Source organism: Grampus griseus (assembly GCF_964374135.1).
Source record: "Grampus griseus genome assembly, chromosome: 12".
In the NCBI taxonomy this organism is placed as follows: Eukaryota; Metazoa; Chordata; class Mammalia; order Artiodactyla; family Delphinidae; genus Grampus; species Grampus griseus.
In genome coordinates, this window is record NC_139006.1 from 19,793,104 (window position 1) to 20,078,462 (window position 285,359).

Consider the following 285,359-nt stretch of genomic DNA (forward strand, 5'->3'; position numbering starts at 1 on the left):
AGGAGGACATACTAGGGTATTCTGCCAGTGCTTTTCTCCTGCTTTTACATAAATATGTGTATACATCCACAGAAACCATAGAGTAACGTTTTGTGTATATGTGCATATTATGTAAATGAAATTATACTGCATGTAGAATTCTGCTTTTTTTTTTTTTTTTGCTTTATAATTTGTTCAGGAGCTTTATATTGTTATACATACATCTAGCTCTTCCTTTTTAATAGCTGCCCAGTATTATATAACATGAAGATGTTACCATTACTTTATCTACCCTAGAATTTCTCTAGGGCAGATAGAGTAGTGAAATTATTGGTTCTTAGGGGAAACAGATTTGTTGTTGTTGTTATTTTAGCAAATACTACCAAATTGCTCTATAAAGTGACTATACCAGTTTCTTTCACCCACCAAACAAGTATTTTTGTCGAGGGTCTACACATTCCCCTACTGACTTGCTGTGACCTTGAGTGAGCAGGGCATGTTTTCTCTCTGGACCCCTAGTGACTCCATCTGTAGGAGGAGGGAGTTGGGTGGACCCCACGAGTGTACGAGATGGCGTAATGATAGGCTGTGCAGCCTCAGAGTGGGTCGGGAATGACTGCCCTAGAGACAACGGGGAGAGGAGGAGGACGCGGGTAACAGCCAAGCTGAAGCCAGGCAATTTATAAGCACTTGGCCCTTATCTCAACTCCTCCATTAGCTCAATGAACATTTATCATGAGCTTTCACCCAAAAGCCCCCTCTGGAAGGCCCGGATACCCTTTTCTGGGGGGAATTCACCTCCCAGGGTCTCCCAGAGGAAAGAATGGCAAGCAGGGTTAGCAAAATGTGTGTATGGTAATTTAGCCATTGAACAAATAAATGCTCTTAACAAATACAGAGCGATATAATTGCACTGGTCAAAGATAATTACAAGATTTATAGACAATATTAATTCATAATGTACTACAGATGGTGTGGTCCAGCAATGGAACACACATTTACAACTGTATGAAGAATAGTTTTCTTTTTCATCCCTGTCAGTGTGATGCAGTGACTGAACATATGTGTCTTTGGAGAAGTCTAAATATGAGCAACTTTCTGAATGTGAGATGCACCAAATATCCTCCCATCTTCTCCACCCTACCCAGGCTCAACCATTCCGAGGCTGGCAGTGAAAAGATACAACATGTTTAATGTTTCTAAATCTGATGCCTGTGTCGATTACCCACACTTGGAGCAAATCCATATGCATTTTATGGTTTCGCAATGTATGCATCCGGAATAAAAGAGAAAAAAAGAAAAGTTCTTCCTCCTTTGGACTTAGAAAAGGGGGGAGATGACAGGGATGAAGTGGATTTTAAGACATGGTAAAGGCAGATTCTGGGCCACAGTAGATGTGGATTCTGAGCAATAATAGAGATGGTAGAGGTGGTTTCTGAGAGAGACAAGGTGGATTCTGGGACATCCTAGAGCTAGGCTCTGGGACATCCTAGAGGTAGGCTCTGGGACAAAGGTGAGGTGGATTCTGGGGCATGGAAGAGGTGAGTTCTGGGACAGGGACCAGGTGGGTTCTGGGAAGGGGCAAGGTGGATTCTGGGTCAGGGAGAGGTGGATTCTGGGTCAGGGAGAGGTGGATTCTGGGTCGGGGGGTGAGAGGTGGATTCTGGGAAGGGGCAAGGTGGGTTCTGGGACACGACAGAGGTGGGTTCTGGGTGTGGGGGTGGTGGGAGGTGGGGTCTGCGAAGGGGCAAGGTGGATTCTGGGACAGAACGGATGGACTGTGGGCTGGTCCTCCCACTCCGTGTTCCCAAAACCCACTCATGCATAGTTCCCCCGGAGCCCACAACACGACCCAGGGCCCCTGTTGTCTCCCACAAGCCTTCGTTCGAACATCACTTGCTCAGAGAGGCCTCCCTGGAGACTCCAACCCCGCATTAGGCCCCCCTGTTACACATTCTCATCCTGTCCTTTCTCTTGGTAACCACTCTGCCTGGTAGGTGACTGTAGATGTGTACCTGTGATTACTTGGGCACCGCCTACTCCTGGCTAGCCGGAGACTCCCTGCGGGCAGGGGCCACGTCTGGACGGCTCGCCAGAGAGCGCAGGGCCAGCCCCAGAGAGGTTGCCCAATAATCATTTGTATCAAGCGAATGAGTTTGTCTTCCATGAAACTTAAGGATCCTGTTTGATTTGCGGTTTCATTCCAAGTGCCTACGAGGCCTCAAGTAGATGAATGAATCAATAAAGAAACAGGGTGTCAGGGCAAGAGGAAGTGAGGGAGGAAAGAAAAGGGAGGGAAAGTGAAAGAGAAGGAAAGGAGGAAATGTAGGAGGGAGAACCAGAGAAAAGAGAGAGACCAAGGGAGGGAGAACAGGCAGAGGCACGGAGGGAGGACCAGAGAAAAGAGAGAGACCAAGGGAGGGAGAACAGGCAGAGGCACAGAGGCAGAACCAGGAGCGGGTAAATTAACGCCCGCCGGACTTCATGAATTACCCAACGCCCGCCCGCCTGCGCGCGCCCTGGGACTGGGCGGGCAGTGCGTCTCCCCGCTCGGGCCCACGGCCGCGCCCGCAAAAGCCACGCGAGCGGGCGGCGCGATCTCGGCCCCGGGTCACCCCGCGTGCGAGTAGCACCCCTGGCCGCTGGGGGTCTCGGCCCCGCCCCTCAGGCCGCCGGCGCTGGCCCCGCCCCGCCCGCATCCCCTCCTCGAGCCTCCCGGCCGCGCGCGGCATTGTGGGAGTTGTGGTCCCCGCGGCCCCGCGGAGCGCAGCGCGGCGTCGGCACCGGCTGGGAACCGGCTCGGCTCTGGCTCGGGCTCCGGCGGCGTGGGCCGGGCAGCAGCGGGGCGGTGGCTCCGTGGCGTGGGCAGGGGGCGTCCGAGCGTCCGCGCCCTCGGGCGGCGGCGTCTCCCCGGCCCCAGCGGCCGCCCCCGCCGCCCGCGCGCTCGGGCGCAGGTAAGCGGCTTCTCCGGGGGCTGCGGGGCAGGACGGCGGCGCAACGGGACCGACCCTGAGAGAGGGGGAGGAGGCGGGGGCCGGGCGGCTGCAGGCCCGCGGTCCCCACGCCCGGCGGCGCGGCCGCGGAGGGTGCTCAGCGCCCCGCATCTCGGCCCGTACGAGGGGCCCCCGCCGCCCAGCGCTCGCTACGTGCTGAGCGCCGCCGCCTTGGCAGTGTACGCGGCCCGGGCCGGGCATCACCCTCCTTGTCCCCTTGCTCCCTCGCGACTCTGTTCACCGTGTTAACATGCCCCATCACCATCACCTTCTCGGTCACCATCCTCCTTGGTCCCTTCTCTTGTTGCTCTTCCCCTCCCCCCCAGCCCTGTGCATCACCCATTTCCCTTATTTCCCGTGGTGACCCTCCTCCCCTGTTCCATGAGCCTCCTTCCCTAATCGCCCACTTTTCCTGTCAGTACCTTTCCATCGTCCCATTCCCCCCACCCCATCCCCACTCCCGCCCCGACCTCCTGGTGGTCACCATCTGTATTAACCTATTCTGTGCACTCCCCTTTTCCCCCACTCTCCTGAGTGGGTGGATACTGAAAAAGCTGGACAAGAAAGTGAGGAGGAGAGGTCTCCGGTTCCCCGCAGCAGAGGGCTGGCCCCAGGGCAGCTCTCAAGCTCCTGGGTGCATGCATCACACTCCTTGCCCGGCTCCTTGGGGGGCTTCTAGGGTACCCTGAGAGTGAGTAGAAGCTCTCTGGCACTGGGCAGCCTCTCGGACTGGTAATGTGAACTGGATTAGCCAGGTTTGAGCCGAGTGTCTCTCTCCCTATGTGTTCGTTGTATCAGAAGTTATATTTGATTCGACTTGCTCACCAAAAAGTGGCCATGAATTCGGACCCTATTCCCCAGAGCTGGCTGACTTTGAAGATCTGGAGTTGCGTATTATTAAAGTGTAGAACTGCAATGAGGTGTCCCCATCCCTGATGAGGACAAGAAATGGAAACAGATGTGTAAAGGAAGCTGGAAGTTACTGTGGTCACAGAGACAAGAGCTGGGGGGTGGGAGTGGGGGGGTGGAATTCATGCCCTCGCAGCTGCAGGGCTGGGGTCTATGAGGGTCAGATGTTTGAACCAGTACTTGATAAACTGCCAATCACCCTGTAAAGGTAAAGGTTTAATTTAGTGTTACGTTTCAGCTGTGAGCTTGTTAATCCACCTCCGGGCTCAGGGTCCTGCCACCGTAGTTAGGGTAAAAGTAAGTGGCAGATGTGAGAAGTCCTTACTTGAGCTCTCAGTGCTGTTTGTGATCTTGTGAGCAGGGTCTGAAGCTGGGGTCCAGGGCCTGAGGATCCTCTGCCTTTTGTTTATAGCTCAGCTTAGGGAGCGTTCATGGCCGGTGTTGTACAGAATGAGGCTTCCCTGGGGAGAGGGTAAGTGGTGTGACTGTCCAATGGAGAGATTCCCTCGTCATCTACCCGGTACTCCGCGTCTTCATTTTGATTGACTTAAACTTCAAGCAGGGCTGATGGGAACTGAAACTTAACAGGTGTTTGTTAAATGATCATCATGTCACTCTTAGAACATTTAAGAGAAACAAACCTCTCTTCCTGAGAGACTGGGTTTTCAAAGTTCCAATTAGGGCTTCAGCTCAGCGATGGGGGAAATCCTTTTAGTAAAAGTGCTTGTTATCATACAGATGTTAGTTTCACACTGAACTTCAAGAATCCTGGGGTTCTGTTTGGCAGATGGCTTGCAAACAAAATACCTTTCATCATGATTTTCCTTTCCTTTTCCTCAAGAGGAAACAGCTGCCAGTTATGGGAGGACTAGTCAAGAACCAGGGCCCCGGGGTGAGTGGGGGAGGGGGTCTGTTTCCATCTAGGGGGCCCAGCCTTTCCCTCTTCTCCCAAATCTGTGAAGACATGGAGAACTATGAGGAAAAAATTTAGCTTCTAACCTCCCGACTCTTGTATTTTTCCTAGAAACATAAAAATGTCCGTGAATATTCAGCATATGCATTGCTGACTGAATATTATAGTCAAGCGATTCTTTATTCAATCTAAGCTGGGAAGATATAAGTAGGGAGTTAAGGACAATCTAAGGTTTCCCTTTAATTTTAATAGCTTTTGCACGTCTGGGGACCCGCCCCCGCCCAAAAAAAATTCCTTGAGATGTGTGGCAACAAGAGTATACCTTTGGCTGTTGGAATTCTCAGACCTGAGATACCTTTCCCTGATGGCCCACCTGTGGTTTGCTGGCTACTAGAGATGGGAATCCACATGTCACGGCGGTCACTAGCACATTCTGAACTGTCACCATGATGTGATCATCAGTGCTTTCAACCCATCATTCCCCTTGATCCAATGAGAGGAGCATTACCCCGTCTTAACAGATGAGCAAACTGAGACTTAGAGAGGGGAGTGACCTGCCCAGTTTGGGTTCTTAACCTCTCTGCTACGTTGCAAGAATGTTGGGGCCAAATTTAGTCCCCGGAGAAGGGGGAGGGTACAGCTTTCCTGTTTTTATTAGTTGCCTTCTCACGTTCCTGTGAGACAAGGGAGAGCATGGTACCAAGCGAAATTTCTGAATTATTCTGCTCCTCAAGGTGAGGGAATGTATTACACATGTAGTAGAACATAGACCTGGCTGTTTTCATCCAATTAGAGCAGGATGGACAGAGAGTTTCACCTGGGAAGCACGGCCGGGGTTCTATAGACACAGGCAATGAAACAGCTGGGCTTCGATCATCTCTTAGGTTGTTAGGATAATCAGCGTGCCGGACACTGGCCGAAACCATCGGCAGGATACGTGGCAAAGCACAGCACTTCTGTGTGTTTTGGAGACAGACCGGAAAGGGCTTCTATTTTCATTCTATCCATCATTTCACTTTCATAATCTCATGGGTGAGGCCAGTAGATAGCCTCCCAAGCGAGTAGACAGAAAATGCCTGGTGTCTGCCACAGATGTGACCCCGGGGAGCCCACTTCCTTTTCCAGCTTGATTTAAGCCCAACCTATGTCAGAAGGGCAAGAGAGGTTAAATAAGAATGATGAAGTGCTGTGAAAAGAGCAAGTAAAACGGAGAATATGCAGTTCCAAATTCCTTTACCATTTGTAAGATGCTTTTGAATCCAGATTTCTCTTTAATAAAAGGTACAGAGATTTAAGGAGAATAAGCATTTATTACATACCTACTGTGCAAGAGCGTAGCAAAATGGATAGATATGGCTTTGAAGTGAGATGGGCTCTGTGTCCCTGCCCCAGCTGCATGAACTGGGGTGAGTTATAGGACCTCTCTGAGCCTCAGTTTCCTCATCCATAAAATGGGGATCACAGCACCTCCTAAGGATGACACAAAACAGATGGGACTACTGTAATGATCAAACAGTACTTGATGCAGATTAAACACTACTGGCCTTTTGGGAAAGGGGGTGGTGATAAAATGGAAGGAGAAAGTACAGGATTGAGAAGCGTGTCCCCTTCCAACAGAGACCTGACAAAACGAGCTGGGGCTTTGTGTTTCACTTGAGGACTTTTCCAGGGGTAAAAATTTATGCCGGTTTATTATTATTTTTTTCATCTCAGGTTTGGACTGCCTAAAAAAGTCATTTCACGGTGACCAGCCCCACTTGCCGACGTGACCTAAAGCCGCTCCTTTGCCCCCACCCGCAGTGACTTTTGCCGGGAGCGGGGGGCTGGGCACAGATGTCTTTCCATGCCGCCCTTGGCAGGACCCGAGGAACCGTGGCAGCCATGCCTCCGCCTGCCCCAGCCGCCCCTCACCCCCTACGCTGACCTGCATGGTATGCATGCCCTTGGGACTCCCGAGGACTGACCAGCTGACCTCTCTTCGGATCCCCAACAGCTCCCCCAAAATGTCGCTCGAGTGGCTGGTGGCCTGGAGCTGGTCGCTGGACGGCCTGAGGGACTGCATCGCCACCGGCATGCAGTCCGTGCGGGACTGCGACACCACGGCCGCGGTCACCGTGGCCTGCCTGCTGGTCCTGTTCGTGTGGTACTGTTACCACGTGGGCAGGGAGCAGCCCCGGCCCTACGTCTCGGTCAACGCCCTGATGCAGGGCCCCGACGCCACGGGGCTGCAGAACGGGTTCGTGTACTGCCAGTCCCCCGAGTGCGTGCGCTGCAGCCACAGTGAGGGTCTCAACCAGAAGCTCTACCACAACCTGCAGGAGTACGCCAAGCGCTACTCCTGGTCCGGCATGGGCCGCATCCACAAGGGCATCCGCGAGCAGGGCCGCTACCTCAGCAGCCGGCCCTCCATCCAGAAGCCCGAGGTCTTCTTCCTGCCCGACCTCCCCACCTCGCCCTACTTCGCCCGGGATGCACAGAAGCATGACGTGGAGCTGCTGGAGCGCAACTTCCAGACCATCCTGTGTGAGTTTGAGGCCCTGTACAAAGCGTTTTCGAACTGCAGCCTCCCACAGGGCTGGAAAATGAACAGCACCCCCAGTGGGGAGTGGGTCACCTTTTACTTGGTCAATCAGGGGGTCTGCGTCCCCCGGAACTGCAGGAAGTGCCCACGGACGTACCGCTTGCTTGGAAGCCTTCGGACCTGTATTGGGAACAATGTTTTTGGGAACGCGTGCATCTCCGTGCTGAGCCCCGGCACCGTGATAACGGAGCACTACGGACCCACGAACATCCGCCTCCGCTGCCATTTAGGTACGTGGCGGGGACAGGGCCTCCCGGCACGCGCTGTTCTAGCAAGTACATCCCAGCCCGTCTGCCGGCCGGGAGCCCAGACACCACGAGTTGTAGTCAGTAGCCAGGATTGGGCTTTTTCTCATGCTTCACTGTACTCTGATCAAAAATGGATGGGTCACGTGTGAACAGTGTTGGCAGCAGAGAATTGAGTCAAAAAAGAAACGTGTGGTCAGTATAAACCTAATTTGTGACAGAAACTCCGTCCAAAGGAGCTGTCTGCCGAGATGGGAATGGTCTCCGTCTACGCTGTCCAGTGCAGGAACCACCAGCTGCATGTAACTTGAGTGCCTGAAACGTGGCCAGTGCAACTAAGGAGCTCAATTTTTACTTGAATCCAAATTTTAAAATATGACACTTGGCTACTGTATTGGACAGAGTAGTTCTAGAGCCAGAGGCTATTGGGGTGATTCAGGAGGCTGAAAGATACCCAAGTGCCTTCCGAATCAACAAGGACGAAGGGACGCTTTGTGTGAAGTTGATTTTATTCTGCTTCTAGGGAGGTTGGTAATACGTGTAGTGTGTGTAGCAGTGGTTTTGAGAACAGGGTCTGGAGTCAGATTGCCTGTGTTTGCGTCCTCACCCCACCATGAGCTGGCTGTGTTACTTTGGGCAAGTCAGTCCCCTTCCCTGGGCCTCAGCTTCCTCATTTGGGAAGTGGAGGTATTATAAAAAGATCATCTTTTACAGAGTTATGTCGAGGCTCTGGTGTGATGATGTGCATCGTGAGGCATTTGCTCAAGCAGAGCCTGATAGTGAGTACTTGATAAAAGCAGGCTCAAAAACTACTCGGTGAAGAGGGACGTTAGTTCTCCAGAGTGCCTCCTTCCTAGTGAGTCATGATAACATTGGTTACCAGGGCAGTGGCACCACTGGTTAGCATCCCAGACTAGAGGAGCTGCTGAGAGCCTGAGCAAGGTCCCGCTTTGGAAGTCCGCCCCAGCTTTGTGTTGGAGGGACGAGAGGCGCACGGAGGAGCCCCAGTATAGCCTGGAGAAGGGGGTTCATAACCATGGTCCACAGGGCAGCCTCGGGGCTGCCTGGGGAACCTGAGCCCGATGCCCCGGGCCCTTCAGCCCCTCTTCGCCCAGAGCCCTCTGCTTCTCCCGCTCTCTCTGTGGAGACTGGACAGAGGGCTTCACTGCTTTAAAAAAACAGAAGGAACTAGGTTCGAGCAATTGACATTGTTTTGAGTATTTCAAGAGTAAAAGCAGGACAGGGTAGGGGCTCTGGAGGGAGTTGCCTGGCTTCGTGGCTGGCTGTGAGACTTTGGGAAATAACCACGTCTCTCCGGGCCTCAGTTTCCACATCTGTAAAATGAGGAGATAGTACTTATTCACAGGAATGTTGAGAGCTTTCAATGAAGTCATATCTGCCATGGCTGCTTGACACGGCTCCTGGCATGCGACAGCATTCGATAAATGGTAGCTAGTAGCTTTTATGATCATACGCTGTGTTGGGCAGTGTGAAAAATGACCCATAAGACATAGTCCCTGCCCCTGGGAAACAGTGGAAAATGCACAGACTCTGGAAGCAAACATACCTGGACTCAGATCCCGGCTTAGCCCCGTTTGCCGGGTGACCCTGGGCAGGCTCTGAAACTGAGCCTCCAATTTCTCCTCTCTGAAATGGGCGTAACACCTACCTGGAGGGCTGTTTGGAAGATTAGAAGTATGTCCTGTGTGTGAAGTGCTTGGCAGGTAGAGGGCAGTCAGTTAAAGGGGGCTCTGGTTGATCTAAGAAGTGAGATGATCGTCTTAGTGATGATCATTGTAATGAAATCTCTGTGTGAGGCACCAGGGCGCACTCTGAGCTCAGGGGACACGGGCTGCCTGTGGGCTGCTCCGGGACGGGGGTCTGACCCTGCAGGACCGCTGGGGCCGCCGGGGTGGAGCAAAGCAGGAGGCTCCCCCTGGGGCTGGGGCGCCGTATCTGGGCTAGCTGGGGAGCCCGCTGGTGGGGCTGAGCTTGACCAGCTCAGTGGGAGCAAACCGCAGGGGGCCTCCCTGCCAGGCTGTGGGCCTCGGGGAGCAATGCTCTTCTTTTTAAAGGTTTCCCTTGTAAGTTTTCTAAAAGCTTCAGAAGGACGTGTAGGGAAGGGCACTTGAGCTGGGTGTGGTAGAATTCCGGGCAGGTGTGTTGAGTAGGAAGGGCTGGTGGACCTGCCTCCCAGGTGTTCATGCCTGTTGTGTATGTGTGCAGTGTACGTGTGTGTGTGTGTGTGTGTAACATGTGCCCACGTGGGCCTCTTTATGATCCGTCATTCCCCTCCCGGCCCAGAGAGTCACTTGCCACCGGAAAAACTGGGTCATCCGTGTCACCCTGGACAGCAGGCGGTGTTGGAAGGCGTCCCACTAGCGTGAGCTGTCCCCATGGCAAGGGTGAGCGCCAGGCTTGGGTTTGCTCCGTTTCCTCCTCTCCTCTGTCCTTCCACCCAGGAAGGAAAGAGAGGGGTGTGAGACTCACGTGACCTCGTGTGTTGACATAGGGGGTGTCCGGAGAATGAGGTCAGAGGCAGGAAGGGCCTGGTACGTGCCAGCGGCCACACCTCCGCCAGTTACCTGGCAGACGTGGGGAGGCACCTGCGGTTCCAGAACTGTGTCCTTGCAGTGCCCCGCAGCCTCCCTTTCCGCCTTCCGTCTTGAGTGGGGGCTGGGGGCGTCGTCCCGGCCGCCGCTCTTCAGCCGTCAGTGCCTCCGGGTGGCACACGTTTGCCGAGCCTGCTCCGAGCTTCCGCTAGAGGTGGCATCGCTCAGCACCCGTCCATGCGGCCCAGCCGTCACCCAGTACCCTGTACGGGGCTGCGAGGTCCCCACCCACTGTCACGAAGCTCCAGGGAACAACCTCTGAAACTAATGAGGCAGCTGTTAGCCAGGAGGCAGATACCGGTCCAGTGGCAGACCCTCAGGGAAGGGTGGATGAAAGTGTGTGAGCGTATCCAGATTCTCGCTACAAAAGCCCGTTAGGCTCTCATTTTCCTTTCATGAGTATATTGTTGGATTTCTCGGCCGTCCGGCTGGGTGATACAAGCTGGTCAGCTCCTGTCTGCCTTGCCCACCCTGAGTGCCAGCTGCCAGCCTCCTGAAGTGGTGGACAGAGCCCTTTCTCCACCCGTCTTGCGCCTCTGTCCATGGGCATTGGGGACAAAGCAGTGAGCCCTAAGCCAGAGGGGGCCTGGGGATATGGGACTGGCCGAGGCCATGCGTGGGGCCTGTGTGTCCCCAGTAGCCGCCCGAATGCTCTGTTTGGGCGAGTGTTAATCATATCTGCCAGCCAGGCTGGTTTATGGCAGTAGGCGGGGATGGTGGGCCGCTGGAAGGCTGGGGCGCAGTGAAGGGAGGCGGAGGCGAGTGAGCAGGGTCTGGGAAGCCGGCAAGCCAGGCCGTTTTTCTGTTGTACCATTGGGGTGGTGATGAATCATTTCGTGGCCCAGAAAAAGGGGAGCTTCTTTTTGGAATCCTGGGGTGTTCTGTCCCTGCAGAGAACCACCTATCCCTAAAGGCCTTCTCCACTGAACCAAGCGGTGAGGGCACGCATGGAAATCTTTCAGGCGGAGCGGAGCTCCTTTACAGCCCTAACCTCCCCCAGCAGTTGTTAACAGTAGTGGGAGATCCTGGTTCCAGAGGCAGAACTGACAGTGTCAGCTGATTCAGTGAAACGTACTATTGATAGTTGAAACATATTAACTACAGGGAAGTTGACAACCACTTAGCCTCACTGCTACCGATGTAACAACTAGCATTTATATCCTACTGTCCAGTGTTGTAAGAGCCTGTTCCATGGAGCCAGACAGATCTGGGTTCAAATCTCAGTTCGCACAGGACTAAATAGCGACTTCCAGCAGGTCACTTAACTTCTCTGAAGCTCAGTTGCTCCATCTGGAAAGTGTGTGATGTCTGTAAAGTGTTTATTTAACACAAACCTGCTCACAGTTAAGTCTTCAGTGATTGGTAGTAAGGACAGTGGTCACACAGCCTGGAAGGCAAGTGTGCTCATGGCCTCTCTTTACAGATGAGGAGGCTATAGCTCAGAGAGGTTGAGTGACTTGCTCAGAGTCACCCAGCACGTAAGGGTGGTCGTCTGACCTGAAGTCCTCTCTCCTGCCCATTACTCCACGTGGCCTCTTTGTTTGAGTTCTTACTCCATATGTGCCTCCTGGCGCCATCCATTTCTGGTTCAGAGGGTGTGTTAAATCCTCAGGCTGTTGAGAGTACACTGTTTCATGTGTGTCGTAGGGACATTAAATCAGAGCGGGGATGCTGACTGGCCCAGGGTCGTGATTATCAGGGTGGGTCACTGAAGACAGACAGAACACCATGATCCCAGGCCCTCTCGCAGGGCCCACTTCCTCCCGGCTCAGGGCCTACCCAGCTTCCTCTGAGTCAGTTAGGTGGCTGTGCCGGTGCCTTCATTCACAGATGACCAGGTAGTGCCAGGGGCCAAGCATTCCTTCAGACCCTTGAGTTGGAAATGGGGGTGTGAAAGTGCATGCACGGCAGCGCTTGAAGAAGACCCCCCTTTCCGGGGTTCTATACCCGAGCTCGGGTCCCCCGCCTGCATTTTGAACATATGGCTTCCTAGGAGGGTGGCAGTCAGTTTCCTCTGAAAGCTCAGGCGTTTCTTTAGGGGTGTCACCATTTTCCCAGAATGAGGCTGGGGAAACTTGGACTGAACATGCCATCCTCAGGCCTCACAGTGGATTTTAACGTTGGACCCTAAAGAGGAGGGCACTGTGTGAGTCTCCGAGTCTTTAATCTCGACGGAAGCAGCCTTTGCCTATTGGGCAGGCAGGGTTCTGAACCTGGCCTCCCTCGGTTTCCGGGGCCCCACGACTGGGCTTCAGGAGTCTCACAAGTGGAGCGCAAGCCTTGGTCCGTGCTTTAATCAGAGTAGTCCCTGGCCCAGAACAGATTAAGCCACCAGAGGAATGAGTTTCTCCAGGGAGCACAGTGAGGGTGCAGGTGCACGGCCTGCATCTGTCCTAACGGACTGCCTCCACCCACCCACCAAGCGGGGCTCCCGAGGGGTAAGGCGCAGGGTCGGGGCTTTGGAGGTCGAGAGCTTCCTCCAAAGCCTGCCACTCCCGACTTCCGGCGTCCCTGGCCCTGCCCGCCTTCATTTTCTTTTCTCTGCTTTGCCCCCAGGTCTGAAAACTCCGAGTGGCTGTGAGCTGGTGGTGGGCGGGGAGCCCCAGTGCTGGGCAGAAGGCCGCTGCCTCCTCTTCGATGATTCTTTCCTGCACGCCGCGTTCCATGAAGGTGAGTGTCTGTGTGCCCCGTGGCCGCCTTTAAAAATATAAATATATATATTTACATGTATCTTTAAACTTTCTTTTTAAAGCAGTTTTTGGTTCCCAGAAAAGCTGAGCAGGAAGTACAGAGTGTGCTCCCTGCCGTGACCCCCATAAATTTCCCCTCTCTTAGCACCTTGTAACAGTGGAGTACGCTGGTTACAATGGCCGCGCCAATTTTGACACATCATCAGTAACTCAGGTCCGTAGTTTACATGAAGGTTCACTCTTACTGTTGTACACTCTGTGGGTCTGGACAAACGTGTGATGTCACGCGTCCACCATGACAGGATCGCACGGAGTAACCTCCCTGCCCTAAAAGTCCTCCGCGTTCCATCCACCACGTTTTCACCCTTCCCTCCCTCTGCCCGTTTCCTTTCTGCACTCTGCTCAGAACCTTCTGGGGTCTTCTGATAATGTTGTTGATCAGAGAGGAGGAGAGCTTGCGATCTGTGCCGGGGTCAGCAGGGGTCCCTGCCCGAAAGCTGACCGCGTGGGTCTGGCTCTGCCCGGGTCCTGGCTCCGGGCGGTTTGAACCTCTCCTCTCTCGCCGCCCTCCCCCAGGTTCGGCGGAGGACGGCCCACGGGTGGTTTTCATGGTGGATCTGTGGCATCCCAACGTCGCAGCGGCCGAACGGCAGGCCCTGGATTTCATCTTTGCCCCGGGACGATGAGAACATTGGTCGTGCTGCAGTCGCCGAGAGTGGCCGCGGTCCGCCCGGGCAGACAGGGGTGCGGCCCGGCCCCTGCCCCTGTTCCAATTCCATGCCTCGACAGAATGCTCTCATTTGGGATTTGGTTTTTAGGTCGTGTTGGGTCCCTCTTTCCTTCGGTTATTGAAAGTGGGAAATTTTCAGCTTGTATTTCCTTAGATTTTTTTTCCCTTCCAATCATTTGCTTCTGCGATTCCTTTCTGCCTAAAAGCGCATTACTTTGCTCTGTGACCAGAGGCTCGGGGTCCCTGTTGTCTGTGTCACGCTGCTACTTGGTTTCGTCAGTGCTCTGAAATAGGGTCGCCAAATGGTTACTTGTCTGGATGTAATAACGTAAATCTTCCTGTCATCTTAAAAGAAAAAAACAAAAACAAAACAAAACACTGCAGATCAGAGAGCTGGAGGACGTGGCCTCTGCTGCTGTCACGATCACCCTGGGCCTCAGACGCCCGGGTCGGGGGAGCCCGCGGTCCGCATCCCCAGCTGTCCCCTGCTGGCTTCCTCGGCAGGGTGGCCCAGTCAGGGCAGGGCAGACTCACCATTGCTCACCTCACCCTGAACCCAGTCGGGTCCCTGATGGCAAGAGCATCAGGCTGGTGGCAATGAAGGCTTTTCTGTAGACGTTGCTTTCCGACAGAGCTGAGGCTGGTGTCTTCGAGAGCCAAGCTGGGGCTCCCTCGGTTCAGCAGCTGAACATGTGATTCGATTACCTCACTGCCTACAGAAGCCCTACTGCCAAGCTGGGCCTGGAGAATTCCCCGTTTGAGCTGTTTGGAGTCCAAGGTGATGAGCATTCAGACCCCCAGGCTGGCTGATGGGCGCCGAGGTGAGATGAGACCTCACTCATCCAGTGACGTTCTGGAAAAGCCTTTCTCTGGCAAAACTGGAATCGTAGATCCGCCCGAAGTGTCTGTTTTGCTTTGGAGTTCTGTTTCCTATGATTTCCCATTTGTCTGTACATAAGCGTTCAAACGCTGGGCTCGGAGATCATGGCAGAGTCGGCCCTGTGTCTCTGTCAGTGCACAAGGGTGTGGTGAGGGCCACCTAAGCCAGTGTGTGCACGTGAGGACGCTGGGGGGACCTACATACCCAAAGGACCCATGGTCGCGGCGCTGGGTCTGCTGTGAAGGACGTGGCCAGTTTGAGGCACTAAGTCTAGAAGCAGCCCCCCGTTAGCCGATGTGTGAAGGAGTCTCCTCCAGTCACACTAGAGATGCCTTTTTTGAATAATGTATTACGGCAGAGTCAGGTTTGTAAAGCCTTGGAGCGGTACGGAACATACTGCTTGTCCCGTCTGGGTCCAGTGTTTCTATCCGCACGGAAACCAGCAGCTTCTGGGAGGAGCAACCGTCAGAAGTAAACGCGGTCTGAAACGCACTAGGTAGTTACTAGCAAGTGTGCAAAGAAACCGTGTCTACATTTGAGTACAATTTCTACACAGGTGTTTTTCAGCGATTAGAATGCAGGAAAGGGCAGAAATGTCAAACACACCTGAAGTCTTTTTACTTGTTAAGTTTCTTGTTAAAGAATCCCTGAGGTGCATGATTTCTACACGTACTGACTGCTCTACGTTTACAAAGCCAGCAGCCCACACAGGCCCCTGGCTACCTGTGCTCACGTGACGCGGTTGGGGAGCAGAGGGTAAATAAAAGATCTTGCTGAAAACCAGAGTGAAGTGGTAAAGCGGTCTGTTGGAGAGGTGACGTGGGACTTGGGCAGAGGCTCCGAGAGGGCCACTCGTTGCAGGCTCTTGGTTTCTGGATCGTGTCACAGAGACAGGTGGGCCCCTAACGGTGATCATGTACAGGGAATGAAGCGAGATGTAGTTCTCAGTAATGGGCGCGGAGTGGGGAAAGGAGCAGATCCATGGAATGTTCGGGAGCTGCAGGTGTCACTCTGGACAAAGAACAAGGACCGTGCTCCAGGAGAGCTGAGGATTCCGGACTCGGCGCCAGGAACTTGCTCCCACGTCACCTTGCACAAGTCATGGAGCCTCTGGGAGCCTCAGTTTCCTTCACTGTAGAGACAGTGCCTGGCACGTGAGGCAGCGAGGTTGGTTCCCTTCCTGACATAGCAGGGGTTCTAAGCAGTTACAGACAAACAGGTGAGGAGGAAGGATGGGTGAGGAAGAGATGGACGAGTCCACCGGGTCGCTGGTAGAGGCGGCCGGGGAGCTGCGGCTTTCTGCTGTCTGTGTCTAACCTCGGGGAGAAAGAAGCAGGGCCCTTGGTGGCTCTGTTTTGAATGTTTCCCCTTGTGTTAGAAGAAGGACAGGGAGCTCTGGTGGCCTGGAGCCCCAGGAGATGCCTGGCTGCCAGGTGTTTTCACAGCAAAGCTGGCCAGGCTGCCACAGCAGGTGGGAGGGAAGAGCACCGTGCACCCTGGGCCACGATATTTCTCGCTCTCCTGAAGCGCGCGTTGCCAGCTAGGCAACTGCTAAAGTAATTTACACGTTGCAGCCGGGGATGCCCAAGGTGAGAAAAGGGAGGCAGCATGCCTGCCCAGCTTCGAGTGGGAAGCCCTGCCTTCCACGCAGAGGCAGCCTGCCTCGGCTGCAAGGCCGGATTGGTGACTCAGTTTGACAAGGTCACCTCCCAGGTCTCCCAGGCACCTGCTCATCATCCCCCAAAGTCGCCTAGATTGTCTGGGTTCTGAGCCCTCCTTTGCTGACAGCAGCCACCCTTGTAGCATTGAGTAGTGCCCTGCAGCGTGTGGTGGGGGAGGAGAAGGGTAGTCCTCACCCACTGGCTCTGGACTTTGGCTGCACAGTACAGTCACCCAGGGAGCTTTTGAGAAATACTGATGCCCACACCCTGCCCCCAAGGCATCTCAGTTCTTTGGCCAGGTCTCCGGTATTTGTTTCAACTCATTTCCTGGGCTGACTCTAATGTGTAGCTGGAGCTGAGGGTCGATGCCCTGAGTAGCAAAAATGGCAAGGCCTTTGAAATCAGCCAGCTGGAGGTTCAAGGCTCAGCTGTGCCCCTATGTGATACTGGGATAGGCCACCTAACCTTGGCCTCTAGGGGATGGTCACTGTTTTAACACTCTCCTCCAGCAGTACTCTGACGAGCCTCTTGCAAGACCGTAACATTCCCCTTTCTCAGTCCCTGGATTTCCAGGACCTGACCCAACCCCAGCTGCAGGGCTAGGCACATGACCCACACCTGACCAATCATCAGAGCCTTGCAGACTCCTGGGTACTAAGGGCTGGGCACATGGTCCAAGTTCTCTCCTGGGACCATTGAGAAAGAGAGGCTACTTTTCGAGGGATGGGAGTGGGGGATCCAGTGTAAAGAAAATCTGAGAGAGAAACCCACAGAGGAGAGCAGGTCCCTCATCTTGTGGAGATCATCTGAGTCCTAATATAGCTTTGCCTGGAACCAGCCCTACCTCTGGACTTTTCCGTACATGAGCCAATAAACTCCCTTTTAACTCTTAAGTCTGAGTTGTGGTTTCTGTCTGTTGCTACCAAATGTCCAAATCCACTCTGTGAGCTTCATCTCGAAAATGTGCCCAATGCTTCCTCTCATAGGCTTAAAGTGAGGTCTGAATAAGATAAGATTATGGCAAGTTGTGGGTGGGTGGGAAGTGCTTCTTACATGTTTTTAAAATGTAAATACGAGAAGCAGAGGCTCAGTACAAAATGCTGTTTTTAAGGACCATGATGCCCTACTGGCAGCCGCCTCCCCGTGACATGTATGTCCCTGGCTGAATCTTGCTAACCAGATGTAAACACAGGGAACAGGAGAGAATAAGGCTATATTCTTTAGAGCTGCTGACAGATGGCAGTGAAAATACTCAAGCAGACTGTAGCATTGGGTGGCAGGAGGCAACACACACAGAGATTAATTGACTTTCCGCCTCCTTCCCAGGCACACACGTTGGTCCTAACTTCGGATCACCTACCCTTCCCCATGTTTCCCACTTCCGCCGCGTTAGCCACCCCGGCTTCAAGGTGAGTGTGTTGCGTCCTCGAGTACAGACAGCACTGTTCCCTCTGGAAGATTCTATTGTATACATTATTATCCCATAATACTTGTGGCCCCGCGGGGGTGGGTGCTGGGACAGTTACGCTCACTTAAGACGAGAAAACGTAGGCTCGGGGCAGTGGGCGAGCACAAGGCTGTGGTGCCGGCTGGAGGGCGAGCCGGAAACAGAAGCCAGGTGTCCCGGCTCACGGCTCAGCATCCCCAGGCTTTTGAACTCCGGTCATGTGTTCAGGCCTCTCTCTCCACGGCGGGCAGAGGGACCCCCGTGGGGAGGCCGTTTGCCTTCTCAGGACACACAGGACACTGTTTGCCTTCTCAGGACACTGAGCCCCACTTTCTGTGGGTCCACGACGTGCCACACTTTTACTTACATCGCCTTTCCTCTGCATTTTAAAGAAGATACTGAGAGTTTCCAAAGCACTAAGTGGTAGAGCTGCGATCTGAACCCTGGTCTCACACCAGAGCCGCGTGCTCCTACTGCCCCAGGAACCAGTTGGGGCTGGTTGGAGAGCAAGGACGCACCCTCTGAGCACACGGGAGATGGAGTGGGGAGAGGGCTCGTCTCACCGTCCCCGTGCCCCGCGCCCTTCCCGGGGATCCCTCAGCCCCGCCGAGTAGGAGGGCAGGGCAGAGAAGGGCTAGCACTCAGCTTGGACCCGAGCGCACTCAGGCTCTCATGACATGGCCTCTTCTTGGCACTTGACAGGATTCAAAAGGCACTCTGGGTTTTGTTCCCCAGAGAAACACAGCTGGTTTCAAGTTCAGACATTGAAAATAAACAGAGAGGAAGTGTCCTTTTTCAGCCTTGAAGCCCTTAGAATCTTCACCTTAAGCTTCCCAGATTCAATGAATGTACTGAGAAAAGATCCAGCGTGCCTTTTTCTCCTGAGCTACGATGACGAGTGTGGATCTTACACCCCGCCCTCCCTAGGGGGAGGGGACAGGGTACTTCCCCTCCCGCTGCTCTTTTCTCAGGACAGTCCACAGTGAAGGGGGTGTGTGTGTGTGTAAGGCGGGAGGGGGTGAACAGATGCTAGCGTTGCACGCAGTTCGAGAGCGTCAGCCGTCGGTTCCCTGCTCACCCCCGTGGACCCCTTATTAGTAGGGGTCTCCCTCTCTCCGTCGTGGCTTCCTCCGTCTGGAGACAGTGCCCATCATAAAGCAGGCACATCCCTCCATCTGCCCCAAGTGAGGCGCTTCCAATCTCCCAAGTAGTCCCCAAACCTGCCCATCTCTCTCAGTCATGTCACCTCCCTGCTCCGCGCCACTAACCCTTCCCACCTGGACAGCCGCAGCCTCCTGGTGGTTCCACTCCTGCCCTGCTTCTCGCCCATCTGAGAGCCAGTGACATTTCCAACGGGAACCAAATTGAGTCACTGCCCTGCTTAAAGGCTCCCCTTCGCCCAGTGTCTCGGCCACCTTGCAAGGGCCTTCACGGTGCGAGCCCTTGCTCCCCCCCGCGCTCCGTGGCACCGCACTGTTGAAAGACAGAGGCTTGGAATGGCCAGAAGGACAGACACATCAAGTTTGCAGGGTGGGCGCGTTAGTTTCCCATGGCTGCTCTAACAAACTACTATGAACCTGGTGGCTTAAAACAACCGAACTCGTTCGCTCATGCTTCTGGAGGCCAAAGTCCAGAATTGGTTTCGCTGGGCCTAAGTCAGTGTGTTGACAGAATCCTGCTCTCTGGGGTAGAGGCCATCCTTTGCCCCTTCTGCATCTTGTGGCCGCATCACTCAACCTCTGCCTCCGTCCTCACTTCTTCTCTTCCGTGAGTCACCTGCTTCTGCCTCTCTGACAAGCACACTTGTGAGGGCCCTCGGATGACCTGCATCTCAAGATCCTTAATCACACCCGCGCCACCCTGATCACACGACGTAACGCTCACAGGACCTGGTTGGTATCTTTGGGGGCCACTGCTGGGCCCACGACACAGGGCCTGTGGTCCGGTGTGAGGATGCACACTCAGCGGGGAGCAGCTGCACCCCACTTCCTGCAGGATGGGTGTGAGGAACGCAGTAACTGGGGGAGTGTGCAGAGCGTCTCGGCCACATGAGAATGCCCACCATGGGGCTTCAACGCTCGGGAGAGGGTGACTGCAACCAAGAGCCAGTCCCCACTGGCTGTACGGTCAAGGTGACAAGAGCCATAAGCCTAGATGCTTCCTTCCAGCGGGAGGCAGTTTGATTAGGCTCAACATCCCTCCGGGGACCAGAGAGCCTTTCCCGGCCGGAGTCTGATCGATTGCCACTGTTAATCACACCATGGGACCTTTTTCCCTGAGGTTCACAGAGCCTCTCACTGCTCTCCGTCCTCCCATGTTCCCCGCTCACTGGCGGGAGGCAGTCGTCCTGGATGATGGGGGGTGTGCCGTAAACCAGGGCGTCCTGCAGACACCGCCGTCCCTGGGGGCACGGGTGCGGAGGAGTGGGGCTCGCCCCATGGTAAGGATCGGACTCTGGAACTGGCAGGAAGAAAGGGGAGGCAGCGCTCGGTTCCTTCCTTAGTGGTGCGGCCCGGCGGGTGCTGGTGGCTGGATACGGACCGAGGCTGAAAGGCCCCTGGGCCAAAGCTGCAGGGAACCTGGTCGGGGCTAGGATGTGGGCTTGCGAGTGTCCTGTCTGCTGCTGTAACAGACCACCCCGGGAGTGGCGTAAAACAACACACGTTTATTGTCTCCCACGCTGCCTGAGGGCTAGTTCAGAAGTGGTTCGGCTTCATGGTTCTGGCTGTTTCTTACGAGGCTGAGTCACGTGTCGGCAGGGGCTGCAGTCCTCTGAAGGCACCCGGGCTGGGGCACCTGCTTCCAAGAAGGCTCACTCACGTGGCCGTGGGCAGGAGACCCTCACCACGAGGGCTTCTCCATAGGGCTGCCCGGATGTCAGCTTCTCCCCAAAACAGGTGAACTGAGAGAGAGGTGGCAGCTGTGATGTTTCATAACCTACTCTCAGAAGTCACACTGTCATTTTTGCCACATTCTAGTCATTGAAAACAAATCACTAAGTACAGCCCACATTCAAGGGGGAGAATCAGGTCCCTAATTTGTAGCAAAGAAATTGTGGACTTATTTTAAAATGGCCGTCACATGCAGGTCTCACATTCTGCTGTGCGGACCCAAGATCACAGGACCTCATACCTGTGATCGCTGAGACTCAGCTCAGAGGGAAGCACCGGGCTGCCTCGAGCACTGATTCTCAGGAACAAGCATTTTGTATTACACACATTTTAGGCTCAACAGCAGCCCTGGGAAATTAGATGGGAAGAGAGGTTTCTGAAAGCAAAACAGAGGAGATTAAGCTCTGCCAATGGCCTGACAGCCAGGAAAGGGCTCAGAGACAGGCAGGAGATTTCCTTGTGAAGCAGATCTTGTTTGGAAGAGTCCTTGAGCCCAGGTAGTTAGCCGAGGTACCGGGGGCGCAGATGAAAATGGGCTCAGGGGCTCCAGGTTCTGTCCCTGTGTCAACACGTAACAGGTCAGAATTTCACCAAACTCAGGACTTGGAGATCTCACGATTCTGGAGCATCAGTGGCAAGAGGAAAGAAGTGTGGATGCTTGAAATACCTCAGGACAGAAAGCGAACACGTTCTGTGTAAGGCGGTCACGGGAGTGTTCCGTGAGAGCTTGGCCCCGGGATTTGTAAGGGACGTTTCCTTGGAGAATCAGGCAGAGAAGTAGGACACTGTACATTTCTCCTAGCTTGAGGTGTGGTCCTCCTCCGTCTGGGAAGCTCACCTCTTAGGCCAGCCAGTGGCAGGAGGGACCCCAGAGAGGAGACAGAAAGGGTGACATGGGCCTGGCGTGCGGTCCAGCCACGCTGAAGCTGGTGCTCCCTGGAACAGCGCGCCACCCTCGCACGGACCGTTCTGTCATGCGCTCTTCCTCACCTGGCCAGGCTGGATCAGGCAGGGCAAAGAGAAACGTGACCACGTGAAATACACACATATGTACATATATACATAGATACCTTTTTCCTTACTTTGTCACTAGAGATGTTACTGTTACTCAGAACTCATTAGTGTTTTTGGCTATTTTTATTTTTAGCCCTTAGAAACTTGTTTCAAGAAAAAGACACCATGTCAGAAACATGAGATAATGGTTCACTGACATGAAGTTATTAACATCACAATTTTCAAATGGAATCTCAGGTACTTCCAGTAAACATCTGGTTAGGATTTTGTGAAATATTTTCATCCTGTGACCTGCATCGTATCATAAAATGTCAGGCTATAACGTAATAGAACTGATGTTCTAGTACCACTCCAGCCCAGAAACACACAAACGAATGCTGTTCCCTTTCATGCAGCCACCGCTGAAAAGCACAGTCCTGCTTTTGCACCAAAACCTTTTAGAAACTCACGTTTGGGACACTCACTCACTCGGGAGGAACCAGCAGCACAGCCCACTTCCACCCAGGGGGCCCAGTCTGGCCTGTCGTCACCCAGCTCTCGGTCCCGGCACCCCAAACTCCCTTCCACGTCATTGAGATCTGCCCCCACTGCGGGTGAGCCAAAGAACAGGCTGCTCGTTTTGAATATAGTTCCAGAAGATCCAAACAAGGTGGTTTCAGCATCCCTGACTGCTTCACTGCACGAGGCGTCCCGCCCTCCCAGGAGGACTGCCCTCAAGGTAACCTGAGAAGTGGGAGCTCTGGTCTGCTCGCTGACAAATCTGCCTCCTGGCTGGGTACTCACACCTCAGACCGGCCCCCTGGAGACAGGGCTGGACAGATACTCTAGACAGGGCCAACCAGGTTCTAGAAAAGATGCCAACCTGGGATTTTGTGGTCCTAGTTAAGGCGGGGGTGGAACAGCAGCAAGAAATGTCAGGCGCCCGGGGCTCAGTGTGACGGGGGGCTCACTGGCCCTGTGCCCCTTGGGTGTAAGGACCAAGGCACCCAGTCTGGCCGCAGTGCTGCCCACATCATCAAGTTCTTTACCATGTGCTCTAGGTCTGCTGACCCGGAGAGCTACCTCCTCCAACGCCAATCCGCAGAAGGGGCAACAAACACTTAAATATCATTACATTCCTAAAAACGAGGGACCATTCCAAGGACAACAAAATCGTGGGACTTCTCCATTTAACAAGGCAGAGCTTCCTTTGCTGGGATCGGTGTGAGAGTCATCTGCTGGGGCCACGAGCCCACGGTTCAAAGCAAGTTCACCCCGTGCTTCAGCAGCCTCTGCTTGGCTTTGCCCGGGAGGCTGAAGGCGCTGTCCTGCGGACTCGGGAAGCCGGAGCTCCGCCCCGCCGGCGCCAGCTGCTGGAAATAGGTTTCCTGGACAGGGCTGCAGCAGGCGTACACAGCCGTGGAGGCATTCCTGTTGGAGGAAGAAAGGAGACCACAGTCCGACGCTGCCTGTGAGCCTTCAGAGCCCGGAGCCCCGCAGAGGCGCTGTCAGTGACCCGGCAGGACGAGTCATGGACCAGTCACTACGGCCATGGAGAGGGGGCACCTTGGCCTGCAGGTAACGAGCACGGATCCGGAGTCACACAGACCTCGGTGCTCATCCCACCCCTGCGACTTCCTGGCTGTGTGCCCTTGGCTCAGCTGCTCCAGCTTTCTCGTCAGTGAAATGAATATGACAACAGTAAGTTCCCTCACTGAGACTTTATAGAGAGTAAACGATTAGGCATATATACACATTGCTTAGCCCATGGTGCGCGGTTAAGAAATGGAGCCTGCTTGTTCTGTTTCTATTATTCAAATGAGCTACGTATCCCAACGCTAAAACCCTCTCAGCTCCAAGGAAGATGGAATACTACAGGGCCACAAGGTGGGTGATGGATCTAGGTTGCCAGCGTGGGGCAGCTGTGACTTAAAGCCAGAGGAGACACATTTATTACGGAAAGATATACAGAAATATTGGCTGGAGATGGCGCTGGGCAGCAGAAGTGTCCGCATTCCTGTGTGGCCGGTGACAGGCATTAGAACCTGGTCAGCACCAGAGCCGAGCCCAGAGCCCACACGCCTCCTGCTCAGCCACACTGTCCCCGGAACTGGAAACGTGTGCGGCCGGGGCATGTGCTTAGAGCTGAGACACCTGGGCTCAAATCCTGACTCAGCCTCTGAGTAAGAATGCGACCCTGGGGCGAGTCGTTCATTCTGTTTGTGCTTCAATTTCAAAAGAATGCGCTGGACCAAATCATTCCAAGGACTTAACTGAATGATACACACAGAGCAGGCACCCCCCCTTCTGACCCTCTAACTTGCCTTCTTTTCTGCTACCGGTTTCATAAGAGAAGCTTGTAGAGAGAAAAAGTAGAAATTCGGTTGGTTAAAGATTGTAAATGACAATAATAATAATAATCTAGATCTGCTGGCACAGCAGTGTTCAGGACATGCAACAAGGTGAAAAAAAGAAACTTGTAAATCAGCACATTAGTATGCTCCAGTTTTCTAGAAGAAAGACCATTAAATAATCAAAAATTCTAATCGTCTATCTTTTATATGCAAAAAATAAAAATGAAAACCAACGAAACCTGGAGTAATGTACACCAAACTATTAACTGTGGGTGTCTCTGGGCCATATTGCCAGCGAGGGGAGGGCAGCATTTGACTTGGGAGACTTGGTCCTGAGCACGTGGGGCTTGTTAAGTTAGAAGATGGAAGACAGCACTTCAGCATCGTTTATGGCAGAGACCGAGGCCCCTCCTCCCTCCCCAGTGACGGATGGACGCACTGAGGTGGTGAGGGCCTTAGGTCTCCTCCCTGCTGTACCCCAGTGTGTAAATCAGCCCGAACCCCAGGATGGGACCCAGCAAATACATGACATGGGAAGCGTGGGGGCAGATGACAGCAGCCACCGGAGCAGATCAAAGAAAGCCCTGACTGGTGCCTGGACTGTCCTTCATTTGGTTATGAACGAGGCTCTGCCGGGACCGGGAAGGCGGCTCCTGGCGCAGGGCTGTCAGTGAGCTGGGGACGCTCACCTGACGGTTACTTCGTACAGCGCGGGCAGCCGGGCGAAGTCGGAATGCATCAGGCTGACGGCCTGGAGGAAGCGGCGGTCCTGGGCTGTAGCCACCTGTGGCAGGTTGCCTTCCAGAAGAGGACACAGAAGTCGTGAGTGGCAGACCGCCCCCCCTCCAGCAACATCCCCCAAACCCAGAACCATAAACTGGGACAGGGTGAGGCCCCGGCCTGGGGTACTGGTGCCCAGGGGCAGCGGGACAGAGGCCGCGGTGCTGGGCCCTCCAGCTGCGCCCCGCCACGGAGCACACGCCGCCCCCGATGGTGGGCAACACCAGTCTCTGCACACGAAGGTCCGAATCGGGAGGCGACCTCATCACAGACATTTGAACGTGTGTGTGCTTCTCTCAAAATGTTGGAGAAACGGCCAAAATAAAATAAACGAGAAAAGAAGTGTTTGCCAAGAGAATTTAAACCCCGTGGGAGCTGGGCTCCAAGTGAGAAAGCAGCATCCTGACTGCAGGGCACTCACCCCGTGCGCTGGGCCCCGGTTCCCACTCCCACCCACTGGAGGCGCCCCTTACCCGCCAGCACGTTCTGGATGCGGTCGTAGTGCGCGAAGCCATAGGTTCTGGCCGCGGGGGCCGCCTGGTCCTGGGGCAGCGTCTCGTTCAGGTGCACCTCCAGCCCATTGAGGGACGCCAGGCTGCCGTGGTACTGCGGGGCAGGGAGGGGACAGGCCGCCACTGAGCAAGCCACCCAAGGGATATCTGCGTGGCTGCCTGACTTAGCAAGAAGGACTCTGACCAGTGCTTTGACCTATTGTTAGAGAAGTTCTGACTTCTGCCCTTATGTCCTAATGCATTTCAAACTTGTAGAAAAATCAGAAAATAGGGGGGAGCAGAAAAATAAAAGAAAAAAAAAAAAAAGCAAGGAAAACTGGCCCAGAATCTCACCGTCCAGGCAGAGCCACTGGTGGCGCCCTGGTGCATCTCCTATAACCAGGGCTGGCGTTTGTGCCCCGCTCCTCCCCCACCCCGTGCTTCTTGACTGTCTGCAGAGAGGCCAACTCCCTCCCGTGTACCTAGAATGGTACCAGCCACTGTTCTCGAAGGACTGAGAAGTGTGGGTGAAATGGTTTTCTGTGCTCTCTGGCTCAGAGGAGGAACCCAGCTGAGGAAGGCTGTCTGGGAGGTGAGGCCCAAACACCTGTATTTTAAAACACCTCCCAGGGGATGTCACCTGCAGGTGCAGCTGGGAACACTGGACTGTCCCATTTTGTACGATTTGTTGTTTATAAACTAAAGATGGAGTCAGACCATAAATAACGACTGATGCTAGTTCTGTGACCTAAAGATACAGCATGAACTTCATCCTTCATCCATGAACTATTTTCCCGCAACGTCATTTTCGAACGGCTGAACTCCATCTTGGGCCCCGCCAAGTACGTCCGTCACGTCCAGATGGACTCAGCCTGAAACAGGGCCTCCTGGGGCTGCCCCGGGCTGCTAAAGCCACAAGGAGGCCGCGGGCCCTGGGCAGCAGCTGGCGCCCAGGAGAAGGACCTCCTGGCTCAGCCTCTTCCCGACTAGATGACCCGGGGCAAGTTACTGGCTTTTCTGCGCCTCGCTTTTTTTCATCTGCGAAATAGGGATACTACAGGGCTGCTGAGTGGCTGAGGTCAAATAGCATCTATCCATTCTGTCCGCTCTGAAGTGCTGGGAGCGAAGGCATTTTCTTAAAGTCAAGAATATGAAAACTGTCGTTATTAAAGAAGTGGGACCTCTTCCATGAGCACTCGTCCCTGGACTAATACGACTTGTCTGTGGGTTGACTTATTTCACAACAGCTGTGTAAAAAAATAAGCTCACATAAAAGGACCAGAGATGTAAAGAGAATGTTCTGAGGTGAATGTCATGAAACTCAAGTGTTATTTTGGGGAGTGTCCTGGACTTAAATTAGCGTTTCTATCCCATGTCGTAGAAATGGTACTTAAAGACATTAGGTTTGGCACCAGGGTTTACGTGACACCCTCATCTCTGCGTCCCCAGGGCCCAGCAGCGAGCCTGGCTCCCAGGAGGTGCCAGTCAACAGCCACTGGGTGACTGGACAGCGGGTGTGACCGACACCAGGCACCGTCCACCATGAGCTGTGCGGGCTGAGTCGAGGGTCCATAGTAACGGAACAGGAGGACAAGCACACTGTGCCCTGCTCGGATCCCTGGATCAGCCTCCCCAACGCAATTAACAGAGGCAGATGAGGGTGTGTGTGTGTGTGTGTGTGTGTGTGTGTGTGAGTGTGTGTGTGTGTGTGTGTGTGTGTGTGTGTGTGTACAGGATTTACCACGAAGTCAAACCACAGCCTCGCTGAAAGTTTCTGGATCTCAGGAATCTGCAACAGTCATCCCTCCATCCCCAGCGGGTGCCCAGGGAAAGGGAAAACGGGGACAGAATGAGCCATGCCAAACCTTGAGCTTTCTCTGTAGGCACCGAGCCACTTCTGGAATCTTCTGCCTAACTTGTCCTCAGGATAAAATCACTTAACCATCAACGCAGTTAAATCACAAGACGCTATACCAGATGACACGTGGGCAATTTTCTACTGGTAAGCAAGTGCTTTCATATATACGAGGGGTCAGCAAACCATGGCCTGTGGACCAAATCCAGCCTACTGACACTTTTAGATAGCCTGAGAGCTGAGAATGGTTTTTATATTTTTGTATGGTTAGGGAAAATAAACTCAAAAGAATAATATTGTTATGTGAAAATTGTATCAAGCTTCAATTTTTGTGTCCATAAACAATGTACTGGAACACAGCCACGCCGTTTACTTACATATTGTTTATGGTTGTTTTTGTACTACGACAGCAGATTCGAAGAGCTGTACAAAGCAGAAAACACCTGCTATGTGTTCCTTTACATTAAAGTTTGCCAACCCAAGACACACTACCACATACGAGAGCCTCACAGCAGCCCTAGGAGACACAGAGCCGGGGCTGTTCCTGGATCCTCCGCCTTCTAGTCCACAGCACAGCAAGGGGCTCAATGTCAGTGTGTCCCCAAACACGCAGAAGAAACGATGCAGGAACTCACATTACTCAGAAGCACCAGTTTCACGGGAGAGGGGTGCTTTTTTGTATTTTATGCTAACACACTATACCCAGGCTTTGTCTACTGTACCCATAGCTCCGTGTCCTACTGTAATGATGAATAATTGAAGGTCAGTGAGAGGATTATCTTGGGTTTTGAGCAGGAAGCTATCAGCGGCTCTCTGCTGCCCCCTGGCGTGAGCCTACTCTGCTCCTCTGAACCAGTGGGTTGGCTATTTCTGGACAGCAAGCAGCAGAGGGTCTGGAGGGAAATCAGGTCGACTGTTTTGTGTGCAGAACCGGGACAAAAAAGGCAATGAAAGCTCTCTGCTGATTATAAAATAGACGGCCTTTGGGTCTGATCAACCGACTCCACTCACAAACCAGCAAGCTGATCAAAGTTCGTTAACGCCCTACTCTTCTTAGAAAAGACTAGTTTTCTTTTTCCATAAAATTGCGTTCTCTTTCCTTCCCAACACCAAACCCTACTTTCCATGAAAGCCCAGCAAGGTCGTTGCCCTGACAACAAGGATGGGCTGTGACAGACCAAGTCCCATGTCCGAGTATCAAGGGCCACAGAAGGCAGGGCCTTTACTCCTTCACCTTCCACCTACCATGCCAAAGTCAGATCTGTGGGGGACAGAGGGTTGAGGGTGGGAGACAAGAAACAGGCAGGAGTCCTGGACCCCACCATGTGCGTTAGGTCTTGATCTCAAAGAGGCGGTTTTCTTAAGGGAGATGGGAGTTACCGTGCCTGCCCCCAGAGCCAGCTGCTCCAAGGCTTGGCTAAAGAAGCAGATGTGAAGTATTTACATACAGCAAATGCACAATATATCTTAATTTATTCTTCTCCCAGAGCAGCCTGCACTATTTCTTCTTTTTCTTTTTGGGGGGAAAGTAAAAAAAGAGGGGTGGTATCCACTGTACTGCATGCCAACACCGGGCCTGCAAAATGCCGCATCTAAGCTCGGTGCTAAGCAGGACAGACCATGAAACCGAGGCATCGGCCAGGAGATGGATGCACAGAACTGCAGCCCTGGATCCCTGAGCTGTTACAAGGAGGAGGAGGTGGAGATGTCGCTCAGAGCCGTGGGGAAGGAGGTGGAGGGAAGCCGCCACTCGGGGAGGGTGCTGCAGGGCCTGTGGAAAGGGGAGAGGAGCCAGGCAAGTGCGAGAGGCGCAGGCTCTGTCTCCAGGCTCCGTGCGGAGGACCCGCTGCCCTCCTCCACTGCGTTCCAGGGGACCTGCTCATGTACGGAGGGCCACGGGCCTGCCTGCTAATACGATGGACTTAGAATAATATAGATTTAAGAACAGAAACAAGGCAAGCCCCAGGACACCGTTCACCCTGCAGCAATTTTAACCTGCTGTTTTTATCGCTGCCGTTGCCCGGCCAACTAAAGCAAGGCTGTTACTACGGCAACTGGATCCAGCGTGGGCCCAGGCCCCAGAGAAGGTCAGCTTACCACTCGAAGTGGGGAAGGGGCTGCAAGGGTTTGAGAGGAGCCTTCTGGATCCAGTTAGCATTTCAGACGTCCTGGGCCTTCTAGGAAGGAGCTCCAGATGGACGGAAAGTCAGGGCTGGCGGAAAACTCCCAATCCAGGCGGTGACACACACAGACTCCGGCCACACAGAGCCTAGAGCTGCCGGGCTAGGGAGTGAGGCCGTGTGGTCATGGCCCGCATGGCTGCACTGCACCCCACACTGCTGATGACGAACCAGAGGCGCTGAGAAAATGGAAGAAGCTGGAAAGGGCAACACTTGTGGATGCCTTTGCACGTGGCTCTGTGCTCAGCACTGGGTGCTCACTCACCCACCCCCCCACAAACAGCCAAGGAGGTGGGCACCACCGGTACCCCACTGTGTGGACAAGGACGTTTGGCACGAGGTCACACAGCTGCTGGCCGAGCGCCCCTGCCTGTCCCCACTCCGAGGAGGCGGGGGCGGGCTGCCAGGGGCCAGGGCGTCTGCACACTCACCACGTCCTCGATGGCCGCGCCATCTCCCAGCAGCGGCTCCTCGGCCAGCAGCAGCAGCGCCAGGCCTCTGACGCTGTGAGTGTAGAGGTTCATCCGCACGAGCCGCGCGAGGGACACGGGGGTCACCCTGGATCCGGTTCTGTCTGCGCAGGGGCCGTCGCCTGGGGGGTCTGCCGAGCCCGAGGCGCGTTCCGGGCTGGAGGCTGAGCGGCCCTCAGGAACCCCATCGCCGTGCTGCCCCTCGCCTTGTTCCCCCACGGGCAGCTCAGACCCCGTCTGCCTCGAATCCAAGCAAGGCGACGGCAACGGCCCGCTCGTCGGGCTGAGGAGGTGGTCCCTGGGGACGGGGGCTTGGCTGCTGTTGCCAGGGAGGTCTCTGGGCCGTTCTAGGGCTCCATTCTGGGTGAGCATCTGAGCAGTGGAGGGAGGGAGGGGGCCTTCCACGGCTGTGCCCACAGGCAGGGCCTCAGGTGGCTGGCTTCCGGGGTTGCCAGAGTCACTGACAGATGCCCTGCAGCCATGAGGCCCGCCGGCGGAGGCAGAATAACCCAAGGATGCTCCCGTGTCCTGAGCTTCTGGAACGTGGATTTCAGACAAGTCCAGTTCCTCTTCCCCCCTGGACAAACCGGTTTCCTTCACCAGGGAGAGGCCGAGCCCAGGCCCCCGGCCCCCGGCGGCGTGGTACGGTGTTGGGGGCTTGATGCTTTTCAGATCACAGTCTGACCAGTGTCCGTTCTCCCCCCTGCCATTTGGCCAGGTGACGTCAGGAGACGTGGGCTCAGGGCTGGTCGCTGAGATCCGAGCCGTGGATTCCAAGTGTCTGGGGGCGTTTTCTTTCGGGGCAGATGTGTTCAAACCCTTTGGAGGGCGCTGGGCTGGGGGCTTCGGGAGTCTGGCTGGAGATGCCAGAGTGCTGGCGAACAAGGCGGGCATGAGGAAGGGCAGGCGACTGAGCGTGGGCAAGGGCCCTGCCCTGGGGGAGACTAAAGCAGTGCTTCCCTAAAAAGCATGGGCATTGGTGACAAGTGGGTGCTGAGGCCACAGAGCCTAAGAGGCCATGGTCAAAGCACAGGAGGAAACCTAGAGCAACGCCTAGGCCTAGCCCTCGGGGCTTCACACAGTGACACTGGGATCACCTACAGGAAACGGCAGAGCCCACTGAATCAGGGACACCCACGTTTGGAGGCCGACTGTGAGTCAGGCCCTATACTGGGTGCTACACACATACTATTCCCAACTTTCGCAAGGAACCCGTGAAGTAGACATTACTGGGTCCATTTTACAACTGAGGCTCAGGCAGGGAATGGACTTGCTCAAGCTCACACAGCTGATAAGCAGCAGATCTGGGATTTGAAACCTACGCTTATCTCACTCTGCCAGATACCCCTGATCTCTATGCTGAAGCTCCAGATGCCCCTGCCAAGGCAGAGCACGGAGAAGACGGAATCGGTTATCAGATGCCAGGGGCTCACCTGGATAAATCCTTGGGAGGGAGTGCCCCAGAGGAACCCCTGTGAGCTCCCTTACCTGGTTGTGGGCTCCCGGGGGAACTCACGGAGACTGACAGCTTCCTCTTCGGTCAGGAAAACAGGCACAATCTGGACGTTTGGAGGGAGTGCTGCTCCTAGAATTGTAAAGCGGTGTGGCCAGGGCCCTCCCCTGGGCCAGAGAAGACAGAGGGGCAGGGACTGTTCTTGGGGTGACGCATCCAACCCACAGGCGGGCTCAGAGAGCAGCTCTGGGCTACGTTCCTCAACCCAGAACAAAAGCCACAAAACTGCAGCTACAACGTCAGCCATCAGCAGGGAAAAGCCCGTGTGGGCAACTCTGCACCCAGGGTGACGTTTGGTGGAAGAAAGTTTAGTGGCACTTAAAAAAAAAGACAGAAGCTGGGCTTCCCTGGTGGCGCAGTGGTTGAGAGTCCGCCTGCCGATGCAGGGCACACGGGTTCGTGCCCCGGTCCGGGAAGATGCCACATGCCGCGGAGCGGCTGGGCCCGTGAGCCATGGCCCCTGAGCTGCGCGTCCGGAGCCTGTGCTCCACAACGGGAGAGGCCACAACAGTGAGAGGCCCGCATACCGAAAAAAAAAAAAAAAAGACAGAAGCTGGAAAAAAGCACTTCCACCTGACCAAACGGGTCTGCCCTGACTTATGATGCAAAATGAAACAAATCCCCCTCTTGGGGGCACCTGCACTGCTGCAAAAGGTCTTCCTGGCAGGGGCCGCCGATAGCACCCATTCTTAACCGTGACCTTCTGGGACTCGTCTGAGTAGTCTCATAACGGGGAGTTAAGGAGGATCTGAAAACAGGGATTTAAGAGGTGTGCCTAAAATCACGAGCTTTACAACTGGGATTTTGATGGGTAACTTTGTGCTTGAAGCTCTATATATTTTTCCTAATCTCACGAGCTGATGGAATTACCATGTAGGACTACTTGGCCTTTCACGTGACTTGGATAGGGCCAGGCAGCTTGAAGACCATTCCCAAGATGTAACAAGGCACCTGATTGCTTACCGTGTTCCTCCAGGGCATCCCCTCCTAGAGGTTTTCTCTGAAAATAAACACACAGAGAAGTTGGTGCTGGGCACCGCATTCTCCCCCCAACCTAACCATCAGGACCGCGTGGTACCATCTGTTCATGAAATGTAGCCAGGCCCAGGATGCTGGTCCCAGCCGCATGCCAACAGCAAAGCAGATGGAACAGAAGCTCCCCCAAGCTGCCTGCCCCCCCGCCGTGGCTGGGGTCAGCCAAGAGCCGGGCCCACGCTGGCTGGGGCGGCCACACCACCCCGGCTCACACCAGGCTTCTTCCCGTTCTGATTTCTCAGTTTCTCCTCTCTGGGAATAACAGCAAGCATTCATTCATGTTACCTCTCAGACCTCCAGGGAAGTCATCTCCTGGAATAAAGCCACATCTACCACAGCCCTGGCCTAGAGCTCACACAGATCCCATTATAACAAAAGTGTGAAGGGCCTGTGACCCTCACAAGGGAAGGATTCAACCTAAACCAGATGTGAGGTCAGATCTCTTGTTCTGATTTACAATCAAGGTGAGAAACCCAGGAATCTCCTCAAAAGAGCTTTCCAGCCATCTCCACCTAAAGGTTCCAAAAGGACCCACCAAAACAAAACAAAAACTGCTCTTCTCACCAAAATGACTTTCACTCCTAAGAAGTGTTGTGGCTTTCTTTTTTTCTTTACATAAACTAACTCTAGACAAAAATTCTTTTCCAAAATATCACATATAATTCCCTCACCCGCAAGCTAATCCTGTTAACATTGGGCACATTTTCCTTTAAGTCTATGCATTTTTTTTATACTCTGAGGCCACATTACGTAAAACTTTTTTTTCTGCTTGAAAGAGTGACACACAATTTCTGTCATTAAAGGATCTTTGGCCATTTTCAACGGCTGACCAAAATTTTATGAAGTTTACAGTGGTGCAGGAGAATTCATCGTTTCCGAAAATAGTGAATATTTTCGGCTTTGTGGCCATACAGTCTCTGTCCAACTGCTCAACCTGCAGATGTGGCTCAAAAGCAGGCCAAGAAAATTCTGTCAGTAGGCGACTGGCCCACAGCCCATGGTCTGCCAGCTCCTACCGTAGACATTTAAGTTATATCTGATTTTTCACTTTCGTAAATCCTGTTGCGATAAATTTTGAGTATAAACCTTCTTCAGCAGTCAGATGACTTCCTTAGTATTGATTCGTAGTGCTGAGCAATAAGGAAAAAGGAAAGGGCATCCTCAAGCCTCTTATTATCAAATAGTTTACCAGGAAGGCTGTCCTGACGACCCCTGCATCACGGTGGGAAGGAGCCGGCTAGAGCCACACACGTGTTTTAAATGTCTACTGATTTAATAAGTGTAAGAAGCTAGCCTGATGACACATTTAAAACCAGAGTCTGGCACAGGAAGAATCAACTACTAAAACAAAAGAAAAAAGAACTCAAAGGAAATATGCCAGATGCTAGCAGTGATTTTCTCTGTGCAGTCCAGTTGTGGGCAGTTTTATTTCCCATGAGCACATATGACTTTTCCTTCATTATAAAAACAGTTAAGTAAATATAAGAAGGAAGTATTTTTAAAGTTTCTGTTGTCCTAAGCCATCTTTTACAGTCTCTCTCTCTCTCTGAAGAATCCAACATCTCTTTGACATAAAGCCCATCCTTGAGGGAAGTCAAATTCTCATAGCTCCACTTGGATCGAAGAAAAACCAACCAAGTCTACCACGCAGAAGACAACATTTTCTTTCGGCTTTGCCAGTGACCTCACTCGAAGGAAACCACACGGATGGACCTGGGGTCCTGAGAAGGACAAGGCAGCGGCAGCTGCCCCCGTCCATCTAGCACTGGGGCTCAGCCTTGCCCGGTATAAAGACAGACTCGCTGCATGAAGCATCCCAGCCAGCGGGGTGGGCTTTGCGATACCTGGTCCCGACGTGCAGCTCGATGAAGCAGAACCTTGGCTGTGACAGAGGGTGGGAGCTGGGTGCTAACGATCCTGGGGGGTCAGACACAGGAACAAGGACACCATGAGAAGAAACACACTCAGGACTCTGAATTGGAAACATTCCTGACACCCTGTGGTGGCGAGGATCTCGGGGACACAGCTGGTGGGAGTTTCAACTGGGAGAGCCCCCGTGGAGGGCTCTTGGGTGCTCAAGCTCACTAAGAGGCCCTCCAGCTGTGTGAAGAGCTGCAGTGAGACCTCAGAGGCCAACTGGAGACGGACCCAGCCAAGAGGCTGCAGGAGCCTGAGCTGAAGCTATGGCCAGCACACCAGGGCCCTGGGCAGCAGGGGAAGGTGCTGTGGGCCTCCTCCATGCCCTATCTGAGAATTTCACAGATCTCTTCAAAGCTGCCTTTTATATTCCCAACTCTTTTCTGGACACAACAGTTTGCAATTTCCCAGCTCTGCCCAAAGACAGGCAGGGACCCTATATCAAATCTAAACTACCTGCTAGTTGCCCAACAAGACCACCTGGAACTGGCCACACAAAGAGCTCCCCGCCCCCGATCGGGGTGGTCAGTTCTGCAGCATGGGCAGGGCTGGAGGGGCAGGACCCGGCATTACTCACAGCCCCTTATAGAGGATGCAGCCGGCTAGAACATGGGGCGAGCGCTGGCAGGTCTGCAGAATGAGGGCCGCCTTCAGCAACAGCAGGGGCTCCACCTGTGCCGGGCAAGAAGCAAGCCACGAAGTCAACACACTTACCATCAGCGAAGGAGGAACAGGAAGGGGGCTCTGGAGAGCAGATGGACAGCTCAGAGCCCAAGCCTGGAGGCAGAGTGTGCCGCACAGTGACAGCTATGTCACGCCTCTGACACCCAGAACGGCTGCCACCACAAATGCCAAATTCTGGGGACAAGGAGGCCTCTCTGGAAGCTGGAAGGTAGAGCAGATATGGCGTATGGCTCTTCACAGGCGACAGTGCAGATGGCCAAGGAGACCCTGACGATCAACGCTGAGACCAGAAGGCAGCAGGAGAGGAGAACCTACCTCTCAAATTCAGGTCATGGTGTCGGTGAACCCACCCACCCGTCCTCCACTGTCGCCCTGAAGCCCAGGCACCCCTGTGACGCAGCTGGCTTGATGTCTGACCAGATCCCGTAACTCTGTTGCGTAACAGAAAATGATAACATCATGGCCTTTCACTCAGGAGTATATGCCTCAGTCCACGGTCCTTGTAAAAAGTCCCGAAAAAGACCAGAAAAGGATCTGAGCCTGGTCAAGAATGGCCAGCAATAACCAAAAGCCTCTTCCTGCTTCCTGCCGGGCAGCAGTTAGAACCCAGTGCCAAGGAGCCAAGCATGCAGTTCATTCTTTCACGCCCTCAAGACGCCCAGGCCCAGCCAGCCAGTCTGGAAAGCTCTGGGCCAACTCCAAGAAGCCCTCCAAACAGGAGCGGGAAACCCGTCCCTGTTTCTAGCAGCATCCCAGTGCCACATCCCTGTTAAAGGGACACAGTCAACGACAGCAGCGAGAGCCAGCCCGCACATAGTGGAAGGCTCCCGTCCCCCGAGATGCTCAGGGCCAGCGGTTCTCGAGGGGCAGTGCCTCGCACCTCCCTTTGGCTACCTGACTGTGAGGATGTGATGCTCAGCCAGCTCAAGGCCACTGAGCAAGGGCAGTGCAGGCGGCCGGGCCAGCCACGCAGGTGGCCTCCTGTCACCGCGTGCCAGCGGCAACAGCGACAGCACAGGGACAGAACACCTCCCAGCCCCGCAGTCCCAGATGTGGCAACCCTGGTTTTAAAATGTCAGCCCTGGGCCTTTTTGGATGTCGAGAATAATTAAATCACATAATGGTACTATCGAGAAGGGGACCTTCAGATCACTGAGTTCAACACTCCTGGGCATTAGCAAAACAGTAACACCCTTTACTGAGTATCTGCTTCCTGTCATTTACATACTGTCCCATTTCATCATCAGAACAGCTCTGGGAGGCAAGTCTTATGCTGTGGCCATTTTACGGGCCAAGCCTCGTGAGGGCTGCATGGAATCTGAGCACGGGTCTTAACAACTACGCGCACTGAGATACACCTCATTCAAAGGGGGAAAACGTGTCCAGAAGCCCTATTCCTATCCATGCAACGAGCAGGGGGCTGAGCCTGTTACTTTCGTTCGGTCCAGGTTCCAGAGGGAGTTGAATATCTTATGCAGGTCACCGGTGTTTCTCAGGATCTGGTCAATGAAGGTGTCCCACTCCCCGCTCAGTTCTTCCCGAGAGCAGCTCTGAAACAGAACAGCTGGAGGTCAACACCCAAGATTCCAAGAGACACACTCTTCGGCAAGGACTCCAACCACCAACAAAATTGTTCCTGCACGAAAAACTGGCCAGAAGGGAGGGCCTGTTCTGAACTTCCCATCCAGGCGAGGCCTCACCTCATGCCCCTGATAACCTGCCCCCCACAGACCAGGGCCCCTCGGGGCGGGGAGTGGGGGAGGGCGTGACCAGGCCCTGCTCTTCCCAGCCGTCCTAGGAAGGAGGGAACAGGCATAAACATTTGGGTGAACGGGACTCAGGCCACCGGGGAAGAAAGGCATCTGAGAGGGGCTCCAAGGGCCCATGACCTTGTCGCTGACACGATGTGTTTCTGTCAAGTGTACCAGACCCCTGGGTGAACACTGTGTTCTGCCGATATCGATTTTGCTAAGGAGGTTCCACTTAAGACTCCTCAACACCATACCTTGTAGGCCAGAGAAACAGGCCCGTTGTAAAAATTAAAGAAGCCAATGAGCTGATCCAGAAGCTGCTTGCAGCTGACGTCAGGGAGCTCAACAGCACAGCCCAGCACCTGTAAAGGAGGACAGGCGTCTTCCTTTTCTCTGAGGCCAAGCTCAGAATCCTGGCATCCAGGGCTCACTAAAGCTGGACTCCACTGGCCCATCAAAATCCATCTTCTGCTGTGTGACCCCACACCCTCCACCAGCCTCGCTGGTCTCCACAGGAAACAAATACTTTTTGTACCTACTCATGTTGCCCAAGCTGAAATCCCCCCGCCTCCCATTCTTGTTCATTTGCCTGGGACTCCCCCCTGCCTTCCCCCCGACCCCGTGCCCCCCCCGCCAGATGCCAGCCCCTGCAGGATGCCTGTTTTCATCACTCCAGACAATGCCGACCTGTTTCCTGATCCCTTGTATTGTTAGCACTGTTATTTGGACACTGGATGTTTCATTTGGGTTTCACAGCAAACACTGGACCCAGACCGTTTCATGAATGGCCATCCCGTCTCTCCAGCTGGATGGAGTACTTCCAGAACAGGGACCGACTGCATCATCGCGCCAGCCACAAAAGATAAACACTTGCTCAGTTAGGAAATAATCTGGGCCTATGTTTAAAGAGCCTGAAAAACCTTCGTATTCTTTGACTCAGTAATTCTTCCTGTAGGAGTCTTTCCTAAGGGACTCATCAGAAACTTAAACAAAGCAACCCTGAAATAAAACAAATAAACAAACAAACAAAAATGCTCTCTGAATGTAAGCCCCACCGATGCAAGGATCTGCATTTTGTTCACTGATGTAATCCAAGTGACAACAGTCTGGCACCCAGTAGGTGCTTATGTCTCCCCTAATTAATCTATAGAGGGAATGAAATCCTCATAATCCCACCAGCTTTTCTTTAGAAACTGACAAACTGATTCTACGACAGAAATACAAAGGACCTAAAATAACCAAAGCTGTCTTGGAGAAGAATAAGTTTGGAGAACTTCCACCATCTGATTTTAAGACTTATTATAAAGCTACAGACATCAAGACAGAGTAGTACTTGTATAGAATCTTCAGAAAGATCAGTGGGAAAGAATAGTGAGCCCTGAAGTAGAGCCACACACTTAAATGGTCATTTGATCTTCAACAAAGGAGCCACAGGAATCTAAGAGGAAAAGGAAAGTTTTCAACAATGGTGCTGCATTAACTGGACACCCATATGGAGAAAAGGACCCTTGACCTCTGCTTCGCACCATACACAAAGATATATCCAAGGTGGATTACAGACATAAATTTAAAAGCTAAAACTGTGAAACTTACAAAACCAAAAATTGGAGAATGTCTTCTCCAATGGGGTAGGCAATGGTTTTAGACAGAATACAGAAAGCAATAACCATAAAAGATAACACTGATAAATTAGACTTCCTTAAAACTAGGGCTTCCCTGGCGGTGCAGTGCTTAAGAATCCGCGTGCCAATGCAGGGGACATAGGTTTGAGCCCTGGTCCGGGAAGATCCCACATGCCGCAGAGCAACTAAGCCCATGCACCACAACTACTGAGCCTGAGCTCTAGAGCCCACGAGCCACAACTACTGAGCCCACGTGCCACAACTACTGAGCCCACGTGCCACAACTACTGAAGCCCGCCCACCTGGAGCCCACGCTCCGCAACGAGAAGCCACCGCAGTGAGAAGCCCGCGCACCACAACGAAGAGTAGCCCCCCGCTCACCGCAACTAGAGAAAGCCTGCATGCAGCAACGAAGACCCAACGCAGCCAAAAATAAATAAAATAAATTTATTTAAAAAAAAAAACTAAAAACTTCCCATCAAAAGACATTATTAAGAAAGTAGGCACACCACAAACTGGGAGAAGATATTTTTAAAATGTATATCTGACAAAGAACTGGTATCCAGGATGTATGAAGAAACCTACAACTCAAGAAAAAAAGAAAACCCAGTTTAAAAAATGGGCAAGAGCTTTGGACAAATACTTTGCGAAGGAAGATATACAAATGGCCATGAAGCACACGAAAAAGCCTTAATATCACTAGTCATTGGGGAAATGCAAATTGAAACCACAATGAGATACCACTTCACATCCAGCAAAATGGCTAAAATTAAACCAACTGACCACATTACTGCTGATGAAGATGTGGCAGTATCTGGAATTCTCATACACTGTTGGTGGGAATGTAAACTGGTACAACCGCTCTGGGCAAAAGTCTGGCAGTTTCTTGTAAAATCAACACACACCTACCCTATGACCCAGCAATTCCATGCCTAGATATTTACCTATGAGAAATGAAAACATATGTCCACAAAAAGACTTGTATAGGAATGTTTCTAGAGCCTTATTCCTTTTTTAAATTTTATTTTCTTCAAGTACTGTTGATTTACAATGTCGTATTAATTTCTGCTGTACAGCAAAGTGATTCAGTTATACATATATATACATTCTTTTTCAGATTCTTTTCTATTATGGTTTGTCATAGGATATTGAATATAGTTCCCTGTGCTATACAGTAGGACCTTGTTGTTTATCCATTCTCTGTATAATAGTTTGCACCTGTTAATCCCACACTCTCAATCCTTCCCTTCCTCTATCCCCCTCGGCATCTAAAAGTCCGTTCTCTATGTCTGTGAGTCTGTTTCTGTTCATTTGTGTCGTATTTTAGATTCCACATATAAGTGATATATGGTATTTGTCTTTCTCTTTCTGACTTACTTCACTTTCTGACTTACTTAACTTAGTATGATAATCTCTAGTTCGATCCATGTTGCTGCAGATGGCATTATTTCATTCTTTTATGGCTGAGTAGTATTCCATTGTACATATGTACCACACCTTCTTTATCCATTCATCTGTCGATGGGCATATAGGTTGTTTCCACGTCTTGGTTATTGTAAATAGTGCTGCTATGAACACAGGGGTGCGTGTATCTTTTTGAATTAGAGTTTTGTCCAGATATATGCCCAGGAGTGGGATTGCTGGGTCATATGATAATTCTATTTTTAGTTTTTTAAGGAACCTCCATACCGTTCTCCATAGTGGCTGCACCAACTTACATTCCCACCAACAATGTAGGAGGGTTCCCTTTTCTCCACACCCTCTCCAGCACTTATTATTGGTAGACTTTTTTAAAAAAATTAATTAATTTATTTTTTGGCTGCGTTGGGTCTTCGTTGCTGCGTGTGGGCTTTCTCTAGTTGCGGCGAGCAGGGGCTACTCTTCCTTGCGGTGCATGGGCTCCTCATTGTGGTGGCTTCTCTTGTTGCGGATCATGGTCTCTAGGCGCACAGGCTTCAGTAGTTGTGGCTCGTGGGCTCAGTAGCTGTGGCTCAAGGGCTCTAGAGCACAGGCTTCAGTAGTTGTGGCACACGGGCTCAGTAGCTGTGGCTCAAGGGCTCTAGAGCGCAGGCTCAGTAGTTGTGGTGCACAGGCTTAGTTGCTCTGTGGCATGTGGGATCTTTCCCGACCAGGGCTCGAACCTGTGTCCCCTGCGTTGGCAGGCAGATTCTTAACCACTGCGCCACCAAAAAAGTCCCATTGTTGGTAGACTTTTTGATGATGGCCATTCTCACTGGTGTGAGGTAGTACCTCATTGTAGTTTTGATTTGTATTTCTCTAGAGCCTAATTCTTTTTTTTAAAAAAATATTTATTTATTTACTTATTTATTTATTTGGCTGCACCAGGTCTTAGTTGTGGCGTGCGGGATCTTTGCTGTGGCATGTGGGATCTAGTTCCTTGACCAGGGATTGACCCCGGACCCCCTGCTTTGGGAGCAGGGAGTCTTAACTGCTGGACAACCAGGGAAGTCCCTCTAGAGCCTTATTCTTAAGTGCCCCAAACTGGACACAGTTCATGTGTCCACAAAAAGGAGAATGAATAAGTAGACTGTGATACATTCAGACTATGGAATACTGCTCAGCAATAAATAGGAATGAACCGCCGGTACATGCAACAATGTGGATGAATCCCACAAGTGTTAAAATAGAGGATACAGGGATGAATATATAAATGTGTGATAAAGCAACTATAATGAAGTGTTCTGTAGAGTCTAGGAGGTATGTGAGTAGTCACTGTAAAATTCTCTCAACTGTTCAGTATGTTAGAAAATTTTCATAACAAAATGTTGGAAATAATACCTACGAAGGTGAAGATACTTCCTTACACTTAAGCATCCCATCCCCTCAGGAATAAATTTAAAATAAGAGGAGGCATGAGACAACAGTACTTTAGAGTCTATAGTACTACTAGCTGTAAATTGTTCTTTTTTTTTCTTAATGGTTCTTTGAAACCTAACATATATGCACAAGTGTCTTCGAGTTTCTGGCTCCCTTCCCCAGTAAGCGTGGAGAGTATAGAGAGTAGAAACAAGAAAAGATGGAGATTAAAAACTCAATTTGCATCACAGAGCAAAGAGAATTTCCAGAGGATGACCAAAAGAGAGGAGAAAGCAGGCGTGTGCAATGCAGGATGTGTTAGCAGTGTTTTGGAGAGAGCACTCAGTTCTGATGGGCACCTGCAGAAAGTGACACGAGAATCGCAGATGACCGGGGGTCGGGGGCAGCACACGCGGGGAGAGGAGGAGGTTCTAGGCTCAAGATCCATGGCAAGCATTATTTCTAAACCCTAGCATCGCAATACTTCTCACAAAGACAAAAGACTCTTGGTAGAGGCTACCCTGCAGGCACTGGTTCAGCCTGGTAAACTTACCCAAAGGTAATCGCCGTCAACCTTTATGGCGAACTTAAGTTTCCGCAGACGGACGATGGTGGGAGGAGAGCCGGAAATGTCAGAAATGCAGTGGACAACCCCGGCGATCTGTCCACAGAGCAGCTCCTGCTGGTCAAGCAGGGTCTAGGGAAAAGAGCCAATTCCAGACATTACGTTGAAGTTCCCGAACTCCTGTGTCATTCCTTAGAGCAGGGGTTGGCTAACTATAGCCTGGAGGCCAGATCGACTCTGCTGCCTGTTTTTATATAATCCGGGAACTAATGATGGTTTTTACATTTTTTTAAGGGTTGTCAAAATAACAACACAGAAGAATACGCGATAGAGACCTTACACGGCTTGCAGAGACCAAAACATTCCCACATTGGCCCTTTTGAGACAAAGTTTGCTGAACCCTGCCTGAATTGTCACAAAACACCCACAGTGAATGCATAAGAACTACATTTTGTTCCTAGGATTATAGGCCTGTGGGTAGAAGAGTGAGCCTTTATCCCCATTCAAATCCCCTGCAGAGTGGCCAGAGCAGCCTAGACTAATCCCCACTCTCCAAGTCAAGTGTGATCACATGAGTGAATACACAGGCCTCCTAATCGATCTTCACGTTAACTAAACTGTGGGGCAGACAGACATCATGTGATGCAACGGAAAACAGAGAACTCTTGACTAAAATAGCTGAACTTGAACCAAATCGAGGCTCTAGATCTTACTACTAGTTTAAAGGAAATGCACTGGGTAGAAAGCATTAAATGATACCATCGTGAGGAAGTAATCAGCCCAATGCAGAGTGGGGGACGTGCTGACATTCTACTGCATAAGAGACCTGGTTTCTTCAATAATTCAGTGGCACAGGGGGAAAAAAGGATGGGGGGAGGGGGGAGGAGTGTTATATGATAAAAGGGACTTGAAACACAAAATAACCGAATGGGGTATGTGGACCTTGCTAGGATGCTGATTAGGAGAGGGAGGGAGGGAGGGAGGGAGAGAGAGGCAGGGGGGAGGAAGGAAGGACTAAGTAACATCTAAGATAATAAAGGCAAAATTTGAATATAGACTGTATCAGATGATATTATTGTTACTAATTATTGTAAATTTTGCTGCATGGGATGTTAACAAAATACACCCTTTTCAGTTAGAGATGTTACTTGATACTGGTGAGATGACACCATGTCTAGGATTTGCTTCAAAATACTTCAGGAATGGACTTCCCTGGTGGCGCAGTGCTTAAGAATCCGCCTGCCAATGCAGGGGACACGGGTTTGAGCCCTGGTTTAGGAAGATCTCACACGCTGCGGAGCAACTAAGCCCGTGCGCCACAACTACTGAGCCTGTGCTCTAAAGCCTGCGAGCCACAACTACTGAGCCAGCCTGCCACAGCTACTGAAGCCCCCGCGCCTAGAGCCCGTGCTCTGCAACAAGAGAAGCCACTGCAATGAGCAGCCCGTGCACTGCAAAGAGTGGCCCCCACTCACCGCAACTAGAGAAAACCCACGCACAGCAACGAAGACCCAATGCAGCCAAAAATAAATAAATACGTTTATTTTAAAAAAATACTCCAGGAAAAAAAGAGTGGGGAAGAGTTAGGATAGCTCATATCACATTGGTCAAGTGTTGATTATTGTTGAAGCTGATGATGGGCACGTGAGGGCCGATGATTCTCTCCTCTTTACTTTGGTATATGTTTGGAGAAAAGTTTTTTTTTTTTGGTACGTGGGCCTCTCACTGTTGTGGCCTCTCCTGTTGCGGAGCACAGGCTCCGGACACGCATGGCTCATGGGCCCAGCCGCTCCACGGCATGTGGGATCTTCCCGGACCGGGGCACGAACCCGTGTCCCCTGCATCGGCAGGCGGACTCTCAACCACTGTGCCACCAGGGAAGCCCTGGAGAAAAGTTTTTAATCCAGCGGGGCAGACAAAATCATGACGGTAACAGAGAGCTAGAGAAGGCGGAAGTACTGGGCTGCCTGGGCACTTCAACACCAGAACAGCAACAAATAATACAACTAAGAATAAGAGAGTAGAAGTGGCGAATGCCTGGACTACGCAGAGAAAACTGTCCACATGTAACCCTCCCCAGACCTTTGGAAAAGTCACCACTTTGAGGCAGTGGGATCCCCACCAAACAAGAAAATGCTGTGCGGCTTACCTGAGGGGGAAAAAAGTAACAGATGCCAGCTCTGGTTGGATCTCCTTCTCCCTTCACCTTGGAACCATCATAAAGGAAAAAATAATTCCACCTGTCAAGAGAACAGAAGGGAGCTGTGTTTCCTTCCATCTGGTGAGCAAGGCCTTGTAAAACACAGCTTCCTTTTGCCCAGCCGGAGAGGGGCTCATGATTCGGCATTTAAAAAGCCCTCTGGTGGCCCCAGAGGAGAAGGGACCCAAGAGCTACAAAGAGATAAAACCATTTCATAAGTGCAGCCAAGTCAAACTAAAAATACGCCTCTATCCAGCCGTCAGACCATCTGCCCCAAAAGACAGAAGAGCAGCTAAGGAAAGACAGGGCACCCACAATGATGCCTCTTATTTGAGACACTGAACCTTAACTCTATAACCATGTGGTTTGGTCAACTGTCTTTTAAGGCTCTGATAATGAAGTAAGTTAGGGATGTCTTAGTTGTCTTCATAACTGCTGGGCACGAGGTCTCTGGAAATTGCCCTTCTACCAGGAATTCATTTAACACACATTTGCTGAGGGCCTGCGGTGTGCGCTGCATGTGCCAGCCTCGGGGGCCATCGCGAGGAAAGGGAAACAGGAAACATGCAGTTTGCCTGCAGGGCAGCGAGTCTATGATGGGAGAAGCGGGGACATCTGAGAGCTCAGAGAGGCATCACACCCCTCCTTTAACACAATCCCTCATCAAACTTCTGATTCCCTCCCTGCAGAGGAAGCTCTCTCCTCAAAACCCATAACCCTCTGCTCCTCCCTAAAGACTCGGGGTCTCCTCTCTGGTTTAACTACAATTACTTCTTTAAGACCGCAAAGCAGACTACCCAGGCTGGACCTGGGTTTTAACCTCTCAGTCTCCGAAAGCACACCCATCAGGCCAGAGCAGTGACTACTCTGTCACCTGCACTCTTCTCCCCTGATCTGCGCCCTCCCCGGCTCCCACCTTATCTTCCTATGACAAGCACTAACTCTGTTTCTAGCACAATCCACTTTCCCGAGTTCTAGGTCCCAACGTGCAGCTGGCTGCAGGGCCCGGACAGATCAAAGAGCCTCAAAAAATGTTTCAAACCCAGCTTGGAAACCCCACTGCCAGGTGGTGAGCATACTGTAATGTATAGAAATAGCAAATCACTATGTTGGGCACAGTGTTATAGGTCAATTATACTTGAAACAAACTCATAGAAAAAGAGTTCAGATTTGCAGTCATCAGAGGCAGGAGGTGGGGGAAGGGGGATTGGATAAAGGTAGTCAGGGCTTCCCTGGTGGCGCAGTGGTTGAGAGTCCGCCTGCCGATGCAGGGGACACGGGTTTGTGCCCCGGTCTGGGAAGATCCCACATGCCGCGGAGCAGCTGGGCCCGTGAGCCATGGCTGCTGGGCCTGTGCGTCCGGAGCCTGTGCTCCGCAACGGGAGAGGCCACAGCAGTGAGACGCCCACGTACCGCACAAAAAAAAAAAAAAAAAAGTAGTCAAAAGGTACAATCTTCCAGTTACAAAATAAATAAGTACTAGGGATGTAATGTACAACATGATAAATGTAATTAACAATGCTGTATGTTATATATGAAAGTTTTTAAGAGTAAATCCTGAGTTCTCATTACAAGGAAAACATTTTTTTTTCCTTTTATATCTATATGAGATGATAGATGTTCACTAAACTTGTGGTGATCTTTTCATGATTATGTGTGTTACAGTGCTGTATGTCAACTATATGTCACTAAAACTGGAAGCTAGATAGATAGATGAATATTTGAATGAATGAATGAAACCCCACTGCTGGGCCCCATTCTACTGTTTCCTTATGTTCCCTGGGTGAAAGTGACCCCACTCTTACAGGCACACAAAAGAAAACCTGAGTGTCGTTTTGAACTGCACACATATAATCAGTCATAAATCCTGCTCATTCTATTGAAACCATGCCTCTCACTTTCCTCTCCTTCATAAATGTTTGCTGAACCAAATTAAGACACGCTTAACCCATTTGCGGTTGAGAAGGGAACTGAGTTTCAGGCAGACATTGTGTAATACCCTTGAAGAGCCAGTCTGGCCAAACCTCTTCTCGTGGTGTAATTCTGCACCGCCACAGCTTCTTGTCTCTCAAAAGTGAAGACTTCAGTGCCCACGGTATTATCAAGGCCGGCTGCGGGATCCAGCCGTGGCTCTCTTTTCTACCTTCTACCAGCAATGCTGGATTCGTCAAACCCTGCAAGAGGCTCGTGTGGTTACAGTACATCAGCTTTGGAGAGAAATGGCCCTTGATTTGCTGCTCTGAGGAAAATGGTTTTTTTTTTTTTCTTAATAAAATCAAGACAGTCTGGCTGGGGACTCTCAGTTCACCCAAAACATCCGTGCAGCAGCCTGCAGGAACTAACCCCCTGCAGGCCCTGCTACTCACCAGGAGGCTGACTTGGTCTCTGTCGAGGTGGAGGTGGCCATTTACTCTTCGGTGGCCCTCATTCTCTCTATTTGGGTTTTCTTTTCCAGTCTGGCTTCTTTCTCCCCAGCAGTGACAGTTCCTCCGCTGAATCCGGATGTGGGACGTTTAGGTGTTTTCAGTCTCCAACAGTCACTTGTCTAGTTTTCATTCAGCATGAAAATGCTTCTTCCCTTCCTTCCAGGCCCTTCGGTCCCATCAATACCTCCAGCCTCTCAGAGCTCTGGGAAAAAAATCAATAAAGTAAGAGAATTCTACCAGAAAGTCAAATCCACCAATCTGGTTCCGTGAGCATCGTTTCCCTGGCCCTCTGCAGAACGACCCCTTCAAAGAACGACCCCTTTGCCAGGGAAGCCTGACAGGGCAGATGCATGCTGAAGGCGGTGCTCTGAAGCGATGTCTAGCTTGTCGGGTTCAAAGCCATTCTGAAGGTTTCTTTAAAAAGTTTTGAAGCTTTCCCTTCAAACATCAGTCCCTTGACCCTAAAATAAACACAAGGAATAGATTATTTCAGAATCCCATGAGTGAGCATGTGACCCAGCAGGGTTAAGCAAATGGTATGCTTCAAAAGAGTTTTCCAGAAAGCTGAAAAGTGTGTTTCAAAATCCAAAAGTGAGGGGAGCAAAACTTCAGAGTAAGTCCCATAGTTAACGTGAAGAGATATATCACACAGAAGATAGAATTAAATAACCGGTGTGAAAAAGCTCTGGGTGTCAAGGACAGCTATACAAATAAGGCGGTTGGTGTAGTAATAATGGAACTCAAATTAAGGAACTGTCACCTTGACAGCCCAAAATTAATCTTAACATGTAGAATCCCAGAGCTGGGCAAGTTTCCAAAAGTCAAAAAGAGAATTTAACAAGTGGCTTTCAAACTCCCACAAGAGGAAAGAGAACTCAAGAGTATCAAGAAATTTCAGGCTCAGAAGGGACGCTGGCATCACACACTCTAATCCTTACTCTCCTTCAAAAACTACCTGGACTGGCTCTTGCTTACTCCCTCCAGAGATAGGCAGTTCTCAGTGTTCAATTTATCCTTCCACCAAGCTGAAACGGGCCTCGCAGTAACCTCCACACACTCTCCAGGAAAACAGAACAAGGTCTCATCCTTCCACAAGTCAACCCTTTGGTCACTTCAAAACTGTATCCCTACTGTCACTTTCTCCAAGCTTAATGTCCCCAGCGACATGGTTTCGAAAGCTTGCTCACCATCTGCCATCCTCCTGGGAACACAAGAGAGTTTTTTTAAGCTCCTCTGGTAGAGGGAAGTCCCTAGAGAGGACACCACCGAATCTTTGATGGCCTGTAAAACCTCTGTCTTTTCTCAGCTCTGGATACCCTGGGGTGGGCCTCCCTAGGGTCATATTCATATCCGGGTGCCTGTGGAGGCGGCATCTAAGCCCGTGGAACCAAGGACTGCAATCTGAAACCCCCATCCCTTGTTCCCATAGGACTGGGCCCTACACTGCCAAGGTCCACTCGCTTATCTCTGAAAGGTCCAGAAGAAGCCGCTAATGGTCCGTCGGGGACAGGGCAAGTGTTGGGATGTGGCCAGAGAAGGCTGTGGCCTGGGAAGTGGCAGTAACGATCGGGGGAGTCGAGACGTGGCCGGCAAAGGCCTGTGGGTGGTGGTGATGGTGTAGGAAGTGGCCTCAGTGTGTCAGCAGAGCAGGAAAAGGGGCGCTAATGAAAGCGATCGGTAACCGCCGGCAGCAGTGGGAAGTGTCTGGCCTCAGCTCCAGGGGGCTGGGACTGGTGGGCAAAGGTGCGGGGATCAATCGGGGCCGGGTCACAGCGCGGAGGGGCCGCCAAAAGGCGCTCTCGGCCGGGGTCCCGCCCTTTGGTGTCCCCGCGCCCCCGGGCGCCGCCCACCCGCCGGAGTAGCCAGGCAGCCCGGGGATACGGGATCAAGGCTCGGGACTCGGGACCCAGAGGTCCCAGCGACTCCCGCCCGATACCTACGTGCGCGGCGGAGAGGCCCCAGGGTCACGCGCCACCTGCGCTTACCGCCCCCTAAAGTTCCCGCAGAGCTGGCGCGCGCCGATGACGTCAGAGACCAATGGCGGCGGCGGCGGCGCTGGAAGCCTGGCAGGCGGTGTCTCGTCGGAGAAGGCGCTCGGCGGCTCTGCGTCCGCGGCGTAGGGAGGCGGCGGCGGTGGCGGCGGCGGTGGCGGCGGCGGCCCGGGACCCGGGAGCCCAGCCCGAGGTGGACGGCGGAGACGTGCTTCGTCGCATCCAGGAAGCCAGGTGAGTACGGGCTAGGTCCTGGGTCCGAATCTTCACGTCCGTGGGAACCTCCCCAAGCCCCAGTCTCGCCATCTGTAAAGTGGGAATAACTGCAAACTCTTTAAGGGTTATGGTAGGATTTAACGGAGGTAAAGAGCTCATTACAGACTGGAGCATAGTAAGCGCTCAGTAAAGTTTGTCATTTCTCTTATTGCAGTTGTAGCTGCGTGACCTTGGGCAAGGTATGTAATCTTTGTGCCTCAGTTTTCTCGTTTGTGAGATGGACGTGGAAATAGTACCTATATAGGCTTGTTTTGAGGATTCAGTGAATTAGTCAATGGTTTGCCATCCCCAACAGTGTCTGGCGTGTGGTACGCGCAGTACCAGTGTTTGGTATTAATATTATGTTAATGTTGGTTATTAGCGGTTTTGCTCACACCATGGCCGCAACCTGCACACGTGATTGTCATCTTCACAATTATCATCACGCGTTAATTGAGGAGCTGCTCCGTGCCTGGCGCTGGCTTGAGCTCTCTACACACTTTGTCAGAATGAACATCTCAGCCATGCTAGGATCCTGGCAGGGCGCCCAGTCTCAGAGAAACATAGGTAATGTGTGGAACCAGGTTTCAAACCCATGTCTTCGGTAACTTCAAAACCTGTGCTTAAAAGCTCTCCGTTATTCTGGTTTATCCCACCCCTCCCGCCATCATCGCTCCGTGCCTTGCTGTGTACCTTACATAGTGTTGGGGAGGAAAAGTTTTTCCTCTACCCTTCTAGGTTCTTTTGGCTGGTCTAATAAGAAAATTGACACAAGACAGGTTAACAGGAGGGAAAACCAAATTTCATCAGGAATGTACAGGAGTCCCATAATAACATGGCACCCAAGAAAGTGGCCAAATCAGGCACCTTTTCTATCTTTCAGACAAGGAAACAATTATTTGTTAGAAAACAGAGGGGCTTGGACTTAGGGTAGCAAGTTCATGAAGTAACAAAGTGTGTTTATAAAGCGTTCTTAGCCTTGACTCATCTATCTCTGGCGATAAAGATGCCTTCTATTCTCCTGGTATTTGAGGATCCTTTCATATGGGAGATTTATTTCCTGCCTTCAGGGGAACAAAGTAGGGTCAAAGTGTTCTTGCCGTGAATGTTTCTCAAGTAACTATAATTCCAGATAATCAATATGCCACAGTGGCATATTGGGGGGCAGCCTGCCCTGAACCCCATCAATAGCACTTAGAACAGTGCCTGACACCCAGGAAGCACTCAATAAATGTTACCTACTTTTGTTATTCAGCATTGTGCCTTTATTTTCAGTCCTTTAAGGGCTCAATCAATAACAGCTTTTGTTAGTGCTTCTTCGGATCAACAGCTGAAGGATCTTCACAACTGAGAGAAATGAGACTAATTTTGTGTATTCCCCTCCCCCAGAATTAGGGCCTAGAGTCAGTGGTGACTGAGCCTGAAAAAAAAAGCATCAGTGACTTTTTCTAGGCTCTCAGGTGATGCCATTGAGAATGAGTGTGCCTCGGGGCTTGGAGATATCTTAAGAGGTGTCCTGACACTGTTATTCCTCTTCAGCTTCTTCAGTATCCCCTGGCACTCCCTGCTTCTCCCTGTAGCCCCAGGTGTGGTGCAGTCCCCATTGCTCTGAGTAGAGAAGAGCCCAGCACTTTACACGCTGTTCTCCTGTGCACACACTCACCAGTTTACAAAGCACTCCCTGTACGTTACAGCCCTCCTTTACCCTCTGGGCAGAACCTGAGGGCAGCCTCTTCAATTCTGTCTCCTCTCTGAGTCCCCTGAACACTGGCTTCTGGCTTGTTGGTTCAAATCCAACAAGTTCAGTTTGTTTTTCCTTTCAAATTTTTTTTTTTTTTTTGTGATGAGAGCTTAAGATCTGTCTTAGCAACTTTCAAGTACACCATACAGTATTTTTAACTGAAGTCGCGGTGCTGTACATTACAGCCCCATGACTGATTTATTTTATAACTAGAAGTTTGTACCTTGGGACCCCCTTCACCTGTTTCACAGCGCCACCCCCTTCCCGCCCACTCTTAGCAACCACCAGTCTATTCTTTGTATCTGTGAGCTTCATGTGTGTTTGTTATATTCCTCATATAAGTGGGATACAGTATTTGCCTTTCTCTGACTTATTTCACCTAGCATAATGCCCTCAGGGTCCATCCATGTTGTCACAAATGGCAAGATTTCATTCTTTTATGGATGAATAGTATTCCACTACATATATATAAGTATAGTATGTGTGTGATATACATATATATATATATATATATATATATATATATATATATATATATATATCATGGTTTCTTTATCCATGATGAACACAAAGGTTGTTTCCACATCTTGGCTATTATAAATAGTGCTGCAGTGAACATGGGGGTGCATGTATATTTTCAAGTCAGTGTTTTCATTTTCTTTGGATAAATACCCAGAAGTGGAATTGCTGGCTCAAATGGTAGTTCTGTTTTTAACTTTGTGAGGAACCTCGTACTGTTCTCCATAGTAGCTGCACCAATTGACATTTCCACCAGTGGGGCACCAGGGTTCCCCTTTCCTCCACATCCTCACCAACACTTACTATTTCTTGTCTTTTTGATATAGCCGTTCTAACAGGTATGAGGTGGTAACTCATGGTGGTTTTGATTTGCACTTCCCTACTGATTAATTATGTTGAGCATCTTTTCATGAACCTGTTGGCAATCTGTATGTCTTCTTTAGAAAAATGTGTATTCAGATCTTCTGCCCATATTTTAATTGGATTGTTTGGGGTTTTTTTGGTATTGAGTTGTGTGAATTCTTTATGTTTTGGATATTAACCCCTTATCAGGTATATGATTTGCAAATATTTTCTCCCATTCAGTACGTTACCTTTCCATTTTGTCAATGATTACATTTGCTGTGCAGAAGCTTTTTAGTTTGATGTGGTTCCACTTGTTTATTCTTGCTTTTGTTGCTTTTACTTTTGGTGTCAGATTTTTAAAAATCATTGCCAAAAAAATAAAAATTAAAAATCATCGCCAATATCTATGTCAAGGAGTTTACTGCCTGTGTTTTCTTCTAAGAGTTTTATGGTTTCAGGTCTTATATTTAAGTCTTAAATCCATTTTGAGTTAAGTTTTGTGTATGGTGTAAGATAGTGGTCTAATTTTACTCATTTTTTGTATGTGGCTGTTGATTTTTCCAAACGCTATTTATTAAAGAGACTGTCTTTTCCTTTGTATATTCTTGGCTCCTTTGTCATAAATTAATTGACCATAGATGCATGGGTTTTTATCTCTGCTCTCCATTCTGTTCCATTGATCTGTGTGTCTGTTTTTAAGCCAGAACCATACTGTTTTAATTAATATAGCTTTGTAATAGAGTTTAAAATTAGAGAATATGATGCCTCCAGCTTTGTTCTTCTTTCTCAGGATTACTTTGGCTATTTGAGGTCTTTTGTGGTTCCATACAAATTTTAGGATTGTCCTATTTCATTAAAAATGCCATTGGAATTTTGATAGGGATTGCACTGAATCTGTAAATTGCTTTGGGTAGTATGGACATTTTAACAATATTAATTCCAATCCCTGAGCAGGGATAGCTTTCCATTTATTTGTGTCGTCTTCAGTTTCTTAATGTCTTGTAATTTTCAGTATACAGGTCTTTCACCTCCTTAGCTAAATGTATTCTTAGGTACTTTATTCTTTTTGATGCAATTGTACATGAGATTGTTTTCTTTTTTTTCTGATAAATATTTTTTATTGAAGTATAGTTGATTTACAATGTTGTATTAGTTTCTGTTGTACAGCAAAGTGATTCAGTTATACATATATACACATTTTTTTTTAATATTCTTTTCCATTATGGTTTATCATAAGATATTGAATATAGTTCCCTGTGCTATACAGTAGGAACTTGGTGTTTATCCATTCTATATATAAAAGCTTACATCTGCTAACCCCAACCTCCCACTCCAGCCCTCTCCCAACCCTCGTCCCCTTGGCAACCACCAGTCTGTTCTCTATGTCCATACGTCTGTTTCTGTTTTATAGGTAGGTTCATTTGTGTCATATTTTAGATTCCACATATAAGTGATATCATATGGTATTTGTCTTTCTCTTTCTGACTTGCTCCACTTAGTATGATAATCTCTAGTTGCATCCATGTTGCTGCAAATGGCATTATTTCATTCTTTTTTATGGCTGAGGAGTATTCCATTGTATATACGCACCACATCTTCTTTATCCATTCATCTGTCGATGGACATTTAGGTTGTTTCCAGGTCTTGGCTATTGTACACAGTGCTGCTATGAAGATAGGGGTGCGTGTATCTTTTTGGTTTTGTTTTTTGTAAATTTATGTATTTTATTTTTGGCTGTGTTGGGTCTTTGTTGCTGCACACGGGCTTTTCTCTGGTTGTGGAGAGCAGGGGCCACTCTTCATTGCAGTTCACGGGCTTCTCATTGTGGTGGCTTCTCTTGTTGCAGAGCACGGGCTCTAGGCATGCAGGCTTCAGTAGTTGTGGTGCGCAGGCTCAGTAGTTGTGGTGCATGGGCTTAGTTGCTCCATGGCATGTGGGATCTTCCCGGACCAGGGCTTGAACCCTTGTCCCCTGCATTGGCAGGCACACTCTTAACCACTGCGCCACCGGGGAAGCCCCCACACGTATCTTTTTGAATTAGAGTTTTGTCCGGATATATGCCCAGGCGTGGGATTGCTGGATCATATGGTAATTATATTTTAAGTTTTCTGAGGAACCTCCATACTGTTTTCCACAGTGGCTGCACCAACTTACCACCAACACACCCACAGTGTAGGAGGGTTGCCTTTTCTCCACATCCTCTCCAGCATTTATTATTTGTAGACTTTTTAATGATGGCCATTCTGACCGCTGTGAAGTGGTACCTCATTGTAGTTTTGATTTGCATTTCTCTAATAATTAGCAATGATGAGCATCTTTTCATGTGCCTGTTGGCCATCTGTATTTCTTCTTTGGAGAAATGTCTATTTAGGTCTTCTGCCCATTTTTTGATTGGGTTGTTTGGTTTTTTGTTGTTGAGTTGTATGAGCTGCTTATATATTTTGGAAATTAAGACCTTGTTGGTTGCATCATTTGCAAATATTTTCTCCCATTCTGTAGGTTGTATTTTCATTTTGTTTATTGTCTCCTTTGCTGTGCAAAAGCTTATAAGTTTGATTAGGTCCCATTTGTTTATTTTTGCTTTTGTTTCTGTTGTCTTGGCAGACTGACCTAAGAAAACATTGGTACAATTTATGTCAGAGAATGTTTTGCCTGTGATATTTTCTAGGAGTTTTATGGTGTCATGTCTTATATTTAAGTCTTTAAGCCATTTTGAGTTTATTTTTGTTTATGGTGAGAAGGTGTGTTCTAACTACATTGATTTACATGCGGCTGTCCAACTTGCCCAACACCATTTGCTGAAGAGACTGCCTTTTCCCATTGTATATTGTTGCCTCCTTTGTCAAATATTAGTTGCCTGTAGGTATGTGGGTTTATTTCTGGGTTCTCTATTCTGGTCCATTGATCCATAGGTCTGTTTTGATTACTGTAACTTTGCAGTATTGTCTGAACTCTGGGAAGGTTATGCCTTCTGCTTTGTTCTTTTTCTTCAGGATTGCTGTGGCAATTCTGGGTCTTTTATGGTTCCATATGAATTTCAGGATTATTTGCCCTAGTTCTGTGAAAAAATATCATGGGTAATTTGATAGGGATGCATTAAATCTGTAGATTGCTTTGGGTAGTATGGCCATTTTAGCAGTATTCTTCCAATCCAAGAGCATGGGATATCTTTCCATTTCTTTGAGTCATCTTCAGTTTCCTTTATTAATGTTTTATTGTTCTTAGCGTATAAGTCTTTTACCTCCTTGGTCAGGTTTATTCCTAAGTATTTTATTTCTGGGGGTGTGATTTTAAAAGGTGTTTTTTTTTTTTCATTCCCTTTCTGAATTTCATTGTTGGTGTAAAGAGATGCAGCCAATTTCTGTATGTTAATCACGTATCCTGCTACCTTGTTGAATTCGTTTATCAGGTCTCGTAGTTTTTCTATGGAGTCTTTAGGGTTTTCTATATATAGTGTTATATCATCTGCATATAATGACAATTTTACCTCTTCTTTTCCAATTTGGATACCTTTTATTTCTTTTTCATGTCTGATTCCTGTGACCAGGACTTCCAATACTGTGTTAAATAGAAGAGGTGAGAGTGGGCATCCTTGTCTTCTTCCAGATTTTAGCTGGAAGACTTTCAGCTTTTCACCATTTAATATTATATTGGCTGGGGGTTTGTCATAACTAGCTTTTATTATATTGAGATGTGTTCCCTCTATACATACCCACTTTTAGTAAGAGTTTTTTTCATGAATGGATATTGAATTTTGTCAAATGCTTTTTCTGTGTTTATTGAGATGATCATGTGGTTTTTATCTTTTCTTTTTGTTTATGTGGTTATCACATTGATTGATTTGCATATGTTGAACCATCCTCGTGAACTTGGGATGAACCTCACTTGGTTGTGGTGTATGATCTTTTTTTTAATTAACTAATTTTATTTATTTGTTTATTTATTTATTTATTGGCTGTGTTGGGTTTTTGTTGCTGCGTGCGGGCTTTCTTTAGTTGCGGCGAGCAGGAGCTACTCTTCGTTGCAGTGCGTGGGCTTCTCATTGCGGTGGCTTCTCTTGTTGCAGAGCATGGGCTCTCGGCATGCGGGCTTCAGTAGTTGTGGCTCGTGGGCTCAGTAGTTGTGGCTTGAAGGCTCTAAAGCACAGGCTCAGTAGTTGTGGCACACAGGCTTAGTTGCTCTGCAGCATGTGGGATCTTCCCAGACCAGGGCTTGAACCCATGTCCCCTGCCTTGGCAGGCGGATTCTTAACCACTGTGCCACCAGTGAAGCCCATCTTTTTTATGTGTTGTTGGATTCAGTTTGCTAATATTTTGTTGAGAATTTTTGCATCTATATTCATCAAAGATATTGGTCTGTCATTTTCTTTTTTTGGTGGTGTCTTTGTCTGGTTTTGGTATCAGAGTGATGGTGGCTTCATCAAATGTCTTTGGGAGTTTTCCCTCCTCTTCATTTTTTTTGGAAGAGTTTGAGAAGGATTGGTATAAGTTCTTCTTTGTATGTTTGGTAGAATTCACCTGTGAAGCCATGTGGTCCTGGATTTTGTTTGTAGGGAGTTTTAAAATTACAGATTCTATTTCACATCTAGTGATCAGTCTGTTCAAATTATCTATTTCTTCTTGATTCAGTTCTGGTGGGCTCTATGTTTCTGGAAACTTATCCATTTCTTTAGGTTGTCGAATTTGTCGGCATATAATTGTTCATAGTATTCCCTTATGGTTTTTTGTATTTCTGCCATATCAGTTGTTATGTCTTGTTTTTCATTTCTTATTTTGTTGATTTGTGTTCTCTCTCTTTTCTTCTTGTTGAGCCTGGCCAGAGGTTTGTTAGTCTTGTTTATCCTTTCAAAGAACCAGTTCTTGGTTTTACTGAGTTTTTCTAATCTCTATTTTATTTATTTCCTCTCTGATCTTTATTATTTCCTTCCTTCTGCTGATTTTAGGTTTTGTTTGTTCTTTTTATAATTCTTTTAGGTTGTTTATTTGAGATTTTTCTTGTTTTTTGAGGAAGGCCTATATCTCTATGAACTTCCCTCTAAGAACTGCTTTTGCTGCATCACATAGATTTTGTATGGTTGTGTTTTCATTTTCATTTGTCTCAAGGTATTTTTAAATTTCTTCTTTGATTTCATCATTGACCTCTTGGTTTTTTAGTAGTACGTTGTTTCGTCTCCATGTAATCATTTTATTCTCATTTCTTTTTCTTGGTTAATTTCCAGTTTCATGCTTTTGTGGTCAGAAAAGATGCTTGACATAATTTCTGCACCGTTAAATTTGTTGAGGCTTGTTTTGTGCCCTAGTATGTGGTGAATCCTAGAGAATGTTCCATGTGCAATTGAAAAGAATGTGTATTCTGGGGTTTTTTTGGATGTAATGTCCTAAAAATATCAATTAAGTCTAACATTTTCTATGTTTAGGATCTCTGTTGCCTTGATTTTCTGTGTAGAAGATCTGTCCATTGATGTGAGTGAGGTGTTAAAGTCTCCTACTATTATTGTATTACTGTCAGTTTCTCCCTTTATGTCTGTTAGTATTTGTTTTATGTATTTGGGTGCGCCTATGTTAGGTGCATATATGTTGATGAGTTTAAAATCCTTTTCTTGTATTGATTCTTTTATCATTATATAGTGTCCTTCTTTATCTTTCTTTATGGCCTTGGTTTTAAAGTCTGTTTTGTCTGATATGAGTATTGCAACCTCTGCTTTTCAACCTGTGTGTGTCCTTTGCCCTGAAGTGGGTCTCTCTTGTAAGCAGCATATTATAGTCTCTTTTTTTAAAAAATCCAGTCTGCCACTCTGTCTTTTGATTGGAGCATTTAGTCCATTGACATTTAAGATAATTATTGATAGATATGTATTTATTGCCATTTTAAACCTTGTTTTCCCATTGATTTTATGTTTCTTCTTTGTCCTTTTCATTTTTCCTTTTATGGCTTGGTGATATTCTTTTGTATTATGTTTATGTTCTCTTCTTTTTGGTTTTTGTGAATCTATTGTATGTTTGTGATTTGTGGTTACCCTGTTTTTCATGTATGTTACCCCCTTCCTATATCTACTTGTCTTAGACTGGTACTCATATAGGCTCAGACACTTTCTAAGGAAAAAAAATCAGCATTTTCTTACTCTTCTTCCCCGCATTTTATGATTTTGATGTCCTCTATTACATCTTCACGTTCATCCTTTTGCTGTTCACTGTGGTTATCATCACTGTCACAGAAATTTTTTGATTTTTTTTTTAATCTGTGTACTGGCTTATTTAAGTGATTTACTTTCCCATTGTGATTTTTTTCTTTCCTATATATTCTTACTTCTTTTCTATTTAGGGAAGACCTTTCAGTATTTCCTTTAGGATAGGTTTAGTATTGCTGTATTCTTTTAGTTTTTGCTTGTCTGAGAAATTCTGTGTCTCTCCTTCTGTTCTAAATGATAATCTTGCTGGGTGGAGTATCCTAGGTTGCAGATTTTTCCCTTTCAGGACTTTGAATATATCTTGCCACTTCCTTCTGGCCTGCAGCATTTATGTAGAGAAATTGACTGATAGCCTTATAGTAGTGTTCCCTTGTAATTAGCTCTTTGTTTTTCTCTTGCTGCCTTTAGAATCCTCTCTTTCTCTTTAACTTTTTTCCATTTTTATTATATGTCTTGGTGTAGGTCTGTCTGGGTTTATCTTGTTTGGGACCCTCTGTGCTTCCTGTACCTGGATATCTGTTTCCTTCTTTGTTTTTTTTAAATTTATTTATTTAATTTATTTATTTTTGGCTGTGTTGGGTCTTCGTTGCTGCGTGTGGGTGGGCTTTCTCTAGTTGTGGTGCACGGGCTTCTCATTGTCACGGCTTCTCTTGTTGCAGAGCACGGGCTCTAGGCACAGGCTTAGTAGTCATGGCACGTGGGCTCAGCAGCTGTGGCTTGCAGGCTCTAGAGCGCAGGCTCAGTAGTTGTGGTGCGTGGGCTTAGCTGCTCCACGGCATGTGGGATCTTCCTGGACCAGGGCTTGAACCTGTGTCCCCTGCATTGGCAGGCGGATTCTTACCCACTGCGCCACCAGGGAAGCCCTTGTTTCCTTCTTTAGGTTTGGGAAGTTTTCAGCCGTAATTTCTTTGAATTCATTTTCAATCCCCTTGTCTCTTTCTTCCCCTTCTGGAATCCCTGTTATGCATGCTGTATATTATCCTGTAGGTCTCTTATGTTGCTTTCATTTTTTTTTTCATTTGGCTTTCTGTCTGTTGTGCTGATTGGGTGATTTCCATTATTCTGTCTTCAAGGTCACTTATTCGTTCTTCTGCATTATTCGTTCTGCTGTTCATTGCCTTTCGGTCAGCTTTCTTATCTGTAAATGAGTTTCCTCATTTTTCTTGGTTCCTCTTTATAGTTTTACAGTACTCTACATTTCTGTCAATAGCCTTTCTTAATTCCTTCAGTATTTTCATTATCTCATTTTTGAAATAGGTATCTGTTAGACTGAAGAGGTCTGTTTCATTGTTCTTTTGGGGGAATTCTCTTGGTCTTTTAACTGGGAGCTGTTCCTCTGCTTCTTCATTTTACTTACATTTCTCTTACTCTGGAAGTTTAGGAGAAGCAGTCGTCTGCTGTGGTCTCGGAGGGCTATTTGTATGTGGAGGCGTCCCTGTGTAGCTTGTGGGTGTTAATGTATTTGGTGCAAGCGTTGCTTTTAGTGTGGATGCTTGTCGCCTCTCTCTTCAGCGTGTGCTGGGCATTGTCCCCTTGATAGGGGTGTGCAGGTGTGTGGTGGCTGATGCCCAGTCCTGGGGTTCTTGGTGGCAGTATTGGCTTAGGCGCACCCCCCGAGCACACAGTGGGAGCAGAGGTGGCTCTCAACCGCTCCTGGCATCTGGGTGGGTGGCAGCGGCAGCTCACGACTGCCCCTGGAACCCATGCAGTGTCCTGCCCTCTGCGAACGTGCACACAGGGAAAAAGGCTACAGTGGTGGGTCCCACCCCTCCCCTGTCACACCCCCCAAACAACGTCACCTGGCCTCTAAGGGGGTCTGGGCTTCCTCTGCATACACCCTCAGTTGTGGTCACACAGATTCCAGCCCCTCACGCCCCCGCCCCGAGCTTTTTTCCACACAGCCACGCCCAGCCCTCTCTCAGGGTCTGATTGAAGCCCAGGTTCCAGCACCCAGCCCTTGCCTGTGCCGGCGGATGCACATCTCAGGCTGGGGAGTGCAGGGCAACGGCACTGACCGTCTGTGAAGTCCTCTGTCTGCCACAAACCAGCTGCTGTGTTCTCCCCAAGGCTCTGAAGCTCTCTGTCTGTCCTGGCCAATCTCCTGACCGGTGAGGGGGCTTCCCAGGGTGTAGAAACCTTTCCTCATTCACAGCTCCTTTCCAGGGGCACAGGTTCTGTCCTGATTCCTTTCTCACTTTTTTTTTTTTTTTTTTCCTTTCATCCTACCTGGTTACATGGAGATTTTCTTGCTCTTTTAGCAGTCTGAGGTCTTCTGCCAGCGTTCAGTAGATATTCTGTGAGAATTATTCCTCACGTAGATGTATTTTTTTTGTGTGTGTACTGTGTTTGGTCTTCATTGCTGTGTGCGGGCTTTCCCTAGTTGCGGCGAGCGGGGGCTACTCTTCGTTGCGGTGCGCGGGCTTCTCATTACAGTGGCTTCTCTTGTTGTGGAGCACGGGCTCTAGGCACGCGGGCTTCAGTAGTTGCCAACCCACCTGATCTTAAAAGGGCACTGGCCTCCCTGTCTTCCCCATTGGTCCTGGGAATCCTTAACTTCCAGGAAAGCCAGTTGGTCTCCAATCACCTTTAGGACCTGGTGGACCTATTGGACCTGGAATGCCTCGTGGACCACCACCTCTAGTGGGACCTCTCTCTCCTTTTTCACCTGAGGGTCCAGGAGGACCTTGAATTAAAGTGATATTTTTCAATGTCTGAGAATGTTCCCAATCTTTTAGCCTGAAATCATTAGTGATATTATTCAGTAGTTTCATTTCTCCTTTTATTTCCTGTTCCAAATGCACTTTTTTCCCCCAGAGACATAATCTCTGCTATGCATTATACACATGCTCCTTTAGCTTACTCATCTCCTGCCACTGTTCTGATGATAGGTACAAGGACTGCAAACACAAGGAGATAAAGGGCAATCAATGCAGCTTTGAAAGATTTAGTTTCTCTTGAAGGGCAAGGCCATTTTTAGGATTCAGAGGAAGCAAAGCTGCCATTGAGCAAGCATCGGACTTCACAAATTCTGAACAGCTATCAGTGTCCTCCTGTTGATTGGGAAAGCCATCCCACCGTGTCATACTTCTGAAGCAGAAGCCACTAGAGCCCTAAACTGGTGAGGACACTTAAATGATCATTTTGATGAATTCCTGGAAGCTGAGTGAGGACTAGTGTGAGAGTCTCTGAGAGCCTTCTGGGGGCTGCAGTCCTAGGGGCACCCCCAAACTTTCCTGGGTTTTACCTGCAGGAACCCAACCAGGGTCTTACAGTGAAGAGCCAAGAAAAATCACCCGGTGCCTCTGGCAGAGGGAGGGGAAAACTAACCATTTAAAATACATCCAGAGCATTCTTCATAACAAAGCCTTGTTCTCCAGTGAAAAAGCCATATGTATATAGCCTTTATTATGTTATGTTCCCTCTATACCTGCTCTGTTCAGAGTGTTTATCACAAATGGAGGTTGAATTTTGTCAAATGCTTTTTCTGCACCTATTGATAAGATCATGTGATTTTTATCCTTTATTTTGTTAATGTGATGTATTACGTTGACTGATATGCAGATGTTGAGCCAACCTTGCATCCCTGGAATATTAGATCCCACTTAATCATGGTGTATGATCCTTTTAATGTATTTTTGAATTCGGTTTGCTAATTTTTTAAAAAGATTTATTAATTTATTTTTTGGCTGCATTGGGTCTTAGTTGCGGCACACAGGATCTTCGTTAAGGCACGCAAGACCTTTCGTTGTGGTGTGCAGGCCCTTCGTTGTGTGTGGGTTTTGTCTCTCTAGTTGTGGCTCGTGGGCTCCAAAGCACAGGGGCTCTGTAGTTTGCAGCACGCGGGCTCTAGTTGAGGTGTGCCAGTTCAGTAGTTGTGGCGCACGGGCCCAGTTGCACCACGGCACGTGGGATCTTAGTTCCTTGACCAGGGAATGAGTCCCCTGCATTGTAAGGCGGATTCTCTATCACTGGACCACCAGGGAAGTCCCTGGTTTGCTAATATTTTTGATGAGCATTTTTGTATCTATGTTCGTCAGGAGTATTGGCCTGTAATTTCCTTTCCTTATGGCATCCTTGTCTGGTTTTGCTAGGGTTATGCTAGCCTTATAAAATGAGTTTGGAAGTGTTCCCTCCTCCTCTATTTTTGGAAGAGTTTGAGAAAGATCAGTATTAATTCTTCTTTGAATATTTGGTAGAATTCACCAGTGAAGCTATTTGGTCCTGGACTTTTGTTTGTTGGGAGTTTTTTTTTTTTTTTTAGCGGTACGCAGGTCTCTCTCACTGTTGTGGCCTCTCCTGTTGCAGAGCACAGGCTCCGGACGTGCAGGCTCAGCGACCATGGCTCACGGGCCCAGCCGCTCCGCGGCATATGGGATCTTCCCGGACCGGGGCATGAACCCATGTCCCCTGCATCGGCCGGCAGACTCTTAACCACTGCGTCACCAGGGAAGCCCTGTTGGGAGTTTTTTGTTGTTGTTTTTTTTTTTGCGGTACGTGGGCCTCTCACTGCTGTGGCCTCTCCCGTTGCGGAGCACAGGCTCCGGATGTGCAGGGCCAGCGGCCACGGCCCACGGGCCCAGTCGCTCCACGGCATGTGGGATCCTCCCGGACCGGGGCACAAACCCGTGTCCCCTGCATCGGCAGGTGGACTCTCAACCACTGCGCCACCAGGGAAGCCCGGGAGTTTTTTGATTACTGATTCAACCTCCTTACTAGTAATCAGTCTGTTCAGGTTTTCTATTTTTTCATGATTCAGTCTTGGAAGGTTATATATTTCTAGGAATTTATCCATTTCTTCTGGGTCGTCCAGTTTGTTGGCATGTAATTGTTCCGAGTGGTCTTTATGATCTTTTATATTTCTATGGTATCAGTTGTTATATGTCTTCTCTTTCATTTCTATGGTATCAGTTGTTATGTCTCCTCTTTCACGATCTTCCTGGACCAGCCCTGTTTTTTTTTTTCTTGGTGAGTCTAGCTAACGGTATGTCAATTTTTATCTTTTCAAAGAACCAGCTCTTGGGCTTCCCTGGTGGCGCAGTGGTTGAGGGTCCACCTGCTGATGCAGGGGACACGGGTTCGTGCCCCGGTCCGGGAAGATCCCACATGCTGTGGAGCAGCTAGGCCCGTGAGCCATGGCCACTGAGCCTGTGCTCCGCAACAGGAGAGGCCACAACAGTGAGAGGCCCACGTACCGCAAAAAAAAAAAAAAAAACAGCTCTTAGTTTTATTGATCTTCTCTATTGTCTTTTTAGTCTTTATTTCCTTCATTTCTGCTCTGATCTTTTTTTTAATATAAATTTATTTCATTTATTTATTTTTGGCTGAACTGGGTCTTTGTTGCTGCGCGCGGGCTTTCTCTAGTTGCAGACAGCGGGGGCTACTCTTCATTGTGGTGTGCAGGCTTCTCATTGCGGTGGCTTCTCTTGCTGCAAAGCACGGGCTCTATGCATGTGGGCTTCAGTAGTTGTGTCGCATGGGCTCAGTAGTTGTGGCACATGGGCTCAGTAGTTGTGGCACACAGGCTTAGTTGCTCCGCGGCACGTGGGATCTTCCCGGACAAGGGCTTGAACCCGTATCCCCTGCATTGGCAAGCAGATTCTTTTTTTTTTTTTATAAATGTATTTATTTATTCATTTAATTTTTGGCTGCATTAGGTCTTAGCTGCTGCACGCGGGCTTCCTCTAGTTGCAGTGAGGGGGGGCTACTCTTTGTTGCGGGGCGCAGGCTTCTCATTGTGGTGGCTTCTCTTGTTGCAGAGCACAGGCTCTAGGTGCGCGGGCTTCAGTAGTTGTGGCTCGTGGGCTCTAGAGCGCAGGCTCAGTAGTTGTGGCACACGGGCTTAGTTGCTCCGTGGCATGTGGGATCTTCCCAGACCAGGGCTCGAACCCGTGTCCCCTGCATTGGCAGGCGGATTCTTAATCACTGCACCACCAGGGAAGTCCCAAGGCTTTTCTTGTTTCTTGAGGAAGCCACTTATCACTATGAACATCCTTCTTAGAATAGCTTTTGCTGCGTCCCATAAATTTTGGTATGTCTCTGTTTTAAAGTCTATCTTGTCTAATAGAAGTATAACTCTCCCGCTTTCTTTTGGTTTATGTTTGCATGGAATATCTTTTCTTAGTCCTTCATTTTCAGTCTGTGTGTCCTTATGTCAGAAATGATTCTCTTGTAGGTATGGGTCCTGTGTTTTAGTCCATTTACCAATTCTATGTCTTTTGATTGGAGAATTCATTCATTTCATTTAAATTAATTATTGACTGTGTTTTGCTCTGGTTTGTGGAAAACAGTTGACTTTAAAGAAAGCCTAGACACTTGGTTTTGTCCCTTCTTTTACTTTCACCTTGGAATTATTTGTAATAACAAAGGCCATTTATTGGGTACCTGCTCTGTACGAGGCACTGTGTTGAGTGTTAACCCATTTCACTCCTACCGTAACCCTTTGTGATGGGTACGGTTCTTATCCCTATTTTAGAGATGAGGAAACTAAAGTTCAGAGAGGCTAAATCTCTGCATCTAACCACCAATTGTGGAGCTGCACCTGTGTGCCAAGACCCAGCCCAACATGTCCCCAGGGGTCGGGGGCCTCCTCCAGGAAGCCCTCTCTCCTGCCATCTCTGAGCCCCAGCAGCTCTGCTCTGGCCATATTCACCTGGTACCCTCCTTCAGTCTCACAGGTGGACTCTGTGTCTGAGGGTGCTCCACCATCCTCACATCCCAGCCAAGAGGAAGGTCCGTTAGGGCAGCCCTGAAAGGGATGAGAGATGACCACGCCATTTTTTCTCAACAGGGAGGACCTGCTTATCTCTGATTTCTGGAGTTCAGCACTAGGTGGGTACCATCTGGCTCAGGCTGGAGGCGGTCAGGGTGGGAGGAGGGCCTGGATGTGGGCAAAGCAAGGAATCCAGCTCTCATTGGATGATGTTTTGCTTCACAGAGTGGTGTGCATGCTGGGTTCTAATTCTGACTTCCCCCTTACAACTGTGTGTCTTTTGGCACTTAACTCTGGTCCTCAGTTTCTTTATCTGTGGAATGGACATGAAAATGTGCATATCCTGTAGTGTAATTTTGAATATTAAATGAGGCATTCAGTAAAGTGCTTACGACAGTGTGTGCCTGCTGCACAGGAGGCAGTAACTGTTAGTTGTCATTATCAGTGTTGTTGAAATTTATATTTATCCTGCTCTTCCCCTTGACTTTACATTGTAGACCCCACCCCCTGCTGTTATACTCTCTTCCTGAACATAATCTGTGGCAACATAAATATTAATACACAACGTGAATATACCATAGCTGTAATTTTTATTGAGGGACACTTAGTTTCCTTTTTTGTTGTTTTTTTAAAATTTATTGTACATAATTTTTCTTTTTTTAAACAGTAACCAAAACTTAAAAATGTTTTTAATTAAAAGAATTTTTTTAGCTGCACCATGCAGCATGTGGGATCTCAGTTCCCCAACCAGGGATCAAACCCCTGCCCCCTGCGGTGGAAGTGCAGAGTCTTAACCACTGGACCACCAGGGAATTCCCAATATACATAAATTTTCAATGAGCACCCTTATGCATAAAGCTTTTACCAAATTTAGGGTAATCTTCTTAGTATATATTCCCAGAGGTGGAAGTGATCAACTTGATATCCACTGTCAAGTTGTTTTCCAAAAAAAGCTTTTACTGATTCTTTGACCAGCATGGATGAAAAGAGCCAGCTTTTCGTGCAACCTTTCCTAGCCTGGGTCTTATTTAAAGGTACCTTTGCTGATAAGTCAAAACTGGTATCTTATTATGGGAATATAGGGCTGTTTGCTTTTTGTTTTGTTCTACGTACAGATTTGTTCTGCTAAATTCAGTACCAGTATAAGAGGAGAGACAAGAGAACTCACCACTCTGTGAAAGGCTTTAGACAGAGTATTTTTCATTACTGTCTAGAAGCCCCAGCCTACCTTTTTTTCTTTTAGTTTTTTACACATTAAATATTCTTATTCCCAGTTATTTATAGTGTCATTCTGAGAGCTCTGCTCCTCTATTCTTTTTTATTGTAAAAAAAAGTAGGTATTTCAGACCATCACTTGCATTTACCTGGTTGCCTCTTATTAAATTAGAATGAGTTGACAATGAGCGTTAGATGGAAACCGTGCCCGTGAATGAAACCTGATTTTTGCTTGAAACATTCTTTTCAGCTGTGGGCTGTGGGCAGCCAGGGAGCGGACAGCCATCAGTTCTGGGTGGGTGTGGCAGCATGTCCCGGGCACGTTTGGGAGCGAGGCCAGCAGCCCTTTTCTCTGAGGAGCTGAAGCCTTTTCAAGCCTGCTCTTCTCCTCCCTGGGTCCATGGAGGATTTGGTTCTCAGGGTCAGAGCGTGCCCTCTGACTGTACTGGGCCTGCTCTTTCAGAAACCATCAACAGGTGTCTTAGGAAATATCTGGAACAGCTGAAGGCCCCTGTGGGGCCTCTTTCAGAAGCCCTTGGAAACCTGCATCTCGACTCATCACCAGGTGAGTCAGATGTGGCCCCTGGCTCCGTCCCAGAAGAGACCCCAGTCACAGGATCCTGCCGTTTGAAGTGTGTGTGTTACGGCGTTGGGAACTTCGCCACCTGCATCATAGCTAGAAACCAGCTCGCATTTTTGCTTCTCTTTCTGGAAGAGTGCCAGGTAAATTTTGGTATCCTTCTTTATTGTTTCCTTCCTTGGTCTTGTGCACACAGATGTTGACTAAGCCACTCATTTGCCCTCTGCAGATCCCCAGAAGTCACTGCTGGGTGTATGACCCTCTGTTTAGCCAGCTGGAAATTGCGGTTCTTAGCACCCTTGGTGTGGTTGTTCTCAGTGAGAACGAGGTACGTGGTTTAAGAGAGGGGAGCAGGGAGGGCTGGGCAGCTGCTCACCAAGCTGACCCCAGGCCCTGTCCCGGGACGCCAGGCTCTGTGATTAGCGGTGCCTCCTCCCCAGGGCGTCCGTGTGTGGCTGGTCTGTTACCCCGTTTGGACCTATGTTGTGCCTGTCAGAAGAAAAAAATCACACAATGGCACAAACACGTTAGGTTTGCAAAATTCTCGTTAAGAACTGTGTCCCAATTTTATGCTTAGCTGGTATTTACTGTTGCTGCAGGAGAATAGAGGGCACAGTCTCCGCACCTCAAACGAGGTCCTTCCGGTTGGAACGTGCCCTGTCCTGGGGGAGGGAGGCCGTAGACCAGTCACACGCATAGCACCTGGCTGAGAGTTACGGCTAAGTCCTTGGCCCACCCTGCACCCCCTAAAAAGGCTGGGATTCAGATTTCTGAGACCTCTGGAAAAAACATCATTGCACAAGCCAAGGGCTGGAGCGACTCCACGCAGGTACCCCTACATTTAGTCAGGCATTGTCTTGGGGATCACAGAATCATCATTTTGTTCCTCTCGGTTCTGAAACCGCCATCTCATTGCTTATTATGAAACATGAAGATTAGGCCCAGCTGAGAGGAGAGTCAGTCTCTGATGTTGGCGGGGTCCTAAAACACTGAGGTTCAGCTCAGGTCATCCCGAGCTCTGAGTGCCTGCTCTGTGCGAGGCAGGGAGCTCTGGGGAGCCCGAGGGCGGTGGGCGCTGCTCTCCGCCACTGCAGGGCACGTGGCTGTGAACAGGCGCATGACGAGTGGACAGCGAGCAAAGCCACGCCTGGGAACTGAGACGGAGGACACCTGTGCTCTTCCGGGGGTCCAGGAAGGCTTCCTGGGTCTGAGCTGGGATTTGAAGGTCTCCCAGGAGTTTGCTGAGAGCCAGGACTGCAGGCAGCCTGGGCGGAGCCGCTGCTCAGGAACCACGGCCAGTGTGTCATGGGCCGGGGAAGCTGCAGGGAGAGAAGAGAGGCCTAGGGTCGCCGGCGCCAGACAGCAAGGGCCAGGGGGCTTGTTCCCACCGGAGAGGTGGCAGAGATGGCATAGAGCAGAGGTTCTTCAGAGGCCGTGACTGGACCCCCAGGGCACGTTTGAAAAGGACTGAGTTACGATAGGGATCTGCAGAAAGTGACTCAGGAAAACACAAGTACCTGAGGGACAGTGACCTCTGCTGTCCCTCCTGCCCTGCTGTCACAGACCCAAGCTGCCCCTTCATTAGTCCAGAGCCTTCTGCGTTCATGGGACACATTTGTTAAGTAAACGCGAGTTCTTTCTGGACTTCATGACTTCTTGACTTGTAGTCCCGTATAACCTATAGATTTCACATGCACTACTTAATGTAACTGTTCCACAAGAGAATGTAGTAGTTTGTTTCCATTTGATGCTTCAGTTCGCCTTCCCCTCAGCTCATCATTTGTCCAGCTACACTGACCTGTGGTGACATGTAACGTGTAAGTTGAACGTGCACTAGTTGATTTGATGCATTTTTTTGTAAGATGATTGCAAGCGAGCTAACACATCCTTCAGCACCACACAGAATTACATTCATTTTTTGGTGGTGAGAACTCACAGCTCATTATCACTCTGCCCATCCCTCTCCCTCACCTTGTTGTAAGAAGTGTGTTTACACCTGTGCACGTTGTACCCCAGGAAGGAAAACGGAGTGTGTACGGCGAGCCCACCGTCTTTTACATGCTCCACTGTGGGACGGCGCTCTACAACAACCTTCTATGGAGGAACTGGTCCATAGATGCCCTTTCCAAGATGGTCATCGTTGGGAACAGTTTCAGAGGACTCGAGGAAAGGTAAGCCTGGGAACGCCGAGGTGCCACCAGGCCCTGAGGTGAACCCATTCCTCAGACCTGCAAGCAGGAAACATTTCACACTTGGAAAGGCTTTTCCATGGGAACCTGGACAGGGGGTTGGAGCTGGGAGACGTCAGCCCTGAGCCAAGCTGGGAAGCAAGTTAAGGAGTCTTTCTGCCAATAATTCCTCCCTTCCCTTAGGGCAGGCAGAAACGGCTTTTTTAAATGGGGGAGAAAACATTTGATTTCTCTTCTTACAGCTGCATAACATCCTCCTCCTGCTTCACGATGCCTCGGTGTCTGCTGTCATTTTTCCCTGATGAAATGGGCAGTGACTGGGGCGTTCACACCTTCTACTAAATATTTAACCTACTCTGCATCCCACATTTTTAAAAGATTTTTTGATCTATTTCAGTCACCTTGCCCTTCTGTGTCTTAAGTTGAATGAAACCACTCTCAAACCACCTAATCAGATTTTTAAATTTTTGTTCTAGGTTGTTGACAAGGATTCTGCAGAAACATTATCCGTATGTTGCAAAGGTATGTGCTGAGTGAAGGGGCTGGGGTGGGACATCATACATACCTCTCCATTACCCGGGAGAATTCTGCCTTCACCTGTAGCAGCGGGAGCTCCCGCGGGGCTAACCGAAGAAGGCACAGCGAGGTTACAGCACCGTCAGCTCTCGCGAGGGGTCTGTGTTCCAGAAAGCTAGGACGTTTTAGTGCATCGCTTCATTTTTTTCTTAATTATTTCCTCTATTCTTAGTATCTGGTCTGCAGTAGGCACTGCCCTTGGGGCTTCCAACTCATTGCACAAAGCACTTAAAATACCTTACTCCTTATTTTTTAAAAAAAGGGAGGTGGGGGTGGGTGGGGGTGAATAGTAAAACGGGACTCTAACCCAGGAGGGTGGGCCTTACTGGGACTCTCAAGGTTTTGTTTTACTTTCGAATTTTCCTGCTCAGATTTTGAAAGGACGGGAGGAGCTGGCATTCCCTCAGACTTCACAGTACACGGACGTATTTAATGACACCTCCGTCCACTGGTTTCCTGTACAAAAGCTAACACAACTCTCCACGGACACTTGGGCCTTCCGGGAAGAACCGGATTACCAGGACTGTGAGGGTCTCGAGATCATCAGGAACAAGACAGAAGACCCTTCAGCCACTGACTTGAACCCGCTGTGATGTGTCGCCACGGAGGGACTGCAGTGAGTCCCCTTTCGGATAGGGCAGGAAGTACGTCAACTGTGATTTAAAATACTATTTAAAATACTGTTTGTTTATTCACCAGTCTGTCCGTGGCAGGTGCTGCGGTCTACTTGGCCATGTCAATCAGGCTCTGCAGGGAGGTGGGCACCCAGGTCTTCTCCCCCTGCACGAACACCACGCCCCTATCGATGTAGATGACGATGCGGCCGAAGGTGTACAGCTGCTTCCCTTCGTGTCGCTTCCCGATGACGGGCATGAAGACGATGTTGTGCTCCTCGGCCTTGGTCTCAATGAGGTCTTTAAAGTTCATGGGCACAGAGCTGGCAGCCACGCCGATGCCTCTCTGGGCCATGTTCTCAGCCTCTCGTCGTTCCTGCATGGCCTCATACTGGAAATCCTTCCTCCGCTCCGTGTGGGTGAGGTAGGCGATGTTCTCCCGTGCTCCGGGCTGCATGTAGGCACCTGGCAGATAGAGGGGGGATGGGGGGGTGAGGGACAGGTCCCAACATGACAAAAATGGAGACACCGACTTGGCTGGGTATGCCACAGGCGCCGTCTCCTAAGGCCTCCTCGTGCCTCAGAGCACTGGTTTAAATAAACCAGATGATCAAGCACCTTGGGGGAAATGTGGCCAGCTGGCTGCAACCAGAGATTATTAAATATTCCACATAATAAAGAAGCATCAGCAAGGGATTTATTCTTATGGGCCAGAAACCTTGACAGTCATTAGACACTGTTCTGTTCCCTTCTTGCTAGAGTTTTCACTCCACACTTCCCCCAGGGCAGCTTTTAGAACCCTGAAGACACATGGCCTATACTAGTTATATATTTAACTTACCCATACAGGCCCCTAGCCCTGGAAGAACTTTATATCCGGGGAGCTGAAACACAGATGTTTCAGCTTCACAGATGAAGGGATAATACAGGACCATATTTGCCTCATTAAATGCAGTATGTGTCTATGAATTCTCTATTTTCATGTAATAGGCTAAGTAGAAAGAATTAAAGCCTCGCCTCGGGAAATAGAAATTACAATCCCAGCTGCCACTCTGTAGTTCTGTGACCTTGAATGAGCTCTTGACCTTCTCTGTGAAACACGGCTAGACTAGGTGCTCCATTGGCCTTTGCTTTGAGATGTGAGCACACTCTTCACACAGGACTGGCTGAGTGGCTCCCAGGCAGAGGGACTTGCCTAGAACTGAGTAGTTCGGGAATAGGTAGTAAACGAACCAGCTGCCTACTTCTGACACACCAAAGACACCATCTACTGAGTGCCATCCACGAACAGTACATACCTTGGTCCCCCTCGGTGCTTAATAAAAACCTGGAAGTGGGTCCTTACTACTGCTTTACAGGCAAAGAAAATGGGCTAAAGAAGTTAAGCAGCTACTAAGCGTTAGGCTGTCACCCAGCTCCACACCATGAGCTGTTCCACTGGAGTGGCCACAGAACGCCGGCCGGGCAGACATGCCGAAGAGCCCAGGTGGAGCTTGAGTGAGTGAGTGCCCATTCAGGAAGAACGCCCCTCCCAGCCCCAGGAGGTGGGGGAGTGGCTGCTGGCTAAATAAGTATGTGATGGGTCTTGTGGGCAAGAGTCTGTGCCCTGCAGGCGACGGTGAGCCCACTGGTACCTGAAAACTCTGTCATTTCCATGCTCAGAAACGTGGAGCTGGCCCAGGATCTCCATAAAATGGAACCCTCACTCACCGACATTGGAGGACACCGCCCTGTTCATGATATCAAGTGCCTCGTTAAATTTGTCCTTGACGGATGGGTGCGCCAGCACTTGGTCTGAGAACATGGACTTCCAACCCAGGTACCACTTGGTGATCTCCTCATAATTTGGGCTGTTACTGAGCCAGGAGCACAGCACCTGCCAAAAGGGAACAAATACGAAACCTGCATCCACAGTGGCAACAAAGGGGAGCAAAACTTCCAAAGGGGCCACTTGTTTTGTGTGGGTCCTGCTCCTACAAGCTGGTGATACCTGCAGGGGGTCAGCTCGGTAGCTAAGTGCCCTGCATGGAAACTGCACCTCGGCCTCCCACCTACACACGCGATATCAGTCCCCACCTTACAGGGCTGTTGGGGGGGGGGGGGCGGTAATCAGACCAAGTGCTTAGAACAGCATCGGGCACGTGGCAAATGTCCAATAAAGTGGTGCTCGCTGTTCCTGCCCGCCTCATTCTTACCTTGCCGTGTAGTTTACCTTCATTGTGTGGCCACAGCACTGCCACCCAAGGCTCCAGTGACTCCCTCCCTGTCCCCAACGCACCCCAACAAAGCGAAACAAAGCGTACCTGAAGCCACTTGGGGAAGAAGTGCTTTTCAAGAAGCCCCACCAGGCTGGAGACGGAGATCATCCCTTCCCAGTCGATGACCCAGTAAAAAGCATCCATGTGCTGCTGGTGGGGGTTGATGACCAACTCCCCGAGGCACATCCCTGGAAAAGAAACCAGCCTCTAAGGCAAAGCCACACAGCAGTGGCATCACCAGACAAGGTCGGCTTTCGATCTGCTTTTAAAGGTCAAGTTTAAGCTCCTGTGGCTACTCTTAAAAATTGTTTTCTTCTCTAATCCAGTATGACAAAAATTTCAGAATACCTGTGGCTATACTGTCAGCAAAGGCCCGAACCGGACCAATCAGGAGGCAGGCAGGGTCTGATGTGGTTAGTGCAGAAAGGGACCTGGTTAACATTTATATTCGGCCTCAGTGCACAAACGCCACCTCTTATCCTGAGAAATACGCGCTCAGAGCTCAAAGGCCATGTTTCTAAGCAGCACCGTCATTACCGCCAGCCACAGAAGCCAGGCACCGAAGCTGCTCGACCCGGATGCATGTCCCCGTTCCCTTACCCAGCTTGGGCACTATGTTCTTGACCATGAACGCCTCCCAGGAGCCGGGGGTGAAGACGTCCTTCCAGGGCTGGAGGATGAGCTTGGCCGAGGAGTCGCTGGGGTGCCACTTCTGCAGGGCGCTGGCCAGCTTGCTGCGGATGGGAGAGTAGAGCGGCTCCAGGCGCGCCTGCATGAGAGGCAGCCACGGGTGGATCCACGAGTGGATGGGGACAGTGTCTGTGAGCGGGTTCCAGTTTTCCACCTGCAGGAGGAGCGGGGGAAAGGCAGCAGGGAGAGGATGAAGAGGAATGCGAAACGAGCCCCCGTGGTTCCTGATGACAACCGTTTCCCACGCCCAGCCTCACCTCCTTCTGCAGCTTGGGGAAGACGAGCTGGTCCAGGATGCTATCCAGGATCCACACGGGAATGATGTGCACCCAGCTATCCAGAAAGTCCACCATCGGGTCACAGTTCCTCGGCTGCCAGTGAGTGACGATATTTCGAACAAATGGCATCCAGACTTCCCATATCAGCCTATACGAGAAAGGCAGGGGGCGGCTGGCTAAAAGCACTGACTGGTTTCCACGTGTGCAAAGTACACCGCCACCTACCTCTAGGGTAAGAAAGAAAATGGCAACAGCGGGGCAATCCAGTCACAGAAAACCACTGGACCGGCCCATGTGTTGGCCAGACGTGCACCTGCCTCGACGTGCGCCTGCCTCTCCTGGCCACCCACTCGGCCTTGGGGCCTGTCTCCTCAGTAGCACCTGCCAGGTCCCGCCCCCCATGCGTCGTGTGCTTCCCCAGCTGGAGCTCTATCTGCACATGCTTTAGGGTCACAGCTTCAACGTCACCTCCCCCGAGAGACCTGTGCCCCCCCCACAGGTGTGCACCCTTGTCATTCTCTACTGCTGGACCCAGGTGGTTACCACCTGCCTTTTCCCCTCAGTGGAGACAGGCCGTCTCTTCACTCCCAGGGTAAGGCAGCACGGAGCACAGGCAGATCCTCAACGGCCACTTGACAGATGTGGGGTGAACTAATGAATGAATTTAAATTCCCCGAGCAGCATCGGCACGTGGCCAGGGCTCATACAGGCAGTGCCCCCCGTCCCCCCCGAGGAGCACCTGTGGAAGGCGTCTGCCGAGAGGTCCTGCCCACCGTGGGACAACAGCTGGTCGTTCTCCAGGAGGCTTTTCCACTTGGAGATGATCTCGGTGCCATACGTACAGTCCTGAGGAGAAACACATCAGCCGAGAGACAGCCGGCTGACGGCCCCCTTGCCCCCGGGCCTGTCCCGGAGGAGAGGCAGCGCAGCGGACTCCCCGCCCACTCACCTTGAGGGGGTCCCACTCCTTGAAGTAGTCCTTCATGAGCGGGTAGACGATGGCCACGGCCAGGTCCACGCGGTCGGACATCCTGTACTCCTCGTAGTACTTGTCCTGCAGGGTCTCGAAGATGCGGGCGCACTCGTCCAGGGTGAGGGGGTCACCGCAGCCGGGCTGCAGGCGCCGCTCGCACTCCTCCACGAGCCCCAGGACCTTGCTCAGGTTGGAGATGGCCCGTTCCTCGTGCTCCAGGACCTCCGACACCTTTTCCAGCTCGTGGGACAGGTTGACCACCATGTCTCGCTCGTACTGCAGCTGCCGGTCGTTCTGGATGATCTCCTGCTCTGTGAGGTCGATGAGCAGCTGCAGGTTGTGCTCCAGCTCCGGCAGTGCGAAGCCGGGGGCCTTGGCCTCCTTGCCAGGCTGGGGCGGCTGCTGTGACTGCAGCGGGAGCCCGTCGTCGGGGACGCTGTGCTTGTGGCTGATCTGGCTGTAGCTGTAGTAGACCTTCTGCTCCCGGCCCGTCATGTCTATGACCTTGGAGAAGGCGGCAGAGGGCACGTGGCTTAATGCTCACCACTGCTGCCCTGTTAGACACACACCTGAGCCCGGGGAAGGCACGACGCTAGTGGGAACGTGTCAAAACCACACCGTTCAGCAGAGCTGGAGAAGGGCGGTGTTTCTCAAAGTGGGGCCCGGGCTGCGCTAGATTGGAAGAGACTCCAGGGACACAACAACCAACCGGTTGTTGAATCGGTCCCTCTGGACCAACCGGATGGAGAAGACTTTTTAGCAAAACTGACGAAATATGAATGTGGACTATTTAGTTGAGATGAAAATCTATTTTCATGGAAAAGTAGAGGCTGTACTGATCAAAGCAGGCAATGGGACAACAAACACAATCAAAATCGTATTTTGGTTAAAAAAAAGTGCATATTTAGACAAAAACACCTGGAAGGATGCCTCTATTTCCTAATTGTCTAAAATGTACTGCATACTGCTCTGTAGTAATAGTTTTTTTAATTTAAAAACAACATGAAACATACAAAAGGCAACCGAGGAAATGAGCTAACTTCAATGTCTGAAGGAGACTGAGGAAACGAGAACGTGGCTGTGCTGAAACAGAAGCATTGCCATCACCTGAGGTGAGAGTGTAATCTCTGAACCACCTGTATTACAAATACCTGGGGGAAAATAACAGAGCATGAGGCCTCAGGCCCCATCTAGAGCTACAGCCTCAAAATCTCCAGCTGTGACCTGGACATCTGCGCTTCTCACCAGATCCCCAAGTAACCTGATACACAACACCCTGACCTCTGAGAACCCCACTCGACTTTCTGTAATACACACGCACTGTATCTCCTACGCTACGTCCCCTACAACAGACATCTGTCACCAATGTTCTCTGGCCACTAGGGACAGTAATGGAAAAGCTCAGAACAGTGGTAATCATCTTAAATGCGATGCTGGGACGCCCTGAGGGCCCACTCCTGCTCGAGAAGTGAGTTAGTGCAACCTTGCCACGATTTAAGAGCCTTGATGACTTTAACCTGTGACTGCACTTCTAGGACTCTATCCTTAACAGCTGTAAAACAAAGACAAACCTTTATACACAAACTAACCTGCCCCAAACCAAACCAGAAATGTTAAAGGTCTAGCAACAGAATGACAGGAGCATCATTAAATCCACTGACGGCAAGCTCCAGAAAGCTGGGGACATTGTTCGATTTAGCACTTTCACGCCACAGGGAGCGCTTGGCACAGGGGTGGGACGGCGATGAACCTGAGCCTGAGTGCGGGGAGTGGGCACAGGCTGCTTCATGCCACAGAGGCAGCACACACACAGCCGGGATGGAAGGCCCGCGGGAACCTTACGAGCAAATGTTCGGTGACTGCTCTGGTGTGTGGGATAACTTTGTGTCTTCCAAGCCCCCATCCTGGACCAGGCATCCACGGGCCCCATACCTTGACCTGAGAGAGCTCCTTCTGGGGAGCAGCGAGCTTCTTGCTAATCCTGCCCTTGGCTTTCAACTCTTCCACTGTCTTGTAAGAGTATCTGGGCTTCTTCTTGCTTCCACTGGGGTCTTTCCTCCACTGGCTCAGCTCCTTCTGAAATTCCTGAGTCAGAGGGATACAGTCCATCACAAGAAGGAAGGCCACTTTTTTCCACAGGTGGGGTCGGTGAGACTTTCACAAGGTTCTGTGCTGAGGACCATGCTGTGTAACACTAAACCCAGCCAAGGACACTGCTTGACACCCGCTCCCCGCCCTTACCAATGCTGAGACCCCTTCCCCACACACCCAACCTTAAGTTCTCCCCAGGACTTCCTGCAACCACACTGTGGTTACTTGTTGACCGCGTCCCTGTCCACCAGGCTCCACACCCGTTCAGCGTGGGACACCAGCCTCCAGCACGGTGAGTGGCACACGGTAGCTGGGCGAGTGAGCGAGCAGATGAACAAACACCAGTTGAAAGGGGCACAGACAGCACCTGGCCCGTCTCCTGACTCACCTCCTCGGCTTCTTCTTCGGAGTCAGCCATGGGGAAGTCTTGCAGGGGCTGAGTGGTGCGCTCCGAGCCATATGCCCCCACGGCGCCCTTCCCCTTTCTCTGCTTGGCTTCGATTGGGTTGATGATACCTGACAAATTTCAGCAAAAGACAGAGACTTCAGGTCACGGCAGTTGCCATGTGTGTGAGCCACTCAGGGGGACCACACTCCTGGGTCCTTACTCAAGACGACGCACCACCCAGGAAGGAGAGTGCACTTCTGCCCTCGTAACACTGTTCCACTCCTGGGTGACCGGAAGTGTCTGCATTTATGCTGCCACAGAGCAGTGTGCGGATATCACCATATGTATGTCCTAAACACAGATTTCCATTTCCACCTGGATTCATTGTTTTAGTGGATGGGAATATTCATTTATAACTGGAAACTCTGGCATACTAGAGTCTACACTTTGTTAACTTGGAAGCCTATTAATACAGAGAGGGCAGTAATTCAGATAATATACTAATTCTGATTAAAGTGAGGTGAGGCTGCCATTTAATATGAAACGCCATCCATTTTACTCAGTACTTCATGTCTCCCATGCTTAACTTGTTCTATAACATGTTTAAGCCTTGGAAATAAATGTGTCTTTCCTGTAAAAAAGTTTACAAACAGGACTACAACATTTCAGTGAAGAACTGCCCTCACCCCAAACTTCCCACCACACCCCTTCCAGTTAGTACCGTGGAAATGCCACGTTAGAACGTCCCTTACGCATTCCAGGTCACCTTTTCCATGTTCACTCAAGTCCATGGATTTTTCATACAGCTAACAGTTACCTGTCCTGCCCCTTTGTGAGCAGGGACCACAGACTCCTATGCCTTCAGGGCCCAGAAACATTAACAGGAACAAGGAAAGTGGGCTGGGGTGTGGAGAAGGCTTCCAGAATAAGGTCGTGGCTGCTACCTGGGGCAGGAAGATTCAGCGAAACCACTCACCGCCAAGCAAACCTAGAATTCAGATTTTTAAATACTGGCAACCAGTTTGATTTTTTTTAGAAACAATGGGCGGGCCAGAAAGAAGCCTGTTTTCAGCCTATCAGCCTGCAGCCTATTTGAACCCTAACCTCTCCCTCCTGCTAAAATAAGTGTATTTTATGTAACTTGAGTTCTGATAAAGTGCAGTGGCATGGAGCACAACTGTCATGTGCTGCCAGAAAAGCGAAAAAGCAGAGAAAAGGTAAATCACGCCCCAGCTGCTCTTCCGGCCTCTGCCTGGCCGCCCTCGTGTGAAACGGTGGAGTGGGGGTACCACACCTTGTGCGTTCTTCCCGAGGCCTCTTCCAGGGACATAGCCCATCTTCTGAAGAAGCTTCTGTCCAATTCCTTTTGTGTGTCTTTCCCAGCTGCCAAAATCCATGAAAGACTTGGTTCCTCCTGCAAAACCTTTCTGGCTGGGTTTAAAATTGCCACCCTGAAAAGAAGAAGAAAAATCAAAAGAAGGAAAAACCTAAGGAAGAAAGCTTGGCTGATGGGAACATGGCTGGCAGTCACAGAGCATTGTGAAAAGTATCCTATTGTACAAACCAAACATCTGTGATGTGTCTCAGGAAAGAGACAAGACTGCACTGCACATATCACCCCTCAGGGAAACCTACCTCACAGGGAGAGACCCACACAAGCGGCCTCCAGCTGAACCCCTCCCCCAGCAGATGCTTGGGCCAAAGTGATCTTCCAGGGGTATTACTAAGGTCACAATCCTTCAATAAAAATGCTACCGTTTTTAACTTCTTTGGTCCGAAATCCTTAGGAAATTCATCCTGCTTAACAGGTTTCTCCTCATCGTCGGAGCCTTCCAGCTCCGGCTCTTCTGCCGCCCCTTTCTTGAGCCCCGCGCTGATGAAGTTGACTGGCGCCGAGTAGTCGCGGGCCCTGCGGGCAAACACAAGGCCCCACGGGGTCCATGAGAACTCTCTGCAGGCATCCCTTGGAGCAGCTTTGCTGGCCAGAGAACTTCCTTAGGGCGGACCTCGTGGGATCCACTTTAAAGACCAACCCATTGACGCGTATCAAAAGGGCCCCAGTAATCACGTTTGACATTTTTGCCTGATGTGTTCAAGTCAACTCCGTGGCTTAAGAGTTACCAATAACATACACACTAACAAACGTAGTAAGGTAGATAGCTAGTGGGAAGCAGCCGCATGGCACAGGGATATTGGCTCGGTGCTTTGTGACAGCCTGGAGGGGTGGGATAGGGAGGGTGGAAGACGCAAGAGGGAAGACATATGGGAACATATGTTTATGTATGACTGGTTCACTTTGTTATAAAGCAGAAACTAACACACCATTGTAAAGCAATTATACCCCAATAAAAATGTTAAAAAAAAAAAGTTACCAATAACAGAGTTGACTTAAAATTGTAAATATGATGTAACTGTCCACCTTCCTTTTACGTTTTTAAAAAATTAACTTACTTTAAAAAGCATTTGTGACATTGAGTCGAGATGGCATCCCCCCCAAGACTCCAGGAGCACATGTACAAATGGAGCGGCTCTCAGAGAACACCTGCTGGACACCAGCAGAGGACCTCGGACACCAGAAAGGACAAGAAGGAGCTCCGCGGAACCAGGGAGGACAAAGAAAGACAAAAAAAAAAAAAAGCAGCAGGACAGGACCTGCACCCCTGCGGGGGGAGGTCTCGTCACGGGCGGAGAGATCAGCCGGGACAGAAAGGGAGCTTCGGAGGCTCAGAGGAGAACGCAGCAACCAGTCCGTGACAGGCAGGACAGAGTGAGAACTAGGCGGACGGTCTGTGCCACAGCCCTACACACCCCAGCCTGAGGCCTGTGCCCGCTGGGACGGGCAGGGGCTGCGTGCCCGAAAGTGGGGTTTAAGGAACAGACCTGGGAAGAGGCCTGCTGTTGGTTGTGCAGAGACAGGCTGTAGGGGTGGGAGTGCGGAGCTCTGCAACCAGGAGTGCTGGTGAAAGCAGCCCAGGCCGCCACAGAAGTGAAGTGCCATTTCTAAGAGGCGCACAAAGCGCAGGGCCACCACCGCAGCCCCTTCCCCACGCACGGCCCCTGCCTCTCCCAGAGCAGCCCACTCGCCCGAGCCGGCTCGTGCGCTCCAGCGGCCTCGGGAGCAGATGCCCGTGGGTAGCCCGCACGCAGAGGTGGGGCTGAAGCCACAGCTGAGCCCCAGGGGCCCTGAAACTACGGAAGAAGAGCTGAAGTCTCTCCTTGCGGCTGCGCGAACTGGATTTACGCCTCCGCTGGGGGCTTTATAAACTCAGCTCCTGCTGAACGTCCAAGAGGACGTCCGAGAGGACGAGTGCCCCCTCGGCTGAAACAGGCCTGGCTTCAGCAGCCGAGGGCTCCGTGGGCACATACACGCGGGGCTGGGCTGGGCCAGGCCGGAGTCGGAGCTGCCTCCACAGCGGGTCCAGGTGCAGCACTGCTGCGGTCCTGGGACCTGAGTTCAGTGCATGTGCACTGCTGGCCTGGTGAAAACAATGCCTGAGCGTCACCGGGGCCAACTGCCGGCTCACCGCAGTTAAGGTGGGACCAGTGCCAACAACAGCGTACTTTGTAAGCCCACGCAGCGGGGGAAGAGTGACACAACAGAGCACATTCACAGGTGAAAGCTCCCATGGAGGAATACTCAGTGGCTTCTCTCCCAGTGGGAGTGCTCCAATCCCACCTACCTTGCACCGCAAATCAGAAACAGCTCAGAAACAGATCTGGGGGCTTCTACTCCAACAGCTAGGGAGCAGACCCTGCCCCTGACACGGCAGTGACAACCACAGAGCAAAGAGGAGGCCTCACTCGATAGCCAGTGTAGGCTCTGGTCACAACATCAGTCACACCACCTATCAAAGGGATAACGGCCAGCATACACTGAGGAAAGAGGTGGCAGACATCCATACTAAAGGCAACACTTGCACTAAAAAAATATTAAACCCACGCAGGCTACACAGGGACATTCCCACTTAAAAAGAGCCTTCCAGGGACTTCCCTGGTGGTCCAGTGATAAAGAATCCACCTCACAATCCAGGGATGTGGGTTTGATCCCTGGTCGGGGATCTAAGATCCCACATGCTGTGGGGCAACTAAGCCTGCACGCCACAACTACTGAGCTCACACACCTCAACCAGAGCCCGCATGCTGCAAACTACAGAGCCCAGCCCTCTGGAACCCGTGCACCACAACAAGAGAGAGAAAACCCACACCCACAACTAGAGAGAAGCCCACACACCACAACAAAGAGCCCGTGCGCCACAACGAAGATCCCACATGTGCCGCATCTAAGACCCAACACAGCCAAAAATAAATAATAAATGAAATAAATAATAAATATTGAAAAAAATTGCCTTCCAAGACAGTCTGAGGGCCTGGCGTCAGGAGGAGGAACCCCCAGGGCATTTAGCTTTGAAGGCTAGTGGGGCTTGAGTGCAGGAGTTCCACAGGGCTGGGGAAACAGAGACTCCACTTTTGAAGGGCACACACAAGGTCTCACATGCACTGGGACCCAGCACAAAGCAGTACCTCCACAGGAACCTGGGCTAGACCTACTTACAGGTCTTAGAGGGTCTCCTGGGGAGGCAGGGGTCAGCTATGGCTCACTGGGGGGGCAAGGACACTGGTGGCAGAGGCCCCAGGGAACACTGGTCAGTGTGAGCTCTCCTGGAGGTCCCCATTTTGGCACCAAGACCTGCCCCCACCCAACAACCTGCAGGCTCCAGTGCTGGAACGCCTCAGTCCAAACAACCAGCCAGATAAGAACACAGCAGAGAGGCTGCCTAAAGTACTGAGCTTAAAGCCACCTCTTGACACAGCCCTCCCCACCAGAGGGAAAACACCCAGCTCCACCCACCACAGGGCAGGCATCACTCCCTCCCACCAGGAAGCCTGCATAAGTCCCTGGACCAACCTCACCCACTAGGGGGAAGACACCAGAATAAAGAGGAACTACAATCCTGCAGCCTGTGGAAAGGGGACCACAAACACAGAAGGACAAAATGAGATGACAGAGAAATATGTTTCAGATGAAGGAACAAGATAAAACCCACAAGAACAACTAAATGAAGAAGAGATAGGCAATCTATCTGAAGGAGACACTTCAGAGTAATGATAGTAAAGATGATCCAAAATCTCAGGAAAAGAACAGAGGCACAGACCGAGAAGACACAGAAATGTTTAACAAAGAGCTAGAAGATTTAAAGAACGAACAGATGAAGAATACAACTAAAATGAAAAATACACTAGAAGGGGGACTTCCCTGATGGTCCAGTGGTAAAGAATCCGCCTACCAATGCAGGGTACACGGGTTCGATCCCTGGTCAGGGAACTAAGATCCCTCATGCTGCAGGGCAACTAAGCCTGTGCGCTCCAACTACTGAGCCTGCGTGCCTCAACGAGAGAGCCCACGCGCCACAAACTACAGAGCCCACGCACCCTGGAGCCCACGCGCCAAAACTAGAGAGAGAAAACCTGCACACTACAACTAGAGAGAAGCCCACGCAGAGAGAAGCCCACATGTCACAACGAAAAGCCCGCGTGCAACTAAGGCCCAACGCAGCCAAAAATAATAATAATAATAATAAATATAAAAAAGATACACTAGGAGGGATCAATAGCAGAATAACTGAGGCAGAACAAATAAGTGAGCTGGAAGACAGAGTGGTGGAAATCAATGCCATAGAACAGAATAAAGAAAAAGAATGAAAAGAAATGAGGACAATCTCAGAGACCTCTGGGATAACATTAAACACACCAACATTTGCATTATAGGGGTCCCAGAAGGAGACGAGAGAGAGAAAGGGCCTGAGAAAATATCTGAAGAGATTATAGCCAAAAACTTCCCTAACATGAGAAAGGAAACACTCAGTCAACTCCAGGAAGTGTAGAGAGTCCCATACAGGATAAACCCAAGGAGGAACCCACTGAGACACATATCAATCAAACTGACAAATACAAAGAAAAAATATTAAAAGCAACAAGGGAAAAGCAACAAATAACAAGAGAATCCCCATAAGGTTATATCAGCTGATTTTTCAGCAGAAATTCTGCAGGCCAGAAGGGACTGGCACGATATATTTAAAGTGACAAAGGGAAAAAACCTACAACCGAGAATACTCTACCCGGAACTTCCCTGGTAGTGCAGTGGTGAAGACTCTGCGCTCCCAATGCAGGGGGCCTGGGTTTGATGCCTGGTCAGGGAACTAGATCCCACATGCAGGCAGAACTAAGACTTTGCATGCCACAACTAAGGAGCCAGCAAGGCTCAACTAGGGAGCCCTCAAGCTGCAACTAAGGAGCCTGCCTGCCACAACTAAGACCCAGCACCACCAAATAAACAAACAAATTAATTAATTAAAAAAAAAAGAATACTCTACCCAGCAAGGCTCCCATTCAGATTTGAGGGAGAAATCAAAAGCTTTACAGATAAGCAAAAGCTAAGAGAATTCAGCACCACCAAACCAGCTTTACAACAAATGCTAAAGGAACTTCTCGAGGCAGAAAAGGCCACAAACAGAAACAAGAAAATTATGAATGGGAAAGCTCACCAGTAAAGGAAAACATACAGTAAAGGAAAGAAATCATCCACACACAAATATGATATCAAAACCAGCAACCATGAGAAGAGGATAGTACAAATGCAAGAAATGGGAAATGCATCTAAATTAAGAGACCAGCAACTTAAAATATCCTTGTGTGTGTGTGTAGGCTGCCATATCAAAACCTCATGGAAACTGCAAACCAAAAAACTACAATAGATCCACACACAATCCAAAGCAATCCGAACACAACATTAAAAACAGTCATCAAAGCACAAGAGAAGAAAACAAAAGGAAAAAGACCTACAAAAACAAACCTGAAACAATTAAGAAAATGGCAGTAAGAACATACATATTGATAATTACCTTAACTGTAAATGGATTAAATACTCCAACCAAAAGACAAACACTGGCTGAATGGATACAAAAACAAGACCCGTAAATATGCTGTCTACAAGAGACCCACTTCAGATCTAAGGACACATAGAGACTGAAAGTGGGGGAATGGAAAAAGGTATTCCATGCAAATGGAAATCAAAAGAAAGCTGGGGTAGCAATACTCGTATCAGATAAAAGAGACTTTAAACACTGTTACAAGAGACAAGGAAGGACACTACATAACGATCAAGGGATCAATCCAAGAAGAAGATATAACAATTGTAAATATTTATGCACCCAACACAGGAGCACCTCAATACGTAAGGCAAATGCTAACAGCCATAAAAGGAGAAATCGATTTTACAGCCCACTTTTATCAATGGACAGATCATCCAGACAGAAAATCAATAAGGAAACACAGGCCTTAAATGACACATTAAACAAGATGGACTTAACTGATATTTATAGAGCATTCCATCCAAAAGCAGCAGAATACACATTCTTCTCAAGTACACATGGAATATTCTCCAGGATTGATCACATGCTGGGCCACAAAGCGAGCCTCAGTAAACTTAAGAAAACTGAAATCATATCAAGCAACTTTTCTGACCACAATGCTATGAGATTAGAAATCAACTACAAGAAAAAAACTGTAAAAAACACAGACACACAGAGGCTGAACAATATGCTACTCAACAACCAACGGATCACTAAAGAAATCAGAGAGGAAATCACACAACACCTAGAGACAAATGACAACAAAAACACAATCCAAAACCTATGGGACACAGCAAAAGCAGTCCTAAGAGGAAAGTTTATAGCAATACAATCTTACCTCAGGAAACAACAAAAATCTCAAACAACCTAACCTTACACCTAAAACAACTAGGGAAAGAAGAACAAACAAAACCCAAAGTTAGCAGAAGGAAAGAAATCATAAAGATCAGAGCACAACTAAATTAAATAGAGACAAAGAAACCAACAGAAAAGATCCATGAAACTAAAAGCTGGTTGTTTGAAAAGATAAATAAAACTGAAAAACCTTTAGCCAGACTATCAAGAAAAAAAAGGAGAGGGCTCAAATCAACAAAATTAGAAAGGAAAAAGGAGAAGTTACAATGGAAACCACATAAATACAAAGGATAAGAGATTACTACAAGCAACTACAATTCAATAAAATGAACAACCTAGAAGAAATGGACAAATTCTTAGAAAGGTACAATCTCCCAACACTGAACCAGGAAGGAATAGAAAATATGAACAGACCAATTGCAAGCACTGAAAGTGAAAATGAATAAAAAACTGCCAACAAACAAAAGCCATCCAGGACCTGATGGCTTCACAGGCGAACTACATCAAACACTTAGAGAAGAGCCAACATCGGTCCTTCTCAAACTATTCCACAAACTTGCAGAGGAAGTTAACACTCCCAAACTCACTCTATGAGGCCACCAGCACTCTGATATCAAAACCAGACAAAGATATCACAAAAAAAAAAAAGAAAAGAAACAAAATTACAGGCTAGTTTCACTGATGAACATAGACGCAAAATCCTCTACAAAATACTAGGAAACCAAATCAAACAATACATTAAAAGGATCATACACTATGATCAAGGGGCCCTCATCCCAGGGATGCAAGGATTCTTTAATATCTGCAAATCAATCAGTGTGAAACACATCAACAAACTGAAGAATAAAAACCATATGATAATCTCAATAGATGCAGAAAAAGCTTTTGACAAAATTCAACACCCATTTATGATAAAAAAAAAAGAACTCTCCAGAAAGTGGGCATAGAGGCAACATACCTCAACATAATAAAGGCCACATATGACAAACCTACAGCTAACATCATACTCAACGGTGAAAAGCTGAAAGCATTTCCTCTAAGATCAGGAACAAGACAAGGATGTCCACTCTTGCCACTTCTATTCAACATAGTTTTGGAAGTCCTAGCCATGGCAATCAGAGGAGAAAAAGAAATAAAAGGAATACAAATTGTTAAAGAAGAAGTAAAACTGTCACTGTTTGCAGATGACATGATACCATACATAGAAAATCCTAGAAAACTACTAGAGCTCATCAATGAATCTGGTAAAGTTACAAGATACAAAAGTACACAGAAATCTGTTGCATTCCTGTACGCTAACAAAAGATCAGAAAGAGAAATTAAAGAAACAACCCCATTTACCATCATCAAAAAGAATAAAATACCTAGGAATAAACCTACCAAAAGACCTGTACTCCAAAAACTTTAAGATGCTGGTGAAAGAAACTGAATATGACACAAACAGATGGAAAGATATACCATGATCCTGCATTGGAAGAATCAATATTGTCAAAATGAATATTCTACCCAAGGCAATCTACAGATTCAATGCAATCCCTATCAAATTACCAATGGCATTTTTCACAGAACTAGAACAAAAAACTTTTAAATTTGTACAGAGACACAAAAGACCCCAAATAGCCAAAGCAATCTTAAGAAAAATGGAGCTGGAGGAATCAGGCTCCCTGACTTCAGACTACACTACAAAGCTACAGCCATCAAGAGTATGGTACTGGCACAAAACCAGAAATACATATCAATGGAACAGGATAGAAAATCCAGAAATAAACCCACACACCTATGGTCAATTAGTCTACAACAAAGGAGGCAAGACTCTACAATGGAAAAAAGAGTATCTTCAACAAATGGTGCTTGGAAAACTGGACAACTAAATGTAAAAGAATGAAATTAGAACATTCTTTAACATCATACACAAAAATAAACTCAAAATGGATTAAAGACCTAAATATAAGACCTGATACTATAAAACTCTTAGAGGAAAACATAGGCAGAACGCTGACATAAATCGCAGCAATATCTTTTTCGATCTGTCTCCTTGAGTAATGGAAATAAAAATAAAATAAACAAATGGGACCCAATTAAATTCAAAAGCTTTTGCACAGCAAAGGAAACCATAAACAAAACAAAAAGACAACCCACAGAATGGAAGAAAATATCTGCAAATGATGTGACTGACAAGAGATTAATCTCCAAAATCTACGGTTCATGCAGCTCAATATCAAAAAAAAAAAAATCAAAAAATGGGCAGAAGACCTAAACAGACACTTCTCCAAGGAAGACATATACATGGCCAAGAGGCAACTGAAAAGGTGCCCACCATCGCTAATTATTAGAGAAATGCAAATCAAAACTACAATGAGATATCACCTCACACCAGTCAGAATGGCCATTATCAAAAAATCTACAAACAGTAAATACTGGAGAGGGTGTGGAGAAAAGGGAATCCTCCTACACTGTTGGTGGGAATGTAAATTGGTACAGCCACTTTGGAGAAGAGTATGGAGGTTCCTTAAAAAACTAAAATTAGAGCCATCATATGATCCAGCAATCCCACTCCTGGGCATATATCTGGGGAAAACCATAACTCAAAAAGATACATGTACCCCAATGTTCACTGCAGCACTATTTACAATAGCCAAGACATGGAAGCAACCTAAATGTCCATTGACAGATGAATGCATAAAGATGTGGTACACACAATGTTCACTGCAGCTCTATTTACAACAGCCAGGACACGGAAGCAACCTAAGTGTCCATCTACAGATGAATGGATAAAGAAGATGTGGCACATATATACAATGGAGTATTACTCAGCCATAAAAAGAAACGAAATTGAGTTATTTGTAGTGAGGTGGGTGGACCCAGAGACCGTCATACAGAGTGAAGTAAGTCAGAAAGAGAAAAATACCGTATGCTAACACATATATATGGAATCTTAAAAAAAAAAAAAGGCTCTGAAGAACCTAGGGGCAGGATAAAGATGCAGACGTAGAGAATGGACTTGAGGACGTGGGGAGGGGAAGGGTAAGCTGGAATGAAGTGAGAGAGTAGCATTGACATATATACACTACCAAACGTAAAACAGATAGCTAGTGGGAAGCAGCTGCATCGCACAGGAAGATCAGCTCGGTGCTTTGTGACCACCTAGAGGGGTGGGATAGGGAGGATGGGAGGGAGGGAGACGCAAGAGGGAGGAGATATGGGGATATATGTATATGTATAACTGATTCACTTTGTTATAAAGCAGAAACTAACACACCATTGTAAAGCAAATATACTCCAATAAAGATGTTAAAAAAAAAGATGTGGTACCTATATACAATGCAATATTACTCGGCCATAAAAAAATAATGAAATAATGCCATTTGCAGCAACATGGATGGACCTAGAGATTATCATACTAAGTGAACTAAGTCAGACAGAGAAAGACAAATATCATATATCACTTATATGTGGAATCTAATTTAAAAAATGACACAAATGAACTTATTTCCAAAACAGAAACAGACACACAGATCTGGAAATCAAACTTATGGTTACCAAAGGGGAAATGTGGGGGGAAGGGATAAATTAGGAGACTGGGATTAACATATACACACTACTGTATATAAAATAGATAACTAATAAGGACCTACTGTGTAGCACAGAGAACTCTACTCAATATTCTGTAATGACCTATATGGGAAAAGAATCTGAAAAAAAAAAAGCATTTGTTTCAGACACTATTTCAAGTAGAAAAATCAAACAAGAAAGACATTCTCATAAATAAAAATCATAAATAAATAAAATATATTGAGAGATTATATGAATGTAAATTACATGAGCAATTATATCAATCAGATTCTTAGAAAATCTCATGTCCATTAAATTTGTTTATGAAAACTAAAATACCTAAGAGGGACTTCCCTGGTGGTCCAGTGGCTAAGACTCCGTGCTCCCAATGCATGGGGCCCAGGTTGGATTCCCTGGTCAGGGAACTAGATCCCACATGCTGCAACTAAGAGTTAGCACACTGCAATAAAGATCCCACATGCCACAACTAAAATACCCCACGTGCCACAACTAAAAAGATCCTGCGTGCCACAACTAAGACCCAGCACAGCCAAATAAATAAATAAATAAAAATAAAATATTAAATAAATAAATGAATAAAATACCTAGGAAATTAACTCCGTGAGATGGAAAGTATTGATTTTAACCCTGAATGCCTCAAGAACAGTAGTTACAATAAGTCATTAGCAACAGTTCCCTTTTGTATGAACTGGAGCTGATACCTTTCTATTATGTAGTTAAAGGGAGAGAAAAGATTCCAAAGAAAAGCCCCGGGAATACAGCAAAATAAGGCGATGCTTTACAAAATGACTAACGTAGTAAATAAACATCCCCATGGCAGCAATAAAATTCAGAGAATTTTTTCCTAAGAGATGCAATATAAGAGCCCAACTCTAGAGTCAGACAGGCCCAGATTCTCAGCTTAGCTGCGTGACTTTTGGCTGCTATTTCTTAATCTGTAAAATGGGGTGATAATAATGGTACCTTTCTCGGACTTCCCCGGTGGTGCAGTGGTTAAGAATCCACCTGCCAAATGCAGGGGACACAGGTTCAAGCCCTGGTCCGGGAAGACCCCACATGCTGCGGAGCAACTAAGTCTGTGCACCACAACTACTGAGCCTGCGCTCTAGACCTCGCGAACCACAACTACTGAGCCCGTGTGCCACAACTACTGAAGCCCACGTGCCTAGAGCCCGAGCTCCGCAACAAGAGAAGCCACTGCAATGAGAAGCCCGCGTACCGCAACGAAGAGTAGCCCCCACTCGCTGCAACTAGAGAAAGCCCGCATGCAGCAACGAAGACCCAATGCAGCCAAAAATAAATAAATAAATAAATAAATTTATTTTTAAAATAATGGTACCATTCTCATAAGGTCAATGAGACCAGGCCTGTTAAGAACCCAAAGATTTTGGCTGCTATTATTATCTTATGATCTTGCAATTCTTGACCCCTGATCTACTCATTGTCTGCTGTTAGATTTCTTGCCAGAAGAAAAAAGGGTGAACTGATCTCTGCTCTTTCTCCCCAGTTTCTTTTGTGAAAAATTTACAATATCAATGGGCTGGAGCTTCCAAGCCTCAGGTGGGGACAGGGAGACAAGCCCAAATCTACTACCCACTCTGGTCAAGTGAGTTGCAGCCAACACACACATGACTTCACACCAAGGAGGAGGCTTTCAGCCTGAATCCTCATCCCTGTGCTGCCATCTTAGCCCAGGTCTCCCGCACCTCTGCCAGGACCACTGCCTGGGCCTCCTCACAGAGCCCCCTCTTCCACTGTGGCTCCCCGCCAACTTTGCACATGAGCAAAAGGGTCTTCTACCCTTCTCCCCAGGTCATACCCTCTCTACACAAACCCACGGCCTCTTCTCAAACTATACTCCCCACTCTCTCCCCGCTTCAGCCCACAAAACCTCTCATATCCTCATGGGTGCCCTGCTGCCTCCCATCAAGGGCCTTTGCTTACTTGTGCCTGCCCTACCGGCCAATCTTCCCTGACCTCCCAGAATAGGTCATACTCCCTAAAATGTGTTTCCCCTCAGGTCCTAAATCAGTTATACCCTTCCATTGTGTGAGCCTGTCTCCATCCACTAGAGTCTGGGCTCCTGGAAAGCAAGGACTGGGTCGACAGCACAAGGCTTAAAATACATAACTGCTCACTTAACACCAAGTGATGATCAACAGTCAGAGAGCAGCGCTCTAACCTAAAGCAGAACTGGGCTCCCGAGCTGATGCCGCAGCTAAGGGACTCAGTGAGGCTGGGAGAGAAATTTACTTAGCGGGGTAGCTCCCCAATTCCTAGGGAAGCAGCCCGTGCCAGCCATACCGTTTGCCTCCAAAGCTGGGCCTCTCTTCATCCGAGTCTCGCTCTGCCCACACTCCGTAGGTGGCCTCTTCCTTGGTCTGCCAGTGGCGCTGCCGGTTGGGGTTGAATTCATTCTGGAGATCCCAGTCGGTGATCTCAAAGTTCTCCCGCTCGTCCTCGTCATCCATGAGGCCTTGGCCTTCCCCGTCCCGGTACAAGTGGGACAGTGACATGCCCTGTCACTAAAGGAAGGGATAAAAGAAGGTACAGTCTGTGACAAGTCCTGGGAGCAGCAGCATGCTCCCCTCTGAGTTCCCACTCCTTGCTGCCTTTAGAACTCCCTCCAAACTAAAATTCACTAACATCATTGTTACAATTCAATAAAGCACACACTAAAAACATATTGTAGAAAACAACAGGTACTAGAACAGGTGGAACAAAAGACCAGTCACAACAGTCGCTGTGATTCTTAAGCATGTATTTCCTTGTCAATGTCATAAAACATCACACACGCTCACATACACACAATCCACATAAAAACAACTAAGGAAGTATGTTGTTCTACGTATTATTGCCTCAGAAATGAGGCAGACATCTTCCTGGACCCCAGATTTTATTAGTTTTTTCTATTATCGAGTAAAGAGCTTCATCTGACCTCCGACAGTTGCAGCACAGTGAGTTTTTTTCGAAGACGCTTTTCTGAAACACATTATTTGATGAAAGCCTCATCAAATGAGCCTTAGTTTTCTTCACAAAACATGAACCTCTTCTGAGGCGCCAGAAGGCAGTAGTAACTATGAACACGACCTTAACAGTACACAGCTGTGAAATGGAATACAGATATCATCTCAGGGTAGCTGGGTGATGAGATTCAGCTGTCTCTTAAGTGGATTAACTGCAGTACCAACCTTAGAGCGTGCTTGTAAGGCAGATTCAACGAGATGGTGCTTTAAAATCACTTAGCTCACAATAAGTGCTCAAGGAAGAGCTTGTTATGGTAATCCCATGATTAGGTTCATAGCCCTTCCTATTACTGGATTCGGGAATGAGCCAAGCAAAGTGGCTGTGAAACCAGCTGCTAAAATCACAGCCCGAGTTCAAATCTCCACTCTACCAGGTACTCAGTGTATGAGTATTAAATGCAGATGAAATGCCACGCATGGGCCACCACACAGCAATACATTCAATATATGACAGCACTGTGATTCGCCTCTAGTAGTTGCTGCAAACAGCCTTCAGGGACGCGGGATGGCTACTTCCCCAGGCGGTGTTAAACTCTGGTCAGCTGTTTGAAAGTTTCCCTGCTTACTCTACTCACTGGTGCACTGGTTGGGTGCTGCCGGTCCCAGCCTCATCCAGGAGCGCAAAAGAGGGAAACATTCTCAGAGGAGGCGGGGAGTCCCAGATACACCGCTGCCTCCTTGGGCACAGAGCATGGGGATAACCACATAGTTGTCACGAGTAATAGAGCCCCCGGGGGGTGCTAAGCACTTGCTGGACGCTTCAGGCCGATAATCTCATATAGGAATCAAGACACTTCTACGAGGAAGGTACTACTAGCGTCCTCAAGCTTCAGATTAAGTAAAGTGACGCTAAGTTAAATAATTTGCCCTAGGTTCCACGGCTGGTGGGGCTCGAAACCAGGTGGGCCTGAAGCCGGGGCTCGGGTGTCTCCCTGCCATGCTGTCCAGGCCCCGCGGCGGAGACTCGGTGCCTAACTCGGCCCAGGCCCCGACTGCCCGGTGACCCCGCGCGGCCCGCCCCTCTCCCCGCCTCGGCAGAGCCGTCTGCGAAAGGGAAGCGCAACTGGCGAGGCCGAAGCCCACCTCCCCCAAACCGGAGCACCCACTCCCACCGGCACAGAATCCCCCGAGTCCCCTGCCCACTCCCGGGCGCCGCTCACCTCTCTCCTGCTCAGCGTATCAAACACAACTACCCGCTCCGGGTTAGAAGCGCGTCGCTTGGGGCCGGAACCCGGATGTGCCGGGACAGGCGCGCCGGAAATGACATTTCTCGACAGCGGAAATGTCGCGCAGGTTGCCATGGCAGCAAGGGAACGCTAGGGCGGCTTTGGATCTAGAGTGGCTGAGCTACCAGGGAGGGTTTTCAGGGCCCGGAATGGAGGAGGGCTGATTTCCCTGTTGCGCCCGCTTCGGGGCGACGCCCAGCCTGTGACGACGGGTGTGGACGTCGTCAAGCCACCCTAGCCTAGGGAGACTCCTTTGCCAGCCTGAGATTCTAAATCTGCAAAATGGGGATATAGGACTAGCTCATGGGATAGCTGTGTGTGAGACATTTGCGGGGGACGGGGGGCGAGTTAGAGGTGGGGACGAGACATGGCATTCAAATAGAAATAATGAAGGTCAAAACTGTCTCCTGGATCTTTGGGTCCCTCAGTATAAGCACTGTCGTTGGCACAGATCAGTTGCCTTATACAGGTGTTTGAGGGAGTGAAGGAATGAACGGGCAAACTCTAGAATTCCTAAGTATTCCCGCCAGAAAATCTTTCCATTCTCTTCCTTTCCAACAGGTTGGTAAATAAATCCATTCAATGATCTAATAAAAATGTACTGAGGGCCTACGCTGTGCTAGGCTCCAGGGATCCAGGGAACAAAGAGGCACCAGGCACTCCCAGGGAATCCCTCACCAGCTCTGGACTCTGTGTGGGTACACAGACTCCAGAGTTCTGGTCTCAGCTCTGCCACTTACCAACTGTGGACCTCGGGCAAGGCATTACATACATACATTTTAAGCCTCAGTTTTCTCTTCTGCAAACGGTTGAGATAAAATATGTAAGCAATTAAAACTGTACCTGGTACGTAACAGGTGCTTAGAGAGTGTTAGCTGCTAATTTTTGCTTTGTTTTCTCTCACTCTCTCTCTAAGATGAAAAGATCCAGGAGGCATTGTTAGAGTATACACAGAGCACTGGACTTGGAGTCAAAAGACTTGGGTCTAAGTTCCCATGGTTGTTATTAATTAAACGAGAACCTACATGAAGCCAATTACATGCCAGCCTCTTGGGAACAGGGACTGTGACTTAATGGTCTCTGTATCCCAGTGACATGTCCAGTCCATGTGCCTTACACATAGACACACACTACATAGTATGTACTCAGGAAAGAATCTGGAAAGTGAGGTTTTAGTAGAGGAGAAGGCAGGGGAGAGAGTCTTACAGACTGAAAAGTCTACTACGGAGCAGAGTGAGGGAAACACGGAGACAAGATAAACCATGTTGAGCCTGGGCCTGAAAACGTGTATGCTTCTATTTATAAGTCAAAGTCAAAAATAAAAATAAGCCTGGCTTCTCAGTAGCTATGTCCATAGCTCTACAGCAGATTTTATGGATCTGAGTTACTTTGCTCTTGACAGACGGATGCTAGTGGATTTGTTTCACCAAATGGACCCTACCATGTGGCTTCTGGAAAAGGAAACCTTCTGGATGGTTGTGGGGTCATTGAGAATACAGGCTCTGATCAAGTGTGTGTCCCCTAGAATGGGGCGAATGGGAATCACGTGATAGGATGTCCTGAGAAGATGCGAGCATCACTCCTGTGATTTCCTGCCAAGCTGCATAACCTGAATGGAATCATGAGGATACAGAAGGCAAACCCCATTAAAGGGACTTCTACAAAACCACCAGTCTGTCATCTTCAAAAGTGCCAAGGTCATGAAAATGAAAGACCCTACAACTGTTCCAGACTGAAGGCGACTGAAGAGACATGACAACTAAATGCAACACATGAGTCTGAACTGGATCTTTTTGCTATAAAGGAAGTTATTGGGGCAGTTGTCAAAACTTAAATGGGGTAAGCTGAGGTTTCCATGGTAGTGATGTGTCCATGCTCATTTCCTGATTTTGATGGTTGTCCTGTGGTTACAATGGAGAATGTCACTGTTTGTTGGAAATACTAAAGTATTTGGTGCAGGGTGGAGGGGCATCACATAGGCAACTAAGTCTCAAATGATTAAGAGAAATAATGTTTTCTCTATGTACTTAGAATTTTTTAAAAGTGAAGGTTCTGGAGTAAAAGTTTAGGGATCCAAATCTCCACTTTGCTGCTTCCTAGATAGGGGACCTGGGGCAGGTTGCTTTGCTTCTCTACACCTCAGTTTTCCCACCTCTAAAATGGAGATAAAGATAGCACTGCTCTAAAAAGGTTGTTCCCAGGACCAAAATAAAAAGGCGGAAGGCTAATTAATGCATGTAAATCCCCTGGCATAGTAAGATCTTCTTAAATGGTTGTGGCTATTTTCATTTAAAAGACCCAATCTCATCTCTCTGCATAGATGGTCTCTAGCCTCAAAGATAGTGGTTTTTCCAGATTTTTGGACTCAAATGCACAGCCTCAGGAAAAGAAAGGAGAGAGGTAGCCAGAGGTGTAGTTTCATGATCTCATACCCAGCCTGGTCTCCTGGCACTGCCCAGATAAACCCTTGATTTGGGACCCAGGGACATCCAGGCCCATGTCTAGATTCCCAATGAGGTGCTCAGACATGTAGCCTTCCCAGGAGGGGGTTGCCAGGCAATAAGGTCCCTCAGCAGAAGCCTGGCAGGGCTCTCGGACAATCATTGGTCCAGCCCTCCCTTCTCACAGAAGAGGCAACAGAGGAGGCCACGCCACAGGGGAGGTACCAGAGCCACACAGACGACTGAAGGACACAGTCAGACCAGTCCTTTCTTTGCTACACGGTGCATGCACCCACCCACATCATTTCTGTCCACTTACTTGAGCTAATACTTATAGGGTGACTACTGTCTGTTCAGGGTCACAAAGACCTCTGCATATGTCATCTCTTCGATTCCTCAACCTTCCAAGGTCGTTTCTAAGCCGAATCCACACTCCTAATCACCCCTTAGGCAGCTCACACCATACAGCACTGTTTCCATATTGCCCTCAAAAGATTTGGCGGGGGGGGGGGGAATCCTCACTCAGTTACAACTTTAAATAGGTTGGTACCATAGAAACAATCTGTAAGTGGCATTTCAAAGACGATATATTTAAAGCCTAGCACAAGTACCTTTTCTGGGACATTGACATTCTACAGTTGCACATGGCTTAGTCTTATTTTGAGTTTTGTTCAAAAAATATATATATCATGTCCTGAACTTGGCAGAATTGAAGATCCAGATCAACTGAGATTAGCAAATTTGGTTTCCTTTCAAGTGTTTCTTACAGATGGTTTCTACCCTACTTATCTTCCAAGAATTTGTGACCAGTATCCTTAGATAGCAAGCTGGGACAAGGTTCTGCAGGCCTGGGACATTATCTGTAAAGCAGGCGTCCTCAAAAGGACACAGGTGAGGTGAAGTGACACTGCACCAGCTCCAGGCGTATCCCTTAGCTGCGTGGCATCTACTCTGGGGGAGCCCAGCCGCCATATAAGGAGTCTGCCTAACCATGCTACAAGGAAGTCCAGGCTCGCCGTGGGGAGAGGCGATAATGACGCCTCCAAATCCTCCAACCGTCCCCAGCCCAGGCACCAGACATGTGACTGCAGGAGCCTTCAGTGGACAGAAGCCCCAGCCACCATCTGACTGTGAGAACCACTGAGCTCACTCTAGTTAACTCCTAGAACTGAGAGATTCAACAATAAATGCTTTTAAGTCACGAAGCTGGGGGCTGTTGAGTCATGCAGCAATAGATGGTAGAAGAGTGAATGAGGCCGGATGTCTTCTGCTAACCCTTGAGGGGTGATCATGAGCTTCCTGTGTCCATGACTCCATCAACTACCCATCCCACCTCTGTCTCAAGACAAGGAGAGACAAGAGCTGCCTCACACTGCGGGCTCATCACACACCAGGCACCACAGCCCACGTCACCCATCGGCCCCTCCCAATAAACCCAGGAAGTTCTACCTTCCTCATTTGACAGATGAAGAAACAGGGGAGCAAACCACACAGCTGGTACTTCGGCCTGACTCCAAAACTCCATACCCCACGCCACTGTGAGTCACTACCTTCCCAAAGCCTCACTACTGTCATGAGAGCTAAGGCAAGGCAGTGTGGGTAAAACAGTTAACCCTTAAAAGATAACAAACTATTCTGGGCCTGGTTGATCCCTAAGCATTTGAGCAGCCAAAGATGAACTCAGCAGGCTTGGAGAGTTCCAACAAACCCTGCATGTGACAAAGGACCAGCCTGGACCAGCTCCTGGGAGCTCACCTCTGAGCCCTTGGGATGTCCTCACTAGAAGGAGTGCCTTTGAACACCTAGGACCCTGGACCACAACAGGCCATAGAGTCTATGTTAACAATGTGATTTATGGGGGGTCTTGGATCACACTGTATCATTTGACCTCTGGAAGGGCTGGAGACCAAGTAACTATGGTCAGTTGCTGCATACCTTTGTGACTGATGCCAAGTAAAAAATGCTGGACACTAAGCCTCAGGTGAGCCTTCCTGGCTGGCAATACTTCATACATGTTATCACACATTGTAGGTGGGAGAATCAAGCGTGTCTGTGAGACTCCAGTGGGAGAGGACATCTGGGAGCTTGTGCCTGGGCTCTCCTGGACTCTGCCCTATGCGCCTTTTTCCCTTGCTGATCTTAATCCGTATCCTTTCGCTGTAATAAACCGTAACTGTGAGTCCACCAGGTTTTCTGAGTTCCGTTGAGTCCTTGTAGCTAATCGCCAAACCCAAGGGTGGCCTTGGGGCTCCCTGACACAGGAGTTCAGCTGCGCCCTTGTGTGGACCTATTCTCCAGCCTTTGTTCATCATCAATCCACCTGACAAAACTCGACATGGAAGAAAAAAATCTATTCACTCTGTAAAGTAAGGCACAGACAAATGAGTCCCTGTTCAGTTTATTCAAATAATATATATATATATATTTTTCTCTGTGAGTAAAACTGAGGAGGAATCAAAGAAAGTCTCATATATTAAATTCTTAAATAGATTCTTTGAATTCAAAAGTAAGGGTCAACAGGAGAGGCACGGGTGGTGGGCCTTGTCCCAGCAAACAAAGCCACCAAGGCAGTCCTGCAAATTAAGGAGGATGGCAAATCCATTTCTTAAAAAAAACTTCTCGAGGGGAATAATATAAAATACCTAAGTTTCAAAAGCCGGACTACCTCCACACTCTTGGTTCTCTACCCCAGACTATCCTAAGATAGAATGTTTCAAGGTTAAGTTTTCAATGATTCAGCTTTTGCAACCATATGCAAATACATTCCTCATGAGCAGTCCTGTTTCGGCGATTAATAGCAAGCAATATGCTTGGATTTGAGGTCCGATTTCCACTCAAATGCAAAGTTTCTTCTCTTCTGGCAACAAAGCCACTTGCAAAGATCTGAAAGGGGAGAAAAACGGGTGTTAGGCCCAGAGTCGCAATTCTGAAAGAGATCTTGTATATTTATATGTGCGATTGCAGGACAGATGGTCTTCATGCATTCATGTAAGCATGTGAGATTTTCTATAGCATCCAGATGGCTGGAGAGAATTTACCTTTAAAAATGTTTCTTGGGTCCTTACCCACATCTCAACCTGTCGCCACCTGACCCCAAAGATATCACTTTTCTGATTTATGAAGAGCAGATGGCAATGATTAGCTAAAGTACCCTGTCTCTGGGACCTCATCTAAAGAGTAAAGCGAGAAATAGATCTGGCTTTCGTCAACGAGAAGGTTCAGGATTCTACTAATGAACCTGCAGAAAGAGAGAGAGGGAAATCGAGTTGGGGAAAAACTTGGAAAAAGACTGCTTTCAACGTGAGACTTCTTAGGAATTAAACGGAAGTCCTGGATCTTAGCACAACTCAGGATGGGAATGCTGAGAGTCAGGGTGACTTTGTGTCTCCAGCCTTGTGGGCTGGTGCAAAGTGGATTTCAAGAAAAATGAAAAAATATGCTGATTATTTAAAAATAAGAAAAGGAAACTAAATATCGACTAGAGGCTAGAAGCTCTTTTACAGTTTAAAAGCATAGGCCAAATACCCAGGCAAGTTGGTCCTGGCCTCTCTGACTCCCCCAGGTTTCCCTGAGCCTGATCAGAGAGGCTGGGGAGCATAAGGAAGTGAGCTCACTCGCTGGAGCCTTAACTCCAGGGCCCACGTCTGCCGCAAGGTCCCAGCGCTCCCACCCGGGCCGGCTCACTTCATCTCACGACCACCCTTGCAGGCGGACAGTGATGAATCCCCATTCTCCAGATGGGGAAAACAGAGGCCAACAGGAGTTGAACCTCGAGTGAGTCCTTAAATCTTTGACTGCCCAAGTTCAGAACCTGCTTCCCTGCCCCTTGGCAAAACATGGATGGGTAAATATGCACTTAAAATCGTTTGTTAAAAGCAAACTCTGGGGGAGATGACTTTCGGTGGCTCTGTGGCCTTAGGCCAATCAACGCCCTTCTCTGGGCTTTGGTTTTCTCCTCCATAAAATGGGACAGTCATGTCACCTGCCTCCCAGGGATGCTGAGGGTTAAAGGAGTAACACAGGAAGAGCACTCAGCCCAGTGCAGTAGGGGTTATTCTTAGACCAGAACTGCTTGCGACTATTATTACAACATTAATTGCTTTGGGCCAACCTGATGCTGTTTATAGAAGCTGGGTTGGCAGACAGCATTCTGTGCAAAATGGTTCTAGAATCCCCCCATCACACCTGTCCTCTGTACCCCCTCCCCAACGCCAGATAAACCTTTTTCTGGCTGGTTCAGCATTGATCCCTGCCCACACCCCTGATCCAGAGCTAGGAGACTAAGCCTTGATTCTATAAATAGCTCCCCAGGCTGGGGCCAGGGAAACCTCCTGATGGGGCTGGGTCAGCCCACCTTGGTGGCCACTCCTCCCCAGGGAGGCTCAGGAAGGACAAGCTTTTCAGAAAAGTGACTCCTGGGCTCAGAAGTGTCGGAAGGTCCCGGCAAAGTCCGCAGGCCTACCTGGAAATCATGAGCTTCCTAGGTGGGAAGAGGTGCTATTCTGGTTCACCTGGAGGAAGACAACACACAGAGGAAGGGTCACAGCCAAGTGGTGGTACCAGGGCCTCACTGCCCTGAGGTTCAGCCCTCAGCGTCACTGAATCGGGCACACTCCCTCACCGAGTAGCTACCGCACACCTACTATGTGCCGGGTGCTGGGGCTACTGTGGACATGATAGACCCTATCCTATCCCCACCCAGCTCACATTCTAGTGGGGACAGCCTGCTCAACAAACACATCCGTAAGACACTATTAAGTCCAGGCAATACAATGGGCTGATATGAGTGACTGGTGTTGGGGCTCCTTCAGATAAAGTGGTTCGGAGAGGCCACTACCGGGGGATGACATTTAAGGTGGAGTGTAATGAAAAACCTACATGTGTTTGCCCTTGGGTTCCTGGCACCAAGCTCCTAGAACCCTTGGAATCTCCCTAGTGAGAAAAAGCATCTTTTGTATGCAAATGAGATGACTGGTGGCTGGGGGCCCCCGGCTTCAGGATGTGGGATTGGTTACCAAAAAGGCTAAGGCATGATTAAAGGGTTGGAAATTTCAGCGCCCTCCACCCCAACCTCTGGGGAAGGGAGGAGGCTGCAGGTTAATAACCAACAGCCAATGATTTAATCAACCATGCCTCCTTAATGAAACCTCCATAAAAATCCATAAGTGATAGGGTTCAGGGAGTCGGGGTGGGCGATCACAGGGAGGTGCCGGGAGGGTGGTGCCCCCAGAGAGGGCATGGGAGCTCCACGCCCTTCCCCCATACCTCGCCCTACACATCTCTTCCACTGGGCTGTTCCTGACTTACAGCCTTTATGATAAGCTGGTGATCTAGGAAGTAAAGTGTTTTCCTGAGTCCTGTGTGTTGTTCTAGTGAATTACCAAACCTGAGTGGGGGTGGGGCATGGGGACCCCGCAAATGTATAGTTGGCTGGGCAGAAAGGCAGGTAGCCTGGGCATCTGAAGTGGGGGCAGTTTTGTGGGACTGGGCCCTTAACCTGTGGGGTCAGAGGCTATCTCCGGAAATCAGCGTCAGAATTGAACTGAATTACGCAACACCTAGTTGGTGTCCAGATAATCAGAGAATTAGTTGTTGGTGTTGGAAAACACCCCATAAGCAAAGAGCTAAAAGATGAAAATGAAGCCGGCCATGCACGGATGTGGGTAGAAAAGCATTCCCAGCAGAGGGATTAGCAAAGCCCTGGAAAGGAGAGGGTGTTTGGAGTTTAGGGATTGCGTATACATTTTTGCATGAGTTGCCATTCTAACGTGTGAGCAGCTTTGTTTTGCTTGCTTCCTATCTTCCTATTTTTGGGGTTTCACGATTACCATTTTGGATGGCTACATAATATTCTATACAATGTACACACCACCATTACTCAACTGTTGCCCTAAGATTGTTTCCAAGTTTCGCAATATCCTGCAGGAGATCACGTGCACAGTGGAGGAGAAAAGGGCCGAAAGTAGGGGTTTGATGTAATTTGTGGGGCAGCTCTCCAGAAGGTGGGACTGCTCACGATGACAGAGCATATGCTATTCCTTTACATTTTGCTTCTAAGAGAGCAAAAAACAGTCCCAGGCCAGCTTGAATACGCCACACAGTGCAGGAGAGTGTAAACTGGTCCAACTCTTCTGTAAAGCAATTTTAACCTTGTAGTTCAAGAGTCTCAAAAAAGACCCTCCCATGGGGAATTCCCTGGCGGTCCAGTGGTTAAGAATCCACGATTCCACTGCAAGGGGCACGGGTATGATTCCTGGTCCAGGAACTAAGATCCCACATGCCGCACGGCCAAAAAAAAAAGACCCTCCCATCCTCTGATTCCACTCCTTAAAAATGTATCTGGGGACTTCCCTGGTGGTGCAGTGGTTAAGAATCCACCTGCCAATGCAGGAGACACCGGTTTGAGCCCTGGTCTGGGAGGATCCCACATGCCGCGGAGCAACTAAGCCCGTGTGCCACAACTACTGAAGCCTGTGAGCCTAGAGCCTGTGCTCCGCAACAAGAGAAGCCACCGCAATGAGAAGCCCGCGCACCACAACGAAAAGTAGCCCCTGCTCGCTGCAACTAGAGAAAGCCCATGCGCAGCAATGAAAACCCAATGCAACCAAAAATAAATAAATTTATATAAAAAATTGTATTCGAAGGGAACAATTCCATAGAGGCTCCCCCAGCCCTCGCCCCACAGAAGAGAGGCAAAATCAGGATGATAGGTGCATGACATCATTTGAAATATTGCAAAATATTGCAAAAGTTACATAGGGCAACAGTTAAGTAATTGGTGACTCATAATGCATTCCAGAGAAAACTAGGTAGCCATCCGAAATGGCCACGTGAGACCCCCAGGATGGAAAAACAGTAAGAAAGTAAAACAAAGCAGCTCATACAATGGAATTGCAAGGAACACAAAAATGCATATCCAGGTGGGCAAAAAAAAGACTGTATGTAAAAATGAAAAGAGTTTCAGATTGTGGCTAATTCCCCTTACCCCACTTCTGTTTGTTGTTCTTGTTACATCCTCTTTGGGCTAGAACAAATAATAGATTAGTGCTGATTAAGTCTGGCAATATTTTTTCACAGTGGCAAGAGATGGGTTTCTGATTCCCACAAAGGGAGTGTGGACTCATCCCCAAAGGACCAAAATCTCATTGCCCGACCCATGAGAGTCTTGTGAGTTTGATGATTAAACTGGGGATTAGCGTAGGGTGACCCCACCCTTTCCTGGCCAAGTTAAATAAAACACACACACAAACTGAAACTACTGATTGTAGCATCACCACCCTTCATTTAAAAAGGAGCACTTTGGCACCAAAAGGAGGATGCTACGTCAGTCCTGGGAACGGTTCTTGACAAGATTCAGGGACAGCCTCCATGGACACGCCCAGGATGCATGGGAGGCCAGCCTGTGGGGATGCGTGTGGGGACACAGGACTGTATTATGTCTACTTTTGCACACATACCTGCATCACATGACCCTCATTTTTTGGTAGACTGATGAAATTTTTGTGCTGGGCTGGGAACTGCCACTTCATACTTTTTTATTTTGGCCACACAGTGCGGCACGCAGAACTTCCCTGACCAGGGATCAAACCCACACCCCTGCAGTGAAAACATGGAATCTTAACCACTGGACCTCCAGGGAAGTCCAGGAACTGCCACTTTAAATGAAGCTGAATTTAAGGCTAGAGGCAGAAAGTTTGACAGAAAGTCCCCACTAAGTTCCTCCAACTGCTTTCAAGCCAGGGGACAAGGAAGGGACTCAGGCTGAAGGGCTACTGAGATGTCGCTCCAGGTGGATCAGACACTTGAGAGCCTCTGACCGGAATCCCACCCCCATCCAATTTTCTGATGGACAAACCATCAACCATATGAGAGAAGTGAAGTGTTCAAGGGCACAGAGGAAGCTAGTGGTGACGCAGAATTCCCCCTGAGGTTTCTGACCTGAAGATAGCCTTTCAGATTGGCTGGTGTTTTATAGTCCCCTTTCAAGACCTAGGAAAGAAAAAATTATCGCTATTGTAGAAATGATCAAAAAATAAAATTTAGTCCATCATTTGCACACCCACCCATCCATCCGGGTACCCACCCATCCACCCTCCCATCCATCTACCTCTCCATCCACCCACACCCCCCCATCCACCCTCCCATCCACGCCCCCCATCTACCCTCCCGTCCACCTACCCACCCATCTACACACCTATCCATCCATCCACCCAACCCACCCATCCACTTATCCACCTGCTCATCCATGCATCCATCCAACAAACATGTATTAATAAGCTCCTCTTATTCCGGCATTATTCTAAGCTCGGGGGTGGGGAGGGGGTTGGGGGCCATTACAACACTGCCCAGACAATTAGAAGTCCCATCCTCCTGGAGCTTCCGTTCTGGAGTGGGGAGGGCCAGACAATCCACAAGTGACAACACAATTAAACAAGAACATATCAAACCATGGGAAGTACTACAAGGAAAGTATGTGATTAGGAGTGCCCGGGGGCTTCTTCTGAATGGGTGGTCAGAAAGGGCCCCTTGGAACGCATGGTCTTTGTGCTGAGACCTGAGTGACAAGGATATCCTGCCAGGCTACGCTCTGAAGGAGAAGCATTCCAGCCAGAGGGCACAGAGAGGACAAAGGCCCTGAGGTGGGAACCAGAAAATTCCAGGCCTTTCCAATATCTCTCGAAATACAAGGCACTGGATAGACCAGCACTGTCCAATAGAATATAATGTGAACCTAGTCTGTAATTTAAAATTTTCTAGTAGCCACATTTAAAAACAAAGTGAAACAGGTGAAATTAATTCTAGTGGGTTTTTTTTGTTTTTTTTTGGCCACACTGCACAGCTTGTGGGATCTCAGTTCCCCAACCAGGGATGGAACCTGGACCCTCAGCAGTGAAAGCGTGGAGTCCTTACCACCGGACCTACAGGGAATTCCCTATAGTGGTATTTTTTATTTAACCTGATATAGCTAAAATATTAATACTTCAACATGTAATTGATGGGGTTCAGGGCAGGTCGCCCCCAAATCTACCACTTTGGCATATTCATTATTTTGAATTAAAGTTATTTAAGAAACAGCCGGTGCCAGAAGGACACTCTGACCCTCCTTAGTGCCCTTGAGAGCAGGGAATAAATCTCCCAGGTGAAAGGTACCCTCCCCGCAACAGGAGGTAGAGAGCCATCCTTATCACCAGAGATGGAGAAATCAGGGCCAAAAGGGCTGTGTACACAAACCTTGTTACTTCTTCAGTAATTTACTACCCCAAGCCCAGATGTCTTTGTCTTATCAGTACTTCACAAATGTATTCTTTCTTCGTCTAAAAGGTATGAAAGATGCCTGCTTTGGCCCCTTCTTATGAATCTCCTATTTTTATGAGCCCCTGTATGTACAATATGAAATTTGTTTTGTCTCCTATTAATCTGTCTTATGTCAATTTCATTATCAGACCAGCCAAAGAACCTAGAAGGGAAAAAGGGAAAAGTTTTCCTTCCCTATGTAATCAATATAAAAATGATTAAGGAGAAGTTTTACATGCTTTTGGGGGGTACGAGGACCTCAAAATCCAGTGTGTGTTTCACACTTACACGGCACCTTTCAATTTGGACTCGTCACATTTCAGTGGCCACACAAGCCTAGTGGCTGTAATGAACAGCACAGGTACAGACAGTTTCATTAGCACTGGGATCATTTCAGAACTGAGTGTACTGCCTAGGATCCAGTACAGGAACATTCTGTGCCTTCAGTATACACACACACACACACACACACACACGCACACCCTTGTGGCTTTCAACGAGGGGACTTATCTTTGTAGTTACAGCAAAACCACTGTAAAGACTAAATAAGGTGTCTGGCGCTTGTTAAAACTTGTGGAACCCCCAAGGAGTAAAGCTCTTTTGTTTCGTTTTTCCTTTTTTTGCTTTCTTGATTTTATTTTAAAAGTACACAGGGTCACAAAACTAGAGCAAGTTTTTGGCTTTTTTTAAACCAAATTTAGTTCTTACAAATGTAAAAATCTGCCCCGTTGGATATTTAAGCCAGAAACTTGAAATACAAAAAATCCCTTTTGAAAGTGACCCTATCAATTCTCCACTTGCATAGATAGACGAAGTGTCAAAATATTTCTTCTCAGTAGTACAAGTGTATTTGTCACAAAAATTCACAGTTAGGGATGAGAATAAGTGAATCAGGGAATTGTGGTTCTCTTAACACTTGTGTCATTAAATAAGTTAGTAGAAAACAGAGTTTTTCTTTGGGGAGTAAACCTCTTTGGAAGAAACCCAGAGACATCTTCTGTTTTAAATAAACAACAGAGCTCCAAACAGCTGTTCCTACCCATCACTGCTCATCAGAATTTTTTTTATACAACACCCAAGGTCAGGCCTTACTCTGGGAGCTTCTGACCCATAGTCTAGGACCTGCCAGGGGCCTCTGCCTTTTAGAGGGACTTCAGAGGAGCTGGGCCCCTGGCTAAAAAAGCAGGTAAGGAGAGGACAGCTTTCTCTGATGCCCTCATCCTGTCCCAGCCACCCCTTCTGAGAAGCATTTGGGGGCTGGATTTCAAGGTCATCACCAGTTGCTGCTGCTTTTTTAATCCCGTTAATGAATTTTTAAAAATAATAAATTTATTTATTTATTTTTGGCTGTGTTGGGTCTTCATTGCTGCGCGCGGGCTTTCTCTAGTTGCAGTGAGCAGGGGGCTTCTCTTCGTTCCAGTGCGCGGGCTTCTCATTGCGGTGGCTTCTCTTGTCGTGGAGCACGTGCTCTAGGCACACAGGCTTCAGTAGTTGTGGCACACGGGCTCTAGAGCGCAGGCTCAGTAGTTGTGGCGCACGGGCTTAGTAGCTCTGCAGCATTTGAGATCTTCCCGGACCAGGGCTCAAGCCTGTGTCCCCTGCACTGGCAGGTGGATTCTTAACCACTGCGCCACCAGGGACGTCCCTAATCCTGTTAATGAATTTTTTATTATGAAATATAGCATGTACACAGGAAAGTATATAAAGCGCCTAAGTACAGTTTAAAGAATGATAACTATTATTAAATAGTAAACATTGAAATTAATAATATTTAAAACAAAAATAATAAAATCATAAAAACAAGCCACATCCAGGTTGCCAACACCCACGCTCTCCATGCACTCTGGGTATCTACCTTGGATCCCTGAGTATTTCCACAAGTAGATGTTTACAAAATCAACTAATGTCGGGGGAAGAGGAAGTAATGAGACCTATAGACGGGCTTGCATTTCAAGGACAAGGGCAGAGCTGCCTACGCTCAGTGTTAGTAAATTCTCTCCGTTAAAAAGAAAGCTTGCAGGAATTCCCTGGTGGTCCAGTGGTTAAGACTCCGCACTTCCAATGCAGGCAACATGGGTTCAAGCCCTGATCAGGGAACTAAGATCCCACATGGCGCACGGCGTGGCCAAAAAATAGAAAAAGAAAGAGTGAGAGAGAGAGAGAGAGAGAGAGAGAAAGCTTGCACGTGTTAAGGACTTGTTGGCATCAAATGGAGTCTTTCTCCTTGAGTCCACTGAAGAATTAAAGGAGAATAAAGAGTAATGACTCTCTCCCTCTCTGATTCAATACAAGAACTGTTGGGTTGGCAGCAGGGGAGGTGAAATCGGTGAAGGGGGTCAAGATGATATAAAATAAACAAGCCACAGGGATGTAATGTACAGCACGGTGATTATAGTCGGTAATATTGTACTGCATGTGTTGTAAATTTGTACAGTGACAGACAGTGGGTAACTAGACTCAAATTGTAGTGATCGTTTTGCCATGTGCACAAATATCAAATTGTTCTGTCACACACCTGAAACTACAATAATATAATAAGTCAGTTATAAGGCAATAAGAGAAAGAAAAAAAAGAACTGTTTACTTTCTAAAATCAGCACGTGCTCAGAAATGCCAAACTCGGGCTTCCCTGGTGGCGCAGTGGTAAAGAATCCGCCTGCCAGTGCAGGGGACACGGGTTCGAGCCCTGGTCCAGGAAGATCCCACATGCCGCGGAGCAACTAAGCCTGTGCGCCACAACTACTGAGCCTGCGCTCTAGAGCCTGTGAGCCACAACTACTGAAGCCCATGTGCCACAACTACTGAAGCCCGTGCGCCTACAGCCCGTGCTCCGCAACAAGAGAAGCCACCACAATGAGAAGCCCGTGCACCGCAAGAAGAGTATCCCCTGCTCACTGCAACTAGAGAAAGCCTGCGTGCAGCAATGAAGACCCAATGCAGCCAAAAATAAATAAATTAAATAAATAAATTTAAGATGCGTGCCTTTTCTTCTCTAGTTCAACAGACCAAACACAAAGTAGTTCTCTGAAAGTAGAATCAGAGGACTTTAGAATTAATTTTAAAAAAAAAGAGAGAAAAAGAAATGCCAAACTCAGCTTAAATTAAAACTCTGGGTCTCAATGACATAAGGGGTAGGAGGGCTCTTCCTCAGGCCTGGGTCCCATGTTCAGATATTTTCATTAACTTCGTGTCTCTGAGGAAGTCAGAACACAGCAACCAGAGTAAAGGAGAAGTGACAGTGACATGTAAATAATATCGACTTGGTAACTGTTCCACACCCAGGATTAGCCTACTTCTATGCTCCAAAAACATCATCTCAAAGTCATTTCCCCTTGACCACCTACACTAAGGAGAACTTAAAAAGTAATTTAAACCACCCTAAACTTACATTTGTCTGAGAAGTAAATATTAAACCTTATGGGGGCAGGGATTTCCCTGGCGGTCCAGTGGTTAAGACTCTGTGCTTCCACTGCAGGGGACGTGGTTTCGATCCCTGGTTGGGGAATTAAGATCCCACATGCCTCGAGGCAGGGCCAAAAATAAATAAATAAAATTAAAAAGTAAACCTTACGGGGGCAATAAAGGGACCTATCGTTGATTTATTCACACCCAGTCTCAACAGAGACTTGAAGTGCTTTACAAACAGACGAACAAACAGCCAGGGAAGCAGGGGGAAAAGGGTAAATCAAAGTAGAGAAATAGGATGGAATTAGTGCACGAATGGGCCTGCCGTGAGATGCTATACAGTGTGAGAGGCAGGCTACCAGTTGGTTTTGAGCTTCCTTGTGGCCCAAGCAAAAATGGAAATACAAGCAGCCATACGAATCACCGTGTCCCTGAGACAGAAACAGACCAGCCGCATAGGACTCAAGAAGCTAAGTGTTTTCTGGGGTAGCTGGAGCCTCCACCCCCACCACAGCCTGAGCACGCATCTCCCCGTGTGCATGTGCACTCACCCGGTGTGTGTTGTTGATGACGATGGGATCGGGGTTGCCGTAGTTGGGCGGGTTTGCATAGGGGTCATAGCCAAGCCGAGCCAGCATGGGGGCGATCTGGGCCATGTCCCTCAACACATCCCCAGGGATGTGGCCAGTCCACTTGGAGAGAGCTTCCAGGTTCACAGGCTTGATGACCTGGTCTGTGGATCGCTCGATCCTGGGGAGAGAGGACGGGCTGGACGGGGCACGGGCAGACCCAGGTGGTGCTCAGGTGGGCTCCCTGCTCAGGGACTCTGGGGCAGCAGGAAAGGTTGGGGGGACTGGTCCCCAGGGCCCACTCGGCTCTTCTCAAGTATAAGAATGTGGGCAAGTCATATGGCCTCCTCATACCTGCTCTGTACAATGGGGATAAAAGCATGGGGTGGGAAGCTGGGAGAAAGGGCTAGACAAGGCCCACCACTTCAGTGGTGTTGAAATTCTGCTTCCTTGACCTCTCTGACTTCTTAAAAATTACTTTTTATTTATATGACTAAGATGAGTATTTTGTTCTTGAGAAGTAATTCTAAGACACAAATGGTAAGGCAAATAGCCCCTGGGGTCACCACTCTGAGTCCTTCAGCTCCCTACAGGGACCTGACCATAGCATTCTGAAGCGTACCCTATCAATCTGTTTTCTGTACTTTTAAAAACAGAGTGGCTAAGCGCAGACTCAGGGGCCAGACTGCCTGGGTGCAGATGCCAGCTCTACCAACACTGGCTGTGTGGCCTTGGGAGACTGACTGAACCTCTCTGAGCCTCAGTGTCCTCACCTGTAAAATGGGAATCATAATAGCACTTACCTCACGGGGCTGTTCTGAGGAGTAAATGAGTTAATAATAAAAGAGTATCTGGTACATTTTAAGGTCTCAGTGTTAGCTCTCTCTTTCTCTCTCTCCCACACATATACACACTGAAAATCTGTGGTTTTGCTTGCAGATTTAAAAACAGAAATTATATACTATACATAGTACTGGTTTGTAGGTGGGTTTTTTTTTTTTTCCCTGCTCTCTCAATACCTCATTCTTTTTCCATTCCCCTAAAGATGGATATTTACGTTGTTTCCATTTTGCTGTTAGGATGAAACAGTCATCGTCTTATATGTGCTTCCTTGCTCTCCCATACAACAGGGTTACCAAGCTGTGTGAGTCATGATGATCTTATCAATTATAGTTCAGAGGCTTTATAGGATACAGGGTGGGGAACTCCTAGGATCGAGGACCTATTTCTAGATGCTTCCATCCCAACTAAGAGATAACTTGGGAACAAAGAACAGAAGCAAACAGATGGAGCAAAAGGAAGATGGGAAGGGGGGTGAGGGGAACTGGGGAGGGGAGAGGGTGTGGACTGGTGGGGAGGGCATGGATCTGGAGTCTGAAGACCCGGATTTAAATCTCAACTCTAGCCAGTGTGTCAAAAAATCACAAATACGGTTCTAGGTATTTTCACCATAAACATCTTCACTGTAAGCAATTTCACCCCACAATTGGCCATAAGGCCATTCTGCCATAAAGGATAAAATCACTGGTTGACAGCTACATTACACGAAAAAATGATAACATATCAGTTTCTGCAAATCCTTCGGTGAGCTAATCTAAGCCAGACTGTTAGAATTTTCACCGCTTTCAAGACACATCAGGGATCCAGTAACCATTCCTTTCTGAGGGGACAGGAGGAGCTTGCTTCTTCTTTTGCCTCTTTTTTTTTTTTAATTGAAGTATTTACAGTGTTGTGTTAGTTTCTGGTATGCAGCAAAGTGATTCAGTTATACATATGTGTGTGTGTGTGTGTGTGTGTGTGTGTATTCTTTTTCATATTCTTTTCCATTACGGTTATTACAGGATATTGAATATAGTTACCTGTGCTATGCTGTAGGTCCTTGTTGTTTTCCTATTTTATATACAGTAGCGTGTATCTATTAATCCCAAACTCCCAATCCATCCCTCCCCTACACCCTTCCCCCTTTGGTAATCCTAAATTTGTTTTCTACATCTGTGAGTTTGTTTCTTTTTCATGAATTAAGTTCATTTGTGTCATGTTTTAGATTCCACATATAAGTGATATCAGACAGTATTTACCTTTCTCCGTCTGACTTAATTCACTTAGTATGATAATCTCTAGGTCCATCCATGTGGCTGCAAATGGCGTTATTTCATTCTTTTTTGTGGCTGAGTACCATTCTATTGTATATACGCCACATCTCCTTTACCCATTCATCTGTCGATGGACACAGGCTACTTCCATGTCTTGGCTACTGTGAGTAGTGCTGCTATGAACATGGCCTCCAATGTCTAATACTGTGTGATAAATCTGGCAAAGATGGCAGGAGAGAGAAAGTAAGTGAATCTAAATTAGCTAAAGGATCGTCATTAATGCTCTCGAAGGCAGCTGCCCTTTCCTACGAACCACAGCTCAGTAACCTTTTGGTTTTGACAGGTGGGAGGGATAACTGTGCTCAATGAAGTATTTGCAGAAACCGATATGTTATCATTTCCTAGAGGAATGAAACCGGAACTGTCAATCAACCAGTGATTTCATCTTTTATAACAAAACGCTTGTTGCAAAGATGTTTACAGTGGACATACCAGACACCATCAAACGTGTGCCTGGCCTTTGCCACAAGCCTTGTGTCTCCAGGACTTCACAGGACAGAAATCACATAGATACATCCCAGAACTTGGATAGGAGCCAGGCTTGATACGAGTCAATAAACAAAGTGTCCAAAAACAGATGTTAAATAGAATATGGTGATCGTGTAGTGGAATATTATGCAGCCATTCAAAATGATGTCACTGCAGAGTGCTGGGGGCCATGGGCAAGCGTCCCAAATACAAGGTGAAGAAAGGTTACACAGGAACATGACCAGCAGGACTCCAGTTTTATCAATATACCCTGATCAAGGACCAGCAAGCCACAAATCAAAATCTGGGTGTTGGGATTATGGGTGGTTTTTCTTTCCCGTTTTATGTATTTTCCCAATTTCCTGCAATCAGGATGTATTCCTTTGGTCATCTGATGTCTTGTCATGATGATTTACAAAAATCCCGGCTCCAGCACCAACTGGTGGGGGTACCCAGCCCATGGGCACTTCGCTGCCAGGAGCTGCTGAGAGCCTCCCGCTCTGCTCAGGGATCAGGAGCTCTTGGGGGCAGAGCCTGGGAGGGTCCAGCCATGAAAGAAATGGGAGGCGTTGTCCCAGGAAGGACCGCCCTTCCACTGGGCTGTTAAGGATGCTTGCAACTGACCAGGATGGAGACGTGGGGATGGCACACTCTGGTGCTGCACTGTCTCAGGAAAGGGACAGCCTCCTCAAAGGAGGAAGGCAGACAGCAAGGGACAGAAAGGGAGGGAGGATAGGTCCCAGCCACGGAGGGCTTGAGAACACAGGCACTGGAGTCCAACAGACCTGCGTTCAAATCCTGGCACCACCCTTTGCTAGCTGTGTGGCCTTAGGCCAGTAACTTTCCTGAGACTCAGTTTCTCCATCTGTAAAATGGGGATAAGAGCAGTTCCTATGTTCTAGGTGGCTGTGGGGATTAAAGGAATAATGATTGTTTGTGGCTTCACTCAGTGCTGGCCACACAGCAGACACTCAATAAACGAGAGTGAAGGTGAGCCTGATGAGTATTCCAATAAAAGCAAGATCAACACTGAAACGATGATAACGGGAATAAACCACCTAACGTGTATTAACCCATTTGATTAATAGGGATTAATAGGGATAGATTCTATCCCTATGCTACAGATGAGGAAATGAAAGCACAGAGAGGGAGAGTTACTTGCTCAAGGTCACACAGCTAAAAAGTGGCAGACCTGGGATTCAAACCCAGACAGTCTGGTTCCAGAAACTATACTTTCAAACTTTACCTGCTACAGCTCACTACAAAGCATATTCACAGTTTGGAGAGGAGTGACTGCCCCATTTTTTGGATAATAAAGCCGAAATTCAGAGAGGTACAGTGACTTATTCAATGCCACCGAGCTATGAGTTGGGAGATCTGGTTCAAGGCTGTGCTCTTAACCACTCTCTTCCCAGATCTTCTCCAGTAGAACAGAGGAGGCTCAGAGAGGCACAGTGACTTGCCCAAGGCCACACAGCTTGGAGGGGCAGAGCCGACCTTCCCACTGAGCATCTCTGACTCCGGGATCAGGGGTCTGAGCGGAAGGTGGGGGCTCCACTCACTTGGACAGGGAGACGCCGCCGGGCTTGCCGATGAGGTCCTCATGGTGCAGGACGGAGTCGCTCCAGGAGATGCCGAGGAAGTCGAGGATGAGCTTGAGGGAGCGCCGGGGGTGCAGTACCAGCTGCTCGTAGTACACGGGCAGGCACTTGTCCTCGCCCACCTCCATGCACTGGGCGTACATCACCTCAATGGCCTTGTTCCACTTGGCGAGGCAGTCACGGTAGCTGCTGAGGTCGAAGCCGGCAATGGTGACCTTGCGGGTGATCATGGAGTGCACGGAGGCCCGGCCGTCCCGCACCATCAGCAGGAACTTGGAGTTGGGGAACAGGCGCGACAGGTAGACAGAGGACTTGAGCGTGAAGGGGTCTTTGTTGCAGAGGACGCGGGCCGGCTCTCCGTGCTTGGCGATCACCTCCAGGATGAAGGCCTGCATGGCGGCGTCCAGCACCTCATCTGTCACACCCGCCTCGTCCAGCCGCAGCTTCTCCCGGCCCGACTTTGACCAGGCCTGGCGCATGGCCAGCACGCGAGGGATGATGCGGGTCTCCTCCCCGCAGCGCACCTCGGGGTGGGCGTCCAGCATCGCACGCATGAGCGTGGTGCCACTCCGGGGCACGCCGCCCACGAAGATGAGCGGCATGGCCTTGCCGTAGCGGTACTCCACGTGGTCCGTGCCCACCATCACCAGGTCCTCCTGCTCCGGCCGCATGGCCCGCCGGGGGCCCCGGGGGCCCCCCAGTGCCACCCGGCACTCCAGCACCTGCTGCCCCAGCTGGACCGCCAGCACCAGGGCCAGGGCGAAGCCGGCTGCCAGCAGTGCCCTCCGCACCGACAGGCGCATGCTGGGCCCGGGGCGGGGGGCGCGCTTCAGCGACAGGTGGGCGGGAGCCCCGCCGGGCTCACATCTGGGGAGAGAGAGGGACACGGGCGGTCAGGGAGGCCTGCGGGCTGCAGGCGCTTTACCATCCAGACCCCAAGAGCGCCAAGTATGAGGGTGCTGACGTTCAGAGCAGAACGCTACGGGACACTGCATCCATCTTAATTCATGAGGTCCTCCAACAACCGTAAGCGTAGCTGCTGTTATGACCTCAGGGGGCCCGATGGCCTGGGTTCAAATCCCTCCTGGCTACTTCCTAGCTGTGAGATCTTGCCCAGTTCCTTAACCACTCAATGCCTCAGTTTCCCCAACTGATAAATGGAAAGAGTAATAATTCTTTCAAAAATGGACTTTCTTGAAATACATTTATGTGGAATTCTTTGAAATGTGAAAATAATAAAGCACTAGAACATCAGATTTCAGCAGCACACGCGTTTGATAAAGACATGGGTTTTGCCTGTTTTGTTCACGGCTGTCTCCCCAGCTCCTAGCACGGTGCCTGGCCCCTAGTAGATGCTTAACAAATATTTACAGAACGTGCTTGGGTCCAATGAGCGTGGCCTGGCACAGAGTAAGTGCTAGGAAATGATTATGGTACAGCGAGGAGGGAACCAAGGTACAGAGCGACTGTTCACCGTTGTCCAGCTGGAAAGCGGCCAAGCCAGGGTCCATGATTTTGACCCAGGCCAGCAGGCTCATCAGCCGGCTCTGTGTCTGCTCTGAGTGACCACAGTCGGCCCCTGCAGGAGAGGTTTTTCAGAAGGTGCAAAATATCCTGGTCTGGGCTTCTTCCAGAATCGCCGTCCGTTCATTCAGCCTTCACTCGGAAGCAATAAAAAGGTTTCAGGCACCTGCTCGAGGCTGGAGACAGGACAGTGGACGAGACAGCCAGGCCTCTGGCCTCAAGGAGCTTACAACTGAGTGGGGGATGTGGACGGTACACAAGCTACCGCCAGACCGTGATAATGGCTTGCAAAGAAATAAGCTGGACACCATGAGAGAGATCAAGAAGGGGAAGGAAGAGGGAGGTTAAGGAGGACTTCTTGGAGGAGGTGACGTCCAAGCTGAGACCTGGATGAGAGGGAGCTGGCGGTGTGAACATGTGTGGGAAGGGTGCTCCAGGCAGAGGGAATGGAGACTGCAAAACCCCAAGATGGGAGAAAGAGGGTTTGGTGTGTTCAAGAACCTGAGAGGAGGCTTCTGGGGCTGGAGGGGAGGGAAGGGGAAGATGGGGTGCAGCTGCCAGGCATGTCCTCAGGGGATGGGGAAGGAGCTGGACTTACTCTACGGGCAGCCCCTGGGGAGAGGGCCTGCAGGGGTGGGAACGGAGGCGGGGAGGTCAGTCAGGAGGCTCCTGCCCGTGTCCTGCGGAGACTTGGGGATGCTCAGACTGGGGGGGTGACGTGCGAACAGGGGGAGGGGATGACTTAGGACATGAATTATGACCCTGAGCCTAGCTCCTCACCCCTCCCAAATGTCACTAATAAAGATGATGAGACCTCAATGCCAATTCTTTAGGTAGGGGCTGGTTTCAAAGAGTAGGGGTCCACCCAGCCCAGCCACCCCTTCTCTAGTCACTCAAATGTCAGATCTATCCTCCTCCCCAATTCACCCTCAAGGCCCTTTGATTACGCAACCTCAGCCCAACGCAAAAGGTGCAGACCCAGATGCTGGACAGACAGCCCACCTCCGACCACCCAGCCCTTCTCTGCCTCACCCCCGCTGTGTTTCAGAACCTTCGTTTCCTCTCTCACCTCTTTCTAGAATCCAAGTGAGGGCCTGAGGTCTCTGGGCATTCAAGGAGTCAGACAGACCTGGGTTCAAATCCCAGCTCTGCCATTTCCTGTGTGGCTGTGTGAGCTTGGGCAACAGACTTCACTTCTCTGAGCCTCATCTGTAAAATGGGTCTAAGAGTGTCCACCTCAAAGGGCTATTATGAACATTAAATGACCCCCTTTAAGAACTTAAGAATGTGCCCGGCACATTGGGAGTATTTGAAAGAATATTAGCCATGATCACTGACTGGTTATTCATTTACCCCAACATTTCATGAGTTCCTACTGTGTGCGGGAGTTGGGCTATGGAGTTAAGAGACACAGCCTCAGCCCCCCGAGTCCACTCATACTGTGGACCCACACTAGGGAGGGGGTGACAGGTTCGACCTGTGTAGGTGAGGGAAGGCTTCCTGTAGGAGGCAGCCCGTGTGCCGAGTTCTAAGCAGTGGACAGGGAAGTTTTGAACAGCCAGGTGGAGAAGAGAGAGAAGGGAGTTCCTGGCAAAGGGAACAGCCAGTGCAAAGTAACAGGCAGGAAAGAGCTCAGCATGCCGGGGGTTTCAGGTGGCTTTGGCGGATGGGACAGGGTCTGAAAGGAAAGGAGTGGGAGGTGGCTTTCTTCTTTGGATGGGAGGTTCACCGGAAACCACTAAAGGACCCGGCTGGCAGCTGGACCAATCCACCCACGAGGGCCTGGGCTGCCTGGGGCCCCTCAGGCCATAGCAAGTGGAAAATAAACATCAAAGCTGAAGAAGCACACAGCCTGGGGCCTGGGGTCGAAACTGCTAAGAGGCCCCGGCATTTCCTGGCCATGTGTCTTTGGGAGAGTCACTTCCTCCATCTAAGCCACAGTTTCCTCAGCTACAAAGACGGGTGGGTCCACTGACCTCAAAGGCTGCTGTGAGGATTCTAGAAGCAACTGACAAAGCAAAGATGAGTCTCATCCGGGGGTTGCTGGCTTCTCTGAGCATCAGAAAATAGCTGGGGACCCTCTCCCCAGAAACCTGAGCCTATCATATGCTGCTGAAACTGTTGGCAGTTAATGTGTACACTGGATTCATGTCTGGCATGGGGAAATCTAATTCCAGGGCTACTTTCCGCGGGGAAGCAGGCTGGACAGGACACAAAGTCCCTCAGAAATCCCTCTATGGAGCTCTCGGCTTCTTTAAATGCTCACTGAAATTCTCCCCTTAGACCTGAGAGTAGAATTCTGCCAATGATTATTATTTCAGTGTCAAAACCCTGGGGGACTGTCAATCACACTTTAGCTTGAATTAGTACAATCACCCTTTCTTCCTGACACTTGGTGGGGAGTGAGAGACTGAAGCTTTGGGGAACAGATGGCGATGGGGGATGCAGAGGAAGGGAGAAAAGGGGATAATTTGGGAAAGTGGTTTCCAAAAAGGATAGACACAGTGTGCCTGCCCGTGTGTGTGTGTGTGCGTGTGTGTGTGTGTGTGTGTGCGTGTGTGTGTTTATGTACTCTTCGAGCTTCTGTTTGGGGTTGGAAGTGACTTGGATACTAAACACCAGGGGAAAAGGCCTGGAAGAAGGGATAGACAGAATTTTTTTAAATGTTATCAACTCATGAGTTTTGCTTAATACTGAGCATTCATCTGGCTACAGCACTTCAAAACAAAGCACTGAGTTGTGTGTTTTTACATTGACTGAGCACGTCCTCTGCTAAAGCTTATGCCATGCCTCACGTAGCGGGATCCTCTCCGCCACCTCTGGGGTAGGGATGCCTCCTGCCCAGCAAGCAGCTCAGAGAGAAGAGGCAACTTGCCCAAGATGGATGGCATGGCTGGAGTGGCAGGCCTGGGTCAGACCAGGCTGCGGCTGAGCTGTTCACTGTCCTTGGACAGCACCCAGCGAAGGGCTCATCTCAGTCGCCAGGAGAAAACAGCTCAAAGCGGGCAAGTCAGCCGTGAGGAGGAGACTGCACAGACCTGGAGGATGGCTTGAGAAGCAAAGGCAGGGCCACTTGGCAGAGGGAAAGCAGCTGGGAGCCTACGAAGCAGAAGGTGGCCTCCTGATCACCCAGAATCAGAGACTCCGCCCATTCCAGGAAGGGCCAGAGGGCCCAGCCCAGGGACTCCGGCCTGCCCTCCGTCCCCACCACCCTGTTGGACCCTGTCGAGGGAGGTGTCCCGGCATCCTGGCAGTGAGGATGGTGGCTAAGACCCTCAGACTTGGAGTCTTACAGCCCCAGGTTCAAATCCAGCCCCTGCCACTTGCCAGCTGGAGAGCCGGACAAGGGACTTCACCTCTCTGAGCTTCTGTTTTCTCCTCCAAAAAAAGGGGGGATGATAAGAAGCTTTTCTCAGGGAGCTGTTATGAGGTTCAGGGAGCTTTTGTGTGAAGGGCAAAGCACGCACGCCAAGAACACTGAGGCTGGAAGGTGGCACGCAGACGGCTGGATTCTGGCCGTGCTTGAATCTGCCCACGAATGCCGGGTAAGTCCTGCCTGCTCGGGGACTCGGCCTTCTCCCACCACCAGGAGAATCACTTTCCTAAGGGGTGAGGAAGAACAGAGGCCTGCCCTCTCCACGCTGCTGGGATCCAGCTTTGTCTGGATTTCTAACAGAGGAGAGAGCTGCCTGGGGGAGTTTGCTCGGCTGCCCAATCAGGAGGCTGGGAGCTGTCCCTGGAGGAGCCGGGTCTCTGGGGGACCTTCGGGAAGCACTTACCTCCCCTGGACACTCTCATCCCTGGGATCTAGCCCTCGTGGCTGCTTGCTAAGACTCTCCACGGGTTGAGCCCTGCAGAGGCAGAAGAGACGCTGCATTAGGCGCATTAGGGGTGGGTGCTATGGAGAGGGGCTGGACCCCCTCGGAGGGGCAGAAGGGGATGCTGGGCTTCCCAAGGGTGCCCGACAGTGACTCTGGGAGACGAGCAGCAAGGCAGGGACAGGCCACGTCCGCCCAAGATGTTGAAACTGGGGTCTAAATTCACTGATTCAGCCAGGGAGTGAACTGGCTCACTTCTCAGGCAGAGGGGTGTCAGCTGAGAACCTGAGCTAAGGCACTGCTGCCTTAGGAAGTAATGGGTCTCTTACAACCGGGCTCTCCCTTCTTCTTGGCCCAGGGACCTTGGACTTCAGGAAAAGTAAATATAACAAGAAGCAACAACCACCACCACTGTACCACGAATCACCATCTGGAATTGCTGGGTATGGCTGAACAGGCTGCGCACTGCTCAACTCCAAAGGGCACTGCGTACCCAGCCTATGACAAATATGGCGCCCCCCGGAGTTGGACAATGCCGTGCCGCCACTGCCACCTAACACTGACCAAATGCCTGCTGTGGGTGCCTTGTGCCATTTAATCCCCCAATGAGGAAAGTACGATACTCCCAATTTTACAGGTGAGGAAATGACACCAAGAGGAAGAGCAACTGACCCGGGGAACCAGGATCGCCATCCACATCTGTGAGACTCTAACGCCCAGCTCTTAACCACTGCATTAAAGGAATGGGCCGTGAACTCATGGGGTCTGGCATGAAGCCTGGCTGATGGGGAACCAATGGGATCTTGGTGTACATGTCACTACTATGCCCTTACCATTTACTGGGGGAGGGGGTGGGTGGCAGATTTTTAGTCCAATTCTCACCTTCTCCCATTTTACAGATGTGAAAATTGAGGTTTGGGAGCAAAAATCTCTTCACAGAGTCACAGAGTCTGAGGCTCAACTTCCCTCTGCTTAGTCCCAGCCCAAGAGGTGGGGTGGCGGGGTTTAAGGATGCAGCTCTGGAGTTGGATGATTCCCTGACTAGGTAGATTGTTGTTCTTCCGAGCCTCGGTTTTCCTATGCTGTAAAATGGGCTATTGGGAGGTTTAAACAAGACAATAGCAAATACTCAAAAATCTCAGCAATTATTTTATTTGTGCCATGATGCAAATACATTGGGCGTAGGACCATTTTTGGGGTCCTCTTTCCCTTCCTATTCGCTCTCTCCTTGCCTCTATACAGTTTTTTTTCCTCTCCCTGAAATACCAGGGATTAGTATATCTAACCCCAGGAGGAGAAGGGTTCCCAGACCCTCCCCCTCCTCCCAGCTACAGAATACACAGGCTTGGCATTCCCAGGGCATATGGGTGGCCAGTGAAGAGAAGCCTGGTTCTTGGAATAACAACAACAAACACAATTAGGGACCAGGGCCCTTGAAGTTTTTCCGGAGACGAGATGGCTCAGGCCCAGCTGCCCTCAGGCGGCCCTTGAAATGCCAGAGAGTTCAAGAGGCCTGCCAGGCGGGCAGCTCCCACGGCCCCTTTCAGGGTGGTGAAACGGGGCTGTTGGAGCCTTCAGTCACTCAGAGCTGTGACGCCAAGACTCCGACATGACGCTTTAGCCACAGGTCAGTATTTAAATTTAAATCAAGTAAGATGGGGACCTCCCTGGTGGCGCAGTGGTTAAGAATCCACCTTCCAATGCAGGGGACACGGGTTCGAGCCCTGGTCCAGGAAGATCCCACATGCCACGGAGCAACTAAGCCCGTGCGCCACAACCACTGGGCCTGCACTCAAGAGCCTGCGAGCCGTAACTACTGAGCCCACGTGCCACAACTACTGAAGCCCGTGCATCTAGAGCCCGTGCTCCACAACAAGAGAAGTCACCGCAATGAGAAGCCCACGCACCTCAATGAAGAGTAGCCCGCGCTCGCCGCAACTAGAGAAAGCCGGTGCACAGCAATGAAGACCCAACGCAGCCAAAATAAAATAAAATAATTAAAAATAAATAAATAAAGTAAAATTAAATAAAATTTAAAATCCAGCTCCTCATTGGCACTGGTCACAATTCAACAGCCCAGTGGCCCCCTGGGGGCTACCATACTGGGCAGAGCAGATTTAGGATGGAGTCAGCACATGATGGCCCTTGGGCCAAATCCACCCCTCAGCCTGTTTTGTAAGGCCTGCAAGCTAAGAATGACTTTTACATATTTTTTTTTTTTAAGGGAAAGAGGAGGAAGAGGATGCGGGGCGGGGCTGGGGGGAGGGGGAGGGGGAAGCAGCAGCAATAAGAAAAATTCTACGTGTTCTGCAAAACCTGAAATATTTACTATCTGGTCATTTATAGAAAAAGTTTTCAGGCCCCTGATCTAGAATATTCCCATCGTTCACACAAAGTTCTACTGGACAACGCAGACTTGGAAGACACGTGAGAGGCATGGGGAGGGGTCACTGAGCCCTCCTTTTCTTGCAGGAGGAACATCAGCATTTATTAAGCACCACTGTACATTTAACACCAGACCAAGGAAGTTCCACACCGCTACCTCATTTTTTCCTCACAATAACTCAATGGCAGGGCGGAGTGGGGAGGGGCACCTTGGTTCTCCAATTTACGGATGACAAAGGCCCATGGGGGTTCAGGGTAAGCACGACTGTGCCAAAAAGCGAAACCACCAAGTCAACCGAACCAACCAGCGAACACAAACCCCACATACGAAAAATGAGAAGGGAACAGACTCAAAATGCCACAGGGGTGGTAGGTGATAATATTTTTCTCCTAAAAACACATGGTGTTGGGCTTCCCTGGTAGAGCAGTGGTTAAGAATCCACCTGCCAAGGCAGTAGACCTGGGTTCAAGCCCTGGTCTGGGAAGATCCCACATGCGGCGGAGCAACTAAGCCCGTGAGCCACAACTACTGAGCCTGTGCTCTAGAGCCCGCAAGCCACAACTGCTGAAGCCTGCGTGCCTAAAGCCTGCGCACCGCAACGAAGAGTAGCCCCCGCTTGCAGCAACTAGAGAAAAGCCCCTGCGCAGCAACAAAAACCCAACGCAGCCAAAAACAAATAAATAAATAAATTTATTTAAAAAACAAACAAACAGGGCTTCCCTGGTGGCGCAGTGGTTGAGAGTCCGCCTGCCGATGCAGGGGACACGGGTTTGTGCCCTGGTCCGGGAAGATCTCACATGCCGCGGAGCGGCTGGGCCCGTGAGCCATGGCCGCTGAGGCTGCGCGTCCAGAGCCTGTGCTCCGCAATGGGAGAGGCCACAACAGTGAGAGGCCTGCGTACCGCAAAAAAAAAAAAAAAAAAAAAAAAGAACACACGGTGTTGTTATATTACCTTGATCTAGATAATAATAAAATGGCTAGTATTTTTTGAATTGTATGCCAGCCATAGTAGGGGGTCAGACTGTTTGGGCTCAAATCCTGGCTCCACCAGCTACTGGCTGTGTGATCTTGGCAAGTCACTTAACCTCTCTGAGCCTCAGTTTCCTTCTGTACAATGGAGATGACAACAATACCTCCTAGGAGGCTCATGTACGGCCCCAGGGCACTAGAAATGTGGCCAGTGTAAATGTGGAACTAGCCTCATACGAGTATTGGGAAGTATAAATGTTAGAACGTGTTAGAACAGAACCTGGCCCACAGCAAGTGTGCCTTACTAAGAGGGAAAGCCAGTTTCCAAATCTGGTTCTGTCTTAACAATAACATCCTTGGTCTCATGTCACATGGCTCATAAAACAGGGGCAGCAGCAGAGGATGGGAGAGGACTTCGCTCCCTTCTCACTGACCCATGGGCTGCCCTGAATGACCACTGGAAGGAAGGAGAGGGGAGGGGGGCTGGTCAGTCTTCAAGATGCTCTTAGGCCGGATTCATTCATTCCCCAAATGTTTACTGAGCACGTACTATGCTTGCAAGTAGATGCTGGAACACCTCAAGGGCGGCACACCAAGGCCTCTGCCCTTACGGAGATGATGTTCTAGTGGGGATCCAGGAAACCAGCACATCAGATAATCACGACTGTGATTGTGTAATGCCCCCCCCGTGGGAGGGGAAGACATGCCCTAAGGGGTCAGACTCATTTGAACTTTCCAATTCTGCATGATTTCTCCAAGCTCGGCAGATCAAGAGGTTCCCAAGATTGGGGAGCAGGGGTGGGGGTCTGGAGCACAGGACGCCAGCCCAGGGGGCAGGTCATGGCACTTGCAGAGGAGCCTTGGAGGGGTACCTGGTAGCCACATGCCTAAGCTCAGCCATCAGCCTCGCAAGCCCTCTCAGTGGGGACCAACTCCCAAACATTCCATCACCATGGCAACCACCTGCCCCTGCTCCCTGCGACCTCACTGCCCCAAGCCTCCCGAGCAGATTAGGGGAGACCGGAGTTCCCTTCAGGATCCCTGGGGATCAGAGACCTCCAACGCACTCCGGAGGGAAGCCAGCCAAGAAGAGCCTGCCAGGATCCAATGGGGCAAGAGGAAGAGGCAAAAGAATAATTCTGAGGTTCTGGATGATGCTTGGGCATAAGAAGCACCATGAGGTGGCTCAAGAGGAAGAAGAAAAGCCAGGCTGGCGCGCGGCCTCAGAAGTATTAGCTCATACTTACCAAGCACTTTCTGTGCCCCAGGTACTGAGCTAAGGGTTTTGCATATATCACGGAATTTTGTCCTCACTACCCTGTCCAGGATCCCATCTGACTCTCCCTTATTAACCATCTCTTTTTTTTTTTTTTTTTTTTTTTTGCGGTACGCGGGCCTCTCACTGCTGTGGCCTCTCCCGTTGCAGAGCACAGGCTCCGGACGCCCAGGCTCAGAGGCCATGGCTCACGGGCGCAGCCGCTCCGCGGCATGTGGGATCTTCCCGGACCGGGGCACGAACCCGTGTCCCCTGCATCGGCAGGCGGACTTTCAACCACTGCGCCACCAGGGAAGCCCCCTCATTAACCATCTCTTTACTGGGGCTCAGAGAGGTAGGTTCACCTGCCCAAGGCCACAGAGCTGGTAAGCAGGGGAGTAAAAGGAAAACCCAAATCTTCCTCTCTCTCCATAGCCCATGCTCCTAGATCTCTCCTTCCTGACGAGCTTTGCATTTTTTTTAACCTAAAATGATCAAAGCTGGACCCCCACGTGCCACCCTGCCTCCCTCTCAAGAGGCCCAGTTCAGCACCCTGTTGGCACAAGCTCAGGGTGGGGAGTGATGAGGGCGGAGGTTACTTCTTGGCTCTTGTACTCAGAGGCTGGGTGTCCTGCGTCAATTCAGCTCTCCAAGCCTCAGTGTTGCCATCTGAGAAATGGGAGTAACACTTGGGACAAAGAGAGTCATGAGGAATTCCATAACTTCATTGTGCCCAGCACAGACGTGCAAAAACGTCAGCACTGAATGTTATGATCATTGTCATCACAGCACGCGGATGAAGACTGGAAGGAACCCGAAGACGAAGAAGCTAGTGGCCCGGTGAGGCGGGGTTGGCAAACTTCTGTGAAGGGCCAGGAAGCCAATGATTTTGGCCCCGTGGGTCAGAGGGTCTGTGACAGCTACCCACTCTGCCTCTGCACCATGAAAGCAGCCAGAAACAGCACATCCAGGAACACACACGGCTGGATTCCAGCGAGACTATTAACGAAATCAGGCGGCAACCTCGATGCGTCCCTCAGGCCATCGTGGGCCAGGCCCCTGCTCTGTACGAGCTCCTAGGGGAACTAGGACAAACTCACAAAACGCAAATGCCGTGGGTGACCGTGGAAGCCGGTGCATATTCGGGTTCTGGGCCCAATCTCAGAAGGCCTAGTGGGAGGACTCAGGCAGCCGGACTCTGGTGAGAAAAATGGACAACTTGGGAAAATCTCTGATATTTTTTAGAAAAAGAAATGCATGTGCACACACAGAATCATCCGGTGTCTGGCCTGTTGCCAAGTAAAGATTTAAGGAGAGAGACTTGTGTGTGCCTGGCACTTTGCTGTGCACTTTGCCTCTAACAACCCGGGGAGTAGGGCGAGGCACGCTTATTAGCCCCGTTTGACAGAGGCGGAAGCTGAGGCTCAGAGAGGTGAAGCGTGCAGCCTGAGGTCACACAGACAGGAACGGTCTGAGCCTGAAGTGGAACCCAGCTCTGTCTGATGCCAGAAGCCAAGCTTTGAACCATCACCCCCAAACCTCTACCCTGCCCAACTCACGGATGGGGGCGATGCATGTCCAAGGTCATGCAGCTGCCCGGGGCAGTAACCAGCTCAGCCTCTTGGCTCCCATGTCCCAGCCTTGCCCCCAGCGCCTGGTGCAGCCCTCCCTCTGGGCTTCCTGTTCGGGAACACACGGGCCCCTGCCTGATCAAGAGTATAAACAGGAAAAGGCCAGGGTGACCTTGCAAGGCCCGGGCTTCCTTCACCCACGCCACACAACACACACACACACACACACACACACACACACACACACACACACGCGACCTGTCTCCATTCCTCTGTCTAGAAGCTTCCAGAAGTAGGGGTGGGGGGGTGGGATGAGCACTGTAGTGGGAGTTGTACACACTGGGCTTGGAGTCCGGTTCTGGTGGTTACTAGCAATGCAGCCTTGGTTGGAGCAGGGGAGGTAAACAGCGATGTTACCTAACTCCTCTGTGCCTCAGTTTTCTCATCTGTGGGTGCTAAGGTGAACTGATAGCGCTCAGAGCTTTGTTACTGTATCACTGTTATTTCTCCCCTTTAAGGTGGTTCGAAACCTCTGCGTGCATCAGAATCACCTGAAATTCTTAAAAGACAGATTCCTGGGTCCTGCCCCCAAATATTCTGATTTGGAAGCTCCCCGACGGAGCCCAGGAATCTGCATTTACCGAGCGCTGCCCCTCCCCCTGAGCTATGAAACACTGCGTGGGCACTGAATTCAGCATTTGAGGGCTATGTACTGGCCAGGCTCGGGGACTGCAGTGGTCCCAGCATGGAGGCCAAGAGCCGGACAGGCCCAGGTGCAATCTGGGCTCACCCACCCACTAGCTGTGTGACCCTGAGCCAGCGACTTCTCCTTTCTGGGCCTTACTTGCCTCCTCTCCAGAACACGGGTGCAAAGCGCACCCGCCTGGTGGGCTGTCGTGAGGCTGGCACACAGTGTGAGCTTAAGTGACATCGTTTCTTAGGAGAGACACAGGTCTGCCAGTGAGGAGTGTCAGGGCAACAGACACAGGACAGACAGACAAGCCACCCAGAGGGGGAAGGACCCCAGGACAGGGGGTGTGCACATCCGGGTGCTAGAGCTCCCAGGGCCACACCCAACGGTCAGCCGGACGGACCCCGCATGGGGCAGCGTCCAGCACCATCACTGACTCTCCCACAACCCGGAGGGAGAAAGCACCTCTCTGATCAGGGCACAAATAAGAAATGCAGACTAGGGAAGCGGCTGCCCATGCTCTGGCGGTGCCGGGCAGCGGTAGGACTCGAACCCACACCCAATGGGGTCTTTGACCTTTCTGCTGCCATGGACCCTGTTAGCCATCTGGTGAAACCTACGGACCCCTTCCCAGAAGAGTGTTTTTAAATGGAATCAATTACGTAAGAGTAAAAGGAAACCACTTATAGTCGAGTCCGGCTAAGAACACACTGATGAAGACGCTGTGATACTGTCACCTACATGCTGCTTCATTAAAGCCATGAATAACCAGATCGAGGGGTGGGCCTCATAACGACCGTCATTGGCGTGTTGTGATGTGTACAGGTGTCTGCGGCAACAGGAATATGATATGCAGATACATACGGTTTCTGTCGGTGACCAAGGCCCAACTACTGCTGCTGCTACTATGACTGCCATTTGTCACCTACATTGATGCCTGGAGATGTTAATTAATATAAATAAAGATGTCATTTTTTTTTTCTATCCAGATTCCCGGGCCCCTGGGAACCAAAGTCTGTGACTCGGGGAGCCAAGAGCTGCACCCCTGCCTCAGGAGGGCCCTGGGTCCCATTCCTCTCTCTCCCTGCCCATTTCCTCGCTCCACCATCAAACGAGAGCATGGGAAGGGCGTGTACCAGGAAAAGCTCAATGGCATATTCTGGGGTGTGGTTTAGCCGTTTTGATTTTATTTAAAAAATAAAAGACACTTCCCTGGCGGTCCAGTGGTTAAGACTCTGCGCTTCCACTGCAGGGGGCCCAGGTTCGATCCCTGGTCAGGGAACTAAGATCCTACACGCCGTGTGGCATGAGCAAAAAATAAATAAATAAATATTTTAAATAAATAAATAAAAATCAGAGACAATGGAACTATTATGAAAGGCATGTGACGTCCACCCATGCTGGCCTCACATGCCAGCACGTGACCTTGGAGAGTAACTCCAGTCAGAAGTGGGTGGAGGACATCAGGGACCGGAGTGGGGGTGATCTTGGCCTCAGACACTGCACACAGGGCCCTGAGGGGAAGGAGAACAAGGCGTGTGCATCTCCATTGCCAGCAGAGGACAGAATCCCAGGTATGTGGTCAGTCTGCCCGGGTGTACACCTGCCTCTGCTCCAGGCCCCTAGCGGTGTCCTCTCCTCTCCCTGGGCCTCAGTTTCCTCACCTGTAAAATGGGTCCACCAACTCTTACTAGCAAGGCTGCGGCGAGGATTTAAGTGAGATGGAGGCTTATCTGTGAGAAAGCACACAGGGCTGAGGCTGTAGCTCTTGGATAAATATGGGTTCCACATGAACATGTGAGGCAGAAGTCAGCAATGGGGGAGCAAGAGGGTGGGCAAAGGAGGTTGGCGGGGCCCAGGCTGTAAGTAAGGAGCTTGGGGTTATCCTGGGGGCAGTGGGAAGTGGTGAGTGCTGGTGAGGTTGGGGCTCTGGGGGTGGACACGGCTTTTTCTAGTGTAGGATGGCTTAGTAGACGAGGGCTGGAGGCCAGGTTAGAGGTGCCGGGGGATCCAGGGACCACCTCAAAGGAGAGGAGACGGAGGACAGAGGGAAGAAGGTGGCCAAGAGGCCAAATGCTCTGGGCCAGAGGAGGTGACACAGAGACCCCACTCTAGCCTCAGGCCAGGCGTTCGTTCTGGTTTTTCCATAACACTTTAGGGGAAAACCTGAACAAACTTTATGGCCAACCCAATACTTTCTGTCTCTGGATTTGCCTCTTCTGAACATTTCATATAAACGGAATAACATAAAACGGGGTCTTTCGCTTCTTTCCTTTAGCATAATGTTTTCAAGGTTCACCCGCTGGTTTTGATTTTTTTTTAATTTGCATTAAAATAGTATTTATGTTGACTGCTGAGCTCTGGGGTACTCCCTTAAATTCTGTGCCCAAGTCAAGCGCCTCATATACCTAATCTCAGCTCTGGGTCTCGGGATCCCTCCAGACTAAACCCTAAATTGAGTACACAGTTCTGTTCACACTGTACCCAGGAGCCGGGGAGCTTGGGACACCCCCCAAAACGCTCCCGGCCTTGACAGCAGAGGCTGCTGGGAGTCCCTTGAGGAAATCCACGTGGAGTGGTGGAAATGGGTCCCCACAAAGCCCCACTCCTCCTGGAGTGATTCTGTCTCCACCTGCCCTGAGAAATCCTACTGCAACTTCTGCTTTGAGATGAGCATTTACTGAGCTCTGGCTGTATACATCATGTGTCACCTCTCCACACACTGGGCTCAGTGGGCAGCCACTTCATTCCCTTTCCTTGGACAGTCACAGCGCACCCACCTCAAAGACACAGGGCATCTGAGAACACGGGAGGTGAGGCACATGGCAGGGATGCCCAGTGGTTAAGGGCCTGCATGGAGGGCTCGGGAGGGGCTGGGGCCGCATCCGGCTCTGCCAAGGACAGGCCAGGAGACCTGGGCCTGGTTAACGTCAACAGCCTCAGTTTCCTCATCTGTAAAATGGGGCTGAACGGCCCACCTCAGAGGGTTGCTGTGATGACCACTGAGGCAAGTGCTTAGGGCAGGACCCGGCAGGAGGAGGATTTCAGTAAATGTCAGCTCTTAATTTATCATCATTTCTAACTAGACACCCTAATTAAATATTCCACGGTACAACAATAACAGACCTGGTATTTTTTACGGATACGACCGTAAAAAAAGGATTCATTACCCTATGGGTCATCTGGGATGTGATGTTAGGTGATAAAAAGGTTATCTGATCCCACTCTGGTAGACATTTATGTTGGGAAAATACTCCAGAAAGGTATACCTTAAGCTGCTAACTGGAGCTTCACTAATTTCTCCTTTTTTCCCCCTGGATTTTCTAACTATTCTACAGTGGACGTTTATCAATGGTGTGATGTAAAACAAAAGAATGGAAAAAAGAAATTGGGTGATTTCTAGGTTGGTTGCACAATATTGAGACCCGAAGCCTCGGAAGGTAGAGCTGGCCTTGGAGGAAGCTTGGTGAAAGCCCAGAGAGTCTGGCCAAGGTCACACAGCAAGGTCATGGTGCAGCCAGGCCTGGGCCCAGCTCTCCAGACACCCTGACCCAGGCTCCTCCCTGCTGGCATCATGCTGGTTCATTCTCCTAGTAAGATGAGGTAGGCTGGCCTCCTGGTTAAGAGCCTGGCTCTGGAGTCAGGCTGCAGATCCTGGCGGGGCCAAGAGCTACGTTACCCTGGGCAAGACGCTTAACTTCTGTGGGCATCAGTTTCCTCCTCTGTACAATGAGAATCAGACTTGCAGCAGTGCCATGGGGCTTTTGTAAGAGTTAAATAAGATAATGCATGAAAAGCATTTTGTACCATGCCTACCAAACAGTAGGTACTCTAGGCCCTATTATTATTATTATTGTTGTTACTATTATTATTACTATCAGTATTAGTATTTGGAATCTAGCAATGTCATAGAGAATCTTTTGTAGGGCATAGAATGCTAACTCAACAGGAAGGAAATTTCGACTTGGGTACTAGGGAGCCATGGCAGGTGTTTGAGCAGGAGAGGAGCAGTACGACTCTGCAGCTGCACAGGGCTGGCAGCCAGCGCCCACCTCCAGGGACTGTCTCCGCCAAGGTCCTCCGTCACAGGCTCCACACCCTTGGCAGTCCTCCCAGAGTTGCTGGGCCAAACCACAGTGCAACTGCCACAGGCTACAGCCCTGCCACCTCCGGCCTTGCCCGCTTCCTGGGTGCCAGCTTGGCTGGTGAACATCCAGTGATCAACAAGCTGGGGGACTTGAAGCAGCCCACACAGCCTCACATGTGATGATCAGGAGGTCCAGATGCCCGGCAGGGAACACAGGGTGGCAGAGGAGAAGTGGCCCCTACATCAGAGCCATGAAGACCGATGTTCAGTCAAGCCGAGCTCCTACTTTGCTGTGTGACCTTGGGAAAGTCCCTTCCCATCTCTGAGCTCAAGTTTGCCCATATGGAAAGAAGAGCTTAACTGCTTCATATGCTTAGGGGCTGCCAGAGGGATGCAACACAATAAAACAACAATGGTTTCCTCTGACTGTGCTCCTGCTAGGTGCCAGGTGCTGTGCTGAGCACTTCAGGTGTGTACCCTCACTAAATCCCTGCACTCTAGAAGTGGGTCCCTGGACCATCCCTGTTTTTTAAATTTATTTAATTACTCAAGTCACACTTATAACCTCCATATTTAAAAATAACAGAAAAGGCTTAAGTCTCCTTGGAGCAAAATCTCCAGTCTTGTCCTCTTGCCTCATTTCTAAGAGGTAACCGCTGTCTATCATCTTAGGGAGGAGCACCCGACACCTGCTTTCTATGAAGTTACAGCCAAAATCATATCTGAATGGAAATCACATAGGGCCTCTCTCCCACCCTCCCTGCCACCCATCCTTTCATCCTTCCATTCACCCTTCCTCCCTCTAGCCACATACTGTCCTATCACACAGTAGATCTCAACTGGGCCTGATTTTGCCCCTCTGGGGCCAACTGGCGATGTCCGGAGACAGTCTAGGCTGTCACAACTAGGGATCATCTGATGGGTAGAGGCCAGGGATGCTGCAATGCCCAGCACCCACCACAAAGAACCATCCAGCCCCAAGTGTCGGTAATGCTACTAGGGCTGAGAGGTCCTGGATCACACGTAACCTGAAACTGGATCGGTTCACTCCACACCAGGTTGGGGAGATTTTCCCATGTCAGCATACTGATTCTGTCATTCAGTAAACACTGCCTGAGCACCCACTGTGCGCCAGGCCCTGTTCTAGCACGGGGCCACATCAGTTAATGACACAGGCAAAGCCCCGGCCATCCTCTCGGGTGACAAGACACATCCATGTGCAGGACCCCAGTGGGTCTCCCTCCCTTTTTTAATTGCTTCAGAGCAGCCCCGGCAGGGATGGCTGACCATTCATTTGGCCAAAGCCTTCCTGATGGACATTGAGGCTATTTCCATCTTTGACGCAACATGCCCCATCACAAAGGGACATGCCTCCTCGTGCTCGTGAGTGAGAGGCACCCCACGGCCTTGATGATGCATCAGCAGGGTTCCCTGGAAGCTTGCTGGTCCCACTCCAGAGGTACAGCATCAGAGTCTGCATTTCACCCAGCCCCCAGGCATCCCCACGCACATTAAAACTCGAGAAGCGCGGCTCCACTCTAAGTAGCCACCTAAAAGCAGTTGGCTGGCTTGGGGGCCAGGCATCCTCTACGTTTCAGCAGAAGTGCCTTCCAAAGACCCTCCTGCCAACGGTCTGCAAGTCCCCCGTCTGCACCAACTCTGTATTGTCAGATGTTACTGTTTTTGCCGAGCTGACGATTCCTCCCATTTTCCAGATGTGCAGACTGAGGCTAGACAACCAAACCCCGGGGCTGATGACTTCTAAGGCCTCTGCCATCTCTGGCTTTTAGGATTTGGCCACATCCTGGGCATGTTCCATGCCAGCTTCCCTCCCAAGCACTCCGGCTCTCAGAGAGCAAAGCTGCTTACCTAGCAAAGGAAGACGTCCTGCGGGAGAGCAGCTCTGTAGAGGGAAGGGGAGCTTCTGAAAATACCACCGGGGAGGCTGCCCTGTGCCCATTCATGTCCAGTCATCCAGGACAAAGGACCAGCTGGATCCTGGTGCCCACCTGCCCTTTAATGCACAGGAGGTGACGCCAGGACTCTGGGATAAGGGCAAGGATGGGGGAAGGAAAGGGCTCTGGAGCCAAGGAGCTGGTGGGGACCCCAGCTTTGCTCTCACTAGCTGCACATCAGTTTCCTCTCCTGAAAAATGGGCTCATGCCACTCACTCTGGAGAGCTGCCGTGAGGACTTATGTGCAGATCAGTTAACAAACCGTAGCCGCCGTCTGGAGCCCTGCCTTGGGCTGGCACCGCGCTGCTGCACTCAACTCACCACCGCGACATGGCAATCGGCTGTGCTCCGCATCGCCATCCTCCCCACTTGACAGATGAGGAAGCTGAGGCTCAGAGAGGTGCCGCACCCTGCCCTTCATCACACACTGAGCTATGGCCATGAGAGCGGTGGCCACGGACCTTATAAGGTCAGACTCCTCCTAAGAACCCTGCCTCTGTTGTGCCGTGTGACACAGGGCAAGCTGCTCGCCTCTCTGAGCTTTAGCTTCCAAAGCTGTCAAATGGGAACGTAGTGCAGGGATCGGAGACGGGAAACCCCTGCAAACTGGAGAACGTACCAGATGTTCCTCCCCCCGGGCTCCATGCTGTCATCCCCAAAAGACCCAGCCCAGGAAGACCCGTCACCTGTCAGCATCTATAATCTCTCCTGTACTCTCTGTACAACATGGGTGAGGTCAGGCAGAGCCAGTGGCCCGCTGGGAGGGAAAGCCACCTGCTCAGGGTCGCACAACTGGTAAGCAGTGGAGAGCAGGGCCAGGCAGCAAGAGGCGGGGTATCCAACCTGAGTGGGGTGCAGGCAGCAGCCAGCGTAGGGGTGCAGGCCAGGCCGGGGCTGGTGGGTGTCTGGAGCAGTGGCCACCAGGAACAGGTGGACCTGTACCGGCCGAGGTCTCTCCTACCGGCTCTTAGCAGTGAGGCCCCTTTGAAGGACTGGTCAGTCCCAGGACGTGCCCACTTCTCCCCAAACGTTCCTCCTCCCTGGGGGCCCAGCCTGGCCACCTGTTCATGGATTGGCAGTGGACACTACCTGTCTGGGACATCACAGCTTTCCTCTGCGGCCAGAGCTCAGGCCTTCCAGGCTATTTGGTCTCCCTATGGCTGGTCTTGACCTGTTATCTGGAATCTTCTCTCACCACTGTGGCCAGAGGGTGTAGCTGCCACGGAAACCTGACCATGTCCCCCCCTGTCTAAACCCTTCCATGATCCCTCAGCCTCGGCACGACGCTGCAGCTCCTCCCCACGGTTTATAACAGCAACATCCAGTAGAAGTTCAAGGTCAGCCACCCGTGAAAGTCAATTTTCCAGCAGCCGCATTAAAAAGGTAAGAAGAAAAAGGTGAACTTAAAAACTTCATAATAGATTTTATTTCACCCAGTATATCCCAAAATATTATTAATCAATATAAAAATGATTAATGAGACAATTTACTTGCTTTCTTAGTACTAATTCTTTGGAATTGGGGCTGTATCTTCTATCATCAATGCATCTCAATTTGGATGACCCACTGTCAGTAGAAATACCCAATCTGCAGCTAAAGTTCATAAAATTCACAGATGGAAAAGTACCTCCACATCCCCGAATAGTTCTACACATACTTAAACGTTTGCCGAGAATGGAATGGAGTATCTGGTTTGAAATCTACATTTAAATCATATTCATAGAAAATTCAGTGCCTCAGCTGCATGAGCCACATTTCGAGGGCTCCACAGCCACAAGGGGCTTGTGGCTCTCGAAGCAGACACACAGGTTCAGTCCTTAACTGTCTGGTCCCCACAGCCCTCTCACACCTCCTTTCCAGGCCTGGCCCAGACACGAGGGGAATCTCCAAGCATGCCCTGAGCTCCCATCACCGTGACTCATCCGCGTCCTTCCTCGGCGTCCCCCATTTCCTGCCAATTCCACTTCCTTCATCCGCGTCCTTCCTCGGCATCCCGCACTTCAAGCCCTCTCTGACATCCACTGCACAAGATCACATTCCCGGTCCCTCTGCTCATCCCCCTTGTAATAATTTCACATGGCATTGGCATTGGCCATCTAGAGGTTCCCCAACCTCACCACTATCGACATTTGGGCCAGATCATTCTTGTTATGGGGCTGTCCTGTGCATCCCTGGCCTCTACTTACTAGATGCCAGTAGCGTCCCCTCCCCAAGTGGTGACGGCCAAAACTATCTCCAAGTGTCCCCTGGGGACACAATCACTCCTGACTGGAAACCAGTGCCTGGAACACAGAAGGCACCCAAGCGTGCACCTAAACAGAACAGGCTTACCCAAGTATACTCCACTATGAAGCTCGCCTACTCTGGGAAGCCTTCCATGATGTCCTCGCCCGGTTAGTGTTCTTCTGGGCTCCCACAGCCCTCCGCACTCACCCTGGTGCAACCTCCTCCAAGGGCAGGAACTCGGTCTTGTTCACTGCCATACTTTCAATCCCTAGCTCGGCAACTGGTATATAGTAGATGCTTAATAGATATTTATAGAACTGACCCAAGAAACAGGGATGACTTATGAAAAGCCCCACGGGGCTAGTTTTGCCTGTTTTAGTTCAGGGCTTTCACCCCTGCAAAGGTGCTAATAACAGTCCCAGCTCTGTTTACACACCAAGCACTAGGCTAAACACTCTAGCCTAGCAGAGTGTTGAGAGAGGGAAACTGAGGCTCAGACAGGTGAGCGCTTGACCTGTGTTCAAATCAATGACTCGGAGGCTCAAAACTCCTGGTTCTATCTCTTACTGATCAAAAAAAGTTACACATGGAAGAAGATATTTGCAATATATATGGCAAACAAGATATCTGTATCCAGAATATATAAAGAACTCTGGGAAATCAATAAGAACAGGAAAGGCAACCCATCAGGAAAAGGGGCAAATTTTAAGAGACACGTCATCCAAGACGTTATCTATATAGTTAATAAGCATGTGAAAAGCTGCTCAATCTCATTATCCAGCAGGGAAATAAATGCAAAATAAAAGTACAACGTGGGGCCACTATACCTCTGAATGGTTTAAAAAAAGAAAAAAAAGAGGATAATACCAAGTGTTAGCAAGGATGTGATTCGATCAGAGCTTTCATGTTCCACGGGTGGGAGGGTAACCTGGCACAATCTCTTTGGAAATACTCTTTGGCATAAGAGACAAAAGCTGACCTTGCACCTTCCCTATGACCAGCAATTCCACCATTAAGGATATATCATCAGAAATGCATCTAACTGTTCACCGCAGAGCACATGTCACGTTCCTGGCAGCATTATTTGCAACCGCCCTCAACCGGAAACCACTCAAATGCTCACTAACAAGAGGATGGATAAATAAGCAAATACAAATAAATCCATCCATGCTGAACAGCCAGGAGAGAAAACAAGCCAGAACTTCACAAAATATGGGTAAATCGCTCAGATATTATGCTGAGATATTAGCCCCAAAAGCCAGTACAAAAGAGAACATAAGCTTTTATGTATGTAAAACATTTTTATGTATGTAAAGCACTTTGTATGTAAATAAAGTACAAAGACAGGTGAAATTAATCTCTAGTAGGAGACTTTGGGATGGTGGTCACCCTTCGTGGCGCCTGGAGGGGGTATAGGTGTCTTGGATGGCGGGTGCCGGGCATGTGTTTTTCTTGATCTGGGTACACACGGGCATGTTTATCTTTTGAAAATTCATCGAGCGGTCCTCTTATGATGTGTGCACGTTTCTGTATGTCTGCTTGACTTCAATAAAAATAGTCTTAAAGAATCACACTTTGCCAAATGCAGCTGGTCATCCTCCCACCCACACACCTTTCCTGTCTGTTCCAGAGGAACACACAGGACTCCATTCATTCATTCAAGGACCTCTGGCTGCCAGACACTCTCCCGGGGCCCGGCTTGGTGCCAGCGGCAGAAACGTGGATTGAGCCTCGGCCCCCGATTTTGCCACTCACGCCCCAGTGCCTGGCACACATACACCCCAAACCCACACGCAAAAAATGAACCACCAGGCCGGGTGGCTTCTGATCAGGGGCCAAGGAGGTGACGTCTGCTTGTTTTGCTCTCTCTCCCGCTTGGTGCGAGAAAGTTTTCAGGCTTTTTCCTTATGCTGGACCAATCCTGGCCATTCTGGCACAGGTAGAAAAGGTTTCGTACTCTGCTACTTGTCTGCCATCGTCTTCCCTCCCTCCTGCCAGGCTTTCCTCTGCTCCCCACAGGCTGATGACTCCTGTGTTGTCACCTCCAGCCCAAATCTGTCTCCTCGACACCAGACCTGGCCAGGAACTGACTCTGCGTCACCTCCACTTGGCATTGAGCTGGGACTTCAAACTTAACGTATCCAAAGCTAATCTCCTCGTTTCTCCCCCTAACTCACTCCACTCCAGTGGTGGGCAGCTCATTATGCCCGGGCCAAAAGCCTCAGAGGCAGCAAGAAGGCCTGACCCCTCTCTGTCTCTTCCAACCCAACCCAACCTTGCGGCCAATCCTGTCAACTGCACCTTCAAAACAGAGCCAGGCAGTGATTTCCTGGATCTGACACCAAAGGCACAGGTAATAAAAGAAAAGAAATAAACAAACTGGACTTCATGAAAATGAGAACACTCTGTGCTTCAAAAGATACTATCCACCGAGTAATAAGGCAAACCACAGAACGGGAAAATAATATTTGCAAATCACACAACGGATAAGGGATTCATATCCCGAATCTACAGAGAACTCCTAAAACTCAACAACCAAAACCAAGCAGCCCGATTCAAAAACTGCTAAAGGACTTGAAAGGACATTTCTCCAAAGAAGACATACAAACGGCCAAAAAGCACGTGAAAAGATGCCCAGCGTCACTACTCATCAGGGAAATGCAAGTCAAAACTACAATGAGATGCCACCTCACACGGATCAGGAGGGCTAGTGTTAAAAACAAACAAAACCCAGAAAAACAGAAGATAACAAGTTGGTCAGGATGTTGAAAAACTGGAACCCTTGGGCACTGTTGGTGGGGATGTAAAGTGGTACAGCCACTGTGAAAAACAGTATGGAGGGTCCGCAAAAAATTACAAAGATAATTACCATATGATCCAGCAATTCCAGGGCTGGGTATCTACCCAAAAGAATTGAAAAGCAGGGTCTCAAAGAGGTATTTTTACTCACAGCATTACTCACGATAGCTAAAATGTGGAAGCAACCCAAGTGTCCATCGATAGATGAATATATCAACGAAATGTGGTAGTTTATACAATGGAATATTATTCAGCATTAAAAAGGAAGGCAATCCTGATACATGTTACAACATGGATGAAGCTTGAGGACATTATGCTAAATGAAATAAGCCAGCCACAAAAAGACAAATACCGGATGATTCCACTTATATGAGGTCCCTAGAGCAGCCAAATTCATAGAGACAGAAAGCAGAATGGTGGCTGCCGGGGGTTGGGGGAGGGAGGATGCGGAACCAGGGTTTGACGAGTACAGAGCTTCAGTTTACAAGATGGATGAAAGAGTTACTGGGGTCATGGATGGTGGTGATGTGAAGACATTTAATACCACTGAACTGCACATTGAAAGATGGTCAAGATGATAAATTTTATGTTGTGCGTATTCTAACACAACAAAAAAAGAGAAAAAAACCTCCCACCAAACCAGAGCCAGAACCCACTTGCTCCACATCACTCACACTTGCTGGGCGTTTGTATTTTGTGTATCCATGTCTCATCACCCTGGACCAAGGTACCGAGGTCTCTTGTCTGCCTAATTCCTAACTGGCCTCGCTGATTCCGCCCTAGTCTCCTCCGTCCATTGTCAGTGAGCAGCCAGTGACTGGATGAACATGGAAATCAGGTCTCGGCCCCTCCTCTGCTCTGAATCTTCCCATGGCTCCCACTTCACTCGGGAGAAGCCAGTCCCCACACGGCCCACAGGCTCTGGAGGCTCAACCCTGCCCACTGCCTTCTGTCCTCATTCCGCACCTGCCCTGCCTCGCTCTCCGCCAGCCACACGGCCCCCTTGCTGTTCCGTACACACAAGTGTGTGCACACACACAGGCACACTGCCCGGATGCCCTTTCCCTAGACATCCACTTGGCCTTCCTGTCCTCGTTCATGCCCCCGCCCCATCACCCATTTCACACTGCAACCTGCCCCCACCAACACAGCACCCCAGACCCCCCTAACCTGCACCATTTGTCTTTCCTCCCCAGCACTTCCCAGTAGCTAACACGGCCCGTAACTGACTTCCCATACTTAACTGTCTGGGGTCCTTGAGTGCTTTGCTCGCCAGAGTGGAGCATAATACATACTTAGCACTAAATACTTACTGAACAGAATTCTCGCCCTGGGCCCCTCTCCGGGCCCCTCTCTGCACAGCAGTCTGCACAGAAATACCCAACTTCCCAGGGCGACCTCAACTCACCACGTTATCTCCTGACCTTGGTTCCCTTCCAGGCTTCCCTGTCGAACAAGATCCCTGTGAACCCCTTCCCTTCCATGAGCCTGGTCCAGCTCACCACTCAGCCCTGTCCAGCGCCCCAAATCTGGCCCCCGGCTCTTGCCCATCTCTACACAGCGGGCCTGTCACTTTCTGCTTGTACGACACTGCTCAGACTCCCCAAGGCTCCCCACTACCTTCAGGAGGTAATTCTTCACATGGCTTATGGGGGCCTCATCATCTGACCCCGAGCTCTGGCCAAACAGAACTACTATCAGCCCGGAGGGTGGCACGCACACCTGATTTTCCTATCCACATTCTCAGTCTACCTTAGACTCCAGGTGCAGACACCTGACCCGGGCCTGGATAATGATAGCATTCTGCTCCCAGGTCACAGTACCGGTTCAGGGATGGATACATGACTCAATCTAGGTCAATGGCAGCTGGCTAGAGACTCTTGCAAGATCCTCTGGGGAGGCGAGACAATTAGGGTACAGGGCCATTTCTAGTCACCGCTTCAGAGCCTTCCTGAGACTGAAGCCAACCCAAGAAGGTGGTGCTGAGAGATAGAGACATGAATCACTGATATTAGTTGGGCTCCTGGATCCAGCCATGCCTGAAGCCATCACTACCCCTCAACTTTTTACGTGAGCCTATAAATTTACTTTTTTGCTTAATTCCATGGAAACTGGGTTTCTGTCTCTGTTACTCAAGAGCCCCAACTAACTGGTACCTACATACCCTCTCCTCATCCTTACCTTGGCCTGTTTGTTATTGCCTTTGCTTAAGCATCACCTTTTCCAGAAAATCTTCCCTGAACACCCAGCCTGTAGTAAGCACTCCACTATGTCTCCCGGTCCCCTATGTCTACCCCTTACCATTCTCTATGATAACTGCTGTTTGCACCTCCTTGAATGTCGGGAGCTCATGGACTGAGGGGTCCTGCAGTCTTAAAAAAATTTTTTTTTCTCTTCCCAACCTTAACACAGAGATTGGCCCACCCAAAGGCATTCATATTTTATTTTTTGAGCTCACTTTGCAGGTTACTAAGTTTCCCCAGGTATCAGGGAGCTGTGAAAAAAAATGCGTTTTGCAGGAAGATGGAGGTGAGTTTAAATTCTCCACCTGTCAGCTTTGTGACCTTAGGTGAGTCACTTAACCTCTCTGAGCCTCATTTTCTTTCCTGTGAAAGAGGAGAGCAACTAAATACACATAAAGGCTTTAATACCATATTGGAGCAGATTAAATACTCCATTAAGGGCGGTGCCTGCTTCCACTTTCTCCCCCAGGACATAAACCCTGCCTTTCCCTTTCATTGTTGCTCCACCACTGGTGTGGGCATCTGTCAACCTGCCTGCTGAGAATGCATTCTCCAGTCTTCTGGGATCTGTCCTTGTGACTGGGGTAGGGCTGACCCCATGCCCAAGACCAGCAGCTGAGGTCTGGTCAGTAAGAGGGGACAGATGCTCATGGATGAGTAAGAGACTCCAGGTGGATGAATCGGAATCAATCCCAGGATTTGCAAGAATTATTAGAGAAATAGTTCTCTTATAGCTGAGATAGCTAAATTAGCAGGATGTATGCCTGGAGATGTTACTGGGGAGAGCATGCCTGAGAAAGAAGCCGTCACAGAAGAAAGCCCATCTGAGAGACAGAGAGCAAAAGAGAGAGCGCTCTGAGACAGTGGAGTACCTGGATACAGCTATACCTGAAGGCAGTCTACCTTTGGACTTAACCATTTACCTAACTCAATAAATGCCCTTATTTTTCACCTTAACTGTTTTAAATTCGGATTTTACCACTCAAAGCCAACTGATACAGACACATAACAGGCTCTTTTTGACCTTTGCACACTTACCATTCAAGTGGTCTTCTCCCAGGCCCCAGCATGACTTTTTAAAAAATTTGTTTTGACAATCTAAGCAACATTGATTTCCAAAGTCTTATTTGAAGACTCACAGTGATGGCTGGAGCCAGCTAACCACTCTCACTTCTGCCCCAAGGGTGTGGATCTGAGTTTTCCTGAAGCAAAACTAACCAGAGAATATCCTTACCAGAGGTCAGAAGGTTGCTCTGATACTTCATGCTTAGAAAGTCTTTGATTAACTTCCCCCTTCCCCTGCCCCTTCATTGTAGTTTATGGCTTTTCTGATTGCATTTCTTTGTTGTAGAGGTTTTGCAGTGGCAGACAGCCAAAAAGGTAGAAAGGCTTGACCAAGAACAAAGCAAGCGGGTAATAAATACTTGCTGATGTAATGTTCCCAGATAAAACAGGTCTTTAGTCCTGAGCGGGGGACAGGGGTGGGGGTCTTAAGAGCACAATTTGCAAGCAGCACATCCCTGGGGATCTAGTTTCCTGGGACATCAACCTGCCCTGCTGCTTCCCTCTTGGGCAAACACAGCCCAGGACTGGGAGACCCTCCTCCCTCTCATGTGCTCCTGAAGCAGGTGGAAGAGAAAGAATTTCAAAGAGCTTCAAGAGCTGCTCAGAACAAGAACACTTCAAAAATCAAAGGGAGGAACCCATGAGGAGAACCGTCTCCTCACAGTCCACCGACTTCTGGAAGCCAGACTCAGAGTGAGTGAATGGCCTTTCCTTAAAGGAAAATGGTTTGGGGCTCTGAGGGGGCCTGGGACCGTGTTGGAGAGTATCTGAATCTGCAGACTTGCCCAGACATCAATAGGAACAGAGCCAGGGGGCAAGATGCGGTGGAGAGAGTCCCTGAACTTCTCTGAGTCTCAGTTTCCTCATCTGTAAAATGGGTGAACAACACAATCCTGATCGCTGTCAATTACTGAGCATGTCTATGCATCAGGCACCACATAACCTTATCTATAATCGTGCCAGGAACTCAAGACATGGTCACTAATATGATCCCCATTTTACAGGTGAGGAAACTGAGGCCCAGAGAGGGGAAGGGGCTGGCCCAAGGTTTCACAGCTTGTGCACGAGCCAGCTCAAGTGCGTCTGGCCCAAAAGCCCCATCTTTCCACCAAATAAGGGCTCCTCTCGATGGCTGCCTCATGGGTCACTGTGAGGGGTCAATGACATCACACACAAAAAGATAACGATGCAGCTGTTTGCTCAGAAACTGGCAAGTCATAGGGATTTAGGTATTTGAGAAATGGATGGATGGAGACACAGAGAAACCTCTTGAGTCCTCATTACCCGCTTCATCTGGGCTCCTGCTGTCCCTAGTCCTAAGTGGAGAAGGTCCCAGACAGCAGAGCTGGGAGACAGTGACGGCAAGCGATCACATCCTTTCAGTAAAGGTGCACACACCTGGGTGTCCTCACCCTCCACAATGTGGGCTTTCCGCCATGGGTCTGGCTGTGCCCACCACTTCCTGCCACACCCCCAGCCCCATGGGGAACTTGCCACCCACCAGCCGACCTCACCAGAAGCGGGCCAGGGAAGAGCCATCCCTTCTTACCCATCCGTGTGGGGCTTTACCCCACACTGGTTTTTCTGGACCATAAGATGAGAAGATGATGTGCTGTGGACCTCCCCGCCCCAAGCAGCCCAGGACCACCCAGGGTCTCCAGCAGGAAGACATGCTAAACGACCTCTGGCATTCAAGGCAAGAGTCCAGCCTTCCCCACCTGCCCCGGCCCCACCAGTTTCACCTCCCACCACTCACCTATGGAGCCCGCAGGCCCCCCGAAGAAGGGCCGGGTTCAAATCCCATCCCTCCACTTCCCCAGATAAGAGACCCAATTCCCCTCATCTGAAAATGGGGATAAAAATGCACCTCCCTGGAGGGTGAGATGACTTCTGTCCCTAGGAGGCCCTCAGCGGAATACCTGGCACACACTGGGGCATCAGTAAACACTGGCTACGAATATCATGATTGTGACACCAAATGCCTTCTTGTCCCTATACTGTCACTGACACTATACCTTCTTCCTATGACACCTCCCTTCCCTTCTCATCTCCTCTAACAATTACGGTAATAACAATAGCAATAATCACAATTACCAATTGCTGACCAATTGCTGAGGGCCTCTTATTTGCCAGACTGTGCCCAGAGTTCTTCACACGGACCACCTCCTTCCCAGCACATCCTCCTGGAACAATGCCACTGTGATTCCTGTCCTTCTCCTGTGATGGTTAATGGTATGTGTCAACCTGTTAATTGTACGGGCAACCTAAGGGATGCCCACATAGCTGGTCAAACATTCCGGGTGTGTCTGTGAGGGTGTTTCTGGAAAGGATTAACGTCTGAATTGTTAGACGGAGTAAAGATCGCCCTCAGCAATGTGGGTGGGAATCGTCCAATCGACTGAGAACAAAAACGTGGAGGAAGAAATTTGCTCTTTTTCTGCTGGAGATGCACCTGCTTGACATCCATCTCCTGCCCTCACACACAGATGCTCCTGGTTCTCGGGCCTTCAGACTTGGACTGAGTTAACACCACCGGCGTTCCTCGGTCTCCAGCCTGCGGATGGCAGATCATGGGATTTCTCGGCCCCCATAAATGGGTGAGCTAATTCCTGCAATAAATCTCCTCTTAAAATACATCTCTCGGGCTCCCCTAGTGGCGCAGTGGTTGAGAGTCCGCCTGCCGATGCAGGGGATGTGGGTTCGTGCCCCGGTCCGGGAAGATCCCACATGCCGCGGAGCGGTTGCACCCGTGAGCCATGGCCTCTGAGCCTGGGCGTCCGGAGCCTGTGCTCCGCGACGGGAGAGGCCACAGCAGTGAGTGGCCCGCGTACCGCAAAAATAAAAAAATACATCTGTCTCTCTCTATAGGTCCCATTGGTTCTGCTTCTCTGGCGAACCCTAATACATCTCCCTGTGCATCTGTCTTTCCCCCTAAAACGTCAGCGCCCCAAGGGCAGGGATGGTGTGTCTCGCTCACTGCTGGATCCCCAGTGCCTAGCACGGGGTCTGGCATACAGAAGGTGCTCAATATTCGCTGCATAAATGAGACCCCACTGAATCCTCACAAAAACCTACTGACATCAATGATGATAGTGTCACTTTAAACTGAAGCTGTGAAGGGTACAAATAACTAAGAAAATTACCCAAGGCGGCACGGCACTAAATGGTAAAACTCAGATGTGAACTGGGGCTTTCAGACGCCAAGTTCATACTCTTACGAATTAGGGAAATCTCACATCCAACACAGGGCTCCACCTCGCAACCTGGGAGGCTGCCCGTGGGGCCGGCCTTCTTGAAACACATCAAGGCTGTACTTCGGGGGTAATGTTTCCAAGGGGACCTTCCTCGTGCCATCAAAGCCTGGAGAAGTCGGATCTGAGGGATCTTGTGGGTCACCACGGGAGACTGATGCCCAAGTAACTGGATGACGGGCTGAATGAAGTGAGAGCTGGATTAGGGAAGTAAGTCATGTGATCAGGGAAGTCAGAAGGCTGTGGATTCTGGCTGGGCCGTGGGGGGGTGGGGGGTGGGGGGCGTGGTGAGGCCCAAGCAGGAATCTGTGCTGAGTCTAAAAGGATGGGCTGCGTTTTAGCAGGTGCAGAGGGGAGGGGAAGCACCGCAGGGGGAGGGCAGAGCTTGATCACAGAGGCCTGGAGGTGTGAATTTGCGCTGGAAATTAGGAGACCAGCAAAGGATTCCCCGTAAGCAGAAGTCTGGGGGTGGGAGTGGGGGAGAAGCGAAATTATAATTGTAACAAAAATAACAACAACAGGAATTGTAATAACAGCAAACATGGATATAGCGCTTACTCCGTGCCCGGGCACTGTTCTAGGCAGTATACACGTATTAGCTCATTTAATTCTCACAGCTAATCTACGAGACCGGTGCTGTTATTATCCCATTTTACAGACGAGGAAGCCGAAGCACAGAGAGGTAAGTCCTCGCCTGAGAGCTCAAGGCAGGGAGATAGTGGAGCAGGGTCTTAAGCCTACACTGCCTGGTTTTAGAGCATGCACTACCATGGTGGTTCTCGAACTGGGTTCCCAGACAGCTGCATCCTGCAGCACCTGGGAACCGGTAAGAAATGCAAATTCTCGGGCCCCTTGCAGACCTGCTGGATGGGGGATTCTGGGTATGGGGTCAGCAAGCTGTGTAGAACAAGCCCTCCAGGGGGTGCTGCTGCTTGTTCAAAGGCACTGCACTACCAGGAACCCTCTCACAAGGGGTGGGGAGGCAAGAGGCGGGCGGGGGCCGATCTCGGGGCCTGGAGTCGGGGGAGGAGGAGTATCCCTCAGTCCTCTGCAGGCAACAGGGAGCTACGTCTTCTCCTTCTGGGTTTCCCCAGCGAACCCACAATAGGCCTGTGATTACAACAGCATCCTCCGTGTGACGCAGACCAGGCAACATATAACCAGAGGACTGAGGTTCCCGAGGCCAGGGCAGCCACAGACCCTGCTGAGAACAAGCACGCTGTCCACCCGCTGTGAGGTCAGCAGCTCTGACCCCAGAGACCCGACCCCGTCTGCAATCCTCAGGACTGTGCATCATCACCTGGAGGGTGTGTAGAGACAGAGAGGACCTCCAGGGAGGAAAAGCTTGCCCAGGGTCCCCCAGCAGGAGGGCAAGGTGGCCTCAAACCCGAGTCTCCCGCCTCCTAAGAGGTGGTTTTCACAGGACACCTACAGAGGGCCACCAGAGCACCCACCTGCTCTCCCTGTTTTGCTGGGGGTCGGGGACCCAGACTCTGCTCTGTGCTCCAAACCTGTCTGCATGATCCTCAGCAAATCACCTCAACTCTCTAGACATCAGTTTCTGCATTGGCGAAAGGAAGGGGCTGGACCCAACCTCTAAGCTGGCTATGCTCCCCGAACTCTCAGCCCTTAAATATGCACTGCTGGCCTACTGTGTGCCTGGTGCCTGCCCATGGAGCTCACAGCCTCTCGGTGGCCCAAGGAAGGGCGAAGGCGACATGCCATGGGCCTCGCACCTACTCCTGGGAGCCAGGATCCTCGATCAAACCCAAAGCGGCATTCAGCCCTCTTGCTGTAACCCAGGCTTCCTCTCCGCACCCCGGGCCCCCACGGCCCTGGGGCCAGCTGGGCCGGGCGAAGGGCCCGGGGCCAGGGCTGGATTCCAAACCCTGGACTACGGCATGGCCTCCACAGACCTCCTAATCTCCCTCTCTTCACCGGGGAAGTGGCCCATGCCAAGTCTCCCACACTTCCACTGGAGATGCTTGGCCGCGTCCCTGGGCTCTGCAAGGGCTCTGATGGTTCTGAGGCAGGATATCACTCACGGCCAAAGGAAGTGGGACGGAGATGGAGGAAGGGAAAACAAGGAAGAGCGGTGTTAGGGTGTGTGCATGTGGGGAGAAGGGGAAGCAGTGCAGGTGGGGGAGGGAGATGACAGACAGACAGGGAGAGATGGGGGAACCAGGGATGCGGAGAGACAGAGGTGGGAGAGAGATGTGGGGAGAGAGAAACAAGGAGAGACAGAGATGAAGGGAGACAGAGACAGGGGAGACAGAGTCAGGGGAGAGACATAAACAAGAGGGAGACAGGGATCGGAGAGACAGACAGGGAGCAACAAAAACAGAGACGAAGACAGACACAGGGCGTGGGGGAGGAGCAAGACGCGGAGAGGGAGTAGCCTGGAACAGGAACCCCAGCTGCCCAGCGAGAACCAGGACCCGCGCCTGCACCACCATGGCTAACGGAGTCCTTCCCCACCCCCACCCCAGGTCAAGGCCCCTGCGGCTTCAGAGAAAGAGCAGAATATTAAGAGGAAGGCTGCTGCTGGTCTGGCCCCCTCCTGCCACGGGGCTCCCCAAATTCCCACCTGCTGAAGACCACCTTCATTCATGACGCTGGCTACAGCCAGAACCCCCTTTACTCTCACCTACTTTTTTTGTTAGATGGATGCAATATCGTTAAAACATTTTCAAAGGAAACTCTACCCCCCAGCTTAAATTAAAAACACGCTCTAATTAAAAAGTAACTGCAAAAACACACGCAAAGGAAGCGATCCTTCTGCCTTCTAGCTGGAGACTGCCGCCTGCCCAAGGACCCCAGGGGGGCCCAGTGGGGGTCTGCTCTTTGTTAATCCACAGGACTCTGGAGAGAAACATCGAGGTAGCACCTAGAGAAGACTCCGTCCAGGGAGTCATCAGAGGGTAGAAGGGGACTTGGAGAGGAAAACTCTTTCATTCTCCAGGGTAAAATCCAGGTTCTCTGACCTGGCCAATTTTAACACCCTCCCACCCCCAACATACACATGCAAACATACTAAAATCTCAGTGCCATGAACTCTAACCTACAAAGCCCACAGTTTTGTGGCTGTGGTTCCCTTCCCCTAGAAAACCTTTCCTGCCTTCCTCTACCCAGCTAACTCCTATTGGTAAATTTATACCCCCTCCTCCAGGAAGCCTTCCCGGACTGCCTCCCATTCTTGTGTCAATGTCCCTCAAAGTGCTTAGCAGCCTGCATGGCCTCCTGCACCGCAAGGCGAAGGGCTAGGCATCCCCCACATCTTCTCAGGACTCAGCAAGGCCCCCAACTCCCAGCATGGGCTGCGAGGGTATTTGTTGACTCAATGGAAGGACAAATAAAGAAATGAAGGTACCTGAGCACCCCTGGATGGGTTGAAATCAAAACAAAAGCTTCTCTGTGCTCCGTAAAAAATGTCCAGGCAGAAGCTCTCATGTAAAAAGAATGAGCTGACCTGGTTCCAACCGGCCTCGCCCAGCTCCTGGCCCCCAGTCTCTGGGCCAGCGACCCAATCCCTATGAACCTCAGTTTTCTCACCTATAAAATGGATACAGCAGTGAACTACCCGTAAAGAGCTAAGTACCCTGGAGGCCCTCAAATGTTAACTGCAATCATTCTTTTTATTACCACCTTATACTCACCAAATCACAAAATATTATTACTTGAAGGAACCCAAGAGATGAGTAGATTGAGACTGCCAGACTTTCTGTAAATGGCCCAATAATTGCTGTATTTTCAGTCCTGTGGGCCACAGGGTCTCTGTTGGAACTACTCTACTCTGCTGTTGTAGCGTGGAAGCAGCCAGAGACAAAATGTAAGTAAAAGCGTGGCTGTGTTCCAATAAAACTTTACTTACACAAACAAGCAAATGGGCCGGATTTGGCCCAGGGACTGTAGTTTCCTGACCTCTGATATAGGCTGTCACTGCTCCAAGTGTGGTCTTTAGACAAGCAGCACTGGAGCCTGCTAGGAGCTGGCAAGAAAGGCAGTCATAGGCCCTGTCGCCACCCGACTCAATCAGAATCTACACTTTGGCAAGAGCTCTAGGGGATTCGTGAAAGTGTTTAAAAGTTTGAGAGGTGTGGTCCCCAATTTCCCAGCTCAGCACCTCGGGTCAGAGATGTGATTTACCCTTTTTCTTGTTTGCTGCCTCCACCAGAAGGTGCACTGAGGAAAAAGTGGGACCTGGTGGCTTCCTGAATCCTGCACCCAGCCTCTAGCTGAGAACCTGTAGCATGTCCCTATTCAGCAAGTTACTGAGTGCCCAGTATGACCCAGGCCCAGGGCCAGGTGCAGGGGACACGCCAATTACTGCAGACATCACTCCGCGGCTCTCCGTGCAGTGATGGGATGGATGGATGACTCGCTCGGGCAGCCAGTGGAGTTGGGCAGATCTGGGTTCGAATCCCGGTGTTGTCACTTCAGGCCTGTGTGACCTCGGGAAAGTGACTCGAGTCTCAGTTTCCAGGAAGTGGAGCTGTCAATAACAAAAATGTCTCCCTGGTACCCTGTGAGGACAGGGAGAGGGTATGGGATGGTGTCCCAGCAGCTGTGCAGCTGGTGTGGATGCGCTGGTACACAGACACACACCCGCCAGTGCTCATGGCACAGGGACCTCGGCCGGCCCCAAATAGCTCTGTGGGTTAAGCAGGGACCTGGACCAGGTAAGGCGGGACCCTGGGGCCCAGAGACAGGGGCTCCTCACCCGGGGAGTGTGGGATGGGGACAAGGGTGTGTTAAAAGCCTTGAGGGTTTACAGTGGCAGAAGAGGTATCAGAGGCCTCAGACAGCCTCCAATAACCTAGAAAAGCAGAGCTGGAAAGACTCTTGGAGAACATCAAAACCAGTGGTTTAAAAAATATATCAATTTTTTTTAACTTTCTTTTTTAAATAATTAATTAATCATTTTGGCTGTGTTGGGTCTTTGTTGCTGCGCGTGGGCTTTCTCTAGTTGCGGTGAGCAGCGGCTACCCTTCATTGCGGTGTGTGCGCTTCTCATCGCGGTGGCTTCTCTTGTTGCGGAGCATGGGCTCTAGGGCGCTCAGGCTTTAGTAGCTGTAGTGCGTGGGCTTCAGTAGTTGTGGCTCACAGGCTCTAGAGCGCAGGCTCAGTAGTTGTGGCGCACGGGCTTAGTTGCTCTGCGGCATGTGGGATCTTCCCGGACCAGGGCTCAAACCTGTGTCCCCTGCATTGGCAGGCAGATTCTTAACCACTGCACCACCAGGGACGCCCTATATTATTTTTTAAAGCAATGGATCTGCTTGTTCAAGTGACACCCAGGCAGGTCCCTGGTGTCCTCAGAGCCCTGAAGGCGTGCACTGGGCCAGGGGGCCGTGGGGAGCGACCAGGACAGCCCAGGCCATCGATACGCCAGCTTCAAGCCACTCTAGTTTGGCCCAAGCTCTTGAGTTTCCATAAGAAGTGAGACACTGGAATTATTCTCTAAAAATATTTGAATGTTTTCTCGTTTTAAAATACAGCACTAGGGGCTTCCCTGGTGGCGCAGTGGTTGGGAATCCGCCTGCCAATGCAGGGGACGCGGGTTCGTGCCCCGGTCCGGGAAGATCCCACATGCCGCGGAGCGGCTAGGCCCGTGAGCCATGGCCGCTGGGCCTGCGCGTCCGGAGCCTGTGCTCTGCAACGGGAGAGGCCACAACAGTGAGAGGCCCTCGTACCGCAAAAAAAAAAAAAAAAAAAAAGTACAGCACTAGATTGGGATTGACACATATACATTATTGATACTATGTATAAAATAGACAACTGATGGGAACATACTGTATAGCACCCGGAACTCTACTTAATGCACTGGTAGTGTCCTAAATGGAGGGGATATGTGTATATGTATGGCTGATTCATTTCGCTGTTCAGCAGAAGCTAACACAACATTGTAAAGCAACTACAGTCCAATAAAAATTAATTAAAATAAAATAAAATACAGCACTGTGGGAGCTACACAAAAACCAACCTGCAGGGCAAAGCCATTGACTAGCAGCTTGCTACAGCCCTACCTGCCCATTCCACAGGTGGGGAAACTGAGTCTCAGAGAGGGGAAGCACCTTGCCCAATGTCACACAGCAATGTGGAAGCACAGCTGGGACTCAGTTGCCTCCAAGCTCTTGTCCAGCCCCCAACTGCTCATGAGAGTGGGGGGAGTGGGGGGACATTGGGGAGGGGGGTAGGAATCTAGTCTTCACAAGCCAAGAACCCTGCTTGTTCTGTCCGTACAGGAAAGAATGTGGGCAAAGAGGCAGGAAAAGGGATGAACAATTATTAATAACATAATTTTACAATCACATAATATGTAAGAATAATTCTATAATAATGTAATAATAGCAACTGACATTTTCTGAGCGTTTTCTGTGTGCTAGGCATTGAGACAGGGTATCAAGAAGGGGGTAAGATGAAAATTAAGAGTGTAGACTCTGGATTCAAACCCTGTCTCTCCCACTTCCTAGCTGGGTGACCTTATGCAAATTACTTCACCTCTCTGTGCCTCAGCGTATACATCTCAGAGGGCTGCTGGGAGAATTAAATGAGTTCAAGTACATAAAGTACCTAGAACATTGCCTGGCACCCAGTAAGCCCTGTTGACATTTTATTTATAATTATTGCCTCTGGACAGATGGGGAAGCCAAGGCTCACAAAGGGACACGTTCAAGTGTCTCCGAAGATCCTGTCTAACCTTGGGGCCTTGCATTTTGCCCGATAGAAGGGTAGGTATTAGGTTGGCGAAAAAGTTCGTTTGAGTTTTTCCATAAGATGTTACGGAAAAGGACTTCCCTGGTAGCGCATTGGTTAAGAATCCGCCTGCCAATGCAGGGGACATGGGTTCAAGCCCTGGTCCGGGAAGATCCCACATGCCGCAGAGCAACTAAGTCCGTGCACCACAATTACTGAGCCTGCGCTATAGAGTCCGCGAGCCACAACTACGGAGCCTGAGTGCCACAGCTACTGAAGCCTGTGCGCCTACAGTCCAAGCTCCGCAACACGAGAAGCCACCGCAATGAGAAGCCTGCGCACCACAATGAAGAGTAGCCCCTGCTTGCCACAACTAGAGAAAGCCTGTGTGCAGCAATGAAGACCCAATGCAGCCAAAAATAAAAATAAATAAATAAAATAAAATTAAGAAAAAAAATGTTATGGAAAAACCCGAACGAATATTTTGGCCAACCGCAATACTTTATCCCCAATCCCTCCCGTCAACAACTGCAGGAGGTAGGTCCCATTTGCGCTTCTATTCTGCAGATGAGAAAACTGAGGCATAGGAAGGCAGCTAGGGAACCCAGACCCATTGCCCCTAAGTGGACTGGCCGGATTCTAACACAGGCCTGAGCCCTGGAGGATGCTATCACCCAAGCCCACTTTCTGGCCACCTGCCCACCTTCTGGCTACAGCCACGTGGGTCAAAAGTCTGGTTGATGCAAAATTCACTTGGCAGCCAGGGCAGCTGCCCTGCCCTTGCTGCCCACCTTCTGAGCATGCAGGATAACAAGCAGCTTCTCCAGGCGGCAGCCCCAGATGTCCCCCAGGGCACGTGGGCACTGCCCTCTTCGGTCCTTCCCTGCAATTTTTGGCCCAGCTCTCGGGCTGCTCTGAATGAATCATTCCCACAAATCGTCCTCGGGCCGCAGCAGCCCAGGGTGGAGGAGACCCAAGCAGGGGCATGGGAAGGGGCAGGCATCCCAGAACCTTCTCTGGAGCAGCCCCATTCAGGGTGGATGTGTCTGCAGAGAGCAAGGGGCTTTGCAGGCAGTAGGAACGGGCGTTAAGTGGGGAGGCCAGGAGCCAGCTACCCAGAGAAGCTTCCACGCCGCCACAGGGCAAATCAAAGCCACACAGGCCACACCCGGGCTTTCAAGTCGTCAATACCAGCCACTTCTGACCTGCCACTCCTGCTACAAATTGATCCACAGAGTCACGTCGATAAAGCATCTGAACACTTTATGATTCCCAAAGTGGTACTGCATTCAGTCCATGCCCATTCCCCAGCAGGGTACACTGAGGCCCAGCAAGGGGCAGCCCCTTGACTAGCCTCCTCAACCCTGTTTCCGTTTCCCCAGGCTGCCTTCTTCGTGCACAGGAAATTGGGACTTTAAAAGGCCAAGAGAGTGAAAGTATGCACAAGTGAATAAAGCAGGAGGGGCTGGACACGGCCACCAGAAGGCCTGGTCTCCACAGCCCTCCCAAAGGGCAGCTGCCCAGGTGGGAGGAGGCCGGTGGCTGGGACCCGGGAACGCAGAGCCCAAGGCTGGTTGAAGTTCCCGAACCAGCAGGTTATAGGTTGAACCTCGTGAAGAACGGATGACCTTCAAGCCCCTTTGTTATCCTGTGATGCTGCCACCCTCTGACCAAGGATCTTCCCTGCAGCCTGGCCTCATGGAAGGCAAAGAGCATGTGGGAAGAGGTGGGCGTCCCAGGTGGGGGGACGACACCCGAGAGGAGGGACGGGGGTGTGTGTGTGTCCAGCGTGTCACGGGTGGGGCATCTGTCGCTCAGGACTGCTGTCCTCAGGCCTAGGGGTGGCAGCTCTGGAAATAAGCAGTGGCTCACTTAGGGTATATCTAAGGGAACCACATGGCCACCAGAGGAGGTCACCTTCAGAATGAGCATAGTGTAGCGGGTGGAACACAGGCAGGACCAGACCCCACTTCCGAGCCAAGGGACAGGCCTTCCCTTAGGGCTGCAGTCTAGGAAACCCACCAAGGGTCTCCCTGGCCTCCACATGGAGCCTCAGCTGTCAAAGGACCCCGGCTGGCCTGGTGTGGGAAGGTCTGAGCTGTCCCCGCCCCCGCTTTACCTTCATCCCATGCAGAGGTCCCTAAAGGCACCACCAGATCCTGTGCTGGGTCCTGGGTTGGCCACTGCGAGCCCCTGGGTTCCTCATGGCCTCCTCTGGTCCCGCTCAGGAACAGAAGGGACACAGTGCACACGTACCTCAGCTAAGAGGCCCACAGGCTTGATCTGTTTCCCTAACTGATGGTTCCAGAGGCATTCCCAGTTACTCTGCTAAGGAGGAGTTTAATTTCATGTGTGTTAGTTTCATGTACGTTAATTTCATGTAGTTAATTTCTAACTAGCACATCAAAGCCAGTGATTTCAAAGATTAGGACTGCTGAAGACTAAATTTGTTTAAGATTATACCCCAAGCCTCAAATGCTGCTGCTGGGATTATAAAATGGTGAAGCTGCTTTGGAAAATGTTTTAGCAGTTCCTCAAAAGGTGGAACACAGAATTATCATATGACCCCCCAATTCCACTCCTAGGGCTGTACCCCAGAGAACTGAAAACATACGCCACACAATGACTTGTACACGAATGCTCACAGCAGCACTACTCGTAACAGCCCCGTAAGTGGCAACAACCCAAATGCCCAACAACTGATAAATAAAATGTGGTATAACCATACGATGGAATATTATTCAGCCACTAAAAAGAATGAAATGCTGAAATAAAATAGTAATGAAGTACTGCATACTAGCATACGGACAAACGCTGGAAACATTCTAAGTGAAGAGCACCAATCACAAAAGGCCGTAGTGCATGATTCCATTTATAGGAAACGTCCAGCACAGGCAAATCCACAGAGGTGCAAAGTAGATTAGCGGTTGCCAGGGGCTGGGGTGGGGGGGTGGGGGGACTGGGAGTGACCACTGATGGGCCCAGGGTTTCCTTTTGGGTGATGAAAATCTTCTAAAATTAGACAGTGGTGACGGTTGCACAACTCTGAAAATCCTAAAAACCACTAAATTAAATACTTTAAAAGGGTGAACTGTACGGCATATGAGTTACATCGCAATAAGGCTTCTATAAAAAAATTACATGAGATTTTAAAAAAGGTGATATATATATTAAGTAAATAATAGTATCAATATTATACAATTGGGATTCGACGAGTTAAAACGGTTCATTTATAAATGACACAATAAACCCGATTTCACAGTCATGGAAACTGAGGCTGAGTGAGGGGGAATGACTCGCCCAGGCCACATCACTACTAAACCAGAGTGAGTCACACCAAAATTTGTCCAAACACAGAAGCTTGGCCTAACCATCTAGACACGCAGCTGAATGAAGGGATTTGAGATGGGATATGGGGAGAGGTGCCCACAGCCCAGAATGGGGGACAGACCTGCAAAGAGGTTAATAAGTGAGGGAAAGGGCCAGATACATCTGTGGGATTCAAAACACAAAGCACCCAACAATGCCTGGGGAGTGCCAGGGAAGGCTTCCAGGAGGAGGTGCTGCCCAAGGAGGCTTCTGAAGGATGAGTAGGAGTTTACCAGCCCTCCTGCCCCAACACCTCTATAAGACGCATAAAGTCAGGGGTCCTAAGGGTGAGTTTCAGCTCTGCCACATAAGGGTGAGTTTCAGCTCTGCCACATCCTAGCTGTTGGACCTAGGGCCGTGGGCACAAGACCTCTCTGAGCCTCAGTTTCCCCGTCTGTAAAAGGGGAAGTAGACAAGGTGATCAGCCCTTCTAACTACTGCACTCAATCGGATGGTTCCCACCCTTCCTCCCGAGGGGACCAGCCTTTGAGTGGAAAAGCCAGACCTCGACCTCTGTCCCACATAATAATAACAGGCTTTGCCAGGTCAGGCGTGCCCAACCTTGGTGACCAAGCCCCCTTTCCCTTGCTGCCACTCACGTCCCAGCTTCACAAGGCATCTCCCGTTCAGCTGTGCACACTGAGAAGGGGAGGTTACTGGGCGGTGGGATCCTCTGGTCAAATTCCGCCCCCCCTCCTTGCGGGTGACCCCCAAGTTCACCAGGGCTGCCCCTATCCCATGCTCTCGGCGCCCCCCTCCCCAGGCAGCGATTTCTTACCCCCAACCCCTTCACTTTAGATACGCCTCGTAACTCCACAGCAGCTGCAAGTTAACTTCAACGCGTCCCCCGCGCGTCCAGGCGCCCGCGTGTGGGGCGCGCCGGGGAGGGGTCCGGGGCTCAGACAGCGGAGACACGCCGCCTCCCCCCGAAAACACACGCACGCTGAGCGTCTCCCCCGCGCAAGGTCCGAAGCGAGAATCGCGGTCACGGGGGCCGGGTGTCCGCCGCACCCGGGGGAAAGCGCTCGCAGCGCCGGGCGGGTGAGAATCCGCGAACCTCCCGCCCGCCCGCGCCGCCTCCCTACCAGCACCCAGCCGCGGAACCCGAGCAGCTGCGCCGGGCCCGGGAAGAAGCTGCGAGGGCCGAGGGCTCCCCGCCGCCCGAGGCCGACCCGCAGGCGGCCCCCTGCCGGGAGCTGCAGCCCAGGCCCCCCCTCGCTGCCCCGGAGACACCTACCACGAGAGGCACGGCGCGGCAGCCCCGCGTGCCCAGCGACTCAGCGCTCGCCAGCCACCCCGGCCGGGGGAGGCGGGACCATGGCGCCGTGACGTCGCACGGGGGCGGTCCGAGACGTGGTCCCGCCCCCAGGTCCGCCCACGGCCGATCCCCGCGCCCCCCGTCCCGCCTCCAGACCGCGCTGTGGGGCGGGGCGTCCATGGCAGCTGACTGCCCGCCCCGGAAACTCTGGTCGGCCGGCCGGCTTACCCACAGGGCGGGCAGCTCATCGCTTTCCCCACCCCCTGCTACTACTCTGCTTAAGAGAAGTTCCCTCTGTCTACAAGCAGGGGAGTGGAATGATCGCCAAGAAGTGGTGTAAAAGAAGAAAACTAGACCCTGAGCAGAGAGTTTTAATGCTACTGTCTGTAGGAAACAAAAGGAAAACTGGGAAGGGCTATCATACAATTCATATACATCACTGGTTCTCAAGGAGGGTGTGATTTCGCCCTGCGGGCCACCAACCTCCCAGGGAGACATTTGGCAATGTCTGAAGACATTTTGGGTTGTCACAACTGGGGGGTTGGAGGGGATACGTTTCTACTGGAATCTAGTGGATAGAGGCCTGGGATGCTGCTAAACATCGTACAATGATCAGGACAGCCCTCCACCCTGCCAACCAAAAGCCATCCAGCCTAAAATGTCAGTAGTGCAGGGTTGAGAAACCCTGTTAGATAAGAATAAAATAAAACTCCAGGCTGGTAGAGCTCAACTCGGTCCAACCTCTCTGTGCCTCTGTTTCTCCGTCTGTAAAACTGGGAAGATAATAGATCTATCTATGCATCATATGCATATGCATTGAATACCTGAAGGAAGGGGAGGAAAGGATGAAGGCTTACTTCTCACTGTGAACCTTTGTTCTTTTTGAATTTTTTTTTTTTTTTTTTACCATTTGTATATATTACCTATTTAAAATAAATATCTAGGACTTCCCTGGCGGCGCAGTGGTTAAGAATCCGCCTGCCAACGCAGGGGAAACGGGTTCGAGCCCTGGTCCCGGAAGATCCCACATGCCACGGAGCAACTAAGCCCATGTGCCACAACTACTGAGGCTATGCTCTAGAGCCCGCGAGCCACAACTACTGAGCCCACGTGCCTAGAGCCCGTGCTTTACAACAAGAGAAGCCACCGTGCTCCACACAAGAGAAGCCACCGCAATGAGAAGCCTGCGCACCACAACAAAGAGTAGCCTCTGCTCGCCGCAACTAGAGAAGTGCCACGTGCAGCAACGAAGACCCAACACAGCCAAAAATAAATTAATTTTAAAAAATTAAAACAAAAAATAAAATAAATTTCTATAGTAGTTACCACCATAACAGCAAATGCATATATATATATAATTACCTTTATAGTATATCTATATAATTACATACTATTTAGGCATTGCTCTAAGCACTCTATATTTACACACTTAAACCTTTAATAACCTTGTGAGACGTCTATTATCATCCCCATCTTACAGATAAGGAAAAGATGACATACAGATGTGAAGTATTTTGTCCATGGCCAACCATGTGTTTATTCATAGCTCATTAATTCATTCATCTATATGTCTAATAAATAGTACCTGCCCTGTACAAAGTGCTGGAACTGACAAAATGAAATCGCCTGCTTCAATGCAGCCAGCTGTTACTGGCCTGGAAACAACGGAATAATGTTATATAGTGTTTATTGTGCACATATCACAGGCTTTGTATGACTCACTATGGGGTAGCCCTGCTGGATGTTTTATAATGTCCCTTTCTGGGTGGAGAAATGGAGATCAAAGGAAGAGGTCTGAATGGGGCATGTGTTTAAGAACATTCTAGCAACATGCATTTCCTGAGCGCCCTGTGCTGGGCGTTGGGAGTCAGCAGGTAACAGGAGGTCTAGGGTCCTGCATCCAGTTGGGGTAATCTGGACCCTCCAACAAGCATGGTGGAGTTGGGAACAGGGTGATCAACCTGGTCCAAGGAGGGAGGGCCGGGGGTGTTTACACTGAGGCCTGAAGCACGACTGAGGGTTCATAGGAGATTGTGCTAATCACAGGGCCCCGCAGGTGCAAAGGTCTGGCAGGAAGGACATTTGTCAAGGGGCCCTGCATGAAGTGCAGAGTGGACAGGATGTGGGGCGGGTGAGAGGAGGTTGCGGGGGTCTGCGGGGGCTGATGCTGCGGGGCTTTGTGGGCTAGAAGGAGTCAGGACTTTATCTTGCAGAGGTGGAGAGATATGGAAGGCGTTCAGCGGGGGAAGGACGTGCCAGCTTTGCTTTCTGCAGAGATCCTCTGGCTATTGTGCAGAAGAGGACAGGCAGGGAGACTGGTTTGAAGGCTGTTAAAATTCTCCAGGGGAAGCTGGTCAACCCAGGTGGGGCTGGGGACATAGGGTTGTGTTCGGGCTCCAGAGATGTCTGGAAGACAGAACTGGCAGATCTCAGCGGCGGCGCTAAAGAAGGGGACCAGAATGATCGCCTGTTTTCTAGGTTGCACCTCTCCTCTCAGCACCCCAACTCAGCGAACCCCCTCAGGTCTCAAGCTGGCTGTCCCCGCCTTGAGGAAGCCTAACCCCACCTCCCCACCCCTGGCAAATGTCCTGATGAGACGGGCACTGGACCAGGCAGCCGGGGAAATTGATGTGACGTTGAAGGCAGATGAACGAGCTCATTACTGTTTGCTCCTCCAGCCTGTGAACAACTGGGTCAGGGGCCTCTTCTCTCTTCCCCAACCTGTCTCCCCAGCTTCTAGACAAAGCCTGGCATGTGGGAGCCCCTCAGTCAATATTCATCGAAAGCAGGAAGAATAAATGTAGCATAAAGCATGTGGATTCTGGGACTTCCTGGTGGTCCAGTCGTTAAGACTCTGAGCTCTCAATGCAGGGGGCACAAGTTCGATCCCTGGTCAGGGAACTAAGATCCTGCACGCTGCACGGTGTGGCTAAATCAATCAATCAATCACGTGGATTGTAAACCCCTTTCCATCTCTGACATTCAAGAAGATGATGCCGATGATGATTCAGATGCTTGCTATGCTCTAAGCACCTTATAAGAATTACATTCAAGCTAATCATTTACTCCGTCCAACAACCTCCAAGATTTTATTACCATTACTCCCGTTTTACAGATGAGGAAACAGAGGCTCCATCAGGTAACTGGGCTCGACCAAGGGCAAGAGCTAGTAAATGTCAGAGCCGAGATGCAAACTCAGGACAGTGGGGGAAGGAGGTGGTCCAGCAGCAGGCAGGAAGCTAGGATAGAGGGGCAGGTTCCCTCCTCTTGCTGGAAGGATGTGGGGTTATCCTTCCTAGTTGGGTACCCAGGCTTCATAAAGTACCCTGATCTTGGGTTCTTGATCCAGATGACTGGCTATCATGGCAACATGGCCCTAAAAATATGCTCATCTCTCTAGAACCTCCTCAGGGCACCCTGGCATCATGCCCTCTTTCCAAAACTCAGTTGCTGTGTATCCATCACCATCTAGCGCTGGCAAAAAAGGGATCACGCCTCAGGTGGTCCTTCCGTCCCCATCCTGCTCTTGCACACACATCGCTGACTTTGTGTCCATGTCTCTATGCCCAAAAGGCTGTGGGCTGCCTCCGGTCACTGTGGGTGCGAGATGATGTTCCATAACCAAGGTGCTTTATTTTCCCAAAGGCCTGAGACTCAAAGATTCATGAGCTGAGATCTAGCATGGAAACATGGTGACGTCCCAGCTTGCCCAGGCAATGCATCCTGAAGCCAGCATTTACAGCAAAACTCATGCAGAATCAAAACAGCGCTGAGAAGCCCCCGAGAAGGCTGTGGGCACCACGGCCACTCAATCAAGTCCAGCTCTACTGCTATCCTCCAGCATCGTACCCATCATCACTTCTGCTGAGCACCTGATGAAGTCGAAACTGAAAGTTTCTGTTTTGAGGCAAATATGTGACATATTTAAGCTCTGAAATTCTGTTCCAGGTGGGGAGATGCTCACATTTCAAGAGACGTTTTGGAACCAGGACCCACGGAAGGAACAATAGGCTTATAACTCTCATGTCACACTCCTGGCCCTTTTAGATGTTCTTTTCTTTTACTTGTTTCTTTTTATCTTTGTTACTTATTTTTGCTTGTAATTTTTATTTGTTCTCTGTTTTCTATTACCGTGTTTTATTTATTCATAAATTCAGTAGCAAAAGTTACATAAATGTATGGATAAAACAAATTAAATATAAAATAATTGCTTTGTTATTTTCTTCCAAGTTATGTTGGTTTGTTTTGCCAAGTGTGTATATTGTTTCAGCAATGCTAATGTGCATATTTTTTATATAACACCTGTGAGAAAATAAGGACATCAACAGCTTTGAGTTGAAAGCAATCTGGAAGGTCTAGACTATGAATGCAAAAAACTTAAGGACTCACTTCATTGATAGATGTCTATTGTGTTTTTCTTTTTTTAAATATTTATTTATTTATTTATGGCTGCATTGGGTCTTAGTTGTGGCGCATGGGCTCTTCGTTGTGGCGCACGGGCTCCAGAGTGCGTGGGCTTTGTAGTTGTGACACGTGGGCTCAGAAGTTGCGGCGTGCAGGCCCTGCGGCATGTGGGATCTTACTTCCCAGACCAGGGATCGAACCCGCGTCCCCTGCTTTGGAAGGCAGGTTCTTAACCACTGGACCACCAGGGAAGTCCCCTATTGTGTTTTTCTTTTATAGGACTCACAAGATTGACACACTGAAAAAGTTATGTCTAAATAAGTTTAAAATAGTTCTTTCAATAAGGACGAAATAAAAATTCTAAGTGATCAGAAAGCAGCTGTGTTATATTTGAATGGATAGTAATTCTCTTTTTCTTTCTCAAATCATAAAATCATGGGGCATCTTGCCATCGATGAAGTCTTAGCATTGAAGAAATGTGAAAGTTGGTTTTGTGTGATTCCACCACAGTAGAATTTTAGAGCTGCCCTCACACACCTTAGGAATCGAGGATGGGAATCTATGTAGCCTGACACCAGAATCAGAGAATAGTGGACACTTAGACATAAATTACAGAATCTTGGAGAATCACAGAACTTTGGAACCATAGAATCCCAGCATCAGAATCTTGAGGCTGGATGGACATTGGAGCTGTCATTTTACAGATGAGCAGAATAAGTCCCCGGGAGTGGAAGTGATTTGCCCAACACTTGGTAGCTTCTAGCAGTAGAGCAGGGCTGACACCCATATCTCCTGATTCCTACCCAGGAATCCTATCTTCTGGTCCAAGACAAGACAGCCTGTCTTCTAACACAAGATGCTGGTCAAACTGGAGAGTGGATGTTGGGAGAACTAGGGTGGGAAGAAGATGGAAAATGCATGTCTCAGAAGGTAAGATCGGAGGTGGTGCTTCAACTTTGAAGCTCAGCAAAACCACGGAGCGGGGTGTCATGAGGCCCCACTTTTCTTTCCGGCTTCCTCTTCTGCCACACTTAGCATTCCCTTCCCACCCCTGACATCCATCCACACAACCACCAAACTACTCCTCCCACCTTAATAAGCTTGGACCCACCACAAGCTCTCTCAGCCTCTGTGCCTTTGTGCATGTTGCTCCACGGCTGCCGAGTACAGCTGTGCAGGTTGGGCACAGCACAAGGGTACCATAATGACATCGTAGACATCACAGATTTATTCCAATACTTTCTGGCAGATGGCCGTCAAATGTCCTGAGGAAGTAGCATCTTTTTATCATTTGCACAAAGGTGCCATATGGGGTAGCAGGGACCATACTGTTTGCTCTGCCTGGGATGTCATCTCCCTCATTCGCCACCAGGCAAGCTCCTAGTCCATCCTTCAAGACCCCCTTCAAATATCCCCTCCTCCAGGAAGGTATCCATGGCAACAGCTCCCCTAGGTTTTCTGCATAGATTAATGGTTAATAACATCAATCAATGCTACTTGTTGACTCAGGAGTCAATACTGCCTGATGGAGATTTCCAGAGCAGGGCATGTGCCATTTGTAGCAGGAGAGATGATTCTAGGTGGAACTTGGACCCAGGATTAAATAACACTAAATCAGATACAAGGAAATAAGCCTCTTTTTACTCTTCTTTGATTAAATCAGGGAGAAACATGTCAGTTTGGGCAAGCGTGTCTTTCAGACCTCTCTCTGACGCTTGCTAATCACCCATTTTGTCAAAGAGCAAGCGGGATGCAGGCTAAAACCTTCAGCAAGCGGTGGTGTCTGCTGAGAATTCAATACTTGGCCTTTTTAAATTGTATTTACTTATATGACTGCTTTCTATCTATACCATATGATGCCTGTTTTCCACATCCTGTAGTGTTATCAAATTTTACTTACAAGTCAGTGCATTTAAGCACACAATATTATTTATTTAAATAAATATATTAAGTAACTAACAAAACAGGTGGTAAGCAGAGAAGGCAAAAATCAGGAGAGTGGTACCTGAAGGAGTAGAATTTGAAAACACAGATTTGTTTAAGAGCGTGGCTCTGGAACCAGACTGCCTGGGTTCAGATTTTGACTTGACACCTGTGTGACCTTGGGCAAGTCACTTTCCCTCTCTGAGCCTCAATGTCCTCACTTTTTAAATAGGAATAATTATATAATACTGGCCTCCTAGAGTAGTCCAAAAGATACACTAAGAGAATGTAAAGAACTTAGCAGTGCTCACTGTTTTGATTATTATTATAATTATCAAGACAGAGGAAGTCACATGCCAGCAATGACAGGGGACCTTGAGGCATCCATCTGTTCACAGACCCAGGAGACATTTTGGCTTCAGGAACTTTTATTTGCATGGGGAAGATGAGCCTCCGGAAGGGTGGGTCACGAGAGAAGAGTGGTGTGTAGACTCACTTGGGGGGCTCAGCGGCCAGCACGGGGAAGCAGCCTTCACGGTGCCACTGTCTGTCACGCAGGCGGCGCACAGCCTGCATCTGTGGCTGGAAGGCTCCCCACTCATTCCAGTGCCGGAAGTCACCAGGCTCCAGGAGGTACTGGTACCCGCGGTAGCCAGGATACTGATAGCCGACCCAGCTGGTAGGAAAGCAAGGACAGCATGGAGATGGCTAGCCTCACTACCTGGCACTTGGACCCCCACCTTGACCAGTCAGTTCTCCATCCATCCATCCATCCCTGCAGTCTGCTCTCCATCCCTCACCTGTGAGGGTTTGGACTTGGGTTCACCGGGGCCTCCTCTGTCCTGGCTTTGCCCCTTCCTGCTGGCTTCCTGCTGGCTTTGGCCAGTGATCTCACCTCTCTGACAGATCTCAGTTTTCTCCTCTAGAAAGTGGGGATGGTCATGGGAGCTGGTTTATTAGGGTGTTTGGGGGCCAAATGGGAAAATGCATCTAAATTACTTACTAAGTGGGTTACATGTACATGGTAGGGAGATTAATACACATCCCACTGAAAGTGGTGACCCAGAGCTCAGAGAACAGGATTAAAGGTAGTGAAGATAGGGCTTGGGGACTGGTTAGCAATGAGGCAGATAAGAAGGGGGAGCTTTGTTTCAAAAAATGGTTTCCTTTGTATGAAAGTGAATTTGCGTGTAGCGGTTGGGATCACACATTCTGGTATCGGATATAATCGGTTCAAATCCTAGCTCTGCCATTTACTAGGTAGATGACTTATCAGAACACCAGCTTGCTATCTATGAAGTGGGCGTGATGACATACCTGCCTCATTGGTGTGTTGTAAAGACTCAATAACTATTCATTGAAGGTAGTTAGTGCAGTGCTTGGTCCACAGTAAGCAATTAATACCAGTTATTATCCATGATTGATTTCTAATTCTGTCCTTGCCTCTGCAGGGAGGGTTTTTCCAGGCCTCTCCCAGAGCCCCTGCCCATCTTTCAAAGTCTGATTTAAGTTCCAGCCTTGCCAGATAAGTCTCGGACCCACCCTCCACTCCAGCACACATACCCCGGTCCCAGAAACCTTCCTTCCTCCTCTGACCTCCTGTGGGGACCATCTCTTACCTATTATTGTCGGACATCATCTCACAGGTGTATTGACATCTCCCTGCTAGACTGAGTAAGGCCCCTGAAGGCAGGAACTGGCCCTTCTTCATCTCTGCCTCCCCCAGTGTGCCGAGCACAGAGCCTGGCTCACAGGCAATGTTTAGTAAATTTCAGATTGCTTGAATGCAGGGATACTGGGTTTCAGGGAAGGAGAAAATAGCAAGAAAAAGGTCAGAGCCCTGACGGTGTTACAGGAGCTCAGAAAGAGTCTGGGGTGGAGAGGTAGACACCTTACATTTGCCTAGAGGAGACCAGGGGTGTCTGGCATGGTTGTTTGGAGGCAGGGGCATCGATAAAGTGACCTCCTTCGGGTATCCGGCCCTTCCCTGTGTTCTCATGGACATGGGGACATGGGGCTCTGTTTTGAAAGCTTCAAATCCTGAGAGCTCAGAGCAGAAGTCCTTCGGAATAAGGAGTCTGCTGAGCCCATTGTATAGATGGCAACACTGAGTCACAGAGAGGGCATGTGGCTCACCCAGGTGCCACAGTGCATCAGTGATGGGGTTAAGGACCTTTCATTACACAGTCTCACCTCTCAGATGTCATTCTACTCATGTCCCTAGAGGCTACAATTTCCCTGAATATTCCCTTTCCCTAGACACATCCAGACTCGTCTACTCACGTCAACTCTGCCCCTTGCACTTAATTATTCCTCCAACCCAAATACAGAGTTAGAAGCCCCTATTCGCTCCATCTTCCCACTTTTTAGAACAACTTGCTAGGTCTGTTTACATTGACACGTGGTTCGTCAACAAATGACTCCACGCCCCAGAGGGATGAAACTCTCTTTGTGGAATCCCAGCCACTGGCACAGAGAGAATTTAGGAGGAGCCGGGGCCTTTCCTGTATGTCTGATGTCACATCCTGTAAGGGAAACGGCGTCCGAATCTGTCTGAGCTTGAAGCAGGGGATGAGGGCCCACAGGAGGGATTCTTACGTTCCGCTGGCGACCTTCACGCTGCCCACGCGGTCACAGAAGCCGTAGACCCAGAGACTGGGCACATCGTCCTCCTGAATCTCCATGGTGTTGCCCTTGAAGTTGGCACCTTCAAACAGGCAGAGCTTGTGCGCCTGGGCGTCCTGGGGAAGGAGAGATTGGGTCAGGGCTGTGAAGTATGAATGGGGCAAAGAGAAGTGACTTCGCAGGGCCTTCTGGGTGTGGAAAGAGAGAGCGGAGTCTGCTCAGGCCACCATGGGACTCGCCCAGGATTGCAGTTGTCCAGCCTCAAAGCGCCCTCCTCATCTGGGAAAAGGGAGTGTCAGCCTCTACTTCCTGGAGTTAATCCATACAGAGCACTTAGCACGATGTCTGGCATACATACACCAAGTGCTCCAAGCAAATTTATTATTTTTATTATGATGATCAGGGATGCAGAGGCTCAGAGAAGTCAAGGTTCTTGATCAATGTCACACAGCCAGCGAAGGGTAGAACCTTCCAGAGAAGCATTTCATTCTTCCCATCCCATCTTGCACCCTGTTCCCTTCCACTCCCTCTGCTGCAGCCACAGTGGCCCTATTTTAGTTCCTTGGTCCCACCCACTCCATCTTCATTCCAGGAACTCTGCCCTGCCTGTTCCCTGGGAGACTGTTCAAATGGCTGACTCAGTTCCCATCCTTTGCAAGCTGTCTCTCCTGATCACCCCTGACCACTCCCACCCCCTCTTCCCCAACATCAGAGCTCCGGTTTCCTCTTCCCCTCTCCTAGCACACTGCATGGCCCCCGTGCAGCACGTGCAACAGTTGTTTGCCATTACAGATTCATTTTTGTGATGAGGTTTTCAGTAGATACCTCCCACGAGGGCAGGGACCTTGCCTGTCCGAAGCACAGCTGCACACCCAGAGCCTACGACACAGCCTGGCAGAAACACATCAATGTGTTTGTGGTTGAATGAATGTAGGTGGAAGATGGTTGAGATAGAGATCCCTCTAACTTCCCAGGAGAGAGGGCTGGAAAGGAGTCAGGGAACCAGCTGGCAGGGAGTTGGAGCCACTCAGGTATGAGAGAAGATGGGCCACGTTAGGATGGTGGCAGGGATACAGAGGAGGAATTAGACCAGTGGCTCTCAGCCCTGGCTACCCAGAGACTACCTAGGAGGCATGAAAAGATATCAGTGCCTGTGACTTAGCCCCAGAGATGTGGACTTAATTGGTCTGGGGTGGGGTCCAGGCATTGGGAATTTTTTCTTTGTTTTAAAATTTTACTTTTATTAGAGTATAGCTGATTTACAATGTTGTGTTAATTTCAGGTATTCAGCTATACATACATATATTCACTCTTTTTTAGATTCTTTTCTCATATAGGTTATCACAGAATATTGGGTAGAGTTCCCTGTGCTATACAGTAGGTCCCCGTCAGTCATCTATCTTATATGCAGAAGTGTGCATGTGTTCATCCCAAGCTCCTCATTTTTCCCTCCGCCTCGGGGATTTTTTTCTAATAATATATTTTATTTAAGAAAATGTGTCTAAATTATGATGATTTCAATATGTAGCCAACATGGCAATATTAATGAGGTATTTTACATTCTTATTCTCCTTTTTTACTATGTATTCAAAGCCTGGCATGTCTGTTGCACACCTCCATTCAGACTAGCCAAGATTCAAGTGTTTAATACCCATATATGGCTATTATATTGGACAGCAAGGTTCTAGAAGCTACTGGAAATGCCCTAGCTGATCGCTCTTCCAAACAAGGTCCGTTGACATAGACCGCCTTATAAGGACCATTGACGGAGAGATTTCTACGAATTCTTACGAAGAGTCCATTATTAAGGCTGATAAGGTTCTAGAAGCTACTGGAAATGCCCTAGCTGATGGCTCTTCCAAACAAGGTCCATTGACATAGACCGCCTTATAAGGACCATTGACGGAGAGATTTCTACGAATTCTTACAAAGAGTCCATTATTAAGGCTGATAATTCAGCCTCAATTTGAGAAAAACACTAGGAATGATCGGAATGGATAATGCATTAAGGTACGTTTGGTGATGCCAAAACAGCTGGCTGTGCGCACATGATAGCCTCAAAAGGACATGCATGAAAACTCTTCATGGGGCTTCCCCGGTGACGCAGTGGTTGAGAGTCCGCCTGCCGATGCAGGGGACGCGGGTTCGTGCCCCGGTCCGGGAGGATCCCACATGCCGCGGAGCGGCTGGGCCCGTGAGCCATGGTCGCTGAGCCTGCACGTCCGGAGCCTGTGCTCCGCAACGGGAGAGGCCACAACAGTGAGAGGCCCGCGTACCGCAAAAAAAAAAAAAAACTCTTCACGAAAATTCCCATCTCAGATGGCAAAAGTTGGTTACCATCAGACACTAACATTGGTGAGTGTAGATGTGGCTGGTTCATGAATCATCATCAACATAATTCTAGAAGAAACTTGTGATTGGCTTGGAGATAACTCCACCTATTTTGGCTTTGAGTCTTGAAGTTATGTTACTTACTTTAGTTAAACATTATAAAGGGGCTAATTCAGTATATAGTCTTATCATCAGGATAAGGTGCCTTTCATGGTGCCTTTCTACAATATCCCTCTTTTCAGCTATTACACGAGCTTCAACCTGCATGTCTGATGATTTGGATGGACCTTGGGATTTTTCGAAGCTCCCCAGGAGTGCCTAATGTGCAGTCAGCAATTAGAAACATTCCACAAAGAGAGTCAAGGAAGACAACAACTGAGAGGTTCAGTCCACTCTTGACAGCAGCAGAGAAGGAAAAAACTAGGTTCCATTGGCCCTGGGCTCCTAGTAGGAGCTGGACACACGATGAGTGTATCAGGGATGCCTTATGAATTGTTGAGCACAAGAGCCATTGCCCTTGGACAACTCAGAGGTCGCTGCGCCTCCCTGCCCACCATTCCTTCTTTATTTTTCTTGCTCACCTGACTCCTTTGCTCTCCTGGCCATCAGACCTCACGCTTGCTCCTGCCCTGCCGCACTAATCCCCCAGGCCCGGTACAGGAGCCACTCACCATCCTGATGGGCCGGAAGGACATGAGCCGGTCGCTGCGGTAGCTGCTGGACCACGTGTCCCATCGTGGGTACTCGCCCTTCTCCAGGATGAACATCTCCCCCCGGAAGTTGGACTGCTCAAAGGCAACCCAGCTGGACATGAGAGAGATGGGGAGGGCGGGGAGAGTCAGGAGGGGCAAAGGCAGAGAGGAGAGGAATCCTTAGCAGAAGCCCCTCCCACCACTTGCCTTCCGATCTTCCCCTTGCAAGGCAGCCCCAAGGCCGGTGGGTTTGATCCCAGGCTATGCCACTGACTGGCTGTGTGACCACAGGAAGTGCTTCACTTCTCTGAGCCTCGGTTTCCTCATCTAATACGCCTATTTTTTTGAAGTTGGTGAAGGATTAAATGAGACAATGTGTGTAATGATACAACCAAAACGTTTCCCCAGATGTAGGATTTACATATAATTTAAGTATTATAAGGACTTGGGAGAAATAACACACAAGAAGACATTTTTTAAAAAATGGATTCCAGCTAGGAGAAAGTCTTTGTTGGATACTAATGTGTCTTTAACACTTATTAATCTCTCTTTGTAGCAAAGGAAGAACAGGCCACCAGCCCAGAGCCTTGAGCAGGCTATTATACTGTGTTCATTGTATAAATTTGTTTACGGATACCTTTTACTTATAGCAGATGATATCAGCTGTCCATTTGTAAAAGTGATGCAAAGGTTCTTTTGATATATGTTTACTTGGGTCAAAAAAGGGTCATTTAAAATGAAATATATTAAATAAATAATAGTCCTGGAGGTATGGGGGTAGGGAAAAATTGATACAGGTGCTTGAATCACCTGTATTTTTGGTAAAGACCGGCCTGGCATACAGAAGACAGTAATCGGTATGAGGGCAGTGGGAGGGAAACGATAGTAATATTCACCTCTCAGATACCTATGAGAATTAAATGTGATTGCACATATGCAGGTGTTCAGTTCTCTAAAAGGACTAACTAAGCTTGATGTCAGATGGGGGCTTTCTCAGTGCGGCCTGATTGAGAATGGCAGTGAGCTTGTGTTAGAGGGACCAGGGATTCTGGGGGAGATAAGATGAAACCCATTTCATAGATGAGAAGGCTGAGACTAAGGAGCCTCTAGAACTTTGCCCTCTATGTGTTCAGGAGTTCTGAGGGAACATGAGAGGGCTGAGGGGTCACTGACATTAGTCTTATCTCCCTGGGGGCTGCTGGGACCTTCCTCTACCCAGAAGGAGATGCGGCAGATGGAGGAGGGATGGGCTACCACCACAGACTGAAACAGAATGTGTCCCAGGAGCCTCAAGTCTTGTCTGAGGAATGCGCCAACCCACACTGGAGTGACAGAATTGAAGATGCAGACTGATTCTTCCAGAATAGAGGTGAATCTGCCTCAGTCCTCCCTAGTCTAGAGTAGAGGAGAAGAGGGAGGGAGGGAGGAAGGAAGGAAGCTAGAAGGAAGGAAGGAAGGAAGGAAGGAAGGAAGGAAGGAAGGAAGGAAGGAAGGGAGGGAGGGAGGGAGGGAGGGAGGGAGGGAGGTTAAATGGATAAGTAGATAAGTGGATGGACAGGTGGATGGACAGGTGGATAGAAGGGTAGATGGCTGGATCTATGGATGAGTGTATTGATGGATGGATGCATGATGGAGAATGGATGGATGGAGGGAGGGGTAAATAGAGGGATAAAGAAATGGGTGGAGAATGAACGGACAGATGGATGGATGGGTGGATGGGAAGGGAGCCTTGGAAGGTGGTGCCTTGTAGGAGTTAAGAACATAGACTTTGGAAACAGATGGACCTGAGTTCTAATCCCAGTTCATCATTTATTTTCTGTATGACTTTCGGCAAGTCACTTAAGCTCATTAAGCCTCCGAAAAGGAGAAGAAATGATTGCACCTACCTTGTCAGGAGGTTATGAGAGTTTAAAAGAGAAAGCATAATCAGTAATATCTTTCATGACTAAAGAAGAAGGGAAGCTGCTGGAGATCTGAGCTTATGGAAAGACAGACACTGATGTGGTCCTGCCACCCTGCCACCCTCCCCCAAAACTGTCTTATTCAGGAGTCATAATGCCCAGTGAGGACCTGTTACATGAGTGAGGAATTGTCAATATTTATTTTAGTGCCTTTTCTCATCTCCTACGGTTCATTTGAGTCTTATAAGCAAGGAGAGAGGTAGGGCAGAAATCTGAATTCCCAGATATGGAAACTGAGGCTCAGAGGGGCTAAGTCACTGGTCTAAAGTCACATGATGGTGTCAGGTGTCAGTTGAGGCCTCCTAGGTTTCAGGCAGGCATGCCTCCCCTCCCCATCTATGTGAGGGCACACCTCTCCTCCCCTCCCCCTGCCCACCTCATCCCCTCATTTTTTTTTTTTCCACCTCTGTTTTTCCCATGACTGCTGGTCCTGACACAGAGCCAGGGCCCTGGAACACAGGATCTTTTCTCTCCCATCAGGTGCAGTCCCAGAGCACACACCAAAGACCAGCCGCATCTTTGCTTGAGGAGAGATGCTCTGGGTTTGAGTCACAGACAATGAAAAAAGCCTGCAAACCCAAACTGGCCACATCCGGCAGCCTCTGCCCCCAGCTGGGCAGTCTGAGGGTGGGGCTGAGGTTACCAGCCTACCCTGGCCCAGGGTGACTTGGCTAAACTCACAGGGCAACAGGGTGGGTAAATAATCCTCTGCCACCTGCCATGTTTGGGCACCGCCAAAGTGCCAGGCCCATGCTGCGTTATCACCTGCAGACCTTAGAATAATCCAGTGGAGGGTAGTGAGGACCATTACTCTGCCCATTTCAGAGATGAGGAAACTGAGGCCTGGACGCTGAACAAGGCAAACAGGGGAGCTGGGACTCAAACCCAGACCTGCCTGACCTCAAAGCTTATCTCTGCCCTTTGTATGCTGGGTGTACCGGCTGATCACACTCCTTGAGGGCTTTTTTGCTGGAGAGACAAGAGGCAAGGGGGCCCTGTGGGTCTCATCCGGGGGCTGGCCCTGCACCCTGAGCTTAGTGCACAGGGGCTGAAGTTGGGGCAGCCACTATGTCCAAGGGACAATGATTCTTGTATTATATGGGGGTCACTAAGGCCCAGAGAAGCCCAGAGAGTGAGGGGCAGGCTGTGGAGCATGGTGACTAAAGCGCTAGAGATGAAACTGATCAACCTGAGTTGAACCCAGGGTCTACCACTTACCACTAGGTGACTTTGGCCAAGGGACTTAACCTCTCTGAGCCTCGGTTTCCTCATCTGTCAAATGGGAATAAGAATCGCCCCTACCTCATACAGCACTGTAGGATCATCTAGGTAAAGCCCTCAGTCAGTGCCTGGCACGAATGGGTACTCAACAGATGCTTAGTATTACCTTTAAGGCTGCTTGATGCCCAGAAGAGGGGACAGCTAATGGACACCTGGCTCTTTGGCCTCCTCCTGCTATCAGTGATGGGCAGGGTTCCTTCTATAGCAGAAAAAACATCTCTCTAGAGCCTGGAATCATGACTTACTGTCAGTGTGACCTTATGTTAATCAAATCACCTCTCAGAGTCTCGGTTTCCTCACCTGTAAAATGGGAAGGAGAATCATACCTCTCTTTCCTCCCTCTTGGGTTTGAAAGAAGTACTGGAAATAATATACAGTTGGCCCCAGTACCCATGCATCCAACATCTGCGGATACGGAGGTTCGGCTGTACTATGGGGACTTGAGCATCCGAGGATTTTGGTATCCACTGCGTATCCTGGAACCAATCCACCTCGGATACTGAAGGATGACTGTCTCTAATAGCATGGTGATAGGCATGGAGTGGAGCGGGTGGCCAGTAAATGGCAGCTACGGTCGTTTTCTTATTACTTTACTAGGGCTGTGGGAGTGCCCTTCCACTGCCCAACACTCACGGTCCTGAGACGACAATGAGGCTGCGCACTCGGTCGAAGCCGCGGTCTCCCAGGTTCAAGCACTCCCCGGAGAATTCCACCCGCCGGCCCTGGAAGTTCTCCTGCTCAAAGACCACCAGCTGCAGGAGAGAAGCCCCCATGTCAAGGGGGCAGAGTGAGCAGGGAGAGGCTCCAGGTCAAATATGCATTAAGTACCTATGTAAATAAGAGCAGGCTGTGCCCAGATCACACGAGAGCTTGCCATGAGCCAAGATCTGTGAACTTAATATCTGTACCATCTTTAGGAACTGATGGATCTTCCTTCCAGGCCATTATCTGTGCTCTTTCTCCTGTCTGGGATGCCTTCTTCGTCACATATCCCCATCCTGGAGCTCATGTCCCCTGTCCTGTCCTAGGCTCAGATGTCACCTCCTCCAGGAAGCCCTCCCTGATACCCTCTCCCTGGGTGAGCTTGGTTGAGTGCCCCCCCCCACTGTGCTCATCCCATCAGCAGCACAAGTAACACACTACACAGTCACTGCTGCTTTGCTTCTGGGTATCTCTATGCATCCCTCTCCCCTTTCACTCAACCCTTCCAAAGACCAATGGGGTGGATCCATTTCTTTTTCTCCAAGCCCCAGCCCCTGCCACAGAGCTGATGCTCAGGAAACATTCACCAGTCTACCCAACAAACCATAGGGGAGGCCAGAAGCAGGGGCCCCTGTGTAAACGTGGGCTAATCCCCTCCTCTCACTAAGCATCCAATTTTGGTTTTTATCTGTTTGTTGTCCCAAGTTGGGAAAACGCTGCCATTCACTTGGACCGAGGCAAGTGGATGCCTTCTCTTGAGCCTCAGTTTCCAGCTATAAAAGGGAAAGAGGTTCACATACCCTTGACCCAGCCCTTCCACTCCTACACTTATCTGCCCAAGAGAAACTCTTGCAGGTGACGTGGCTGAAAACACCTTGACCAAGCCGTTCACGACAGCAAAGCTACCAATCACCCAGGAGTGACGGTCACACTCTGAAACATCACACAGCAACCAAAACGAATCACCCACAGCAATGCACAACAGTATCAGTGACTATTAGAAATCTCATAGGAAGAAAAAAGAAAAATCCAGAAAGATTACATATGGTACATTTCAGTAAGTTAAAAACAAATAAAACACACATATATACTTTTAAAGGAACAATGCATCAAAGTACATAAAAAAGCAAGCAAGCAGATGACAGACGGGGTGGGGATGGCAGTAGCCTCGCGTAGGGGAGGAAGGAGGTGGGCTCGCGGGACGGTGGGGGGCGGGTAGGCGGCTGGAGAGGTGGGAACGGAGTGGGGCGGGAACACTTTGAAGTTAGATTGAGGATGTTTACCAAGTCCTGGCTTTTCACACAAGTGGTGGGTTTGCTGGTGCGTGTTGTATTATTAAAAATTAAATTGAAATTAACCATTAAATAAGCGACTACATAAATAAAATCTGGCCAGGGGTGGACTGCATGACAGCCTGTCATGAACCAAGGGTGGTGAAATGACCCAGTTCTGTGCACCCGAGGCTGAAACCCAACCCAACCCAATCCGAAGGGACCGGATGCCTCGCTTTCCAGGAGCCCTTTCAGCTTGACCGACCACTTGGAACACTTTTCAACAGGGTCTGAGGCCGGCCTTCTGCCCTGGAGGACCTCCTGGGACAGCCGTTTCCTGCTGCTAAGCCAGCCCGCTTTCTCTCCTTCTCCATCTGTTTCTTGCATGCGACAAACTGTAAGCAGGTGCAAGCCGGTTGCGCAGACTGGCGGGGAGGGGAGAGGAGGAGGGGGAGGAAGAGGGAGGGGAGGGGTAAGGGGAGGAGGGAGAGGAAGCGCGGGGTGGAGCCCAGCCACCCCGCCCCCAGGTCCTCACCTTGTAGCTCCCGGGAGGCAGGTCCCCTTTGGCAGCGGGCACCCGCTGGGCTGGGGCCTGGGCGGGGCCGGAGCCCGGGGCTGAGCCCTTCCCATCAGTCCCTGGGTTCACCGCAGCTGTTGCCGAGGCCTTGGCCGCTGGCTGAGACATGGTTCCCAGCTGCAAAAGTCTGTAAAGAACCCTTCGGCCTGGGTTCAGTCAGGGGTGGCGCCCCCAAGCTGCCTCCCTGGCTCTCATCCCCCATCACCCTGTGTGCTCAGGCTTCTCTGAATTCATCTAGTCTTTCTCCTTCTAAAACAGAAGCCTGAATGTTTTCTGTCCCCATCTCCCTTTGCCGTCAAGGATTTCCTGTCTGGGGACCACTCATCCCTGTTATGCTTTTCTCCAGGCCTCAGACCCTGCCGGTACCTCCACCAAGCCGTGTCCTCGCTGTCCCCCTGCTGTGTCCTTCCTCTGCCCCCCCGGAGTCACTTATCATGCTTCTCACCACTTATCATGCTTCTTGGCTTGGACAACCTCAACTTGCCTCAGCAGACTCATAACAAGAAGTCCCGTTTGGGAAAGCCTAAGGGAGGCCAGGCTCTGTTACAGTCATGAATGAACACATCTGTCCCTCACTGTAACCTCTTATCTCCTCTGAGCAATCTGAGGCGGGTGGGGGTGGTGGGATGACCTGCCCAAGGCCACATAGCTACTAAGTGGTAGGACTCCAATTTCAGGGCAAGCACCCAGCAACTGGGCTTTGCCATTTACTTATTGGGATTGATTCACCCTTCCATCCCCCGCACCTGGCTCAGCGCCTGGCCCACAGTAGATGCTCAATTAACATCTGTTCAGAGATTGCATGAATGCATGTTCCTCTCTCTTTTCCCAGTCAAACTGCTGCCTCTGGTACTGCCTGGGAACGGGTGTGTGGGTGCAGACACAGGCCTGGGACTGGGGCGTAAAGGAGGCTCCAGGAGGACGTGTTTGGCCCATGGCAGGGTTCTAAAAGGAGGCTGTGGCTGTGTAGGCGTTGGGTGGAGAGGACTTTGGTCAATTCCAGTGGTTCCTCATTACTTTGGGGTCATGGATGCCTTTGAGTGTTTGAAGAACGCCTTGTCCTTGTCCCCAGGGAAAAAAATGCCCCCTTTAATTTTGGAGACAATTTCCAGGGGGCTCCAGGACCCCCTGAGGGCGCAGATCATCAAGACCCTCTGGCAGTGGATTCCTGAACACTTTCTGTAAGAAAGAGCTGGTTGGGGCAAGCAGATCCCTCCCTGCGTCTCCCCCTGAGAAAGACTGCGGTGACTCTGGGGTGCTCTGCCCACGATGGGCAAGGCCACACATCTGGGCCACATCTGTGGCTTCCAGGCGCTTGCTTACCCCCACCCTGACCCCGGCCAAGTCAGTCTATGAATCGACACTCCCCTCGTATGGTAGCTGGGTTCCTTGCTTTCTGGACATGTGCTCATCCCGTCAACATTCTCTCTCTCCTCTCCCCCCCACCCCTGCCCCCTCCCTTCCCCTCCCCCCCCTTGCTGCCTTCCTGTTTATTTCTGTTTTTACTTCTCTCTGCCTATGCCTCTGTCTCTGTCTCTCTCCCCAGTATCTTGCTCCCTTTATGCCTCTGCATCTCTCTCTGTTCTTTGTCTTTCTTCTCCTTTTCCTCCCTCCCTCTCCTCCTCTCTCTGCCTGTCTCTATTTTTATCTTTTCTCTCTCTCTTTCTCTCTCTCTCTGCCTTTCTCCTGATTACCCCATCTCCCTGACTCTTTTCTGTCCCTGATCTCTCTGCCTCCCCCTCTCTCTGCCTCTGTTCTGTCCCCTCCCCTCCCCTGGGGCTTTTAGCTGCGGTGGGTCCCCTCTTACCTGGGGCCCTGCTACTTCCTGCTGGAGGGCAGGCAGGAGGGCAGGCTGGTGCAGTGGGTGACAAGGGGCCGACCCCCCATTTTATAGTCTGGCAGACACCAGACCCTGTGGTCTGTGGCACAAAGGGGGAGCTGGCTCAGCAGGCCCCAGGCAGAGAGTCAGGGGCCTCAGAGGCCTGACCCTGTCGGGTTCCTGCAAAGGGCAGCACTTCCCATTGTGAGCCCGGCAGGCACAGCAGAAACCCTGGCCAGTAGCCACATCGCTTCGCCTCTGCCCAGCCCCTGCCCGGGTGCCGCTCTCACAAACCCCAGCCGGGGCTGGGCCCACAGGGTCCCCGCTGGCTGCCAATCCTGGGGCAGGGAAAAGGGGAGCCCCCAGAAGGTAGGGGACCTGGGTTTGAGTCCAGGCTCAGCCACTCTGCACTGTGTGGCATTTGGCAAGTCTCTATCCCTCAGGGCCTCCGTGTCTGCAGTTATCAGTGGCGCAGGTGTCCCTGTGGGGTGCTGCACAGGAAAGAAGGGGCCGTGAGTAGCGCTAAATGCATCACCGCCGCCTCTGGTCAGGTCCCAGGACAACCCACCTTATTTGGCACTTTCATTGTACCCATTTGGCAGATGACCAAAACTAGGGTCCAGAGAGGTCAGAGTCAGGAACTGGCCAGGGTAAGGGGGAGCTAGGGAAACCAGGTTGCGAGGGAGACAGATTGGGAGAAGTGGAGAGCGACAGAGAAAGAGAGATGATGGAGATGGACCTACAGAGGGGCAGATGGACGGTGATGGGGAGAGAGACAGACAGAGAGAGACGGACGTCAGGTTGAGGCCCGGGTAGAACAATGGACTTCAACAAGGTCACACAGGGCGAACTCATAGTAGAGCCAGGGCTGGAGGGACCCAGGGGCGCTGCTGGGCCAGACCAGCCTGCAGTCTGACTCCCCGGCCCCAGGTGGGGGGGGGGGCGGGGAGAGGGGATTCTGCATAGGTTTTTGCTTCTTCTATGGGGGTCCAGGAGCCCAGATTCCCCGCGGAGCCCAGCTGCGCCTGGAGGTCACTGTGGCCTGGGGCCAGCTCTGCCTTGTGCCCTTCCACCCCCGCCTCACTTCCTGGCCTCCCCCTCAGCCTTTCATCCTGGGCCAAGGCCTGGGAGGGGGCCAGCGACCGCAGGATGGGGCAGCCACTGTAATGGGGGCCAAGATGCCTGTGGTAGGGGCCACCCACTGGTCTGGGTTTCAGGGTCAAGATGTCTGGGGCAGTTCCATGATCCCTGCGGTAATGGGCTGCCAGCCAACCAGTGAGGGCAGAGGTAGGGGGTGCACGGCCCCATGCTGGATGGCTCCACTGGGAGCATCTGACTGACTTGGCTCCTATAATCCTGATTATGATGGTGGGGACTCTGAGACCAATCCTCTTTGCAGATGAGGAAACCGAGGCAAGTCCCTTTCCCCTCTCTCAGCCTGTTTCCTCATCTGTAAAATGGAATTAGGACTCATATCTTTTTTTTTTAAGTTTTTTTTTTTTGATGTGGACCATTTTTTTTAAAGTCTTTATTGAATTTGTTACAATATTGCTTCTGTTTTATTTATTTATTTATTTATTTTGGTTTTTGGCCACGAGGCATGTGGGATCTTAGTTCCCCAATCAGGGATCGAACCCACACCCCCTGCATTGGAAGGCGAAGTCTGAACCTCGGGACCACCAGGGAAGTCCCAGCCACATCCTTTTAACTCCTGAACCCAAGCTCTTAAAAACGACGCCCTCCTGTATTTAAGGGTAATCATGTTCCCCAGCTTTAGTGAAATATAAATGACACACAACATAGTGTAAGTGTAAGGTGTGCCACATGTTGATCTGATACATTTGCAAATTGCAAAATGATTGCTACCTCCATCCCATCACATAGTTACTATTTACTTTGTTGTTGGGAAACATGTAAGATCTGCTCTCTAAGCAACATTCAAGTATACGATACGTATTAGCTGTAATCACCATGTTGTACATTAGGTCCCCAAACTTGTTATTCTTATAACTGGAAGTTTATACCCTTTGAGCACCATCTCCCTGTTTCCCCCACCTCCTAGCCCCTGGCAGCCACCATTTTACTCTCCACTTCTCTGATTTTGTCTTTTTAAGATGCCATATGTAAGTGAAATCATACAGTATTTGTCTTTCTCTGTCCGATTTATTTCACTTAGCACAATGCCCTCAAGGTCTATCCATGCTGTCGCAAATGGCAGGATGTCCTTCTTTTTCAAGGCTGAATAATATTCCATTATATCTATATACCACCTCTTCTTTATCCACTCATCCGTTGATGGATAATTGGTTGTTTTCACTTCTTGACTATTGTGAATAATGCTGTAACAAATATGGGAGTGCAGATGTGTCCATAGTAATTTTTTTTTATTAGGAATGATGATGACAATGATGATGGAGACACATGACGAATGTTATGTCCCAGGCGAAGTTCCGGAACAGCAAGTGCTGTTCATGTGTAATTCACACTTACCCTCACAATACCCCTATCTCTTAGGTTAAACCCAATTTACTTTGTTATACCCATTTTACATATGAGGAAACTGAGGCTCAGAGAGATTAAGTAACATACTCAAGGTTACCAAGCCAACAAGAGTGGGACACAACCCTGAGCAGTCTGGCTACAGAGCCTACATTCTTAGCCTTTAATCTTCATGGCAAACTAATATTAAAGTTATGCTTTTTTTTTTTTTTTTTTTTTTTTTTTGCGGTATGCAGGCCTCCTACTGTTGTGGCCTCTCCCATTGCAGAGCACAGGCTCCGGACGCGCAGGTTCAGCAGCCATGGCTCACTCTGCGGCATGTGGGATCTTCCCGGACCGGGCCACGAACCCGTGTCCCCTGCATTGGCAGGCGGACTCTCAACCACTGCGCCACCAGGGAAGCCCTAAAGTTATGCGTTTGATAGGGCTACCTTTAACCCTCTCAGGAGGGAACTAATATTGCCATTTTAGATGCCATGAGCTGACCTAGGACATCCTCCAGGTCACCCAGAGCGATCTGGTTTCCAGCCATGCTCTTTCCCATGCTGTGAAAGCCCCCTCTTAGGCCAACTCAGAGGGTGGGAGTGTGGGGAGAGGGCGCACAAAGCGAATTCTACAAACCCTGGATATTCAGCAGGTGTGGTACAGTTTGCAAAGCATGTTCACACCCACCAGCTCCTTCATTCTGCCCACAGAGCCCTCTGGACTCCTCTCTGAGCTTTGTGGGCCCTGGAGGCCCTGGCCCAGCCACCTTTCCTGCCTGTGTCCCTCTGCTCTCCTTCAGGGTCCCTGAACTCCAGCACCATCAGGCCACCAGCCCCATATTCCTACCTCTACAGCTTTGCCCAGCAAAAGCATTTCCTTCCATCTCACTTTGTACAAATCCTCCTCACCCTTCAGAGCCTAGTTTCAATGCCACCTCCACCATGAAGCCTACCCTGATTGCTCCCACTGGAAGAGGAAGGGACCTGGGAGGGGGAAACGTATAGGCATTTGTTGAATGTCTGTTCCAGGCATGTTACATAATCTCACACCAGTCCTGTGATATAGTTTATTCTTGTCCCATTTTCCAGGAAGAAATAGGGGAAACGACCTGCCCCAAGTCACATAGCTAGGAAGGACGAGGTTTTTAGACTCTGTGTCTACCGCTTGTTATCCTTCTCCAGTCAGGAGTCCCATGGAGCTGATTAAGGCGGACCTTCCTCCTCTTGCCTTCTTCATGGGTAATCCCTGAGTGGGAGCAACCTGACCTTTCCCTCCCAGCCGAAGCCAATGCTGCTGACACCTCTCTATTGGAGTTCCAGCCAGGGCTGGCTTTTGTTCCTGTTGCTCGCTTGCTGAGTCAGGGCTCTGTCCCCCAGGGGCCCTCTCTCCTCCCTGCCTATAAGAGCCTGACCTCTGCTGGTGCCAGGTCTGGCATGTTCTCTGGGTCCATCTCGGTAAGTCCCAGGCTCGGAGAAGGAGTGGGATCTGAGCTCTGGGTGAGCATCCTGGGAGGGAGGGGAGCCCAGGTCCCCAATCCTGGGGACATCACTGTGCCATCCTGAATGCCATCCTCATCCTAACCGAGGCATCCTAACTAGGACCCAGACATCAAGACCAGTACCTGCAACCCCCATTTAAAACCAGAATTACTCCTGCAATCCTGTTGGCTCAGCTTCCACTATTAGAGTTCCCTTTTTGGGTCAGATGCTGTCTTTGGGAGGCTATCTTAAGCTGAGCACCTTGGTTCTTGCCTGGGGTGAAACATCCGCCCACCAGCAGCTACAGAAAATTTCCCATAGTGAGCAGATAAAACAATACAGAGCAGGGCTTAGAGGAATGGGACCCAGAATGGGTACATTCTGAGATAGCGGTAGGATGGAAGCAAAGCAGACGGTATTGGTCACAGATGGAAAGGGTAGGAGAGGGACAGGCCGAAGCCACACTTTGCCCCCAACCGCAGGCACATCTGGACCCCATCTGGAGCCCAATCAGCCCAAACTAGACTTCAGCCTCAAGGAGGGGAGCAGAGTCAGGGCAGAAGCGTATCACGTTCTCCTCTTGTGTAGGAAACAAGCAACATGTCTCTGCAGTGCACCAAGTCAGCGGGACACTGGAAGGTAGGAAGAGGCATGGGAAGGGGGCGATGTCTGGGAAGTGGGAGGGCACAGGTCGAACCCAGATCCTGGGGACCACCGCCCCCACCTTCATTGAATCCCCACCTCACCCCTGGCGGGCGGTAATGAGGGCCCATTTCACAGAGGATGCAGTCAAGGCTCCAAGAGGGAGAGGGTCTTGCCCAAGTTCACACACTGGGGTCTTGATTTGAACTTGTGTCTTATGGTCCCAAATTCAACCGTCTCTCTGGCAGAGGTGGCAAACTGGTAATGGCACATAGTCTCTGGGCATGATTTCTTTGACTTCCTCTGTGTTAAAAAAGAGAAGAAAAAAAAAAAACCCAACCTTTGAGTTTGTCATCAGCCTTTGAAAACATGGAAGGTCCACAGAAAAGTCAGATATAGGGGTTGTCTTGGGAAATTTAACAGTTGGTTGCATTATCATGTGGCAACAGTAGGTGGCGCTGAGCAGATGCCACCCACTTCCACAGGGCCTATGCTCCTGGGTCCTCAGCCCTCACGCTCCTTTCCTGGCCCCTAGAGGCATGTGAGTTTGCAATCCCTGCTTTACCTGATCTGCCCCACCCTGAGTCCTGGGGTGAAGCCCTAACCGCTCACGGGACTCTGATGCGCGTCTCCACCTTTTTTCTCCGGCATAGATCGTGGTGTGGGATGAGGAGGGCTTCCAAGGCCGGCGGCATGAGTTCACAGCTGAGTGCCCCAGTGTGCTGGAGCTTGGTTTTGAGACTGTGCGATCTTTGAAAGTGCTGAGTGGAGCGTGAGTCCAGGGGGATTGGAATCGGGGTGGGGGAGACAGGAGGTGATCTAGAGAGGGGTGCTGGGACTTTTAGATGTTCTAGGTGTTATCTTCCCAGGCTCTAACTGTACCGGTGTGCCTTCCTTGGGTCTGAGATGCTGGGGAGTGTGCAGCATGGCAGTGTAAGGTCGCGCAGGTTGTGCACTGCTCAAATGTAAGGGGCACCATTCACACAGAGCCTTCCCACTGGATGAGGCAGCCCTGCGGGGGCAGACCTTTAAAACCCAGTGTTGCATCTGAAATGTCCCTCTTAGGCACAAATCAAAAGCCAATATCACTCACCAAAAGTAGAAGGTAACTATAACTAAATATAGTAAAAAAAAATAATAATAATACTAGCATTCTGTAATTGAACATTGTTGCCTGACTGAGGCTCTGAGCATGAGATATGTTTTGTTAAGAGAGAGAGAGAGCGAGTCATGAGATGGCCAAGGCTTAAGTCAGCATGTGGTCAAGCCTCATCTACATGGCCTAGAGGGACACGTGCAAGAGTGCCAGCTACCTGCACGGAGCCGGTCCCCTACCTACAGTATGCACAGCGAGGCAGTGGGCTACTAGGTCTAGATTGGACGCCTCCATGTCAACAGGCTGGATGTTTGGGGCCGGGTAGTTCTGTGCTGGGGGCTGTCCTGTGCCTTGGAGGACGTTTAGCAGCATCCCTGGCCTCTACTCACTAAACGCCAGCGGCAAAACCCTCTGCTCCCTCCTCCCGGCACGAGGACCAAAAATGCCTGCAGACATTGTTACATGCCTCCTTGGGGGACAGAGTCACCCCTGCGTGACAACCACTGGTCTAGAACTCAGGGTGGGGGGCCTCTTAACCTCTTGCACTCTCTACCCTCTGTCCGCAGGTGGGTGGGTTTTGAGCACGCCGGTTTCCAAGGGCAGCAGTATGTGCTGGAGCGGGGTGAGTACCCGTCCTGGGATGCCTGGAGTGGCAACACGTCCTACCCCGCCGAGAGGCTCACCTCCTTCCGGCCCGTGGCCTGCGCTGTGAGTCCTGCCACTGCCTGAGCCTGGGGCGGCCTGAGCCCCTCCAGTGGGGGTTTGGGAACCAGATGTCCCAGAGTTCAAATTCTCATGTCACTGCTTCAAGTTGTGTGAGGTGGCAGTCCCTCCCCTGGGCCTCAGTCTCTTCATCTTGAAATGGGGCCATAGTACCTATGTTGTGGGGTAAAAGGATGTACGTATAGCATCTGGACAGAGCCCTCCACAAACGTTCTGCCCATTGCAACTTTGGTTATAATATGAGCTCCTCCGTGTTCTGTGTCCTTCTTTTCATGACTGAGGGACAGTGGGAGAGTCTGGGTGCCAGAGGTGGCAGGGCAAGTGAGGAAGAAGCGTTCTCTTTCTTGTTCCTAATTCATTATCAGTGTTCTTGATTTTATATTTTTGCTACTGTTTACAGAGTATGGGTGGAGGTGGGCATTATTACTCCCATCTTACAGATGAAAAAACTGAGGCTTGGAAAGGTGTACTTTTTTTTCCTTCAAAAACAACTTTTATGGATTTTAAACCACACGGCACACATTTATCACTTAAGGTTCAGGGGAAAACCTGATATGGCCGAATAAGAAAATAAAAGTCATTTATACCCACACCTCTGAGACAAAAGCTCACTGTTATCAGTGATGGAGATTTCCTTGGTCTTATATGCTACCCACAGATTATATCCGCAGTGTTGATATCAGTATCTATGTCTAGATCTGTATATCCATCTATATCTATATATCTATACACGCGTATCACTCAGTTATAAAAGTTGAATCATAACGAACCTAAAGTTTGGAAACCAGCTTTTCTCCCTCTGCAAGTATATCACAATCACTGTCCCAGATGATTAAATCTCACCTGTGGCATCATTTTCCATAGCGCCCTAGTATATCATTTGGTGAATGTTCATTTGTTTCACAAACGGCCCAGGCGTTGTGCCAATGCAGGGACTCGGAAGGACTCTCACAGATGCAATCCCTACCTTTACCCAGTTTACAACTTCTGGTTTCATTTCGTTCTCAAAACAATCCTGAAAAGCAGATGTGGTTAGTTTCATTTTAGAGATGCGGAAACAGGCTCAGAAATGCTGTGTGACGTGTTTTTGTTTGTTTTTTTTAAATAAATTTATTTATTTATTTTTGGTTGCGTTGGGTCTTTGTCGCTGCGCGCGGGCTTTCCCTAGTTGCGGCGAACGGGGGCTGCTCTTCGTTGCGGTGCGCGGGCTTCTCATTGCGGTGGCTTCTCTTGTTGCAGACCACGGGCTCTAGGCGCGCGGGCTTCAGTAGTTGTGGCATGCGGGCTCAGTAGTTGTGGATCGCGGGCTCTAGAGCGCAGGCTCAGTAGTTGTGGCGCACGGGCTTAGTTGCTCCGCGGCATGTGGGATCCTCCCGGACCAGGGCTCGAACCCATGTCCCCTGAATTGGCAGGAGGATTCTTAACCACTGCACCACCAGAGAAGTCCCCATACTTTTTTTCTTTAGATGATTAAGCTTAGTCAGCTGCTAAGTGGAGAGTCAGGATTTGAACCCAGATCTCCACACCCTTCTCTTAACCGTAGTGCAATATCCCAGTGTACCTGATCCTCTGTTATCGGACATTCAGGTTGTTTTTTCTCTTCCCTTCCCCCTTCCCTTCCCTCCCCTGCCCCCTCCTGTTATCAACAAGGCTTCTTTTCTCCTTGATTATCTTCTTTGTGTAAATTTCTGAAACAGGAATTTCTGGAAGGACAAGCAGTACACCTCTTGTAAGGTTTCTGGTGCCTGTTGCCTTACTGTCCTTCCAGAAAGTTTCAAGGAAGGCTGATTTTGGAGACAAGAACAGGGGTGTAGGGGCCAGCAGAGGCTCCTGGGTTTCCGACTGAGGACCTGATGCTCTGACTCTGTTCCCTGTACCTGCAGAACCACCGCGAGTCGAGGCTGACCATCTTTGAGCAAGAGAACTTCCTGGGCAAGAAAGGAGAGCTGAGTGATGACTACCCCTCCCTCCAGGCCATGGGCTGGGATGGCAATGAAGTGGGCTCCTTCCATGTCAACTCGGGGGCGTAAGTGGATGCAAGGCTCTGCTTGGCAGGGACAGAGAGGATGTTGAGAAGGATGGGGACACCTCCTGTGAAAACTATGCTGGGGACTTTGGGGATCTGATGCCCACATTCCAGAGGAAGATACTGAGGCACAGGGAGCTATCAGGCAAAATTTCTGGGATTGCAAGTAGTGGACACCCAGATCACACTGATATTGAGCTCAAAGGTTATTTATTGGCCCCTATAACTAGCTTCAGGCACAGCTGGATCCAGCTGCGACAGTAGGGATCTGTCTTTCTCCCCCTCTTGCTCTGCCTGCCTCAGTGTGGCTGTATTCTTAGGCAAGTTCCTCTCATGTGAAGATAAGATGGCAGCTTCATCCTTATATTCCAGCCAGCCCCAGTGATTCCACGAAAGGTTCCAGGAAAGGCTCTCATTGGTCCAGCTTGGGTCACAGGTTCAACTCTAAACCAATCACCATGCCCACAGGAATGGGGTGCTCTGGTTGGCTAGACCTGGTCACGTGCTTATTGCTAGAGTGAGGATTTTCCCACGTTGACTGAGGCGGGTGGATGTGACAGGGTCTGTCACCAGAAGAGGAGAGGATGGATGCCCAGGAGTAAACAAACAGATGTGGGTTAAGCAACTTGCTCCAACAGCAAGTTATCCAACAGCAGGTAGGTAACTGAATCCAGCTTCAAGCCCAGGACTCACTGACCCTTCCCACCCTTTTCACCCAGGGGATGGCTGAGGTGTGAGATCCTCGGTTATATAGGATATGAGAGTCACCTTCTGAGGTACCCCTTGGCTCCTGGCTGGCAGGGGCAAAGGTGGGAGGTAGGGTTACTTTATTTTTTTAGTTTTCTCGGGAAGCACCAGAGGATCTTGTTTCAGAGTAGGATGGACCTCTTGTGATTCTTGAGTCCACTTCCCTCTTACAGAAAGGGAAAGGGAAGCTCAGAAAAGGAGACACCAATCCTTATCTAGTCCTGAACAACGCAGGGGTCGATGAATTGAAAGAATAGCCTTTTCCTTGGAGGTACCCCTGAATAAGGCAGGAGGGGGAAAAAATAAGACTCCCCACTTCGTTCTCCCTCCATCCATCCCTCTGTCCTTTCCTTCCTTCCTTCCTCCCTCCCTCCCTTTCTTCATCAAATATTTATTGAGCTCCTCTGTGCTGGGTATCATGTTAGGCACTAGATAATGATGAACCAGCACACACACCCCTACACCCAGGAGCTTCCTGTTGGCAGAGGAACCTGACATTTTTACAAATCATCTGTTAATTACCTAATTACATGAGTGCTACAAAGGTTCAATAGGGGACTGTCAGACCGCCCTGATGAAGTGATGACTGAGCTGAGACCTGAAGGATAAATCCAACTTAACCAGGCAAAGAAGGGTTGGAATGGTGTTACTGGCAGAGGGAACAGCGTGATCAAAAGGACCCAGTGGTGGGGAGAGCAGGGCACATTCTGGGCAGGAATGCCAGGGAAGGAAGTCCAGGATGGCTGGCGTGTGTTTGCAGCATGGGGTCCCCTTGTCCCTGTCTTAATCACTATGCTGGTGCCTCTTCAGGGTAACAGTCTGCCTCTTCCCTTTTCCAGCTGGGTTGGCTCCCAGTTTCCTGGCTACCGAGGTTTTCAGTATGTGCTGGAGTGTGATCACCACTCAGGCGACTACAAGCATTTCCGGGAGTGGGGCTCTCATGCCCAGACCTTCCAGGTGCAGAGCATCCGAAGGATCCAGCAGTGAGCAGGGGGTCCAGCGCTGAGCAGTGAACATGTGCTTGTCTGGAACAGAGGAGCTTTGGAGGCTGTTCCATGCTCTCTCCTCTGCCTCCCCCTGTAACCCGTACGACCCCAGCACCCATGTGGGCAAGTCCATGCACAGTCAGCACGAAAAACTAAAAGTAATTAAAAAAAAAAAAGTCTAGGGTTAGCCTGTGGTTTTCAATTTTATTAATCCCTTCAAAGAACCAACTTTTAGCTTTGTTGATTCTTCTCTATCATTTGTGTTTTATTTTACTGAGCTTTGCTCTCATCCTTAACATTTCCTTTCTTCTATTTACTTTGGGTTTACTTTATTCTTCTTTTTTCCAGCTTTTAAAGGTAGACTCTTGGGTCATTAATTTTGGCCCCTCTTTTCTTTCCCCCCAATAGAGCCGTTGAGAGCTATAAATTTCCCTGCAAGTACTACATTAGCTGCTTCCCAGAAATTTTGATTTGATGTGTTTCCATTATCATTCAGTTTGATATTTTCTAGTCTCCCTTGATTTTTTTTCTCTGACCCATGGGTTAAAGGTGTGGTATATAAATATTTATTTTCTAGATATTTTATTGGGATTTTCTAAATAGTTTACTGTCATTGATTTGTTATTCAAGTCCATTGTGGTCAGAGAACATACTCAAGATTTCAATATTCTAATGAACGGAAACTTATTTTATGGCCCAGCTTATGGTCTATTCTTGATAGACTGGAAAACTGTTTACATCCTGCAGTTGTTAGCTACAGTAAGTCCTCTACGTACAAACCTTCAAGTCGCAAACTTTCAAAGATGCGAACGTGCGTTCATACGTCGAGTCACGTCAGTTAGTTCGCGTGTCTGGCGTACGTTGTCACGTGAGTGCATCCTCTACAAGTGGTTGTGTTTCTGTACACTTTACTGTACAGTACTGTATAGAGTACAGTAGTACAGCATCTTTATTTTAAGCCTAGGATGTCCAGAAGCAAGCGTAAAAGCAGCAGTATATAGCTGACTGTATTAGTTGGGTACCTAGGCTAACTTTGTTGGACTCAACGAACAAATTGGACTTACGAACACACTCTCGGAACGGAACTCGTTCGTATGTAGGGGGCTTACTATATCGTGTTCTATAAATGTTGATTAGGTTGAGCTGGTTCACAATGTTGGTTAAATTTTTCTATATCCTTTTGCCAAATTTTTAAAAAATCAGTTTTTCATCAATCCCTCAGAGAGGGCTGTTAGTAACTCCTACTATGATTTGGCTCTATCCGCCTCTCCTTTTAGTTTTGTCCAATTTTGCTTCCTGATTTGTTCTTTTTTTCTTCAAGAATCTTGATGCTCTGTTATTAGGTGCACATATATTTATGATTGCTGTCTTCCTGATAAATTGTCCCAAGCTTGTGTTTTTTTTGTTTTGTTTTGTTTTTTTGGGTTTTTTTTGCGGTACGCGGGCCTCTAACTGTTGTGGCCTCTCCCATTGCGGAGCACAGGCTCCAGACGCGCAGGCTCAGCGGCCATGGCTCACGGGCCCAGCCCCTCCGCGGCATGTGGGATCTTCCCGGACTGGGGCACGAACCCATGTCCCTTGCATCGGCAGGCGGACTCTCAATCACTGCGCCACCAGGGAAGCCCCAAGCTTGTGTTTTTTAAAGCCACGCATGGAGGGAGCCAGTTCTCTCCCCTAAAGCTTCTCACATTCCTTTTCTCTCTCCCCAGTTCTTTCTCACACATACTACCTTGGAGTCTCATTTAACATCTTCCACCTGAAAAGTTTTTAAAACAAAGAAATAAACTCCTATTCCATTTGCAGCCTGAGTGGCAAGATCTACGCATACGTTCCCCACCCCCACCCTTGCTTACTCTCTCTCCTGGTTCTGTACATATAGATTGTCTCAACAATCATAAGCCATTTGGCTATTCTTCTAGACAATCTTCCTCTGTCATAAGTAAGTCTGACAGAATCAGGAAGGGGTGGGGTTCTGAACAGCCTGCTGGAAAAGACAACATTCTCTGGCTCAGGAAGGGGAGGGAAGTGTTTGGGAACATTTGCACTTCAGTAATTTTTAACCCCTCTTTGTGGCATCCCATTCATTCAAACAATCATTTGCTTGGGACCTACTGTGCCCTGGGAAATGGTAAACAAGATACACAAAGTCCTTTCTCTCATCCAGCTGGATGGGCAAGACAGACAAGTCTACAGTGGACTATAGTATCCTGTGATACGTGCTGTGATGGGGAAGCACAGGTGTGTAGGGTAGATAAGAATGGGCCTGGGGCAGATGATGGGAGAGGGATGGGGAGGCAGTTCTTCCTTGGAGCTTGTCTCTACTCAGACCTCTCCTCTGAACTCCATCCCTGAATACCAGCTGCCTCCTGGATGCCTCCGAGTGGATGTCTAATGCACATCTCAAACAGAACCCATCCAAAACCAAAGCTACACTTTTCCAGCTGTCTGGGCCAAACCTTTGGAATAATCCAAAATCTCTCACACCCACAATCCAATCCACTGGCAAATGCTGATGTCTGCACCTTCAAAATGGAACAGAACCCAGTCCCTTGTCACCATCCCCATTGTTCCCACCCTGGTCCAAGCCATCCTCCCCTCTCTCCTCGGTCTCCCTAGTCCCACCTTTGCCTCTGAACAACCTGTTCTCCGCCCAGCAGCCAGAGTGGTCCTGTTAAAAATGTAAGGCAGATCTTCACTCCCCTGCTCGAAACCCTCCCACTCTTCCCATTCCACTCCAAGAACAAAACAAAACATTTCCTAGTCCTACAAGGCTGGCCATCATTTGCCTCCCCTGTGATCTCTCTGACCTCATGTCCCTATAGCGATGCTTCCTTAAACATCCAAGGTGTATTCGTTCGCTATGTTTGCCAAGACCAAATAGCACAGATTGGATGGCTTCAACCACAGAAATTTACTTTCTCACAGTTCTGGAGGCTAGAAGTTCAAGACCAACGTGCCATCAGGGTTGGTTTCTGGTAAGAGCTCTCTCCTTGGCTTGCAGACGGCCACCTTCTCCCCGTGTCCTCCCGTGGCCTTGCCTCTGTGCGTCAACCCCTGGTGCTTCTTTCTCTTCTTATAAGGACCCCCGTCCTCTTGGATTAGGGCCCCACCCTAAAAGCCTAACTTAACTACCTCTTAAAAGACCTTTTCTCCAAATACCCTTATATTCTGAGGTATTGGGGGTTGTTGGACTTCAACTTGTGAATTTTGGGAGGAAACACTTCAGTCCATAACACCAGGTTTATTCCTGCCTGAGGTTTTTGATTCTTGCTGTTCCCTGTTCCCTCAGACATTTCCCACCAATCCTTTCACTTAGAATCAGGGATTCACAGACTGTCAGACCTAGAAGGAAACTTCTAGATCAAGTCTAGTGTTTCTCAAGTTTTTTTTCATTATTGCCACCCTCCGGGGTCTTTTTAGACATTGTCTTCCAAACTGCCACCCCTCTCCTCTGTGGAATCTTAATACCACAGATATAATGTATATCTGTGTATGTCCAATATGTATATCTGTGCTTTATACATAAAAAGAATAAAGTTTAGGGGGTTTCTTTGGTTTGTTTGCTCCTCAAGAACCAATTTTCACCTCTTTGGGGGCACTATTGCCCCCACTGTAAATGTGTAATGTAGCCTCATCCCTTTCTTACATGTAGGGAAGTGGAAACCAGGGAGGGATGGGGACTTGCCCAAGGACATACAGTGAGTTAGAGGCAAAGTCGGGATTAGAACACAGACCTCCTGACATTCTCCAACTCACCTCCATTCATTCATTCATTTATTCATTCAACAAACTTTTATCAAACATCTACTATGTACCAAACACTATTACAGGCACTGAGGATCTAAAAGGGAACAAATCAGATACAAATCCCTTCCCTTGAAGGAGTTACATTCTAGTTGGAGGGACACTGATGTTATCCCCACACTCCAGGGTTCCTCAGTTAGGATTTATCAATGGTCATTTGGGGATATTGTTACTTTGTTCCTTGAAAAAAAATTATGTCCTATAGCTTTGGGTACCATTGGTGTCGACACTGCAGGAGTTCTCACAGCTTGCAAGAGTTTCATGTGTATTTTGACTCTCTGGAAGAGAGGATAGAGTGTTCCGAGTTTCCCAAACTTATTTGACCACACGACTGTTATTATCTTTTATTTTTCTGGCGGAGCATCTTGCATCATGAGTGACCTGAGGAATATAGGTGGGAAAACTGGCAGTTAGCTGTGATAGTCATTCACAGCCTAGTATGATTTAGTTTGGGGGGCGTTTAGGTCCCGGCACTCACCAGGGCTTTAGGAAAGGCACTGTGGAAGTGCTAAGTGCTGCTGTGGGAGCAGGGATACTATCCAGGAAGTGGTTTCATGGTCAGTCCTCGGGAATGGGCATTAGAAAGACACAGGGATGAAGACAATTTAGAGAGAGGGTTCTGAAGTCAATCACTGTGGATTCTGAGGTTTTGCTGAGGCCTAGGATGGAGGTTGGGCCTGGTCACCATCTTCCAAACAGAAGTGTCTTCACCCTGAGCCCCTGAGCCCCTAGAAGGCACTGGATGTAGGGAGGTTGTACCCCTAAAGCTGTACCCACCATACAGGGGCAGCTTTCTGACCCTGACAGCTCTGAGTTGGTACCACCCTCTGAGGCAGAGGCCATCACAGCCCTGGATTTGCATCCTGGGCTTACCAGCTTGTCACCTCAGTTTCCTTATCTGTTACCGGGGGAAACACGATACCCACCTCTTTGTTTGTGAAAAGTTAAATGACATATTACACATGCCTGTGCCCAGAACATATACAAGGTACTAGGTAAGCTCTCAGGAAAAGGTGGTGGAAGTTGTTGGTATCATTCTCAGTATTGTTATTAGTATTAGTCTACCTTTCTCTGTCTTTTTGCTTTCATAGCCCCCCATCTCCACCTCAACCCCCTTACCCGGGGTATGCCTTCCTCATAATAATGATGATGATGGTGACACTGATGATACATATTGCGTTGGTTCCTTTCACATGGGATATAATTTAAACCTCACAATAACTCCTTGACATTATTATTATCCCTATAAAACTCATCAAGAACTTGAGGCTCAGAGAGGTCAAGCAACTTGCCTGAGGCCACCCAGCCTGTATGAGCATTGAGCTCACTACGGGTTGTATAAGGTTTCATGAAGTATTAAAGAGATACTAGGCACGAATGGGACTTATAAACAGTAAATTGCTAGGTTCATGTCCTCCTTTAAAATAGTTAAGAAAGTAGCCCCTCACACTTCAGTATGAATAACTAGGGGACTTCTCATCTACCACAGGAAAGCTGTGGATTCCTGGGGTCAAAGCAGGCAATATTTGCTTAAGGAATGAATGAATAGGGGGAGCCTCATTGGCATTTGATGGCAGCCCTATTAAGAGTCAGCCCCAGTCAGAGCCAAGAGTGAGACTGGCAACTACAAAAAATGGGACCCCAGATGCGAGATAACGGCTGGAGAGACAGGCAATAAAGAGACAATTTTTCAGGGATGATCTTGGGAGGGAAGGAAAGAGAGCGTGAAATTGTTTTTCATATCTTGCTGGGAGACAAATTCTCCTAGGTTATAGAGGAAGGGGAATTTGAATTATTGATGCTATTTGTTCAGAAGTAAGTGGCAAGCACAGAACACCCACCATCCAGAATTCCACACTTGGAGAACATGACCGACTAAAGGGTCTGGGACTGCGGATCTCAAACCAGCGTCCTCTTAGCCCAGATAGGGAAAGGGACTTGTCTAAGACCACACAGCAAGCACTGTCCACGTGGCTGGTCCAAAGCCTCATCACCCAGATACTCCCACCCCAAGTGGGTGGCATGGCACAAAGGACGGCAACACATCTGGGACTGCACACACCTAAGTCTGAATCCTGGATCCTGAGTTTTCCAGACAGGATGACCTTTTCTGTGTGTGTGTGTGGGGGGGGGGAGGGTGCTTTGCCTCACTGAGCCTCAATTTCCTTATCTCATAAAGGGGAAACTGATACTTGAGAAAGTGCTGTGAGACATAGAAAGCAAGCTTATGGTTACCAAAGGGGAAAGGGGAGGGATAAATTAGAAGTTTGGGATGAACAGGTACACACTACTTATACAAAATAGATAAACAACGAGGACCTACTGTATAGCACAGGTAACTATAGCCAATATCTTGTAATAACCTATAATGAAAAAGAATGTAAAAAAAGAATATATATATATACACACACATATATATGTATATATGTATAACTAAATCACTTTGCGGTACACCTGAAACTAACACAACATTGTAAATCAACTATACTTCAATTTAAAAAAAAGTGACAATACCAGAAAAAAAAAAAAGTGCTGTAAAAAATGAGATGGGACATTGTGTGCCGTTTCTCTTTCTTATTCTTCACTTGCTCTGCACGCCCGCCCCCGCCCTTCCGGTTCTTTCTCTGGTCTACAGGGTCCTCACACTACTGTCTTACCGAGCAAAGAGGCTGTGGCAAAGATGATGGTGGGAACGGTCAGATAGAAAGCAAAGAAACCACCCGGAATGAAAGTGGAAGATAGAGAGAGAGAGAGAGAGAGAGAGAGAGAGAGAGAGAGAGGGAGGGAGGGAGAGAGGGAGATATTGGGCTTTTTCCTGCAAATCCCGCCATAAGCGGCTGCGTGGAACACCTATTCATCACTAACAAGGACCAAAGCAATGATGATTGCAGTAACAAAGCTCATCACCGCAGCCCTTTGTAAAGAAACAGCATCTATTGAGGTTTGCATCAAGCTGGGCACAGGGCCAGGCATTCAACCATTTCCTCCCCCACTCAACCCCCAAGCAGGCCATCGCCCCCAGCTCACCAGCTGAGGGACTTGAGTTTGGGAAGCTGCCACCCAGCCACAGCACCCCGGGTGGGGGGCGGAGTCTGGCACAAGCCCACTCGGTGGGTGATGACCGCCCCCCCATCCCTACTTCCTGGGGCTGTTTACCTGTCGCCTAATTACAAGACTAATGGAGATGAAATATCTCAAGGTGCAGAGGCTCTTTCTTCTCTTGACACAAAACCTCGGGGAGGCAAGCCAGCAGGTCATGACCTTTTCCTCCCTGAGGTGGCAGTCTGCCCTTTTCACCCCAGTTTCGGTTTAGAGAATTGCCCATTCTCCTCTCCGAATCAACGCATCCAATGAGGTTGACTCACCTGATTCCAGAGGTGAAGACACCAGCGACCCAGGTAACAGTCACCGTGATTGGGCCAAGGGATGGGCACGTGACCCAGTGGGAGCCAATGACAGTTTGCTCTGGAAGTTTGGTTGGAACCGTTCGGAAAGAGACGCTTTCTACGTTCTGGGCTTGTGAAGTTTACAGGTGTAAGCTTGTGACCTGCCTTTGAAGGCAGCCCTGAAAGCAAAACCAAGGTGGGGAAAACCCTAGAGGCCAGAGAATGAGTCCAACCCTCCTGTTATGCAAATGCCACCTGTGCTCTTCATCACATGAACCAAAAAACACCTTCTCCCCGTTTTTTGTTTTATTTGTTTTTTTTTTCTTAAGACATTTTAAGATGGGTTTCTGTAATTTACACTTGAAAAAGTCCTGGCTCTTCCAAACCCACCAGAGGGGAAACAGAGAGGAGTTGACCACTTCCTCTCCTTGTCCCAGCAAGGGGCCCTGGTGGCTTTTCTTTCGGGGAATGTGGGCCCCCTTTTTTTCTCGCGCGTAGCTCAGAAGCTTTCGGTCTTTTACCCTCTGGCCTTTCTCGACCTTAGTGACCACGATCATTCTCCATCCCGGTCTCAGTCTCCTCTTCCCCCAACAGGCACTATTCACACCCTTGCTCCGGTGAGAAGACTGAGGCTGAGACGTGCAAGCTAATGTGCTCCTTTGCACAGAGCACCGGAAGCAGAGCTGGGACTCGAACTGGGGACTGACACTCTGGCCAGGGTTCTTCCTCCTTCCCCCTGTGGGGAAGCAGTGCAGCCTAGCTCTGCCGAGTATGAAACCGATTTCTTCGTTGAGGTTCAACCAAAGTCTGGGCACCAACTCGTGGAGGTCCCTCAGGCACCTCCCGGCCTCTTCAGCCCACCAGGCTGCCTCCGGATCTAACAAACGTCCACCCAAGACCTGCGCCGCACCGCCACCTGGTGGTCACATATAAAAACACACGCTCCAAGGGGCTGTCAGGAGATCGTTCTGCCCTGGGGCGGATGGGATAGGGAAAGGGGTGGTGGGATAGGGATCGATGGGGCAATTTCTAGGAATTTTGGAATCTGAGATTTGATTAGGGGCCTGAGATTCCTTCTCTGTTTCTCTGCCACACCTGTGTCTCTATACTCTTTTTTTCTCCTTGTAGTCCTTGGACACCTTTGAAACGAATTGCATTCCCTCTTTTCCTTGGCTGCCAGGATGCTCAGACCAATGTACAATCCACTACTGGCAACTAAATTACCATGTGGCAGGCATCTGGAAGAGAAGCTTAATCCCTGACTCCATATTCCTTTCTCTGAGCCTCATTTTTCTATCTTATTTTATATTTAGTTTTCTGCTTGGGCTGAGGGCATCCTTATAAACCACCTTAATTCCCCTCTTTGTGGGGAAGAGGGATGAAAAAGCAGGATTAAAAATTCAGAAAGCACTTCCTACCTTCTGCAAGCCTCAGTTTCCTCCCCTGTAAAGTGGGTACAAGAATCCCGGCCCTGTAGGGTTTTGTGTGGGTTTGGGGAGATGCCAGGTAAATATTAGTGCCTGCCTTATTTCCCATCTCTCCAACCCCCTGCCCTGGGCTCTCTGCTGCTTGCCTAGGGCAGGCCGGGATGCAAAGGGGATCCAAAGCACAGATCACTTTGCCTGCAGACCCACTCTGTGCTCTGTAGACCTACTGGGTGCCCCTGCCTGAGCCTGGCGCCCTGAGCCCAGTCCCTGTCTACCTCCTGGAAGACTTTTGGCCTCCAGAACCTTCTGCCTCCTGCCTGAAGACGCTGCAGCATTCCCAGCTGATTTGCAGAGAGTCCAGGTACATCTCATAAATAAAGTATGTACTCTTCCTGCAGAAAGGCTGCAGCGTGGCTGCGCGGGGGTGAGAAGCCTGGGTTAGAAGGAGCCACGGGAGGTGGGGAGGACTGTATGTGCTTCTGGTCCCATACCAGCGGCGGCTTGGGGGTGGGAGGAACGCTGAGAGCCTAGGAAGGTGTAATGGGGCCAGGGTGGGGAAGAGGCTCCATGAGGGCAGGAGCTGGATGCAGCCTGTTGAGGCTGAATCTTGGTTCAGACACCTTCTAACTGTGTCCCTTAGCTTCAGTTTCCTTATCTGTAAAATGGGGATAATATGAGTACCGGTGCCATTGGGCTGCTATAGCCATTGCACTTAAAGCATTTAACTCACGAGCTGGAACACAGTAAATGCTCAGTAACTGTTATATTTGCCCCGAATTTCCTTAGTCTCTTCCCCAAGAGCTTTGCATTGCTTCTGCTCTGGGGAGCAATGAGGATGGGGTTCACACTGCGCCTGAGTGCGGGGAGAGGATTACAGGCTACAGGAAGGGTAGGAAACGGGAAGAGAGGCTCAAGGCGACAGGAGCAGGTGTTTGGAACAAGAGATGAAGACACAACCACCAACGCACAAGAGCCAGACCAGTTCCGGAAAGGGGACAGCATTTCTGCAGCCATTTCTGCGCAGGTGCTTGAACTGCTTGACTGGCTTCTAAAGGACAGTGTGATCTTTGGAAGACAGAAGGAGCTGGGGACCCTGGGGACATAGATTACACCATTAGTGCGGCTGCATTGGAAGAGAGGCCTTGGGTAAGTCACTTTCCTTCTCTGGGTCTCTGTTTGTCCATCTATAAAATGGTTTCTGAGAGGCATTCCAGAAGTGTAGCATTTACACTTCAAGGTTCACAGATGCACTTCCGACAAACATACATGGAGGGCCACCTGTGAGTCAGACCCTGGGCCAAGCTCTGGTGATGCGATGGTGGAAAAACAGCAGGTTCCTCCCATGAAGGATCTTGCGAGCTGGTGTGTGTGGGGTGTGTGTGGGGGGTGTGTGTGTGTGTGTGTGTGTGTGTGTGTGTGTGTGTGTGCGTGTGCGTGTGCGCGCGCGCGCGCACGCGCGCGCGTGTACACAACAGACAAGCAAATGAATGTATAATCTCAAACTGAAATCAGCTGTGAAGGAGCGGGACGTGGGTCAATCATGGAGTGTGTGTAACTAATGGCCTTGACTTTGACCAGGAGGCTGGAGAAGGTTTCACTGGAGACAAGAATGCTCGGGCAGGGCTGGGGGCGGCCCGGCGGTGCATCGCTGGAGGAGGAGCTTGGTGAGGGATGGACACGGAGCCATGATCAGGAAGCAGCCAAGGCAGGGCCTTGCTGGGAAAGGGAAAGAGCTTCCTCTTCATCCTGAGACCCTGAAGGGCTGTGGGCAGGGGGAGTGATGACGTCAGCTTTGCATTTCGAGAGTCTTCCGGCTGGAGTGGGGGGAACAGATTGTAGGGCGCTGGCCTGGAAGCTGGAGGTCCCAGCTGGGGACGATGGAGGGAGAGACCCTGGTGGCAACTGGTGGGGTGAAGAGGACTTGGTGAAATGACAAGAGGATGCACTGATGGGGCTGCGGGCGCACTGCATCTGGGAGCGAGGCTCTGCCGGGCTCATCTCCCCCTTTCCAGTTCCCTCTGGGCCCCATCTCTGGCTCTGCCAGCGTCTGCCCTTACCGCAAAAGAGCTGAGGTGGGAGGGGCGGGGCGGATGGGGAGGCAGCGGCTGTGCTGGAGGCTGCAGGCGGCACCTTGCTCTCCACAGCAGCAGGAGAGGCTGGCTGCAGCCCCTGCTGGAGCGGCTGTGGAGCAGGTGCGGGGCGTCTGGAGGGGCTCTGTTTGCAGATGGATCACGAGATGGGATGGATGAGAATGGCACACACGCTGTCCTCCTTCTCTGTTGTCTGCACACAAAAACCCAGACAAAGGAGCAGCAGGGACACAGGGCCCAGCCCCGCAAGGAGGCAGGCCCACACAGCACGTACACACCGGGGACAAAGGAGAGGAGGACAGAGGCAGGTCTGCGCAGAACAAGGAGCGAGGGAGGGGGGAAGGCTCGCGTGACCTCGGGCAAGGCCGCCTGGTGTCTGAGCCTTGCTCTGGGCACCGTAAAGAAAGAGGCTGCGGGACACCAGTAGGCCCCGGACCTCGCCAGTCCGATGGTCTCTTCCTCAAAGGAAAACTGATCGTGGACTCCATAAATTTGAGAGTACACTTTCAGGTCCTGTGGTTGGTGGTGATAAAGAAGGTGACCGTGAATGTGGTGTGGGGTCCACGTCAACCTGCATTTAGTTAAACCAACAGCTTGGACACACACACGTGAAAGAGCAAGTGATTTGTGGATAGGACTTGCTACTTATACGCTCTGCAGACAGGGTTGGTGTCTGTGGTGTTTGTAAGACCCACTTATAATAATTTCCCAGGGCTAAGAACTCCAAGTCTTGTATAGTCTGTAATGGTCCTTCCAACTGAGAAAGGGAGAGAGAGAGAGACAGAGAGAGAGGATGTTTACTAATCCCATAACCATGCCATGTGTTTTCTGCAATCAAATCACTTATTCTTTGGAAAGCCCTGCAAGACAGGTTGTGTTATGCCCATTTTACAGAAGAAGAAACTGAGACCCAGAGGGACGTCGCATACTGAGTAAAGGGCAGATTCAAACTCAAGTCTGCCTGACTCCCGCGTCTATGTCTTAGCTGCCAACCGAGCTGAGAGGAAGGCAGAGAAAGGAAATAAGACAAAGACCTGAGTGGCAGAGAGCCTGGCAGTCTTTAGTGAGTGCCTCCCCACTGCTGGAGAAAGATGGACGCCTGGTAATGTTGTTTGGACACCTGGATCCAGCCGTGCCTGAAACCATTATAGTGGTGGACTTATTTCTGCCACTCGAAACTGAAAAGGTCCTGAAAAAGAATAGTTATACTTCTTGTGACTTTCAATTCTCAGTCCCTGGTACAGCGTCTGGCACTCAGTAGGCCTTTTGACTTCAAAGACAAGTTGGGTCACTAATGTATATTCCCACAAGCTCCCTGAACTTCTTCCGTGATGGTTTGCTCACAGTGACTTCTGCCCTCTCCTTGACTAGGCTGCGAGCTTCTAGAGGGCAGGACTCTGCGTTACTCACCATCCTATGCCAGGTTGGCACATAGAGGGTGGAAGCTTCTCAAACTGGGGAGACCTTGGATTCATGGAGCCCAGGGTGGGCTCTGCTGAGTGGCATTGGGCCGTGGTGGGTGATGGGAGTCTGCATGATCCATTGACCCCATGGGATGTCCCCTGGGCACTCACTGTGCCCAGGCACACCAGTGGCTTCGTACTGCAGGCCCCTGTGACTCCCTGCTGACGGTTTTCTTGGGCCAAGGGCATGTGTTTGGTCTGCACCAAGGGCAGCCTGGAGGTGGCAAGGGGTTGATGCCTGGGGAGCATCCTTCAGCCATGACAGATAAGAGTTGGTGAGTAAGTACCCTGGTTTCCTGGACCTCAGGTGGGACAACTCAGGCATGTCCCACCCAGTCTCCTAGAGGGACCCCAGCAGGACTGTGTCCTAGTTGCCACAACAACTTGCTTCTTGTTATGGACTGAATTATGCCTCCCTAAATTCATAGGATGAATTGAATGTGACCCCAATGTGACTGTATTTGGAGACAGGGCCTTTATGGAGGTCATGAAGGTTAAATGAGGTCAGAGGATGGGGCCCTAGTCCAACAGGACTGGGGTTCTTATAAGATGAGGAAGAGACACCAGGGGTGTACACACAGAGGAACGGCCAGGTGAGGACACAGGGAGAAGCTGGCTGTCTGCAAGCCCAGGAGAGAGGCTTCAGGAGAAACCAGCCCTGCTGGCACCTTGATCTTGGACTTCCAGCCTCCAGAACTGTGAGAAAATAGTGGCTGTGGCTGAAGCCCCCTAAACTGTGGCGTTCTGTTACAGCCCTAGCAGAGTGATGCACTCGCTAATCCACCTCGTCTGGCTTTTTTCTCTTCCTTGTCTCACTACTTTACTCCACTCTCAGTGTTTCCTGGGATCACCTTCCAAATAAACTACATGCACTTGAATCCTTGTCTTGGAGTCTGTATCTACGGTAGTCCAGGCTCATGCTCCTGTCCATGCCTTATCTAGTGGGACCGCTGGCCTTTGCACAGGAAGGCAGCCACTGGGGGCAGGACAGAGATAAAACTGGAAAACATGAACTCTACTCGCCCATGGCAATGATCCTGAACCAATGATGTGCTTCTTGGACGGATATTAACCGCTGCTGTGCATGCCCAGGGCAGGACAATAAACAGACCCCAGCAAGGCGGTGGGGCTGAGCTGACTGTGGGCCATTGCATCCTTCCTAGGGGAAGGATTGGGTGAGCGTGAATGCAGATGGTTTTTTCAGAGATCTGAGCGCGGCTTTTGGAAACAATACTGAGTTTGAATTTCAGCTTCAACACTTTCTAGCTGGTTGACCTTGGGTAAATCACTCCCCCTCTCTGAGCCTCTCTTTCCTTATCAGATGGAGATGATGTTGACATTTCCTCAGACAATGCCCGGGGCAGGGGATGTGGGTAAAGCCCTCTGAATAGTGTCAAGTAAGTGGGCCAGGGGTTAAGTTCATTGCTTCTGAAGGTGATGACAAGGGAAGGCAGAGGTCACGGGGGGAACTGTTGAAAAGCATATGCTATTCGGGGCCACACCAAAGGCGCCTCTCCTCTGCTGTACAAGCACCTTCCCCTGAATTTAGGGAGCTCCACCCTCCCCCCAGCGAGGATGAGTCACAATGAAATTTCTATCTGAGTGAGCTGGAAGCTGCTGGCTCGGGGAAGAGCCCTCAGAGAGAAGCTCCCCTGAGGCCCCGAGGATGCACACAGGCTTGGTTAATATCTTGGCTGGAGGGCACTGGCTTTTCTCAGAGCCCTTCCTTAGAGGGTACGGCCGGTGTGGCCAGGAAGAGAGGTGGTGCTGGGGAGGCGGAGGGGGTCTGTGTGATTCGTTTAGGTAACAAGGTGATGAAGCCCATCTTGTCACCTTTCCAGAATGCCCTGACCAGGTGCAGGGTCAGGGGGGTATAAAAGGAAACGAAGCACAGAGAGGCATGTACCCCAAAGACTTGAAAAGAGGGACTCAGACAAATCCTTGTCCGCACACGTTCACAGCTGCCAAAAGGTGGAAATAACCCGCGTGTTCATCAACGGATGGGTGGACACACAGATATCCTGTATGCATATGATGGAATACGATTCATCCATAACAAGGAACACAGTGCTGGTATGTGTGACAATGTGGATAAACCTCAAAAATCTTATGCTTGGTGAAATAAGCCGGAATCAAAAGAACACATATTATATGATTCCATTTATAGAAAATAACCAGAATAGGTAAAGCCATGAGAGACGGAAAGCAGATTCACGGTTGCCAGGGCCTGGCGGGAGGGGAGCATGGGGAATGACTGCTTAGCGGGTGTGGGGTAGTATTTGGAGGGGATGAACATGTTTTGGAACTAGATAGAGGTGGTGGCTGCACAACGCTGGGAATGTGCTAAATGCCACTGAACTGCTTGTTTTCAAGTGGTTGGTTTTACATTATGTGAAATTCACCTAATTGTTTTTTTAGGTGCAGCCGCTATGGAAAACAGTATGGAGGTTACTCAAAAAACTAAAAATAGAGTTGCCGCATGATACAGCAATCCCGCTCCTGGGCATATACCCGGAAAAAACTCTAATTCGAAAAGATACATGCACCCCTATGTTCATAGCAGCACTATTCCCAATAGCCAAGGCATAGAAACAACCTAAATATCCATTGACAGATGAATGGATAAAGAAGATGTGGTACATATATACAGTTGAATACTACTCAGCCATTAAAATGAATGAAATAATGCCATTTGCAGCAACATGGATGGACCTAGAGATTATTATACTAAGCGAAGTAAGCCAGAAAGAGGAAGACAAATACCATATGATATCACTTATGTGTGGAATCTAAATTACGACACAAATGAACCTATCTACGAAACAGAAACAGACTCACAGGCGTAGAGAACAGACTGTGGTTGCCAAGGTGGGTGTGGGGGAGGGATGGATTGGGAGTTTGGGATTAGCAGATGCAAACTAGTATATATAGGATGGAGAAACAAGGTCCTGCTGTATAGCACAGGGAACTATATTCAGTATCCTGTGATGATCCAAAACAGAAAAGAATATGAAAAAGAATATATAGATCTATAACTGAGTCACTTTGCTGTATAGCAAAAATTAACACAACATTGTAAATCGACTATACTTCAATAAAATCAAAAAATTAAAAAACTTTTTTGAAAGGAGGCACAGCGGGGTAAGTGACTACTCAGAGGCACCGGGCAGGCTGATGACAGAGTTGTAATTGGAACCCTAGACTCCTGGACCACGTGAATGTCTCCAGGGGCTGTTCTAGGGATAAAGAGAAACCAGAGTCCCCTCTCCTCCACATGTTACCAGCGTCAGAATTCCCTTGGAAATCTTGGGCTGCGGGGTGGGGGGTGCAGGTATAATGAATCAGTCCAAGATTACCCAGGCTTGCAGAGCCTTATGGGAATAGGTGAGGTAACCACCCGGTCCAGCTTACAGGAGGAAACTTTATTTTGAAATGGATCTCCAGAACGATGGCGCCTCTTCCTGTTGCCATGGCAACCGGCACTCCATTATAAGCCGCTCAAGCCACTTGCAAGAGAGGCAGAAGAGAAGACATTGCCACTTCCCTTTGGGGTGCCGTCTGAGGCTCTTATCCACTTGTGGGTTGCCCGGGGCCCAGGTTAGCCCCGTAAATGTCCCCTGGAGGTTGGGGCTCTTGGTGAGTTGTGGTGAGAATGACATCTACCATGTTGGGGATGTACTCTGCCGTGTCATGGGTCTACCCGCAGGATAAGATGAGGGTTAGAGACAAGAAGGATGCCAGCTCTCGATATCAGACGAGGCGTGGATCCCAGAGGAGGCGGCAGCCGTGCCTGGAGCATAAAGGAGATGACGGAGACCACCGTGGGTCCCTCCCCTTCCCAAGATAATGGAGAATTCAAGGGAAGGTTTTGTTCACTGCAAAAGTACTCAGCAGGTGGACAGAGGAAAGGCAACGGACCAACCGAATCCCTCAGGAGAACCAGTTTGAGCTAGCCGTGATAAAGAAATTAGAGAATCAGGGACAGAGGGCAGCAGGCAGGACCACACCTCACTGCTTTCGGTACCCGCTGGACATGGGGTCCGCCCTCTCCTTGCATCATTCAGTGTATGATTCATGCTGAATCCACCTGTATTAGACACGGTGTCTTCGCAGCAAATCCACAGTAGCTTCTGATGATTATTTTGCCCCTCTCTTCTTCCCACTGCGCTCCTTGAAAAGATATCCCTAGAACCAAAGATGCTTGGGAATAGGATCACAGGATCATTATTGTTCATCTCTGAGAAGCCCCAGAGAACAGGAGAAGCGTTGAAAATTTGTGAGCGGCAAGTGCCTTGATTTTTTTCCCCCAAATGGATATTGGAAATGATGGGTGGATCCTCAGGAGGATTTGGGAACTGATTATGAACTAGGTGGTTTGGGGATACTTCACAAAGAAAGGAGTGACCCCTATGCATCCCTTGTGTTAATTTAGAACCTGTCACGCTGAACCCCATTTCCTTTTTTGTTTGTGGTCTGGTGATAGAGGGGAAAGTCGTAGACCTGTAATGACAGCAGTTTGGCTGTGGACTCCGGGCTATGCTGTGACCAGACCCCATCTTGCCTGTTCTCTTACTGTTCCACGTGAGTCTTACTTCTCTGGCAGGACTGCCAGGTCTGTCCGGGTGGAGGCAGTATCTCTGGCCTCCCTGGGATCTTCGTGGTTCCTGCAATGGCCTTGGGCTGTGCACACTGGAAATGTGCTATAGGTTTGTTGAATTGGGTCTGGATTTTCTGAAGAGCAAAGCTGGGGGTCCCAGCAAGAGGTGTGTAGTAGAGTGAATAGCTAGTAAACCTGGAACCTGAAATGGTCGCTTCAAATCCCACCTGAATCCCTTACCAGGGACCTGGGCAGCTCCGGTTGCCTCTCTGAGCCTTAATATCCTTTCCGGAGCAGAGGAGATGATAAATAATATACACAGAGGGGTGAAAATGAAAGGAGATGTCATCGTATTATAGGAATAAAAATATGTTCTGAGCCCTTGCTAAGTGCCGGGCTCTGTGCTCAGCATCCCTCCCACCATGTATTCCTGCATTTAACCCACACAACCCGATGAGGAGGACTCCATTATTATCCCTACTTTGTGGACTAGGAAACTGAGTCTCAGAAAGGGAGTGAAGCTTGCCTAGGGTCATCCGCTAAGGGGCATGGACAGAGCTGAAATTAAACCCAGGATAGCCTGGTTGTAGAGGCCACTGGAATTGTCTAGCCACAGTAGTTCTCAAGCATCGGCATCCCCCGGAGGGCTTGTTAAAACACAGATCTCTGGGCCCGCCACGCCAGCGTTTTTGATCCAGTCGCTCTGCGGAGAGGCCTGAGTGTCTCCATTCCTAGTGATGTAATGGTGCCTGTCTAGGACCCGGTCTAGAACGACTGCTCTAGGACCATTTTCCAACATTGCTACTCTAGAAAAATAGTAGGTACAAAGGAGTGGGCAGTTTGGGGGGGAAAAAAAAAGCCACACCTATAAGAGCTGTTAGGCCAAGCGGGATAGTGGCACGAACACGGGCCATGAGGCCTCAGACATGGGTTCGGATCTTGACTCCACCATAACCACGTGCAGGGTTAATTGAGAAGCATACACCCAAGTCGTGCTGGTTAAGCACCTGGTACTCCGGCACCAGCCTCTTCGTCCTCCTATGCGCGGCTCCAGGCTTTTGCTCCCCGTGTCCGCAGTCATGCGCCGCTCGCCTCTCGTCTCTCCATCCCTGCGCGCTCGCGCTCCGCTGTCGAGTCCAGCCTGGCAAGCGTTGCCATGGCACCGCTGCTGGCTGGGACGCTGGAGGCAGAGCGCGCTGCCCGGCTCGCCCCTTTGGGCCGCGGGGGTGGCTGTGCGCTCCCCCCACGCCCGGCCGCACCCCGCCTCCCCGGCCCCGACCCCCGGGAGGGGGTAAAGGGTAGGGTGGGGGGTTGCAGAGGCGCGGTGAGGCGGGAAGAGGGCAGAGGCGAGGGCCGGGGGTAGGGCGCCTCCGCCCGCCAGCCGCTCCCGCATTAAAATTTCATGGGCGCTGCAGCAGCTACAAAGACGACGCCGGCTGCGCTCGGGGGACCAGAGGGAGGGAGGCTGCGGACGAGTGCGGGGAGGAGTTTGCGATGGGAGGCGCTTGCAGGGGCTCCCCCAGTTCTGCGCTGTGAGCTGGGGCACAAAGAGCCCTCTGCACTGGCGCCGCAGGACCGCGGACCCGAGGTAAGCCGCCGCCCCATTCTAACAGCCCTCCCTTCCCAAGCGTCCTTGTCTGCACGCTGGGAACAGCCTACTTCCCCGAGCTTGGGGTCCCGGGCAGGGTGCAGGGGTGGCAAACACTGCCTGAAGTGCCCCTCATTTGTTGGACGAAGAACCTCTCCAGCCCGCAGTTGTCAAATGAAGCCAGGACTCCGGCCTGGGTGGGGCATAGGGGAAGAGGTGGGGAGGTTCGCAATGGAGTCTAGTGCCCATGGGAGTCTTGCAGTCATGATCGGAGGGGGAACAAAGACCCTCCCCTCCCCCCGCTACCAGACAGAACAGGAGGGGTCCCCCTGGACCTTTTCCACCCACCGGAACTGGCCAAGCCTTGGAGGGACCCTCAATGGTCTCAGAACTGGAGATGGGGGATGGGATGGTGGAGCAGGGTTCTTGAGTCCCTGTTGTTTCACACCAAACCCCCCACCCCGACCCCCCGCCCAGCACCTGCCCATGCTCCACTTCTGGGACTCAAATTCCAGATGTCCAGCTTCCAAAAGGATGGAGAGGGTCGGAAAACCTCTTCATTGAGCAGAATAATGATATTGACAATGATAATAATAATACATCAGTTTATGGAGCACTTTCTGTATGCCAGCAACACGCTGGTTGCATGCATTGTCTCAACAGTCCCAGGAGATGGTAAGAACCCCATTTTAAAGATGAGGAAATTGAGCTCCGGAGAAGGTTAGCTACACGTCCAAGGTCACACAGACAGTGATTTTGAATCTAGATATGTCCAACTCTAAAGCCTATGTTACATCCTTAAAACGGTCTGGGGAGACCTCAGAACCCACCAGCTGCCCACCTATTCCTCCCCAATACACTCTCTGGAGAGGCTGGGAATTTAGGAGTGAGGGGGTCAGATCTCTCCTCTCCCCCACCGGAGGCTCGGCTAGAGAAATTGCTTCTCTGCAGCGAAAGGGGAGGCCAGGGGCCTAGATTCCTCACCGTCATCCCAGACTCCAGACTAGTGGCTGCCCTGCTCCGGGATCGCTGGGGCGCACACCCCACTGCAGTGCCGCGGCGGGAAGCGGGGGCGGGGAGGGGGAAGGTGGTAGTGCGGGGAGAGGTGGGGAGAGAACGGCTTTGTTTTTCTCGGTGCCAGCCTCAGTCTGAGTGAGGCCCAGAGCCAAACGCTCATTCAGGCTACGGTGCTCTACCTTCCAAAGCGCAGTGCCATTTGGGAGCGCCTGGGAGCTTCGCGATTGCCTGGGCTGGTGGGGGAGGGGAGGGATGAGTAATTCCTCTTGACAGACTGGGAAACCTGAGGACAGTGGTTCTCAGACTTTAGGGGCGTTGCTTCGGATACGCAGATGTCCAGGCCACGTGGCCAGGGGGATGAGTCAGCAGGACTGGGGTGGGGCTGGGCATCTGCATGTTTACTCAGATCCCCTCCTCTCCTCCATCATGCAGAGGATCAGACCTCTCCCCTCACCCCAGCCCAGAGCCATGTAGCACTCTGGGCAAAAAGGTATCCTCGGGGACACTTGAGCAGTGGTTAGCTTTGAGTTTGGTTAATTTCACGATGAAAGCATTTTAAGGGTAACATCTCCTATGCCTTCCTTGCCCACCTATTTTATTATTTAATGACCGTTGCCACTGAGTAAGTTTCTGAAATCTACCCTATATCCTTCTTGCTGCATTTTTGGCCCATCTCTCCACTCCTTCAGGGAGGAGAGCGGTGAAGTCTTCGGAGCCCCCCAAAAGGAAGCATGACTTCGTACCACGAACTTTAGAAGAAACACTCTCTATGCTGGCATTCAAAATGAATTCAAAAATGTAATTTTTTGGTGATCTTTAAAATGACCATAGTGAGTTTAATAGGATGCATGATAACTGTAGAAGATTTGCAAACGACTGAAAAAAAAAAGAGATGAAAACTCCATAATGTCGTTACCCAAGAATAACTACTGTATTTACTATTTTCACATATTCCCCTGCAGTATATTTTCTATTCCTGAAGATACTAATTGAAATTGTGCTCTATGTATACTGCTTTTAAAACGTTACATCAGAGGTGTTTCTCTGTTTTTATGCCCTTGGCAGAAATCATTGTAAGCGGGTTGGTGTTTCCTTATTATTGGTCCTGCCAGTTTGTGTTTTTTTTTTTTTTTTTTTTTTTTTTTGGTACGCGGGCCTCTCACTGCTGTGGCCTCTCCCGCTGCGGAGCACGGGCTCCGGACGCGCAGGCTCAGCGGCCATGGCTCACGGGCCCAGCCGCTCCGCGGCATGTGGGATCTTCCCGTAACAGGGCACGAACCCGTGTCCCCTGCATCGGCAGGCGGGCTCTCAACCACTGCGCCACCAGGGAAGCCCCCTGCCAGTTGTTTTTAACATCTCTGCGTTTAAGATCCTTTCTCTGGACCTGATCCCTGCTTCCACCCAGGGCAGGATTCTGCTCTTTGAATTGGTCCCTCCTGGATGCATTGCAGTGTGGTAGAAAGAGAAGGCATCGAGTTACACGGATCTCTGCGTGAATCCTCCTCCCCACCTACACGGTGTCAATTTCAGGAGGAAGTAATTGCCTTTCTCTGAGCCTCAGTCTCCGCATCTGTCAAGTGAGAATCATAATCTCTGCTTTAAAAGGCTGTTGTGAGGCTCTGAACCAGCGTGTGTAAAGTGCCCGACACCCAGTAAAGACATTGCTGCTTTAGTGCATCAACTATCAGCTCAGGTCACTTCTACCGCCCCTGAATCTTGTAGAGAAAACTTCGTTATTTGCTTTTATTTGTACGGGGCTGTCGGTTCCTCTCCTGGGTGAAACTCAGGCTGTTCGAGCAGCAACGTTTCTGGGGCATTGGGGCCGTAGTGCAGGTTCAATGGGCTGGTGAATAACTTAAAGGCTAGTCCTTTGTTTGGAAAGGATCCTTCCCCGTGTCTCTGAGGCCTGGCTCATCTGTCAGCTGGAGCTCCGTGGAACAATAGCCACGATACTCAGGGGCAGAGGCAAAGGCCGACTGAGGGTGACATGTCTCCTCATCCCTCTCCAGGCTGATTGGATCAGATGAGGCAGGTGTCCCTTGCTCCCTTGTTGTGCCCGGTGGGCCCCTCTGGAAGCTACCAGGTGAGTCATGGAGGGGAGGGAGGGGCTGAGCTATCCTGTACTCAGGGGTGTGGAGTAGATGATTAATGGTAACTGACTCCAGCTACCATTTATTAACCATTTACCAAGGTTCTTGCTGGGTGCTGCCTCTTGGAGACCCCACAATAAGGCTGGGAATTGGGCATTACGGATGGGAAACTGAGACTCAGAGAGGTGAAGTGACTAACTCAGGGTCACACAGCATGTTAGTTGTAGAGTCAGGATTTGAACCTGGAACTAGTATGGCTGTGAAAAGTGTCTGTGCACCTATTACGCTATGCCACCTCCTCTCCTAAAAGTGAACATAATCAGTTGCCTCAAGACTACAGAAGCCACTGGAATAAACTGACCCAGATGGTTTAGCAATCATCACGGATTCCCTCACAGTAACACTAACACTGATGACTATTGTTTGCATTTGACACATCCCTTCCTCAGGTCTTTTCTCCTTTAACCCCCACCCCCATATCTGAACAGGAGCCTTCTGCCCCTTAGGGGTTCAACAGGCCTGGTTAGAATCCAGAGGCATCATTTTCTAGCTGGGTAATCGTGGAGCAAGGCACTGGACTCTGAACCTCAGTTTCCTCATCTGTAAAATGGGAATAAAAACCCCACTCCTTGTTTTTTCAGGTAAAGGCATCCCCCACCCGCAGCTCGGGGGTTCCCTTGTTTGAGGAAGAGGTGAATACTGAAGCTCCTCTTTTGTGTAGGCTGTATTTGAATACTTTGTGAAACTGCGTTCTGCGCATGCGCAGAAGCCTGTTCCTGTGAGAGTCTCCTGCAAGGCGCCCTGCACATCCGCTTATTCCCAGGAACTTCCGTTATGTCTCAGCACTCACTCGTCCAAAGCAATTTAGGCCAACGTCCTTCCTACGCCTCAGCTCTCTGAGCAGCTATTTTATTCCAGAGTCAGGGAAATAAAAAACAACCCCAAACCCAGAGGGATCCTAAAATGCAACCAAATGCATGTTTCCCTGGCAGCTGGTCGTCTGTTACCAGGAACAGCACAGATTTTAGGGGAAAAAAATGAGTATCCATGGATGGTATTAATGAGCACTGTGGACAACGGTAGTCATAATAATATGAGATCATAAGAGAATGCAAGCTAATAAATAATAGTCATCATCTCATGTAATCCTCACAACAACCCTGTGTGGTGGGCACCATCATTATCCCCATTGCGTGGATAAGAAGACCAGCCCAGGGAAGCAGCGGATTTGCTAGAGGTGGCAGAGCAGGATGGGAAGCCACACCGCAAAGCCTAAGTCCTTTCCAACACATTTGGATGTTTTGGTTGGCCTTGGCCCCACCAAGACACCTCCTGGTTTCTCATTTCACTTCTGATCTGCACCCGAGGAGATCAGTTTTGGCAAATGCTGTGATTTCAGAATAGGACCCTGGCATCTATTGTCCGATGTGCCCATGGCTACATCTTTATCCCCCCATCCCTCTTTCTTTCTCTCTCAATGACAGATGGAGGCATCTCCCTGTCCACCCATGTGGTACCAGACACATTCACGTGGCCACCAGGACCCTAACAGCATCAAAGGAGTAACTAAGGTGACCCTTCCTCTCCTTCTGTGCACCCCTGGGGGTGATGGAGACCAGCCTCATGCTGTGTGGTCAGGTCCACCACGAAATCCACACACACAGGAGACCTTGTGGATTTCAGCAGTAGGAGGGACCTCTAGGATTCTCTGGTGTCCAATCCCTGGATCGAAGCTTTCCTGATGGGGCCCCCGACCTTGGCTTGAAGTAGGGGTGGGGTGGAGTCTGTCTGGGCTAGTGGGAGCTGAGATGCTGGGACCCGGGAGCCCACCACCAGGTCCCTGTGTGGCCTTCGATCTGACCCTTCTTGATTCTTGCCCTCTGTCATCACATCTAAGTGAGTTTTGAAAAGCGAACTATATTGAGGTATAATTTACGTGCAGTAAAAATACACCCATTTAAAGCATCAGTGTGTTTCGATAACTGTATACACCTGTGTAGCCACCACGACAATCAAGATATGGAACATTTTCATCACCCTAAAATGTCCCTCTGCCAATCCCCTCCCAGCCCCTGCCCCAGGAAACCACTGACCTGCTTTCTATGCCTATAGATTTGACATTTTCCCTAACGTTTCATTGTTAGGGAATCTTTTGTTCTTGGCTTTTTTTGCTCAGCATAATGTTTTTGAGGTTCATACTGTTATCACCTGTGTCAGTAATTCACCCTTTTTTTGTCTAACTTCATGGAGGCATATCATGTAACTTACCCATTTCAAGTGCGCAATTCAATGTTTCTTTTTCGTAAATTTACCAAGTTCTGTACCCATCACTACACATCAGTTTTAGAACATTTCCACTGGCCCAGTAAGATCCCTCACCCCCACTTACTGTTAAACCCAGCCAACTCCTAACCCCTGGCAGCTGGTAATCTGCTTTCTGTCTGTACAGGTTTGCCTTTTCTGGACATTTCATATAAATGGACTCGTACAGCATGTGATCTCTTGGGCCGGGCTTCCTTCACCCTGTATAATATTTTCGAAGTTTACCCTTGTCATAGTGGGTAGCAATAGTTTGTTCCTTTTTACTGGTGAGTAGATTTCATTATATGAGTGTACTACAGTTTATTTATCCATTCACCAAGACAGGGGATTTAAATTTAATCCGTGCCTCCTAAGTGGGGTGTATACACCCCCCGCCCCTGGAGACATATAATCCTGAAGGATAAACATGGCCCATATTTCTGGGACATCAGTGTTACACAAAGATTTACTCCAAGTTTAAATCATTAACTGGGGGAAATAATTTTTGGAACATGCACTGTGTGCCAGGCACTGGCTAAGCCTTTGAGAATAATTAACTTTGAGTCATACATCGGGTACGTGGGGTTTGGAAGCCATAATCTCTCCCATGTTTTGTTTGACCTCAGAGCCCTTTATACCCTCCTAGACAGCTGTCAGCTTGATGCAGGAGCTAAAGTGCCCCTTGAAACCCCTATTGCCTTATTCATAACAGGGATTCTGGGTCCACAGGGTGAGGGGAAAGGGTTTTTGTGTTTAAACAATGTTCCTCTGAGCAATGCAGGGTCTCTTTACAGAGTGCAGCAGGTTCCTGGGATAGAGGAGAAAGAAAGGGATTTCCGCTTTCTTCGGGACCACACGGGGAAGCAGCCTTGCAGATAAGTATTCAAACTTAGCAGCCCACAGCCTACCAGCCTGCCCTCTCCTGGTCCGTACAGGAAAGTACAGCATCCCCAAATCCCCAAGTCGGGGGAGAAATCAGTGCTGCGGCTCATTCACTTCTGTGCCACAAAGAAAGAGCTTGTCCCCATTTTATGGGGCCCCAGAAAGTAATTTTCCTACCCCACTTTTGGCATCAAGGCTAGAATTTTACAAACTCCACCATCGGGAACTTCTGAGGAACCGAGTTTAATGACTTCATCTTGAGCACCTGTAGATCTGGTGTCAGAAGGAGACTGGGGACTCCTGGTGATTTGGGTTGGCCCTTCCCTTCTCAGTTCTGACCCTCTGTCATCATGTTTATAAAACTTGGCTAGGACCCCTTTGCCTGGCAGTCAAGTGGGGACCTTGGCACTGTGACCCTATGGCATGTGCTTCGCCATGTAAGTGTCTGAGTACATCTCCAGGTCTGGACCCATGCCCTAAGTCCAGGTGCTGACAGCAAGCTCTGAAAATATGCCAAGAGGCCCCCTGACTCTCCTGGCGCAGGTCTGCTAGTGAACTGGAGACCTGGGGTAGTCATCAAAGAGCCCCAGCCCACCATCTGACTCCCCAAGCTTTTCTTTTTCTGGGGCATCAGAAGAGAGAATGGGAGATGAGGGCGGGGCCATAAAGATAACTGAGGCTGAGCCGAAGGGCACTTCCTACGTCCCATCCACTGCTTCAAACTACGGGTTATTACTGTGTGCTTTGGGTGAGTGTCCAGACGGGCTGGGCTCCACAACTCAGAGAGAGGGGGACAGACTTCCCACGGCTACACGCGATGCCGGAGCTGGGACCACATGTCCAGATTCCCGGCTCTGTTTGCCTGTCTCACTCGAGCTGTTTCCCCTTTCTCTGGGGTCACATTCCGCTGCCGGCAGGGAACAGGGAGGCGGCTGAAGGGAGCCAGGGGTGTTCTGGGCTGGGAGGGAGGGAGGGAGGGAGGGGGCGCGGGGCCTGGGCCCGGCCTCCCTGGCTCCTGGGGCGGGGCCATCTTGTTAGCAGAGACTCGCGGCCCGGCCCGGGCTGGGGAGGGGCCTGGGGGCGTTTTTCTCCCGTGTCGTGGTTGGCTCTTTTGTCTTCCAGGATGGACCTGTAGGGTCTGCGTGGGGTAGGAGCTGGGAGCTGCACGCTGCCAGGTAAGCCCGGGTAGGTGTCAGGGAGGGGTTCCGCTGCGCTTCGTTTCTTGGAGGCTGATTCTCCCCCCATCCAGGCCCAGGTACCCAGGTCTGGCCCAAACACTCCTGCCGTTGTGCGTGGTCTCGTGGAGGTGGTGGGACTGAATCAAGAGCACTGCGGGTGGGTCCACGTCAGAGATTTCAGCACATGCCTTTATCCAGCGCAAACACGGACCAAGCGCCTTCTCCCGGCTAGAAGCTGAGGATCCGGAGGTCAGCATGAGATGCGGTCCCGCCCTCTCAGGGCTTCATGTAAGAACGTGCTTTATCACAGTCTCTGTGAGGGAATGAGCTCCCCGTCCTGGGAGGGGTGTGTGTGTGTACGTGTGTGTGTGTGCGCGCGCGCACGCGCTTGTGTGTGTACGTGTGTGTGTTGGGGGAGAGGCGTACCGAGGTCCCCTCAGCGGGACTGTTGTAAAGGGAAGCCGAGCCTCCCGAGGACTGTGAAGGCCCTTTCTGCCCACCTGGACACTTGCTTCTTGTCCGCCCGTGAAGCCTGTGGGCCAGCTCCGGGGCCCCTTTATTGCTTTTACACCCCTTATGCGAGCCCTGCCAAGACGGGGCACCCTCTGCATGCGTTACGAGCATCCGAAGCCCTCACGCCGCCCTGTCTCAGTCTCGGTGGCACAGGAGGGAGACTGGGGGTCTTTGAAGGGCCCCCTTAGAGGTGCGGCTGTGGGAAGCCGGGGTGCAGGCTAGGCCCCCATCCTCACGTGCTGTGCCTGCTCCGGCTGCCCCTCCAGGACTCCCGGGTGACCCTGGACTCTGGCCACGGTGACACAGGGAGCAGCCTTTGGTGGTTTTCTGGAACCCTGGACAATTCCCCGGAGACCTCATCCTTCCCAGCTCCTGGGCTGGAGACCCCGGGGATAAGGCCCCCTCCTTGTTGGTGCTCCGCCGAGGACAGGACCTGACTCTGGAGGACAGCGCGAGGGCTGTGAGGGAGGCTGGCAGCTCACCGTCCCCCCGCTTCTGTCTGGACCTGCCTGCTGGGCCCTACGGTCCAGGCCTGGAGGCCCTTCCTGACCCCGTGAGGACTTGATTTCTCCTTGAATCCCTGCCAGCGACCAGGCAGAGCTGGACCTGAGCCAAGGCCCCGCGGACCACACCCTCGCCATGGCTGGGTCTCCAAGGACCCTACAGGACGGGGGAGTCGGGGAGTAGCTCCCAGTGGGATGGAGGGTGGATGCAGCTCCCGGGGCGCCACTGGCTGGAGTCTGTCTTGCGCCGTTTGCTGTGTGAGTGATTCTCATTTTTTGTGGGAGCTTCTTGGACGGGGCTTTTCCTTGCTTCTCTCCCTGATGGTGACCAGGAGGGGGCAGGTGGGCCTGGGGGCAGCTTGGGCCTTTCCCTAGTGTTACGGAGCTCTGGGAGGGGCTATCCTGAAAGGAGAGAGTTTCCAAGAGACCCCGCTGGAGGTGGGGGAGGGGTGTGCGTCGTCGTGGCACTCAGCAGAAAGAGACAGACACCGGGCCTTGCTCCCGACATCCAAAGGGAACGGTCTGGAATCAGCCTCACCCCAGCCCAGTCTCAGACCCTGCCCCTTGCCACACCCCTGTCCCTGGGGAGCAAAGGCAGGCAGGGCAGGCTCCCCACACATGCAGCTGCCGCATCACGCGGCGCAGACTCACTTGCACGCCCCCCTCCTCGTTCTCCACTCCCTCCAGCCCCCGCAGCGGGGCCAGTCCCAGTGCTGGCACAAGAGCTGCCTCGGCTTTCCTTAGGCAAGTTTAAGAGCCCCACCGTCCTTTTCCCAGGGTGGGGAGGGGACCTGTTTTAGTCAGCTTGCTTGGGCTGCCATAACAGAGTACCACACTGGGATGGCTGAAACCACAGAAATGCATTTTCTTATAGTTCTGGAGGCTGGAAGTCGGAGATCAAGGTGGCAGGGATGGTTTGTGGTGAGGCCTGTCTCCTTGGCTTGCAGATAGGAACTTATTGCTGTGTTCTCACATGGCCTTTTCTCTGTGCATACAGAGAGAGAGAGAGAGACAGAAATAGTTATCTGGTGTCTCTTCCACTTCTTATAAGGGCACCAGTCCTATGGGATTAGGGCCTCATCCTAATGACCTCATTTAACCTTAATTACCTACATAAAAGCCCTATCTCCAAATATAGTCACATTGGGGGTCACAGCTTCAACGTATGAATTTGGGGGGAGACACAATTCAGTCCACAGCAGGTGGTCACCACAAACATGGACAGCTGGAGCCAACTCCCCTTTAGAATTCCCACCCCCAGTAGGGAGGAAGAGGAGGAATAGAGGCCTGGGAAGTAGAAACATTGGGAGATTCTGTGCGAGGGTGGCCCTGGAGGCCTCGGGGAGACACCGGACCCAGTGCAGCGAGGAGGCGCCCCCAGCAGAGGGCTGTTACGGGAAGAGCTTGGGCTTTGGAGTCTGAGGGTGTGCAGTCTGCCGTACAACCTTGGGCAACTCACCTCACCCCTGTGAGTCCAATTTCCACCCTGAAACTGGAGCCATCTGCTCACCTGGGCGTGTGTGTGGGGGGCACAGGGAGAAGTCAGTGAGATCATGCACCTGGCACAGCGCCTGACTCTTAGTAGGTGCTCAATAAACACTCCTATCCATCTTGGAGTTTAGATTTAGGGCTTCTCTCTTTTTGGTACTCTGGACTTTAAACTCCTCATCTTTGATCCAGAGGCATTTCTGACTCTTGTATTTTTAATATCCCTCTCTAATCAGATCGAGGAATTGGCTGCATTGCATGGCCTCCATAGTAGCTCCAAATGCTTCCTGGGGAATTTAATATCCACCCCTCTCATCAGAATTGAGCACCTACTGTGAGCCCTTCCCTGTACTACTCGCTTGGGGGGAATATAAGTGAAGATATGGCCCTGATGCAAGCCTGCAGGATTTCACAGCCATGCCAAGTGGGAGAAAACGATCTCACACAGAGAATTAGGGGATGGGGCAGAAAACAGTTTACTGAGGCACAGGTTCTCGGTGCTTGAGTGGGTGGGAGTAAGACCCCAGAGTAGGCTGAAAAGGCTTCCCAGCGAGGCTGAACTAATCAGGACCTTGGAGGATGAGAAAGGTGTGGTTTAGCTGAGAGTTTCCAAGGGAAAATTAGAGCAGACATGCCCAAAGTAAGTTCTAGGAGACGTCATTGCTCTTAAAAAAAAAAAAAGTTCAAATTCAGTAGGTTTCTGTAGTGCAGGGCTCATCAGAGCCTCTGAAAGTGCTGATGGGAATTGTGAATACTCAAGGATAGACAGAAGATTAAGTGTTTCCCCCCAGACTTTACTGGCAACAGAACCCCTTTCCTACAGAGCATCAGTTAGAACCGTGGAGAGTCTACAAGGGGGTTTATGTGGGAAAATCACAACTGTGAAAAGAGATGACGAAACGAGGGCACACTCAGGTGCTCTGTAGCAGCGGCTGGAAAGGCAGCCCTTTCCCTGGGGCTGGGAAGTTTGAACTTGGTTCCAGGAGCCAGGTGAGCTCTATGCAGTTTTAGTATTTGGGGGAGGGCAGGCCATTGGTTGGAGTAGCCAGAGGCCTGGCAGTAGGGGATGGAGAAGCTGTCCACTGGACCCGGCGGCTCTAGGGCAACAGACCTTCTGTGGGAAAATGCTGGTGTGCGCGCGCGTGCGTGTGTGTGTGCGTGTGCCTGAGTGTGACAGGACCCAGCCTTCTGGGAAGGGGATGGCCAGAACCGGGCAGGGGGTTTCCAGCCAGAGCAGCAGGGCCCATTTTCAGGGGAACTGAAGTGTGTGGGAGGGCCCCTGAGGCCCAGAGCTGAGAAGTAGGGAAGCCAAATTCTTCTGGGCAGGGTCTACGTGGCTAGCCTTGATTCTGGTGGGGCTGAGGAGCTGGGAGGCAGACCCCCTGCCCTGGTCAGACCCGGCTCCCTGGCTGGTGGGGGCGGGAGGCCTCTGGAGCTGCAGCTGGAGGGGCTGGGGCAGTGTTGCATGGTGTGATTAACCTACTAACACAGGGCTCGGCCGGGGGACGCTGTGGCGTGTGACGAGGTGCCTGGCCTTCTGCCAACCGACTAACCCACTAACCAGGCCCGAGCATGCCCTACTAACCCCCTGCAGCCAGACCCTACTAACCTTGCAGCTCGTGGGCCTTTCCCGGGGCAAGGATGTGGGGCAGACGAGGCTCCGGAAGCCCCTGCCCAGGGCCTGGGATCTCTGTGCAGACCCACATTCCAGGACAGGGCGCGCAAACAGGACTCGCCAACTCTGCTGCTTCCTGCTGGGTGACTCTGAGCAAGTCCCCTCACCTCTCTGAACCCGTTTCCTCGGCAGTAGAGCGGGAGGCCCGTTCCTCACCTCACCGGTGGCAGTGAGGAGTCCCAGGAATATGAAGCTCTTGGCACATGGCAGGTGCTTAAAACATATATATGAGGGCAGGGGTGGGAGACCCAGAAAACCCGACCCATCATGTACCCTGGCAGACCCTGATCGCTCTGGGTGGTCTGCACACAGACCCCTCTGCCTGGGGCTGGACACTTGCTTTGAACCCCTAACCGTCTCTTCCCCACACTCTCCCTCCTCTTCAGCTTTCTTTCCGTAGACAGCTCTTTTTTTCAATTACTAACCCGTCTAACCCCGGGGGGCCTCAACTGCACCCCGACCACCCCTTAACAAACTAATGGACCTGCGTGTGTTCTTCCTTTTCTCCTAGCGACTCCCAGTGTGTGTCTGCTGAGGTGCCCCTGTCCGCTGGTGCTGTGCTCTGACTTACTAACCCAGCCCCTACTAACTCTGTTTTCTCTTCTTACTAACCCCAGCCCTGCCGAGCTCTGGGCCCCCCCTCGGGGCTGGTCCCCCTCCTTTTGGCAAGCAGATGTCCTGGGGCTGGCCTTGCAGACAGATGCCCCACTTTGCTGCCCCGATCGGCTGTGAGTTCAGAGTCCACTGGGCCGGTTCTACTAACCACACCAGTGGCCCAGAGGAAGAGGTGGTCCTGCGGGTGTGGGAGGGAGGCCGACCTCTGAGCACAGCATCCCTCCTCTGTGCACAAGGCTGGTTGCCACTGGGAGTGGACGGGAGCAGGGCAACTTCTGGGGTGTGAGTGTGGAGGCCTGTGGGTCTAGAATGCAGAGCTCTGGGCTCCTCCCAGCCAAGGGAGCAGAGAGAAGGCGCCTGTGTGTCCTTCTCTGGAGGGAAGCGAGGGTAGAATCTTCTACATTGGCGAGTGGCCGGTAGAGGCGCGGTGCAATTAATGAAAGGCGCGTCCTGCACAGGAAGTCAGCAAAGGGGCGTGTCTCGCACAGGAAGTTAGTAAAGGGGCGTGTCCCACACCGGAAGTCAGTAAGTGAAGACTTCCCCACATTGGAAGTCGCTGAAAGGGTCTTAAACCGCAGTGGAAATCAATGAGTGGAACATTTAGTACAGGAAAGTCAGCCAGAGGGGGCATTTCCCACATTTGAAGGATGGGAAGAGGGGTATCTTTTACACCAGAAGTCAGGGAGAGGGGACTTTTGGCCTTATCACAAGGTGCTGAGAAAGAATGGCCAAGAGATCAGTGAGAGGGGCCTTTCCTAGAACGAGAACTTGGCTAGAGGGGCCCTTCTCATCCCTGCAGCTGGGAGACCCGGGTTTCCCACACTGGAAGTAGATGTGGGCCTTTTTTCCTACTGAAGTCATTGAGAAGGGCAGTCCACAGGGGGAAGTTTGAGAAACCAGGCAAGAAAGCAGATCTTGGGTTTGGGGTTTGCAGGAGAAAGCGGGAAGCCACAAATGAACCCCAGGCACCCACAGAGCCCTGCAGACCGTCGGGCCAGCCAGAAGTTCATCCCTGGCTCCGCGTCCTGTTCACACCCATGTCCCTACACCAGCCTGCCTCCCCAGAGCCCGCCAGCTGCTAAGCCAGGGCCACACCTGGGGGTGATTTTATGCCTCACCTCCAGTGGGCACCTTGGTCTCTTTGGGCTAATCTCTGGCTCCTTTGCACTAACTCTTGCTCTCACCCAGCTAATCCCTGTCTCGCCCTGGCTGCCCCAGAGGGCTGACCACTAACAGCCAACCCTACCCATCTGGGGGCTCCAGCCTCCTGGCCTGGCTCTGACCTGCTCTGAATTAACCCCTCCTTCACCTGACTAACTCCTACCCTCCTGATCTGTTCCTTTCAGCGGAAACTAACGGCTTGTGGATTTCTTTCTGACTAACAACAGGTCTAACCCTCCTCAGTCACTATTACTATTAACAGCTTGGATGTTGGCATGGCTGGGACTGGGCTAACACAGGTTTGGGACTTGACTAACACAGGGAGAGGCGGAGCTAGTCGTGTTGGACGTGGTCACTGCTCTGGGGAAGAGCTATCTGAAGTCAGGAAAGTTCTCAGTGCTCTAAAGGAGGGGCTGGGCTGTGGCTCAGGCCTGATGGAGGAGTGGTGTCTGCTGAGGTGGCGTCAGAAACAAAGTCAGCCTCCCAAGATTTTGGCCACTGGACATATGCTATCAACCCCTTATAACCTGCATTTGGGCTCTGATTCTTTTAAACAATAGCCTGATAGTTGCAATAGTGGATGCAGCGTTTGTGGCCCTAAAAATGCCCGTCTGGTGTATACAGAGGATATGCCATTGTGTATGGAATTATCAGTCATCAGGTGAGGGCCTAGACTCCTTGATTTGGGGACTTTAGAGCTTTGGAAGCTCTAGGACATAAAACTTTAGATTGGAATAGTCAGACCGGTTGTAAATCTATCACCCATTTACACCCTGGTGTAAATTAGCTCAGCTTTCTCCTCTAACTGCTGTGCAATTTAGCTGCCCTGAGATGATGAGAGTTTGGCTGGGAGGGAGTTTGGATCTCTTCAGTGCTGGGGGAGGGTCCTCTGGGCGCAGAGAGGAGAAGCAACGAGTCCAGGGGTTCTTGGGTGGGAGTAAGAGGGGGCACCAGGTAGGGGGGGATGGGAAGAGGGGGCAGTTTTGCTGGCTCAGTCTGGTAGTCAGGGTCTGTGGGAGACGACAGCTCAAGGCAGGGCCTGGAGGACTGGATCAGCTCAGGGGCAGGGTCAGAGGCCTGCCTGGAGGCCTTGCAGGCAAGTTGCTTGGGTCACTGAATACTGCTCTGGGGCTGAAAGCTTCTCTGATAGGCAGGGACTCAGAGCTAATTTAGCGGAGCTGGTGGTGAGGCCTGAAGGGCGATCCAGAGGCCTGAGCTGCAAAGGGAAGGAGAGGAGAATGCATCGGAAGGAGCCTGCAGAACCGGGGCTGGGGTGGAGCCTGCACTGGGGAAAGCACGTGCCTGCTGCCCTCTAGTGGCTGCCTTGCCCCATTTCACTCGAAGCATTTCCCATTCCGGGGGCCTTTTTATTCAACCACAAACACTTGATGCTGCTGAGGACCTACTATGTGCCCAGCACTGCTCTGGGTCTGGGACCCACGCACGGGCTTTTCCAAAGTGCTCGTCTAGCTCAATGGGGGAGATGGAGAAAATAAACAGGTAATGCAGTAAGATGGGTGCCATGATAGGGATGGTGGGGCTGTGAAAGCACCCAGGAGACAGACAAGGATGAGATGCACCTACTGTGTGCCAGGCACGGTGCTAGGCGTTGGGGATGACTGCTGATTAAACATCACACAATCGTCAGGAACTTTAATGCTAGCGTATTTAGTGGGGGCGGGGTAGCGTGAGGTGTGGGCAGTCAGGGTAAATTTTCTAAGAGGAAGACATCTAAGCCGAGCCCTGGCTGGGCAGACTGTAGTGGGGATGAGTTCCAGGAAGCGGGAATGGCGGACACAAAGTTCTGGGGATCAGAGAGGATCGAAGAAATTCTGGAAAGGTCGTGGAGAGCGCAGCAGGAGGCAGGTGGGAAATGGACAAATACCAGATGGTGCTGCCAGAGAGTTTATCCCCGGGGCAGTGGCAGTGCGCTGTGCATGTGAGCTGAGGAGGTGAGAGGTTAGATTTGGGTTCTAGGCTGACCGTGTGACCGTTTCAGCCCAGGTGGAATTCTGGGGAGCTTCTAATACGTTCTGGCCAAATTTCAGAAAACTGGTTCGAAGTGCTTGAAAGGAGGAGGACCCTCAAATCCACCTTAAGATAAATAAGGTGGGCCATGCTCCTGCCTGGCGGGGGCCTGGTGGAGGGAGCACGGACGGCTTGGAAGGAGAACAGCCTTAAAGGCACGTCATCCCCAGCCCCTGGTGTCACGCCACTCCATGCCACTCTTCATCCGAGGGCATGTGGTCACTGGCTGGGAGAATCTCACTGGAGAGGGACCCTGTTAGTCCTGTCAGGCTGCAAAGCGGGGGCAGGCAAAGCGGGGGCAGGCAGGCGTGGAGGAAGCTTCCGAGAGGCTGGTCCTGGGGAGGGAAAAACGTGTCTTGGTGGGTAACGAACCTTCTGGAGGCAGAAGGATTGGGACCAGGCCACCTTTGAGACTGACGATGGTGGTGGGATTCTAGGATCCTGTGTGAGTGCGTGTGTCCTCGACTTCATACTAGAGGAAGCTGAGCCCAAGAAGGCAACTCTGTCCTCCAGCCCCTGACCCGGCCGTGCTGATGCTCACCCTGGCCTTGACTCCACTGAACAGCCAGCTCGTTAGGAGCAGGACCTCGGGAGCTGCGGAGCTGGGGAGCTGGCCTCCCAGCTGGAAGGGGAGGCTGAATCCTTTAATAGGCAGCGTGGAGGGACTGGTGACTGTGGTCCCTGCCGGGGGGCTGTGCTTGCGTAGCTATTCATAGTGTACATATTGAGCTGGAGGGATATGCTGCAGGGGATGGGGCTGGTCCCATCCCTACAGAAGACCCCAAAGGCCCTCTTGAGAATCTACCCAGGGACCCACTGCTTTACTTGAATAGACCAGAGACGACATTTTCCACGTCATTGCCTCCAGGGACGCTGAAGGTGGGGACAGAAATTCTGCTGTTGATTAAAAACAATATTTTTACGTGGATCCAGCAACGGAGTTTGAACTTGGCATTTTGTTTTCACCCACGAATGTAGTTTCTTTTGTTGAAAATACCATTTTGATATTAAAACTAACTCACACCCAAAGGATGACTGTGGCTTAAGAGGCTTGGAGGCAGGGTGGGTGGGGAGGGGAGAGCCAGTGGCATTTTCAAGGAATAGGAGTGGGCTCTGCCAGCCTTTTCTCAAGACCATGACCTTAAAAGTCAACACAATAGGGTACAGATTTCATTTGTAGTTTGTGGGAAAACACACAAAAGTTACCATCTTAAATAAATTTATTTTAAAAATGGTTATTTAATTTTATTTATTTGTGGCTGCATCGGGTCTTCGTTGCTGCGCGCGGGCTTTTCTCTAGTTGTGGCGAGTGGGGGCTACTCTTCATTGCGGTGCACGGGCTTCTCATTGCGGTGGCTTCTCTTGTTGCGGAGCAGGGGCTCTAGGCACACGGGCTTCAGTAGTTGCGGCTCGCAGGCTCTAGAGCGCAGGCTCAGTAGTTCTGGCGCACGGGCCTAGTTGCTCTGCAGCATGTGGGACCTCCCCGGACCAGGGCTTGAACCCGCGTCTCCTGCACTGGCAGGCGGATTTTTAACCGCTGCGCCACCACGGAAGCCCTACCATCTTAATCATTTTTAAGTATACAATTCAGTGGTACTGAATTACAAAGTTACAATGGTAACACTGTTGTGCAACCGTCACCACTATCAATGTATTTTTTAAATAGCACTACTTTGTGCCTAGGACAGTGCCTCAGAGAAAATCCATCTCTCTTCTCACCTTCTCTCTCTTTCCTTCTCTCCCTTTATTCACCTAGAAACCATCCACTGAGTCCATCCTGTATATCGGGCAATGCCCTACTCTCTGGGATGCCAGGCTGCCTGCTTTTCTGTTTCTCTAAGGCAACCATCTTTTTCTCACTCCAGGATCTTTGCACTGCCTGTTCCCTTTTCCCATGGCTGGCTTCTTTGTGGCCCTGAGGTCTCAGCCGAATGTCACCTCCTCACAGACATCTCCCCTGACCACCCCATCCATAGTGGTTCTATCGTTTTTGTTCTCAAATATTTTGGTCCTAGGACCCCTTTATACTCCTACCATATAGTAAATGGTCACCCCCCGAGTCCTCTTGGGCTCTGCCCACTCACAAGGCTCAACTGGTTTCCCATTTCATTCATTCAACAAAATCTTCTAATGGCCGAAAAGCACATGAAAAGATGCTCAACATTACTAACTATTAGAGAAATGCAAATCAAAACTACAGTGAGGTATCACCTCACACTAGCCAGAATGGCCATCATCAAAAAATCTACAAACAATAAATGCTGGAGAGGGTGTGGAGAAAAGGGAACCCTCTTGTACTGTTGGTGGGAATGTAATAGTTGGTGCAGCCATTATGGAGAACAGTATGGAGGTTCCTTAAAAAGCTAAAAATAGAGCTACCATATGACCCAGCAATCCCACTCCTGGGCATATATCTGGAAAAAATGAAAACTCTAATTCAGAAAGATACATGTACCCCAGTGTTCATAGCGGCACTACTTATAATTGCCAAGACATGGAAGCAACCTAAATGTCTACTGACAGTGGAGTGGATAAAGAAGATGTGGCAATGTATATACAAGGGAATAATACTCAGCCATAAAAAAATGCAATAATGCCATTTGCAGCAACATGGATGGAGCTAGAGATTGTCTCACTGAGTGAAGACAGACAGAAAGACAAATATCATATGAGGAATATCATATGAGGAATCTAAAAAAGTGGTACAAATGAACTTATTTACAAAACAAAAATAGAGTTCCAGATGTAGAAAACAAACTATGGTTACCAAGGGGGAAGGGGGGAGGCATAAATTGGGAGGTTGGGATTGACATATACACACTACTATATATAGAATAGGTAATAAGGACCTACTGTATAGCACAGGGAACTCTACTCAGTACTCTGTAGTGACCTATATGGGAAGAGAATCTAAAAAAGAGTGTGGATAGATGCATATGCATAACAGATTCACTTTGCTGTACAGCAGAAACTAACACAACATTGTAAATCAACTAGACTCCAATAAAAAATTTTAAAAAGATCTTCTTATCCCTACTGTGTGTGAAGCACCACCTTGGGTGCCCAGGGCACAGGCAGAAGCAGACAGGTATCACCCCTGCCTTTGTGGAACTCACAGCCCAGGGGAGGCAGCTGCGCTCAGCTCTTCAAGGACAGGGAACACCTCACAGGGAGAAAAAGAGGAGAGAGAAATCGGCATAGAGAAAGTCTACCATATTATAAATTAGAACTGAGATGTTTTAGAAAGACTGGTTTATCCATTCATTACCATAATAGAAATGAAAACTGAGACTTTTAGAAGACTTGTTTATTAATTCACTAAAAAAAGACAATAAAAATAAACATTGCATGCAAACACAAATAACACTTTATGAAAAACAACTGTTTCTAAAACAAAGTTAGTGAGAAGACTCTGTTTTTCGGTAAATCTCTTTAATGTCTGGCTTAATAGAAGAGTCTGTTGGATTCTGATATCTGCTTCTGCATTCAATCTGCTGCAATATCATATGTCCATGTAGCCCCTGCAAAACTCCACCGTGCACTTGTGAGGGAAGGAGATGAAATGGACAAATTAATTTCTCTCTGGTCCCCAGACCTCAGGACTGCACCTTGAGAACCGCTGCTCTGTCACAGAAACCTGTTTATTTCTTGCAGAAAACTTGTGCCCATCTGACATGACCTTGCTTACTCCTCTGATTCCTTGTTTACTGTCTGTCTCTGGTCTTGTTTATTGTACGTTCCTAGAAGGCAGGGTCCCAGAGCCCATTGGAGGTGCTCAAAGTGGCTGAACCAGAGCTGCAGTTCTCAGGCATGGCCAGCAGGTGACGGCATTGCACCAAGACCACCGCACTCTCTACTGGAAACCCGGTTCCTCTCTGGGGCTTCTAGGGGAGGCTCTGTGGGGATACTTTTTGGATTCCAGAGTTTCAGGGCATTGGGAGGGCCTGGTATGGGTGGGGGAAGGGAAAAGGCGGGAGAGAATGCAGTTTTGGACAGAAGCTTTGGAAAAGCTTTGCTCATTTCTGCTGAGGGCTTCTGTTCTTAATAGAAGCCAAGCCAAGTGACTTCTCCTCTTGAAGCCTCAGTTTTCTTCTCTGCAAAATGGGCAAACTATGATTTTGGCTTCCATTTCACCATGGTTCTCTCGGCAGGGGTCACTTTATTTTGACGACACTGGTGTTTCTGACAATTCAGGGTCCCCTAAGTTTCTCCCCCTAGAGTATTCCGAGAACCAAGCTGATGCTGTGGGCTCTGCCTGCAGGCAAGACCATCTCCCCTCATCCCGCCTCCAAACCCCAGGCTTCGGCCCACCCGGGTTGACGTAAGATGGCCGTTTCCATTTTCCACGTGCTTACTGCGTGCCACGCTCTGTGCTAAATGGTTCCTACGTGTTGGCTCCTGGAGCACTCACGGTATTTGAGAGGTGGGCTTCCCTACCCCCATTTTTAAGGGAGGGGGGCACTGAGGCTCAGAGAGGTGAAGAGAGTTGCCCAGAGATGCACAGCTGGAGGATGGGGAATCCTAGGTCCAAGATGGTTACCATGGCGACAGGGATACATCATCCCCAGATGCTGAGTCCATCTTCCCAGTAAGACTGAGTCACTGTCTCTACACCGGCTTCTCTCTCCTGTTACTCCTTCTCCCTGCGAGGTGTCCCCTGTCCTTGGAGAACTGAACCTAGTTTGTGCTTTCATATTTGTTTTGCTCACGTGCTGCCTCCTCCGGTCTGTGAATTCCATAAGGATGGGGATGATGCCTGCCTGCTTCATGGCTATACCCTGTGCTGCACCCAGCATCGTGCTTGGCACAGAGTTGGGAGTCCGGAAGATTTTGTTGAATGAATGAAATGGGGAGCCAGTGGGAACTTGAAAGTGGGCGGTGCCCCCAGCTGACTCGTGCCCCCAGCTGACTCGGGAGCAGCCAGCTCCACCCCTCGCTGGCTGCATGACCCCCAGCTAGTGATCTCCCATTTTTACGCCTTAGTTTCTTCATCTGTAAAATGGGGATAACACCATGTCCCTCTAAGAAGTTGTGAGGACTTGATAAGAGGAGATGCAAAGTATCAGCACGTGAAGGGTCCCCAGTCCCTTTTCCCCACACCTGTGGTTTCTACTGGCGCCGGGTAGGTAAGGTTTGCCGATGGAATCCAGGCAGAAGGTAGAACTGAGCCTGAGAATCTGACGGGGGAGCAACTGGGCCAAGTCACTGAGCAAACTGACAGGCAGCCCAGCTGGGGCTCAGGCCGCCGTGTCCTCCCAGCTCCTGAGCCCACCTGAATGCAGGCAACCCAGGAGCCGCGGTCCTGGTGGTCAACTCCCTGTGGGCATTTCTCACCAGGTCCCGTGGCAGATAAACAGAATCTCCAATGCCAAGTGGTCACAACAGGGTCGAAGCCACACAGCTGGGGTTGGTGGGGAGACAGAGGCCGCCGTGGAGAGGTGGTGCTGTTTAGCCTAAAACACAATGAGCTTTCCAGTCCTCTCCTGTGGGAAGGAGGCCTCCTCCCAGAGAAAAGCCCTGGAATGCAAGGAATGTTCTGGAGCCTCCAGCCTGGGCCCCAGGACAGGAGCGCCTTGGAAGCACAGGGCCATGGGGGCACTTTCCCAGGGATTATCTCAGGGCCGCTGGGCCGCCGGGGAGCTCATACCAGACGTCACCTTTTGGCATTGGGGTCAGGCCTCAAATGCCTCGAAGCTTTCCCAGGTCCTCAGTCTGGCAGCGACGGAGCTCCTGCCGGTCTTGTACTGTCTTGACTTCAGCCTCTCATCCAGTGCCAGCCCCCTGGGATCTGGGGCCGGGTCCTGTGCTGGGCACTGAGGGGTACAGAAAAATCAGACTGAGCTCTGCTCTGAGCCAGCTGCGGGTGGGAAAGATCCAGTTTCAAATCTGAACTCAGATACTGTGTCATGTGGGACAGGTCACGTCACCTGTCCAGGCCTGTGTGTCCCCATGTGTAAGATGGGGTTAATAATGGGACCTCCTTCTTGGGATTATCAGGAGGGTGAAAGGACCCCATGCATGGGCAGGTCCTGGTGCAGAGTAAGTGTGCAGCAAATGTTCGTTATTATTGTCACTGTGGTTGGTTGTATTTTCCAATCTCTCCCATCCCCTTCCATTCTCTTGAAGCTCAGTGGGTTTGTGACCATGGCAGAAGTGACGGTATGTGATTTCCAAGGCCGAGTCCGGCTCACTTGGAGCCTAGCCACCATGCTGTGAGGAAGCCCAAGCAGCTGTGAAGAGGCGTGTTGAGGACCTAAGCCCCCAACCCCTTTCCCCATCCACAGACCTGGCTGAGCCCCCAGACCCATCAACTAGGCCATCTCAAAGGCGGATCCTTTAGCTCTAGCTGGGCTGACCCAGCTGATGCTGCACGAAGCAGAGACAAATGGTCCCCACTGAGCCTTTCCAAAGTTGCAGGTTCAGGAGCAAAAGAAATGATTCTAGTTTTAAGCCGCTAGGTCTTGGAGTGGATCCTTATGCAGAAACAGACATTAGATACAGTTCCTTTTAAGAAATGTCTTTGCTCCTCTCTTGCCTGGACTCAGGATGTTTCCTCCCTCATCCTGGTCCTCTGCCAGCATCTCCCACCTCAGTGAAGAGCCCCACATCTCATCTCTGGTTGCCCAAAGACGAAATCTGGGAGAAGTCACGGATAGCTCCTGATTCTGTCCGTTTTCCTCCATCCCTCTGCCATTCCCCTCACCCATGCCTCCAGCACTTCCGTCTTGGGCAGCCGGGGCAGCTTCCTTGCCTGACTCCCATTTTCTTACACAGAACAGGAATCTGATATATAAATGATGGGCAGAGTGGGTAAATCACAGGCTTACAACTTCATCTGCCTGGAGTGCTGGGTCTCAGCTTACAACCTTCATCTGTCTTTTCCTGGCCTGTCTTCTTTGTTCTCCAAGGCCCAGGAGGAGGCCACTCCAGCCACCATGTCCTGTCTGCGCACAGCACCCTCAGAGGTCAGCGGGGGAAACAGACATGGAAACTAACACGTGAGGTACCTCCGGCCATTCACTGCTATGGAAGAAGTCGAGGAGAGCGATGGGGAAGTGTGTCCAGGGGGTGGACAAGGTCAGGTGGTGGCACTGAGCTGCTGGGAAGGAGTCAGCCACGTGACATCAGGAGGAAGGGAGTGTCAGGCAGGGGAAAAAGCAGGGGCAAAGGCCCCAAGGTGGGGATGGGTTGGTATGTTAGAGGGAAAGAGACAAGGCTGGGGTGCAAGAGGCTGGGGCTCAGGTCATGAGGGTGGGGTAGGGGGCAAGCAGGGAATCACGTGGAATAGAGGAGGTGATTCAAAGTTATTTCATACACTTGTTTTCCCAACCAGGTTACTAGCCCCTTGGAGGGCAAAGAGACGCTGATTGTCTCCCGGTGGGGACAGCCAGCCATACCGCTGCTGGTGTCTGTTACAAGTGACACTTTGTGGGGGCAAACTGCTCTTCAGGCTCACCCCGGAAATTCCTACTCAGTGCCAGTGTCACCTGCTCCGCGAAGACTCCCAGGTTCAGCTGCCCTTGCTTGCCTCGTGTCCCGCTGGACCCTGGAGCAGCTTCCAGCCCGGCACCCAGCGCTCTGACTTTTGTTTCCTCGTGTGGATCTTTTTTCCAACCAGGCCATTGTGTCTTAAAATGAGGTTCCCCCACTGCCTCTGAATTTCTGAGGCTGGGTGGGCTTGTTAAAAATGCAGACCCCTCTGAATCAGCATCTCGGAGTGGGCTCAAGAATCTGCCCTTCTAACAAGCTGCCTGCCAAGTAATTGTTTTTTTTAACTTTTTATTTTACATTGGAGGATAGTTGATTACCAATGTTGTGTTAGTTTCAGGTGGACAGCGAAGTGATTCAGTTATACATATACATGTATCTATTCTTTTTCAAAGTCTTTTCCCATTTAGGTTGTTACATGACATTGAACAGAGTTCCCTGTGCTATACAGTAGGTCCTTGTTGGTTATCTGTTTTAAATACAGCAGTGTAGAAGCAACGCATCCCAGAACGAGGTCCTGAGCAGAGGGGCTGTATCGAATACGGTCCCCAGGCTCCCTGCACAAAGCTCACCCCACTCAGTGTGTGTTGAGTGAAGGAATGAGGTTCCAGCAGGCATGTGGGGAGAGCAACCATCTATCCCTCTTAGGACCCTCCCTTGTCTCACGCATAGTCCCCAGGTAAGCAGGCAGTCTCATCATGTTTTTCTGCCAGGGGGAAACTTCTCCAGTAAGAATTCCCCTACCTCCCCCACTGTATAATCTGCTCATTAATACACAGTATTGTAGAAGTGATCTATAATTAGATGCTAACCGAGTTTGCCTGTAGAATTGGGTGGGCGAGGTCAGCAAAGTAAGCCGGGAGCCAGCTGATTGTTATGATCAATCAATAACCTATTTATTTCCCAACATTTCTATTAACCTCTGCCAGCCAATCACGGTTTCAATTTGAAAGGCTGGGCTCCGCTTTGCTGACTGGACAAGTCTGATTGAAAGCGGGACCCTGACACGACCCCGAGGGCAAAATCCAATTAAAATCATTTTCACTTGTAGATTAATATTTTTAGCATGTTCTACATCCTGGGATTCATCATTCCTGGCAGTAACTAATGTCTTGAGACACGAGCAGGTGGATTGGCACTGCCATAAATAACAATTGTGATTAATTCGCTCATCACGTCCTAGGATGGCTTTGGGGCGGTGGTCGGTGCAGCTTCTGAGAACTTTTCCCATCACAGGCTGGTTATGTGGTCCTCTGAATCCTATCATTGGATGGCCTTTTCTAAGTAGGAATGGAGTTTGTCCCTGGGTCTGCCTCCCTCTTGAAACTGAGCTCCCTGAAGCCAGGTATCATGCCTCGTTCATCCCAGCAAGTCACTTATTGTTTGGCATATCCAGTTCTCCTGCTCTGGAGAGGGTCCCTTCCTCTTTACATCTACCTTGTTACCATAGGAATCGCCATGTTTGTGCAACATGGCCCCACCCCTGGACGCTGTTGATTGGATCAGGGGTAAGGCCCAGCCCAAGGTGGGCCAATGAAAGCCTTTGGGAATTTGGAAGTAGGTTTAAGGGAAGTGGTCCCTTGGCCCAGCATGGGTATTCGAGGGAGTGCTGACTGCCATCATCTGTCCTGTGGGCTGGGAAGTAGTTATAAACGAAAGCAATGCCAAGAGAGGAGAAAGGGTGAGAGAAGGCACAGAGAAGGGATACAGGTTTCCTAGCACACCCTGATCCCTATTTCCAGCCCTTTTCTGAGACCTAGTTGCATTCCAGATCAGGTTCTATGAGTCACCCCTGCATTTAATGATAATTATTCTTTCTCCCTACCTCCGCTGCTTGTTAATTTGAATGTCAGTTCCTTTCCAACAAACGTATTCTCCAAAATTCAGAGCCCAAGAGATGTCCAATGTCACACACAGGCTGGTGGTAGAACCATCCTCTTTCTCCTGACTCTCTAATGAAGAGCCCTTTGGGGGAAGAAGGGAGTAAGGAATAACTCCCACTTATTGAAGATCTACTCTGTACACATCTGCTTAATCTCTCCCATCCTGGGAGGTAGATTTTATTCTGTTTGCAGGTGAGAAATCCGAGGCTTGGAAGTGAACAACTTGTCCAGAGAAGAACTGGGGATTTAATGGTTTTGACTAGTTCTGTGACTGTCCAGCACCCTATGCTGCCTCTTTGAAAGAGGTGTGCTGCCTCGCTGTAAATACCGGGGTGAGGCTTGCTGGGAGATGGTTTGCCCATGGGACCTCCAGGAGGAAATCAGCCAAAAGTCAAGGTCAGCCCCTTGAAGTCCTGCAGAGGAGACACAGGGCCACGAGTTCAGACATGACCAAGACCCACTATCTTTTTTATATATATATAAATTTAGTTATTTATTTATATTTATTTTTGGCTGCATTGGGTCTTCGTTTCTGTGCAAGGGCTTTCTCCTGTTGCGGCGAGCGGGGGCCACTCTTCGTCGCGGTGCGCGGGCCTCTCTTGTTGCAGAGCACAGGCTCCAGACGCGCAGGCTCAGTAGTTGTGGTGCACAGGCTCTAGAGCGCAGGCTCAGTAGCTGTGGCTCACGGGCGTAGTTGCTCTGCGGCATGTGGGATCTTCCCAGACCAGGGCTCGAACCCATGTCCCCTGCACTGGCAGGCGGATTCCCAACCACTGCGCCACCAGGGACGCCCAAGGCCCCCTATCTTTAAAGACCATCCCCTATAGGACCCACTCATTGCTGTGACCGCTTCAGGACCCCGTCAGGGACCACCCAGGCAGCCCCACCTCCAGCCTCTGGATGTCTCATCGGCCACTGTTGTCTCAGTGTGGCCACTGAGATCATGCCAGCATCTGCACCTGTGTGTTAGGAAAAGCAAAACCAGATCTTCCCTAAGAGGCTCTGCAAAGGGGAAATCCAGAGGACCAAGGTGCATGACCTGCTCTGATGCTCTCAGTGATTTTTGTCCCCCGACACTGGGCTATGGTTGTGTGTGTACCAGGCTCTCTTTAATATGCACATCTGGATTGGACTGGGATTCCCACAGCACATTTCCTAATGCGGAATGGATGGCAATAGGGAAATAAACACAGCTAGGACCAGGTATCCAGACTAATGTATACTGAAGTGTTTCAGCACATATATTCAGGAGTCCAAGAAGACTGGGAAATTCCTGTAGTCCCTGTCTGAACCTGGGCTGCTAGAACAAGGTACCATAGACTGGATGGTACATAAATGGAAATTTCTCATAGTTCTGGAGGCTAGAAGTCAGAGATCAGGGTGCTAGCATAGTGGGATCCTGGTAAGTTCTGGGTTGCAGATTGCCAACTTCTCATATCTTCACATGAGGAAAGTGAGCTAGCTTTTTTTTTTTTTTTTTTTTTACCCCCCCTTATAAAGGCATTAACTCCATTCATGAGGGCTCCCCTATCATGACTTAATTACCTCTCCAAACTCTCATATCCCAGTACCATCCCAGTGGGGACTAGATTTCAACACATGAATTGGTGGGCACGGGGGGAGGGACCATAGACATTCCAGTCCCTAACAGTCCCAAATTCTAATCTCCAAATCATTTTGGCTGACCATTAAAAAAACCAACCAACCAACCAAACTGGAGGCCTTGTAACACTGCGGTCTCCTCAGCCTCACTTCTGGGGGATTCTGATTCCATAGGTCTGTGGTGCAGTTGTCCTTCTGAGATGCTTCCCAGAGGACTCTGACAATCAGCCAGATTTAGAGAAGCCCAGGGCATATCCTTATATTAAAGGCACTGATAAGTCCTTCAATAGATACACCTGTCAATTTCACTGCACCCGGTTGATTAAAGTTACTTAACGTGAAATAAATAAAATATATAAAGGGATACATAACACCTGTTTGCACGAGGTCCACTGGGTCCACCGGGTCCACCGTTCAGAGTCTACCAACATTTTTCCTTAATAATTCTATACGCATAACTCCAGTGATCCTTTCATGTCTATCCCACCCTTTTACTGAATCCACTGGGCTGTTCTCTCCCTAAGGGTAAGTATAGTATCTGCCTTACAGTGAAACCAAGAAGGACCCTGCAGGGCCCTCCCAGGTGCAAAAGCCCTTCTGAGTCCCCTCTCTTATTAGTAGAAAAGCTGTAGTCTCCCGGACCTCGCCTGAGTCCCAAAAGAGCAAGTTCAAGCAGTTAATAATTAGGGAAACAGAGTCACAGAATCTTTACTTCTTCCCTGAAGGACACAGATAAGTGTCTGAAGCCCACTCCTGAGTTGTTTTATGGATATAAAACCACCTCCAGAGGGAAGAAGCTAACTGCATGATGACCAGACTGTAGCCATGACATAAACTGCTCCATCTTGCACAATTCCAAGAACTGGTCTCAAGGAAATAGGAACCAACCAACCCTGGAGCTGAAGATTAACTGCTCTTAAGACAATCAAGATGGCGCTGACCAGACCACCACGTGACCAATTGCAACATGATCGACAGAGCCCAGTGTGCCGTTCTGCACGTAAGCCCTGCCCGCACACCCTTGAAGCTTTCCTTTAAAAGCTCTTGTCCCCTGATTGACAATGGGGAGCTGGTTTGGGGGGATGGTAGTCTGGCATGTCCCAAGGTCACCGGCTTCCTGAATAATGCATCTTTTCCCACCAATCCTTGTCTCTTAAACATTGACTTTTGAGCAACGAGCAGGTGAAGCTGAGTTGGGTTCCAGCTCTGGCTGGTAAAAATATCCCCCCCAAACAGAGCCTGAGCAAACTAATGTCTCTCAAAATCAGCTCTGAACAGGAGACATGACCCCCTTCTCCTCTTCCTCTCTTCCTACCAATGGCAACACTGATCTTTGGGGGAGAGATTTAGAGCAAAGGGATGACGATTTCCCCTTGATCTTCCCAGATGTGAATCTGATTTTCATCCTACAGGTGGTCATAGTTGGGACGTCTATAAAAGCGCTTTTGGTTGGCTGGCAGCGTTGGGTGTTGGGTGCTGGCCACCCACCTCATTCTCCGAGGTGTGTTCTCCCACTGCTCTAGTATTTGCCTCTGAACAAACTTGTTCCCAGGTATGAGCCCTCCTGAGAGAAGCGGTCAAGACAAGAAGTTTCCCGTTGCTCCATTTCCTGTGCCTTCAAGCCACCAGGGGATTGAAGAGAGCGGTGCCAAGGCTACTGAAATGGGCTTCTCTGTGGAGGGAGCTCTTGTGTTGGAAATCAGGTAAAATTCAGCATAAAGCATTCACAACGGCACTTTACGCCCCAGGAGCACTAAGATCCCACTAATCTTCAACCAAAATAATTAGACCATGAAAGGTGGCGTATTCATCCCAAAGGCACTTGGGCATCTGGAAGTTAGGGAGAGACCGAACCACCCACATTTGGGGCTTTGCCTTTTGAGGGGTGCAATGACAGGGCAGGACACCGGAGAGCCAAAGGATTCTGCTGGGTGTTGCGGAAAGGGGGCCCGGTCAGCGTCAAGTCCACTCAGCCCACCCATCTCTCCCTCCGAGTAGGGAATGGTTAGCATATGCAAGGCACTTTAAATGCACTATTGGGTCGCACCTGCAGGCCTGTGAGGCTTGTAGTTACCCAGCCTCGAGACCGAAGAAAGAGCCAGGACAGCGAGAGAGACGTCAAATGACTTGTTGGACGGGGGATCTTACAAAAAAGGTCCTGGAGCAACACGTCACCACGTGCAGCCAACGGCAGGCAGGACACGGCATCTTCTCCAGCTACTTGGGGGAGAAGAAGGCTGCCATTTATAGGGGGGAATTGACGTCAGGTCAGTTAACTGGGACTAAGGAAGCCCTATAATGAAGACGACTGGGTGGTCATGTGAGTGAAGCAGGGGCTGGTCGAGCAGGGGACGGACACAGAGCAAGAGAACATCCATCTTGAGGGGCCTGACCATACACGCCACCCCTACAGACCCCACACGACCCTTGCAATCCTGGTCCACCCCACTTCCCCGATATCCCTAGGGTCAGGCCGGGGCGCGCTGCAAGCAAACACCACAAATGCAATCTAGACACCAGCAGCTAAGGAGCATCACAAGTAAGCCAGGTGCTGTGGGGTCAGCTTTTCATGTAAGTCCAGCGGAGGACCACAACGGCAATCGTACTCATCTCGCAGTGAGGCCACCACTGCCGCCCAGTCTGAGAACAGATTCCCTCCACTCAGACTAGGGTCGAAACGTAAGCTTCAACAGGCGCAAGACAGGGAATATCACGACCATCGAGCAAAATACAAACAGTCACGGCACTGAGACAACCCACCTGCCTGCAGGCCACACCCCCGTCCACCCTCGGTCCCCACAGCCGGCGCTGAATACTGAAGAGGCGGTTAAACAACAGGCCACCGGGTTAATATAATGGCGCCTTTCTCCAGGAGGGGCCCAGGTTAATTACCGTAGCGGCCTTAGGCGGGGTCGGGGAGAAGACAGGGGAAATCTGTAAGCCCCTTTCTAATGCTGTTCCCCACGAAGCGGCAGACACAAACCACCGGGACTTACCTGCCAGTCCCAGGCCACTTTATAACTGTTCCCCGGGGGTAGATCCTGCGGCAAGGCCAAAAGTGAGATGCTGTCCCGACAGGTGCTTGGCAACGGTCCTTTGGTCCCTCGGTGTCAACAGCTGAGCTAGCGTTGACTAGTTGCCTCTAGGTTAACACGGCGTAGGCGCCGGGACGATGCTCCGGGGGCGCTCAGGGATATTTCTCAGGGCTCAAGTCAGCCTCCTGGTCCACGTGTTGAGAGCGAGCTCCCCTCTCAATCGTTTAAGTGGTCCCGTCATAGCCCCGCAGTGGTGGGGTAGCAAGGCAGGTGGAAAAGCGAGTGTATGGCATTCTTATCAGCCCATCCCTGGGCTTCATGGTCCTTGGTGGCTATCCGTGTCCACGGGGGTCCTGTAGGTCACGCATGGCTGTTCTAGGCCCTGAATAGTGGTTGTGATGCTTGATGACTTGGGTCAGCTCCCACCTGTGGTAACGCGTTGTAGACGGCCTGTAGCTGTGGTCCCATCCCCCATATCGTTGCTCTGCCCCCTCCCATAGCTGGGCCCAGAAACCCAAGGGTTCTCTTATTATTCTGCCATTGCCACAGCCCCTAACCAAACCCCTCTGGGTAACTGGCCGCGTCCAATTCACAAGGCTGTCCCTGAGTTAATATCCCTAAAGCCTGTGTCTGTAATTGCGTAGGGGTGCTGTTTCGGGGTAGGCTTGTCTTACCCGTCCAGATAACACCCAAGTATCTGATGGATAATCCAGGTCCTTGTGTTTCCTCCGTATTCATACCAGCCATTCCCGTGCAGTCAGATGAACCCCGAGGGTGGAGCTGCTACTTCTAAACTGGAAAGAGACTCTGAGTTGAACAGGGCATCCTCAATGTAAGGAAGAGGAAGGCGGCTCTGGTGGTGGCCAGCCGCCACAGGGCCCCGCGTGCTAGTGGACGGCCGCCTCGGGATCAACCCCCGCAACTTTCCGTTCCCGACAGCTCGGCGCTCACGGGAGTTTCCTCGGCCTCCTGGTTGGCCGGCCAACTGTTGGGCTGCACCCGCGGGTCTGTGAGCCTTGTAATTGCCCAGGCTTGAGCCTGGTACATCAACGGTCACTGGACACGGGACCTTACACGTCCGAAGCAAAGGGTCCTGGGACGACACCCCGCCATGCGCAGCAGACAGCGAGCAGAACATGGCGGCACTCTTTACCCCGGGTGGGGGGGGGGGGAGGGAGGCTGCCATTTATATGGGGAACCGCCGTCACGTGGGCTCATCAGTTACCCGGGAAACCAGCAGCTTGGGCACGTCCCTCACGGCCCTCAGGTTAATGAGCATCACGAGGCCAGGTGTTTCCCTTTAATAAACTAGCAGGTGGAGCCGCTCTGGGCTAAGGATTAGGACAATCACTTGCTGGGGGCTGGGGGCAGGTACAGTCCCGTGAGCAGGTGCAGGTGAAGCAGGGGCTGGCCGATCAGGGGACGTACAGAGAGCAAGAGAACAGCCATACATTCACTGCTTCATCGCATCCTTGCCATAGCTTTGTTACCGTTATCTCCTATTACAGGTGAGGAAACCGAGGCACAGAGAAGTTAAATAATGCACCCTTCAAAGCCCCACAGGAAATGTACCCCACAGATGGTACATTCAAATTAGCCTAGTTTAATAAAGGTACCGTTTACAGAGGTCAGGGTAGTGTATTCGTTTTCTATCGCTGCATTAAAAGATAGCCCCAAACATCGTGGCTTTAAATTGCATCCGTCTGTTAGCTCACAGTTCTGTAAGTCACTAGTTCAGACATTGTGTACTTAGATTTTCTGCTCAGGGTCTCCCAAAGTTGAAATCAAGGTGTCGTTGGGGCTGTGGTCTCATCTGAGGCTCAGGGATCTCTTTCAAGTTCATTCAGGGTGTCAGCAGAATTCAGTTCCTTGTAGTTGTAGGACTGAAGTCCCTATTTTCTTGCTAGCTGCTTGCCAAGGGACTGCTCTTGGCTCCTAGAGACCACTCTCAGACCCTTGTCCTGTGTCCCTCTCCATAGGCAGCTCATGGCATGGATGTTTGCTCCTTTGAGGCCAGCAGGAGACACTGTCTCAGACTTCCAATCTCTTTGATTTTTTTAAATGATCACCTGATTAGGCCAGGCCCACCTGGGATAATCTTTCTTTTGATGAACTCAAAGTCAATGGACTAGTCACTGAGTTACAGTGTGAAATCTCATCCTATTCACAAGTCCAGTCCCCACTCAAGGGGAGGGGATTATATAGGGTGTGTTCACCAGGAAGCAGGAACCATGGGGGGCATCTTTGTATTCTGCCACCAAGAGGCAGGAGATCAGAAACTACCAGGCTTTGTGGGTTCCCTGGGGATAGTCATGGAGGGACTTGCTGACCATCCCTAGTCATGAATAGATGAGAAAAGGGGGTGGTTATAGAGCTGGGAGAGAGGAACGGCTGTGGGGGAGGGCTACCTAGCAGAAGCTGGACCTCTGGTTGAGGGGCACAGCTGGTCCATGGAGACCTAAGCATGGGCTTAGGGTGTCAGAAAGATCAGGACACAAAAGGGATTAAAAATAACTTCAACCAATGGAACCAGGAAATCTAGAAAGGAGTTCATTTAACCTCCGCATGTGCACACATTTTGCGTTTTATGGTTTACATTGTTTTAATTTTGATTTGCATAGGGGATCACATGGGGATCCGTAATCTTTTCTGAGCTTAGGGCTTCTGAAGATCTGTACCTGCTCCTGCCCATAAACAGCAGGGCCAGGGGAAGGGACTAGGAGAGTCCCTCATCTTAGTGATCTAGGATGGATAAGAGCATCCCCTTTTCCAGAAGGAAGAAAATGGGAGGAAGGTTGCTACTGACCCCCTTAGGCTCCCTGCATGGTGCTTAAGTACATGGCTTTGGGGTCGGGCTGCCTGAATTTAAGTCTTATTTCTGCCACTTACCAATTCTGTGATCTTGGACATGTCATTCTTTACGATTGGGCCTCAGTTTCCTCATCTGCAAAATGGGAATGATACCAGCTCGCTGAGTCATTGTGAGGGCAACCAAGGGAAATGCACTTAGTAAACACTGTAAAAAGACGGATAATCACTCATTCCTTATTTATTGGATGTCTGCTATGTGCCAGGTTCCATGAGAGGCACTGGGGATGCAGAGGTGACCAGGACAGACTAGGTCCTTGCTCCCATGGAGTATATTGTATTTTCATAAACAAATAATGAGTCAGGTTGCGGTAAGGGCTACAGAGAAAAAAAAAATCATTCCCTGGTAGTCCAGTGGTTAGGACTCAGCACTTTCACTGCCGGGGCCCAAGTTTGGTCCCTGATCGGGGAGCTAAGATCCTGTAAGCCATGCAGTGTGGCCAAAAAACAAAAACATAAAATCACAGAAGAAAAATAATCAGGGGAACAGACTGGAAATTAATGGTGGGGCAGGTTCTATTTTAGAAGGTGCATTGATCAGGGTTCTCTGGAGAAATAGAACCAATAGGATCTATAAGATTATTATAAGGAATTGGCTCACGTGAAGTCCCATGATGTGCTGTCTGCAAGTCGGAGACCCAGGAAAGTGGATGGTGTAGTTCCAGCTTGAGAACCAGAACCGGTGCTATAAGTTCTAGTCCAAGTCCAAAGGCCTGAGAACTGGAGAGCCCATGGCATAAATTCCAGTCTGAGTCTGAAGATCTAAGAACCAGGGGCAATGATGATATAAGTCCAGGACTTACAGGAGATGGTATAAGTCTTCTGGGGGGCAGGAGAAGACTAGGGTCCCAGTTCAACAGTCGTACAGTGGGAGAAAATTCTCCCTTCCTCTGCCCTTTTTTTTTTTTTTGATGATGAGAAACAATGCCGTATTTTATTTTATTTTATTTTTTTGCGGTGCGGGCCTCTCACTGTTGTGGCCTCTCCCGTTGCGGAGCACAGGCTCCGGACGCGCAGGCTCAGCGGCCACGGCTCACGGGCCCAGCCGCTCCGCGGCATGCGGGATCCTCCCGGACCGGGGCACGAACCCGCGTCCCCTGCCTCGACAGGCGGACTCTCAACCACTGCGCCACCAGGGAAGCCCTCCTCTGCCCTTTTTGTTCTATGCAGGCCCTCAATGAATTAGATGATGCCTACCTGCATTGGGGAGGGTGCTCTGCATTACTCAGTCTACTGATTCAAATGCTAATTTCACCTGGAAACACCTTCACACACACACACACACACACACACACACACACACACACACACTCACATACACACGGAGAGAAATAAATAATGTTTAACCAAATAAGTGAGCAACCCCGTGACCCACTCAAGTTGACACATAAATTAACCATCACAGAAGGGACAGTCAAGGATGGCCTCTCTGAGGAGGTGACATTTAAACAGAAGCCTGAGTATTAGTTATCAAAGCTGTGTAACAAATCACTACAAACTTAAAATAACATACATTTATTATTGCACAGTTTCTGTTGGTCAGGGGTCCAGGCCCAGCTTTGCTGGGTGCCCTGCTCCAGGATCTCATCTGAAAGCTGCCATCAAGGTGTTCGCTGGGGCTGTGGTCTCATTTGAAGTCTCATTGTGGTCTCTCTCTTTTATTTTTTTCTTCCTTAAAGCCTTTACTTTTCAGACATGACAGAAAAATCTTACAGGTACACATGGAAAAGCAATACATGATCACAGCTGAAAGTGAAGACAATCTAGTCAGATTGCTAATGTCGAAGCTGAAGGATCCACGTCCAAGCACACATGGTTGTTGGCAGAATCAGAAGGAAGGTGCCCCAGTGCCTTAGCTTGTTGTTGGCTGTTGGCCACCGTCAATTCCTTGTCCCATGGGCCTCCCCAGCATGGCTGTTTGCTTCATGGAAGCCAGCAGGGAGACTCTGCTGTAAAGATGGGCATTACAGTCCTATATAATGTCATTATGAACATGATGGGGACATTTCCCATCCTCTTTACTGTGTTCTATTGGTTAGAAGGAAGTCACAAGTCCTGACCACATGCAAGGGGAGGAGATTATATGGGGGGGTAAGCACTGGGAGGTGGGGATAATTGGGGGTCACCTTAGCATCTGTCTGCCACAGCTTATATGAAGTGGATGGAGCCAGCCAAGTGGAGATCTGGTCTGCCAGAGGGAAACAGCAAGAGCAAAGGCCCTGAGGCAGGACCCTGCTTGGTGGGTTTAAAGAACAGCAAGAAAGGAGGGTAAGAAAAGAGGTTGAAAGGGTTGTGGGGAGGGCGTCAAATCACATGGGTCTTGCAGGTCAGAGCAAGGCTTTTGGATGTTATTCTGAATGTGACAAGGAGTCACTGGAGAGTTTTGGTCAGGGGAATACTAAGATCTGATTTATTAACTTAATTTTTTCCTAAATGAAAAAAATGCAGTAGAATGTGCATTACATAAAACTTACCATTTTAAAGGGTGCAATTCAGTGGCATTTAGTACATTCTCAGTGTTGTGAAACCATGACCATTATCTAGCTCCAGAACATTTTCATCGTCCCCAAAAGAAATCCTGTACCCACTACCCGTTACCCATTAGCAAACACTCCCCATTCTCTCCTCCTCCCAGTCCTTGGCAACCAACTAACCAGCTTTCTGTCTCTGTGAATTTACCTATTCTGGGTATCTCATATAAATGGAATCATGTAATATGTATCTGGATTTTTTCATTCAGCATAATGTTCATCCACGTTGTAGCATGCATCGTGACTTTCATTCCTTTTTTACAGCTGAATAATATTCCACTGTATGGACATACCACATTTTGCTTATCCATTCATCCATTGATGGATATTTGGGTTGTTTCTACCTTTTGGCCATCGTGAATAATGAATAATGCTGTTATGAACATTGGTTTACAAGTGTCTTTCGGAACACCTGATTTAAGTTCTTTTGGGTATACCCCTATACAAATAGCAGTTGAATTGTTGGGTCATACGGTTACTGTATGTTTAACTTGTGCCAGACTGTTTTCCACAGTGGCTACACCATTTTACATCCCCACCAGCAGTGTATGAGTGTTCCAGTTTCTCCACATCCTTGTCAACACTTATTATTATCCATATTTTTGATTCTAGCCATCCATGTGGGTGCAAAGTGGGATCTTCCTGTGCCTTTGATTTGCGTTACCCTGACGACTGCTGATGCTGAGCACCGTTTCATGTGCCTTGGGTCACTTGCGTATCTTCTTTGGAGAAATCTCTGTTCAGCTCCTTTGCTCATTTTTAAAAAATTGGGTTGTTTGTCTTTTAGTGGTTGAATTGTAAGAGTTCTTTATATAGGTTTTGTTTGTTTGTTTGTTTCTTTGGCTGCGTTGGGTCTTCGTTGCTGCATGCAGGCTTTCTCTAGTTGTGGCGAGCGGGGGCTACTCTTTGCTGCAGTGCGTGGGCTTCTCATTGCGGTGGCTTCTCATTGTGGAGCAAGAGCTCTAGGGCATACAGGCTTCAGTAGTTGTGGCATGCGGGCTCAGTAGTTGTGGCTCGAGGGCTCTAGAGCACAGGCTCAGTAGTTGTGGCACACAGGCTTAGTTGCTCTGCGGCATGTGGGATCTTCCCGGACCAGAGCTCGAACCCATGTCCCCTGCATTGGCAGGTGGATTCTCAACCACGGCACCACCAGGGAAGCCCTATATAGATTTATTTTTATGGAGCTATTATCACTGCTCCCAGTAGGGCTCTGCCTGGATCCACAGGCAGCAGGAGTGTCCTCTGCTTAATAGGAAAGGGGTAGAAATGTCCCTTTCCTTGAGCTGCCCACTCGCTCACTAATCTCCATCAACTTCCCTCCAGAGCGCAGAGCCTATAATCCCTTCTCCCATCAGCCTCAGCCTTCATTGAAATTTACTGTGAAGGTTCCTTGGGGTCCTCTCACCTAAATGCCTCCCTGGGGCACTGCTCTGCCAGCTTTGTGGGGAACTCTCCAGCTAAGAGGAAGGGGTTCTCTGGGGAGGAGTGTGGGTGTACAGCTCCTGTCTCACCTCCCACCTTGTGGGTTAGAGATTCAGACCCTGGGGTCAGCCCAGAATTCTGCCTGCATCAGGTCTCAGTGACATCATGGAGTTTGCCGAGGCTTACGGACAAATTAGGAAGTTAATCCAGCCAGGAGAGCCTGGGAGCCCCCAAGGGCTTTTGGTCTGTGGTCTGCCACCATGGAGCTCTGTGGCTTTGCCAAAGTCACCTGGGGTACTTGGGCCTCATCTCTGAAATGGGCCTGTATCCCTGTTAGAAGGAGTTAGTTTGAAACTTTCGAAACTGGGATTCTGTGATAGATTTAAGAAATGTCCCATTCAGGGCATCACGTCCTCCAGTAGCCTCTGACCCCTCAGATTACATCAGGCGACTGCCCAGCTACCTGGATTACCCTACCATCCATATCTCTATTTGGTTGTGATTGCCTGTTACATGTCTCTTACTCTCATTGGCATGTCCCACCACCTTGAGGGTACAAACTGATCACGTCAGTTCCTGCTCAGAACTCTGTGAAGACTTCCCATCGCTTCCCAACTCTTTGAAGATCAAATCCTTACTCTGACCTCAGATCCCTGCATGGGTTTGCATTGTCCCCCTCTTCTGTATGACCTCGCACGGCGCTTTCCCTCTGTTCCAGCCACGAGGGTCACCTTCGGGTCCTTTATGCTTCCTACCACAGGGCCTTGACACATGCCATTCTCTTCGAATGGTCGCCCTTCCTTTCCCTCCTCCCTTGATCATGCCCACTCACCCTTCAGATTTCAGCACAAGCTTCACTTCTCCAGGGATTAGGTCAAATTCTCATTATCAGCTCTGACGATCCCTCCTTCCTAGACTAGTCATTGCTTTCATGATTGGATAAGCAACTGTCTCCCCTTGCAGAGGTCCTGAGAGCAGGGACCACGCCTGTTTGTCTTCCTTTGTAGCCCCAGCGCCTTGCCCAGTTCCTGGAGCAGGCTGGGCATTAAGTAAATTATGTTAAATAGCGAAGGAATCTTTGTGCTCTTGGAGTCAGGGCCTGGCACGTCGCAAAATAACTGGTTCCGTTTGTGCTGAATAAATGAATGGGTTCTCCGTGGTCTGGTGGATCCCATCTCTGCTTCTATGTGGTGTCAGTGGCATGGCTTTGGGGTGGACAGACTGGAATTTGAATGCAGGCTCTTCTACTTTCCAGCTGTGACCTTGACGAGTCTTTTCCTTCTTTTCCAAGAACCCATTTCTTGGTCTGTCCACTGAGGGTCTTCATTGGGGGCTGCAGAGAGGATCTCACAGAGGATGGTTTCAAAGCCCTCGGTTAACCAAAGTCCTTTGCAAATGTACTTGGAGAAATACCGCTTCCCCCAACATCCTTCCATGGAGATCAGTGGTTCAGACCCTGCTGGGTGAACCCACTTCTGGGCCTGGAGGCCAGGGCTGCAGTCCTCGTGTCTCCTCCCTTTCCTGACCCTCCTCTGTCTGAGATGCTTGATAAACAGTGGCACTGGCCGAATTTCCTGGTACCCTGAGTGATTGGGGTTTGTGGTCACAAATTTGAACATCCTGGATGTAATTCCTGAGTCTGGTCACCTGTGTCTTGTAGGCGGGAGGAAGGTGGACAGATTTAGCAGTGGGATGTGCTGCAGCTGCTTTGGGTCCTGTCTTCTTGCTTTATGGGCGCGAGTTCTGAAGCACGGTCACGTGCACGCAGCTCCTTTCTCCTCCACTGTAGTCCATATGGAGCTTCCCCCACCCTCATCCCCCAACTAACTTATCTATTTTTATTGTTTCTTATCTCTTAATTATAACAGAATGCATGCTTGTTGTTTAAAAGAGGTTTCAAATAATAGAAAGTGAAGGCTCTTTTTGCCCCACTCGAATCTCACATTCTAGGGTAACCAGTGCAGAGTGTGGTGTGGGTACCACCAGCCCCTGTCTCTATGACACTCTTAAAACTTGTATGTGTGGGCTTCCCTGGTGGCGCAGTGGTTGAGAGTCCACCTGCCGATGCAGGGGACACGGGTTCGTGCCCCGGTCCGGGAAGATCCCACATGGCACGGAGCGGCTGGGCCCATGAGCCATGGCCACTGAGCCTGCGCGTCCGGAGCCTGTGCTCCGCAACGGGAGAGGCCACAACAGTGAGAGGCCCGCGTACTGCAAAACAAACAAACAAACAAAAAACAAACAAACAAAAAACTTGTATGTGAAATGCTGGAGAGGGTGTGGAGAAAACGGAACCCTTTATGGGGGCAAACTGCTTTTCAGGCTCACCTTGGAAATTCCTGCCAGTGCCAGTGTCACCTGCTCCACAAAGACTCCCAGGTTCAACTGACCTTGCTTGTCTCGTGTCCCGCTGGACCGTGGACCAGCTTCTAGTCTGGCACCCAGCGCTCTGACTTTTGTTTCCTCATGTGGATTTTTTTTCTAACCAGGCCATTGTGTCTTAAAATGAGGTTCCCCCACTGCCTCTCAATCTCTGAGGCTAGGTGGGCTCATTAAAAATGCAGGCCCGGGCTTCCCTGGTGGCGCAGTGTTTGGGAGTCCACCTGCCGATGCAGGGGACACGGGTTCATGCCCCGGTCCGGGAAGATCCCACATGCCGCTCCAAAAAAAAAAAAAAAAAATGCAGGCCCCTCTGAATCAGCATCTCAGGGGATGGGCTCAAAATCTGCCTTTCCAACAAGCCACCTGCCAAGTAATTCTTTTTTTTTTTTCTACTTTTTATTTTATATTGGAGTATGGTTGATTAATAATGTGATAGTTTCAGGTGTACAGCAAAATGATTCTGTTATACATGTATCTATTCTTTTTCAAATTCTTTTCTCATTTAGGTTGTTACATAATATTGAGGAGAGTTCCCACTTCTTTTTCATTTAACAATGTATCTGGAAAATTGTTATACCTCAGTCCACATAGACGTCCTGTGTTCACATTTATTTATTTAATTTTGAAGAAGCAATACATCCACTGTTAAAATATATAATAAAATATATTAAACGTATTTATGTGTAAAATATATAAATATATTTGAAGGAAGACAGTGAGAAATCTCCCTCCCATGTCTATGCAACCCCTCCCCCACGAATAACTATGATTCTTAGTTTTTTATATCTTTCCATATATATATATCCAGAGTATATTTATATTCTTACTTTACCCCTCTTTTTTACTCAAGAGTGATACACTATATATGTGCATTTTGGAGATATTTCCATTTTAGTACATAAACAGTTTCCTCATTCTTTCCTTTCTTTTTTTTTTAAACAACTGCATATAGCACAGCATTCCCCAGTATGGATAAATCAAAATGTGTTCATTCTTTTAGAAACTATTATTTTAATTCACTAAATAAGTGACACAGCGTAGGTATAAAACTCAAGGTGCAGAGGGGTAGCCAGTGAAAAGTCAGTTTCTCCCACTTCTGTCTCCAGATTACTCAGTTCCTCCATCTGAAAACAAACACCGTTCCCAGGGTCACACTATCCTTCTTGAGTTGGGCTGTGTAATATGTGGTGTACACACACACACGCATACATACACACTTACACTTTTCCCTTCTTTTTCAGCCTCAACCAATGAGGCAGAGATTAGCCTGCACAAACACCTCTGTTCTCGGGTGTGGATGGATTGGGACGTGTCATCACTGAGTTCAAGGCCAAGGGCATTGCCTATTTTGATGGATGTTTCCAAGTTTTGTTCCTAGGAGGCGCCATATCCATCTCTACGTGGATCCTCCAATGCCCAGGGTCTGGGCTGGCTCTGAAGGGATGGGAAGCCAAGGGGAAGTCTGCCTCCTCTTCTTTGCTCAGCCTTACCCTCTGTGTCCCTCCTTCCAAACTTTCCCCCAGCTCCAGCTTCACGGTCAACCTTTTCTGGGCAGTGTGCTTGCTCCTGTATCCCCAACAAACTGAAGCTCCATTCACGGGTCTTTTGTATCGCCAAGTCCATATGTCCCAAAGGGTCTTCTCTGCAGGTGAATAGGTGGAAGGGAACCATTTTACTCCTCCAGTCAAATACATAGTTTCACCAACTCGGGGTGAAACTACGTTAAAGCAGGTCTCTTTACTGCAGGACTTTTCAGTGCCTCTAGTATGCTAACACACTGGGATCTCTACGAGGTCTTAGAGTCTGTAGACTGCTTTGACTACACAATTTCAGACACGCCAATATGGTTTCACTGCTTTATTGTCATGAAGGGGAGTCTGAAGCCCAGAGAGGGACTGCTACTTGTCCGGTGTCACACGTCGATGGTGGAGATCTGAATTTCTAGCCTTCCCGTGTCCGTGACAGCAATGTAGTAAGTCCTCAGTGCCTCCTCCCTCCACCAGCAGCTCTAAACGTGGAGCGTCAAGGTGTCCTGGTGACCTTCAGGGACACCAAGACATGTAGCTTCACTAAATTTTGTTTTTTGGGCCACGCCACGCGGCTTGCAGGATCTCAGTTCCCCGCCCAGGGGTCGAACCTGGGCTACGGCAGTGACGGCGCTGAATCCTAACCACTAAGCCACGAGGGAACCCCCTAGATTCATTAAATTTAAAATAACTGCGTAGGATCCTTCATAAGTGTTAAGATCACGAAAACAAGGGAAGGTGAGAAACTGTCACAGACTGGAGGAGAGTTAGGAGACGTGACCACTAAATGCAACATGCTTTCTTGGGGAGGATCCGCTTTAGTGAAAAAATGGGTGAAATCCAAATAAAATCTGTCGTATAATTAATAGTACGGCACCGATGTCAGGTTCTTAGTTTTGATCAGTGTACCATGGTCATGTACGATATTAACACTGGGGGGTGCTGGGTGAAGGATACACCAGAACACTCTGTTTTATCTTTGCAGCTCTTCTATAAACCTAAAAGGATTTCTGAAAAGGGAGCTTCACGGCCTGCAGAGTGTGGGTGGCGGCTGCGTTCCCAGGGACCGTCGTCCGCGATACAGCAGCGCAGCCATGGCAGAGCTGCAGCCCACGTCCGGCAGACTCACCGACGAGGCCGCCCTTGTCTGCGGCACCTACCCGGACCCCAGCACCAAGGATCTTCTCTTGCAGCAGAACATGCTGCGAATTAAGATCCTAAGTAGTCACTGGATTTTTATCCTAGAATTCTTGGAATGACGCTACTCCAAAACTTAGATTTTCCCACTATGAAATTTTCACTGTTTCTTGGCTTCTGAGGATAAAAATGACATCCCAAAAGGTAAAGATGAAAGAGTAGCATGGGCCATTCTCCAGAAAAGCTATGCTTGAACTGACACACAACTGGGGCACTGAAGAGGATGAGATGCAGAGTTACCACAGGGGCAATTCAGACCCTCGGGGATTTGGTCACATTGGAATTGCTGTACCTGATGTTCACAGTGCTTGTATAGGATTTGAAGAACAGGGAGTCAAATTTGTGAAGAAACCTGATGATGGTAAAATGAAAGGCCTGGCATTTATCGAGATCCTGATGGCTACTGGATTGAAATTTTGAATCCTAACAAAATGATAATTTTATTTAGTTCTGTGAGAATGCTGCTTTGAGATTTCAGTGAAGACATTGTGGAAGGTGAAAAAGGAAACAATGTGATTCAAGATATTCAGTTAAGGGCTTCCCTGGTGGCGCAGTGGTTGAGAGTCCGCCTGCCGATGCAGGGGACACGGGTTCGTGCCCCGGTCCGGGAAGATCCCACATGCCGCGGAGCGGCTGGGCCCGTGAGCCATGGCCGCTGAGCCTGCGCGTCCGGAGCCTGTGCTCCGCAGCGGGAGAGGCCACAACAGTGCGAGGCCCGGGTACCGCAAAAAAGAAAAGATATTCAGTTAACAGGAGCATCTAGGACTGATGGCTTATTGTCTCAATTCAAATTATTCTTAAGTCCATTTCCCTTTCCTAGTTCAGCTATGTTTTTCACCTAACTGTTCAGCCATTCTAGTTTTAAAGTAGTGCTTTGTCTCATGTCCTTGAATGTAGTTGTATAACTTTACTTTTTTAGGCAATAATTAGAACAATTTCCTTCAGGGGCTGCATTTGCCTTCTATCTCCTGAAGAGATACGAGTCTACAAGTCTGCCTTTGAATCATCATTTTCAAAAAAAAAAAAGAAACCAACACTTAATATGTTTTTGTTGTGGTTACCTTCCGGGGTTTCAGTTCCTCAGAAGTAACTTTTCAGAATGGGAAGTAAAGAACCCCGAACGAAAGTGAAGCTTCATGTATATTTCCAAAAACTAAATAAACAAATAAATAAAATTATTTCAAAATAGAAAGCTAAAAATGCATATATTAATTATGTCAAATCAAACTCCATCCTGCACTGGATTCAGCCATAGAAAACCAGAGGCAAGCCCCAAACGTATGTTAGAATGCTGCATGAAAATATCTTCGGGAAATACACCCAAACATGCTGATCATCTCGGTCACTTGTGAGCAGGGCCCCGGGTGGCTACTGTAAAAGGAGGGAGACTTTTCACAGTTGATTCTGTAATATCTTTTGGATTTTGAACTATGTACCTGTATTCTCCTTCAACAATTAAATCTTAAAAATAATTGAAGAGAGGAATTGGAAAAACATTACTTCGGACTTTTGGGGGCAAACAGAATGGATGAGAGAGTAACAATACTGCTCACTGCTGTTAGTGTTCACTGGAGGTCCTGTGATGTGCTTGGTGCTGTGGTGAGCACGGAACAGGGAAGAACTCATTGAATCCCCTCAACAGTGCAAGACCCCCGTTTTATAGAAGAACACCCATTTGTTCAAGTTGTCATGTAGAAAGTGGCAGAGCTGGAATTTGAGGTCAAGTCTGCCTCATTCCATCACCTGAGCTTTTAATCATTCTTTCTACTACTGTGGGATAAATGTGCATGCAGGAGGCTATGGGAGCGAACAAGACGAGGCATGCAGCAGACGCTGCTGGAGCCCAGCCCATAGTCCCTTGCCCTGCATTTCTTTCCCTGGGGTGGGGAGAGACTCTCTCTGGCCATTGGACCTGCGCTACCCATGCTCTGGTCAGCTAAAAGAACTGGTGAGTTACGCCCCAACCAATGACTAATGGAAGCTGGTGTATAGATAACCTAGCTCCCTCCTCTCTGGGTGACACCCTGTGTCATTTGAGTGACAGGATTGAGCCCTGTTGCCTGCGGTGGTAACCTGCTTGATAACATATCCCTTCCCTGTCTCATTTCTCTTCTCTCCTACCAAATAAATCACCTGCGTGCAAATATTCATCTCTGGGTCTGCTTCTGGGAGCTTCCAGGCCAAGAAGAGCCCCTAATCTAGTCTGGAGGAGGTAGAGAAGACTGCCAAAAGGAAGTGAATTTTATTTATCTTTACGTCTTTAAAAATGAGATGTGTTTTACATTTAGTGAAATCTTGGTCTTTAAGCATATAGTTAGATCAATTTGATAGAGGTGTACACTTGTGTAACCCACATACCCATCGAGAGAGAGCATGTCCGCCACCCCAGGAAATTCCCTTGTGCCTGTCTCAGGCAATCCCTCCATCCCCAGAAGCAACCCCTTCTCTGATTTCTGTCACTATAGTTTAGCTTTTCCTATTCTAGCACTTGTAAATGGAGTCATACAGCAAGTGCCCTTTCTCATCTGGCTTCCCTCACTCAGCAGAACGCTTCTGAGATGTACCCATGCTGTAGCGTGTGTCAATAGCTCATTTCTTTTCTATCGCAGTAGAGTATGAATATCTCATAGCGTGTTTATTTGTTCTCCTGTGGATGGACGGGTACCTGAGGTATTTCCGGGTTTTGCCTATCATGAATACAAGCTGCTATGAACGTTCTTGCACAAGACTTGTTTGAGAATCTATGTTCTCATTTCTTTTAGATAAATTTCTTGGAGTGGGATTAATTGGTCACATGACAAGTATATATTTAACTTTTTAAGAAATTGCTCAGTGGTTTCCAAGTGACTATAGCATTTTTTATTTCCAACCATAATAAATGAGCACTCCAGTTCCTCCACATCCCTGCCAACACTTGATGTCATTGGGCTTTTTCATGTTATCCATTTAGCTGGGCCTGTAAGGGCAAACTGGACTTTGGAGGATGGGGGAACACAGGCCCCCGGAGTGTCAGGCATTACCCAAACAGCATTACCGTTGCCAAATACGGGTGATTACTTTGACAGTTTCAGCAAACAGTGAAGTCCCCCTGTAGAGAGCCAACTCTGAACACCTTTCCTCTTTTTCCCACTCTGTGTTGGCAGCAGACGGCATGCCTCTCAGGCTCAGATCAGGAAGTCTAGTTCTGAACTCTGTCTCTCGGGTGTGAATAAGTAAAACAAAATTTTTTGTTTGGCTTTAAACATTTTTTTCTTTCTGAGTCTGTTGGACCAAGGGAATCAGATTATTTACAGAGTACAGGCGATTTTATGAGAAGTTTAAAAGCAAATTCATCTGTGCTAAGCTACAATCTGGTGATGGGGTCAAAGCTTTGCAGTTACACATCCACTGAGCGCAGAAGGAGACGTTAGCACCAACAGTGACAGATCTTAAATCCTGATCTTCCAGCTTTTTGAAAGCTCATTCCCCTGCTTGAAAAGTTTTATTGGCTCTCATCACCAGAAGACTAAAATACACACTCCACAAACCCTTGGGTGGAGAGTACTCTCCACCTACTTCCTCTCTGTTCCAGTTCTACTGACTCCCTTGGGTGTCTCAAATACGCCAAACTCACTCCTGCCCAGGGCCTTTGCACGTGATGTCTCCTCTGCCTAGAATGCTCTGCTTCCTGCTCTTAATGGCTGGACTTCTTAACCCTGGGTCTCAGCTCTTCAGCATTTTTGCCACCTTTTCAAGAGATTACTTTCCCTAATCACCAAATCAAAATCATTTCTTTACAGAACTAGACTCCTCATCTTTTTGTTGGAGAAAAAGAATCTATGAGAGTCACAGACCTTCCCCTCCATCAATCTGGAGGGGGAAGAGAAAAACACCAATGACCCACCTCTGGTTTGTTTTTCTGTCGGGAACACAGAGATGTGCATGGCAACATCATTCCAAGGGCAGTCCACCATCAGGTAAGATCATCAATCCAAATGCCATGATTTTCTTGGGAAGTTATTCTTACAAGATGTGGCAACCATTTCTAAAGTTTTAAGAATTTTTCAAGACCCTTTTGCTCTCTGTGTACTTTCAAGACAAGTTGTTAATAGTTATAAATGTTAACAACTTGTACGAGCCTCCACGTGGCACTGAATAACGAGATCGTGTGTTCCTAAGATGGTCCTCAATTTCACATCTTCTCAAATCTGGCTGTCTGATCTTTGTTTTCTAATGCAGGAAGAGATCTGTGCCTTGGTCACTGCAGGGGAGAAGAGCCTTTTCTTTCGTCTCCTTCTGGGAGGACTTAGTAGGAACATGCATGTGCGTACAATAACTGGATGGTTGCACAGTGGTGAAAGCTAAGCTGAAGTGTCTGATAGATTGGTTGGAGGCCCAAGGGCACAGGGGGCCTGCAGCTGTGTGTGGGCAACTGTCCCCATTGGACCAAGAACCTGCCCTTCCGTGTACTTCCCCGCTTGGTGCAGATACCACAGTGGCCAAGTGCAGACTGAGGTCACATTCCTGGGCAGAATGGGGGAGCAGGGAGGCATTGACAGTGGGCAGAGGGAGGCCAAGGGGCAGAAGGGCTCTGGGGAGGAGGGTTCAGCCTCAGCTCAGACCCCTGTCTATTGTCCCAACCACGAGAGCTGACCGTTGTCACCATGAGTCACAAGATCTATGATGTAGCCGTCTGGGGCCTTGATGGAAACTCTGCAGGAGTTCCCAGGCTAGGAAAACCCTCTTTCCTGTTTTAAAGTTCTTTCTTTACACTTCCGAGGGTTCTTTCCCACCACTCACCCCTACACGGAATTTATCACTGTGTCCCAGCTGAAAAGCTGGGGATGCCAGGCCTCGGCCCATGAAGATGCCCCTTAGGGGGCTTCCTACATGGACACCAGGAAGTCAGGGTGAGCCCCTGGAGCTGTGGCCCAGGCTGCCCAAGTGAGCAAAAGTGACCCGTGGACCATGGGAGTGGTTTCTTGCTTTGGAGGATGGGCAGTGCCACCCATTAGACATCGTGGCTCTCGGAAGCCAAGCTGTCACCAGGAGGTTGGGCAAAAAGTCAAGAGTGAAAAGAAAGATAGAAGTATTTCCCCCAGCACTTCTCTGGGTGGGGAAAAGGTACTGGCCCAAGTTCTTATATTCTGGGCTGCGGAAGAATAAGAGAATAAGGGGAATACCCTTCCTTATATACTTCCTTAACCTATGTCTTGACTTAGCCAGTCCTGCTGTTGTATTGGCATGTATTGAAGGTAGACGGAGTCCTGTCTCAGTCTGGGTTCCCCGCACAAAGCAGAGCCCACGATGAGGGTTTGGATGCTGAGGTCTAGTTGGAAGGAGGTGCAGGAAGCAGGAGCGAGGGGGCGGGAACGTGGGAAGGAGGAGAAGCCAGCATGGCGGGCTGTAGGGAGCCGGTGTCTCTCGGGGCAACAGGGCTCCGCCCTGTGAGACACCCTCTGAGGAGCTGTGCTGAGAACGCCTCAGAAATGTCCCTCTGAGGGACTGGGGCAGCATTCATCCCCCAACTCCTGTCCACGTCCCCCCACCCCTGCCAGTGGAGGGGGAACTCCCCCTACTTCCTGGCTGCCCCTGCTGGAGAACTGAGCTGTTTCTGCAGTTTGGGGAAGACCCATTGACAAAACAGTGGAGCGATTCCCTGGCTTGTCCTTGAGATGGGACACGGCCAGTGTGCATGGAACCGTCTGCCACAGAGACACCAAGAGGATGTGATGCAGCCCCACAGTCTCCCTTTAGATGTGGCTAATAAGGATGGCAACCAAGTCAGTCTAGAATCCAGGTGGCCTCTGGAGCCAGACTGCCTGGGCTGGAATTCCAGGGCCACTCTATGGTGTTGGGTCAGTTCCTTAGCCTCTGTGAGCCTCAGTTTCCTCCTCTGTACAATGGGAACAACCCCAGGGCCTCAGTCCTGGAGTGAACGTTGGCTGGAATAAGACACAGGAGGCTCTTCGCTCAGCCACAGGCACAGAGGAAGTTCCCAGTAAGCATTTGCCGTTGTGTGTACGGTTCCATCGTGGGCTTTGAATTCTAGCCTGATGGAGCCCATGGTGGGAGGAGGTGGCAGGTGCGGATATCTTTTAGAGTGCTCTGTGATGCGCAGGAAAGTGTGGGAACAAAGGGAAGAAGGTGAAAGGCAGTTACGGACATAACCAAATGGACCAGGAGGGATTTTGCCCTTTCAGGCACTTGTTTCTGGCTCGGTTCCCTGCCTGCGCCCCAGAGCTTCCGTGATTCACTGGGAGCACCAGGCACTCTCCCTCTGGCCCCTCCCCGCCCTCCTCTCCGAGCGCGCGCCCTCCTCTCCGAGTGCGCACCCATCTCACGGCCCCAGCACCTCAGCCGATTCTCCTTGTTAACAATAAACACAAATCCTGTTATCTCCCCTCTCTTGCAGCACTTGCCCCTTGATTTAAGCTGCCTTCTCTTCCCCCTTCATCAGGCCTGGGCCCCTCCTGTCGTATATCTTGCCTTTATCTAATTCCCCAGCACTAGGTAGCCTTGCGCACAATCGATTCGCTGGACGGGGTGGGGGGGCGGGGGGGAGGGGGAAGGGGGGAGATGGCAGGCCACCTGCTCGGCCGCCGAGGCCCGCTGTTCTTCTCAGGAGCCCGGGCCAGTATTTCTTGTGAAGCTTCTGTCTGGCCGTGTTCGGTTTCTCATAAGTTTTCTGGCCGAGCTTGGTAGTATTTCTTGCTCCTGCGCGGCACAGCCTGGAGCTCCCTAGTAATTCTTAAAGGGCGAGATGGAGAGGCGTACCTTTGGAGCGCTCTAGAATCCACCTGGCCTGTGGCTTGAAGTGGCACGTGGGGGTTTGTGGGCAGAGGGATGATGGGGAGTGGCTCCCATGATGGGGACTTGGTGGATCCCTGGGTCACACTGTGGGTTTGCTCCTGTGCCTCCTGCGGCCACCTCCCCCTTGCGTCTCTGCATCAGTGTCATCCCAACAGTCTGGGAACGGGTTCTCCGGTGCCAGCCTCATCCCACGCCATCGCTGGAAAGACCCCAGCAGCTCTGCTAATAATCCAGGTGTGGCAAGTTCTTCCTATCCCCAACTCAGTTTCCTCGCCTGTGAAATAAGTTGGTTTCTCTTTCTTTTGTTCCTTTCTTCATTTATTTAACAAACACGAAAGATGCAAAGAGTGTTCAGGATGTCCCAGGTAGTGTTCTAAATACTTTCCAAATATTGACACCTTGAGATTCTCCTAGCCACCCCACAACAAAGTTTTACAGATGAGAAACCATGGCACAGAGAGGCTAAGCGACTTGCCCAAGGCCACACAGCTAACAAGTGGCAGAGCAGGGATGCAAACCCAGGCACTGGCTCTAGTGCACGTGCTCTCAAGAGACGTTTCCTCTTCATGGTCTTGTGGCCTCCATCCAGTTCCCAAACACTGCTACAGTTGATTCTTGTTATTCAAGCTAGCTGAGTTTTATAAAGCAGTCTCAAACACTGAACTGGTGAATATCGAACCGTTGCTCCTAGGGGACATACAGGGTTAGGTTCCTGAAAGCCTCTTGTCACGACATTTTTATCAACTGATCAATACATAAACTTGTTTTGTGTGTGTTTCTGTTTAAAGACACCTGAGTTAATATATATTGTTGATTCATTAACATTGAACTCACAGCCAATAGCACTATAGCTCCTGCCTGAATAAAGGTTCTCCAGCACATGTATTTTCTCCATAAGGTACATCACAGCCTTCTTACGCTTAGGAACACTAGTTAGCTAAACAGCAAAATGAAATGAACAAAGAAACAAACAAAAGCAGCAAAATCACCAACGAAAAGCCTACAAATGCAAAAAAATGTGGCACCATTTAGACCACAAAAGGACACCTGTTCACAGCATGAGAGCTGAAACAAGAAGGCAGAGTGCCACCTTGCTCAGCCCAAGCTGGGGATGTTCACAACGGGTGACTTAAATTTTTTGCTGCTCTGCACATGACCACAAATGACTGTGGAAATTGATTTGGGGGTTACAAGTACATTTTAGCAAGTAGGCGAATTTGCAAATACAGAATCCATGAATAATAAGGATTGATGGTATTTTGTATTGCTCCCCTGCTTAAACATCTGCTGAGGCTCCTTACCATCTACTATGTCAAATAAATAGAAACTTCACCTGCCTGCCTTTCAAGGGTTTTAATAATCTAGCCCCATTCCATCTATTAAAACGTGTTTCCCTTTACTCCTGGGGCCATCTCCTTTCTCCCTGGGCCTGGTTCCTCTTCCTTACTATTCTGCCACAACACCAACTCACTCCTAACTTCACACCTTTGCTCTCTGTTTCCCCTCTGGGCATGTCCTCCCTTCTTTCACTGATCTACCAAATCCTACCTACAGTTTAAAGGTCAGATCAAATTTCTTTTTTCTTTGTATAGCTTTGTCCCACTGATTATCCTTTCCTGGATGTTGTAGACTCATACCATACTGGAGGTTCATTTTGTTTAATGTCCTTTTGTGATTCCCTCACAAACAGCCTGCATGTGGGGAATTTCCCACAAAGCACTGTTTGATGACACTCTCAGAATAGGAGGCATCCAAGTTACACTGATCACGTTTGGGCTTGGATAGTGAGGCTGTTTTGGTTACAAGTGTAGAAGGAGGGATAACGTTGTACTCACCATTGAGACCTGGCTGGAGGAATGTGTTAACTCTTCAGAAACACCAATCGGTCTCCTTACATAACATAGAACAGTGAGCGGAGGATAATTAGACCATCAAAGGGGTCTTATCTAGAATTGATCTGTTCAGAGAGGTAAGCCTCTGCTTCTAACAGCCTCAGGGCGAGCTGGCCACATGTGCAAGGAGCGGAGGCAGGGTGGGAGTTCTGAGATCTCAACTTGGGTAGGGGCTGGTCACCACAGGAGGACTTCAAGCTCCCTCTCTGGGACCCAGCTTAGCCGTAATGATGCTCGTCCCCCTCTTCCACCCTCCATGGCATAAGTAAGTGGAAACGGAGCCCAGCAACAGCTGGTCCAAATCATAGTCTGCGAGGGGTATTTGTCTTGCTGGTTTTCCCATGTCTTCATCCGGAGGGAAAAGACCTCCCCCAACCCCAGTGCCTTTGCTCTGGGGCACAGATGAAGGACAGAGGGTGCCGCCTCTTTCTGCCCATTACGTATACCTTCCTTTCCTTCTTAGAGTGGTCCTTGTCAACAATATTCAGTTAGGTTGAAACCTACCGATCGACCAGAGTGGGTTTGGATAAACTAGTCTTGAATTCCATCAGTGAATTGGCGGTGTGCAGAACGTCAGAGCTAGGAGGAAATTAAGGGGGGGGGGATGGTGGTCAAGTTCAGCACTTTCTTCTTGAAAAGAAACTGAGGACCAGCACGGGGAAGATCACACAGCTAATTCATGTCATAGAGCCTCTCAAAATTGGGGCTGTCCTTCAAATGTCTCCACTTTCTGTTTCTACCTCTTCAGACATTTCCCCCTAGGCTTAGAGTAGGTTCCCCAACCTTAGGTGTTAGTAGGTGTGATGGAAAGTAAGACAGGTTAGGCATTAGAACAGAGATCCTACCTGGCCCTGTGACCCATCGGCTGTGTTACCTTGAGCAAGTCATTTACCCTCTCTGAGCCTTGGTTCCCTTATTTGTAAATATAAAGTTAGTGACGCCCACCTCATGGCCCTGTTGTGAGGAATAAGAGATACGATTTATGTGATATTAAACGAATATTGACTGAGTCCTCCTAATTGAAGGCCCATAGTAGATGCTCAAGAAATGTTGGTCCCTTTATTCCTTACCCTTGACGTGTCCCTACATCCAGGTAATTTACACACATTCTCTGTTTTCCACGGAGGAGCGTGTGTTATCCTCTGTACAAAAACAATTCTAATGGTGGGGTTTCAGGCTGGGGGTGTGTGTGGGGGCCACTTTGAGAGACTCTCCTGTCAATTCTGAGCCCTTCTCAAGAACTAGACTGACCTTGGCTTCTGCATTGTTTTCATTCCAGCCAAAAATGTTTTGAAATTGGGGCCCAAACCTGGCAGATCCGAGAGGCTCGTGCCCACCCCCTGCACTTCTCTCCTTGTTCTGTCTCAGGTGGACGATCTGGCCACAGAGCATTTTCCTTATGGTCACAGGATGATGAAGAACCATGCACTAAGACACTTCTCTGAAGGGTGACATTTTTCTTGGCCCCGTCTTCTCTGAAGCAGGGGGACAGTGGGGAGAAGGGGAGAGGAGGAGAGGTGCCGGATTCAGTGCTACACATCCCGGGCTCCAGTCCCAGCTCTGGCTCTTGCTGTGTGATTTTGGGCAGGATGTTCCATCTCTCCAAGCCTTATTTATCAAGTAGGGGTAACAATTGTTCCCACCTCACAGCTGTTAGGGGGTTCAGTGATGGGATCTGTGTAGCCAAGGGTCCAGCACCCAGTAACAGCTCACTAACTATTAGCCATGCCTAGAAACAAAGAAGGCAGGATTCCAATTGTAGAATCGACTTCCAGAAGGTTGGACTGTCTTAAATATCGGGCAAGTCCCTTTCCCTCTCTGGGCCGCAATTTCCGCATCTGAAAAATAAGGGTGGGACAGATGGAACCACATGGCAGGTGTTTACATGGGTCCAAGGAGCTCAGGCCACTGGCCCCACCTCTGCCACCTGTAAGACTCTACCCTCCAGCTGGCAGGAGCCCTGTTTCTCTCCCTCCCCAGTGCTTCTTTAGCCCCCGGCATGCGGCGTCTGGCAGAGGACGGACACCAGACAAATGCAGGTTGCACGGATGGAGGAGCCCTGCCTTGGTCTGTTTTATCTACTGGGTTTTTGCATATGATTTTGTTTGAACAAAGAATCACATGGTTCATCAGTTAGTCCCCAGCAGGAAACACACAGCACACACAAATCGGGATAATTCAAGGAGAGTTTAATAAAGGAATTGCTGACAAAGATGTGGGCAGGGTATAGGGAAACCACACAGGATAGCACGGTCTCTGGGGTCTAGTTACAGAGCATCATTCCTAGACCAGAAGATGTGACCAGGGAGGGATAAGGGTTACGTGGTCTCCAGGCAGGGGCTGAGATTCTCAGTGAAGGGATGCAGCCACCTCTCAGAGACCCTGGCAGGTAGGAGCAGAGGGGATAAGTACCCTGACCTCCATTCCCCCTTCCACCACCCACTTCTCATTTCCTTCTGGCAGAGCCCAACCAGAAGGCAGAAGGCAAGACAGTCCACTGCAGTCCATACGCGTCAGCCTCTGGGGCAGATAGTTGGGGGAGAAGCGTAGCGAGGGGATGGGGGTGGTGAAAAAGGAGGATGCCCGCGGCCAACACCCCCGACCCTGCAAAACACATGCCAGGATTAGCTCCCAGATCGCCGCTTTCCAGGGGTCCTTCCAGGTCTATCATGCACAGACTCTTCAATATGTCCAGCCTTACCAAGGTCCTATTGTAGCAGCTCAGAGTTGGAGGGGGCTGGTCTGGTACTAATGGCACAAGTTTGTTACATTAGGTCAAATAATGCCTATATTCAGATGTCAGGTTTTTGGGTCATGGGATTTTTCCTCTTTCCTTCCTCCTTCCTTCCTTCCTTTCCTCCTTCCTTCCTTCCTCCTTCCCTCCCCACTCTCCTTCTCCCTCCCTCTCTCTTCCTTCCATCTCTCTCTCTCTCTGTATTTTCTACACATGAACAGATATTCCTCCTGCCGCTCCGGGATGCTGATACTGGGAGCAGATATACAGCATTTCTGCCATGATATAAGGGCTGCTGCAGTGCACAGCTGTCTCCTACGAAGGCGCTGCTGGGTGTAAAACTGCACTTCCTTGTCAGCCTTGGTTTTCTTGGCTGTCTACTGACTTTTCCAGAAATTCTTGCAGAGCAGAGTTTCTCAGACAAGGGAAATTTTGTGCCCGTCCCCTTCTCCTGGGGGACACGTGGCACTATCTAGAGACATTTTTGGTTGCCACAACTAGGGGTTTGCTACTGGCATCTGGGGAGTAGAGGCCAGAGATGCCGCGCAACATCCTTCAATGCACAAGACAGCCCACCCGCCCCACCCAAATAATTATCCAGTCCAAAATGTCAGTGGTCCTGGAGTGGAGAAGCCCTATTGTAGAGGGAGCCTCTTCATGTGGCTTTGGTCCTGGAGTCTCCCTTTTCCTCAGTTCCCTCTACTACCTTCTTGCTATGTGATTATGAAGACTCTTGGATACCTCCAGCAACGGGGAGCTCACTACCTGTTTTGAAGCCAGTCAGGCCTGGTCTTGATCTCGGCTCTTCCACTAGCAACCATGGAACTCTGGGCTTCCCCACAGGTGGGAGTGGCACCACCACTCTGCGCCTAAATTTTGTCCAGGACCACGGGATCAGCAGCAGCCCTGCCTCACAGGTCATATGAGGCTCAGATGAGTTGATGCTCTTAAGTGGCCAGCTCAGCGCATGGCGCAGGGTGAGACCACTCGGTAAATGTTCTCGGCTATGAATGGCCCGCCCTGGCTGGTTTCATCACCTGGGTCGTGGGTGCATCAAGGGAAGATGAACTGCAGGGTCTCTCATGCCTGGGAAATTTCAGAAATCTAGAGAAGTTTAGCACTGAGTGAGGAAGAAAATATAGGCTCTTGGGGAGACCTTTTCCTTTGGGGTTGTTTCTGTTTGGGGGAAGGGTGGTCTCTACGGATGATCGGAGGAGACCTGATAGCAAGCTTTTGTTTGTTTGTTTTTAAAAAAATTTTAATTAATTAATTAATTAATTTTTGGTTGCATTGGGTCTTCGTTGCTGCGCACAGGCTTTCTCTAGTTGTGGCGAGCGGGAGCTACTCTTCATTGTGGTGTGCGGGCTTCTCATTGCAGTGGCTTCTCTTGTTGCAGAGCGTGGGATCTAGGCGTGCGGGCTTCAGTAGTTGTGGCACATGGGCTCAGTAGTTTTGGCTCGCGGGCTCAAGAGCACAGGCTCAGTAGCTGTGGCGCAGGGGCTTAGTTGCTCCGCGACGTGTGGGATCTTCCCAGACCAGGGCTCAAACCTGTGTCCCCTGCCTTGACAGGTGGGTTCTTAACCACTGTGGCACCAGGGATGTCCCAGCAAGGTTTTAGGATCATTTGTGAAGGAAAATCAGAATTGCTAACGAAGGCAATGGCAGGCACCAGTTAAGTTGGCAAGTGGACGGTTCTGACCACCATTCATTCCATTTCCCTGCAGGGCTCAGGACTCCATAGCGCACCCCAAAGGTGGGTACCAGTGGGACCTACCTGAAGAGACTCAAAGGTGGTGGGATGGGGAGGGAGGAGGAGAGGGAGGGGATGACCCAGGTGAGCCCAAACATCTCGGTCCAGAGACCCTTGCACCGCCGGAGCACCACTTAGAACTGTCCCTCTGCTCTCCCCAGTGCATGACCTTGGAGGGATACGTAGGGCTTGGGGAGCAGGTGTGCATGGGGCTTAGCTCTAGGTGCCTGGTCTCTGAGTGATGACCTCTCCCACCTCCATTCCTATAATGCTGACAGGTAGAAAGCTCTCATACTGTTCAGACTCCACGCTAATTCTCTCACCTGGTCCTCACAACATCCCTCTAAGTCGGGGTCTCCATCCCCATGGAGAGGATGAGGAACTTGAGGCTCAGAGAAGTGAAGCCCCGTGCCCGCGGTCACACAGGTGAGGAGGGGCACAGGCGGGACCCACTGTAGGCAGCCGGGTTCCAGAGCTCGACTGCTCAGTCCTCTCCCAAAGAGCTCCCGTCCAGCTCCATCCATCTCCCCTCAGCACAGGATCCCCTAATCTATGTGAGAAACCGACTGTTGGCGACATTTCATCTCGCTTGGAGGCTGACGGTGATAATTTGCAGCCTTGCCAAGGTGGAGAGATTATATATATTATCCAAAGCAAATATAAAGTAAGGGATGTAGTGTAGAGGGCAGTGTGAACGTGGATGTGGAGCCCGCAGGGCCAGGGGCCCAGATCTGTGGAAATAGTTACTCATCCCGGCTCACCCACCCACGGCTCCCTGGACCAGGGTCTAGTCTATGGTCACATGACCATACAAACAAATACAGAATCATGAACTGTGATGGGTTCTGGGAGAGATCAGAGCAAGTGTGTCTGACATCCCCAAGACAGCCCTCAAGTTCAATGAATGAGTTGCATAGAGTCCCTGCACGTGCTTTACTAGAAAGGACGCATGGTTACAGTTTATTACGTGAAAGGACGCAGATTAAAGTCAGCAAAGGAAAAAGGCACATGAGGCAGAGTCCAGGAGAGATCTGGCGTGAGCTGCCTGTTGTCTTCTCCCAGTGGAGTCGTGAGGACGCTGCTTCTTTCTCCCAGCAATGGTGTGTGACAGCACATATAGAGTGTTACCACCGGGGAGGCTCACCTGAGCCTTGGTGTCCAGCATTTTTATTGGGCGTCAGTCACATAGGCATGGAGCACCTACAAATGGACCTTAATAACTCAGTCTCCTGCCCCTCCAGAGGTCAGATGATACAGCAGGGTTCAAGGGCCCTCCATAAATCGCATTGTTAACGTATACTATCCGGCCAGGTGTGGCCCAGTGTCCCAGGTATACAAAGACACTCCTATTAGTGAGACTATCTCAAGGGCTTAGAGGTAATCTCCCGAGAACCAGTCAAGCCCCTTCTTTGGATTATTCAGGGTTGAACATGCGAAACCTGCTGAGTTAACCCTTTAATGCACAATAGGATTCTACAGGTGAGAACAATAAGGGCTTTTCAAACTTGGAAATTTGGATATGGTGTCAGTGATCATTACCTGAGCAGGTTCCTACCTTTCTCAGTGCCACGTTCCTACCGTTAGACTTATGGTAGTTGATAATTATTCTATTTATTGGTTTACTTGCTTCTGTCTGCCTGTTTTGCTAAACCAAGAGTTCCGTGGGGTAGTGTGTGGGTCTGTCTGGTTTTTGCTGTTTTCGCTAATACTTGACATACTTCACACACTGCCCTGCAGGACCAGGACTGGGCTGGAGCAAGCAGGACACTCTCTGGGGTGCAAAATTTAAGAGTGGTGGACACATACAATCTCAGTCATCAAGATAAATAATGTTCTAATGCAATATTTTAAGAAATCAAAATTAATACAAAAATTTACAAGAAACAAAGTATTAAAATTTTAAACAAATACAGGGCCAGTGCTATTGCCGATCTTTTCTTTGGTGTCCAGCTCTACCATGGCTTGGCTCTGTTTTGGATCTTGTCTTTGTACACAATTTTGATGTTTCGTTCATTATGGATTTGGGGCATTCATCTTGACTTAAAAAATATTGCATCAAGAAGTTATGTACCTTGGGGAATTCCCTGGCGATCCAGTGGTTAGGACATGGGCTTTCACTGCTGTGGGCCTGGGTTTGATCCCTGGTCGGGAAACTATGATCCCACAAGCCACGTGGCTCGACCAAAAAAAAAAAATTTTTTTAAGGAGTTATTTATCTTGAGGACTGAGTGTTTTGGTGCCCCCTTAAATTTTACACTCAGACAGAATGCCTCGCTCGTTTCACCCTCATTCTGGCCTTGCTGCTCACTGCACGGTAGGCCCCCAACAAATATTTATTGAATGAATGAAACACCCACCTGTGAAGCGGATAGTCATATGTCTGTTTTTAAAATGAGGAAAGGGGGACTTCCCTGGTGGTGCAGTGGTTAAGAATCCGCCTGCCAATGCAAGGGACACGGGTTTGAGCCCTGGTCTGGGAAGATCCCACATGCCGCAGAGCAACTAAGCCCGTGTGCCACAACTACTGAAGCCCGCGTGCCTAGAGCCCGAGCTCTGCAACAAGAGAAGCCACCGCGATGAGAAGCCCGCGCACGACAACGAAGAGTAGCCCCCGCTTGCTGCAACTAGAGAAAGCCCGCGTGCAGCAATGAAGATCCAACACAGCCAAATAAATAAATAAATTAATAAATTAATAAAATGAGGAAAGGGAGGCTCAGGGAGGCTCAGCCACTTGCTCAAGACTCAGGAGAGGGGCTGGGATTCCTTCCTCAACTGTCTTTCTCCGAAGCCTGAGTTTTTATCTACTGTGTCCAGCTGTCTCCCCACCTCCCTGCCTCTGAGCATCAAATCCCGAGGTGGACCCTCCTGAGGGTCCCCTGGGGGACAAATCTCAGGGGAAAGGAGGCCAGCGGTGAGGAGAGAGGAGAGGAAAATCGAGAATTGGAGAGGGCACGACATATGTTCAAGGCATCCAGATGGAGAAACACGATGGGCACATTCCAGGCAAGACAACCCCCTGCCTTGTCACTTACTGTAAATTGTCCCCCAATCACTGGGCTGACAGAGATGGATTCCCAGGGCTCATGGCACAATTAAGCTTTCTCAGGCGTCTCATGGGGGAAGGAAGCAGTTGGTTTACTTGTGAATGCTTGGGGATAATTTTCTAACGTCCCTTCCGCCATTACAGAGGCTTGGCTCCAATCTCTTATCATATGTAATTCCTAATGATTTCTCTGTTATGTCCTGTTTTATTAAAGCGTCATTGAACTCTACCCTATTGATTTAGATTTCACAGACAATTGAAATTTAAATTGACTCCAAATTGAATGTCTCCATGTAATCTCTGTTCTGCAATAAAGATAGATAAAATGCTTCTGTTTTTGATAACAAGTTATACTGGAGGCACATTTTAATTTTGGGAGGGAAGAAAAAAAATGTGACTGAGTCTTGACTTTCTTTGAAAAGTGGCCGATGGTTCAGGGCCCAGGAGGTTGTTGTTGGGTTTATTTTCCCTCTGGGGCACAATGCTGGAGTTACAGAATTTTGGAATGTCTGAGCTAGCTCACAGAGGGCAGCGGGAGGTGATCTCATGTGACCTATGATTGAAATAATAAGGTGATCCATCCACAAAATCCATCCATTTGTCCAGTGAGGACAGTGTGAGGGGCGGGGAAGCGGGAAAGAACGAGGATCCCTCATCCCATGATGGTGTGCGTGACTCATGTCATTCTGAGGGTTGGGTCTGGAAAATCATCTTGGGAAAAGGAGGGAGATACGTCACTGCAGCCAGTTATGGGGCACTGTCATTCAACATCTGTTTCCCCCAAGCCAGATGGTCACTTTTATGATGGTGGTCACTCTCAAATCTTCTTTCCTTTTCCACTAATGATGGAGGACAGCAGTTGGGGCATGGGAAGGATGAGTGGAAGAGGAAAGGTGGTATCATCCCAGAGAGTCTCTGTTTGTTATGAGATAGATTATCTAGAAAAGGGAGAATCAGTCAAGTGCCTGTGAGAACCTGGAGAGAAGGTGAAGTCGTCAGATGCCTGAGATCCTTCCAGAACAGTTCTAAGGGAACAATCATTGCCTCTGGAGGGTTCTAGAACCACCATGAAAGCTACCTCATCTGAGTCGCAGCATTCAGGAGATAGAGATTCAATGGTGGGAGGGTGTACCTGTTTCCTATTACTGCTGCAATCAACTACCACAAACTTATCGGCTTAACAGAATACAAATTTATTATCTCACAGTTCTGGAGGTCAGAAGTCCAAAATGGGTCTTACAAAGATATAATCAGCGTGTTAGAAGAGCTACACTCCTTCTGGAGATTCTAGGAGTGAATCAGTTTCCCTGCCTTTGCCAGCTTCTGGAGGTCAGTGCACCTGCATTCTTTGGCTTGCAGCCCCTCCCTCCATTTTCAAAGCTAGCAATGTACCATCTTCAAACTTCTCTCTGATCTCTGCTTCCATCCTCACAACTCTTTCTCTGACTTTTTTTTTTTTTTTTGCCCTCACCGCCCAGCTTGTGAGGTCTTAGTTCCCCGACCAGGGATTGAACCTGGGCCCTTGGTGGTGACAGCATGGAGTCCTAACCACTGGGCATCCAGGGAACTCCCTCTTTCTCTGACTTTGTCCCTCCTCCTTCTTGTGGTGACATTGGACTCAGTTGGCTAATCTAGGATAAGCTCCCCATCCCAAGATCACTGATTTCATCATACCTTCACAGTCCTTTTTGCCATATAAGGTAATAATTCACAGGTTCTGGGGATCAGGGGGTAGATGTCTTTGGAGGGGCCATTTTTCTGTTTACCACAAAGGAAGTAGAAATGACCCCATTTAAGCCATAATCCTAGCTACTGTGCGCCTTTCACAGCAAAATCCACTGGAGCTGTCCCGAGTTGGCAGCCTATGATGGAGATGAGAGCAGAAGATGGAACTCAGGACTCCTGTGCCCCTCCTGGCTTTCTGTTATCAAGTCATCTCTGTGCTCCTGTGCCTGCGTGGAAGCTGGGTCAGAGGGACCCTGAGCTTTGCAAATGCAACTGGAAAGCTGATTTGAGTTTCTTGATGGAGGTCAGTTATCAATGCCTCCATGAAGGAGGAATGGCAGCACAATAAGGAAAAAGTAGAGAAACACTTATTTTTATGGAGGGCTAGCGGACCCCAGGGTCTGCCAAGCAATGAATGAGACTGAACAAAGGATAAGGATTTGACTCATCCATTCAATACAACTGATGTCCCAGTGAAATTCCCAGCCTAGTGCAGCAGCTAGAAGTGCAAAAGGCAATCACTCTCCAGTGTGGATAGGAGAATAGTAGGGGAGTACCTAGCCCACACTGGGGGCATTGGGGCTGGCCACTGGAAGGAAGTGACCTCGAAGTTGACACCTGTAGGATCAGGAGAAACTAGCTAGGGGAGGAGGCAATGGAGTGGAGGGAGACTTCCAGGGAGCGAGAACAGCATGTGCAAAGGTCCTGAGGTGAGAGCGTGCTCACTCAGGGAACTGCAGGAAGTCCAATCCAGCAGGGGCACTGAGTTTGACGTTGAGACTGGTTGTCATTATAAGGTTATTTATGGCATTCTCAAAGCCATGTCTGTTTTTCCCTCTAAACTGTGAGCTTGTAAAGCAGTAGTTGTATCTGTCTTGCTCATGGTTGAACTCCCACCAGCATGGTACTTAGCATCTATACATAGTGTTGCATGAATGAATGAATAAATGGACGAGGTCAGAGAGGCAGGCATGAGGCAAGTCCCACAAGGCTTTGCGTGTCATGGTCAGTAGTACCGCCTCTCTCCACAGTGGGTGACCTGGAGATGAATTAGGCTTGGCTTTAGGCTACTGGAGGATCAAGTACGTATCTGGTGGTGGGGCTGAGGCTGTCGATTTTGACACTCCCAGCAGTTGGGGGCTGTCTCCAGAGGCCTGTGTTCAGAGCTTAAATAACCAAGAATGACTGACTCCTGCCTGCCGTGGCATTTACTGGTTTTTGCCCCTCACTGACCAAAATGCCAGCCACGTGCCCCACCCATCTTCCAGCACGTCTTCCACCAGAACCTCGTTGTCCAGCCCCGATGCGACTCCCACCCATGCAGGTGATCCAGACTTGAATTTACCCAGACTCACTCAAGGCTGCGTATTTATTTCATCTGCCGCTGAGATTCCCCTGGTGCTTGGACCCCAAGTCCACCCTCTAGCCCTGAAGATGCTCTGTCTTCTCTCTGTCCCCACAGCCGCAGCCTTTCCCAGGCCATATCCTGCTTGCCCTTGAGTCTCCTGGGCTTGGGAGTGGGAAGCACCTGGCACATAATGGCAGCTTAATAAACAAATCAATCCTCCTTAAGACTTGATTGGTCATTAGCCTCATTATCCTGTGAGCAGAGGGCTGGGGGAAATTCTAGAATGCCAAAGAGGGGACAGATCAAGGGGAAGGGTGTGTCCAGCCCGCATTTGTGGACAGGATTACACCCAGAAAGAAGGCAGTCTGACCAGAAATCTTCATCGCTGGACGCATGTCAGATCCACAGGGGAAGCCTTATAAATACCAATGCCCAGGCCCCACCTAGAGCTTTGGAAGCTGAACCTCTAAGGGAGTGGCCCAGCTGTTGGTGCTTTAAAAAGCCCCCCAGGTGAGTTTAATGGGCTGCCAAGGAAGGCTGGAATGTTATTTTTAATCTCTTGAGTGAAAGAAAGTCCCAGATTTGGCCATCCCAGCTTAGGCACACGGAGATGCTTAATGAATAGCAAGTTTCCTGAGATCTCAGATTTTCTGGTACCATCAGATTAGCCTTGATAACAGTCTCCCGTCACCACCGTCCCATGTCACACTGATATATACAGCATCTCCTGTGACCCTTTCCTGCACCCGATGGTTGCCATACTCTATATGATTCTGTGCTTAAAATCTTTCTTCAGACTGCATTTTAACACACTTCTCTTATTCTTTCCTTAGTCTGTTCTAAACTAATCTCATGAGAGTGTGGGTTTGATATTCTGCTGGTATTTTTTTCGGAACACATGAAAACATAAACATATAATGATGAAAAAGAAAAAATAGGTTCATATCTCTACTACCTAAAATCACTTTGCCAACGAATTGTACTTATACTACTCTGTGGAAAATACTATTTTATAGTTACCAAAAATGTTTCACAAATAAAAGGATGAGGGTGAGCAGTTTTAAAAGTCTCCATCTCTCTCCATGAATAAGATATTGTTGTTCTTTCATTACATCCTTCTGACAACCTTTGAGATATTAAAAATAACACTGTTTCTAATTAATTAAAATAGACCCCCCTGGGGGTCTAATTTTGTGTGAGTTTCTTTCTTTCTTTCTTTTTTTTTTTTTTTTTTTGGTATTTGCTTTAGGTCACAAATCAGTTTCACTCCTAAAACTTCATTTAAGTAGAAACCAGATTTCTCATTAAGAATTTAAAAAATATTAATACGCTTAGACCCATTCATTGCATTCTGGGGCATTTATAAGAAGGAAATACTTCAGAAGAGAGATAATAGTTTATATACAAAAATGTCCAGTGTAGTGTTCTGTACAACTATGAGAAACATTGATCCACCCAAATCTCTAATAACAGAATGACTAATTTAATATATAATTAATATATATATTTATATATATATTCAGTTTAATGAAAGGTGTGATTTAAAAGATTAGGAACCCTATAAGATTCTAATGTTTACTGGATTCTAATTTTTACATCTCCACCACTTAGCACAGTGCTTGGTACAGATTAGACCCTCAAAAATACTTGTTAGGGCTTCTCTGGTGGCGCAGTGCACGTATCGCAAAAAAAAAAAAAAAAAAAAACTTGTTAGAGGTTGAATGATTTACTAAAATGATAGTCACAGAATTTATAATAACACAAAAAACCATTTTTTAGTAAGTGAAGAAACCAGGTTGCAATAGGAAACATAAAGTATTGTCACATCTGTATTAAAATGTGCATTGGCTTTGTACATGCCAAAATAAAGGGTGGATTAGTGAAATGTATATCAGGCTACAGAATTTTCTGCAGCTACTAAAATGATGTTTGCAAATAATATTCATGATATGAGAAACTGTGATAAAGACGTAAAAAGCCGCATGCCATATAATCCAGTTTGTGTGTATGTATAGAATTCTAACATCATATGTTATAATTTAATTGTAATTATGTTATATTTATAATAATGTAAATATTATCAATAAATATTATAAATATCTATAAAATAATAACATATATTTAAACATTTTACATAAATTTAATATTCAATATATTCATTTTATTATGTATTATATATAGGTATCTGTATTTTACGTTTTATTTTATTTATATGTATATGTATGTACATATATATGTATACACATACATTCACAAGACTGGGAATAACCTCAGATATTAACAATTGTTTTAGGTGGTAAGATTAGGATAAGTTTTTTTTTTTCCTCCATTTCATTGTTCCCAGTTTTCCAAACATCCTCCTTCAGTGAGCATGAGTTACTTTTATCATCAAGACAAAAGAATAACCTCTAGGTATGTTTTAGAGACAGAGCGGGTGGGAGAGTTGGGGGGGGGTGGAGGCGCGCAGCCTTGAGGGATGCTGGAGGATAGAGGTCTGCGGTCACATCGCATCAGCTGGTGTGACTGATTCTGCCCAAGTTCAGGTCCGCAGGCTTCTCTGGGCAGGAACTCGTGGCGGAGCCCGGCGGGGGGATGTGCACAGTCTGCGCCCTGGACTGTCTGCTTGTGGATGGTTTTGGGGACCAGTAGCCCGGGGGCCTGGCTGATCCTTCCAGAGGAATGCTGCCTTCCCCTAATTTGCCGGGTCCCTCCAGTTGCTAAGAATGATGGACAGTAATTAAAACTAAGCTAATAACCTCCTCACTCTTGACATTTCTGTGGGGTTTTGTTCACCATTATCTACATATAGATTAAAAATTGTAATTGGACTGGCGATCGGGTTAGGAAAATCAACCGCCTTCTAACTTGTCGTTTGCCAGAGACTGACACTTTGAAATTTTATTTAATCTGAGAAAATTGAGTTGAACTCTGGCACCCTGGGAGGCAGGGATGGGGGTGGAGAGGAAGGGGGAGAAATGAAGCAACATTTATCTTTAAGGACTGATGCTAGCTGAGAAAATATTCAGGCTCTGGGCTGGAAGGAGTGGGTCTGAGGTCAGAGGGGTGCAGGGAGCAGCTGCAAGGATACAGCAGACCAGGTATAGGGTGGAGGCCTCCTAGGAGGCAGCCATGGGAGGGTGACCAGATGCTCCAGTGGGATCCTGGATGAAGGAGGTTTAGGGAGACCAAAGCCACCTTCCCGAAAGGATTCCTGTGTCATTTCATAGGGCTTGGGCTACCTAACCCCACCGAGTCCCCCTGTGCTGGCGAAGAGTGATGTTATTCGTTTATAATTCCATGATTACAGGTCTCTGCAATGCTGTGATTATAGGGGTCCAACTTATATCCTTCTGTTCTCTGCAAGACTGAGGTACCATGCATCCCTTTCCCTGGGTCTAAGAGGCAGGGGTTCCCTTATTTCTGAGTCTATGCTCCTGGAGTGTGAGGTCTGAGGTCTGAGTCTATGCTCCTGGAGTGTGAGGACTCCAGAAGTCAGGGATTATGATATCGACTTTAAAAGGCGGGCCATTGTCAGAACTGCTCAGCTGCCCCTCCCACGGAGTCGTGAATTTGTCTAAATTGAAAGCCTTAAACTGATACTAATCTTAGCTTGTGTCCCCTAGGTGATGGGCCAGCTGAAGATTTCTTTGTAATACACCATGTGGCGGTGTCCATGCTGCTGCTTAAGATACTTCAGTGGGGTCTCATGGCACGATTTGGGTCAAGTCCAGTCTCCTTAGGACGGCTTCAAGGCCATTCTGGATTGCCTAGTGCCTCAGTCTCTCCAGAGTCAGCCTCCTGAATCCTCACAAACGTTTCTCCCCCAGCGTGCACGCTCTCTCTCCCTTTCTGACTACAACAGTGCCTCCAGATCTTTGCATTACTCTTCCCTCTGCCTGGAATTACCCTCCTCCCACCCCATACCACCCCCTTAACTTCGCCTCCTTCACTCACCAAATTTCTATTAATCTATCACTTATCTTGGGCTTTACCTTCTCCAAGAAGTGTTTGCTGCCTTCCCAAATCGTGTCCTCTGCTCCCTCGGCAGCCCCGCCCCATACTCACTTTGTGCCAGTTCTGTGTGTGACTCTCTGCCATCTTCTCCCATCAAACCAGGATCTCCTTGAAGGCAAGAAGAGTTTCTCGTTTACTGTTAATTCTTCCATCCCATGGTGCAGTAGTGCCAGAATTAAAGAGTGAACGAATCTGTGTATAAAGGCAGGGAATTTGTGACTCCTTTTCCCTTGGAATAATACATGCTCATTTATTTATTAATCTCAGAAGTATTTGTTGACTGTCTACTTTGTCCCTTGTGCTGTGCTCAGCCGTTTGGTGTCCTGTGAGCGAGGCATAAGTCTCTATTGTCTACCGTGCTTGTGGGGGAAATAGATTAGAAAGATGAATTGGGGTGAGGAGTTACGGGAAGAACATTCGAGGCAGAGGAAACACGTGAAAATCTTAAGAAAGGAAGGGGAGAGACACAGTGTGAAACAGAAGCCCGGTGGGGCTGGGGCACTGTGAGAGATAAGGAGGGGTCCAAAATGAGCCCAGAGTTGTGGGCAGGACTTGAATCATGAGGTCCTTGCAGGGTTTCCAGCCTGGAGCTACGGGATTAATTTTACACTGTGAAAAGATGGTTTGTTGAATGAATTAAGTCCATGTGTAAGATATAGACAGCCTTGTCTCTTTATTTTGAGAATAATTATTCTCATCCTTCATGCTTGTTGCTTTAATCTTTCCGGCACACATTCACCTCTGGAGAGGACCTATGAATTTTACCTGCCTAGAAAGCTTTCCCAATACCCTTTTTCTGGAAACAGATTCTGCCGGCTGCAGAGGCGGTCCCAAGACCCAGGCCTGACCAATCATAGCATCCTATCCCTCTGGTGATAGTGATTGGTGCAAGAGGCAAGCACATGACCCAAGCAGGGCCAATCAGAGCCCTTCCATGGGATTGGTACGTGGACTTGGTAGGAGGAAGCTTCTCCTCCACTTAAGTTTGTAGGGCAGGTACCAGCCACGTGGAGAAGGTGGAAATGGAAGGTGTGTGTGGAGAAGGAGAGTGAAGCCACCGTCACGAGATGAGGAAAAAGGGAGAAACGAGAGCGTTTTCTTCGAATGTTTGAACTACCCCAATATGCAAATATTGAGAACCAGTGAATCTCCCCTTCCTCGGCTAAGCTAGCTTACGCTGGATGTCTATCACTTACATCCAAATGAGTCAGCTCACTCATGCCGTGCCTGATTCCCATACCTCTCTAGGATGTAGTCAAGGAAGGCATCTTATCCTAATTTTATAGTGGAGAAACCTGGGGCTCAGAACATTGCCTGAGCTCATGCGTATTTAGTGGCAGAGCCGGAATCAATTGATCCATCCCTCCTTCTATCAACCAACTGGTATTGTCAAGCTATTATTCCAAGAATGGTGATTCTGAGGATTTTCTGGATCAGCCCCAATTTCAGATCCTCCGTCCCAGTATCCTCACAGACCACCTGAATGGGCCACTAATTTGAAGTGACAAACCACCTTTCCTTAAATGCTTTTCCATGTCCAGAAATAATTTGAAAAATCCATTACAGCCATAGCTCTCGATTTGTAATTTGGAAGGCGCTATAATGACTCAGTGGTGTGCTGGTACGTGTTTAGCATTCAACGTGTGGTTCTGACATTAATCTTGGTTAATATTTTTGTTTACATTAGTGAGTGAGACAAAAACAAAACAACAAAGACATATGTTGGGACTTCACTTGTTCATTGGTGACGTGGGCAACTTTTTTCTGAATTGAATCATGGTTTTCAAATACTGGAAGAATATTTCCTCGATTGTGCTTTCACAATAGAATGGCTACAGACACATCATATCTTTAAGTTTAATCTGCTTTATTAACATTTTTTACATCACTTTCTAAGGAATTAACAAAACAATAATAAATTGAACCATGGCTTGGAGCATTTACTGGGGTCTGTAAATATTCCTATCGGGGCTGATTTCAAGCTATCAACATGATGTCATTAAAGTGAAGTTGGGGAGATGCACAGATACCATTATATGTATTTCTACCAGATAAGTGCAATGGACGTAAATAACTTCAAGAGTATAGATTATAATAAAATGTGGTCAAATAATTAGGAAGTGATGAGTTTTGAGTAGTTTTAATGTCATTTATTTAACTGTAAGTTTATACAATTTAATTTTTAATCATGACCACATTTTACAACCAGCTCACAAAATTCCTGAAAATTTAGCCGTTGGCTGTCATGGGATGGTATGAGCTGGTACAGCGTACAGCCACAAGTCACTGTAACCGTGTATTCTCTGATAATTGGATGTTAAGTGAAACTACCTGCCATTGTTCTGAGAGCCTTTCTTCTTTTACTGGGAATGAGCTTATCCTGGAGGTTCCTTCTAAGAGCATCCTTCTGGTTCAGATCAAGCAATGCCCTCCCCTTTTCTTTCACAGCCCCCTCCTTTTCCCCTTCATAACACTTAACACAGATTGTAACAATGTTACAACCACAATCAATAAATATCAGAAAACTCCAGGCTTCCCACATCATTTTCATGAGATAGAGTGAGTGCTTGTTTCCGTTTTTGGTCAGAACAGAGCTTACTCAAGAATAGAGTCATGACGATGATGATGATGGGGATGACCATGGCAGGTACAATAAATTGTGCTCTTATGATGACAGGCTTGATTCAAAGTGTTTCTCATGCATGAATACTTTACAGATTACCTCCATCTTATGAATGTGGAAACAGGCTCAGAGAGGTTAAGTGACGTCCCCAATGTCACACAGCTTCAATCCAAGACTGGTTGACTCTGAAGCACCTCCTCTCCAAACCTTTCTCCTATCTGGGAGGGAAAACCTGGATGGAAGGCAAGCCCTTTAGCTGGCAGCCCCTTGCTCATTTCCTTCCCTGAGTCACCGTCCAGCCACGGAGGCACAGACCCCACTCCCTTTGCCGTGTAGCGCATTCGCAAAGCTTGGCCAACCCAGCGCTGAGACTGAGTTGTCAACCAGGAGATAGAAAAAAAGAAAAAGCAATTTCTTCCCTTTCTTGGCTCAATCCTATGTAGTCAATACTGTTAACAGTGAATCAAATATCAGGACTGCATTGACCCAGGAAAAGGCCAAGGAGAAAAAAATTCCAGAGCAGAATCCAAAAAGCAGAGAAAAAATGTTCAGCCAGAAGCATAAATCATACCTGGGGAAGTGAACCTGCAGGGGCAGCAGTAACAGCATGAGAATTAGCTGCCCCAGCAAGCTGGCTCTCCAGGGCCCCTGCTTTTCGTGTCCAAGTTTCTTGGACCCCGGTTCCTGGTAGATCCAGAGGATGAGAGGCCACTAGAGGCAGGGCTGGGGATCTCTGATTTGAGGTCCTTCGGATTTGCCACCTCACCCCACAACCCTTGGCGGAGTTGGGAAGGGGTATCTGCAGAAAATGGCTTTTGGGGGCAAAGCGCCCCCCTCCGCCCCTTCAGCCCTTCATCCTTCCATACATGCCATCCTATAAGATTTTACAGTGCAGAGCACTGGCTCCAAAAAGTATGAGGCTCAAATGTTCTAAAAAATATTCAGGCATGTCTGAGCCACGTTGCCGACTGACCTGTGATCTCCTTTCATAAATGCAGCTATTCAACAACTTTTCATGAAGCACCCACTGTGTGCCAGGCATTGTTCGACGGCCCTGGGGATTCAGCCATGGATAAAATAGACACAGATTTCCCGATTTCACTGAAGCTACAGTCTAGTTAGTGATGCAGGGGAGATAAGATAATTAAGACTTTTATAGTATGTCGGAGGGTAGTAGATGTTATAAGGAAAAACAAAGAAACTAAAAGGGATGTAGGGTTTTTTGAGTGGGAAGAGTCAAGTTTAAGGTAAAGGGACATCTGAGGAAAGACTTAAAGCAGGTGAGGATGTGAGCCTATCAGAAAGTGGAGAAATGTGTTCCAGGCAGCAGGTGCAAAAGTCCTGAGGCACAGCGTGTCAGGGGTGTTTGAGAAATGATGGGGTGTGGCTGGAGAGGAGCGAGGGGATGGTGACAGATGGTGGGGTTGATGTTGGAGAGGTGACCAAGGACCAGAACAGGCAGGGCGTCTGGGCAGTACGGACTTTGGCTTTCCTCTGGGCCGGTGGGGATTCCTGGGGAATTGGGAGCTGGGGAGAGACCTAATCTAACATGGGTTTCAATGTCTTGTCAGTCCCTCAACCCCATATCCTGACTAGTTAAGATTATAAAAAAACAGATGGATTTGCATGGCAACCTGTGTACCCCTGAGAACCCATCTTTCTGATAGTCACCTGTTAACGCCCTTGCACATTCTTGGCATATAATAAACGCTCAAACATACTAGATGAGCATAGAAAGATGTCTGGATGGCTAGTCAACAAAGAGTTAATGGTGCTTCCTTTGGAGACTGGAATGGGTATGGCAAGTAAAGGGGAATTTCCTCTTCTCTTTCTTATGTTTTTGTAATGTCAGAATTATTTTTTAGCCTTTTTTTTGTTTTGTTTTTTTTAAGATGTGTTGAACGGATGGATAAAGACCGGGAGCTCTGTGTTAGGTTGTGTGACCTTGGGTAGGCCATGCGTTTCTGAGTGTCCACTGCTTGTTTTGATAATGGGGTAGGCCTCTCATGCCTGCTCATGAGGGTCTCAGGGAGATTAAGCCCAGTGATGTCTGTGGAACACCTGGGACAGCGTCTGGTTTGCACTGATTTTAAACCAGGTTCTTAAGGAGAGACCTGATGGGGAAGGACCTGGGCTTTAGGGACATAGGTGCCCGCACTAGCCCCCACCTACTGCTCTGAGCAGGCCCAGCTCTCTCCATCCTCCTGGGCAGCTGGGAGCTGGCTGACCATTCCTTCTCTCCCTGACTCCCCTACCCCAGCCTAGTACCCTATACCCTCCTTGGGGAAAACTGGCCGCCTTCCCTGCAGGCCCCTCAGAAACTGAAGGACATCCTAAGACCTAGGGGAGAAGCCACATCACCCAGTGGAACTCAATAGAATCTTTTTCCAGGTGAATTCCAGAGACTTGTAAGGTGTTCACCTAAGAAGGAGCCTGGGGACTAGTCTCACATTCAGCATAGACACCTCCCGCACAGTGTTCTAGCACCTAGGCCCCTGAAGCGGACACTTGGCAGTTTTGCCTCTTTAGCATCTGTTCCTTTTTCTGGTAACAGCATCCTACTTTTTTTTTTTTTGGCCACACTGTGTAGCATGCAGGATCTTAGTTCCCTGACCAGGGATCAAACCCATGCCCCCTGTAGTGGAAGCGTGGAGTCCTAACCACTGGACTGCCAGGGAATTCCCAACAGCACCCTACTTTCTTAAGGAGTCCTCTCCCATCCCCACTCCACTAGTTTTAGTGGGGTTGACTGCCCCTCCCCCACACGTGGAGGCGAGCATGTGAACCAGGCCTGAGCCAATCAGAGCACTGCTGTCCTCTGCCTTCAGTGATTGGTTCAGAGATGGCACTCATGACCCAATCTAGCCAATGAAAGCCAGACTCAGGATTTTGGTTCAGACTGTTGGTGTAACAGTCAGAAAGGGCTGGGATATGCTACAGTAACACACAGCCCCTAAATCTTAATTACGGTGGTGCAAATCTTAGTGGCACAAAACAGCAAAACAGTGGCACAAGTTGATTTCTTGCTCATGCTCCATGTCTTCCTCAGGCTGGTGGGGGCTCTGCTCTTATCTCCCTCATTCAGAGATGCAGGCTGGTGGAGACTCTACCATCAGGGACATCATCAGATACCATAGCAGGGGGGAAGGGGATGTGGAATCAGATGCATCTGACTTCAAGTCCCGACTTTGCTGCTTAAAGCAAGGGACCTGCCTGGTACATAGTTATCGCTCAGAGAGTATCGATTTCCCCCTTGTCCACTTTCTCCAACCCTTATATGTTGTATGTCCAAGTTGGATTTCCAGAGCTTGGCTCAAAGGCCTGCCCCTCCATGATGAGTTCTCAGACCCACCTCATTGCCCAACACCTTTCCATCATCTTAGCACAGAGGGAAGCACCTAGTAGGGGCTGTAGTCTGTGCCCCTTCAGTGTCTAGCAAAGACCTAACCACTTAGTAGGTGGCATTCTCAGGGCCACGCGAGGTGCTTTGCGGTGTCAGGCACATAGTAGATGTTATTAGTTGAACTGTTAAAATGCCCAGCCCAATGCCAAGCAGATGGTGTGTTCTTTCCTTGTGTCTCTCCCTGCAGTGTTTCTAGCAGTGTATTTTTCGACGATTACCCCCCAGAACACGTCCTCCCAGCCCCCAGCCTCTAGCATCTTGGGACCTGGAGTTTGTGACCAGGAGTTGCCACCAGGGTATATTTGCTGAAATGGGTGGGGTGAGGTGAGGGGGCCTTGAAGGGGTGGTCCAGGGCTGCGCTGCCCTGCGCGGGTCATCAGGGGTCAGTGAGCAGCAACTTGGCTTATGAATTTCCTTGGAGGGCCCCAGACAAAGAGAAAAGTCATTGGTGATGCAGTTACCTCGGCAACTCTTTGTGCTGGAGAGTGGGAGAGAGATGGGGGAGGGAGGAAACTGAGGGAAGGGGGCAGCTGCTGGGGGAGAGGGAGGTGCCGTAGGGGAAGTTTCCCTTTAAAAGAGGTGAATGACTTTGCTTCTGACTTCTGAACAAACTGAAGGAAGGGGTCTCCAAGCTGCAGGATGGAGGCTGGTCTGGGTGGGATGTCCTGCTTCTCGTCTTCAGGCCTCTCTTGAAATTCTTCCAGCTGGCCTAAGAACATGGAGAGAACTGGGTTGGAGTTCTGGCCCTTCTTCTAACTTGCTGTGTGACCTTGTGCAAGTTACTCTCCCTCTCTGAACCTCAATTTCCTCTCTTATAAAATGAGGATAGTCATCCACAGCGTGGCAGTGAGGATTAGGAGATTGTTTTATGTATCGTGTGGAACAGTGCTGGGCCCCTGTGAAGTCTGAACTACCTGGCGGCTGGTATTTATTTGATGGCCTCTCACTGGCTACATGGGTTTAGGCAAGTGACTACCTTGAAATAAGGATGGGGCATTTCTAGGTAACATGCTGTGAGCCAAGTGGGAGCTCCTGGTAACTAGTGATTATTGATGATTATGGATGTTTCTGCCAGATTCTTGACATCGGGAAGGGGGTGTGTGGGAGAGTCATTACTGTTGGGCCTCATGGATCATTATGTAGATGGAGAGACTGAGGCCCAGACAGGGGCGTGACCCTGAGGTGCCCTTGAGGGAGACACCTGGGAGAGGGAACCAGCAACACGGCAGCAACGTTGCCCAGCTCTCTGCATCGTGTATTCACGGAACAGCTCTCTCGCAGCCCCCCGGGCAAAATTCCGTCCTTCCCCACCCACCTCGCATTGCGCATGTCCAGGAGCCAGCCTCCATTTCTGGGCCGCTGAGACCGTGAAAGGTAGGCAGAGGTCTGAGCAGAGGCATATTTGGGTGGGGTGGGAACCCCGGCTTCATGAGGGCAGGGATGGTGGAAACCTAGAACTCCATGTTCCAGGGTGGGGTGGCCTCGGGCGCAGTGCCTCTCCTACCAAGGAGGCTGACCGGTTCCTGTCCATTTGCCGGGGCCTTGGGGAGATGTGGTTATGGCAAAGGAATCTACTTCCCCGTGTACACTGTACACTGGCAGCCTGTTTATCAACTTGGCTCTAAGGAGGGCGGTTTTCCCGGAAAACAAGTATCTGGAGTCCTGACCTTCATCGAGACCCTCGCTTAGCTCCCCAAAGCCCTTTTGTCTGTCTCTCCGTCCATGTCTCCCCTTCTTGAGGAGCTGTCCTGTCCCTGGGCAGACTCCCTAGGCTCTGCTGGGAAAGACTCTCTGTCTCTGATCCCAGATGGTTTCTGACTGCTGTGGGGAGACACACTTCTCCGTGTTTTAACTACTTACTATGGGTGTTACCTGGGAGGCATCACAAACAGGAAGTGCTTCTGGTGTTCAGAGGGCTGGAGATGTGAGGGAGGGCTGCCTGGAAGAGGCAGCATGCTTCTCTGAAGGAGGAAAGAAAACAATAGGTGTCAGGGCCAGGCACTTTCAAGACACTCCTCATTTAATCCTTACAGTAACTTGGCGAGTTGGACACTATGATGATCCCCATTTTACAGGTGAGCAAACTGGGGCTTGGAGAGGTCAGGGGCCTGTTTCAGCCTGTCCAGAGGTTGCAGAGGCCAGGTTTTAAGCTGAGTCTGTCTGATCCAGATCTGGGACATTTTGCTCTACTACAGGCCAAGATAAGTGTGTCTAGGTGGAAGCTGTAGGCAGGGAGAGAGTGTAGAGTGAGGATCCAGGAAGATTCTGGATAAGGGAAGTGGCAGGGACTAGTGGGGTCATACTAGCCTGGGGGGAGGGGGAGGGCAGAGGGGTTTGTATTTAATGCTGTGGGAAAATCTGACCATGCCACTCCACTTGCATAGAACCCTCTATGGCTCTCTAGAACCCTTGCAAAAGCTATACGTTCTCACCACAGCCTTCAACATCATGCATGACCTGGCCCTGCTCCCCTCAGCAGCCTCATCCTCCTGTGCTAACACAAGCACACCTCCTCCTCTGCAGAAGTTCAGTCTCCACCTGGGACCTTTGTCTCATGATTCCTTCTTTCTGGAGAATTCTGCCTCTTTCCACTGCATGGCTCATTCCACTCGTTATTCCTGTCCCAGCTTAAATGGCACCTCCTCTGGGAAGCCTTCCTTGATTCCCCAGGTGGGTCTGGTGCCTCCTCCGAGTGCTCACAGCCACCTTGGATTTCCCCATCACTCTACTCTGATTATCTGTCCCCCTTTCCCTGTCTTAGTCCGTGAGCACTCCTTGAGGGCAAGAACCACGTCTATTTGTTCATCACTGAATTCTCAGTATCAAGAGCGAATGATGCCAACGCGTAGCAGATACCCAATAGGAATTTATTTAATAAATGAATGAGGTAGGGAACCAGTGAAACTTTTGGTGGACAAGCAAACTGGCAGAAATTGGGTGGTGGTGGGCAGGATCTGGTGGAGAGAATCCTGATTCAGACAGGATGTCGCCCCACTATACCTCGAAGTGCCCAAAGCACCCCCCATTCCATCCCTCTCCCTTTGACCTTTGTGTGGGGAGGAGGCTTCCTTAGGTCCTGAAGAATTCCCTGCCTCACTCCTGTCTCCTATCCCAGCCTCCACTGGGGCTCTTAGAGTCACTCCCCTGCCCTCTTGCCTGCCAAGGACACCCATTTCTGGAGAAAATCTTAATGGAAGTCTCTCCAGCTATTTTTCTGTCTCTAGGAGGAATTAGCAACCACAAAATCTTCTTTTGTCCCAGAAGTGGAGCGAATAGGCAGTGCTAAGAGGCTGCTCTCTCATCCCCTTACCATGGCTTTTTCGACCACTGGGGAGACCATCAATTATTGAGCACCAGCTGTGTGCGTTTCCAATGAATGTTTAATTCATTCACTCCACTTTACGAATGGAAGGAATTGGAACTCAGAGAAGAGAAGAGACTTTCTGAGGTCACTCTCTGGAGAAGTTTAGAACCAGTGTTCATGCCCAGAGTGGACTGCCCCACTCAAGCCCCTGACTGGAGCCACGGTGAACTGTGGGCACTCGAGCCAGTGCAGTGCCCTGGTTTAGGTGTGGTTTCTCCACGTGCAGCTGTGTCATCTTGGGCAAAGGGCTTTACTTGACTTCTCTGTGCCTCAGCTTCTTCATCTGTAGAATGGGCGTAATAAAAGCATCTACTTCACTGGCTTGTGAGAAGTTAATTGTTGAGAATGTGTCTAGCTAAAGTGTTTGGCAGAGGGCCATATGCACAGTGCAATCCAGATTAATTCAACAAATCTTGTTGATTTGGATGTTGGGGCTACAGCAAGGGAGCAGAGCAGACCCCACTCCACCCTCCGGCGCTTACATTTTGGTTATTGCCATGTCACAAGGTATAAGATAATAGTCTCTGAGCCTTGAGCTACTATGTATATATTCGCCCATTCTGTTGAGTACCTACTGTACTCCAGCCTCTTATGCCTCTCCAAGGAAGCCTGTGAATGGGCTTACAAACAGGGAAGGAGAGAGTCAGAGAGAGCCTTCAGTAGGCTGAGTCCTGGAGGGCCAACAGGAGTTAGGTCCGGAGGGTGACCTAAGTGCCTACACTGCACATGCAAAGGCACAAGAGTTGTCTTGCTTGTTCACGTTTAAACCTCAGTGGTTGTTAGACTCCTCCATTAACGTTTGGCCATTTCTTCCCTAAACTCAACGAATTGTGTGTGAACATGAGAACTTTAACCCCGCTAGCTTTGACCTTGATTCTCTTTACATTCTTTTAAATATCATCTCATTTAATCCAAACAACAATCCTGTTGGTATCATTATATAAGTCCAGGAATAGATGATCACTTTATTTTACAAAAGCACAGAGAGGTGAAATGTTGTGTCTAAAGTCACCCAGTTATAGGGTTGCCGGATTTACAAAAACAAAAGTAAGCAAAGCTGGGCTCCCAGTTAAATTTGAATTTCAGTTAAACAATGAATGATTTTTTTGAAGTCTAAGTATATCTCGTGAAATATTTGGGACATAACTTATACTGAAAAAGTATTTGCCATTTCTCTGAAATTCAAATTTAACGAAGTATCCTGTATTTTACCTGGCAAACCTATCCAGTTTTTGAACTTGGTTGTGTCTGAAAATAAAGGTAATGATAATTATCATCTAGGTTTCTTGAGGGCCTACTATGTGCCAGGCTCTGTCCTAAGTGCCTCTTGAGCATACAGTGTCTCTTGAGCACTGAAGGAAGGGGCCAGTCGCGCTACTCTCCGTGCCCTCTGCTCCGGGCCAGGTGGCCCTGCAGTTTCCAGCGTGGCCACGCAGTGTCACCCTCGGCCCGCTGTACCCGGGCGGGGGCGGCCGGGAGCGCGCGGCCCATTCATCATCACGGCGGGGCCGCGGCGCGCAGACAATGTGGGGAGCGGCCCTTGCCCGCGCCCGCGCGGCTGTCGGTACAAAGGACGCGCTGTTAACACGTGTACGGTAATGGGCTCCCCCACGGCCTCTTCGCGGGCCGCCCGCTCCCAGCCTGACGGATGGCCTGAGCCATCCATCTAAATTATGTCATGAGCAATGAGCATCCTCCTCTGTCCGGAGCCCCGCCGCCAGGGCCAGGCTGGACCTCATGCGGTGAACTCTGCCGGGTCGACCCTGTGGCCTCCCACTCTGGGAAGGGAACCTCCTGCAGGGTGAACACCTACTGTGTGCTGGTCCCCAGCCCCTCTCTTCTTGATTTCCACGTAAGGTGGTGTTTGGATTATTTGCCCATTTCACAGAGAAGGAAACAGAGGCTTGGAGCCGGGAAGTCTTTATTCTGAGGTCACACAGCTCTGGGGGTTGCTAAAGATGGATTTTTTTCCTTACGGCTTTATTGAGATATAACTCACCTACTATAAAATGCACACGTTCAAAGTGTACATTTCAGTGGTTTTTAGTCTCTTCACAGTTGTGCAAATATCACCACAATTCAATATTAGAACATTTTAACTACCCCCTCCCTCTCCCACCAAGAACCCACATACCTGTTAGCACTCTTAGTTCCTCTGCCTCCCTAGCTCCTGGGAACCACTAATCTTTCTGTCTCAATAGGTTTACCTATTCTGGACATTTCATATAAGTGGCATCCTACAACATGTGACCTTTTGTAACTGGATTATTTCACTTAGCATGGTGTTTTCAAAGTTCATCCCTGTTGTAGCCTGTGTAAGTACTTCCTTTTCGTTGCTGAATAATATTCCATTGTATAGATATATCACTTTTTGTGTATTCATTCATCTGTTGATGGACGTTTGGGTCGTTTCCACTTTTTGACTCATGTGAATAGTGCTGCTATGTCCATTTGTGGAATATTGGTGTGGATATATGTTTTCAGTTCCTTTGGGTAAATACCTAAGAGTGAAATTGCTGGGTCATATGGGAACATGATGTTTAATCATTTGAGGAGCTGCTAGACTGTTTTCAAAGTGGCTGCACCATTTTACATTCCTGCCCACAGTAGATGAGGGTTTTGATTGTTTTTCCACATTCTAGCCAACCCTTGTTACTATCTGACTTTTTGATTCTAGTCATCCTTGTGGGTGTGAAGTGGTATCTCATTGTGGTTTTGATTTGCATTTCCCTGATAGCTAATGATGTCAAGCATTTTTTCATGTGCTTATTGGCCATTTGTATATCTTCTTTGGAGAAATGTCTATTCCGATCCTTTGCCCATTTAAAAAAATCGGATTGTCTATTATTGAGTTGTTGTAGTTCTTTATATATTCTGGATACAAATACCTTATCTGATATATGATTTGCAGATATTTTCTTCCATTTTGCAAGTTGTCTTTTCACTTTCTTTATGGTATTGTTTGCGGCAGTTTAAAATTTTGGCGGAAGTCCAAGTCTCTATTTTTCCTTTTGTTGCTTATGCCTTTAGTGTTGATAATTAAGAACCAGCTCTGTGTGACTCTGAAGCTGGTGCTCTTTTTGCCTTCAACCTTCCATGGGGGATGTAGAAATTGGTGGTCAGGATTTGGTAGTCAGTCATCTTAGGCTTGAGTGAGGGTGCAGAGCTGTGGAGAATAAGGACCCTGGAATCAAACGAATTTGAGTTCTAGTCCTAGCCAGGCTATTGCTTTCTTTGGTGACTTGGGCAGGTCACTCAATGCCTTTGAACCTCAGTTTACTCATCTGTACAATGGGATAATCACACTTGCCCTCGAGATTGCTGTGAGATTAAATGGGGGTGGAGCAAGCACATGGAAGATGCTTCCTAGACATAGCTGGGTTGACACTGGCCTCTGAGTTCACCACGAAGAGCCCCCCCCAACTCCCCACACCCCAGTACTGTGCAGGGCTCTGGACCTGGAGACACACAGCACCTCTCTTGCCCTCAGATGCCAGGCACCAGGGCACACGGCCGGGAGTCCCTGGGCCTCTGTCCCAGTGAACTTTTCTCTGGAGCCTGAACACAAAGCATAGTTTCCCTTTGTCCTGCTGAAACCTGTGAGGGCAGCAGAGGGAACCAGAAGGAAGCATTAAACTGTCAGGCAGAGGGAGGCAGAGGTTCCAGTTTAGAAATTGCCCCCCCCCAGGCCTGCCCCAGCTCCCATAGCCTTTCAGCCTCTGTTACCAATAAGGCAACTAAGGCTCAGAGAGGTGAAGCCATTTGATGGAGGTCACACAGCCCCATCTTGAAAAGCAATACAAAGAAGGGCTTCTTGCCTCCAGGTCTGAGGATCTTCAGGCATCACCCTGGCACGTGCCCCACTTCTTGTGGAGTCAGGACCTTGGAATGCCCCCCTACCTGCAGTGCACCTCCCTGGCTCCCCTTTAGGACAAGATGCTTTGGAGCCACACAGAACTGGGCTGGAATCCAGTGACACCATTTACTCTCTGAACCTCAGTCTCTTCATCTGTTCAGTGGGGATATTTGTTCCTGCCTCTATGGTTGCTGTGAGGATGGGATGAAGGCTGAGCCTTGTACGAGCTGAGTGTGGACCCAGCCCTCTGTGAGTGCTTGGTAATTACGACTGTTTACTATGACTATCAATAACCCAGACAAGAGTTTTGTAACAGATACAGACTGGGGATTCACACTGGCCTGACTGGGAGGTGGTGGCCAGACCATTCCCTCATCCCCGGAACCCCCAGAGGCAGTATTTTCAGGGCGGTGGGAAGCGGAGGGCACTGTCTGCTGGAGCATGGAGTGGATAAAATTGATTCCAGCCCAGAGGCTGCAGGTGGCAGGGCAATTACCGACTGCAGAGCCGCTGGAGATGAGAAGCCCTCGGGTCACGGCTCTGCTGACCTACGAGGCGGTGGATCGGTCTGGCTGGCTGGCTGGCCGGGCCTCCTGTGCTAAAGCCAGGGGCTGCGGTGCTGGGGCACCCGGGGTCGGGGCTCGGCCTCACCCGCCCCTCCAGACAGACAGACTGATAGGCAGGTGGACAGGCCCATATCCGCTCCACTGGGGGAGCCGGACGTGTTTCCATTTTGATCATCACAGAGCCAGCCTCACAAGCAAGTGCTTAGCCCCTGGGGGCTCATAGCCCACTTGTGCATGGAGGTCCCACTAATGCAGTCTGGCTCATAGAGAGCCTTGCCATGAACGCATCCCTGCCTGCCCCTCTGGCATTTGGTGATGCAGAGACAGGCTGCATGTCTGTGAAACCCTAGACTGAGTGCCACCAGGACAGGGGCTGCATCTGTCTTGGTCACCATCCTCTCCCCCCGCCTGGCACGGTGCCTGGTACAAAGTGGGTACTTGGGGGAACATTGAATGGGTAGATGAGTGTTTGATTCTCCTTTCTCCTCTCTGCAGAACCTAGCCAAGTGTCTTGTATATAGTAGGTACTCATGCAGTAGAAATGCCCAGTCTTAGAGCAGGAAGGGCCTTTTGAAATTCTATAGTGCTCCTGGCCCATGTTATAGACGGTGACTGTCTTAGTCAGTTTGGGCTGTTATAACTAATACCACGGACAGGGTAGCTTAAACAACAGACACGTATTTCCCATAGTTCTGGAGGCTGGGAAGTCCTAGATCAAAGTGCTGGTAGATTTGGTGTTTGATGAGGGCCCACTTCCTGGCTTGTAGACAGCTGCCTTGTTGCTGTGTCCTCACATGGTGGAGAGAGTCATCATCTCTCTCAAGTCTTGTCTTCTAAGGACACTAATCCCATTCATGGGGGCTCCACCCTCATGACTTAATCACCTCCCAAAGGCCCACCTCCAGACACCATCTCATTGGGGGTTAGGGCTTCAACTTATGAATTTGGAGGGACATGAACATACATTCAGTCTATAGTAGGGACACTGAGGCCCAGAGGGGGAAGTGGCTTACCCAAGGACACTCAGTCCATGCAGAGCCAGGCCCAGAACCTGGATCCAGTGTTCCTTCCTCTCCTCCCCCATGGCTGGGTGGGTTGATGTCATCTACAGAGTGAGGCCTGGCCTATCACTCTCCTCCAGCTTCTGGTGGCCTTGGACGTCCCTTGGCTTGTAGATAGACTTCTCCCTGTGTCTTCACATCATCTTCCCGATATGCTCGTCAGTCCGAATTTCCCCTTTTATAAGGACACAGTCCTATTGGCTTAGGGCCAACCCTAATGATCTCATCTTCATTTGATCATCTGTGAAGACCCCATTTCCAAATAAGGTCCCATTCATAGGTACCAAGGATTAGGATTTCAACATACTTTGGGGGGGACACAGTTCAACCCGTAATTGGCCTGTAATGAAATAATCATTGTGCTGTGTTTTTTGAGCACCAGCTGGCATATACCTGGCACATGGTGCCCAGAGCATGGGGGTGGGGTGGGGAGGAGGAACAATATCTATAAGTGGGGACCATGGAGGGGGTGTGGATGGAGGGCAGTGGGAGGTGGCATATGTCTCTGGGCCTGCAGGGGGCGCACTGGGAGATGGGCCAAGAGAGGAAGGTGGGGCCGATGGTGCCAGCGTTGAGTGCCAGGTGCAGGACTTAAGAATTGAACCACTAAAACATTCTCAGGAGTAAGCAGGAGTCTCAGGCTTGATGAGCTACAGAGCTGTAGAAACCATGCTGGCTTGTTTTGTTTATTTGGGGCGGGAGGTCTGTGTTTAAAGCTCAGCTCATCTCCAGCTCTCATTTAATGGGGGAAGAATCTGAGGTTCTGAGTGGGGAAGTGACTCTCTCAGGGTCACCCAGCCCGCAAGGGCCAGGAGTGACATTGGATGGTAGATCTTCTTGCTTCCAAGTCTTAAGAGCCCATGGCCCAGTTTGCAAGTTATAAAAATGCTTATTCAAAACACAACAGCCATTACCGATGACAATAGAAGCCATTTGCCATGTTTCACTCATCTGCTTCTCTAGGGGTTAGTAAATTTGCAGCCAATTTTCAGGGGTTTCAAATTGGATTTCTAGGTAAATTCCATTGAGACATGGAGAAAAGTTCCCACGCTTATCCTAGAAAGGGCTGGGCTGAAGATTCCTTCATCGAGTGAGTGTTTCCTGACCACATACTGTGTGCCAGCCTTCCCCTCCCCAGATGAGGGCTGGGAATTGAGAGGCTTTTTTTTTTGTTTTTTGTTTTTGTTGGAAAAATTCTTTTGGAATCCACAGATACTCTTGCTGCCTCAGCCTCATGGAACTCCAATGGGGTAGACAGTCTCATACACGGATAACCAGAATCCAGGTAGCACGATTGAAGCAAGCCCAGGGGGGCGGTGGCATCTGGGGGAAAGTGTCTGACCAGCCTCAAGCACAGGGAGGGCTTTCTGAAGGAGGTGGTGCCTGAGCTGAGTCTTGAGAAAGGAGTTGGAATTCACCAAATGGGGGAGGGGATCAGGGATGTAGTCCAGGTGGGATGGCATGTGAGAAGGCTTAGAGGTATAAGGTTTTATAGAAAGTCATTAAATGCACCTGGCTGTGAGGCTGGGGAAGTGTGGGGAGTAGATGGGGAGAGATTAGCAAAAGCCTTTGAAGTCAAGGGGAGGAGCTTGGGCTTTATCTAGAAGGTAATAGAGATCTATGGAAGGGTTCAGAGCAGGGGAGTAACCTAGCAATACTGGCCTTTTTGAGAGCTCCTTCTGGCTACTGTGATACCAGTGAAAAGATGGCTGCAGTTGTGCAAGTGCATGGTATTTAATATAATAATAGTTATTACAATATATATTACAATAATAGTGTACCAGGCACGATTCTAAGCATTTACATGTTTTACCTCATTCAGTCCTCAAATATCCCTATGAGCTGAAGTGCATGGTAACCTGGGGCCTGGCATATCGTAAGTATCAACAAATTATCTCCATCATAGTAGTAATCTGTATGTACTCCTTGCCCCATGTTGCAGCTGAGGATTGCGGTTCAGGCTGTTTAAATAACTTGCTGTATTGGATGCTGGGATGCACAGCCCAGATCCACTTTAGGGAAGGAAGGATTTATTCCTTCACTCCAGGAGCGGTGCCTTCTTTGGAGGCTGACTCAACAAAGGTTGCTCCCTTCTGGGGGCAGCTAACATCCAATGACTGATAGATGCAGGAAGATAAAGGCCTGACCCCTTGTCCCAACTCGAGACAGCTCTGAAAGGCCATCTCAGCTCCAGAGCTCCCCGTGGGGTCCGCTGAGACCTTTGTTGGACCATCATCACAGCTCAGCTTCTTCCTCTTCCCAATTCTGCTTCCTTCTCCCCTCTTGCTTGAGTTCTAATCCCAAGAGCACTTTCTGCTGAACATCCTGCATGGTAGATTCTGCTTGCTGGGGACAGACCCATGACACATGCCCAAAGAAATACAACCAGTAATCAGTAGAGCCTGTGTATTAGTCAGGGTCCTCCAGAGAAACAGAACCAATAGGTCAGATAGAGAGATAGATAGATAGATACATAGATACATAGATAGATAGAAAGAGATTTATTATGAAGGATTGGCTCACATGATTATGGAGGCCTAGAAGTCCCACAGTCTGCTGTCTGTAAGATAGAGGCCCAGGAAAGCCGGCAATATGGTTCCAGTCCAAACCCAAAGGCCTGAGAACCAGGGGAGCCAATGATGTAAGTCCAGGTCCAAATCTGAAGCCCCAACAAACATGAGGGCTGATGTCCAAGGGCAGGAGAAGGTGGACATCCTGGCTCAGGCAGAGAGAGGGAATTGCCCTTCCTCTTCCTTTTTGTTCTATTTGGGCCCTCCATGGATTGGGTGATGCCCACCTACATTGGTGAGGACGATCTTTACTCAACCTATTGATTTAAATGCCAATCTCTTCTGGAAACACCTTCACAGATATACCCAGAAATAATGTTTGACCCACTGTCTGTGCATCCCTTAAGCCTAGTCAAGTTGACACATAAAATTAACCATCACAGTCAGAAAACAAACGCTGACCCATCTGGCGTCAATAAGGTCTCCATTTTGTTGTCACCACACTACCTCCGTCAAGAATATTTGACTCTGAACTTTGGTTTCCTTGTCTGTAAGGTGAGGGTGTATCAGTCAGTGTCGTAGTCTGCTCAGGCTGCCATAACAAAATACCATAGACTGAGGGCTTAAACAGTAGACATTCATTTTCTTGTAGTTGTGGAGTCTGGAAGTCCAAGATCAGGGTGTCAGCAGGGTACCAGCAGGCTCATCTCTTGGATTTTAGACAGCTGCCTTCTTGCTGTGTTCTTACATGACCTCTTTTTTGTGTGCACGTGAAGAGAGAAAGAGAGAGAGAGAGAAAGACACACACACACACACACACACTCACACCCCCTGGTGTCTTTTCTTTTTTTTAAAAATTAATTAATTAATTTTTGTCTGTGTTGGGTCTTTGTTGCTGTGCGTGAGCTTTCTCTAGGTGTGGCGAGCGGGGGCTACTCTTTGTTGTGGTGCGCGGGCTTCTCATCATGGTGGCTTCTCTTATTGTGGAGTATGGGCTCTAGGCATGCGGGCTTCAGTAGTTGTGGCTCATGGGCTCTAGAGTGCAGGCTCAGTAGTTGTGGCGCATGGGCTTAGTTGGTCTGCGGCATGTGGGATCTTCCCAGACCAGGGCTTGAACCCGTGTCCCCTGCATTGCAGGTGGATTCTTAACCACTGCACCACCAGGGAAGTCCCTGGTGTCTTTTCTTAAGAGGACACAAATCCTATCAGATCAGAATCCCACCCTTTGACCTCTTTTAACCTTAATTACTTCCTTAGAGGCTTCATCTCCAAACACACAAGGGGTTAGGGCTCCAATATATGAATTTTGGAGGATGTTCAGTCCATGACAGTCAGCTTAGTTCAGGCTCTGCAGAGGTACAAACATCTCCAAAAATCTCTGTGGCTTCCAAAGATAGGGGGACTGACTTGTCCTAATTCACCCAGGTTTGTCTTGGTTTTAGCACTAAAAATCCTGCATCCCAGGAAATCCCTCAGTCCCAGATAAATCAAGGCCATTCATTTGGACTGTCTCAGTTTTAAAACTGGAACCCCCTTGGCTCTTGAGAAACCTGGACAGTTCATCACCCTGTAAAAAAAAAATGAAGATTTATCTTTCACTTGCGTTCCATGTCCATCATTTACACATCCATCATGTTCCTCACATTCCACATTGGCGGCTGCCCTGCTTCAAATGGTTTTTACGTGTGACTCAGGTCACTGAAGCAGCCTCTCTCTAGCACATTCCTGGTCTGGAGGCAGAGAAAAAAGACACCCAGAGAAGCATGCACTGTCTGTTAAAGATTCTGCTTGGACGTGACATGGATCACTTCTGCTGTCATTTCATTGGCTAGAACAAGTCACATGACCAAGGCTGCTTGGAGTGTTGCAGGATGGTAAAATCCTTCCTCCAGGAGGGGTGCCCCAGGAAAGGGATTTGGGCTATTTGGAGGCTGCTTGGAGGAGGTGATCGTAAACGTCTTGGGTGGCCACTAACCGCTTCTTTCCAGAGCTGAGGGCCTCCTCTCTGTGTCTGCAATGCTCCGCCATGCTAATGACTTGAAACAGCGGCTAATTTGACAAGCCAAATGGAGTTCCCATGATTGCATTTGACTTTCTGACTAATGACAAGAGATGAACTCCCTTTTCTTAGCGCAACTTACAGTTGGATAGCCTTGGGCCATCACCCGATCCCAATGTTCAAAATGTTGCCTTGTAAATTGTCTAATAAAGTAATAAAGAAACAGACTTGCTAAATGATTTGTCTTTTAACCATTGTAATGGGATTTTTTTTGGGGGGGGTAACATTGTTTTATGTCAGAATGCAAAAATTATCACATGTAATTAGAATCATTTCAATTCCAGTCTCTGCCAGGCCTCTGACATATCCGGCAACTTGTGCCATGGCATGCAAGTCAGCTCGTAAAACCTAATCAAATAAAATTGTGAAAGGCAGTCAGATTTGGAGTGGTGCAGTGAATGCTGGAAGGGAAGTGGTGCAGTGAATGCTGGAAGGGAAGGCAGCTCCTCCATGCCTTGGAGGGAGGAGAAAGGAAGGAGGGAGGAGGAGGAAAGATGAAAAGAGAGGGGAAGAGAAAAGATTCAGCCGCGTTAGGGCTGCTTTCCATCCGGGCAGCCCAGGACCCAACAGGCCATGGGTCCACCATGATGCTCTTAATCACTGCCCCTTCAACCCCACTCAGATCCCACATTTGTACCCTCCACCCCCTG

General features: G+C 49.7%; 7 protein-coding genes, 1 long non-coding RNA gene and 1 pseudogene across 13 annotated transcripts; 5 read left to right on the forward strand and 4 right to left on the reverse strand.

Moving 5' to 3' along the window:
• Positions 1-6,722: 6,722 nt before the first annotated feature.
• ASPHD2 (aspartate beta-hydroxylase domain containing 2) lies at positions 6,723-13,608 on the forward strand (the record flags this gene model as incomplete). The annotated part of the gene is made up of 3 exons (XM_082667484.1): positions 6,723-7,605; positions 12,789-12,902; positions 13,499-13,608. 3 exons carry the CDS (start codon positions 6,723-6,725, stop codon positions 13,606-13,608), a joined length of 1,107 nt encoding a protein of 368 aa, XP_082523610.1.
• A 9,047-nt stretch (positions 13,609-22,655) lies between these two features.
• HPS4 (HPS4 biogenesis of lysosomal organelles complex 3 subunit 2) lies at positions 22,656-48,181 on the reverse strand. Of its 4 annotated transcripts, none has more exons than XM_082667483.1 (15): positions 48,125-48,147; positions 47,140-47,385; positions 46,125-46,386; positions 43,708-43,798; positions 41,547-41,690; positions 36,809-36,916; positions 36,237-36,353; positions 34,697-34,791; positions 34,047-34,119; positions 32,131-32,167; positions 31,143-31,239; positions 29,616-30,528; positions 25,132-25,264; positions 24,568-24,676; positions 22,656-22,955 (listed from the first exon to the last, which is right to left on the reverse strand). In XM_082667483.1, exons 3-15 carry the CDS (start codon positions 46,163-46,165, stop codon positions 22,784-22,786), a joined length of 2,130 nt encoding a protein of 709 aa, XP_082523609.1. In that variant the 5' UTR covers positions 46,166-46,386; positions 47,140-47,385; positions 48,125-48,147; the 3' UTR covers positions 22,656-22,783. The 4 variants fall into 4 exon arrangements, with proteins under 4 accessions (XP_082523609.1, XP_082523607.1, XP_082523606.1 ...); XM_082667481.1 differs by having other exon boundaries at positions 46,125-46,645; XM_082667480.1 differs by lacking the exon at positions 47,140-47,385 and having other exon boundaries at positions 46,125-46,645; positions 48,125-48,181.
• A 21-nt stretch (positions 48,182-48,202) lies between these two features.
• Positions 48,203-69,084, forward strand: SRRD (SRR1 domain containing; the record flags this gene model as incomplete). The annotated part of the gene is given in 8 exon segments (XM_082667486.1): positions 48,203-48,220; positions 48,222-48,409; positions 64,010-64,050; positions 65,610-65,869; positions 65,956-66,054; positions 67,743-67,897; positions 68,392-68,437; positions 68,863-69,084. Coding segments are annotated over 8 exon segments (1,026 nt in total). The 5' UTR covers positions 48,203-48,205.
• A 78-nt stretch (positions 69,085-69,162) lies between these two features.
• Positions 69,163-91,380, reverse strand: TFIP11 (tuftelin interacting protein 11). Its single transcript, XM_082667485.1, has 13 exons — positions 91,306-91,380; positions 89,424-89,644; positions 77,539-77,692; positions 77,078-77,234; positions 75,784-75,911; positions 75,237-75,389; positions 73,281-73,808; positions 73,071-73,177; positions 72,311-72,479; positions 71,964-72,207; positions 71,409-71,551; positions 70,816-70,981; positions 69,163-69,570 (listed from the first exon to the last, which is right to left on the reverse strand). Exons 2-13 carry the CDS (start codon positions 89,633-89,635, stop codon positions 69,215-69,217), a joined length of 2,517 nt encoding a protein of 838 aa, XP_082523611.1. The 5' UTR covers positions 89,636-89,644; positions 91,306-91,380; the 3' UTR covers positions 69,163-69,214.
• Positions 91,381-96,185: 4,805 nt separating this feature from the next.
• Positions 96,186-152,534, reverse strand: TPST2 (tyrosylprotein sulfotransferase 2). 2 transcript variants are annotated; one of them, XM_082667570.1, is made up of 8 exons: positions 152,441-152,534; positions 116,605-116,676; positions 111,263-112,168; positions 107,062-107,260; positions 101,751-101,801; positions 100,798-100,836; positions 98,275-98,323; positions 96,186-96,695 (listed from the first exon to the last, which is right to left on the reverse strand). In XM_082667570.1, the coding sequence occupies exons 3-7, from the start codon at positions 112,102-112,104 to the stop codon at positions 98,282-98,284; spliced, it is 1,173 nt and encodes a 390-aa protein (XP_082523696.1). In that variant the 5' UTR covers positions 112,105-112,168; positions 116,605-116,676; positions 152,441-152,534; the 3' UTR covers positions 96,186-96,695; positions 98,275-98,281. The 2 variants fall into 2 exon arrangements, with proteins under 2 accessions (XP_082523696.1, XP_082523697.1); XM_082667571.1 differs by lacking the exon at positions 100,798-100,836.
• Positions 115,821-118,616, forward strand: LOC309830779. The gene is made up of 3 exons (XR_014297536.1): positions 115,821-116,370; positions 117,002-118,270; positions 118,350-118,616. It is a non-coding gene; the product is annotated as an uncharacterized lncRNA (long non-coding RNA).
• Positions 152,535-159,208: 6,674 nt separating the features above from the next.
• CRYBB1 (crystallin beta B1) lies at positions 159,209-172,093 on the reverse strand. Its single transcript, XM_082667247.1, has 6 exons — positions 172,036-172,093; positions 170,187-170,355; positions 168,312-168,430; positions 164,416-164,548; positions 161,387-161,529; positions 159,209-159,464 (listed from the first exon to the last, which is right to left on the reverse strand). The coding sequence occupies exons 2-6, from the start codon at positions 170,334-170,336 to the stop codon at positions 159,281-159,283; spliced, it is 729 nt and encodes a 242-aa protein (XP_082523373.1). The 5' UTR covers positions 170,337-170,355; positions 172,036-172,093; the 3' UTR covers positions 159,209-159,280.
• Positions 169,934-182,230, forward strand: CRYBA4 (crystallin beta A4; the record flags this gene model as incomplete). The annotated part of the gene is made up of 6 exons (XM_082667248.1): positions 169,934-170,048; positions 176,598-176,648; positions 177,305-177,423; positions 178,314-178,455; positions 180,354-180,496; positions 182,083-182,230. The coding sequence occupies exons 1-6, from the start codon at positions 170,037-170,039 to the stop codon at positions 182,228-182,230; spliced, it is 615 nt and encodes a 204-aa protein (XP_082523374.1). The 5' UTR covers positions 169,934-170,036.
• Positions 182,231-241,866: 59,636 nt separating this feature from the next.
• LOC309830999 (lactoylglutathione lyase-like) lies at positions 241,867-242,439 on the forward strand (annotated as a pseudogene). Its single transcript has one exon. The product of its transcript is annotated as a lactoylglutathione lyase-like (transcript).
• The last annotated feature ends 42,920 nt before the right edge of the window (positions 242,440-285,359 follow it).

Bases quoted from the DNA above. Each gene is read 5' to 3' on its own strand.
- HPS4 (XM_082667480.1), bottom strand. From the start codon at position 46,165: ATGGCCACCTCCACCTCGACAGAGACCAAGTCAGCCTCCTG. The intron at 31,240-32,130 runs GTAAGCAATCAG...TTACAATTCTAG, and splicing joins GGATGCCCTGGAGGAACACG to GAGCAGCACTCCCTCCAAAC. The intron at 24,677-25,131 runs GTAAGGGGCGCC...CTCTTCTGGAAG, and splicing joins CATCCAGAACGTGCTGGCGG to GCAACCTGCCACAGGTGGCT.
- TFIP11 (XM_082667485.1), bottom strand. From the start codon at position 89,635: ATGTCACTGTCCCACTTGTACCGGGACGGGGAAGGCCAAGGCCTCATG. The intron at 77,693-89,423 runs GTATGGCTGGCA...GTTTGCCCGCAG, and splicing joins CCCAGCTTTGGAGGCAAACG to GGCCCGCGACTACTCGGCGC. The intron at 72,208-72,310 runs GTGAGGCTGGGC...CTCCTCCTGCAG, and splicing joins TCCCCAAGCTGCAGAAGGAG to GTGGAAAACTGGAACCCGCT.
- TPST2 (XM_082667570.1), bottom strand. From the start codon at position 112,104: ATGCGCCTGTCGGTGCGGAGGGCACTGCTGGCAGCCGGCTTCGCCCTG. The intron at 101,802-107,061 runs GTGAGTGCACAT...TTTCTTTCCTAG, and splicing joins TCATCAACAACACACACCGG to GTCTTGAAAGGGGACTATAA. The intron at 98,324-100,797 runs GTAAGGGGAATT...GTCTTCCTCCAG, and splicing joins GAACAACAAACAGAAGTGGG to GTGAACCAGAATAGCACCTC.
- CRYBB1 (XM_082667247.1), bottom strand. From the start codon at position 170,336: ATGTCTCAGCCAGCGGCCAAGGCCTCGGCAACAGCTGCGGTGAACCCA. The intron at 161,530-164,415 runs GTGAGTGGCTCC...CTCCTTCCCCAG, and splicing joins CCTTCCGGCCCATCAGGATG to GACGCCCAGGCGCACAAGCT. The intron at 159,465-161,386 runs GTAAGAATCCCT...CTTTCCTACCAG, and splicing joins GTGAAGGTCGCCAGCGGAAC to CTGGGTCGGCTATCAGTATC.